Source organism: Capra hircus, chromosome 11 (genome assembly GCF_001704415.2).
Source record: "Capra hircus breed San Clemente chromosome 11, ASM170441v1, whole genome shotgun sequence".
Classification (NCBI taxonomy): domain Eukaryota; kingdom Metazoa; phylum Chordata; class Mammalia; order Artiodactyla; family Bovidae; genus Capra; species Capra hircus.
In genome coordinates this window covers 12,769,237-13,023,090 of record NC_030818.1, presented here as the reverse complement: position 1 = coordinate 13,023,090, position 253,854 = coordinate 12,769,237, and the positions used below count along the sequence as shown (strand labels likewise).

Below are 253,854 nucleotides of genomic sequence, written 5' to 3'. Positions count from 1 at the left end.
GGAAGAGAAATTGATAGATAAACATAGTGATGGAGTCAAGAGAAGGAAGGAGGATGGCCTTCCTTGCATAGGGATGGAGTATTTTGTTTACTTGCAAAAGCATTAGTGAATAAGGTGGAAAATCTTGGTAGCTCACTGGTAGGAGTGGTCTCTGGTAGGGTAGGGTATTTTATCACTAATATTGTATAGAGTTGCCTGCGGTAAATGATGATAAAAAGCAGTCATACTCAGGTTTTATTATTTTTAAGTATTTTGCAGACTGCCCCTTTCCCAACTGGGCCCTTATGGAATAGACTGTGCCCATTGCTCTGCCTTTGTACACTCCTGCTAGTGGGCTGCATCCCCCTAGCAGGGGCGGCCCTGCTGCATCTAGGGGGACTCCTGCAGCCTGTAGAACAGCTGCAGCCTCTGAGCCTCTCCTCACTTGCCAGGAAAAGCTTCCTTTTGGGCAGGAGGGGCACCTGGAGTTTGTTGGTGACTTTTTGAAAAGATTAGCCAGAGGCTTGAGTGGAAGTGTAATTCCTGTACCACCTCTTCCTAGGCTTGGTTGCAGCAAGGACAACCTCTTGACTCCAGGTGTGCATAGGCCCCAGAGGTGGTGATAGTCATGATTTAAGGACCAGAGAAAAAATGCCTGGCTTGTAACAGACACTGCAGGGACTGACTGGGACCTGCACTCAAGTGTTACCTATCCTGTTATGGCCCTGTTGTCTGAAACTGTCTAATTTTCAGTCCTCTTGCTCCCAACAGCGGAGAAGGCAATGGCACCCCACTCCAGTACTCTTGCTTGGAAAATCCCATGGACAGAGGAGCCTGGTAGGCTGCAATCCATGGGGTCGCTAAGAGTCAGACATGACGGAGCGACTTCCCTTTCACTTTTCACTTTCATGCATTGGAGAAGGAAATGGCATCCCACTCCAGTGTTCTTGCCTGGAGAATCTCAGGGACGGGGGAGCCTGGTGGGCTGCCGTCTATGGGGTCACACAGAGTCGGACACGACTGAAGTGACTTAGCAGCAGCAACAGCAGCAACTCCCAACAGACCTGTTGCCACCACCTTCCCGCGGCAAACCCCTGTGGTCAGCTGTCACAGCAAGGGAAGGAGGGAGTCAAGACACCTCAGGGATGTTGCAAAGGTGAGGTTCAGACTTTTGCATTGAAATACAACTACTCTGCGGTTATAGAAGTGGCACCATACTTCACTGTGAGCTGCTGGGACTCTTGTTTAGTGTGACCAAACCAAGTTCGTCTAACTCAGAATATTTAAAGCTATATTATGTTAGAAAACTGAGGAACACTTAGACAAAAGGAAATGGAATTCAACATAACAATGTTGAATCTCTGTTCTTTTCTTTCTTTGAGCCCTTGATTAAGTAATTAGCTTGTACTTCAGGACTTTCTTACTTAAATACATTGTGTCATTAAACTTGGAATCATACCTGTGACCTACAGTTTGAAGGAAGGCAAAAATCATGCCGCCTTGTGTTCACTCAGGGCACCTTTCTCCTTGAGTAGAAGAGCTTGCTGCTACTGCTGCTAAGTCGCTTCAGTCATGTCCGACTCTGTGCGACCCCATAGATGGCAGCCCACCAGGCTCCCCGTCCCTGGGATTCTCCAGGCAAGAACACTGGAGTGGGTTGCCATTTCCTTCTCCAATGCATGAAAGTGAAAAGTGAAAGGGAAGTCGCTCCGTCATGTCTGACTCTTAGCGACCCCATGGACTGCAGCCTACCAGGTTCCTCCGCCCATGGGATTTTCCAGGCAAGAGTACTAGAGGGGTGCCATTGCCTTCTCCGGTAGAAGAGCTTAGTACCTAAGTATTTCAAACTTCCAATCTTATCTGTCCAGCATGTCAATTAAAGGAACATATACGGTAGCTCTAAGACCTGAGAGAGAAGGGTTGATGTGGTGGGGAGGTGAGGTTTAGAGGTGGGAATGAAAGGTACTTAGGAGGGCTTGTATGTATGTGATTACTGATGCTTCCTTGTGAAGCACTCATTTCTTCCCTTCTAGGTAGTCCTGCCACTGGGGACCAGTGTGGAAGCCACCCTACCTCTGGGTTTTCAGTTCTGAGAACTAACACATTTTCTTAGGTTTTGTCAGCGTTCTCTCAGACTCATAGCTTTAGATGTAAAGGTAAGGAATTTGAACGTCATCCCATCGTCAAGGGAAAATTTGCAGTTTTGAGAGGAAATTCCATATTTAGGAAAATTACATTTACACAGTGATTTTTACATGCTACCTGCTCTGACACTGATGTAAGGGAAAGGCTTTTTTTCCCCATGTTTTCTGTAATGTAATATTACTGCTTTCCTTGCTCATCTGTGGCTGATGTCCACTAGTCTCTTACTCTTTCATCTTCTGAGCCTTGCTTCAAGCATCCACACACACAGTAACTGTCATGTCCTGTGGATAACCCCAGTCCGCTTCCTCCGACTCCCGCCTGAGTCCTCATGCCAGTGGTTAGGACCTCCACACTGACTAGTTTCCATACTTTTCAGGCTGTTTGTTGTAGTTGTCTTGACAGTGGAATCTCAGTTCTGGGAGGGCTGTCATAGGTCACCAAGAGCAGTCCTCAGAAGCTTGAAATTCTCCATGGCATTTCTGCCAGAGTATCTGCCCATTGAAGGAGTATTTTCTAGGGCCTGGGTGCTCCCACTGTGGACAGTTACAGTTTTAGATATAGTTATTATAATCCTCTCTTTAGAATTCGAGTGTTATAAACCTTGACATAATCCAAGAGAGAAGTCCTTCAGGTTAGGAACTGTTAAGATATTTTTTTCGGCTTTCCAGGTCCACTCTACCCTTTCTCACCCTGCTGTCTGCCTAGGAGGCTAACCTATGTGAACTGCACCCCTTGCTTGTCCACTTCTTAGAGGCTTTGAATAACAAGGAGCCAGGGCAAGAGATTGAATAGAATGAGGAGTATTTCTTCTGGCTCCCTCCCTCCCTGCAGGATCACCTTAGACTGGCTTTGTACTTCAACCATAGATCAATATTTTTGTATCAAGGCTGTGTGTTCTTTATAGGAATCTCCATTTAGGTTCCAGTAGCTAGTAACTGCTGATACTCATCCTAAGGTGCTGAACTACCCATTGTTCCCCCAGAGCCTCCACACCTTTATTAAATCTTCCTCAAGTTATCCTAATATCAGTATGCTATTTCTTTTTTTCTTCTCAAACTTTAAACTTAGTTGTATTGGGGTATAGCCAATTTAACAACATGGTAGTTTCAAGTGAACAGCAAAGGGACTCAGCCATACATAGACATGTACCCATTCTCCCCCAACCCCCCCCCCCTACCATCCAGGCTGGCACATAATGTTGAGTAGACTTCCATGTGCTATACAGTAGGTCCTTGTTGGTTATTCATTTTGAATATAGCAGTGTGTACTTGAACTTCTCAAACTCTGTAACTATCCCTTCCCTACCAGCACCGTAATTTAATTTGCTAAATCTGGGAGTCTTTTTCTGTTTTGTTAGTGAGTTCATCTGTATCATTTGTTTTTAGACTCCACATATAAGGGATGTCATATATTTTTCCTTCTCTGCCTGACTTCACTCAGTTGACATCCATGTGTCAGTCCACGTGGCTGCAAATGGCATTATTCCATTCTTTTTAATGATTAATATTCCACGGTATATATGTACCACATCTTTATCCATTCCTCTGTTGATGTGCATTGAGGGTGTTTTCATGTCTTGTCTATTGTGAACAGTGCTGCAGTGAACATTGGGGTGCCTGTATCCTTTCATATCATTTTTTTTCCTCCAGTGCTATGCCCAGGAGTAGGATTGCAGGGTCGTATGGTATCTCTAATTTTAGTTTTTTAAGGAACCTCCATACTGTTCTCTATAGTGGCTATACCAATTTACATTCCGCCCAACAGTGTAGGAGGGTTCCATTCTCTCCACACCCTCTCCAACTTTTGTTGTTTGTGAAATTTTTGATGATAGCCATTCTGACCAGTGTGAGGTGATACCCCCTGGTAGTTTGATTTGCACTTCTCTAATTTGTGATATTGAATATCTTTTCATGGGCCTGTTGGCCATCTGTGTGTCCTCTTTGGCAAAATGAATGACCAGGTCTTCTGCCCATTTTTTAAGTGGACTGTTTGTTTGGATGCTGTAAAGTGTCATAAACTTTTTAAATTTTGGAGACTAATCCCTTACTAGTCATATCGTTTGCAAATATTTTTTCCCAATCAGTAGGCTGTCTTCATTTTGCTTATCGTTTCCTTTGCTGTGCAAAAGCTTTTGAGTTTAAGTAGGCCCCATTTGTTATTTTTGTTTTTATTTCCATTATTCAGTGTGCTGTTTCTTACTGAGACAGATTGAAATCAGTATTGCAAGTGGCTCTAGGAAACTATTCTTCAAAACTGGGCTACCAGTTCTTTTAAACTGGCTATATTAATATCAGATAACTACATTCTAAAGCAAAGTGTATTATTAGAGACAAAGAGAAACATTGCATGACAATAAAAAGATCAGCCCACCAAAAAGATGTGGCAATCTAAATGTTTAAAACCAAGCAAGAAAGCTTTAAAATACATGAAGCAGAAACTGATAGAGCTAAAAGGAGAAGTAGAAAAATCAATTATTCTTGGGAACTTCAATACCACACTCTCACTGATTGATAGGATTGCTAGAGAGAAAATCATCAAGGATATAGAAAAACTAATGAAAATCATATCAATAGGATCTAATTGGCAGTCATAGAACACCCAGCTATAGCAGAATACACATTCTTTTCAAGCACATATAAAATGTACCCCAACATAGACCATAATGTGGACCATCAAACAAGCCTTCACACATTTAAAACAATCAGAATAAGACAGAATAGGCTGCTTGACCATAATGGAATCCCACAGAAATCAACAACATAATGGCAATAAGAAAATCACGAACACTTGGAAATTAAACAGCACCCTTTAAAATAATCTATGGGTCAAAGAAGATTTTTGAAGGAAAAAAAGGAATGAAGATGAAAACATCAAAATCTGTTATTGTTCAGTCGCTAAGTCACATCCAACTCTTTGCAACCCCATGGACTACAGCACACCAGGCTCCCCTGTCCTCCACTATCTCCCAGTTTGCTCAGATTCATCTTCATTGAGTTGGTGATGCTATCTAACCATTCAATCTCTGCTGCCCCTTCTCCTTTTTTGCCTTCAACCTTACCCAGCATCGGGGTCTTTTCCAATGAGTTGGCTCTTCGCACAGCTTCAGGATTAGTCCTCCCAATGAATATTCAGGGTTGATTTCCTTTAGGATTGACTTGTTTGACCCCTGCAGTTCAAGAGACTCTCAGGAGTCTTCTCCAACACAATTCAAACGCATCAAAATTCTTTGGCACTCAGTCTTCTTTGTGATCCAACTCTCACATCCATACATGACTACTGGAAAATTCACAACTTTGGCTATACGAACCTTTGTTGGTAAAGTGATGTCTCTGCTTTTTAATATGCTGTCTAGGTTTGTCATAGCTTTCTTCCAAGGAGCAAGCATCTTTGAATATCATGGCTGCAGTCACTGTCTGCAGTGATATCGGAGCCCTAGAAAATAAAATCTGTTGCTATTTCTGCTTGTTCCCTATCTGTTTGCCATAAAGTGATGTAACCAATGCATGATCTTAGTTTTTTGAGTGTTGAGTTTCAAGCTGGTCTTTTCACTCTCTTCTTTCACTTTCATCAAGAGGTTCTTTAGTTCCTCTTCACTTTCTGCCATTAGAGTGGGGTACCATCTGCATATCTGAGTTTGTTGATATTTTTCCTGGCAATCTTGATTCCAGTTTGTGATTCATCCAGCCTGGCACTTTGCATGATATACTCTGCATACAAGTTACATAAGCAGGGTGACAGTATACAGCCTTATCATACTCCTTTCCCAATTTTGTACCAGTCCATTTTCCCATGTTTGGTTCTAGCTGTTGCTTCTTGACCCACATACAAGTTTTTCAGGAGGCAGGTAAGGTGGTCTGGTATTCCTGTCTCTTTAAAAATTTTCCACAGTTTGTTGTGATCAACACAAAGGCTTTAGCATAGTCAGTGAAGCAAAAGTAGATGTTTTTCTGGAATTTCCTTGTTTTTTCTGTGATCCAGTGAATGTTGACAATTTGATCTCTGGTTCCTCTGCCTTTTCTAAATCCAGTTTGTACATCTGGAAGTTCTTGGTTCATGTACTGCTGAAGCCTAGCTTGAAAGATTTTGAGCATAACCTTGCTAGCATGTAAAATGAGTGCAATTGTATGGTAGTTTGAATATTCTTTGGCATTGCCCTTTGGGATTGGAATGAAAACTGACCTTTTCCAATACTGTGACCACTGCTGAGTTTTCCAAATTTGCTGACATATTGAGTACAGCACTGTACTGAGGGAAATTTAAGTGCTTACTTTGTAAAAGAAATATCTCAAATCACTTAAGTTCATAGTTAAAGAAGCTAGAAAAAAAAAGAGCAAAAGAAACCCAAAAAAGGAAATTATAAAGAGCAGAAATCAATGAAATTGAAAAGAGGACTATGAGAGGGAAAAATTAATGAAACAAGCTACTCCTTTAAGAAATCCAGCAAAATTGGTGAACCTCAGCAAGATTCACAAAAAGAAGACTTCCCTCGTGGCTCAGATGGTAAAGAATCTGCCTGAAATATAGGAGACCCAGATTTGATCTGTGGGTTGGGAAGATTCCCTGGAGAAGAGAATGGCTACCCACTCCAGTATTCTTACTTGACAAATTCCATAGACAGAGGAGCCTGGTGGACTGTAGTCCATGGGGTCACAAGGAGTCGGACATGACTGAGTGACTAACAAAAAGAAGACACAAGCTACTAATATCAGGAATGAAAAAGGAAATGTCACAACAGATACTGTAGTTATTAAAAAGAATAATAAAGGAATACTATGCTCAAATTAAAAAACTCAAGAAATGGACAAGTTCCTCAAAAATCTAAAGCCACCAAATGAAGCCAAGATGAAGTAGAGAACCAGATAATGCTAAAACTGAATTTGTAATTAAAACACTCTCAAAAAAAAAAAAAAAAACTCCAGGACAAGATAGTTTCCCTGAAGAATTTTTTGAAACATTCAAAGAAGTGCTTTATACAATTTCTTTCAGAAAGTAGAAGGAATACTTACTGACACATTTTATGAGAGATTTATTCCAGATGCAAGGCTATAATCCAATATTATCAAGAGGCTAAAGCAGGAGAGAGCCATATCTTTTGATTCAGAAATGACATTTAACAAAATTCAGCACCGATTCATGGTTTAAAAGAAAATATTAAAAATAGATGGGAATTTAAAGTCCTTTGTAGAGAGTGAAAGTGAAGTTGCTCAGTAGTGTCCGACTCTTAGCAAACTCATGGACTGCAGCCTACCAGGCTCCTCTGTCCATGGGATTTTCCAGGCAAGAGTACTGGAGTGGGGTGCCATTGCCTTCTCCTTGGTGATGCAAGGCTATACAAAAAAAACTGTATAGCGCATATACACACAGTGCACGTATAACTGGTGAAACCGAAAAAGCTTCATGGGTTTTACTAGTACCACTTGGTGATTTTCATATAGGTCTATAGTTGCTTAAATGTTAACATTGGGTGGGGGGATTTGGTGGGAGGGTGCACAGAACTTCCCTATGCATTTCTTTGCAGTTTCCTGTGAATCCATAATTATTTCAAAGTGAAAATTTTTGAAAAGTGGATTCTTGTGTTGGTCATTTGTTTGAATATTATGTAACCTCTTTGCCAGGGATGAATAGGACATGGTCATCTGGTATGCAATGTCCTTACAATTATTCCAATTATCACCAGTGGTATCAAGGAATGATACCTTGTAACAATACCTTGTATAAAGGCTTTGGAAGACCAAGTATCTGTGGCACTTAGATCACTGTAACAACAATGGTGATTATAAAGATTTTAGAGTTACCTGGTTTCCCATGGCCCCAGTTAGCACATTTAGGGGAAAAGAGACAAGTTATTAGCCTACAATTAAAACAGGCATGGAGAACCAGAAGGCCTCCATAGCAAGTCTGAAGTAGTACCTCATCCGGTGTCACAGAACAGGTAAGAGTGAGGAGTGCCAGTATGACATTTCCCACAGATCCTCCCAGCCACTTGGTAGCCTGTTGATTATATTCGCCTGTCTCATCATTGAGGGTACAATGCTTTGTCCTCACCAGGGATACATACACATTTGGTGTATGGATTTGTCTTCCCTGAACTCAGGACTTCTGATCGTACCACCATTTTTGGACTTTTGGATGGACAACCATCACCATGGAATAACATTCAACATCACTTTGACAAGGAGATGCGTTACCAATGTGGGCCATGGCCTCATGCCCATAGACTTCACAAGTTTAACCATATGCTGTTTAACGCAGAAGTAGCTGGCTGATAGAATGAGCTGCTAAAGATTAGTTACAGCACAAATTGGAGACAACACTTGGAAAGTGTGGGTGTTGTCTTACAGATGCTTTATATACCTTAGACAGAGGCCAACAGGTACCATCTCCCCCAATGGCCAGAATGCATAGGTTTGAGAATTAAGGAGTAGTAACACAATTGAAGGGTTTTTATTTCCTATCTTTGTGACCTTGGCCTCAGTCTTTGGAAGTAGGTACCCAAAGGAAGGATGGGTCCACCAGGATGAATTGGAAGCTGAGACCACCCTGTCACCTTTTGGGGTTCCTCATGCCACTGGACCAACAGAATGGAAAAGAGATCATTGTACCTGATTGTTTTTGTTTACTGGGGAAAATGAGTTGCTGCTACACAGTAGGTCAAGAAGGGCTATGTTTGGAAGCCAGGAGATTCATGAGAGTATGCTTTTTAAGACTCACTTGCCCAATAGCCCTGGTCAATGGAAAACTGCAATAATCCAATAAAGACAGGACCAGCAAGGACTCAAATCTTCCCAGCATTCCTGTGGCAGAGCATAAGCAGAAGATGGAATGAGTAATGGGAAAATTAAACTGTGATTATCAATATAGGCCTTGTTACCAGATATGGAAGTGGAGACCGTAGCAATCATGTTATGTGATTCTTTTTAAAATCTCTTTTCCCTCCTATTATTTTATATGCTGGGTGTGACAAGCTAAGGATGCTCTGATGAGTACCCAATTCTAAAAGCAAGGGACTTGAATATTAGTAAAGATTGATCCCAGAGCCTAGGCTTGAAGAGGATCACTGTGGAGGAGAAAGTGTTCTCAAATGTTAGGATGCTTGTAGATCTGATCTCTGGATCAGACATCAGGCAATGATTGGGCAAGAAAGAGGAGTAACTGTGAAGTTCTGTGGCTGGGTAGGAAGTAAGAACCTCAGTATCTTCCTCAGCTGACTCTATAGAAAGAAAGCTCTTGGTAAGGGTGGGAATTTGCCAGGATCAAGGAGTTAAGTGGATTCCCTGGATTGGAGGGAGCCTAGTTGTGAAGAAAGTTGTGGAAAAACAGAGTCCTACTGAAATCACAGAGTTTGAGCCTTGAAAACCAGTCATCACCTTGGGTCACGTTCATCACAAAGCTGATTCTCCCCAGGCTTCCTTCTGTGCCTGCTTCTCCAACCAGTTCTTTCTTGTCGGCCAGGATGATGCTCCATATAGCAGGTCCGTTCTTTTTCAGTTCATCTTCTAAGTGATGGAATGGTCCCTGAGGTAAGTCGAGATATTACTAGTTGTGTACACCTGAGCTACTGTAAATGTCCAGAGAGTGGAAGTCTCTCCCCAGCACCGGGGCCAGCCCTGACCCTAGAATCATCATCTCCAGTCATCATTCTCTGCAGTTCCCCCTCTTCTGTATTCCTCACCTACAGCCCCTCCTGCCTGAATCTTGGTGAGGATGTCCGTGCAGGACTACCTCTTCTTCATCTGCAGGACTCTCTCCTGCCCTTTGGTAGTTACGCTACTTTGAACAAGGAGTATCTTCACCACTTTTATTGTTCAGTCGCTAAGTTTAATCTGGGCTTCCTGCGTGGCAGGTAAGAATTCTATACCTGAACCACCAATGTCATGGCTTCACCACTTTGGATTTCTGCAATACTTCTGTTAAAACCATAAATGCTTCTGCTATCGTCTGAATGTTTAAGGCCCCCCGAATTTACATGCTGAAATCCTAACCCCTAAAGGTGATGGTATTAGCAGGTAGGACATTTGGGAGGTGTTTACATAATGAGAGTAGAACCCTTATGAACGAGATTAGTGCTTTTTAAAGAGGCTCCAGAGATATTCCTAGTTTCCTTCTCATTGTGAGGACAGAATGAGAAGTCTGTGGCTGCTAGAAGAGACTTCATTCAACCACAGGGGCCCCTGCGGTGAGACTCCAACCTCAGAGTGAATCCAGGTAGTCTGACTCGAGAGTCATCCTTTCACACTGCTGCCATTGTCCTTTTCTGGTTCTGCTGGTTTTACTGTTTTTAGCCGAAAATTATCTTCCTTACCTTTTCTCCCTCCTCCAAATGCTCCCTTTCTTCACTTCAAGCCAATCTCCAGATAAACATCATCTTCTCGGTCCTTGTGAAATGTACACCCTCTGGATTCAAGAGTGCATTCACCTAGCGTTTAAGGTAATGATCCAAAGAGCCCAAAGCCTGTGCTTTGACACTACTTAGGTCAGTGTTTCCTGGTCTTTGGTCCAAATGAGAATAACTGGAGAGATTTAAAAGCCAGATTCCTGAGCCATTTGCAGACATTTGATTCAATAGTGATCGGGAGTACAGAGGAACCTAGATGTCTCCATTTTTTATAAGAGGAATTCAATGAGGAGACTTCTGGATCAAGCACACTTTAAGAAACACTGATGAGTCAAACGTTCACTTCTGTTGGTGTCCTTTCTCTTCCAAAGTCCCAGCCTTCAGGCAAGGAAGGCACACTGAAAATGTCAACAGTTTGTTGCCCTCTTAAGTCCTGGAAATATTCTTGAGGCCTTTTCTGGTGGTGTCTCCCCAGGTAGCAACAGGAGTCCTTTGGTGTGTAAGTTTCAGAAAGCTCTGTGGCTCAGCTCTGCCCAGAGATGCACAAGAGGCAGCCCTCACTGCTGCTGTTCCTCGTGGGCACCCACTCTGCCTAGACCTTCAGCTGTGCTTCAGCAGGGAGCCACCCATCACCAGGACCTGCCTCCTCCTCTCTTGTGGGGCCTGGAACTGCATCCTGGGATGTTGTTGACTCTTCCCGAAGATGAATAACCTCACTTTGGAAAAAGTTTATCTCTTGTTCTTGTCCATCATCACCTCGGTTTGCACCCTTGCCCTCTCTCCCTTCCTCCAGTGCCCCACCCCATGTACCTGTGGATGTGTGCTTTCCTCCATCCTCTCTAGAGACTCCCCATCTTTTGGAATTGATTTGAAAGGAGGATGGTGCATATAGATGGACCTGCTTCTGGTAGTCCCAGGACGGTTCTCCTTGCACTTCAGCCAACAAGCTGCTGGGGCTTTCAGGGGGAATTTCAGACCATGAGAACCCCAACCCTCCATTCTGAACACATACCTCTTCAGTATCCCAGCCATGCTGGAATGGATAAAAATAGTCTATTTACTGGGTATTTACTGTTTCAGTATTCGGTATTTACTTAGTGTTTCACTTCAGTATTCTTGCCTTGAGAACCCCATGAACAGTATGAAAAGGCAAAAAGATAGGACACTGAAAGATGAATTCCCCAGGTCAGTAGCCAGTATGTACCTCCACCTTCAGTGGAGAAATAACTCCAGAAAGAATGAAGAGATGGAGGAAAAGCAAAAAAAACACCCAGTTGTGGATGTAACTGGTGATGGAAGCAAGGTCCGATGCTGTAAAGAGCAGTATTGCATAGGAACCTGAAATGTTACGTCCATGAATCAAGGCAAATTGGAAGTGGTTGAACAGGAGATGGCAAGAGTAAATGTCGACATTTTAAGAATCAGTGAACTAAAATGGACTGGAATGGGTGAATTTAACTCAGATGACCATTGTGTCTACTGTTGTGGGCGTGAATCCATTAGAAGAAATGGAGTAGCCATCATAGTCAACGAAAGAGTCCGAAATGCAATACTTGGATGCAATCTCAAAAATGACAGAATGATCTCTTGTTTGTTTCCAAGGCAAACCTTCAATATAATGGTAATCCAAGTCTATTCCCTGACCAGTAATGCTGAAGAAGCTGAAGTTGAACGGTTCTATGAAGACCTTCTAGAACTAACACCCCGAAATGATGTCCTTTTCATTATAGGGAACTGGAGTGGAAAAGTAGGAAATCAAGAAACACCTGGAGTACCAGGCAAATTTGGATTTGGAGTACAGCATGAAGCAAGGCAAAGGCTAATAGAGTTTTGCCAAGAGAACGCACTGGTCATAGCAAAAACCACTTCCAACGACACAAGAGAAGACTCTACACATGGACATCGCCAGATGGTCAACACCGAAATCAGATTGATTATATTCTTTGCAGCCAAAATGGAGAAGCTCTATTAGTCAGCAAAAAGAAGACTGGGAGCTGACTATGGCTCAGATCATGAACTCCTTATTGCCAAATTCAGACTTAAATTGAAGAAAGTGAGAAAAACCACTAGACCATTCAGGTATGACCTAAATCAAATCCCTAACAATTATACAGTGGAAGTGAGAAATAGATTTAAGGGACTAGATCTGATAGATAGAGTGCCTGATGAACTATGGACTGAGGTTCGTGACATTGTGCAGAATCAAGACCATCTCCAAGAAAAAGAAATGCAAAAAAGCAAAATGGCTGTCTGAGGAGGCCTTACAAATAGCTGTGAAAAGAAGAGAAGCAAAAAGCAAAGGAGAAAAGAAAAGATATACCCATTTGAATGCAGTTACAAAGAATAGCAAGGAGAGATAAGAAAGCCTTCCTCAGTGTAAAGAAATGGAGGAAAACAAAAGAATGGGAAAGACTAGAGATCTCTTCAAGAAAATCAAAGATACCAAGGGAACATTTCATGCAAAGATGGGCTCAATAAAGGACAGAAATGGTATGGACCTAACAGAAGCAGAAGATATTAAGAAGAGGTGGCAAGAATACACAGAAAAACTATACAAAAAAGATACTTACAACCAGATAATCACAATGGTGTGATCACTCACCTAGAGCCAGACATCCTGGAATGTGAAGTCAAGTGGGCCTTAGGAAGCATCACTAGGAACAAAGCTAGTGAAGGTGATGGAATTCCAGTTGAGCTATTTAAAATCCTGAAAGATGATGCTGTGAAAGTGCTGCACTCAATATGCCAGCAACTTTGGAAAACTCAGCAGTGGCCATGGGATTGGAAAAGGTCAGTTTTCATTCCAATCCCAAAGAAAGGCAATGCCAAAGAATGCTCCAACTACCGCACAATTGCACTCATCTCACATGCTAGTAAAGTAATGCTCAAAATTCTGCAAGCCAGGCTTCAGCAATATGTGAACTGTGAACTTCCAGATGTTCAAGCTGGTTTTAGAAAAGGCAGAGGAACCAGAGATCAAATTGCCAACATCCACTGGATCATGGAAAAAGCAAGAGAGTTCCAGAAAAACATATATTTCTGCTTTATTGACTATGCCAAATCCTTTGACTATGTGGATCACAGTAAACTGTGGAAAATTCTGAAAGAGATGGGAATACCAGACCACTTAACCTGCCTCTTGAGAAATCTGTGTGCAGGCCAGGAAGCAACAGTTAGAACTGGACAGGGAACAACAGACTGGTTCCAAATAGGAAAAGGAGTACATCACGGCTGTATATTGTCACCCTGCTTATTTAACTTACATGCAGAGTACATCGTGAGAAACGCTGGGCTGGAGGAAACACAAGCTGGAATCAAGATTGCTGGGAGAAATATCAATAACCTCAGATATGCAGATGACACCACCCTTATGGCAGAAAGTGAAGAGGAACTAAAGAGCCTCTAGTGAAAGAGGAGAGTGAAAAATTTGGCTTAAAGCTCAACATTCAGAAAACTAAGATCATGGCATCTGGTCCCATCACTTCATGGCAAATAGATGAAAAAACAGTGGCAACAGTGTCAGACTTCATTTTGGGGGGCTCCAAAATCACTGCAGATGGTGACTGCAGGCATGAAATTAAAAGATGCTTACTCCTTGGAAGAAAAGTTATGACCGACCTAGACAGCACATTAAAAAGCAGAGACGTTACTTTGCCAACAAAGGTCCGTCTACTCAAGGCTGTGGTTTTTCCAGTAGTCATGTATGGATGTGAGAATTGGACTATAAAGAAAGCTGAGTGCCGAAGAATTGATGCTTTCAAACTGTGATGCTGGAGAAGACTCTTGAGAGTCCCTTGGGCTCCAGGGAGATCCAACCAGTCCATCCTAAAGGAGATCAGTCCTGAATATTCATTGGTAGGACTGATGCTGAAACTGAAGCTCCAATACTTTGACCACCTGATGTGAAGAGCTGACTCATTCGAAAAGACTGTGATGCTGGGAAAGATTGAGAGCAGGAGGAGAAGGGGACAACAGAGGATGAGAGTTGGATGGCATCACTGACTCAATGGACATGGGTTTGAGCAAACTCTGGGAGTTGGTGATGGACAGGGAGGCCTCGTGTGCTGCAGTCCATGGGGTCCCAGAGTCAGACACGACTGAGGGACTGAACTGAACTGAGCTGAACTACTAAATGTTTATTATGGTAGATCCTCTGGAAGGTCCCTTTCATGGCAAATTTAAAGCTTCTGACACTACCATGAGTTGTTCTCAGGGAAAGCAGATGAGATGGCCAAAGTGTGATCAGGGTCTGTGGTTCTTAGCCAGCTTGGCAGAGATGTGTGTGGCTGAGAACATCGAAGTCATGGAGTGTTTACAAACACTTCTTAGTTGGCAGATAGTTGGCAGGTACTGAGTGGGCATCTCTGTATTTGATAAGAAATAAAATATGAATAAAATATTTGGAGCAGCCTCTGTATCCTGAAATGTTGCAATTTTTTAACCTGCTGTGATTTAAAAAAAAACAAAACAAAACCTATCCAGGCCAGAAAAGCCTTAAAATAGTGTTTTACATGTATTTTATCCTCATTTTACCCTCACCACAAACTGTGATTGTATTTATCTTATAGATGAGGAAACTAAAGCTCGGCGATATGAAATCTGTCGATGGTCATACGATGACTGGGAGCTAACACTGATACCACCCCTACTTTCTGTCCCCAGTACACCTGACTCTCTGGATTCCAGCACAGAGCATGTGGTCTTAGAGGAACTGAGCTCATGGCAGCTAAAATAGATTGACCTTGAAGACTCAAATAGTTTTTCTTTAAATTGCCTAAGTTGGGAAAGGTTCTGCTTATTTACTTTCTTTCCCAGAGGAGAAACCAAACTGTAACACCAGAGAGAGTTTCAAGAATTGAAAAAACCTTACGGGTAACTATAGGTAAATCTAAGCAAATCTTGATAAATCTAGGTAAGTCATCTTGTAACCTTGGATGAAGCAGGGATTACTTATCAAGACAACAAAAATGGAAGCCATAAGGGAAAGGACTGATAAATTTAACTACATGAAGATGTATAACCTGTATGTCAGCCAGGCTGTCTACAGAGTAGAATTCACCTTTGAAGGCTTCCTGAGCTGCAGCTGACTAACTGCCTGTTTAGTACCTTTAGCTAGAGATCCTGACTTTGACACAGTTATGGTTTATGAACGTCAGCATGTATCATTAGTTCAGTGCACTACCTGTGCAGTCGTACCTGGCAGCCCCTGTTAGTTATTCTCTCATGATGCCCCAATTAAGGGATAGACACTAGTCCACTAACCTCTCCCCCCCAACAAACACACACACACACACCCCTAGGAATTTTTCTGAGTTACATCAAAGCTCTAAGTCCTCATGTTCTTCACTTCTTTATGTCTTTCCTGATCTGATCCCAGCTGTAGTTCCAAAGGAGAGAACATATAGAAATATAAGACTCTGGTGGTGCTTCATATACCTTGAAAGTCAGAGCCAAGATTTTTTTCAATAGCAGGGAACAGAGTTATGCTTCAAGCTGCCCTAAATAGGATATGGATGGATTCGCTCTAAAGACACTGGATACAGTTGGATTCTTGGCTGCTAGCAGTCTCAACCAAGCCTGGGCATCTGAGTCAGGAGAGTATTACAGGAGAGCTTTGGGGGCGCACAGAATGGAGAGAAGCCGGCAGTGCTGGCTTGGGAAACAGAACTCAGGGTTGCAGGAGTCACAACTGTGACCCTTCATCCTACAGGAGGAAGAGACGTCATTTGCTGTCACGGCAGCTGTCATGTCTGACTTCCTGCTTAAGCTCCTTAAGGACTCTGAAGTCCTGGGGGAGAGTGTCCAACTGGCTGAGCCTTGGCCACGCTGCACAGTGAGAGGAAGGGGGAGGCCCTGACTGAAGTTTCCAGAGAGGCGGGCACTTCTGCTCCGAGACCACTTACATAGAGTGGTGAGAGGTGTTTTAGGAAGGAGAGGTTGAAAGCTGGGAGCTAAAAATGATGAATATTCACCTCCAAGGCCATCTCAGAATTCATGGGCAGAAAGACTCATGAGGGATGGGATCCACAAATGCCTGAAAGTATGTCTTTCTGTCCTCTCCCCCAACCCCTGTGATCTTTTTTTCTCTGACTGCTGAACTTTCTCCATTTCTCCCTGCATGGGGTGCCTTCTGAGCCTCCATTTTATTCATCTGAGTTCCAGCCACGCACAGAAGCTAGCATCTCTGTCCCAATTTCAGATTCTTGGGAGAGATCATCAAATTGCTTTGACTTGAATCAAGTGTCTTTCTCTGTTACCCAGAGGGTGGTCTCAGAGAACGTGTTTCTTTTAAATAGAGAAGAAAACCCAAACATGCCCTGTGTTGAGCAGTAAAGTTGGGGGGCATTCCCACTAAGGGTTCGTATCTGTACAGATGAGGCTGTGCATAGCAAATCTGAAGAGAAGTTGTTGCATGAATAAACAGAATAGAGAAGTTGCAAGGGGAATGTTTAACCTATAAAGAAAGCTGGTTCTTTTAAATCACTTTAGTCACCATGTCTGCAAGCAGCTAAATGTTTCTTGGGTCCAATTTTAGCTCAGGCTTACAGCAGGTTCCTATTGCTTTATGCATCTGAATAGAGCCAAACTGTACTTCTTTAAATTATGGTCTTTAGCTAGAGATCCTGACTTTGACACAGTTATGGTTTATGAACGTCAGCATGTATCATTAGACCTTGAGCTCGGGCTTCTCATAATTTGGACTTTCCCTAGAGCAACAGGGCCTCTTGTCCTTCTTCCCATTGAGATTAAGTTTTACTCCCTACTTGGTACCCTTCTCTAAAACTGAACCCTGCACACTCCTGCCATATATGAGGCACCCTATACATATTGGTTAGGGTTTCCCCAGTGGCTCAGCAGTAAAACATTTGCCTGCCAATGCAGGAGATGCAGGTTCGATCTCTGGGTAGGGAAAATCCCCTGGCGAAGGAAACGGCAACCCACTGCAGTATTCTCTGCTGGGACATTCCATGGACGGAGGAGCCTGGTGTGCTGCAGTCCACTGGGTCACAAAGGAGTCGGACACGACTGAGCGACTGAAACAACAATACATGTTGGTAAATGAATGAATGCGTTAGCCAATTACTTCATCCATGCCAAATGTTTCTTCTCCAGTCACACATAAAGGCCAAGTTCAGCAGCAGGAAACTTGATCTGCTCCACCTGCTCACAGAATGACCCTCCTACTTCCTCCCAGCTTTAACTTCAGTTCCATCTCCTCTTTCACCCCTGTGGGGCCAAGTCACCACCACATCTCACTTTGACCCCCTGCTGTGGCTTCTAACTGCCTCCTTACCCCCACTCTGGCCTCTTGCACCCCATTCCCCCAAATGCAGCCAGACGGAGATGCTGAAAAGTAAACCAGGTCCTGCCATTCCTCTGGACTTGGGCCGCAGGCAGCTTCTCTCAGGCCCTGTGTGATTCTCCAACCTCACCTCCAATCCTTCCTCCTCCCAGTCTGCACTCCAGCCAGGATGTTCTCTCTTCCCTCCCTCTTCCCAGGACCTTGACTCAGAGCATTTCCTTCCTTCTCTTAAGAAACCTCTTGTCCTCTGCCCCAACCTCAGTCTTTACCATCTGAGCCACCGGGGAGGCCTCCAGTCTTGCCCAGTGAACTAATTGGCCTTCAGATCTCACCTCAAATACCTCTCGCTGTCCCAGGACTGGATAAGGGCTCCTTGCTATCTGCTGTCACGCACCACCATTTTCTCTACTTTATTGCATTTATTGGAATGGTGTGAGATTGCCTTGGTTGCTTGATAAGCACCAATTTCCTCTACTGAAACTCCTTGAGGTCTAGGTCTATATTAGTTTTCTCTGGCTGCCATAACAAAATACCACAAGCTGGGTGACTTAAAATGACAGAAGTTTGTCTTCTCATGATTCTGGAGGCCAGAAGCCTGAGCTCAATCTGTGGACGGGTCAGGAGGTCTGGCTTCTGCTGAGGTCTCTCCGGGGCTGGCAGATGCCCTCTCCTTGTAGTATCCTTGCGTGGTCTTTCCTCTGTGTGCATGCCTCCCTGGTATTAGTATCTCTTCATTTACCCAAATTTCCTCTTCGTATTAGAACCTGTTGGGTTGTATTAGATTAGATCCCACTCTAACAGCCTCATTTTGACTTAATCACCTTCTTAACTGAGGTCAATGCTTCAATAGCCAAATTTTGAGAGAACATGATTCAGCACATAACAGGGACAATGTCACTTATGTTTACCTGTGTGTCATCACCCAGGACAGAGCTTGGCATGCTCTAGGACTCCATACATATCTGTTAAATGAATGATTAAGCCCCCTCATTTTCCTTCCCCCCCTCCTCACCAATCACATATTGTGATAGAGGCAAAGAGGCACAGACTGTAGCAGGAGGACCAGACGCGATCACAAGAAATGTCTGCTATTCTGACCTAAAAATCACAGATCTTTGGGGAAGCATTACTACCTCCTGTTACCTTCATATGAGAAACAGCCAGTATATGATCCTTCCTGCCCTGGGAGGGTGTGCTACCCTAGTGGGCTCCCGGGGGAGGAGTTTTGCTGACAGCTGCGCACCCACACCCATCCAAATGGCCCACTTTAGAAGGTGAGTCACCCAACTGCTGGGAGCGGGTCCACACGGCTCCGGGAAAGCAGTTTAGCAACAGGTACTAGAACCTAAAAAAAGGCATGTCCTGTGCCCTTACAATTCCAAAGCTAGAAATCCCAACTGAGGAACAAGCAGAGAGGGGCTCAAGACAGGTGTATATCCCAGATTTATATAAAAAGCAATTTCTCACTACGATTTCTCACCACTGGAAAGAGCCTAAGTATGCAGCAATAGGAGAAAGACATGTGAATTTAATATAGTCACCTGACAGAAAATTAAGTAGCTATTGAAAAAACTTTATAAAGAATATTTACTGATGCAAGGAAATATTACTTGAAAAAGCAGGACACAGAACTGCACAGACACTGATCTCAGTCATACAATAAAGACCGTAACAACATGCGTGAAAGTGAAGGCGAAGGCCAAGTCGCTCAGTCGTGTCCGACTCTTTGTGACCCCGTGGACTGTAGCCCACCAGGCTCCTCCGTCCATGGGATTCTCCAGGCAAGAATACTGGAGTGGGTTGCCATTTCCTTCACCAGGGGATCTTCCCTACCCAGGGATGGAACCCGGGTCTCCCGCATTGCAGGCAGCTGCTTTAACCTCTGAGCTATGCAGGGAAGCCACCTGCATATATATGCATGCAATTCACAGGAAAAAGTCTGAGTTGGTAAATAACCAAATGTTAATATTGTATTTTTTTTCAGACTCAGCGATTTATTTCTTTTATGCTTTTTGTTTAAAGTAGTATGTGTTGTTTTTACAACCAGAGAAGAAGAGTACAAAAGTTTTCAAGGCAGCCAGCACTGCTGCTCAATGAAATTCCTCAACTCTGGTCTTCTAGTCTGGAAAGCGCCGGCCCTGCGCCTGCTCCCCAGAGCGTCCCCAGGGCGGTCTGGCTGGCTGCGAGGGAGAGTGCTGGAATCCCCGCGGTGGGAGGCCACCAGATTGGCGTCGCGCACTGCCCGAGGTGGAAGGTCAGGGGAGGGACCAAGTCTTTCTCCCGTCCTGGAGCGAGATCTGGACTGCGCTGGGCGCCCGCAACCCTGGTCCAGTCCTCAGCCATCGCGGCCGCCGCCCAGTCCGCTGTTCCACCGCCAGGTGCAAAATGCCATGTCATTGGGAGAGTCTGCGGCCGGAGCATTGAATTACAGCTTAGCCAAGCTCGCGCAGGGCGGCGCGGGTGGAAGATGAGCAGAAGCCCCTGTTCTCGGAGCTCCCGCTGACAAGCCGGCTAAGCGTAGCCCAGGGAGCGGACCGAGTGGAGGCCACTGGAGCAGCCCGGGACTGGCCTGTTTTTTCTCCTTCAAGAGCCGTTGCTTTGAGCTAGGAGTCAGTGATCCGAGCCAGCCTTCCTCCACCAGCCCTCTCCTGTGAGGGGACTCACGAGCTGCGCCTCGGCAATCCCCAACCTTCCCCAGCCCTCTCCGCGCCCTGGGTGCGCGGGATCCTGACTCCCATCAGTCATGCTGAGGGTCTTCATCCTCTACGCGGAGAACGTCCACACCCCTGACACCGATATCAGCGATGCCTACTGCTCCGCGGTGTTTGCAGGTAGGAGGGGCCCGTGATCTTTCCCGGGAAGAGGGGGTGGGAGTTGGAGAAGGGACACCTCGGCTCTCCACCTCGAAGAACATCGGAATGTGAGAGATATGACTCCTCGGCCAGACTGACTTTGAGTGTTCCAAAAACACACTCGGAGAGAGGCGACTCGGAGAAATGGAGGCAAGAGGGAGAGGTGGTCAGCGCCCGGAAGCTGAGCCCCGGCTGGGGCTAGGAGGAGGCTGGGGGGCAGGACCAGCATCTATCCTCGCACTCCCTGGATCTCTTAAAAGAGACCTTTTTGCATTGTGTGCTGCAAAGCGTTGTGTTGCAGGGCTCCCCGCCTCTCCCCGAAAGACTGGTCCCAGGGCTATTTATAATCCAGCTCTCTTGCCTTGGCCGGGCCCTGGCGGCTGCCCTCGCCCTTTACTCTCTATCACAGGCTGGGCCTGCCTGCAGGCATATACTGGGGACAGAGGCACCGCCCATCGGTCCAGGGGTCCTACTCTTGCTTTCTGGCACAGGATGCGGGAAATTCAGCATTTTGGGGGTGGCATCCCCGTCATCAGGTGGAGGAGCCTGCTCCCCCATCAGACTGAGACCATCCACAGGAAGGTCTTTCATGGTGATGAACAGACTTCTCTAGGAGGTGAGGGCTGGGCTCAGGCTGCTTCTCTGGGACTTCCTGTGGGCGGAGCCCGAGCTGGGGTCTATACACCGGGCCTGGGTGTTTGGAGCCTTACTGAAGGACAAGGACCAGAGGACTTGCGTGGGCCCGCTGCCCCACCCACCCGGTGGGTTTGCTCTCAGCCTCGATACCTATCACTCCCTTTCTCCTTCAGGATCTAGCTACATCCCAGGCCTCCAGAAATCCCTGGCCATCCAATGGACGTTTCCTTTTAGTGCCATGAGCTTTTGGTTCCCTGTTCCCAGACACCCCTGTGCCCAAGGCTCCCAGACACAGGCACACATGAAATGCGTGTGACGCTTGCAAGTTCCAAGGAGTAGAAACTCACAGAATGCAGGCATGTGTCCACAGCAGTGTGCACGTGTGCACACAAACACAAACACACTCCTGGGGGTGAGATTCAGCTTTCTCGAGGAGGAGCTGCTGAATGGGCCCTTGGCCTGGAAAGCAATGTGCTCCAGGGTGAGGGGTGGAGGGAGGTGACACTCTGGCTGTGCTCTTTTCCTGACACCTTGCTTTGAACTGTTCTGACCAGTTTCCTACAGTTGCCGTCAGAAATAAGCTTTATCAAGGTGTTTCCAGGGGGAGAATGAGGGCATGAATGGGGTGATGGGGCGGGGGCGGGGGGTGCCTCTACGCTTCTTCTACAACCTCAGGTCTGTGCAGGCCAGGACAGTGGTTCATCTGTAAGGCCCAGATGTGCAGCCGAGCTGAGGGCCCTGGGCTTGGAGCTGCAGACCTCCTGGGAGCCCCGTCCACTCTGTAAATAACCCCCTGGCTGAGGGGAAGGAGGATACGCTGCTGCCAGGGGGAAACAAGCACCCTGAGCTTTGAGCATCCGTCTCCCTCAGCTCACCCACCCCACTCAGCCCCTCATCCCTGTCCCAGGGCTGAGCCCGCCCTGTGCACGGCACCCTCCGGAGCTGTCCAGTACAAATGAAATGCAAGAAGGGCCACTTTGGCACTCCTGCCTCTGTTCTCAGGGACCTTGCCTCTGATGACCACTCAGCTTGAACCAGATTTTCATCCGCCTTCTCTGACCACACTCCCACTTCCCAACACCTCCCCACAATACACACACACACTTTACCCAGACTTCACAATGCCCCCACCCAGACCAAGCTCAGAACCCTAGTAAGAGAAAGGAAAGAATGAAGAATGGTTAATGAGTGGCGAAGCACTTTCTAACCCTGGAAGTGCTTTACCCACCGGAAGTCCCTCTGGCATGGTTCCTCTCCTGTCGTAATTTCCTACTACTGCCCCAGGGCTGTCTGTGGAGCAATCGCTCATCCTTTATCCTCCCCCTAAATGAGTCCAGCCCCCCATCTGTCTGCTGTCAGTCTGCAGTCCTCCCCTTTGTCTGCAGCCGGCTCCTCTGAGGGGGTCCCCCTTCCCTGGTGGTAAAGGAAGTATGTTGTCTGTGCTGACTAGGAGTGCCCCCAGCCTTCAGAGGGGGCTGTCTGGATGCCCCAACTCCCAGCCATCACAGTCACTGCCAGGCAGTCATGGGGAGCACAGGCCCTCCCTCCCCCAGCCTTGGCCACAATCCACCTCCTGTGTGTTGGCCAAGCTCTTAACTTATGTCCAAATTCGGCCTCCCCGCAGCATCAGGCCAGCTCCCCCTCCTCCTCCCAGCCAGGGACAGTTGCTAAATGATTACACAGAAGGCTCTGTTCTCAGGGACACACTACTCAGAGCAGAATGCCCTTCTGGGAAGCCTCCCCTCACCAACTGGCTGCGAACTGGCCTTCTCAGACCTGTTAGGTTTGGAAACCATGGACGCCCCTTCCTTTGGCTACCTGTTTGGAATATCCTGTTATTTAACAGGTGCCTCCATGCGTGCCTAAATTCACTTCCTGTTCACAGTAGCTTTGTGAGGCCATTGGGCAGGGATATTATCCCCTTTGACAGATGAGCAGAGCAGATAGGCCCAGAGAAGTGCAGGGGCCTGGCCAAGGTTACACAGCGGCCAAAGCACCCACCACACCACTCCTATCATCATGCCCTCTGTTGTTTTCAGCGTCTGTGCTCATGAATAAGAAAGTGCTTTGAAAAGCATACCATGCGCTGCCCACACACAAGGCACCCTGGACCTGAGCCAGAGCTAGGGAGGACTGTGCGTGGGGTACCCGGGCTGGGCTGAGTCAGAGTGGGGGGAGTGCCAGGCTGCAGGGAGTGCAGTGTATGACAAATGACCCAGAGATGGGGGATTCCGATTCTGAACCTATTATATTCATCACAGTGAGAGAGAATGGTCATTCATTAAGCACAATGTACTATTTTCAGACGCTGTCTCTTTAAATTCCACAACAATCCTATGAGATGTACTTAGCTGGTACTGTGCTTCCTAGGTGTAAGCTCTGTTCTAAACAGAGCTCACTTACTATGAGCTCTATCATGTTCAAGTTGTTCAGTTTGTACCAGGCCCTTATATGTAGATCCTTAATCCTTCTAGCAGCCATATATGGTAGTAACCATTATCACCCACACTCTACACCACACAGAAGTCATACACTAGTCATTAGTGGAGTCAGGACTCAGGCCCACATACTCTGGCTCTGGAACCCTGTTGTCTTTAACTGCCCTACCATTTCCCTCTGGCCTTAGCTCTGATTTACAAAAGACAAGCCGTGAAAGGTGGAGAGACAGGAATGAACCCGGCTCTGGCTCACACCCTGGAGCCCCGTCTCCGTCTGCACGTCCCCTCACACCTTGTCCCTGCTGCCACCGGCTCTCTTTCTCTCTCGGACTCTGACGTCCTCGATCTCATTCTCTGGTCTGAAGGATGCTTTCTTATCTCAGAGGGGTCTCTGCCCTTCTGCATCTCGCAGGACCAGTCACTGCTTGGTCCAGGGTGCTCCCTCTGGGCAGAACTCTTGTGCTAGGCCATTTCAAGCCTTCTGTTAGGCCTGTGGTGGCTCTTAAGGGTCTGGTAAGCTGAGGCTAGGGTCATGCGTCCTGTGGCACTGAGGTGGGCAGCCTGTAGTGGGGGTGGCAGGCTCTTGGGGGGCTCTGGAAAGGGAGCACTGTAAGCTTAGGCCCTAGCTTAGCCGATCCATTGTGGGGGGTGGCGCTCAGGAGTGAAGCCTCAGTCACATTCCAGTGGGCTAAGAGCACTGAACAAGAGTGAAAGAAGGATGGTAGCCAAGAGTATTGCCTGCAGACCCAGACTACCTGGGACCTTGGGTGTGGAATTCCAGCTCTGCCACTTTGCAGCGGCATGTGTGTCTTTGGGCAAGTTACTTAACCACTCTGTGCTCGGTTTCCCCACCTATGAAATGTTGATAATAATAGTACCTGTTTTGGAGGGATGATTCTGAAGAGTTTATGTGTTAATCCATATAAAACACTTTGAATAATGCCTGGCACATAAATACACATTAACTATTTCACTATTATAATATATGATTATATATATATTTAGCTCAGACAGTAAAGAATCTGCCTAAAATGCAGGAGACCCAGGTTCTATTCCTGGATCGGGAAGATCCCCTAGAGAAGGAAGTGGCAACCCACTCCAGTATTCTTGCCTGGGAAATCCCATGGACAGAGGAGCCTGGTGGGCTATAGTCCATGGGGTCACAAAGAGTTGGACACGACTGAGTGACTAACAACATTCTAATTATTATTATGGTTAACATGTATTGTACGTGTACCAAGAAATCATTGCACACATTTCACTATCTTTTTGGCCTGGTCAGTCCTATCACCAGCTCTTTTGGTTCATTTACTGTCCAATCCAACTGGGCACACTGTGCTGAGTGGTGAGTGGCCATCCCTTCAGCCCCAGGGGACTCTGGCCCTGTCTCCTCTGGGAGCCCTCCCCAGGGCAGTCCTTTCTGAGGCCAAGGCATTTGTCTGCTTGCCTAATGGCTGGCTCTGGCCATCAGGCTGGCTGGCCTTCCCCATCGGACTGGATCTTTCTTGGAACGAGCATCCCTCCTGTGACTCCCTGGGCCCACAAACCTTCTCAGTCTCCCTCTCCAGGCCCAAATCTCTCTCTTTCTTTTCTTCCTGCATACTGATCTCTCCCCAGATTGGTTCATTGGGCTGACATTATGCATCTCCTGTGAGCCAGGCAGGCTCTGGGCTGGAAGCCCTGGTGTTTGCTTTAATCATCCCAAGAGCTCTGTGAAGTAACATTCTCTTGATTTTACAGAAGTGGAAATAGACTCTGAAAGGTCAGACCTCATGCCTTGGGACACATGGCTAGAAAAGCGAGGGCTGCGATGGACGCCCAGGGCCGTCTAGTTGTTCCTGCAATGGGCTATTCTTCCCGGGCAGTCAGCCATGTGATCATGGCCATAACCAGAATCATTGCTGCCCGACACCCCTGGCAGACATGTGTGGGTGCCCCTCTAATCCCAGCTGGTTGTATCGGGATATCCACGGGACACAGTTTCTTCAATGAATGTGGAGGTGGGGCAGAAGGATGCATGAGACTGTTCGTATTCCTGTGAGTCTTTGGACTTGGACACATGTGCCCTGAGGAATCCTGGAAGCTCACATGCAGAGTGTTCACTTCAAGGCTGGTGTTATTGGAAGCAGAGGGCAAGGTTTATTTGCTTCCTGGATACCCTATGTGAGGCCTTGGGGAAACACAAGGCCCAGACATTAAGAGAACTGAGCTAGAGGAGACCAGTGGACCAAGAACAAGAAGGGGCTCTCCTTGAAGTAACTCCTCTTGACTGGCAGGTAGGAAGGACCCCAAATAGGGGACAGAAGAGGGTCATAAGCCCACATCCCCAGGGGAGCATGGCAGGTGGTATAACTAAGGCCAGAGGGAGGAGCATATGCTTATCTGGGTGAGTGGTGGTGTAGGGCGAGCTGAGATGCTCACTTCCAGCCAGAGGTGCCAGGTAATCAGCGTTAGGCAGAAAATTAGGGCTCGTGTGCCAGGTGTTCTGATTTTTCAAAGGATGCTATAAATCTAGATCTCATAATGTTTAAAGTACAATTTTGTCATAAAACGTTGTGTTGATCAAAGACAATAGGTCTCTGTGCTGGGTGTGTCCCAGGAGACACCAGTGGCAGCATCTGATGGTGCTATGTTTAATCCTGGAGACTTGGTCTGTGTCTCTTCAGGGAACAGGCAGCCAGCCTCCTCACTTGAGATGATCAGGCAGCACCTATCTGTGACTACACCATTGGGACTGCAGGGGTGAGCTTTAGTCCCCTCCCCTCTTACCTCTGTTAGCTCTGTGATTTACATGAAATATTAACTAAAAACTGGGCTTGCTATGCAAACTCAGCTTCAAAACCAGTCCCCTTCAGGCAGGAGATAGGCCCCAGGCTGAACAGCTAGATTTTGTCTGCTGTGGACAGATACCCCAAAACAGCAGGAGGGAGGAGAAGCAAAGCCTGACTAGATAAGAGATCAAAGACCACATATTCCTCATTCTTAAAATCAAGGACACCTTCCCAGTTACACATGTGCAGAAAAGCTCCTTGGAGGTCAAAAAGGGAGGGGCCTCCACCCCATAGTAAGTGATGTCAACCTACCCATAGGCCTCTTGGCTAGAACCCATCTTGGCTTAAGAGATGCACACACACGTGGGAGGACCCTGAGATAAACCAAGTACGGATCAGAACAAGGCAAAGCAAGATGACTGGCTACAGGAAACCCAGAAGAAATGCCCCATAAAAGCAATTTAAACTACCGTGAGGGTGCGGCTCTCTCAGCCTGCTTGTGTGTCTGTCCACATGTACTCTTTTCCCTCCTTGTAAACACTGTTTCCCTACTTTGTTTCTTTGTAGAAATTCATTTTCCACAAAGCCATATGGGCCAAGGTCGTTTCAGTGGCCAGTGGTCTAGCGGGCAGGACTCAGAGCTCTCATTAATTACTGTAGCCTGACTTCAGTCTCTGACTGAGAACCGAAACCCTGCTTCAAGCCACTGTAGGTCAAGAACACCTTTACCCACTTGCTCCCCAATGGGGACTCCTAAGCCGGCCCTGTCGCCTTTGCAGTGGGGCTGGAGTTGTCTAGGGTGCTGAGGAGCTGCTCTTACCTGGGCCCTTAGGTAGGATGCACATTTGGCCGTTGGTTAGCAAACCTTAACTGATGGGGGGGGGGGGGTGCGGGCATGCATGATGGTCACTCTCATAATGGTTGCTGCGTAGGCAGCCCTGACTGGTAACGTTCTGACCCACTGGGCTGCCAGGCCTCCGCATCCTTCTGTCCTGCTTCTCTGCTATACCTTGTGGTCACTTTGACAACATGGTTGGTGTGGTGGACATTGTGCTTGGCTCTCCAGTGTCCTTTCCATACCATGATGAGGCTAAACCAGTGGTTCTCAAAGAGGATAGTACTGCTCCCAGCGGGTATTTTGGATATGATGATTTGGGATATGTTTCCACTGCAGCCTGGGCAGGACAGCATTAGCCTTCCTGTTCACTGAGGCTTCCCTGGTGGCTCAGAGGGTAAAGAATCTGCCTGCAACGCAGGGTAAAGAATCTGCCTGTGCTTAAAGCTAAAGCCGGGATGTGAGTCAGTCATCTTCAGCTAGGCGAGTGCTGTGGTCTGAGCAGGGGCAGCAGGACAGTGGGAATAGACTGAGAAAAATGTGGACCACCGGAGTACTGCTCATTCCTCCCGCTCTGATGTGCTCTTGTACCACGGGTCTGATCAGGCCTATGTCTGCCTCCTTCCTGAGGAGGCCAAAGAGCCCATCTGAACAGCCTTCCTACAGCAGTGTCTCACTCCAGGTGGCTTGACAGAAATTCCAGACCAGTGTCGTCTCCTGGCACATTGACGCAGCGGCCAAGTGTGCTGGCACTGGGGCTGCCACAGTTGGTATGACTGGTCCAGGGGCCGGCATTGGAACAGTGTTTGGCAGCTTGATCCTTGGCTATGCAAGGAACCCACCTCTGAGGCCGCAGCTCTTCTCCAGCGCCACTCTGGGCTTTGTCCTGTCTGAGGCTATGGGGCTTTTCTGTTTGATGGTCACCCTCCTCATCCTCTTCACCGTGTGAGGCTCCATGGAGGTCACCTACCCGCCCCTGCTGCTTTGACTCCAGGCCATGCTCAGTGCTGCAGTGTGCTAACTTCTACCGTTAAACACAATGTTTCTCTTTAAAAAAAAAAAAAATCCACTTGCAATGCACAAGACTCAGTAAGATCCCTGGGTCAGGAAGATACATGGAGAAGGGAATAGCAACCCACTCCAGTATTCTTGCCTAGAGAATTGCATGGACAGAGGAATCTGGCAGGGTTTGCAAAGAGTAACCCAGTCCATGGCTTTGCAAAGAGTAACCCAGTCCATGGGCTTGCAAAGAGTGGAACACAACTGAGAGAATAACACTTTGCTATCGTGTAGGTCGTCACTTGGATTCCTGGCCACATCTAGCTATGAGGGAATTCTGGGAAATGTAGTCTATCTATGTAGGTGACCATGTGTCCAGGTTGGAGTCCTTGGAACATTTCTGTGGAAGGAGGGGAGAACGACTTTGAGGGGGACAAGTGGAGATCTCAGCACACTGTCCACAAGAGCTGCATTCCTGATGCAAGTCCCCTTGGGAGGAAGCCCCCTTGAGGTTTTGGCTCCAGGATGACGTCTCCAAGGGATCAGTCAACCATCCAATCAGGGAGAAGTGAAGTTGGAAGTTGGCATGGGAAAAGAAGCCTCAGGAAGTGTCCAGGGCCCATGCCACCAGCAGCTGTTTTTCTGGTGTACAGAGCAAGTGTGTGAAGACACTGTTCCTCGGACATAAGCCAAGTGTTTGTAAAAGTTCCACAGATTTCCTATGCTGCCTCTGACCCATTAGAGCAGGTCTGGGGGGCAGGGTGTAGTGTGCTGGGGAAAACAGCAAAGCCAGGAATCACTGTGATGGTAAAAAATATCCCTAGTCATCATATCCAAAATTCCCATAGAGGGCAGTAGTATCCTCTTTGAGACCTGCCTGCCTAACCATATCCTAGGGTGGAAGGGACACAGCCAAGTACAGTGTCCACCACACGAACCCCAGGCCGGCCCTTGCTTTCACTGGGAACATCTGGCTGCCTGAGACAAACTTGGTCTCTCCCCACAGCGACCGACTTCACCATCTAGCTAGACATCAAACCAGCAATTAAACAAATAGGTGTTACTTACAATTGGGATGAGAGCTAAGAAGGAAAAGTGCTGTTGTGCAGTGGTTTGCCAGAAGACCCAACCTAGATCAGGAGGTCAGAGGCTTCTCATGGAAGCAATGAGGCCTGAAGGATGAGTGGGGGTGGCCCTTTAAAAGAAGGGGGAAGGCAGGAGAGCTCTGAGTTTGGAGGGAGCTCAAAATATTCAAGAAACTGAGAAGTCACTGGAGCTCAGAGAGTGAGGGGCTGAGTGGTCTTACCTTGTATGCAGGGGAAAGGGAGTTGGGCTTTATTCCAAGAGCACGGGAGGTCTTGGAGGGATTTTACAAAGAGTGTGTGTGTGACTGATTATATTTAAGATCACCTGGCTCCTATGTGGAGGCACGTGGATGCTGTGGGCACATAGACAGTACCGAAGTCAGCAAGGACGATTTAGGCTGTAAGTGAAATCCTATCTCAAAATGACTTTAATAATAAACAGTCTTAAAGTGATCTTCATTCCCAATACAAGTCCTCTGGGGAGGAAGCCCCATTAGTATCAGGCCCCAGTATGATCCAGAGACCCAGTGGGCTCTGGGCACATACAGTGGACAGCTCCAGTCATCCTGGACACAGGCAGACTCCATTTTATTTTTCTCTGGTCTGCTGTCCTTGGTGTCTGCTACATCTTAGAGCTGGCTGACAACTGGATCTACATGCTTCCTTATTCTCACAAAGTGGGAGAGGGAGCTGGGCTTGTCCAGTCACGAAGAACAAATTATCCCTCCGGGAGAACAACTTGGGACATATATACCCATCACTGAACCAATAGCTATTGCCAGGTGATGGGCTTAGTTAGGTCAGGATCTGGAGCTAAGGCTGGAAGTAGTACCCAAATGGTTGGGTTCTGTTGAGAGAGAGGAACTTTGGATGTTGGAGAGGAAGTAAATGGCCATTGCCTTATGAGAGTGAGTGGGGTCATTCAGGGAGAGTGGAAGAATCAGGAGGAAGAAGGCAGAAGCCAACCTGAGGAGGCATGGCCTTTAAGACTGGGGAGAGGACAGCCTTAGACTTGTCATTGAGTGGGTGAGGAGAGTAGGATCTAGTGCCCAAGCTCCCAGCCGGGCTTTGGAGTACAAATGATTCATTTATTAACAGCAGGAGAGCAAAAGGTTTGGGCACAGAAGCTGGTGGGGTTTAGGAGACTGGGAGCCTGGGGACGTTCTCTCCTTTGCATACAGCAAGCACCCTGAGAGTGAGGGTGGTGATGGGGTGCTGTAAATTTGGGGAGCGAAAAGTATGAAATGGTTGTCTAGGAGAGAGTGTGATTGAAGAGACTGCAGCCATGTAGGGTCACTGCTTATTGGCAGTCAGGATCCCCCTGAGTCTGGGGAGAGACATAGCAGGTGAGGCTGGCAGGGTAGCTGTGTTATTCTCCAACACCAGTTAGCGCTTAAGGGACGGGGTGGAGGAGGTGAAGTTGGATTTTACCAGGTGGCAGTCACTTGAAAATGCTGGAGCCTCAAAACAAGCTAGTGGAGGTGATGGAATTCCAGTTGAGCCGTTTCAGATCCTGAAAGATGATGCTGTGAAAGTGCTGCACTCAATATGCCAGCAAGTTTGGAAAACTCAGCAGTGGCCACAGGACTGGAAAAGGTCAGTTTTCATTCCAATTCCAAAGAAAGGCAATGCAAAAGAATGCTCAAACTACCTCACAATTGCACTCATCTCACATGCTAGTAAAGTAATGCTCAAAATTCTCCAAGCCAGACTTCAGCAATACGTGAACCGTGAACTCCCTGATGTTCAAGCTGGTTTTAGAAAGGGCAGAGGAACCAGAGATCAAATTGCCAACATCCACTGGGTCATGGAAAAAGCAAGAGAGTTCCAGAAAAACATCTATTTCTGCTTTATTGACTATGCCAAAGTCTTTGACTGTGTGGATCACTATAAACTGTGGAAAATTCTGAAAGAGATGGGAATACCAGACCACCTGACCTGCCTCTTGAGAAATCTGTATGCAGGTCAGGAAGCAACAGTTAGAACTGGACATGGAACAACAGACTGGTTCCAAATAGGAAAAGGAGTACATCAAGGCTGTATATTGTCACCCTGCTTATTTAACTTATATTCAGAGTACATCATGAGAAACGCTGGACTGGAAGAAACACAAACTGGAATCAAGATTGCTGGGAGAAATATCAATAACCTCAGATATGCAAATGACACCACCCTTACGGAAGAAAGTGAAGAGGAACTAAAAAGCCTCTTGATGAAAGTGAAAGAGGAGAGTGAAAAATTTGGCTTAAAGCTCAACATTCAGAAAACGAAGATCATGGCATCTGATCCCATCACTTCATGGGAAATAGATGGGAAACAGTAGAAACAGTGTCAGACTTTATTGTTTTGGGCTCCAAAATCACTGCAGATGGTGACTGTAGCCATGAAATTAAAAGACGCTTACTCCTTGGAAGAAAAGTTATGACCAACCTAGATAGTATATTCAAAAGCAAAGACATTACTTTGCCGACTAAGGTCCGTCTAGTCAAGGCTATGGTTTTTCCTGTGGTCATGTATGGATGTGAGAGTTGGACTGTGAAGAAGGCTGAGTGCCAAATAATTGATGCATTTGAACTGTGGTGTTGGAGAAGACTCTTGAAGGTCCCTTGGACTGCAAGGAGATCCAATCAGTCCATTCTAAAGGAGATCAACCCTGGGATTTCTTTGGAAGGACTGATGCTGAAGCTGAAGCTCCAGTACTTTGGCCACCTCATGAGAAGAGTTGACTCATTGGGAAAGACTCTGATACTGGGAGAGATTGGGGGCAGGAGGAGAAGGGGACAACCGAGGATGAGATGGCTGGATGGCATCAGGGACTGGATGGACGTGAGTCTGAGTGAACTCCGGGAGATGGTGATGGACAGGGAGGCCTGGTGTGCTGCGATTCATGGGGTCACAAAGAGTCGGACACGACTGAGCGACTGAACTGAACTGAACTCAAAACAAGACAAGGGGAAGAGAGTTGGGGTCTTGTGCAGCAGAATGGTGATAACTGGTCACGGAACGGAGGCCGAGTGAGGAAGCTAGTGAGCACTTGGGAGGTGGGAGGAAGGGCAGGGCCTGTCGGGCGCTCGGTGCAGCTCTAGAGGTGGGAAGCCCGCCACCTGTGGTCGTCAGCTGGAAAGGAACCAGACTTAACAGGGGAACGCGTGCTAAAGGCTGTCACCGCTGGAGGCTCACACTAAAAGCAGTTCCCCCCGCGGCGAGGGCAGGGGACCTAGAGATTGCTGTCGGGATGTTGAAGAGCAGCTCCAAGTGAACAGGACACAGACCTCCGCCTCCGGAGATGAGTGACCCCAGATCACTGATCTGAGAAGGCTCAGAGGCCCCCTTCCCGAGAGTTCGAGCGTCGGAGTCTCTCGGGTCTCCGGGAGCACCGAGGGTGGGCCAAGGCGAGCGGCGCGGGGGCCAGAAGTCAGGCCCCCGGGCGTTCGGCCCTCTCCTCCGTTAGCGCTCCCAGCGCGTGCAGTTTTCCGCGGACACACTCTGGTCCCTGCAGCCGGCTTTCCCCCACCTCGCGCCTTCACACCCAGTTCCTTGGCGTGCCACCCCGCGCGCAGCGGCAGGAGAGCCGCGGACAAGAGGTCGGCCCTGGTGCGCTTGGGGCCCAGGCGCGCTGGCCGCGCCGGGAGCCGGGATGGTTCTGACTGTCGCCTCCCTGCTGCTCAGCCGAGCGGTGCGCCCGGCGTCAGCGGCGCTTCCATTCCTGGCGGGGGCGGGGACCGGCGGAGGGGACCAGCGCCCCCGCCAGCGCCCGTCTGAGCTCCGGCCGGTCCCGCCCCCCAGGGCGGCTCCACATCGGGGCCGGAGGGGAGGGTCCACCCAGCGGGTGTCCGGTGTCCTCTCCGCGGCCTCTCCCAGGCGTCGGGACTTGTCCGCGGAGGCGCAGCGGAGGCGACAGCTCGCTCCTCTTTGGCGCGGCTGCTGCGGAGCCGGGCGCTTGCTCGGCGGGGGCCGGCCGAACCATGCTGAGCTGCCAGCTGGTGAGGGCCAGCAACCTCCCCAGTCTGAAGAAGGACCGGCGCAGCGACCCGGTCGCCAGCCTGACTTTCCGAGGTGAGAGCCCCGTGGCCGCCGCGCCCGCTCGCCCGCGCCACCCGCCAGCGCGCGCACCGCTGGGTCGGCCACCCCAGCTACCGCACTAACCAGGCCAAGGTTTCCTCCCCTGTCAGCGAGGACAGAAATCTCAGGGGAATCTCGGTCCTGTCTTCTTCAGAGGGGGCGAGGAGGATGCAGTCGAGCAAGAAAAATGCCATGGTGCTCAGAAATTTTGGAAACTGAAAGCGCCGTGATATGTAGATAGTTGCACTTCTAAGACCGATACTCAGGGGTAATACCGTGCGAGCCCTTAGCAGGCAGTGATGAGGGTGGGTTGGGGGATGAATGCAGAGAGAGAGAATAGCACTGCTTAGAAACTGGGCGTGGAGACCGTGAGAGCTGTGTCTTGGTTTCATTCATTCATTCGTCCATCTTCAACACTGGCCGCCTTGAATTCGTCTCAGTTGGGAGGAAAGGGGATAGAATAGGGCGGATATGGCCTTGATACAAAGAATTTCTAGTGTTTTAGAAAGTCTTTTAAAATGCCAAGAGCCTAAATGTCTGTCTGTGGGTAGTCAAGAGAGCGTCTACGTTTGGGGAGAACACCCCAAAGGACTCATGCCCGCCCCCTTCTCACCAGACACCCTTAACCCTCACTTAAAGGCGGACATTCCCGTGGGAGGAGGTGTCTCGGGAGGGGAAAGGGAAGAGGAAGGACCTGTCAAAATTAAGAGAAGGAACAATGGCTGTGAGTCAGGACCCCAGTTCTGCAAAGAAAGATAATTAAGGAAAGGGGAGAGGGTTTTCCTCTTACCATATCCTGCGGCTTTGTGGAAGTGCAAATATCCTGTGGTTTTATGGAATTAAAAATTTGCGCTGCACAAAAGGTGGTCAAATGTAGAGGGATAAATGGTTGGTGTTTTCAGGAGGCTTGGAAAAGGTGGGGACACCATGGCGGCTCTTTAGTTCTGACCCACGATATCCATCTGCTCCCCCAGCACCCCCCAAAATATATTGATAACCATAGATGAAAGACACAGTTTGGCAAAATGAGAGCTGACTGTAGCTTTTATTCTTTGTTATGGGGCGGTTTACATTTTATCCCTTTTTTGAAAAGTGTGAGTTGAAACAGTTTAGAAAACCTTTTTACTTCCATTAATTGGTGGTATTCCTGAGTGCCTACTATGAAATGCAGTGTCAAGACGAGGTCCCTAGCTGTCCCTTAGGCTCAGATTCCGACTAAGCCATTCTTGTATGAAATTATAGGGCCAACTGGCTGGGAAAGACTTCCCAAGGACCCTGAGCCCAGGGGCCTTTATCAGCCTTGAGTCTCCTAGATGCTTTCGATCTCTTCTGCATCTTTTCGCCACTCTCTTTCCCTGGTTGTCCAAAAGTTGTGTGGTAGCTTCTAATCTCCCTGTTCTGCAGGCAAGGAAATGGAAACCTGGGGAAGTTAATTAAATGCTGTGTCCCAATCATGGCAGGGAGCACTTGAGTGGGCAGTGCCCTTGAGTCCAAATCTATTGAGGTCCCTCTTTGCAGTTGAACCTGCCCAACTGAGCACGTGCACCTGTTGTCCTCTCCCCAGCTCTGCGTTCCCCACCCTTTATAACGCCTTACTATTTATTCAGTAAAGAAAAATGGTAAAGAATCTGCCTGCGATGCAGGAGACCAGGGTTCCATCCCTGGGTTAGGAAGTTCCTCTGGAGGAGGGAATGGCAATCCACTCCAGTATTCTTGCCTGGAGAATTCCATGGACAGAGAAGCCTGCCAGGCTACAGTCCATGGGGTTGCAAGGAGTCGGACACGACTGAGCGACTAACACACACATTTATTCCCACTGATAAGCTCCTAGCAAAACTGAAATATAGTGGGATGTACCATCTCCAAGTGTTCAAAGTCTATTCACCTTTCAAAGCCCAGCTACAGTGCCGCCTTCTCCGGGAAGGCACCCAGGAGTCCCTTGACTGTCCTTAGCCTCTCCTCTCTGGATGCACAGCACCTTGTTGCCCTCTGTCTGCACACCTTGTGTGCACTCTGGTGCACACACCCCAGCTGACCGGTGCTCAGTACTTTGCTCCATAGTTAAGATCTCACGGCTCCTTGAGGGTAGCGACTTCACCAGGATTCCCAGTGCTGGCAAACAGGGTGTGTTCTCTAGTGTGTGCCCCTTCTGGCCCAGTCTCTCACCATCTTCCAGACGTGCCTGGGGGTCTCAACAGGGGGAGTGGTCCTTATGTTTTACTGTGCCTTAGAGTCTTCTGGAGAGTGTGCTTGACAGACAGATTCCTGGGTCTCCTCCGTAGCAGTTCTGATGCAGCAGATGGAAGTGACCTAAGAATTAGCACTTCCACACCTGAGGCAGGTAATTTTGGAACCACATCTCGAGAGAAATTGATGTGAGATGTGATGAAAGGTGAAATTAATGTGACTCCCCCCACCCTATCGGGATATTCATGCTGGAGTTTGGGGCTGAGCGGATACTTAGGGAAAGAGGCTGTTGAAATCAGACCCAGAATTTACAGATCCTCTAGCCTGGGGTACTTAGCCCTGGCTGCACATCAAAATTGCATGGAGGAGCTTTTTAAAAGACCACAGCCAGACTCCTTGTTCTTCCTGCCTTGAAGTTGAGTTTCTGGGAGGAGGGGCCCAGCTATAGGTACTTCTGAAAAATCTCCAAATGTTCAGGAAGCGTAATTGTGGGGTGAGAACCCTTGTTGGAGCCCGTCACAGCACAGAGGGGACTGGTCTGCTTGCAGAGAGGCCGCCACACCGTGTGCTGGGCTCCCATCCGGAGTCCGAGGTACAGGCGCCTGGTCAGGCCCACTTGTCTCACAGTTGTTCCTGGCATTTCAGGCTCGGATGTAATTTCAGGACCTGCTTCCCAAAATAGACTATGAGCTCTGGGAAGTTGGACTCTGAGGGTACTTTTTTGGGTTCCCTCTCTTGGGGCTTTAGGATAGAGGTTTTTAATGAGTGCTTACCATCCCTTTGTTCTTGTATTAATTAATTAGTTAGCATGACTAACTACTACGAGTCCCTGAGCTGTGGTAGAGATAGTTCACTGACCAGCTTTGAGAATGAACAGCTTCACTTCCTACAGCATTTAATGATCTGTATCTCTCTTCTGCCCTCTCTATTTTCCACCCTCTACAGTCATGATTTATATCCTTTCATTCACTCATTTTGTTACTGAACAAATACTTTATTGGGCATCTACTGCATGTTAGGTGATGCTTGGGGGTCTGGGGATACATCCAAGAACAAAACCAGATCCCTGTTCCCTTAGAGCTCAGACATCTTATTTCCTTGAGGGTCGGCTCTCCTGTGCCCCCACTTGGTAACTTTCTACCCTGCTTCCCCTAGGCTCCCCAACCAGAACCGTAATCATGTCTTCCCCTTCCTTCTGCCTCCTCCCATCAGGTCCTCTCTTCCTCCCTCTGTCTTACCAGTTACTCCCTCTCTCTTCTCCCTCCCCTCACTTCTATCTTCTGGGGAATCTTATAGAACCATCTGTAGGTGGACCCACATTACTTACCTGTATAGGGCCACTGGACCTCTCTGAATCTGGACTTTTGAATAATAAAACTAACTTTAAAGCATTGACAGTAGCTCATTTTCTTTAGATAAACTTAGTATCCACTCCAGTGTTCTTGCCTGGAGAATCCCAGGGACAGAGGAGCCTGGTGGGCGTCTGTCTATGGGGCACAGAGTCGGACACGACTGAAGCGACTTAGCAGCAGTAGCAGCAGTATGTAGTCAGTGTTTAAAAAAAAAAAAAGGATATATTACAGAAAGGAATGGGGCTTCCGTGGTTGCTCAGACAGTAAAGAATCTGCCTGGAATGCAGAAGACCCATGTTCAATCCCTGGGTCGGGAAGACCCCTTGGAGAAGGGAATGGCAACCCACTCCATTATTTTTACCTGGAGAATCCCATTGACAGAGGAGCCTATTGGGCTACAGTCCATGGGGTCACAAAGAGTCGGGCACGACTAAGTGACTAGCATTTTCACTTTCATGAGGTAACAATAAAAAGTAGCCCCCCCATTCTGATGCTTCAAACTAACTTGTTAACAATTTGACATATTTCCGCCAAGATTCTTTTTCCCCCTTCTTTAAAAAAGCAATGTTAGTGTGAAATTTAACACCTAAGAAAGTGCATAAAATACACATGTACACTTTGATGCAGTGGTTCTCAGCTGGGGGCGGTTTGTTCCTCAGGGGCATTTGGCAGTGTCTGCAGACATGTTGGGTTGTCACCACTGAGTGAGAGAGGAGGTGCAGTTGGGATCTACTATGAGGGGAGGCCAGGGATGCTGCTCAACATCCCAGAGTGCTCAAGCTGGCCCCACAGTACCCACAACAAGGAATTACCGAGGGTCAAGGTTGAGGGACCCCACTTTAATGGATAAATTATGAAGAGGATACTCATGTATATTGCCCAGGTCAAGGAATTGAACCTTGCTTGTCCCAACTGCCCACCAGAAGTCCCCAGACCCCTTGCCTTCCTCTCTAGAGGTAATCCTATCCAGATATCTTTTTCTTTCTTTTGTTTAAAATAATTTTATTCAGATATCTTTTTCAAATGTTTGCTTATTTACATTTTCACTCAGTAATAAGCCAGGCAGATTTTTGTATGTCAGTAAATATTCGACACACTTTTCATTTTTATTTTATTATATGGGTGCACCATAATTCAGTTAATCAACCCCCTATTGAGGAATGTTTAGGTTGTATCAATTTTTAATATTTATATCCAATGCTTAAGTTATAGTGTCTCTGCAAGAAGAATCCTGGCAGCTAAACCTTTGCCCAGATATTTAATAATTTCCTTTAGGTAAGTACTGGAAGTGGTGTTGCTGTGTCAGAGGTGATAGACATATTTAAGACTTTGCTGTGTTTCCCAGATTGCTCTCCTCATGATCTGTATCAGCTTTATCTTCCCATTAGCTGAGTTTAGGGGCTTATTTTCTTATAATTCTGCTAACACAAAGTGTAATCATGCAAATTTTTAACAGTTTCTTAGGTTCAAGTAGTATTTGTGATGTTTCAATATTATTGCATGTTTGTATTTATTTCTTAATGAATTTCTTTTTTAATTAAAAACATTTAATTACTTTATTTATGTTTGACCGTGCTGGGTCTTCTTGCTGTGCGTGGACTTCCTCTAGTTAAGGCGAGCAGGAGCTACTCTAGTTGCCATGCGTAGGCTTCTCCCTGCAGTGGCTTCTTTTATTGCAGGGGTATAGGCTCAGTGATGCACGGGCTTGGATAGTTGCGGCTCGTGGTCACTAGAGCTTGGCCTCAGTAGTTGTGGCATGCAGACTTAGTTACTCTGCAGCATGTAGGATTTTCCTGGACCAGGGATTAACTCCTTGTCCCCTGCATTGACAGGTGGATTACTAACCACTGGACTACTAGGGAAGTCCCCACTGCTTTTTAATTTGCCCAGTTTGGGAGGGAAAAGATGTTTGTCCTTTTCTTAATTAGTTGTGAGTATTCTTTACATATTAAGGACATTAAGATTTTTGTCATTGGTATTTCAAATATCTTCAAATATCTTTGATAGTTTCAAATAGAACGATCTTTCAAAGTTCTATTTGGCCTTTTGAGTTTAAAGACGTCTCTTCTCAGACAGCGTTCCATCATAGCCCATGTATCCACTTGCCACCACTCTTTCCTGGCTACTTGTTTTCTGGAAAGTATATTTTCAGTTAAGATTTAGAAAGGTGGAGATTGGGATGGGAGTTCTTGAGATGAGAAGAGTAGGGCTCTCGTAGGGAAGGCGGGGAGTGACTGCTGCCCAGTCTCAGGATTTGCAGGCTTGAGTTAGGGAACAGGTGGCGGGCCAGTATCAGAGTTATCTGAGTCTGCTGACCCTTTTTGTTCGGGGGTATCTGTGCTGAGAAGTAAAGCAGACCTTCTTTCAGCAGAAGCCAACACTACCCTTTCTCCATTCAATTTCCATCATGTTTTGATTTCTGCTGCTAACTTTGAATTCTTACCACTTTGCTTATCTAATGGGTATTCTAATGAGTTTGTCAAGAGAGTGCCCAGGACAGAGCAAGTCCTCAATAAATATTTGTGGACTGGATTTCCCTGGTGGTATAGTAGACAAGAATCTGCCTGTTAATAAAGGAGACAAGGGTTTGATCCCTGGTCCAGGAAGATCCCACATGCCACGGAGCAACCAAGCTTGTGCGCCACAGCTAGCGAGCCCGAGTGCCTAGAGCCTGTGCTCTCCAACAAGAGGAATGACTGCACTGACAAGCCCAGGCGCTGCAGCAAAGAGTAGCCCTGACTTGCTGCAACCAAAGAAGGTCTCCTAGCAGCAGTGCAACGCCCGGAGCAGGCCCTGCTTCCCCCCAGTATTTAAGAATATATTTGTGGAGTAAATGAGAGGCTGCATTGAGGCTGCCTGCAAGATCTAAAGGTGCCCTGCATCGCCGTAGTGGATCTGCTACCTGACTCGCGGGCAGAAACAGCCCGTCTCTCCCTCTCTGTGAGTCCCAGACACCCCATCTCCTCTTCCATCTGCTCCGTCTCTAGGTGAACGGCCCCTCCAGCCACCCTGAGTGCATCCATGTCAGAATCCGAGATGGGCTCTCCTCTTGCTCCAGCCCCCTTCCCCACCTAGTTGCTGGTCAGTAGACCCCAGGCCTGCTGCTGTGTCCTCACCATCTCCCACCTGGAGATGGTATTTCACTTAGCATGATGTCTCCAGGGTTCATCCATGTGGCAGCCTGTGTCAGAACTTCCTTCCTTTTTAAGGCTGAGCAATATTCCATTGTGTGTACAGCTCACATTCTATTTATCTGTTCATCTGTCAATGGACATCTGGGCCTTGGTGCCTTTGAAATGCTATGGGAAATGGACCAGTATTCCTCAGCCTTTGTGTAAGCCCTCTTTGGACAGATGTTAGAAACATGGGAGCAGGTTACAGACTGTGATGTGCACCCTCAGTGAAGACCCTTGCTTTGGCATTTATCTTCTCTGTGATCCCACCAGCTCTGAAGATTCCACTGAATGAGTTACAAATACGAGCATTTTGTCTGCTTCAGAAATGTACCTCAACCTCATCATTGTGTAGGGGGAGAGAGTCTGTCCCATCACTGCTACGGGGAGACTGCCCGCTTGTTCTGCCAGAGATTGGGGTGCTCCCTTCCACATAGTAACCCCCATCCTTGTGTGTCCAGGCCTTGGCAGTGGGGGCGGTTCACAAGTGTCCTAGACCATTGAAAGGGGCTTGTCCCCACAAGTGCTCTGTGTTCAGTAGCTTGAGCATGTCTGACTCTTTGTGGCCCTATGCACTATAGCCCACCAGGCTCCTCTATCCATGGGATTTCACAGGCAAGAATGCTGGAGTGGGTAGCCATTTCCTCCTTCAGGGGATCTTCCAGACCCAGAGATCAAACCCTCATCTTCTGCATTGCAGGCAAATTCTTTACCAACTGAGCCATCCAGGAAGCCCTGTTCCCACAAGATGGGCTTGAAAAGGTGAATGAGCTGTGAGGCCCAGACGGCAGCAGGGACAGCAAATGGCTGCTGACAGGTAGACCTCACCAGGTGGAATGTGGTTCCTCGTGAGAGGCCATGGCTGTGTCTGCTGCTCTGGTGTCAGATGTGTGAGGCTCCTCTCCCCTGTGGAGACTGCTCAGCCGGGTGGCCCCAGGCGCTGGCTGGGCAGGGTGGGCTGTCCTCTTACCTTCACTTTGCTCCGTGTCTCTAAGCCTCCTTCCCATATCCCCTCCCACAGCCCATGGTCTTAATCAGAATTGGCTCCAGTAGGGGGCTAGGACAATGTACAATTTCTTTTTCTGTTACATACCTTGCCTCTCAACATTCAAGGGCCAAGATTTCTTTGTCCTCCAGTTCTCCTCTGACAATCTTCCTCTAAGTGATCATTTTCAAACTTTGGGACTGTTATCTACAACAAGAAATGTATTTTACATCAAGATAGAGTACACACATAAGTACAGATGTGAAAATATAACCGAAAGTTTTGAGTAATAGCACTTTCACATGAAAGATGTGCTCTGACATTTTCTTCTCTAGTCTAGCCTGTCATTAAAAAGGCATATTGGTCAACTCACTCAGTTGATGTCATGGGCTGCTAATGGGTCCCAGTGAGCAGTTTGAAAAACATTACCCTACAGCCATGGGTGACTCTCGTAGGAAGGTAGGGTTGAGGTGGGGTGGGTAGGCAGGGGAAAACCAGTGAAGAATTTCCATGGGGCACAGAAGAGTCCTCCATGGCAGGCTCACTCCTCTTCGCTGAGTCATTCAGTCTGGAGGGACACCCCAGGGTTCCAGCATGATTCTCACAGATGCCCGCCTGGCCCCAATTCTGCAATCCCCTCTCCACACCCCTGGCAGGAGCTGTGAGCGCTCATCTATCTTTAACTATTGAGCCTGTTTATTTATACACATAAATCTCTCAAGGCCAAAACTGATGATCAAGGACAGGGAAGGTCTAAATCCATGATGAGGAAGAAACTATTTCCTAATTAGCAGCCTGCTTTCCTTTTCCTAGGTGACTGTAAGTCATGTGATCGTGCTGGGTTAAAGTTTCATTTCTTTCTCTCTCTTCTTTGGGGCTGTAGAGCCAGTCGGTGGCCCCTCCCTTCACATCATCCAGGCGGTCCCAGAGTCAGCCCTTCTCACTGGGACTTAGTATAATCATATGAGGGCCTTTGTTCTCATCTGCAGGGAAGGTAGAAAGTAGAAAATGTCTAAAAAACATTTTGCACAGGGCTTGGCACATGGACACTGCTTATTTGCTACTAGCCAGAAGCACCAGGTTATGTTTCCAAGCGGACAATTCAAGAGAGGCTGCAGATGGAATTTTCCATGTTACTCCTGTAGGCCATGGAAAGTTGATAAGGGAGGGGAAGTGAACACTTAGATAGCATCTCATATCCCCTCAAAACCAGTGAAGTAGAGATTCTTTTTTATTATAATTTTACTGCCAAGGAGCTAAGGCTTTGAGAGGTGACAAGTTTTACTTTAGGTCACTTAGTAGTGCCTGCTGTTTGAATGACTCCAAAGCCATGTGTTTAACCCCAGCTGGAGCCACACCAACATGGCCCACAAGGGGATTCAGAGCGATTCAGTCAGAGCGGGCCTGGGATACCTTTCATAAGATCACTGGGCCCCCTAAGGACATCTCCCCTCCATGTGCCTCCGTTCAGCCCCTCTGTCTGTTGACATACAGCCAGACTGTGAATGTAGTCTCTGACGTTCCCTGAGAAGCGTGGCTCTGCCCTCTAGTGAGGATGTGAACTTGCACCCAACTTGGGAAACAAAAGGACACATTCATTTCACACTCAATTACTGGGCACCTTGCTATAATAATCTGACTGCAGTGCGGGAGATCTGGGTTCGATTCCTGGGTTGTGAAGATCCCTGGAGAACGGAATGGCTACCCACTCCAGTATCCTGGCCTGGAGAATTCCACAGACTGTATAGTCCATGGGGTTGCAAAGAATCAGGCACAACCGAGCAATTCTCACTTGCTGTATTCTAGGGATCCTAGCATGAGGAAGGCACGGTGTCTGCCCTCTGAAGCTCGCACTCTAGTTGGGAGAGAGACACAGAAGTGCAGCATTGTCCTGCTGTTTGATATATGTTGTCACAGATTGCAACCATCTCTGTCTGGGGGAGCCCAGGGAGGCATATCGGAGCAGAAACAGCTGAGCTGGGCATTGAAGGATCAGTAGGCGTTCACTAGCTGCAGCAGACTGAGGCTCAGAGAGGAAGGGAGGGGGAGCGAACCCACACTTAATGAGCGTGCTGTGTGCCAGGCGCCTCACTCATCCTATCTTGTTTAATTTTCATGACAACCCTGTAAAGAGATATTATTATGACCTTGTGCTAAGTGGGTGGTGCTAGTGGCAAGGAACCTGCCTGCCAATGCAGGAGATGTAAGAGATGTGGATTCGATCCCTGGGTCAGGAAGATCCCCCTGGAGAAGGGCACGGCAACCTTACAGGTGAGGAAACAGATGTTCAGTGAATTTCCTGAGAGGTTCTTCAACTGTGGTACATGGACCCATGGGGGAATCCCCAGAACTTTGAGCAGGTCAGCAAGGTTAAACACATTTCCACAATAATACTAAGATGCTGTTTGCACTTTTCACTGTGTTGATAATTGTACCACTGGTGCAACAGCAATGGAAAATGAAACTGATGGTGCCTTAATACTAATAGGGCTTTGGCACAAAAGTTGTACTAGTTGTATTTTTCACCAAAGGTCCGTCTAGGCAAACCTATGGTTTTTCCAGTAATCATGTATGGATGTGAGAGTTGAACCGTAAAGAAGGCTGAACGTCGAAGAATTGATGCTTTTGAACTGTGGTGTTGGAGAAGACTCTTGAGAGTCTCTTGGACTGCAAGGAGATCAAACCAGTCAATCCTAAAGGAAATTGATCCTGAATATTTGTTGGAAGGACTGATGCTGAAGCTGAAACTCCAATACTTTGGCCATCAGATATAAAGAACTGACTCCTCTGGAAAGACCCTGATGCTGGGAAAGATTGAAGGCAGGAGGAGAAGGGGACGACAGAGGGTGAGATGGTTGGATGGCATCACTGACTCACATGGATTTGAGCAAGCTCCAGGAGTTGGTAACAGACAGGGAAGCCTGGTGTACTGCAGACCATGGGGTCTCAAAGTGTCGGACATGACTAAGTGACGGAACAACAACATGTAATTTGAAGGGGAAAAAAAAAGCCAGTCCTCACAGTTTGAAAAAGAAAAGCTATATTGAAAAATGTCCCTGATAAAGCTGTGCAATCATTGATTTTATTAATCTTGATCCTGGAGTACCTGTTTTTGTAATATTTTCTGTGTTGAGCTGGAAAGTATGCCTAGAGCACTTCTGCTGCACCTGGGGAAATGATTGCTGCAAGAAAAAGCACTTGTGTGACTGCTCAAGTGGCATGTTGAAGTCACCTTTTGTTTTAAAATTGAAAAAATGGAATATTGTTTTTACATGAAAGAAAGACTGACAAGCTATGATTATTCAGACTTGGGCATTTGATAGATATTTTCTTGAAAATGAGTGAGCGAGCCTGCTGCTTTAAACTGACATTTATCATTTGTTGCCCATCATAAAAGTTGAGCGTTCAAACAAAAATTGGAATTTTAGAACACTTCCGTCTTGCGTTTCCCAGTATTTACTGACTTTTCTGATGAGATTACTTCCCAAATGACCAATGCAAGATGTTACAGAGTCCTGCATGGGTAAAGGAGTTATTCAAAATGCAAGATAGGGCAATAGATTCTAATGTAACAGGACGAAATGTTTATCACTCTTCTTTCAAATTTCACTCTGCAGCTAACCTTTAAGTTTAAGAAATACTACTTGTCAAGTTTTGGTGTCGTAGGAGAGAAGAATATCCACAATTATCTGAAAACTTATTAAAATGCAACTCCTTTTCCATCTATATGTCCGGTTGGATTTTCTTCATAGATGTCAACTAAAACAAGACATCTCAATGGACTGAATGTAGACAAAGATATGGTAATCCAGCTAGGCATTAAAGAGTTTTGCAAAAAGTAAACAGTGTCACTTTCCTTTTTCCTTTGTTTTGGAAGTTACAGTTATTTTTCATAAAAATATTTCACTTATGTGAACATGTACTGCGGTTATTTTTGTTAATGTAAAATTAATTACCAAATAAATATTTTAAAGTGCCTCAGTTTTAACCTCAAATACAGTAAAAAGTCGATAGATACCTATCTAAGGTAACTTAACTAAGTTACCTTAGTTATACTTAAGCTCCTTGCTGCTGCTGCTGCTGCTGCTGCGACCCCATAGATGGCAGCCTACCAGGCTCTCCCATCCCTGGGATTCTCCAAGCAAGAACACTGGGGTGGGTTGCCATTTCCTTCTCCAATGCATGAAAGTGAAAAGTGAAAGTGAAGACGCTCAGTCATCAACCCCATGGACTGCAGCCCACCAGGATCCTCCATCCATGCGATTTTCCAGGCAAGAGTACTGGAGTGGGGTGCCATTGCCTTCTCCTTAGGGTCCTTAATTTTTAAGAGTGACATTGTGTGACCAAAAACTTAAGAACTGCTGCCCTGGGGTCTCTGAGAAAATCAGTGCTCTGTGGTGATCTCTGCCATCTCAAAGCCCGCGTGCTTTCCCCTCAGCAGTGACTTTCAGCAGGAGGTGGGGTGGGTGGGGCTCATCCTCTGCTGCTGGGGGAGATTTGGCAGGACTCTGAGGGGACTCGGGGGGCCTGAATCTTGGCCTTGGGGCTACCAGTCCTCCATTGGATGCTTCCTTCTCCTCTGTTTTCTTTGCTCCTTTCTCTGCTGTTGCACGCACGTGTGCTCAGGCAGTCGTGTCTGACTCTGTGACCCCATGGACTGTAGCCCGCCAGGCTCCTCTGTCCGCGGGATTTCTTAGGCAAGAATACTGGAGTGGATTGCCATTTCCTTCTCCAGGGCATCTTCCTGATCCAGGGATGGAACCCGAGTGTCCTGCATTGGCAGGCGGCTTCTTTACCACCGAGCCACCTGGGAAGCCATTGTTTCCTTCCTCCAAATCCGTCCCCAGACCTTGCTTGTGTGCATGACCCCCTCTGCTCCACTCTTCTCTTCCTGCTCTGAACTGGGCCCTGGGGGCTGGACCTGCAGAAAGGAAACAGACAGTGCTCAGCTTCAGAGGAGGACTCGGGGGTCCTGGGGGATGTTTCCAGAGGCTCAAAGGGTCAGTCCAGGTAGCACACTGTGAATGCTGAGCCCACAGGCTTCTCACTGAAGGGTCTTGCACGGTTGGGGTTGAATCAGTGATCTTTCACATCCAACCCAAGTATAAGTTCTGTGTCTGGCTGAACACTTTAAATCGTTTACTAAGTACAGAATCATTCCTGTCCTGATGCTTAATGGAAAAGCCAGACACGTTTGGCCCCTCCTGTTCCTCTCATCCACCCCTCAGGCCCAAACACCAAAGGAAAGGCTCAGCAGGCTCCTGCCTGTGACACTCAGCAGTGTGAGTTCTTGTCTCTTCCAAAGCCCTTTTGTGTCCCCTCAGCCCAGCCCTCACGAGCAGGTAGAACAGCCTATTTCAGATAGATGCCTTCAAGGTGAGAGAGAGAAGGATTTTTTTTTTTTTTTTCAGATTGAGGTAAAATTCACAAACCCTAAAAGTCAGCATTTTAATGATTTAAAAATGTACAGTGTAAGTGGTCTTTAGTACATTCACAATGTTGTACAATCGTCATTATCTAATTTCAGAACATTTCATCACCCTGAAAAGAAATCTCCACTAAGGATTCATTTGCCATTCCCATCTCCCCCTAGGCCCCTGGAACTACTAATCTATTTTCTGTCTCTCTGGATTTCCCTATTCTGAACATTTCACATAAATGGAATCATACATTATGTGGAGATAGATTTTTTAAAAAGAAAAATGGAATATTTTCTATGAAGATCATTCATTCTTAGAAACTTGACAATTTCAAAACTTTATTTAGAAAGTCTGGAGTAACAATAACAAACTCATTAAGAAGAGTCAGGCTGAGTTTGGGGGAGAATGTGGATGTATGACTGAGTCGTCCCTTTGCTGTTCACCTGAAACTATCACAGCATTGTTAATCAGCTATACTCAGATACAAGTAAAAATAAAAAAAGAAGAGTCAGGCTGGCACCTCCCTGGTGGTCCAGTGGCTGAGACTCTGAGCTCCCAGTGCAAGGGGCCTTGGGTCCCTGGTCAGGGAACTAGACCTCCCGTGCCGCAGCTAGGAGTGCCCAGCCACAGCTAAAGATCCCATGTGCTGCAGCTAAGACCCACAGCAGCAAAACAAATAAATAGAAATAAAATGTTGAGAAAAAGAAGAGTTAGGCTGGGTATTTTCCTTTAGACGATCCTTCAGATGGCGCTGCCGTTTCTCCATCCCAGGGCTGAGAGATGTGTGTGATTGGCATTGGGCTTTCACTGCAGACCAGGGGCATTCTCAGGGACCTGTGGGTTTTGTAAGGTTTCCTGGGGGCCGGCTGCAGTGCACATCTGGGAACTGGTCCTCACTTGGGGAAGGTGCAGAGTGGGGTGTGTCTCTCCACTCACCCTCTGTGTCTCTTGTAGGTGTGAAGAAGAGAACCAAAGTCATCAAGAACAATGTGAACCCTGTGTGGAATGAGGTATGTCCTCTGCGGGACGAGTCAGGGGGCTCGGTGGCTTTTCCAGTGGTGTTGTCATCCAGAGGAGGGGCTCTGGTCTGGCTCGCCAAGGAATCCTCTGGGCACCAGGAGCCTGGGAGGAGAGGCGGTGGCCTGGCTGGGGTCTGCCCTGTGCTGTGGCCGCAGTGTGGAGAGGAGTGAGGCGTGCGCTGTCTGCTCCTCTCTGGCCAGGCCAGCCGGGTGGAGGGTGTGTTCGGCTTGCCTGTCTCCCTTGCACAGGCTGATGTCTTTTCCCAGGGCCCTCCCTGGCTCCTCCTCTGCCTCCTGCTGGCCTCTGCCCCCCTCCTCAAACAGCTTGCTTTCTTTTCCATTTTCAGTTTGGGTTACATTGAATACATTGTTTTAGAACAACTGACAATGTTTCGGTAATTTAAACCACAGGAAGTAATTGCCTGTTTGCAGTAACTTATCTGTGCAAGTGATTTGCTTAAAGCATTTTGCAATAGGCTTTAACAATTTTAGTGACTAAATCTGTGTTGGGAGATGCTCATTTATTTGCTCGCTAATTCAGGTTCTTGTTGGTCAGTGTATTTTCTGCTCAGAAGTTCATCATTCTCTAATTGGCAAAAGAATTGGCTCCCATCGGCTGTATAACTTGCTCTTGTTTGAGACTTAGTCAGCAGCTTTCTTTATATGGCTCCCTGGTCATCTTTGGAAGCCCTGGCTGCCTTGTGTGGGTAGGGTCGAGGTGCATGGGGTGCCTTTGCTCTGAGAAGGATCCTGGGATTACCGGAGACCTATGTGGCATTAATGCATGCTGTCACCAGGGGCCTGACTGCTCCATGAGCACACTGATCTTGGTCCCTGAGGGCCCTGCAGAGCCTTTTCCCCAGCTGTGCTCCTGGTGACTGGTAGAACTGAGTTGGGAGGACGGGGTCACGGGGGTCTGGCCTCTTCTGCTGCCTTCAGCTCTCGCTGTCAACTTCTGAAGCTCTGGGACCCTGCCACTCATGTATTCATTCTTGGCTCATGCATCCCTCCCTTCCCCAGCAGTGGTCACAGATGCCCCCTCAGTGCCAAGGGGGAACCAGACACAGTCTCTTCTCTTCTAGGGGCCCACAGATTAAGACCTCTTTTCTCCTTTTCTTCCAGGGATTCGAGTGGGACCTCAAGGGTATCCCCCTGGACCAGGGCTCCGAGCTTCTTGTGGTGGTCAAAGATCATGAGACAATGGGGAGGAACAGGTGAGGCCATGGTGAGGGGGGCTCTGTGACCTGTGGGTTTGTGCGGGTAAGGTCGTGGCAGATGCCGATTCCGGAATCTGGACTCTGGAGAGCTGGAGTTTAGTGAAGACCAGCCACTCATGGGCCTGGCCCAGAGGAGGAGAGGGGAGGCTTGACTGCAGCATCAGAAACTCAGCTGGGGGTGAATTGGCAGGGAAGGAAGATGGGCTAGAGTCAGATGTGAGTGTGTTTCCCAGGACAGCCTGTGCCCCAGGGAGCAGGGAAGAGAAAGCTCTCTGGGTCCTGCTGCAGCCCCGAGGTGCCTGGCACGGCCCTCTCTCCCCACCCACTGCGGGAGACGGATGCACAAAGCAGCCACTGGCGGGAGGGCTCCAGGAGGGCTTCATGCAAGAGGTGGGACTCGAGGTGAGAGTTGTGGTTTAGAAGTCAGAGCAGTGATAACGGTCTGCACTGACTGCCTGCCGTCCTGTGGCAGTGTTTTCTGATGTCATTTCACGTGTCGGTTTGTAGTGGGGAGGGTTCCCAGGCAGGGCACACAGGAGGAGCAGAGTTCGAGGTTTTGTGTGGTAAAAGTAGGCTCTTTGGCAGATGGTGGGTCCTTCCTCTTGTACTGAGCTCCTGGCCTTTCGTGTGCTAGTGATCGGGGTGTGGGGAGTGGGCAGGGCCAGCCGAGCTTGCAGATTGATGGCCCTGTTGATTGTGGGGTGGGGTGGCCTGGGAGATATCAGGTGTGAGGGCACTCAGTACTGAGCCTTAAATATGATGGTGGGGGTTCAGCAGCCCCTGCTGGGTCTGACGGTGCCGGCAGGAGTGGGTTCCTGCTCTTGGTGCCATTTGCCGAGGTCCGGACCCAAGGATCAGACATGGGCTTGCTGTTTTGTGACCTGCTGACAGTGGAACTTTTGTTCGGGAACTGGGTGAGCTGGTGTCTGGGCCCGGCTGTCTTTCCCTGGGGTGGGAGAGGGGAGAAGGGTGGAGGGAATATTCTGATCTGGGGAAGGCCGACAAGGGTCTCAGGCTGCAAAATATCCGGGAAGTTTGAAATCTTAAAAAGGTTGGAAAAAACCCAACTGCCACACTCTGCGGATCTGCTGGCCGTGAGTGCAGAGCTTGGTACGTGTGGGGAGGACGGGGGTGCTTTCAATGCGCCCTCCCAAGGTAGGGCTGCAAGTGTGGGGTCCAGGGCGTCTTGGGTCCATATTGTCCAGTCTGGACGTCAGCAACCCCCACCTGCACAGGAGCAGGGTCTGGAATTAGTTCACACTAAACTACTCCAACACAGTCATTTTGTGGGAAAAAGGCAGCTTCTGACAAGTGTGGATGGTGGGCCTGCGGGTGAGGGAGGAGCAGCGCTGGACTCCAGGTCGTCCTGGAAGGCTTCTTGGAGAAGGGCCACACAGGCTGAGTCAGAGGCCAGGGTCGGCTTTAGAGAGGGGAGGAATGGAGGGCCTCCCGCTGTTCTGCCTCAGAGGGCCTTGGGATAAGGCCTTACCGGTGGGGCTGAGTCACACAACTTGTGCCGCTCAGTGAGAGGGGAGCAGGGGGCCCGACTGGGAAGGGGCCTCCAGCATCAGGCTGAGGATAATAATAGCAAATCCACAACAGCTGATGTTTACTGAGAGCTTAGCCAAGTGTCTGGTCCTATGCTGAGTCTTTACATAAAGGATCTTTTTTAATCGTTAGGGGTTGCTGTTATACTTGTCATTATTACAGTGGGAAATCGAGGCTCCAGGAGGCCGGGTGATTTCCCCGAAGGTTAGTGGCGGCAGAGCTGTGACTGAAGGGCAGTTCTTCAACATGGTCAGAATCACGGTGTCCCTGCAGAGTCTCCCGGAAGCCCCAGGCGGGTGCTAGGCCCTTCTGGAAGGAGCTTAGCAAGGCAAAGGCATGCAGAGGAAATGCAGGTTTCATTTTCATGATCATATTCAGCATTTTTCAGACCCCGTGGGGGAGATTTCTAAGACCAGGAAGGCAGCAGGGTTCGAGAACATATTTTTGATCAGTCCAAGAGCCAGGCTGGCCCTCAGGGTGATACCAAGCCAGTGTCACACACGGATCAGATCGGCCTGGCCCTGTGGGCTGGAGGTCACAGGAGGGACAGGTTGGGTCGTACCTTGGAACCCTTTTGGTGGCCCCTGTGGGTGTCCTTTAGCTCCCAGGGGGAAGTCAGCTCTCTGAAAAACAGTTTCCCCCATGACCAAGTCACTGTGAGGCCAGCGTGCTGGAAATCAGTTCCTCAAACATCTGTCTGCAGAAGACCTAATTGACAAAGCTTTCTAATTTAAACAGAAACTCCTTTCCCATAACTATTTTGATTGTTATTTTCTGAGTTTTACAAACATTTATCTTGATTTTGTATCTCTAGCAGTTAAAAATTATTAATGGGCTTCCCTGGTGGCTCAGCTGGTAAAGAGTCCGCCTGCAATGCGGGAGACCTGGGTTTGATCCCTGGGTTGGGAAAATCTCCTGGAGAAGGGAATGGCTCCCCACTCCAGTATTCTGGCCTGGAGAATTCCATGGGCTATAGAGTCCATGGGGTGGCAAAGAGCCGGACACGACTGAGTGACTTTCACTTCACTTCAAAAATTATTGAATTTTAATTCAGCTGAATTTAAAATTACATTCAGAGACACCTGAAGAATTTCAGGAATGATAGAGTTTTGGTTTCATTGTTGGAGCTGTTGCCAGAGTGGGGTATGCAGGCTGGAGAGCAGGTTGACTGGATGGAAGGGGCATGGGGTAAGCCCGGTGGAGTGGCCGAGGGGAGGCAGGCACACACAGGCACTTCTGTCAGGCCCCCGTGGTTGGACCACACAGCACATTCACTCTGCTCAGGAAATGTGAGAAAAGAATTCCAGATTAAAGTTATTAGCATTTCTAAGGCTGTGAAAGTGAGGAACCTTTCCAGGAAGCAACAAGAGCAGCCACGTGACATTTCACATTCTGAAAGATAAAAGGGGGAAAAAATTAGTGAATTCAATTTAATGAACATTTTCTGTGAAACACCTACTTTCTACCCTCAAGTTGTCAGTGTCTGGTCAGGAAGCAAATAGGGAAATAATGGGCATTTGGGTGACCGTTGCCATCAGACTGTCCTCGGTGTCAGTGAGGTCCACAGGGTTGTCACCCAGTGGTCCCTTCATCCCTGGCCGTCCCGGGTGCTCTCTGAGCCCCACCAGGGTCCTCCTGGGTCTTCTTCCAGCAAAGCTTCTGCCTCCTCCCTGCCTCCTCTGCAGAGGCTCCCTCCACCTCCTCTCCTTCTGCCAAACCTCCATCCTCTGCCTCCTGCTGTTCCTAGAGTCCCCTCAATGCCTCGCTCATTCTTTCCAGCCCCTCACTTGCACCTCTGTCTCCAAAGGTCTTTGGCTTTGCTCACTTTCCCTCCTGGCCCCTCTCCTTTTATCCTCTCTCTCCTATGACTCTTTCCCCACTTCCACTCTCCTTTCTTTCCGCGTGATTTCTGTGTTCCCCCTGTGGCTGTTGGCAGTTTTGAGTGACCTTGTTGTGCCAAACTGGTCTGCTGGCCTGGAGTGGGGTCTTAGAATCTCTCAGGAGGGGAACCTCTCAGGCCAGTTACTATCTCTGGGCCATTCTGCACCCCACCCCCCCTGAACCAACTGCAAGGGTGGATCAAAACTCTGTGTCCATAAAATCAGATTTCAAGTGCAAAAAGGAAGCGTCACTCCTCTGGATGGGAGATACTTGTGCAAACCCAGCTAGGGTGGGTCCTGGACTTGTGTCCCAGGCTGCATTCAACAACTTCCTGTTTATTCTGGGCTTCTCAGAAGGATGTTGGAAGGGAAGCTGACCTTGATCCCTGACCAACTGCTTGACCGCTGAAACACTGAGCCCAGAAGTTCCCAGTCCAGGCTATGAGACACAATAGCATCATTGGCAGTTTTGACACAACACACCAGTGCCTGGCCCCACCTGCAAGTTCTGACTTAATTGGGGCCAGGGCCTGTGCATCAATACGAACTTCCAGGTGTTAGGGAGTGAGAACCAGTCATCTCCACTCTAGACCAGGGCTGCTGGATAGCACTTACTGAGATGATGGAATCATTCTGTGTTGGCTAGTGTAACTGAGGAACTGAATCTTAAGTTTTACTTAATTTAAATTTGAATAGTTCATGTGTGTGTGTAGTGGCTGTTTGCTGTGTTGGACAGTGCAGCTCTAGATTTTTGGAACAGAGCTCCAGCCCTGTGTGCATCTTAGAATGACTTAGGAGCTTTACGATAGATCAGTGTCTGGGGTCTGCTGCAAACTGATTCAAGGAGAAGCTAGAGTCGAGTGCGGGCCTCGGCACTTCTTGAATCTGCACGGGGAGGCCAGTGTGCACCAGGGCTGAGCACCCACTGCATGAGCGCAGAGAATGGCTCTCAGTGTTTTTCATGGATAACTAAAAAGTAAATAAAATTGTTGCCATAGTTTATTGATGTAGTTATTGGTAGAAATGATTACCATACAATAATCATGGGCAAAATTGTTAAGGAAATGAAAAGACTGACTGAAGGAGTCTATTGGTAACTGTAAACATTGGCCTGAGAGAATTAGACTTAACAGAATTCCACAAAAGGAAACTCAAGAATGGGAGAGACCTATAGTTGATAAAGCTTGATAGGTACCAAAAAATGAAAAAAAAAAACAAAACTTTGCACCAAACCTGTATTGGGAAATGTAAATAGAAAATAATTGTTACCAATGACAATAATTTAGGTAAAACAAAAATGAAGATCAAAAAAAGGAAAGAGTTTAATTGTACTGTATAGAAAATACATCAACAAATTAAATGGGTTTAATTTATTCTGAAAAATGCCTTTCCAGTGGAAATTAATTAATGTAGGTGTATTTTTTTAAATTTAAATGTTTGATAAATATAAATCTGGAAGCAAAAGTCTCCATGGGGTCAAAGTATCCACTTGTCAAAACACCAGGGTTACAGAATTCCCTGGTGATCCAGGGGTTAGGATTCTATGTTTTCCTGTTTTCACTACTGAGGGTCCAGTTTGACCCCTGATCGCAGAACTAACATCCCACAAGATGAGCGGCACAGCAAAATGAAAAACAAGAAACGTAAAACATTTGTGTTAAAATGATGCTCATCTTGACTACGATAACTCACTGGCTCCAGGCCTAGCCAGGCCTGGGGTAGGGTGGCCAGATTCAACAGAGAAACATACAGGACAGACAGTTAAGTTTGAATGTCCCAAGTGCTGCATGAGACATACTTATATTAAGAAATTCCCCATTGTTTATCTGAAATGAAAACTTAACAGGCAGTAGTGCGCTTGATCTGGCAACTATACTCCAGGGGGCCTGTGCACCCAGGCCCTTCAATCAGACGGTAAAGAAGGAGACCCAGGTCGACACCAAGAATCAGCTAGAAGGCACATTACTGTTTTAAGGAAGCGTTCCTGTAGGCGCTCACTATAGCATTTTCTTTGGACAAGCGTGATCCACCCCAACCTTTCAGCAACCTGGTGACTCTATAAAGTGGGCCACTGAGGGCTCTCTCAGCCACTCGCGGAGCCTTGCCTGCCTTTGTCTGCCCTGAGACCTGGGTTGCCTGTGTGGAGTCTGCCACTGCGGGGGGCGCAGAAGGCAGCTCCCCACGCACAGTGCTCCCATCCTCCCTTCTCAGCCGCTCCTCCTCCCACCGCCTCGTTGGGCTCCATGAGCTGGTGGAAGGGAACCAGCGCAGACTTTGGGAAGACGTGAAGTCTAGTCACAGCAGCCCTGCTGCCTTGGGTGGGTCCTCACGTCAGGTCCCTGAGCCTCCGTCCCCTCCTCCTTACGAAGCGTTAACTCAAGTGCACAGGCCCATCAGAGGGCCCTGCGCAGAGGGCTGCTCCATGAACGGCAGTTGGCACTTACTCCAGGCACATTTACTTTTTGTCCCTCTTTGTGCTGCCTCTGGCTGTCCCGGTTGCTTTGAGTCCCACTGCCCCTGCCCTTTCCCATCAAAGGCTCCTCTTAGCTGTCGTTGAAAAAGATGCATTCATACTGAAGTGTTGGTGGCAGCCTGTAGCTTAACTTTTGCTTTTTCTTAGAAATGTTGGGGATGCTGCTTTATTCCCCAGACTCTGCTTAGACCAAAAAGAGGAATGATAATGGTGAGGGGTTAGGCACCACGATGGGCTGTGAGGAGACATTTTGGGAATGGTGGATCTTCCTGACATAGGTGACTGTCTCCTGTAGGGATGTCGCTGAGTAGGTCTTGGCTCCCGCCTGCCCTGGGTGGAGGTGGAAGGGGTGTCCTGGTGTCTCCTGGGACAATGGGCTTAATCTGTTGAGGGGCAAATGGGGCTTTCCAAGAAGCTGAACATGAGTCACTCGCGTGCAAGAATGTAAGGAAGGCTGCAGAGGAGCCTAAGGGAGCAGGTCTGGCCAGTGGGTGTCTGCCACTCACCCCTGGAGTGGGTTGGTGTGGCTGAGGGGTCCCATCCTGGCAGGAGCAGGTGGTCTTGGTCCCCTAGGTTCTGCATAGCTGAGCAGGGCAGCAGTGGTGGTTGGCACGAGTCAGGGTCGAAGCTTCTCTCAGGAACTCCACGGGCAGCAGTGAGTCTCATCCTGGCACTGCCTGTGACCTGGACCTCTCTGAACCTCTGCTTCCCCATCAGGACAGAGGCAATAGCAGTACCATAATGCAGAGTTGGTGTGGATGTTTTAACGCCTACCCCATGCTTGGCACATTGAAGGTGCCCAGTGTGTGGTAATAGCAGAATCCATATGGATGTACATAGGAAACCACACCGGCGTGTAAATATTGGAGCAAGCACATGCTGCATGTGGACACATGCTGTACCTCAGTTTGCACACATGCTTGTATTTATTTAGCTCTGCCAAGTCCTAGTTGTGGACGTTGGAGCTCCCTTGCAGCATGAGGGCTCAGTAGTTCCGCAGCATGTGGAGTATTAGCTTTACCATCGGGGATCAAACTTATGTCCCTGCATTGAAAGGTGGGTTCTTAACCATTGGACCACCCGGGGAAGTCCCTGCACATATTCTTCTGTTTAAAAAAAAATCTACAGAAACCTCACAAGAGTACAAAATTATTTTTAAAAACATAAGCGTAAGTAAGCTCCGTTCTTAAAAGTTTATAAAGGGAAAATGTCATGTTCTCCCATTCACTCCTTCCCTTCCCTACAGTGACCTCCACTGTTGATCATTTGGTGCGTGTCTTCTTCATCTGTGAGCATCTGTTTACATACAAGTATATACATTTACTTACGCAAAAATGAGTCACACCATGTAAAATGGTCCCCGTGGTGTTTTTCGTCATTTTATCGCGGACCCTTTTCCCAGGTCAGGGGGTACTTATCAACCCCATTTTCAGCAGTCGTGTTATGTTCCATGGCGTGAGTGTACCATAACTTATCCCATTGTGCCCTTATCCACTGGTTATTCTTTCCTGGTTTTTCGCTGAACATCTTTAACCAAATGTTGTTATGTTCTTACACTGTTTTTCCTTTAGGATAGGTCCTTAGAAATGACATAGCATTTTCATCAGTTCTGACAAATGACTTTTCAAAAAGATGTCCTGGTTTACATCTATCAACAATATAAAAAAAAAAATCAGAGTGGGGAAAAAAGGTATCTTATAATTTGGGTTTCCTTGATTGCTTGTAAAGTTGGGCATTTTTATTGCCCAGTCGTATTTCTTTGCCTGGCAGTTGCCTGTCCTGTCCTGAGGTGCTTGGTTTTTTCTTACTCATTCCTAGTAGTTTGTACACTTGGGATCTTGTCAGGAATATTGACCCCCAGTCTGTGTTAAGTGTGGAGGGTATTTTCTCTCTGTCTTTCTGTTGGTTGCTTTGTCCTGGTGTCTTTCTTACACGGGAATGGATGTTCACCCAAATGTGCCTGTGCGCATAGATGTTAAGAAAGGCAGAGAGGCAGTCTGTTTTTGCTAGAAGTTGGGGAAAGTAGGCCTATGTTCCACTTCCAGGTTTCAGCGGGCCAGTTGGCTGGCCTCCCGAATCCTTGGGAGGAAGTTGATTTATTTATTTATGACTGCTCCGGGTCTCTGTTGCTGCATGTGAGCTTTCTCTGGTTGCTGCGGGCTTCTCGTGGTGGGCTCTCTTGTTGCGGAGCAGGGACTCTAGGCGTGCAGGCTAGTTTCCGTGTGCAGGCTCAGTTGTTGTGACACACGGTCTCGGTTGCTCTGAGGCACGCGGGATCCTTCCGGACCAAGGACTGAACCTGTGTCCCCTGCGTCGGCAGGTGGATACGCAGCCACTGAGCCACCAGGGAAGCCTGGGGGGCAGACTCTTAACCACTGGACTACCAGGGAAGCCCAGGAGGCAGTTTTGAGGCAGGAATGTTTATAAGTCACCATCCTCTTGTTCTCAGCATCCTCGGAAGCATTGACCATATCCTTATTTTCCAAGGATTTTTATAACTATGCATGTTGTCCTGGATTCTATTCAGGATATCCCTGGGTTTCAGAATAGTTTTTCTTTTGTCTTTTTTTGGACTAAAGTGGACAACTATTTAGAGTTACCCTGGAGCACCTCTGGGAAATCAGATCCTGGCAGGAAGGCCACCAGAGGCCGGGCAGGCTGGGTGTGTGTGTGTGTGTAATATCCGGCTCTTCTCATTTCCTGCTCCTCATGGCGAGGTATGCGTGGCTGGAGGGACCACCACTCATGGTGTCTCCTCACCGGTGTCCTCAAACTTCCCCTGAGTCTGTGTGCCTGCGTGTGTGTGTGTGTGTGTGTGTATGTGTGTGTGTGTGTATGTGTGTGTCCTGCCAGGTCAGGGGCTATCTGACTTTCCTGTTGTGCTAACTCACTAAATCTAGTGAGGAAGGTGCAGCTGAGTCACTGATGAATGGGTTTGAATGGTAATACTTATATTTTTAGTTGACATGTCTTTTTGTTAGTTTAAAAGATAAAGAATGAGAAATTGACACATGGAGACCCTTCTCGAGTTTTTCTGGGGAAATAATTTCAAACCCAGAAACATTTCAAAAGTAGAGCAAAGAACATTCACACACTCTTTACTCAGATTCACTTATTGATAATGCTCTATTGATTTGCTTTATAATATTCTCTCTCTCACTATCTCCTCTCCCTCCTTCCTTTCCTTTTCTCTCTCTCCCACTTGAGGGTAAGTTTTACTCATCATGGCCCTTTATCTTTAAATACTTCCACGTAGAAAAATAAATAAATAAATACTTCCATGTATATTTCCTAAGAGAAGGGATTTTTTTTTTTTACATAAGTTCAGTAAGTTACCAATTTCAGTAAATTTAACACAGTTGCCTACTTTAATCTACTGTTTGTATTTTAATCCTATCAACTGGCCACATTATGTCTTTTATAGCACTTCCCCCCTTCTCTTTTCCTGTACAGGATCCCCAGTCTAGACTCTCACACTGAATCTCATCATCATATTTCCATAACCTCTTTTACTCTGGTTCATTTCCACAGTTGTGACAATTTATGTTTTTGAATAATGTGTGTGTATGTGTGCTTTGTTGCTCAGTCATGTCCGACTCTTTGCAACCACATGGACTGTAGCCCACGAGCTCCTCTGTCCATGGAATTCTGCAGGTACGAATACGGGAGTGGATGGCCGCTTCCTCCTCCAGGGCATCTTCCTGACCCAGGGACTGAACCCAGGTCTCCCGTGTTTCCTGCACTGCAGGTGGATTCTTTACCTCCTGAGCCGTCCAGGAAGTTTGAATAATATAATACCCTGATTAAAAAATCGAATATTCATCAAAAAAGAATATTCCTTATTTGGAGTTTGTCTGATGTTGTTCCCATAATTAGATTTATGACCAGATTGGGTTGTGACTCCTGACTGGAATCTGTCATAAGTTATCTCCTGGTTGTGTCATAGTTGTGTTTTGTCTCAGGATCTGGAGATACGTGGATATCTCTCTTTGGTACTCATTTCAATCACCTGTCAAGGTATTGTCTAATTTTTCCATTGTGTCTTTACTGCTATTTTTTCCTCCTTGAAGCATATTAAGAGACATTTTAATGCTTTGCAAATATCCTGCTCCTCATCAAAATATCCCTCTAGATTTAACATCCACAGGCGCCTGTTGACTGATTCAGTCTTTACCGGGAAGGTTGTGAACTGGTTCTCCATTGCCGGCACTCCCTTCATAATTTGCCAGTCTGGGCTGTGGAAGCCTTTCCCGTGAGAGGCTGTTGTTTTCCTTTGGACTGCTGCACCTGTTCATTCTTCAGCTCATGGCACCATGGCATAGGGGAGACCTGGAGTACTGCTGGGGGATCTGCACCTTTGCAGGTGTGGAGGCCACTTTCAGCGGAAGAGCCTCTCTCTTAGGGTCCCTCAGCCATGCCTGCCACAGGCCTGGCTGCCTCTCTCTGGCTGGCTGGTTTCTCCTGGGGTCTCAGCCAGACCTGTTCCCCACACAGGACCCTTCCCTTCCTGCCTCTCATCAGTTCCCTAGAGGAGGGGCAGGCACTGGGAAGCACCAGGGTCAGTCATGAGGCAGAGGGGGTGAGAGGAAAGCACGTACAGGAGCCTTTACTGTGGCTTCCTCAGAAAAGAAAGGGCTGGGCAGGGTAAGCAGAGAGTGAAGAGGAACTAAAGAGCCCCTTGATGACAGTGAAAGCGGAGAGTGGAAAAGCTGGTTTAAAACTCAGCATTCAGAAAACTAAGATCATGGCATCTGGTCCCATCACTTCATGGCAAATAGATGGGGAAACAGTGGAAACAGTGTCAGACTTTATTTTTCTGGGCTCCAAAATCACTGCAGATGGTGAAGGCAGCCATGAAATTAAAAGACGCTTACTCCTTGGAAGAAAAACCATGGCCAACCTAGGCATCCTATTAAAAAGCAGAGACATTACTTTGCTGACAAAAGTCTGTCTAGTCAAAGTTATGGTTTTCCCAGTGGTCATGTATGGATGTGAGAGTTGGGCCATAAAGAAAGCTGAGTGGCGAAGAATTGATGCTTTTGAACTGTGATGTTGGAGAAGACTCTTGAGAGTCCCATGGATAGCAAGGAGATCCAACCAGTCCATCCTAAAGGAAGTCTATCCTGAATATTTGTTGGAAGGACTGATGTTGAAGCTGAAGCTCCAATACTTTGGTCATCCGATGTGAAGAAATGACTCCTTAGAAAAGACCCTGATGCTGGGAAAGATTGAAGGCAGGAGGAGAAGGGGACGACAGAGGATGCGATGGTTGGATGGCATCACCAATTCGATGGACCTGGGTTTGAGCAAGCTCTGGAAGTTGGTGATGGACAGGGAAGCCTGGCATGCTGCAGTCCATGAGGTTGCAAAGAGCTGGACATGACTGAACGACTGAACTGAACTGAACTGAGGCAGGGTGAGTGGGTATAGGAATGGCTGTGGAAGTGAAAGTGTTAGTCGCTCAGTCATGTTTGACTCTTTGTAACCCCAAGGAACTGTAGCCCGCCAGGCTCCTCTGTCCATGGGATTCTCCAGGCAAGAATACTGATGTGGATCGAACATGGGTCTCCTGCATTGCAGGCAGATTTTTTAGCATCTGAGCCACCAGGGAAACCCTTAGGGATGGCGGGTCTGAATAATTCCAGTGGGCTGTGGGGTGCTGGGCTGCATGGAGTTTTGTGTGCCTGGTCCTGGGGTTTCAGGGCAGGGGAATGTTGGCTGAGTGGGAGCACTCTGTAGAGGAGTGGTGGGGGTGTGGGCTGTGGACTGGTTGGTTTGCATATGAAAGGTGCAGTTGCCAGTGAGTCTTTTACTGTCTCTAGGAATTGGCCAGCACTGGGAAGGGCAGCCTCTCCAAAGTGAGCAAAGCCTTAGATGTCAAAATATGTCATGAAAATATAGAAAATAAGAAGGCATGATTAATACATCTCGGAATTAGATTTTTTTGAAAAAGATTGAACCGTATCAAATTTATAGCCTGGGTTCCTGTTTCCATGGATGAGGCAAACCAAGGATTTTTTTGTGTCTTTCACTGTGTGCTCACAGGGCTCCAAGGTATGTCCGCTAGTCCATAATTGAGTCTACGGCCAGGCCTTTGGAGTCTGGCTCTGTCTGTTATTTATGTGAAATCAGAAAAGTTAAATGCCTTTCTGAGTCCCAGTTTCCTCATCTGTAAGATAAATTGAACTAACACCAGTGCACTACCCCACCGCTGTGACAGGTATACTTCTAGAGTGCTTGGCAACGTATCTAATATACACTCACTCAGGAGGCAGGCAGCTCTAAGTAGAATGTAAGTTCCATGAGGTCAGGCCCAGTATTTTGTCTGATGTGCGAAATAAGTATTTGTTGAATGAATAAATTATAAAATTTAAATAACATTTTTATGCTTCATTTTTAAATTTAATTTTTGAGTTTGTAAAAAAATTTAAGGAGCTATAAAACCAGAAATGATTTTAAAAAGTGCAGTGAACTTCTTCCCTTTGTTTCTCCATCTGCTTCTCATCTTTATCCCATGGTTATAACTTTTTTATTTCTTCTCTATCACTCATATTATTGCTTCAGTTCAGTTCAGTTGCTCAGTCCTGTCTGACTCTTTGCAACCCCATGAACCACAGCATGCCAGGCCTCCCTGTCCATCACCAACTCCTGGAGTTCACTCAGACTCACGTCCATCGAGTCCGTGATGCCATCCAGCCATCTCATCCTCTGTCGTCCCGTTCTCCTCCTGCCCGCAATCTCTCCCAGCATCAGAGTCTTTTCCAATGAGTCAACTCTTCGCATGAGTTGGCCAAAGTACTGGAGTTTCAGCTTTAGCATCAGTCCTTCCAAAGAAATCCCAGGGTTGATCTCCTTCAGAATGGACTGGTTGGATCTCCTTGCAGTCCAAGGGACTCTCAAGAGTCTTCTCCAACACCACAGTTCAAAAGCATCAATTGTTCGGCTCTCAGCCTTCTTCACAGTCCAACTCTCACATCCATACATGACCACTGGAAAAACCATAGCCTTGACTAGACGGACCTTAGTTGGCAAAGTAATGTCTCTGCTTTTGAATATGCTATCTAGGTTGGTCATAACTTTTCTTCCAAGGAGTAAGCGTCTTTTAATTTCATGGCTGCAGTCACCATCTGCAATGATTTTGGAGCCTAAAAAAATAAAGTCTGACTCTGTTTCCACTGTTTCCCCATCTATTTCCCATGAAGTGATGGGACCAGATGCCATGATCTTCGTTTTCTGAATGTTGAGCTTTAAGCCAACTTTTTCACTCTCCTCTTTCACTTTCATCAAGAGGCTTTTTAGTTCCTCTTCACTTTCTGCCATAAGGGTGGTGTCATCTGCATATTGCTTAATCACCAGTATAAATTCTGACTTTCCTATTTTTACACAATAGCTAGTATATTTATTTCTTAAAATAGACTTTTTTGTATTGTGGTAAAATATAACATGGACATGGAACAACAGAATGGTTCCAAATAGGAAAAGGAGTACATCGAGGCTGTATATTGTCACCCTGCTTATTTAACTTATATGCAGAGTACATCATGAGAAACGCTGGGCTGGAGGAAGCACAAGCTGGAATCAAGATTGCTGGGAGAAATATCAATAACCTCAGATATGCAGATGACACCACACTTATGGCAGAAAGTGAAGAAGAACTAAAGAGTTGACTTAAAGCTCAACATTCAGAAAACGAAGATCATGGCATCTGGTCCCATCACTCCATGGGAAATAGATGGGGAAACAGTGGAAACAGTGACTGACTATTTTTCTGGGCTCCAAAATCACTGCAGATGGTGACTGCAGCCATGAAATTAAAAGATGCTTCTTCTTTGGAAGGAAAGTTATGACCAACCTAGACAGCATATTAAAAAGCAGAGACATTACTTTGTCAACAAAGGTCCATCTAGTCAAGGTTATGGTTTTTCCAGTAGTCATGTAAGGATGTGAGAGTTGGACTATAAAGAAAGCTGAGCACCAAAGAATTGATGCCTTTGAACTGTGGTGTTGGAGAAGACTCTTGAGAGTCCCTTGGACTGCAAGGAGATCCAACCAGTCCATCCTAAAGGAGATCAGTCCTGGGTATTCACTGGAAGGACTGATGCTGAAGCTGAAACTCTAGTACTTTGGCCACCTGATGCGAAGAGCTGACTCATTGGAAAAGACCCTGATGCTGGAAAAGATTGAGGGCAGGAGGAGAAGGGGACGACAGAGGATGAGATGGTTGGATGGCATCACTGATTCAATGGACATGAATTTGGGTGGACTCCGGGAGTAGGTGATGGACAGGGAGGCCTGGCATGCTGTGGTTTATGGGGTCACAAAGAGTTGGACATGACTGAGCTACTGAACTGAAGATATAACAATTACCATCTTAACCATTTTAAAGTATATATATAGTTTAGTGATATTAAATACATTAGCATTGTTGTGTAACCATCATCCATCCTTGTAACTCTTTTCATCTGTAAAACTAAAGCTCTATACCCATTAAACAGTAACTTCCAATTGTCCCCTCCCTCCAGCATCTGGCAACCAGCATTACACTTTCTGACTACTCTAAGTAACAGGTAGCATATTATACACACTTTTTTGAACTTGGTTTTTCATTTAACAATGTATGTTTTAAAAAAATCAATATTTAAAAAAAATTGAAGTATAGGTGATTTACAATGTTGTGTTAATGTCTCCTGTGCAGCAAAGGGATGCTGTTTTACATGTATATATATTGTATATCTATATACACATACAGACACATATTCTGTCTTTCTAAAATATTCTTTTCCATTATGATTATCATAGGATATTGAATATAATTCTCTGTGCTATTTGGTAGGACCTTATTGTTTATCCATTCTATATATAAAAGCTTATATCTACTAACCGCAGCCTCCCATTCGACCTATCCCCAACCCTCTCCCCCTTGGCAACACCAACCTATTCTCTATGTCCATGATTCTATCTCATAGAGAGGTTCATTTGCATCGTAGTTTAGATTCCACATATAAGTGACATCACATGGTATAAATGACATCATTCTTTTTCCGACCTACTTCACTTAGCATGAAAGTCTCTAGCTGCGTCCGTGTCACTGTGAAATGGCTTTATTTCATTTGTATGGCTTGGTTCCATGGGTGTGCACACCACATCTTTACCCGTTCACCTGCTGATGGACATTCAGGGTGTCTTGGCTATTGTGAATACTGCTGCTGTGAACAAAAAGGTGCATGTATTTTTTTGAATCATTTTTTTGTCTGGACATATGTCCAGGAGTGGGCTGGCTAGATCATACAGTAATCTGTATTATCTGTACAATCACACAACGTAATTCTGTTTTCAGTTTTCTGAGGTACCTCCATACTGGTTTCCTCAGTGGCTGCACCAACTTACATTCCCACCAACAGTGTAGGAGATTTCTCTTTACTCCACACTCTTGCCATCAGTTATTTGTAGACTTTTTAATGATAGCTATTCTGACTGATGTGAGGTGGTACCTCATTGTAGTTTTGATTTGCATTTCTCTAATAATTAGCAATGCTGAACATCTTTTCATGTTTCATTTCAGTAGGCCATGTGCCTACTGGCCATCTGTATTTCTCTTTTTTGAGAAATGTCTGTTTAGGTCATCTGCCCTGGGTCATCAGTTGGGTTGTTTAGTCTTTTGTGGTTGAATTGTGTGAACTCTATGTGTATTTTGGAAATTAAGCGCTGTTGGTTGCACCGTTGGTAAATATTTTCCCCACTCTGCTGTTTGTCTTTTCGTTTATTGTTTCCCATAATGCGCAAAAGCTTGACTAGGTCCCACTTGTTTACTTTCGTTTTTATTTCTATTGCCTTGGGAGACTGACCTAAGAAAACACTGGCATGATTTATGTCAGAGAATGTTTTGCCTTTGATCTCGTCTAGGACGTGTATGGTGTCATGTCTTATGTCTTTAAGCCATTTTGAGTTTATTTTTGTGGTAAGAGAGTGTGTTCTAACTTCACTGATTTACCTGTGGCTGTTCAACTTTCCCAACACCACTTGCTGAAGAGACAGTCTTTTTTCCCATTGTTTATTCTTGCCTCGTTTGTCAAATATGAATTGGCCATAGGGGTGTGGGTTTATTTCTGGGCTGCCTATATTCTATTCCATTGATCCATATGCTTAACAATGTATCTTGAAGAATTTCCATATATTATAAATCTACAGTGTAATATTCCCATTATTTTTATAGGTGTGGATAGTGAAGGACAGGGAAGCCTGGCATGCTACGTCCGTGGGGTTGCAAAGAGTCGGACATGACTTAGACTGAACAACAACATCGTTTTCTGTTATGTGTCTCAATTTACTCATCTTTTGCGCTTGACATTTGGGTTGCCTCCTGTGTTTCGTTCTTATAAACAATGATGTAAAATGGCCCACTGTTTCATTTATTTACTTATTTATTTTAACTTTTATTGGAGTATAGTTGATTTACAGTGTTGTGCTAATTTCAAATGTACAGCATGGTGAGTCATCCACTACATTTATCTACTCTTTTAGATTCTTTTACCGTATGTGGCCAGATGTTTTAAAATAAAATTGTTTTGATTTCTTTGTGCTTTGATAAAATCAACTTACTTGGCCACCTTAATTCTTACCCTCCCACTTAAGGCTCAGACTTGGAGGTCACCGCCTCCCATTTCTGGCAGGACGGTAACCTGCCTGGGTGATGAGTTTGAATGAATTCTTCTTTCATGAGGAAAAGTGTGCCTGTCAACATGGAAGCTGCTTTGACCTTTCCCTCCCTCCTCCATGCTGATTCCTGACCTCACTTTCTGTGTTGGGATGGCAGCAGCTCCCCAAACTTGTGCCCTCACATTCCAGTAGCTTCAGAACACAGCACAGCCAAGAGGGGTCTGGAGAGGCTGGGCAGTGCATTTTTCTATCAGTAGGCTGTGCAGAGTGGGGGTGGGGGTGGGGCCAAGGCTCACAGGCCTTTATTCCAGCTTACTGGGCTCCATACACACTTAGAGCTGGCTCCCAGGCCCCCAGGCCCATCCTTGCCTCATTTGTACTGAATCCTGCCTGCCACTAAAGGTTGGTACCCACCAAGTGTGCAGCATCCCTCTTATGCAGAAGGCTGGGTGCCCTAAGTTCTGTGTCTTAGTATTGATCTCAGGATGGGTTGAGTCTCCTCAAGGGTCTGCATCCTCCCAGGTCTGATCCCCCTGAATAACACCATGTCTCCTCTGTCCTCCGTGAAATGAATGAACCAAGAGTGGCCCATCAGGGTTTTTCCATCTCCATCAGCCTCAGCCGGTCCCTCTTCCCGCCTCCCTCCACCCACTCAGAGGACGCTCTGCCTTTCTTGACCCCACATCCGGCTCCTTAGGCTTAGGGACGGGCATACTGCCTCCAGTCTTTCCTCCTGGAGGAATGGGGGCCTGTGAAGCCGCCCAGCCCCTCGGAAGGGCTGACCGCAGGGCCTATGCAGGGCTGGGAGGTGGGGGTATTTTATGACCCAGAAAAGACGTTAAAGGGAGGAAATAACAAGCAGTCCAAGGAGCAGGCCATGGAGGTGCCTGTTCCCCGGGCTGGCAGGGGTGGCGTCACCGCTTCCTCCTCCGTTTCCTCCCATTGTTCCCGCCCCGCTTCCGGGAATTCTCCCGGGCGGAGGGCTGCGCGGGCGGGCGGGAGGCAGGCAGAGGAGGCTGGGCTGCTCTGTGCTCAGGGAGCCGCTGCGCTCCGGCTGCAGCTCCCAGGTTGCACCGCCAGGCCTGCCATCCCTCCAATCCCTGAATGTGGGGACCAAATTTGTCAACCAGAAAATAGTGCACGAGGCTGCAGATAAGAAAATAGTTCATTTGGGATTTTAAGAATTGCATTTCAGGGGGCTTCCCTGGTGGCTCAGTGGTAAAGGATCTGCCTGCCAATGCAGGGACACAGGGTTGGATCCCTGATCTGGGAAGATCCCACATGCCTGTGGTCACAACTACTGAGCCTGTGCTTTAGAGCCTGGGAACCACAACTCCTGAAGCCCATGTCCTGCACCCTTGGGCCAGTGCCCCACACCCAGGGAGTAGCCCGGCTCAGGGCAACTAGAGAAAAGCTGAGCCGCAATGAAGACCCAGCATTGCCAAAAATAAACAAACATTAAAAGAATGTAATATGGGAGACACAAATTCAGGTACCTGTGAAAGTACTGGGAGAAAGAAGGGCTTATAAAGACAAAAAGCCTGGAGGTTGTTAAAAGTTGCCTAGAGAGAATTGTGATCGACTTTGACAATATCTGTGCTTTAAGTATTACAAGTTATTTCAGGGTAGGGGTCTGATAGATGGGGAGACTCTCACTGAGTTATTTTAGGGTAAAGGTCCCATAAATATCTTGGCTTCTGGCAGGTGTTCTGGATGACTTCATCAGGTCAAAAGGTCAGATTAAATCCAGGCCAAGCCATATATGAATCACACTTCATTAGTGACCTCCCAGCTCCACCTTATAGAGCTCTTAGCGGTACCGACTCTATTTCAAAGTTCTGGGGCAGGGTCCTCCATCTACCATCTGCCTGCTCAAGCAAGTTCCTCCTTTCTGCTGCCCTAGGTTTTCAGGGTCACATGTTACCCAGAAACTGGGTTCGCCTCTTAGTGGGTATCGAGCTGAAAGACACAACCGAGTCAAAGATAGGGAGAAGGAAGGATTTAGTTCTTGCAGCAAGTAAGGAGAACATAGCGAACGTTTCCCAAAGCAGTGTCTCCCCAAACAGCAGAATTGGGGAAGTTTTAAGCTAAGGGTATATGCATATTCATGAAAGGGTTTGGGCAGTAGACAGAGTCCAGGTTTTAGTTGATTGAAGGACTGAGGGTCAGAGAAGGTCAACATCATTATCCCTTATTTTCTAGCTGACCCAGTTGTTGCTGTTATTTAATCTCTATGTTGTGTCTGACTCTTTTGCAACCCCATGGACTGTAGCCCGCCAGGCTCCTCTGTCCACGAAATTTCTCAGGCAAGAATACTGGAGTGGATTGCCATTTCCTTCTCCAGGGGATCTGTCCGACGCAGAGATCGAACTTGTGTCTCCTGCTTGGCAGGTGAATTCTTTACCATGAGCGCCCAGGAGTGGCATTTAAACTCTACAGAACGGCTCGAGAATGTGCGTTAAGCTAGTCTTTACCATTGAAATAGAACTGGGAGTCTTTACAACTGATTTATTTTTGTTATTATTACTTTCACCTGGTAAGCTTGTCCTTGTGTTTTCTTAAGATCATTATTACTGAGACTTGTTCAAAGACAAGTTCTGTGGCCAGGCTTAGATCATCAAATGACTTAAGCCCCAAATGGCTTCTGTCGTGTCAAGAAAGCCAGTCCTCGTTCTCGTTCTCCCAGGGACCCTGTCTGCTTTCAGCGTGGATTCCTGGTTCCCTACACTTACTCTCTGGTGTTCTTGACATCGCTCTGGTTGTGAGAACACTTCAGTCAACACACCGGAGACAGGGGCCTTCCCCTTGCTGACTCTGGGGTGGTGACACTCCAGGAGGCCTGCCTTCGTGAGCGATGGCACAAGCCTTGCTCTGCTCTGCTCTGCAAAGGAGTATAACACAAACTGTTGCAGGAAGGAGGACCGCTTCCAGGGCCCAGTAGTGGGGTCTTGTCTAACACTTGGAAATGAACTGTCCCAGGAGACACGTGCTGATGAAGCCGGAGATTTTAGTGGGAAGGGCTCCCGGGTGGAGAGCAGCAGGGTGAGGGAGCCCAGGGGAACTGCTCTGCTACATGGCTCGCGCTCCCGGGCTTTCCCCGGTTGGCTCTGGCTGATCTGTCTGACTAGGGTCCTTCCTGATGGTGACGTTTGCATCATTCAGCCAAGGTGGAGTCCATGGGAAGGATTCTGGGAGGTTGAAAGGACATATGGACTGGCATCTCCCCTCCTTTGACTTTTCTCTAGTCTTCTGGTTGGTGGTGTTCCTTACCAGGACCTCCTGTTTTGTAAGCTAGCTCCTGCCAAGTGGTTACTGTCAGGCCTGGCCAGGGTAAGTCGGTTTCAGTCGGTGGTTACCCCAACAAAACCAGTCTGAATTCTAGAAAATGTGATTCCTAGCATCCTGAGAGGTTTTAGAACTCTGGAATGAGTATTGGCAAACACCTCTCCCTTCAGCTCTGTTGAAAGACACAGTTGAACCAAGTAAATCTGAAGATCTACTTGGTTCTATTCAATAACTCATGAATTGACTGGCCTGCCCTGGTGGCTCAGATGGTAAAGAGTCCGCCTGCAATGCAGGAGACCTGGCTTTCATCGCTGGGTTGGGAAGATCCCCTGGAGAAGGGAATGGCTACCCACTCCAGTATTCTTGTGTGGAGAATTCCATGGACAGAGGAGCCTGGGAGGTCATGGGGTCACAAAGAGCCGGACATGACTGAGTGTCCAATACTTTCACTTTCACGACTCATGAATTTAGAGCAAATAGAAAGGTGCTCCAAGGGGCTGTACAAAATGGAAAGTTTTATAGGCAGAAGGTGGGTGGGGCAAGAAGATATTAACAAAAGAAAATAAAGGGTTATTTTTAAGCCAGGACATCAACTTTTTGGAAGTTGAGAAGGGATTAGGCAAGGGTTTATCATGCTGATTACCTCATCTTCCACTGGCTGGGGTGGGGGTGGGGTGGAGAGGGCCCACTTGACAGAGGTCCACTTTGGTGCTTGACCAGAATATTCCAGACTGGCCTATTAAGGTTACGTTTCTGGGAAATGTTGAAACTGCAATTAGACCCATAATTAAATCTAGGTTTGGTACTATGGGCTTTAGCATGAGTGACACCATTTTGAGCTTGTGGTTTTCTTTTTTACAGCATCTTCTGTAAAGAAATGTTAGAAAAATTGGTCTTGGGTAAATATCAGGCTGGGCTTTCCTGGTGGCTCAGTGGTAAAGAATCCACCTGCAATGCAGGAGCCGCATGAGTTGTGGGTTTGATCCTTGAGTTGGGAGGATCCCCTGCGGGAGGGCATGGCAACCCACTCCAGTATTCTTGCCTGGAGAATCCCATGGACAGAGGAGACTGGCGGGCTACAGTCCATAGGTTCACAAAGGGTCAGACACAGCTGAAGCTGTTTAGCATGTACACACGCATGTATGTGCCAGGGTTATTGCCTTGCCAACAAAGAAACTTGCAAAGCAGCTAAGAGTCTGCTGGTTCCAAGAGGGATGGAGATAAAGGAATTTTATTGCCAAGAAACTTACAGAAACAGCTAGTTTTTAAGTTTATTTTTATCACGACAAAACATACATAACAAAACTTACCACTTAACCGCTTTGATGTCCAGTGGTGTTAAGCGCATTCACAATTTGTGCAGCCATCGCCGTTATCCATCTCCAGACCTTTTCATCTTCCTCAGACTGAAACTCTGTACCCCCTAAATAATGACTCCCTCTTCCCTCATCCCCCGCCCCACATAACAGCTAGTCTGCTTTCTGTCCCTATGAATGTAACCCCTCTAGGTCACCATACAATATTTGTCTTTTTGTGTCTGTTTTAGTTCACTTGGCACGCTATCTCCAAGGTTCATCCATGTTGTAGCAAGGGTCAGAATTTTCCTCCTCCTTAAGACTCAGTAATATTCCACTGTGTGGCTTTACCACATTTTTTTCATCTATGCATCTGTTGTTACGCACTTGGGTTGCTTCCACCTTTTGGCAATTGTGAATACCGCTGTTATGAACCTGGGTGTACAAGTATCTCTTTGAGTGCCTGATTTAAACTCTTTCGGGTATTTACTCAGGCGCGGAATTGCTACATCATATGGTAATTCTATGTTTAACTTTTTGAGGTGTTTTCCATGCTGTTTTCCATAGCGGCTGCATTGTTTTCGATTCCAACCAATGTTTCAATTTCTCACCACAAGGATTTCAGTTTCTCAACATCCTTGCCAACATTTGTTGTTTTCTATTTCTTTTTTTTTTTAACTCTTTATTTTATATTGAACTGCAGCCGATTAACAATGTTGTGGTGGTTTCAGGTGGACAGCAAAGGGACTCAGCCAAACAGGCACATGTCTCCCTTCTCTGTTTCTTGATAGAAGTGGTGAATGTGAAGTGCGGCGTCATGGTGAACAGCCAGTTTGAACAATTAGTTAATTAGGTCAAGATGGAAGTTTTATTTCATGAGTCATAAAAATTCCTCTTCAAATCAGTTGTTGTAGACACCAGAAAAATGGAGGTCCCAGATAACAGGTGTGCTACTTACCCATCAGGAAAAAAATTGTGAAGCAAATGATGAAAGTACATCTGTGACTGGCCGCTGACAGTAAGGTGCAGGAATCATGGCCAAGTTCGGTGCAGACACGGCCGCAGTTCTGACTGACAGAGGCCACTTGCTGCTCTGATTTCCTTACTGCTGCAGAACACCCTTTGCTCACTTTTTGGCTTAGAGACACAACCTTTTCCCTTGGCCCCCTTTGAAGGGTCCCTTCACTGGTCATCAAAGGACGACCTTCTCTTTCCTAAGAGACCCTCCATTTATGGGCCCTCTCCCCTTGGCCTCGCATGTGTGGGTGATAGTCCTGGGCCTCTTTGGGAGTGGGGCCGACTTCCCCGCTCCAACTGTCCTCTCTCCCTGTCCCTGGAGATAGGAGGGTCTGTGTGTTTGCCCTTCACCCTCCTTGCTGGCCCAGCTCAGGGCCAGGTCTGTGTAGTGGCAGGTCAGGAGAGCTGCGGAGGGAGGGGCTGCTCTGGTGGATTGTTTAGGTCTGGTGGGTAGGACAGCCCAGGCACGTGGCGTGGTGAGGTTGGGCCTCTAGGGAGGGGCAGAAGGGGTCAAAGTTGACCTTGGGGGAAAGGAAAGCATCTCTTATTCTTCTGGTGCCCAGAGAGGGGCCTGGCCTTCCAGGCCTGGTGATGGGGTAACCGTGGCAGACTGCCAGGGAAGTCCTGGGGGCTCCTAGGTGTTCTAGGCAGATCAGCCTGTCCATGGGTTGTCTGAGAGGTGGCAGTGGTGAAGGGTATTTGGGAGAAGAACTGGGGTGCATTTGGCTGCTTTTTGACTTTCTACTTTTCTCTCTTCTCAGGTTCCTGGGGGAAGCCAACATCCCCCTCCGGGAAGTCCTTGCCACCCCCAGCCTGTCTGCCAGCTTCAATGCCCCACTGCTGGACACCAAGAAGCAGCCCACAGGGGTAAGTGTCCACTGGCCTCTGTATTCAGCTGGTTTCTGTCAGAGGCCTTGCTCTCCGACCCCAGTCATGTGTCAAGGTCTAGCCCCCAGCACCCAGGCCTAGCCCACCCTGACTGAAGCTCTGGGTGCCCAGGAGGGGCCCAAGGGTGGCTAGGATGGGAGGGGCAGAAGAAGGAGCTGGGCCCCACCAGCAGGGCTCCAGCCAGCCTTGCCTCACACCAGTCTGCCCCGGGTCACCTCCTGGGATTGGTGTTTCACTGGAAACCTGGTGCCTTCCGAAGCTTCCTGGCGGCCTTGCTTACAGCGCCCCAATCTTCCTGGTAGTCCTTCCTTACCGTCCAGGCCCTTCTCCGGGTCTGGAATAGCTGAGTCATCTGGGTCACAGATCACAGCGGGAGGGAGGCAGACATCCCCCTCCCCTGCCCGCCGGGACCTGTCAGACCCCCTTCCCGTCCTCCATTGTTCTTCCTGTTCCTCCCCCAGCCTTTCAAGTGTTCTCCTAGCCCTCCCAGACAATTCCCAGCCCTCATCCCCAGCCTTCTGTTATTTTTAGTGAGCTAAATATACCCTGCAGGGTCCTTTCTTCGTGGTCAGTAGAATTCCTGACCTTTCCTCTGGGTCAGCCCCACCTCCCAGGATGCACTGGGGAGTCTATCGATTTGGAAATACTTCCTCTCGGTGGGGTCCTGGGGAGTCTCTCAGAGTGTGGCCACCTTGCCGGGTGGAGTGTGTGTGTGTGTGTGTGTGTGTGTGTGTGCGAGGCTGGGGGCTCTTGGCTGGCTTGGTGAGTCAGGAAGTGGCTGGTCTGGGCAGAGCTCTACAGAGTGGAAGCACTGCTTGGAACTGGGAGCTGGAGGAAGAGAGTGAGTGACTGAAGTCACGTGGTGAATCGGCGTCCAGATGGGGACATGAATCAGGGGGTGTGTCTCCCGACTCTCAGCGGTTGAAGGGACTTGAGTGGACTCTGGGGTCACTGCCCTTCTGATGCTGGAGTTTTCCCCAACCGTGTCTCAGGCTCCTCAAGGCTGGGATTCTTCTCTGATGGGGAAATGTCTCTTAGAGAATCCATCCCTTTCTCGACAGTGCTCACTGGTAGAACATTCTGGTCCGTGCAGGGTGTATCGCCTGCTGAATCCCTTTTGTCCTCCCTTAGAGCTCTTCAGGAAGAGCTCTAGGGCTTCTGAGACTTCTGAGCTGCCCCTTCCAGGGGTCCTGAAGATGGCCAGGGCAGGCTCCGGAGACGCAGAGCACTGATGGAGGAGTCAAGGAGGGCATCGAGGCAGCAGAGGACACAGGTGCTTGGAGTCAGGGGAGCTGCCTGGTGCTTTTCCCCTGCTCTCAGGGATGGGGGTTGCCCACTTTGCCATGTGTCAGGCCCCCAATGCCTCCAACCAGAGTCTTTCGCTTCCTGACTGAGCTGTTCAAACCTCTCTTCTCTCACACCCTCTATGCATCTGTGACATTGGTGTTTTCTGCCAGCCTGCCTGCCCCTGCTCCCCTCCAGGCTCAAAGGTCCCCCAGCCCCTGAGACACCGACCATGGGGCTGAGCCTGGCTGTGACTCCCCGGCTGCCTCACCTCTCCTCCTCTCGCTGTGGTCTGGCACTCTGTCTGCACTTCCTAAGCAGCAGCAAGGAGCTGACTGCCTTCTCTTCCCTAGGCTGGGACTCCTGGCTGTCTGTGGAGCTTGCCACTCCGTCCCAGACCATGTCTCCAAGAAGGGGTGTGAGAGCCAGAAGGTGACGGGTGGGAGTGGAACACAGGGTCCAGGAGGTGGGGTAAATTAGGTTCCTGGACCCACCTCCAATGTGTGGGTGTGTGGAGGCTTCTCCATGCTGATACAATGCCCGGGGACCAGCTGGGTAGCAATCAACTCAGTTCTGACGCCATCTACCTGGCTATAGCAGCAGACCCTGTGGGTTAAGGGCTCAGGCCTGCCCCCGCCCCCTTTCAGATGCTAGTGGCAAGCCCAGGCTGTTACCTGTGCCTCTCGCCAACTGGCTATAGATCAGAGGTTCCCAGGACCTCCTCCTCAGGTTCAGGGACTTTGCCAGAGCGGCTTACAGAACTCAGGGAAACATTTTACTTGCTAGATTATGGGTTTATTATAAAAGGATATATCTAAGGAATAGCCAGACAGAAGAGACACCCAGGGCAAGGTCTGGGGAAGAGCACAAAGCTTCATGCTCTCTCCAGTAGCACCATGCTCCCCAGTGTCCACCCAGAAGCTCCCTGATTCACATCCTTTCGGGGTTTCATCGCATAGGCATGATTGATTAAATCACTGGCCATCAGTGATTGATTCACCCTCCAGCCCCTCTCTCATCCCTGGAGGTTAGGGGCAGGACTGAAGTTACAACCCTCCAGTCACAGGTTTGGTCCTCCTGGCAATCAGCTCCATCCTCAGATGAGGTCCAGAAGTCACCGTATTAACATAACAAGAGATACTGTTGTTACTTTCAACACTTAGGAAATTCCAAGAGTTTGGGGAGCTGTAAGCCAGGCAATGTGGACAAAGACCAACTATATATGAAAAATATACTTTGGTCGTCTCAATGACCCAATATATGTCTTATAAATCACAGTATAGCCTGGGACCTCCTTCCCTTCAGCCCAGGAGGTGGCTCTGGCCTGTGGAGAGGGTCTGGGACCAACCTCTAGCCCCTGTGATAGAGCTGAGTTCCACAGCAGCCCCAGGCAGGTCCCGACACCCCCTGAACTGGGACTCCCCACCCTGGGCCACAGAGCAGGGAATGTGGTCAGAGGGACGGAGAGCCCCGTCAGCAGCTGTGGATTCTCACTGGTCATTTTCTGAGGTCGATTTCTGGGCTGAGTCTGGTGGGCAGAGCTTGCCAGGCATCCCCAGTTAGCTGTGGCTCAGATGATCTCAGAGGGCCAGAGGAAGCTGCTGATAGTGTGATGGGAGATTGTGATGCTGATTGTGGGATCCTTAGGAAACCAGCAGGACTGAGGAAGAGGAGGAGGGGCCTGCAGTGGGCTGGCCTGTGGGCTCCACCTGCCTGTCATTCTCACCCTAGTCCCTTCAGATGTGGCACACTGGGCTGCGTGCCATGAGAAGATGCCAACTTCATTCAGACGCCTCTAGCCTGAAGTGGAGAACACTGCCCTTATCTTGGGGGAGTCTCCAGGCCCACGAGGGCACTGGACACACATGAAGGAAAGCAACAAATGTGTTTCGAGAGCAGCGTACTGATGAGGGTGTGGATGGTACACCATGAAAACCATGTCAGTAGCTCCTCAACCTTACAAGCTAGAGTCTGATCAGAAAGGGAAACCCGCTGGGTGAGAAGAGCGTGTGAAACCCAGTGGCGGGGTGGGCCGGGGAGCCAGGTGGGCCCTCTGTGTTGCGGGCAGGCACTGAGGTGCTTTGGTGAATCCCTGAGTATCCTTCAAGTGACTGAAGATGCCGCCGGCCACCCCTGCCTCAGCTCAGGACCGCATCTTACCTTCCTGCCAGCTTCTGGGTGTTGTCTGAGGGAGAGGTGAGTGTGGTCCAGGCGTGTGAAGTGTGTTGGGAGCGGTGGGGGTGGGAGGGTCCAGGGTTGGTCTTCCTAAGCTCAGGGTTGGAGAGCTGTGGCCCAGGAAGCAGGTGGTGAGCAGTGGGGCTGAACATGGCAGGGTAGGCGAAGGGCCCGGGAGCTGGGGCCTGTAGGAGGATCTGATGGGGTTGTCTGTCTTTTTGCCTTTCCCGGTGTCCTGGTTTCCTGGACCCTCTTAGCCTGTGGGCCAGACAGGACCGTCCAGAATTCTGTGGCGGTGTTGACTGAGCCCCAGATGGCAGACGTGGGCAACTGAGGTCACCTGCTCCAGGGCAGCGTGCTCTGATGGACACGTGACTGAGTGATAATGGCCTTGGGACAGGATGCATGCGTGCTGGTGCTGGAGCTGAGGAGCTGAGGGGCAGGGCTGTCCCATGGAGTGCCTTGATATGGAGGGCCTTAAAGAGGGTCCTACTGGGGGCTGTGGGCCAGGGTCACTGTCTAGGAGAGCATGGGGCTCACATATATCCCACAGAAAGAGAATCTCAGCTCTGGTTATGTCTGGAGAAGGGGACAGGCAATGAGATATGATGTCCCAGTGAGGGTGGGAGGTTCTGACCCTGAGTGAGGCCCACAGACAGGCCCCATTTCCTTTAACTCTCAATAGAGCTAGAGAGCTCCAGAATTAACCAGCCCTGGGCGTGAAGCATTGGACCCTGAAGCTTGCCCCCTGCTGTGAGATCTATTCTAGATCCTGGGCTCTAGATCCTTGGAAGGTGCCAGGAGTGTTCCTGTTGCTCCTTGATGGGCATGTAAAAGATGGAACTGGCTTTGTGCCCGTGGTCTCTTCACATGCCTGGAGCCACTGGCATGTTGCTAAGTCTTCAGGAGGTTGGTGGGGGGCCCTCAGTGTGGAGATCTGATGCTCAGGAAACTCCAGGAGAGGAGGGGTTACTTGGATGGTCTTGGGATTCAGAGGCCACTGCGAATGGCACTCAGTCCACAGCATGGAGCAGTTGGAGCAGTTATACTCACACGGCTCCACTTTTGCACAGAGATGATGTACTGGAAGCCCCCAGGTGGTGAAGGGTGGTGGCTGGGCAAGGTGAGCTCTGAGGAATAGGAAGTGGTGTTCTTCAAAGGAATCTGGTCCTAGGGTCAGAAGCCCGCAGCCACCACATGTTAGGGGGGCTTCATTCATCTCTGCTAAATGAGATTCCTGTGTTTATAGCAGAAGCAAATTTCTCGGATTTTCAGAACCTTCTATTTTAAAATAATTTAAGATCCAGCAAAAAGCTGCAAGAGTGGTTGAAAGAATATTTTGTTCTAAGCCATTTGATTCCTTCTCCTGACTCCTCATCCTGAATTTAGTGTGTATTTTCTCTGATTAAGGACTTTCTCCTCCATAACCACAATGAAACCTTCAAAATGAGGAGATTAATGTTGATGTGACCCTACCACAGATTCTCATTCACGTTTTATCAGTTTTATCGACAGTGCCCTTTATAACAAAAGGATCCAATTAAGGATCATTTGTTGTGTTAGTCATTCCGTCTCTTTTAGTCTCTGTCCCCCTGGGAGAATTCCGCGTCTGACTTTTATAACCTTGTCACCTCGAGACTTTGGGGAATCCAGGCCAGTTGTCCTGTAGGATGTCCCCCTGTTCATATTTGCGTGCTGTTTTCTCGTGACTGGGCTTCCTTGATAGCTCAGTTCGTAAAGAATCCGCCTGCAATGCAGGATTCCCAGTTCGATTCCTGGGTCAGGAAGATCTGCTAGAGAAGGGATAGGCTACCCATTCCAGTATTCTTGGACTTGCCTTGTGGCTCAGCTGGTAAAGAATCTGCCTGCAATTAGATTTAGGGTGTTTATCTTTGGCAGGAATGGAACACTGCAATGCCGTGCTGACCCCATCATGTCCTGGAGTGGCAGGAGTTTTATTTGTTTCATTTCTGTGTGATTACCCTGGATCATTTGATCACCTGGCATTTGCTGGGTTTCTTCGCCAATCATGCATCCATTCTCCTTTCTAATAAGTAAGGATTTGGGGACGGGGGAAGGTGCTTTGTGACTCTAAATACTTTGTTCCGTATCTAATGTTTATCCAGCAGGTTTAACACTCACTGTTATTTCTTGGTTGGATTGTTGCTTCGATGCTTGCTAAATCTATTAATTTTTTTCTGCATTAATCATCTGGCATTCCACTATAAGGAAAAGTGTCCTCCTGTCGTATTTATTAATTTATTTCTATATGGATTCATATATTCCTGTTTTATTCAGTGGTTTAGTCTGTTACCATCATCATTTACTTTCATGTTTAAATTGTCCCAGATTTAACCTGTGGAAACCCTTAATAGCAAAACATGTCAAAAGGGTTTTGTGTCCTTTTGGCATGTTTCTATAGTTCTTTGAATATTTCCTTGTTTTCTGGCACAAAAAAGATGTTCCTGGGTCATCTACGTTCTCTGGCCTAACCCTGGAATTCGTTACTGCTCCGAAGAGCCCAAATTGCCTTTGGATGAAGTGAAGAAAAACACAGCTTCCCAGGCCCACCCCAGACCTGAACTGGAGTCTCAGGGAGATGGGCGTGGCTGTGGGCGGGTCTGGTTATCTGGGGCCGCCTGAGCGGCTGTTCTTTGTGTCGCTAGAGCTTGGGGTTGGGGGCGCGCTGGCAGCTCTAGTGGCGACACCTGGTGGTGATTCAGGAACCTGCACGGCCGTTAGGACAATGCCTTGGATCTGGGACTTAAGGGTCTTACTGCCTTGCTGGGCCTCCTACTAGGTCTCCTGGGATGGCGAACTGGGTCCAGCCTCCTTCCTCAGTGTTCTGAGCACCCTTCCTCACCCACCGCACACACCCCCGCCCTGCCCTCCCTTAGCCTGGCTGCCCAAGTCCAGGCCCTCGCCTGAATGGTTCAAGCTCCAGAGCTGGATACTCCCAGGACTGTGAGCTCCTTCCAGCTCAGGACCAAGATTTGCTCCAAGGGTTTCTGGACATCCCTAACATTACTCAGCAGAGATGGCTGTCTAGTGAATTACACTGAGTTGCTCAGAAGATATTATGTATCATTAACAGCTATGTTTATAAAGGGTTTATCAAAATTTGGGGAAATGCTTATTGTTTCATATGAAGTAAAAGAAAAATATTCGATGTACAGCAGAGCTGAACATTATTCATTAAAAAAGATTGGAGAGAATTATATCAAAATGTGAATAATGGTGGGATTATGCAATTTATTTTCTTTTACATTCTGAAACTTTCATGCTTTGGAGTTGTTCTTACTCTGATGGATTAAAAGGCTGCCCCAGGAGGCCTGCTGAACCAGGGAAGGCTTGGTCAGGCCTCCATTGGCCTGGGAGCAGCAAGGCTGGAGAACCTGGCGTGGCTGTACCTTTTATTCAGGCCCTTTGAAGGGTGTTGGTCTCCTGGTGGGCTTGGATGGGGTGGGGGCACAAGGCAGCCTCCCGTGTCCGTGTGAACGGCCTGATGGGTCACCCCCCCTCGCTGGTCAAAGCCAGAGAATCTGGGGGTTGCTTCTGGGAAGAAAGAAGGCCTCATCCTTTCAGTGCTATCTGGGGCCTAAGCAGAGAGAGGCTGAGCTGTCTGTGGAGAAACAGGGGAGGACCCTTGACTGAGCAGAGTGGCCAAGGGGGCATTTTTTTCTGAAGATGGGTGTAAGCTGAGAGTTGAAAAATCCTGCAGGTGAAGTTCAACCGCTGATTCATTTATAGAAGCTTGCTAGGCATTCAATTCACTTATTTAATCCTCATTTGACCCTATGCTGAAAGTGCTATTGCTGTCACTACCCCCATTTTACAGATGAGGAAACTGAGGCCCAGAGATATTTCAGATCTTGCCAAAGTCACCCAGCTTCTGAGTGGTGAGACTTGATTCCAGATTCAGTGCTCCTAACCACGTGACTATGTTGATGGGCTCCTGGGGATGGCTTTGCTGTGCCTCTTGCAAACCAGACTCCATTCCTGGTTTGGAGGAAAGGAACAGGGATAGAGGAACAGGAAGCGTGCTGGAGGGCGATGGTCGGAGGCCAACATTAACCCGCTGCCCTCTCACCCCTGTCTGTTCCAGGCCTCGCTGGTCCTGCAGGTGTCCTACACGCCGCTGCCTGGAGCCATGCCCACCTTCCCACCGTTAACACCTCTGGAACCCTCCCCGACTCTGCCTGACATGGATATGGTGGCTGGTGAGGAGCCCACCCTCACCCTGGCAGGGCTGGGGGAATAAGCCTAGTGGTGGCACCTGATCCTGGGAAGGGGGTGTCTTTCTAGATTGGGGGCTGCCCAGGCCTGGTGAAGAGAGGCCGTGGGTGGGTGGGGAGTCTGTAGAACTGACTTCCATTTTACAAAGTAAAGGAGCAGGAGGCATGCCCCCTAGGTGCCACTAGGGTTACTATGATGACGTCTTCCCAGTGCCAGCGGTTCAAGGAAGGTGTTGTGTGGGCACTGGGTACCCAGCCCCCTGCAGCTCCAGAGAGGTGGGACTTTTAGAGGGCCGGCCTGTGCTGGGGAGGAGGTCTATCCTAGGAGATGCCTGAGCCCCACCCACTGCCCAGCACTCTGCAGGTCTTTAGCAATGACATGTGACAAGAGTTGGACTCTCCCTGAGAACCCTGAGCTGAAGTCAGGGGATGAATTCCTGTCTTGCCTTGACACCAGTAGCTGTGTGGCTCCGGGCCAGTCACTCCCGCTCTGGGCCACAGTTTATTACTCATGGGAAGTGAGCAGACGGAACTGACCAGGCCTCACGGTTGCCCTTTCTTACCTCTCCCGGCCCTGTGACGTGAGGGCCAGCTAGGGTGGCTGGCTTGTCAGTGGTGGCTGGGGGGCGTGGCAGTTCAGCCTGCTGGAGTGAACAGAAAGCACACAGATGGGCCAGGTGGGGTCTCGCCCCTGGGAAAGATTCCAGCGTTTCTCCCTTGGTGAAGGGAGCCCATCCCAGGTGTGCCCTGAGCCCGTCCTGGGGGCCGTGTGGGGCTCCTGGTCGGGGAGGCAGAGCGGGGCCCCTCTTGTTGGCCTTGGCACTGTCTGAGCTCAGAGGTGGGCTGATCCCTCTGGACTGGGGTTGAGGGAAGAAGAAGGGGGTGCTCCTGGTGACCGAGAGTGGAGAGAGCGAGGGTCCCAAATGTTCTGGGACCACTTTGAGGTGGATCTGACAAAGTTAGGCTCTGGCCCGAAGGTGGCAACCAGCACCTGTTCGGAGCTTTGTGTCAGGTGGGGGCAGGCGGGGAGGGCAGGGCTGGTGGTGGTGGGGGCCCTGGGTTGGCTTCCCTCACCAGCTCCCTCCCCTCCTGGGGCTGTGCCCTGCCCATGTGCCAGGTGGGGGCCAGAGCCAGGCCGAGACCTGGTCCCTGCTCAGTGACAGCACCGTGGACACGAGACACTCTGGAAGGAAGTGGCTGGCCCCCACGGGTGAGACGCGGGCTGGGCTGAGCCGGCCCTCCCGCCCGTAACCAGCCCACTTGCTGCCGCCATCGGCTCCCCAGAGCGGGGCGAGGCAGCCAGGAGGGCTCCTCCTGCAGGTCCTGGCGGGGAGGGCTGGGGCCATTCTGTCTCCTCCTGCCTGCTAACAGACTGACCACCCTCAAGTTTCAGCTGTTAGAAGCTCTTCTTTCTTCTCCCTCATCCATCCTGGCTGACCGCTGGGGAAAGAGAAGGGCAGGGGAGGTGGGTGCTGGGCCTTCGGGTCTGCCGTCAGCTGGGACCCAGGGGCCAGAGGCACCCAGCCTCATTAGGACCCTCTCCTCCAGACACAGGAGGAGAGGAGGACACTGAGGACCAGGGGCTCACAGGAGACGAGGCCGAGCCATTCCTGGACCAGAGCGGGGCTCCGGGCCCGGGGGCCCCCAGCACCCCGAAGAAACCACCTTCACATCCTCCCCCCTACCACCCCGGGGGGAGAAGGAAGAGAAGCGCGCCTGCACCCAGAAAGCTGCTGTCGGACAAGCCGCAGGACTTCCAGGTGACCGCGGCCTCCTCCTTCAGCCAGAGGCGGCCTCTGCGGCCAGTGTAAGACCTGTCTGTGCGGGAGGTCTTAAGATGGGAGTCTGGTTCCCCTGGGTCCTGGGCAAACGCTCGATGGGGAGGCCATGTCTTGGGGTCTCTAGAAAAAAACCTCTCCCCAGCCCCTGGTTTTACTCTTAAAAAAAGTGGGGGGGGGGGGTCGGTCACTGCAGAGCGCCAACATCACCACAGCTGCTACCTGTTTTCCCAGCCAGACGGCCCCTAACGTGCTCTGGCTCCTCTGTCCATGGGATTTCCCAGGCAAGAATGCTGGCTGGGAATACTTGTTCAAAGTGACGGACAGCATGGTTGTCACCTGGGGCATGACAACATGACCCACTGACTCAATCTGCATTTGAACAAGGTCCCCAAATCTAAGAAGCTCTGCCTGTTTTTTTTTTCTCTATCCATTCCCCCTGTTAATCGTCATGATTTTTGTGAAGGTCATGTGCAGTTTGAATTTGTTCAAGCTTGTCACAGAATAAAACTATGAAAATTAACCCTTGACTTATTTTTATCCAAAAACTCTATCTCACTTAATTTGGGTCCTTGTTGGTTCTTTTTCTTTTCTACAGAATTTTCCATTTTGATGTAATTTGCATTTAGTGATATTTAACTTCAGAACTACTTTAAAAATTAAAAATAGGAAACTTCGATATTTATTTATTAAATGCAATGAATTATAAAAATATATTTCAATTCCAAATTGTGGTAATTTCAGAAAAGTTTTAGTTATAACCCACAATGTTTGCCTGCTTCCCTGATGACTCAGACAGTGAAGAATCTGCCTGCAATGCAGGAGACTCTGATTTGATCCCTGGGTCAGGAAGATACCTTGGAGAAGGAAATGGCAGCCCACTTCACTATTCTTGCCTGAAAAACCCCATGGACACAAGAGCCGGGTGGGCTATGGTCCATGGGGTCACAAAAGGTTGAACGCTACCGAGTGACTAACGTTTTCACTTTCGTGTTTGCCTGAGAGGCAGAATTCTAATTTATTATTATTTACAAGACATGTTATCGTTTCCTCCTTCAAACAAAAACTTTTGCGACTTCGCTGGTGGTCCAGTGCCTACGACTCCTAATGCAGAGGGCCCGGGTTCGATCCCTGGTCAGGGAACTAGATCCCACATGCCGTAATTAAGACCCAGTGAAGCCAAATAAGTAATAAATAAATGAAAAAAAAATGATTTTTTTGGTAGCAAATTTGGAAAATACAATGAAAAGAATAAAAATCACTCCCTCTCTCTTCCCATTGCCATTGATAATATATTCTATAGCAGCTTATTTTTAAAATAAATAATTGCTGGTTAGAAATTAGAACCAGTAAACACTGTATTTTTTTCATGAAAGCTTTAACACTTTAAAACCTAATATTCTTAAATCTTTTGCGTAACTTTGGGCACAGGTGTTCTTGAAACCGTCACTTATTGAAAGTTCAATGAAGAAAACTCACTTCTAAGAATGTCAGACATTCTGTGTTGCATCTTACGCTATGTAAGAATGAAGTGGGGTTGCATCACTCTGTAGCTCTGACCTCTGAGGGAATTGTCAGTGAGGAGTATTCAAGGCACCCAAAAGCCTCACCATTGAGGGCCCTGAGATGGGGCTTGTGCAGGAACTGAACAGGGACTGGATTCTCGGGCCAGCCCTGGAATTTCCTGCTGGCAGCTTGCTTGGGGCAGCCTGGCAGCTCTTACGTGGCACCATGGGGTGTTAGAGATGCCAAGGACCTTGATGGGAAAATACTGTTCTTACAATGTTCTTCCTAATTCCTTTTTAATACCCGTCCCAAGAGGCTGGCTGTGAGGGTGGTCCCTGAGATCTCTGACTCTCGCGTGGGGTGGGGGTGCGTGCCTGACTTCTTCCTCTCCTCCGGCTCACAGCCTGTCCTGGCTTTCAGATCAGGGTCCAGGTGATCGAGGGACGCCAGCTGCCAGGGGTGAACATCAAGCCTGTGGTCAAGGTCACCGCCGCTGGGCAGACCAAGCGGACACGGATCCACAAAGGAAACAGCCCCTTCTTCAATGAGGTGGGAGCCCCTGGGTTAGGGCCAGTGCCTTGGTGGGAGCGCGCAGCGGACGCCTGGCAGTTCACTCGGGTTTTGCAGATGGCAGTAGCATTGGGTGGAGGGCAGTGCCCGGTCCTGAGCAGGTTATCTGAGGAACTGGAGAGAGGGCTTCTGCTCTTACTCCTGCCTTGGGCTCCCCCTGGTCCACACCCCCACCATCCTTGGGGCCGGCCACCCTGTCCTTGAGATGACCACTTCTGTGAGGTTGAATCCCCAGAGCCTGGTGCTGGGCTGAGCCCACCGCACACTCACTGTGTGGACCAGCCCTGGAGGCTGGGCGGTGGCTGTCTCCTCCTGGCCCCAGGCTCAGCAGGCCTTCATCTGTCCCCCTCTCGCCCTGAACCAACAGACTCTCTTCTTCAATGTATTTGACTCTCCTGCGGAGCTGTTCAATGAGCCCATCTTCATCACGGTACGTGCCAGCCATCAGACGCTTTCTGTGGGCTCCATGTGTGTGTGTGCGTGTGTGAGAAGCTTAGAAGCCGAGCCCGGGTGACAGGGAGCAGCTCACACGCTCGCGCTCCCCCCTCCCATTCCGCTTGGCACAAAGGTGCCTTCGGGGCTTGGATGCAGGTGGCAGCGGAGTGGGGAGACCCTGACGCTGCCCAGCTTCCCCAGGTACCAGACTCATTCGCACTGTGGTCCTTTGATTTTCATCTTATTTTGTTTGTCTATATGTCTGCTTCTGGCCAAGATTTTGCTTCACTGGACCTTAGCTCTTTCCATCACCCCCGCTTCCTCTGAAAGGCAGTATAGTTGAGTGGCTAGAAGTGTGGGCTCTGGAGCCAAGCTATCTGGCTTCTAGTCCTGCCTATGCCGTGGAGAGGACGTGTGATTCTGTACAAGTGGCCTCTGTGCCTCTTTCTTCATCTGGAGAAAGGGAACAATAATAGTACCTACTTGTGGGGTTCTCATGAGGGTTAAGCATTGCTTGGAATAATCTCTGGGATAGAGCTGGTGCTGTCGAGAGTGTGGGCTGTTATTATTTGGGAAGGAGGAGCAGCTGGGCTGGGACCTGTCTGGGCCAACGTTTACTTGCAGGCCAGAATTTTAGTTTGTTTTTCCTTTCAGGTGGTGGACTCCCGTTCCCTCAGAACAGATGCTCTCATCGGGGAGTTCCGGGTAAATGGTTTATTCTCTTTGAAAGCAATCAGTTCTCGTTTATCCACATTAGTGGAAACTCTGTGGATGATGGGCAGGGTTGGTACTCAGAGACCTATTTGTCTTGGTCTGTGTTTGGAAAAATATGATGATAAAATCCAAACAAGATCTTCTCCTAACCCAGAAATTCTCTTCACAAAGGTAGTAGAGAAAGAGAGCACTTTTGTTATTGAATAAGCATTAAACCAATACGATGGTATTACGGGCCATCTGATAAGAGATTGTGAAGACAGAAAGAAATCTTGTGTAGAGCCAAGCAGACACAACCCATTCCATACCTATTCCTGAGATGAACAATAAACAACTACTAATGCCCAAGTTAGTGGCCAGGATAGCGCCTTCAGTATACATAGCTCATCCTAACTTTATCTGGTAATTGGGGTGACCGTCACAAGAAAAATCAGAAAACACACTTGCATTTTTATGATGGGAGGTAGTTTTACAATTTGGTTAAGGTAGGCCCTTCTCTTGCCAGAGATTGGAGAGCCTGGGGAAAGGCATTCCTGGGTCCTACAGCTGAGGAATGACTTATCTGGCTTCTAAAAAGATACATTTCAAAGAGTCAGGGAAAATACTTCTATTGGCAAGTTTTCCAAGGAAAACGTTCTGACAAAAAGAGAGGAGAGGGAAACCGCCCCCCTTCTCTCCAGCGGGGACAGTTCAGCTTCTTATTGTTAATCCACATTTGTCCTTGCATCCTGGGGAGGCAGTGTGGGCCTGCGTTTAGGCAGCCCTCCTCCTCAGTCTGGCCGTCTGGGGCCAGCGTGACACCAGTGCTCAGTACCCTGAGCTCACCGGGGCTGGGGAGTGGGTCCAGATTGGGAGTGGTCCGGGGGGCGGCGTGGGGTGACCCTGCCCCTTCATGTGTCCCAGACATGCAGAAATGAACCTGCAGAGGACCTTGAACTGATAGCATGGGATGTGTTTAACAGATTAGCGTCAAGGCAGCTGGTACTGGAGATCTTCACAAATGATGTTTTAATGTCATTCTTACTGATTTTCTCGGTTTTGAATCTTCAAGAATTTATCAAATGGAAAGAAAGGGCACAGGTTTATTTGACCCTCCTTCTGCTTTCCAAATAAAATATGGCCCCTTCTCTGAGAAGGGATAGAAAACGGAATCTGTTTTTCTGGAGAAGCAGTTTTTTTGTTTTTTAAGAATGGATTGAGCTTGAGTCATTCTATAATAAGTCTTATGTTTTGAGTCTCTAATCTTATTGTAAGAACCCAAGGGTGAGGTTAAAAAAGCATTTTTTTCCTAATTATAAATGTAATCTATGATTTTAAAAAACTTTGTAGTTTTTTAGAGCAATTTTAGGTTCATAGAAAAATTGAATGGAAAGTACAGAGTTCCTACATACCCCCACCCTGCACATGCATAACCTCTCCTACCATCACATCAAAATCTGTAAGGGTTTTTCTTTAATAGGAAATTATAAAATATAGGAAAAATAAAAATAAAATAAAAACCCCCCAAATCTGCCACCCAGAGGTAGTGCAGTTGCCATCCAGCATGTTTCCTTTGCTCTGCCTTTTCTATGCATAGATACACTTCACCAAACTTCAGTCAAAATATATTCCACTTTTTCCCCATGTAATAACAGGTGATCGACATTTTCTCATGTCTCCAGATGTTCTTGAAACCATGATTTCTAATGCATCAGCTTTTTAACTTTCCTGCATCATACTTCATTTAACACTCTGCTGGCAGGACTGTGACCTGTGCCTCTTCTGTTTGGTTTCAGCTGGACGTGGGCAGCATCTACCAAGAGCCCCGTGAGTTGCCCTGTCATCCTCTTGGGCAGGTCTTTGCATTTGGGTTCTGGCTGCATGGGGGCACCCACTTGGGACACTCATCTTTTCTAGACTTTAAAGGTGGAGTCTGATCTTGGAGGTGAGGCTGCAGGAGTAAAGAGAGGGCAGCTTTCATTTTCTGGGTAAAACAGGCCCCCAGGAATATCAAACCCTCACATGGGTCTCAGCTGGCCCAGTTGGGGTGCTAAACTGGAAGTCCTAAGCAAAGATTGCTGGAGGCTGGGGTCCCTCCAGATGGGTGGGTCATCTGGACGACAAGTCCAGGATTTCTCCACACCTTGCTCTCTGGTCTGGACTGGTTACTTCCTGAAGGGGAGGAAAATGTCCTGGGGTCTGGCTTTGGCAGCCTCTGATAGTGGTGTCTGTTGACATTTCTGATTTGGACTGGAATGAACACTCAAAATACCTTTTATTTTAGAGCTGGAGTCCTTCCCCATGTCTGGGTAGATGAGTTCTTCATCTCACCCAGTGGAGCCCACCCTGGGCTCTCCAGTGTGGTCGCAGACTTGGGTTCTTCCACTTTGGGGATCACCAAGGGTGTTGTTTCCTTAGGACATGCCTACCTCAGGAAGTGGCTGCTGCTCTCAGATCCTGACGATTTCTCTGCTGGGGCCAGAGGCTACCTGAAAGCGAGTCTCTGTGTGCTGGGGCCTGGAGACGAAGCCCCCGTGAGTACATTCCTCGTCCTCCTCATAAGCACCGCCACCGGGCCATGGGGGCACCAAATGAACAAACAAAAACCTTTAGCTTTTCGGATTTAAAAGAATACTTGGCAATTGCGAGAAGCGTAGAACATGTGGGAAAGCATAAATAAGAAATGGATCACTCATAATTCTGCCCATCAGAGCGAACCATCATTAATACTTTGGTGCATATTCTCCCATCTATATATAGTGTATATCTGTTCTTTTTCAGATTCTTTTCCCTTATAGATTATTATAAGTATTGAGTAGGATTCCCTGTGCTGTACAGTACATCGCTGTTGTTCATATATGCTGCTGCTGCTAAGTCGCTCAGTCGTGTCCGACTCTGCGCGACCCCAGAGACGGCAGCTCACCAGGCTCCCCTGTCCCTGGGATTCTCCAGGCAAGAGCACTGGAGTGGGTTGCCATTTCCTTCTCCAATGCATGAAAGTGAAAAGTGAAAGTGAAGTCGCTCAATCGTGTCCGACTCTTAGCGACCCCATGGACTGCAGCCTACCAGGCTCCTCTGTCCATGGGATTTTCCAGGCAAGAGTACTGGAGTGGGGTGCCATGGCCTTCTCCTGTGTATATATAGTAGTGTGTTAATCCCAAATTCCTAATTTATGCCCTGCCACCTTTTGGTAACCATAAATTTGTTTCCTAGGTTTGGAAGTCTATTTCTATTTTGTAAATAACTTCATTTGTATCATTTATTTGGATTCCACATATAAGCAATATATGACGTTTGTGTTTCTCTGACTCACTCCACTCAGTATGACAATCTCTGGGTCCGTCTTTGCTGCTGCAAATGACATTATTTCATTTTTTTTTAATGGATGAGTAATACTCCAGTGTATACACATATACTCACATATATACTCTCATGCACACATACACACACACACACACAGATAAGACTGAAGGATTTCAGAGCAGACACAGGAGCTGGAGGCTTTGTGGGAAAGCCTCCTAATACTCAGTGGCCGGGACCCAGAAGGTAGGTGGATGGAGGCACTGTTAGGCGTGGATGAGGCAGGCATTGTGGAGGCATGGGGCTGGGGAGCTGATGAGCCTGGCAGGGAGGGTGCGGGAGGACCAGGCTGATGAGGAGGACAAATAATAGGGAAGGGCTAGGGAACACACATATTTTAAACCTCTGCTGTGTGCCAAGCTCTATGTTGAGTGCCTCCCGTGGTATGAGGGGGATTGGAGAAGCTAGATAGTATGGAGGCTGTTTTTAGAGATGGGTCTCAAGGTCAAGGTTTTCCTGGAGCGTTGGTTCTGAGCGGCTGGAGATTTGAGATGTGGCCGTTCCTCTAGCAGCTGCAGGGGAGGGAAGATTAAGATGCTGTTGGTGGAAGACAGGACCTATGTTGGTGAGTGACTTGTCCTTGTGGATATTGACTATCTCGTGGGAAGATTGGAAATCAGATACACAAATGGTGAAGCAGATACTGAAATGATCAAGGCAGGGGGAGGCAGGAGTGGGGGAAAGCAGGTCTCCAGGGGAGGGTTGGGGAGGTGGAGACCCTGGGGAAAGCCGCATGTGATGGGGAGGTGGAGGGCAAGGTCCATGAGGAGGTTAAGGCTGAAGAGCTGGCTGATGATGCAGGCTCAGGCAGCTGCGGTGGGAGGGATTGGGGCAGCCCCGGGTGCTGTGCAGGGGCCGGCGAAGCTCAGGCGGCCCAGTCCCTCCCAAGGGCGCCTCCCTGCTCTCTCATTCCCTGTTCCTCTCATTCCCTGCTCATCTCTCCAGACGCTGTGCCTTCTTGCTCCTACAGGGCAAGAATCTATTCTGAATCTATTCTCCGTTCCTAAAACACTCCTTCCTCCGCTCCCCATTCATCCGACCCTGGTTTTTTCCAGATGAAACCACTTTTCTTGAGACCAGCGCAGAAGGAAGCCTGTGTTTTCTGCTCCAGCTTGCCATGGTCTTTGGAATGGAAGCGTGGCCATCTTTTGGTTTCCCATGGCAGTTTCCCAACTTCAGCACTGCCTTCTTCTCTGAAGCCTGCCTCTCTGGTTATTTCCCTCCTTCTGGTCTCCTGGGCTGTTACCTACACCTGGTGCAGGAGGGTCCTTGCTGGCACGTTTCCCTGTTTGCCTTTGTTCTGAAACCAGTGTGTCCTCCCTGATGAGCCATCAACGTCTGATCTTACCTTCTTTAAGCCCGTGAGCTCAGAAATCCCTCTCGCCAGGAGTTTCTTCTGCCTCCTTCCGTCCCTCACCCTCAGTGAATGGTTCTTCCTCGCTGAGGTTACAGCCCTGACCCCCGTCTGCTTCCCCGCCCACCAGCTGCCTCCTGCAGCCTGGTCCCCGGCTCCCATCCTCTCTCTCGCATGGTGCTCCCTAGCCCCTGGGGTTTGCTGCTGTATCTCCGCATCCCCCCCCTCCCCATGACATACTGTCCACACCACCTTTTGGTCAGCCTTGGTGGCAGAAGTCACCTGGAAGTGCTGCCAACTTCTTCTTTTACTTGGGTGATGTTTGCTTCTTATACCATTCTCCATGGTGGCTGTTTCCTAACTTTCTGGTCTTTCCTAAGCTCCAGCCTCCGCTCTCCTTAAAGAGGCAGAGTTGCACAGTGGTAGTGGCGCAGTGGTGAGAGGGCTGAAATCCCTCCCCCCTCCGTCTCCCTCGCCCCTCCGTCTCCCTCCGCCCCCTCCGTCTCCCTCCCCCGCCTCCGTCTCCCTCCCCCCCTCCCGTCTCCCTCCCCTCTCCGTCTCCCTCCCCCTCCGTCATCCCCTCCCCCCCTCCGTCTCCCTCCCCCTCCGTCTCCCTCCCCCTCCGTCTCCCTCCCCCTCCGTCTCCCCTCCCCCCCTCCGTCTCCCTCCCCCCTCCGTCTCCCTCCCCCCTCCGTCTCCCTCCCCCTCCGTCTCCCTCCCCCCTCCGTCTCCCTCCCCCCTCCGTCTCCCTCCCGCCTTCCGTCTCCCTCCCCCCTCCCCCCCTCCCCCCTCCGTCTCCCTCCCCCCTCCGTCTCCCTCCCCCCCCCCCCCCCCCCCCCCTCCGTCTCCCTCCGTCTCCCTCCCCCCTCCGTCTCCCTCCCGCCTCCTTCTCCCTCCCCCTCCTTCTCCCTCCTCCTCTCCGTCTCCCTCCCCCTCCTCCCTCCCCCTCCTCTCCCTCCCCTCCTCCCTCCCCCCTCCTTCTCCCTCCCCCCTCCTTCTCCCTCCCCCTCCTTCTCCCTCCCCCCTCCTCCCTCCCCCCCTCCCTCCCCCCCTCCTCCCTCCCCCCTCCATCTCCCTCCCGCCTCCTTCTCCCTCCCCCCCTCCTTCTCCCCTCCCCCCCTCCTTCTCCCTCCCCCCTCCTTCTCCCTCCCCTCTCCGTCTCCCTCCCCCTCCTCCCTCCCCCCTCCATCTCCCTCCCGCCTCCTTCCTCCCTCCCCCGCCTCCTTCTCCCTCCCCCCCTCCTTCTCCCTCCCCCCTCCTTCTCCCTCCCCTCTCCCTCCCCCCTCCTCCCTCCCCTCTCCGTCTCCCTCCCCCTCCTCCCTCCCCGCTCCGTCTCCCTCCCCCTCCTCCCTTGCCTGTGCCTCAGCCCTGCCTGCTTTCCTGTTCAGTCTGGTCTGCCTCTTCTCTGGCTCCTGTCCTCTGGTCTGTGCGAGGCTCCAGATTTGCTGATCTCAGAATACCCTTGCTTTCACCCCTCCTGTCCAAGCTGTTTTCCTCGTCCTTTCAGCCATCCTCAAGGTTACCTAACTCTTGAGAGGACCCCACGTCCCCTTTCTCCAGTCCTTCACCAGCTGCTCGCTCCTTCATTGCTTCAGCGTGCCGCCCATCACCTCCTTCCCTGAGCCACTTGCCTAAGCCTGACCCATTGCCAAGTCCCAGGAGCTCTTCTCTCATTAATCTGATCTGCTGCTCCACAGTGTTTGATTCCAGAGCCATAATCTTACCTGAAACTCTCTCCTCCTTCAGCATCTGTGACTCCCCTCATTCTTTTCCTTTTTAAAAAAAATGGATTCTTCAAATTCAGCAGCTCAATAGGATTTCACTGCCTGCCTCTCTGCTGTGCCTTTGACATGACCTTCAAGGCCCATGAATATCTGGCCTCAGTCAGATTTTGCAGCATATTTGTATATCTGTGGAGGAGCCTGTCTCTGTCCACCTGGGCTGCTAAATCGCTCATCTCCAGCCTGGATCCTCGCAGCTCCAGCTGCTCAGTCCCAGCTTCCTGAAACAAAGCACATGAACACGTCCCTTTGGCCCCTCTAACTTCACCTATGGGAACCCAGTATCATTTGGCGACCACTCCTCAAACCTGTTCCCCATCCTGTGTTAGGTGATATCTCGGGAAATGGCACTCATCCGCTTGGTCCCCCAGGTCAGAGGCCTGAACACCCTTCCTCATCCCTCAGTCCAAACCTGGACGTCAACATGCACACAGTTGGCCAGTCTTGGTGTGACGACCACAGTGCATGCTTCTCCTCTTTCCCATGCCAAGACCAGAGACCAAGGTCAGGCTCTCAGATATCTTACCTGGGCCTTCCTGTGAATGAAGATGGGGTTCGGCCACTGTGAAACTAGTTAGCCCCCATGTTACCACCAAAATCACCTTCTTTAAACCCAGGTACAATCACGTGCTTCCCAGGTGGCACGACTGGTAAAGAACCTACCTGCCAACGCAGGAGACATAGGTTGGGAAGATGCCCTGGAGGAGGGCATGGCAACCCACTCCAGTATTTTTGCCTGGAGAATCCCATGGACAGAGGAGCTTGGTGGGCTATGGTCCATGGAGTCGCAGAGTTGGATGCGACTAAAGAGACTTAGCATGCATGCATGCACAAATCGTGTGAGTCTCCTCCTAAACCTCTTCCAGTGACCCACCCTGCCTGCCAGTTACTTTCGGGATGAAGTCCAGAATCCTCAGCATCACATTCAAGGCCGTTAGCATTTGGCCTCAGGCTGGTTTCGCAGGGCCACTTGCTGGTGTGTCTGCATGGACTCCGTGCTGTGGCCACGCCAGTCAGTGTGACCCTTTCCAGAATGTACTTCCATCCTCGTCTTTCCACCTGTCGGAAGGCCTTCGCTGTCTCTGTTGACCAAAAGTCACTTTGTTCTTCAAGACCCGGTCCAGATGCTACTTCCTCCACGACGGCTGCCTTGTCCTCCAGGGAGATCGATGGATCTTTCCTTCCGGTCACCACCCCGTGTTTTGTTAGTTAGTTGTTGTGTCCATCTCTGTCACTGAGACTCAGTTTCTTGAGGTCAGGGGCAATATAGTAAACATGAACCCTTTTATCTCCCCTCTTGCCTAGTACAGGTCTTGTACACAACAGGGGCTCAGTCAGTGATTGTGGCCTATGGGAACGAACAGTGTTATGGATGACTGAAAGCAGAGAAGGGGGTCATTTTCTTCCAACGTGAGCTGAAGAAAGTCAGTGTAGAGCTATTAACAGCTTCTTCCCGGGCTCTTGTGTGACACGAGGCACTCTGGGATGGAGAATTCGGCTGCGGGGATTCTGAAGCGGGTTTCTATGTGCAGGCTGAGTGAGGATGGTCCAGGCAGCTTTGCAAGGAGTGGACTGCTGGGCATGGCCTTGTGCCACCTGTCCTCTATCCCTCTGCCCCTTACCTGCCCAAGTGCAGCAGGTGGATCTTTTGTTCCTCAAACTGCATGTCAGCCCTTGCTCTGCGTGAGTTGGTGCCTCTGCCTGGATCCATCATCCAGGTCTCAAAGCTGGGATACCACTGACACTGTTCACTCCCCCAGTTTCCATAGTTTCCAGCCCTCTTGCTCTGTTCTCCCTAAATCCCACCCACCCAGTTCTGCATCCAACCTCTGTGAACTCTCCAGCTTATCCAGCTTATCTATAAAGTGGGGTGTTCTAGGCCCTGGCCCCCTGCAGCATGGACATCACTTGGACACTTGTTGGAATGCAGAGGCTTGGGCTCCACCCCAGACCTGTCGAACCAGAACCCGTGTTTCATTTGGAATGTGCAGCAGTGGTCCAGAAGACACTGACTCTCCTGTTTCTAATGTACAGCCAAGTTTGAGACCCACTGCTCGTGGGCTTGCTGTCAGAATTAAATGAGAGCATGTATAAAATCAATATATATTATTTTTATTATCACTGTTCTAATCAAAACACTCAGCACATGCTCTTGCATTCATTTGCTTAAAGGTGCCTTTCACTGTGAAATGGTGAGTGCCATGCAGGCAGGACCTCTGTCACATCCCTTGCCGCTGGCATGAAGCTGACACTTCCTAGTTGCTCAGTAAATACTGGTCAGGTGAATGGGCAGATGTTACTGAAGACAGTGGCCGGCCTAGACCTCTGTCACTCCTGCGCTATTTGTTAATGGGCGGGTTGGGAAGGAGACGGTGGCTCTTGAGTGCCTGCTGGTGGCCTGTGCACTGACTCGTGATTGAAGTCGATCCCCCCAGAGCTTGGGAGGTCACTGTCATTGTCTCCACTGTCCAGATGAAGCAAGTCTCAGGCTAAGGAACTGCTGGAGATCACCGGCTACGAGTGGGCAGGATGAAATCTGCCTGTCTTCAAGATGCACTATTTAAGTGTGTTGGTTGAGCTCTCAGAAAAGGAAGGGAAAACGCTGTGCTTGGGGACTCATTAAGTAGTCAGCTTTGGTTGTATTGTAGCTGGAGAGAAAAGACCCTTCTGAGGACAAGGAGGACATCGAAAGCAACCTGCTTAGGCCGATCGGCGTGACCCTCCGCGGAGCGCACTTCTGTCTGAAGGTCTTCAGGGCCGAAGACTTGCCACAGAGTGAGTGTGGTGCCCTTGCTGGGTGACTGCGATGGGGGAACCCTGGGCTGGGCTGCCTCAGGTCCCTGCAGGAAGGAGAGGGAGGGGCTGGCCCCCGGCTCCCTCCCTGCCTCCTCCTGGCCTGGCTTCTGCACCCAAGGGTCTGCTAGATCTGTGCCAGCCCAGCTTCCCTTCTGCTCTGCTGTCTGCGGAAGCCTCACACCCTCTTTAGGTTTCCCAAGGGTTTTACGGCTGTTCTTAGGAGAGAAGCAGTCTCCTGCACCATTTCCTGATGCTGAAATGGCATCGGCACCATTTCAATTCTATTTCGTGCTTATGCCTGGCTCCCACCGATTCTCTCCCACCCCTAGGAAGCCCCTGGCTGAAGACTGGTAGCCCTTGGCTGCAGAAGCAGTTGCTGAAATGTTAGAAGGGCTCAGTGTCTCCACTCAGTGGAGACTCCTGGGTGTCCAGTTTGCCTGGGACTGTCCTGGTTTCAGCATTGGAAGTCCCACATCCCAGGAAACTCCTCCTTCCCTGATAAACTGGGACAGTGGGTCACCGTAGCTGTGGCCGAATCTTCATCACCCCAGGAAGGCTATGGTGGCCACTGCCTGGCTTCTCGCAGTGACTAACCTTGCACTAGCCCTCATCTGTGTGCTCAGTACCTGCTGGGGGAGTTATGCTCAATATTCTGGAGCCGTGGGTGTCAACCCAGACTGTACATTAAATCATCTCTGGAGCTTTAAGGAAGTGCAGATGCCTGGGCCCTGCCCCCAGTGTTTCAGATTGGCTAGGTTTGAGGTGGGGCTCACCCACTGGTAGTTTTAAAAGCCTCCTTGGTGGTTTTCTCACTGCAGGCTATGAGCCACCACTTTGGAGCATGCATTGGCAGAATTATACCAAGTGCTGTTGCTAGCTGAGTCCAAGAGAACAAGTAGTCAGGGACTCCTTGGGTCCCTGTTCACACGTTTTGCATGAAGCTAATTGTTTGAGGGTTTCTGCTTTGACTAATGACACCAATCAATGGGTTCCTTCTGTACATGTTTAATTGAACCAAAATTGTGGCGAAACCCTTTAAATAAGTAATGGGATTAAAATACGGGTTTAGAACATTCTGCACTTGTTGGTTGACACTATGCGGAAGTGAGGCTGGGGAGCTTCCAAAGGGGGCCGGGGAGACAGAGATGCCTGCTCTGCTCAAGGTGAAGGGGATGCTGCTGCCTAGTTGTCTGCAGTGTTGTTTGAATATAAATGAGAAAAGGATGCATGGGTCAATAGAACATAAACATTCGCTGAATGCTTGTTACCTGTTATTCATGTAGACAGACACTGGCTAGTATGCAATTGTTAAGCGCGCCCGTCTCTCATTTTCTCATTCATGTACACGAATTTGCTAGTCAGTCAGTTGTGTCTGACTCTTTGCAACCCCCTAGACTGTAGCCCGCCAGACTCCTCCGTCCATGGAATTTTCCAGGCAAGAATACTGGAGTGGGTTGCCATTTCCTTCTCCAGGGGATCTTCCCGACCCAGGGATTGAACCTGGGTCTGCCACATGGCAGACAGATTCTTTACCATCTGAAGCCACCCTTCATATACATACGTGCCATTATAGAGAACATATATATATATATACACACGCCTGCATATACACATCTATCATCTATATATATATAACATCTAGATATACACATACCTGCATATACACATCCGTCATCTATATATATATAACATATATATATACACATGCCTGCATATACACATCCATCATCTACATATATATAACATATAGATATATACATACACATACCTGCATATACACATCTATCATCTATCAATATATATATATAACATATATATATACACACATGCCTGCATATACACATCCATCATCTATATATATATAACATATATATACACATACCTGCATATACACATCCATCATCTATATATATATATAACATATATATGTACACATACCTGCATATACAATCTGTCATCTATATATATATATAACATATATATACACACACATGCCTGCATATACACATCCATCATCTATATATATATATAACATATATATATACACACACATACCTGCATATACACATCTATCATCTATCTATATATATATAACATATATATACACACACATGCCTGCATATACACATCCATCATCTACATATATATAGCATATAGATATATACACACACATACCTGCATATACACATCTGTCATCTATATATATATACACACATGCCTGCATATACACATCCATCATCTATATATATATAACACATATATATACACACACACATACCTGCATATACACATCTATCATCTATCAATATATATATATAACATATATATACACACACATGCCTGCATATACACATCCATCATCTATATATATATATATAAAACATATAGATACATACACACACATACCTGCATATACACATCTGTCATCTATATATATATAACATATATATATACACACACATACCTGCATATACACATCTATCATCTATCAATATATATATAACATATATATATACACACACATGCCTGCATATACACATCCATCATCTATGTATATATAACATATATATACACATACCTGCATATACGCATCTATCATCTATCTATATATATATAACACATATATATACACACATGCCTGCATATACACATCCATCATCTATGTATATATATAACATATGTATATATACACACATACCTGCATATACATATCCATCATCTATATATATATATAACATATATATATACACACACATACCTGTATATACACATCCATCATCTATAAATACATATGTAAAAATACGGCTAATTAGTAAAACATTGGTTTGAAGCAGCATGGATTAAATTAACAAAACAGAATTGACTTATCGGTCGCCCTCAGGAAAGTCACTGAGCTAGTGGATGTAAGGGAAAATGTCAGACAGGCACCAGTAATGGCATATTATTATGACAACGTCCAATCCTTCTCTGGAAGCTGGGCAAAGGAGCAGCACAGAGCCTTCAGGAGCTGCTGTTTGGAGATGGTCCTCCTTCCCCAGAACCCTGGGCTGAGGGGCCCGTGGCCTCTTGGGGAGTCCACAGACTGTTGGGAGACACAAGTGGGAAGTGGGGGTTTGAAGATGGAGAGCAGCAGGCAGTGAGCAGCATGTCTTTCTCCTCAGTGGACGATGCCGTGATGGACAACGTGAAGCAGATCTTTGGCTTTGACAGTAACAAGAAGAACTTGGTGGATCCCTTCGTGGAAGTCAACTTTGCAGGGAAAATGGTAAGAAGCAAGTAAACAAGAGGACTTGCGGGAGGGTGGCAGCTGGCGTCTCTGAATGGGCTCTGGGCACTGTCTTGCCGTGCAGCACAGATTTTGGGGTGCACAGGGCCCGCTATCGGAGGCTGTGTACCTGGGATGTGGGGGCACTGATCACAGGACACAGGGTGAGACACGCAGGCCTAGCTCTCTGGGGCTGCCACGCACACACACAGGTCTGCCCACGTGTGTGAGACAGACAGGTGTGGATGGACATGGAGGGGACATAGGGATGGTGGATAGAGACAGGAATATTTGGGGGAAATTAAGCAATAGTAAGTAAAGCAAACCAGATGTGAAGGCGCAATGATAGGGAAACAAACAAAAAATATGCAGTAAAACCATAATGATTATTTTTAGAAAGTTGTGCCAGGAGTTGAGTGGAGTCAGGCCACTCTGGTGCGGATCCTGGGGATCACATACCTCCCTTCCTTCCTGCCCAGAGCGGGGCTGTGGCTCCTGTCCCTCTTGACTTCTGCCTGGGACTCTTTCCTCCATCGCACTTCAGGGCCGGCTTTGCCCACCCTCCAGGCTCGCCCTGACAGCCTCGGCTGCTCCCTTCGCCTCTCACGGAGGAATCCACAGCTGTGTCCAACTCTGAGCCTTCCCTTCAGCCCCGGAACTCCCTGCGGCTTTGCACGCCTCTACGTGCTGCCTGCCCGCCTCCCGCTCGCGCTGTAAAGGGGCCGTTTTCTGCCTACACCGCCCCACTTCCAGAAACTACTCTTTACCAGGACCACCATCAAAGGCAGAAAATGCGGGCCTGCCTTGATTCTTCCCTCTTTTTTTGACCTCTCTACATCAAGATCCCATTGCTAGCTTTTGCCTTTAAAAATCCCGAGTTCTTTTCTTCTCTCCATGCCCCTAGCCACTGTCTTCTCTCCCCCAGGCCACACCACAGCCTTGCGTCCGTTCTCTCGTCCGGGTTCTCACCGTAGAAATCCACCAGCATATTTAGTGTAAAAGACAGCCCTGTCTGTAAAATGAAGTTCAAACCGCATAACCTGGTTGACCAGAGCTCACCCAGCCGAACTTTCTGGCCTCATCTCCATGGCCAATATTAGCTTGTACGAGGGCGGAGCATCGCGCCCCCTCCTGGGCGGACGCGGCCCTGCAGCCCGCTTGGAGGGCGGAGTTGAGCGGGTTTCAGCGCCACTGGCTCGCTCGCCGCGCTCAGCTTTGGGTACAAACCGCACAGGCCCGCACGTGCCCGCGTGTCTTCTCGTCTGCCCTGCGGTCACGCCTCTAGCCTTTCCCCGGGCCTGTGCACTCTTGGCTCCTTGGCCTTCCTCCCCACAAAATGTGCTGCGTCGTTCAAGATCCAGTTTCTGTCACCCGCACAGGCTTGCTGTGTTGATTCAGCCCTCCAGGCTCTACGCGGCCTTAGGCACTGCTCTCTTTAAGTCCGTTTTCCATTGCTTTAGGTTGTTCGTTAGCATCTGTTCCTCGGGAAACACCCGATCGCCTTACTCTGTAACCTCAGAGCAGAGACTGTGGTGGAAGGACTGGAAATGGGGGAGAATGACATATCCGGAGGGCTCGGCCTCCATCCAGGCTCCCGGAACCCCGCTCCGCTGGGCTCCCGGGTCCCACCATTGGAAACGGGCGGGCGGAGCCGAAGGGCTGAGAACCAAGCGCGCGGGCTCGCGCCTGCAGCCAGCTGCGCTTTGCTCGGGAGGCAGAGGCGGGGAGCGGGCAGACAGGCAGGCGTTGTAGGACAGTTAGGGGAGCCTTTACAAGCTTAACAACAAACGCTAAAAGCGAGGGTGGTGATGGAGGTGGTGTGCGCTCCCATTCAATACACAGCACTTTGCAGTCTTCCTTTTCAGTTAATCTATTCTTAGGTTCATTTTGGAAAGAAGGAGGGTCTGCCTGCCCATCCCACCAACAAAGGACCCTTGAGTCAGGGGACCAATAGCTGAGGTCCAGGTTGAGTTCAGGAAGGAGAAAGGCCTTGGATAAGCTTATTTCCTCTGCCTGCTACTGATACCGCCTCCACCCGCCTCCGCTATTTTGTTTTCTTTCTTTCTTCTTTTATTATTGATGCACATATTTATTAAGGAATTTTGAAAACTACAGAAAAAAAGTAAATAACATTACCCGTAAAGTATCATACAAAATTTATGTTTGGTGCTTGTCTGTCTAGCTTTTTATTTTATTTTACTATGTATCAATATTAGATGCTTTATTGAAGCATTAATTATTTGAAAACACAAAATTTGGGAGAACTGTATTCACCCACTAGGACGGCCTCTAATTAGATGAAACAGTTGTGACTGTTTCGCTGCACTTATTTTCTCTGTGTGTGTGTGGATAATCCCCCCACCCACCATCCCTGCCCCTGAACTGAATCATGTGAAGTGTAGTTATGCACTTGGCCTCTAAAGGCTTCAGCATGCATCTCCTGAGAAAAAGGAAACTTTTGGTAACCGCAACATTATCACACCTTGGAAATTAGCAGTTATTTTCTACTCTTCTCAGATATTGGCTCATATAAATATCTTTGATTATCCCCCAAAGGTCTTTCAGAGCTGGTTTAATTTTGTTCCAATCTAAGACCCAACTGGAATTTATGCTCTGCATTGGTGTCTTCTGTAACAACCTTACTCCCATCTCCCCTCCCATTTTTCTCAGCCCACGACATTGCATTTTTGAAGGGCACAAGCCATTTGTCCATGTCCTGGGTTTGTCCCACCATTTCCTTCTGGTGTTGTTTGACTTATTTTTCTGGCCCCTGTATTTCGAAGTTAGGTCTCAGACCAGGTTAAATTCAAATGAACTGTTTTGGCAGGAACACATCTTAGGTGGTGTTTTGTACGTTGTGTCTGCATCACAACAGGAAACAAAATGTCAGCATGTCCCATCACTGGTTACTCGGTTAAGATGGTGTCTCCAGGTCTCTCCCTTGTCAAAGCACACACACTGCTTTGTACTTTGCAGGCAATCTGTGGGCACAGTCTCAGTCTGCTGATATCCTGTTTCTCAATAACCTCTTACCTAATGGTCCACGTAGCCGCTGACCTCCTTGCCTTTTTATTTTGTAAAGAAGAGCTTCTCCCCCCTTCTTCCCCTTTGAGTGTTAACATGCTCCTTCATACTTACTAATTCAGTGTGTTAAAATTAGTCACTACGGTGCTGGATATGTGAACCCTCCTGCCTCTGAGCTGCTCCTCCAACCCAGGCTAATGCAGGGCTCATGGGAAATGTCTGTGGGAGAGGTAACACGGGTTGTAAACTCCTTCACACTGGGCTCTAAATGCTCACTGCGGGTCTTACACAAGTGCAGTTTTGGTTTGGGCTTTGGGCCAGAGTCTGATGCCCTGTACCTGGCCTTAGGAGGGACTGTGATGGGATGAATGAAGGCAGGAAGGAAGCAGGCAGTTTGGATGGACACTTACTCCAAGGACCAGAATTAGTTTTCCCAGCTTGAGAGATGGGAAAGTCATGTCTCAAGACATGTGTTTTTATTCCACATTCCCAACATAGTGGGGTGCTGTGATGATGGCTAGAACCGAGACTGGCCTGCCTTCAGTTCAGTGGCTCTCCCTGAAGCTGCATCTCAGCGCTCTGAGGCTCCCAGCTGCACCTGGTTCCTTGCAGCGCTGTCACCTCCCTAGGTCTTCTTCTGTTCTGAGATGCCCTTGGCTGTCCCTGGGGATTTTTCTAGGAAGGTACCGATGTCTGGGGTGGGGGAGGGTGGTGGTGATGGAGGTGGGGGTCCTGACCCGGGCAAGGGGATATGTAAAGCTGGTTGGTGTGGCCCCTGGGCCTCTGTGTCCCCCACTGTCTGCCCTAGCCACCTCTTCATGGTCTCCCCTACTCTCTCTGCTGCCCTCATCTCCTGCCTCATCCTACCTGTCCCTCTCTTCGGCCTGGTGTTTCACTTTTCCTCATTACATCCGATTCGGTTGTCCTGGGGATTTGTTCTCTGTGTCGCCCTAGCCTGGCCCTCTTTGCATTTCCTCTTATGGACACTTGGTGTCACTATTATCTAAGCCGCAAACCACCTGGTTTGGCCATGCTGCTAAGGGGCTAGAGGGTGTGTGTGTGGTGCATCCTCTCAAGCACATATCACACTTCTTCACGTATGGGGAAAAGACAGGGGAGGTACTTGAAAGGCAGAGTGGGAGGCTTTAAAGCAACTTTATTTTTTTCAAGAATAAAACTTATTGTAAAAAAAGATGAAAAAATCAGAGAAAAGGAAAATGATGCCTCATAGTTCTGTACTGTGCACCACCTTGGAGATAAGCACTATTCACGTTTGTTTATATTTCCTGCTGCTCGCTCCTTCCATCTGGCACACCAACCCCTCTCCCCCTCCATCCCCCTCACCACCCTGCCCCACTGGAAAAAAACTGGATTCACAATACAGCTGGATTCAGCACACAGTCTGTCTTCGTTATTCACAGAGTCTGTATTTGCAGATTTGCCTATTTGCTTAAACTTATCTGTAATCCCCAAGCCAGTCCTTCCAGTGCTTTGGTCATCATTTGCGAAACTCGGGACAGTTTGATTGAGCTGAGGTGCGTGCTGCCAGCTGAGCCGGGCGCTGCGCTCCTTGCTTGTTTCAGCCCTCGTCCTGTAATGTGTTTCTCCTGGTCTATTTGGTGTCATTCTTTGCTTTTGCATTTTGGGGTGGTTTTTTTTTTTTTTTTTTTTTTTTTTTTTTGCTGGTGATGTCAGTGTTTACAGCGGCTCCCAAGTGTAGTGCTGAAATGCTGCCTAGAGTTTCTCTGTGAGGAGCCTGTGAGGTGCCCTGTGGAGAAACCGCGTGTTTGGTCAGTTTTGTCCAGGCATGAGTTACAGTGCTGTTGGCTGTGAGTTCAGTGTTAATAAACCCACAGTATATTAATATAATGAGAAAGGTGTCTTGAAACAGAAACACACATAAAACAAAGTTACTGGTCAGTTGACCAAAAAAAGTTGTGACAGAGGCTTGCAGGCCCCTAACCCTGTGTTTCCCTTGGGAGCAATGCTTCAGTATTCACCAGCTGGTGTTCTTGGTCACTTACAGAATGTGTAACCACTGCCAGAATAAGCCAACTATGTCTACATGGTTTGGTAAGCTGCGATTGTTATCTAACATTTCCTTAGGTTATTAAATAGTCTTTGAAATACATTTTTGCTATCCGCTATAATATTTCATTAAACAAATATAACATGACATTTAAACTATTTTTGGATTTCTTTTTTTTGGGAATTTTCCTCTTTCATGAACAACTCTGTGAGGAACATCAGTGTATAGGAATCTTTGTCCACACTCTGCTTTTTCATAGGGAAGTTTCTAGAACCAGGTCAGAGGGCATGCTTATTTCTGAGTATTTGATACAGATGGCCAAATGGCCTTCTGTCATGAAGGGAAGGAGAATTTAAAAAAAAAAAAAAAGACACAGATAAGAGGAGGAGAAGGAGGAAGGGGAGGAGGGAGCTCGGTGTGGGGAGAAGAGTGGGGGGTGGAAGGCTCTGGGTGCTTCTAGGGACAGAGGTCGCGCTGGCCTGTGGTGTGGCGGGGGCTCTGCTGTTCAGGCTCCCACACACACATCTTGGCGGCTCTCTCAGAGGGAACCTCCAAGGGCAGACAGGTGGAAGTGCTTGCTGGGGAGAAGGCCTGTGGCTCCCCGGGCGCAGGGCTCGGGGAGGGAGGGTGGGGACCACCTGTGCCTCTCATCCAGGGAGCTGAGGAACGATGTTGGCAGGGCCTGTCTGCTGTGTCTGATGAAAAAGTCTTCCATTCCTTTCTTTTTCTCTTTTGTTATTTCAAACTTTTGTCCATCGAAGTTTTGAATTAGATAGTACATTTATTATGCACACCACATCCACTTACTTATCATCCATCATGAGAGCCCGGCCTCTCACCCTGCACCTGCCCAGCAGTCCTCTAGTCCTCTCCTCCCTTGCACGGGAAATCATTGTTGGTTTCTTTTGCACCATTCCGGCTTCATTACGTGCATGCCACGTCTGACCATAAATTCTTACCTTTGCGCCTTTAACGCACATGGTTGCACATGATACTTACTGCTTTGCACCTTGGTTTTTTTCACTTAATAATACACCTCAAAAGTTGTTTCATGCCATAGAGTGGTCCTCATTCTCTAGAGCAGCGTAGCGCCCCATTCTGTGGATGGGCCATTCTTTATCCAAGCTGTCCTCTGTTGGTGGCTATGCGGGTTGTTCCACGTCCTCCCTAACTGGAGTTATGCTGCAGAGAATAATCTCAGACGTATGTTATTCTGCACATGTGCAAGTATTTCTGTAGGATAATGTCTAGAGGCAGAACTGGTAGGTCAAAGGGCATCTGCATTTGTAATTTTGAAAGGTAGTGGCCAACTGCCCTTTGGAGAGGTTGAGTTGTTCTCTCCCCACCAACAAAATCTGAGCTAGCAGTTTCCCATTGCCTTGCCAAGCAGGGCTGACAGGCTTTCGAGATTTTTATGACTCTGATAGATGAGACGCGGTATTTCATTCATTTTGTTTGTGTTTCTTCAATTATGAGGGAGATGGCACCTCGTTCTGTGTGCTTTTACAGCCCTTGGTGTACCCACTCCTGAGGACTGTGAGTCCCACTCTGCCTTTTGTTCCATCTGATTGTTGGTTTCTCTTCTTTCCTTACTCCTTTCTTTGCTCACAGAAGGGCCAAATCCTGGCACCCATCCCTACCCCCAGGCTTTGCCTGGGCTCTTCTCACAGGGAGGGGGGGACGATGGGCACGGGGCCGATCCTGGGTGGACCAGGGATGAAGAAACAGTCCTGGCCCCCGGGGAAGCCACACTCTCATTTGAGGGAGAGTCTTGTCAGTTGCTCATTAGATGAGATAATTGTGTAAATGCCTCGCACAGTCAGGGCCCATAGTCAGTGCACTGAGGAAGGCTGCTCCTTATTTCCATGTGTAGGACACACAGCTTCCAGCATCTGAAGCAGAGCCTTCACCCACTGCCCTGCGTGGGTACAGGGTGCTCCAGGCGGCATCGTTGCCTCCCTGGGGACTCCCAGCACAGAGTAGAACACGTGAGCTGCTGGTTCTCGCCTCTGCTAGGTTTCTTGTTGTGGAAAGCCCAGTCTTTTGGGCAGGGCTGACTGGAGGCAAACTGTGGCTTATGAGGCTTGTATCTTAGCTGAATTTTCATCTTCCTCTCAGAGTACTGGTGTATAGCCCCCTGCCCAGCCCCTCAGCTCTCTTTTCCTCTCCCCCTCCCTGCGCTCACAGTCTTCCAAAGGGGCAGGTGATCTGCGCTGATGGGCAAAGGGAATTGCCTCAGATGCTAGGACTCCTGGGAAAGCTGGTCTGGACTCAGGGTCGTGGCCATAATGGGAGGGAAGGGAAGGGAACTTCCAGCCGGAGGTATGAGATAAGGGAGAGGGTTGTGACTTTCAAACAATCTGTCCCTCCCTCCATGTCCCAGTGGGGCTGACCTACCATTGAGCTTTGTCTCTGGAAAGATTCCTGGTGCTAAGCCCACTGCTTCAGGTTCCATAGCCCCCAGGGCCTTCTGCCCAGCCCGAAGGGTGGTCAACATGGCCGACAATGGCTGCCCGTTGGTATGGTGGTCGCCAGGGGTACCCAGAGTCCCCTCAAAGCTCCATTCACCTATCCTCTGTGTTTTCTAGCTCTGCAGCAAGATCCTGGAGAAGACGGCCAATCCTCAGTGGAACCAGAGCATCACACTGCCCGCCATGGTGAGCCTCACCTCCACGAGCCAGGGCTCCTAGCCTCCCGCTCCCAGGAGGCCTGGGCTCCCAGCCTTCCCAGCTCCCGCCTGCCTCCCAGACTTCCACTTCTTCAGAAGGCCTCCACCCCGACACATCTTGCTTCCCTCCTTAGTTTCCATCCATGTGTGAGAAAATGAGGATTCGTGTCGTAGACTGGTGAGTCCTGCGTCTGGGGGCCTTTAGAGGTGGCTGTTGTCGGGGTCACTGGGTCCTTGCTTTCAGTCCGCATGCAGCAGGGGAGTCTCTTTCAGGTGAGGTGGTGGCCTCACAGGGAGGTTGGAGAAGGAGAGGGCGTGGGCTGTTAGGAGGCTTACTCACAGTGGGCTGGGACGGCTCCAAGAACCAGAGATCCCTGGGGCCAGGAGGGCCCAGGGAGCCTTCCTGGGGAAGTGGGGCTTGGGGAAGTTCGAGATGAAGGCATCCTAATGAAGACAGGATCAGAAGCAGAGGCAAGGAGGCTGCAAAGAGCAGAGCTTCCAGGAGGGTGGACTGAGACTCCCCAAGGGCTGGTAGGATGGAACAGATCTCCAGGCTGGGGAAGGGGGCAGGGTTGCCCAAGCAGGGAATGGCAGTGCCGTTGGCAGCAGGGGAGTAGCCACAAGGCCATCCTGGAAAAATGGCATCCAACTCTTGTGAGTGTCTGTGTGCTCCAGACCCTCTGCCCAGCGTCTGTGTGCTCCAGACCCTCTGCCTGTCTCACGTGATGCTCAGCTTGACTTGGTACAGCCCGACCTTACAGACGAGGGAGCGTGTCTGGATAGACTGAGTGCCCTGTCTGGGGGGACAGCTGGAAGCTGCCGAGGCCAGGCTCGAACTCAAGCCTGTGCTTAACCTCTGGGCCGTGTGCGGAGGTGCCCTGTCTCACACCCGAGGGCTGCAGGGGCCCGCACGCGCCATTTCCAGCACTCTCCCTACACCAGGCTTCCCCCAAAGAGAGAGCTGTCCTTTCTCTGCCCCCAGAAAGTCTTGGCCGTGCGGTTCCCAGCGTGTTGTCCTTTGGTCTTCGGCCCATGTCACCCCCAGCCAGGAGGATAATGAGAGACTGGGGAAAACCCCCAGGCCACAGAGCCATTAAAGTGCGCGCCAGGTCCCCAGCCTGAGAGAGAACAGCTTGTGAGAATTAGAGAGGAAGGGAGTGTGAGGAGGGCCAGCAGGGAGAGGCCTCCGGGGCCCCGACCGCCGATCTGCTCTGTGGGAGGCGGTTTGGGGCGACGAGCTCTGCGTTCACAGAGCTGCCCCTTCACCTCTCTGTGTGTGCATGCACGAGTGTGCCCTGGGTGCAGGTCTGTGTGTGGCAGTGTGAGGGAATGCACGCGGGCGCCATGACCCCTGTGTTGTGCATGGGCCCCGCCCGAGTCTGTGTGAGCCGTGTGAGGCACCGACATACTGTACAATCCAAACACATTACGGAATCTGGTGGTTGCCTCTCTGGTTTAGGTTGAAGTGGCATTTTTATTGTGAGTCTATTTTCAGACTTGCTGTATTTTCCAAAAGCAACCCCAAGCCCCAAAACCCAACTCTTGGCCTGAAATCATTCCGCTGTTGCAAGTTCCTATCCAGAAAAAGGCTTTCTTCCCAGAAAACTCAGATAAATTTGTACTATTACCTGAATCCTGGAAATACTATATGGTCCATATGGTCTTTTCTCTGTAACTTAATCTTCCATTCAGTTCTTGAAGAATTCTTTTCATTAAAAAACAAACCCCCCCAAAACTACCCCCTCCTCCTCAAAAAAACCTGACTCAAAACCTCTCTCTTCCCGTTCTGTTTTCCCATCTTATCAGATTCAGGTGAGCCCAGAGGTCAGAAATCCTATTTTGCTCCAAGAGCTATTGGTCTTCTCTAGGGTTTGGTCGTGAAGGCAGTTTAGAAGTCAGCTGTCAATTATCTGGTGTTGATAATCTCACTGTAAAACGTTTAAGGGACTCTTTACTTCCCCGTTTCTATTAACGTCACTCACCAGGAATAGTGATACAGATCCGTGTTGACAATTCACTCTTCCTAACGTAGCCCCCGCCCTGATAGAAAGCTTTAAAGCTTAACCACCTCCCTGGGAAATACAGAGAGGAAGGAAGGGAGCAGCAAAGATCTGGTGTCTGAAGGCTGTAAAATTTAAAAGAAAAATGATATCACCATGCTCAGGTGGGTCCTTCACTGTGAAGCATGTGGATGTCATCTCCTGAAGCCACCTGTGGCCAAGGGATGCGCAGCAGGAAGAGAGGGCTGCTGGGTTCCAAGGAAGGGAAGATGCACATGGGGAACCTTCTGGAAGGAGATAGAGCCTGCCCCTCCAGTCTTGGCACTGTGATGTTTTTGGACTGGAAATGTCTTTGCAGTGAGAGACTGTCCTGTGCATTGTAGGGTGTTTGGCTACAGTCACGGCCTCTCGCTATGGCTCTCCTCTATACCAAAAATGTTTCCAGTGGCCAGATGTCCTGGGGTCAAAAGTCTCTGGATTGAGAACTCTCGGTCTAGCCTCACAGAGAAGCAGCAGGTTTCTGCAGGCACGGCTCTGGTTTCCCCATGAGGCGTATCTTGCTCAAGCCCCACCCTTGTCATCCTGCCTGCCTTAGCTTCTTCATCTAAACTGGGGCCAACTGCAGGACCTGCCTCAGAATCCTGCCTCAGGATTAAATGGGCCAAGTCCCGTGACAGTTTCAGCACAGTGCTTGGCTCTCAGGAGGTGCCCAGCAAAAGGTGGCTGTTACTGTATATGGTTGTCAAGGGGGCAGGTGTGGGGCAGAGGAAGGGTCTGCACAGAATGCTCAGTCCTGGAGCTTCCCCCATGGTCCCCTATGCTGGGTAGGAGGGGAGAGGCCTTCTTTGGGGAGGTAGGATGAGTCCCATTTTGGAGCCAGAAGCCGTGTGGACCTTGGTGAGAGCACTGGGCCGGGAGTCAGGATATGAGTTTCTGTCCTGGCTCCTCACCTCCCTCCCAGGCTGACCTTGGGCCCGGACTTTGCAGCTCTGAGCCTGTTTCCTTCCATCTGTGCAGTAGAGATTTAATAAAAATACCTCTTCCCCAAGGCCATTGTAAGGATCCTTGGCGATCAAGGAAGCTAAAAGTGCTTTGTCACATACAAAATCAGATACAAAAAAAGAGCTCTGTATTAGCTACCCTAAGCTAATTAAGACTGTGGGCTTCCTTGGAGAGAGAGTTTCTTTCTGGTTGCCTGATTTTTCTCCTTGGTCTGGTATGTCTTAGCTCTCCGAGCCTTGCTCTCCCTGGGCCTGGGGGTCTGGCTCCCTGGGCGGCCTCCTGCTCCCCTGCACTGCTTCTGCCTCAGGCCTCCTCCCTTTCAACCTGCAGCTGTGCCCACAGAACTCCAGCTTGGCTGCTGGGATGCTGATGGACTGGGTTCCCCCCAGAGGAGTCCTGAGTAACACTTTCTTTCCAGTCTCTTTTTGCCAAACATTACTAGGCCTCCATAACACCCCTAGTGTGAGGACTGGGACCCCGAACGATGCATAACTCCGGCCATTTCCTCCCTGGGTGGGTTGTGGCCTGTGAATCCCGCCCTTGATCAGGCCCTTTCTACCCCTTGCTCTAGGGACCGCCTCACTCACAACGATATTGTGGCCACCACCTACCTGAGTATGTCGAAGATCTCTGCCTCTGGAGGCGAGATAGAAGGTGAGTGCCCCCCTGTGCTGCCCTCTGGCCCCCGTGCTCTCCCCTGCCCCACCCCTACTGTCTTACAGCTCTAGCTTTGAGAGTTTGCAGAAAAGGGAGTCTGTAACGTCTTCGTTGCCCACTTCCCAGGAAGAAGGGCTTTGGCCGGTGAGAGAGATGGGCTTGTGTTTAGGACTGGCCTCACCGTGGAAGGTGGGTGCACCGTCAGATGGTCTAGAGAGATCCATTCCTGCAGGTGATCTTGGTGGCTGTGGCCACACCATCCACCGGGTTCTGTGTTGGCTGACTGTTTTCTAGCAGTTCCTATTCTGAAATGGCTTTCATTGGTCTGTTGGAAAGTAGTGTGTGATCATTTTGTACAATTTAAAAGAGATAATCTGAAAGAACAATATACAAATTCACTCACAGAATTATCCATCAGCCTCTCCTCCCAGAAAAGAGGTAAATATTAATATTCTGGGACCTGTTTGTGTGTATGTGTGTATATGATAAACAATGTTTTGAATAATTTTTAACTGTTTTGACAATTGGTTTTTGTCACTTGGCAATATAACATAGATGTTTATTCATGCTATTAAATATTATTCTACAATATGGTGAACGTGCCATAGACCACATTAACTAAAGGCTGAATATTTAGGTGCTTTCTAATTTTTCCATGTTATAAGGAGCTAACTTGATATTGAGTGTTTTTGTAGCTGAATCTTTATGTAATTCCTGATTTTTCTTTTGCATAAATGCCTTGAAGTGGAATTGCTGTGTCAAAAGATTTGAACATTTTAAAGCTTTTGGTGTATATAAAAATTGCCCTACTAAACGACTGGACTCATTTATACTCTAACCTCTCAAGCTTATTTTGCTACATCCTTATCAATACAAAGTAAGATAATAATGATATTTTCAAAGAACCTTGTCAATTTGTTGGGTGCATTTCATTGTTACCTTAATTTTATTTCACTGATATCTGGTAAAGTTGACCAATGTACATTTTAAAATATTTAATAATCATCTTACATTTACAAATTATATATTTTTTTACAAATTATATATATTTATATACTTTAAAATTTATTTGGGTGTAAATTGCCTATTCATGCTTTTGTCCATATTTTTGATGGTATGTTTGTCTTTTTCTCATTGTTTTTTCAGAGTTCTGTATGTATATGGAGGTTAACTTTCTCCTGTCATCTATGTTGTGAATAATTTTTGTCAATTTTATCATTTAATAGTTTTTAACTATTAAATTTAAAAGTTTTACGTAGCCAAATATATTAATCTTTTCCTTAGTGAATTAGGCAAGGGTTTAACATTACTTTTTAAAAAATTGTTCTTTGGTGATACCAACACTATATATTGAATAATCTTTTCCCTACATTTCGAAATGCCACTTTTATCCCCTACTAAATTCCTCAGTGTGTTCTTGGTCCTATTTCTTGATTTTCTATTATCTTTAATTGGTATGTCTGCTTATTATTTCTTAGGTTTTGGTATCTGGGCTGTGCTGGCTCTGTAAAATTAATTGGAAAGATTTAAAGTCTTTTCTAACATCTGGAACAGTTTATATAACATAAGAATATAGTCTTTTGAGGGTTTGAAAGAATTCACCCATAAAACCATGTGGGCTAGGTGCCCTTTCTGAGTGGGAGTCGCACTGGCTCTGAAACCTTTTCAGTTTTTCCTGTGCTCACTGGTATTTTTAGTTTGTTACTTTTACTACAATTGATTTTGATAATCTACATTTTCCTAGAAAAATATTTATTACATTGAGATCTTCTAATTTTTTTTATAGTATTGTGCAGAGCAACCTTTTTTGATTTAAACAATTCTCTCTACTTTCTTATTTCTCGTGATATGTGTTTGGATTTTCTTTTTTCTTGATTAGTCTTGTTAGACGTTTTTCTTTCTCCCTACTGTATTGAACTTTTCAAAGAAAAGTTTCTGGATTTCGATATGAGTTCTAACGGGCTTCCCAGCTGTGCAACAGTAAAGAATCCATCTGTCAATGCAGAAGACACAAGAGACTTGGGTTTGATGCCTGGGTCAGGAAGATCCTCTGCAGTGGGAAGTGTCAACCCACCCCAGTATTCTTGCTGGGAAAATTCCATGGACGGGGAGCCTGGCGGGCTATAGTTCATGGGGTCGCAAAGAGCTGGACATATCGGAATGAGTGTGCACTTTAGTTCTGATATTTTCTAACTTTTTATTCTCTCATCTTTTAAATCTTTTAACTCTCTTGAGACATATTTCACTGTTTCCTTTTTAACTTTCTAATTGTGTGCTGAGTTGCTCAGTCGTGTCTGACTCTTTGTGACCCCATGGACTATAGCCCACGAGGGTCCTCTGTCCATGAGGATTCTCCTGGCAAGAATACTGGAGTGGGTTGCCATGCCCTCCTCCAGGGGATCTTCCCAACCCAGGGATCGAACCCAGGTCTCCTGATTGTAGGTGGATTCTTTGCTGTCTGAGCCACCAGGGAAGCCCAACTTTCTAGTTAACTCGTGTTTATTTTCAGTATTTCTTATTTAAGTAATGGAAGTATGGTTTCTGCCACATATGTCGTGCTTTTGGCCTTCAGCAAATCCCAAGGTTGTACTTATCTCTATTTTTTACTTTTATTTTTTACATTTAGATATTTAATCTATTTTGAGCTTCTTTTGATGTGTTTTCTGAGAGCAGTTTGATTTGATTCCTTTATAGATAGTTTTTTTTTTTTTCTGGCTTGTAGGAATGTCTCTTTTTACTTGTAGTATAAAAAATTATTTTGATCTGTCTAGGAGCAGGACTCTTGAATTTTTTCTGAGACACAGTGAATTCTTAAATCTGAGTTGAGGAATGATTTCATCTACTCTAATATTGTTGTCTGAGCAGCTGAAGGCATGGTGTGGGGTGGGATAAGAGCTGTTCTGGAGCCAGGGAGCTCCAAGAGAGTTGTTCCAGTCTCCTCCCACCAGTCCCAACCTTGTAAGGTCCTTACAAAAATCCAGTGAGACTATAAATGTCACATTCTGGAACACCATAAACCCTAAAGCAATGTTGCTCTTTAGTATCATGATTATTGGCTTTCTGCATCCCTATTCTGACTTGTCCCCCCCATGCCAATTGTGCTTTTTACTGCTTCCCATGTGGTTTAAAATTGGCTATTGCATTTTTAGTTTCTTGTCATGCCTTCCTTTCCCTCCATCTTTCCTTATATATTTTCCTTTTCCTCTTTGTTCTCTCCCTCATTTTGTTTTGTTCCACAAAAGCTATGTCTTCCTGCACTCTACTGAGGATTCCAAATCATTTCTTGAGAGTTCAAGGCGAACCCCTCCTGAATTTTACAGATGTTGTTTCCTCCCTATTTCCCTATCCTGGTTGGCCCTCTATTTTTCCCCTCCCCTTTTATTCACTCTCACACACTCTCGCAAGATCTGGCCAGTGTTGGTGTCTTTCCACAGACAGGATGTGTGGGTCTCCATCCATCATCTTCTCAGATCTTTATCTGGAGGTCAGGTTAGCATGCCTAGTTTCTGGCAGATTCCACCTAACACTTTTGAAGTTGACCAGTCTCCTCTGGATTCTCTGAAACATTTAAAAATATATATATACAAGTAAAAAATTCTACAATGAACTTCCAGTTTCCCTCCCGATGCGTTAACCTCTAGCTGCCATGCTCATTTCATCACTGATACTTGTAATTGTTGGAATATACCAAGACTCCTTCCCAGAAGCCCCTGCTATAAGGGTTCCTCCTGCCCCAGCCCCTCCCTGTCCTGACTGTGGGAACTGCTGGTCCCAGGATGCGGCCCTCCTGTAACTGCTGTTCCGATAGTTGGATGCAGAGGGAGAAAGATGGGAAGTGAGGGCAGTGTGTCATGGAGGTGGGTGGGAGAGATGCTGTCCTAGGCTCCTCAGGGATCAGAGCTCCTGCATGGAAGGAATCTCTTTTCCAGTTTGCTGACTAGTGCTGTCCCTGCCTCTTGAGTCCAAGGGCAAATGTTGGTAGAGGCACAAAGCGCCTTTCTGACTGGTTTCCAGCAGCCACTGTTTCACGAGGCTACCGCTCTGCCTGCTGTCAGCCACCTGAGGGAGAGTTTAGATGCCTGTGTCCCCATCAGTCTTCATGTCTTGGTGGTGGTGTTGACCTTGCTCTTTTCCAGGGTCATCATGAGTATTTGAATGGGAACATGAGAAAGATATTTATTTGGTCACTAGATGGCGCTCAAGCCATGGGCAACTCATTGTGGTTCATGGACCACTGGCTCCCACAGTTTGTTTTGGACATAAATGAGAATCTTCTTGTCACCAGCTAACCAGTTTTAAATACAGTTGAATAGCTTGATCTCTGTAGCAATAAAACAGTTAGACTTATTGCTCAAACTGGAGCCGTTCTCAAGCTCTCTCTAGGCCTGGAAGGTTAGCCCTTGCCTGCCTCCCTGCCAAGCTTCTCCCACTTGTCCTGAGGCCACCTCTGAACGTCACTCCAACTTTGAGATCTTTTTGTTTTTCTCCACCCTAGGATGTTCCAGAATATCTGGGTGATGCGTGGCCCTTGCTTTTCCCACTACTCTCAAAGCTCAAACTAAACCAAACTATAAAAATGGATTCTTTCTCTATATTCTCCAGCCTCACGTTTCACCAGATTATTGAATCCAACCAGGAGTTTTTGTTTTTGTGTTTTTGTTGTTCTTTCCAGCTAGGCCAGGACCTAATGCTAGCCTCTTAAGCACTTTTGCCTGCAGGCTTACCTGGGCACACTGAAGTATTCCTTGGACCCTGTGCTCCAAAGCATTTAGTAAAAAATTTATTTATTTATTTATTTTTTAATGAGGAGTGCTTTCCTGAGAAGCCTCAGTCCTTTTGAAAGGTAGCAGGCACATGAGCCCCATGAAACCTACACAAATTCTTCTGTAACTTTGTACATATGAAAATCATGCTACATAAATAGCACTCAGGCAGTGTTTTCCACGGCTCCGAAATCCAAAGTTCGTTTCTTTTTGTCTTTGGAACATAGATGATGAGGATTTCCCAGCAGTTCTTGGTTTCTCCTCCTGCCTGGCGCTGGCTGGAGTCAGGCAGCCAAGCCGTGGGCGTGGGAGATGTGCTGAGAGGCAGAGGGAGCGGCTGGGCTGGCCGCAGGTAATGGCCTCAGATGCTCCAGGAGAAGGGGGTCCTGAGCTGGGAGGGCCTGCCCTGTACTTCCACAGGTGAGGGAGCTGGGCTGGGCTGCTCAGACCACAGGACTGGAAGCGTTCATCTGCGTTTTGTGGCCTCCCCAGCCTCTGTTCCTTGGGCTTAGGGAAAACACACCAGAACACTTGCGTTTTGGCAGAAGAGCGGTGAGGACTAAATAGAGGCTTTGTCTTGGGGGCCTTCACTGATGACTCTGCCCTTGACTTTATGAGCTGTCTGCAGACACAAGCATGATCCTCACACCTGGAGACCTGTGACCCTACCCCCGGATTAGGAGCCGTTGGCCTTAGTTGTCGGCAGGGCCCTGTCTTACTATGCCTCATTCTGTGCCTGTTAGGTTTGTGGAACAAACCAATGAATGAATGAATGAGGCAATTAGTGAAAAAGGTGTGGTTGGGAACCAGGCTGCTTGGCAGCCCCCTAGCTTGGTCCTCCCAGCCACCAGAGGCACGTGTTGTTCAGATGACCGGAGGGACTGGAGGCCAGCTGTCTCTGGGCTGGGCACTAGTTTGCAGCCAGAACGCAGAGTTGGTCTGTGGGTGGAAAGCTGTGTTTGCTTCTGTGAGGAGCACACAGGGGTCGGAACTATGACCTTGGCCTCATTAGCCCTAGATAACTGGCCAGGCCTGTTTGCAATCATTTGAAGGAGCTTAAAGTGGAATCTGTTTCCTTCCGGCGGGCCCTGGTTGTGCTCTCCTGGGGGTGCAGCTGTGCCCGGGTCGGTCCTCTGTGGTTACTGAAACTCTCCTATGACCAGAGGCCTCACTCCCCTCCTGATGAAAACCTATTCCTGTGGATATGAAAATGGCCATGAATTATGGTCTATGCCTTCTGACTCCTGCCAGCGGCATTCCTAGCTGAGGCCGGTTGTGGAGAGCTGAGGGGCTGGGTCCCAGGGCCTCGGGCGCCCATCCTCCAGGCCACCTCTGCTCACTTGGTCTGCTCTGTCCTTGTATCCACGTTCTCTCTTCTCCATGCCCTTTCTTCCTGTGTCTCCGCTCATTCTTCCTTCCTGCTGCAATGTTTTGCTCAGCTCTTGGCTCTTAATTCTGATCATGGAGCTATAGGAAAATAGCAATAGGTATTATTTCTTGAAGGAGACCAATAGGTAGAGGTGATTAGTGAATGAAAATAATTAGATATTTCACCAAACACAACCCCAGGTCAATCAGGACCCCAGACTGGGCCACACTTGGATGGTTGGAGGAGGGACGGTCAGAGTGTGGCAAGAGGCAGAACCAGAGAGGACAGTGGAAGGAGACGAGGACTGCATACTCCTTTGGGGGCGTCTTGTACTTGTCTTGAAGTTTAGTTGGAAGTCTACCAGAGCATCTCCTTCCTTGCTTCTCTTATTTCTAGACCCTCCTTACCCAGGTTTAGGGTACACCCAAGAGTAGAACTTTCAGCTAATGGACAGTGTCTGGCACTGTGCTTCATTCGAAACCGTAGGTGCCAAAAGCCTCCTGTTTCAGAACTGTGCCCAGTGCCTGCTGTTGTGAAAATGCAACATGGTGCCCTTAGTGGTAATTCTAGAAATGACCACTAGGTGGAGATCTTGCGCCTTGAAATGCCTCCACTCCATGCAGTCAACCTGCCTGTGGGGTGGAGAGCTGTGTGTGCCTAGCTCTGGCCCTTACACGTTTCCCTCATCCTTTCTTGGCATCTGTACTTTGTTTTCCCCTCTTACCTGGCTATAATATGGCAAAGCATATATATATATATATATGTATATATATATATTTTTTTTTTCCTGTGTTATTCCTTGAATGTATTGAGTCAAGTTTTCAATCGACAGACAGAACATACAGCCCTGCAGGCAGCCAGCGGCGCTCACGCTGGGGCACTGGGACTGTGTCTGGCTGAGGGGGGTGCACTGATGACTTAGTGGGTGATAAATCCACAGCTGGGCTGGCCTTGGGATCTCGGCCCACATCTGTTTCCCGTCCAGGAGCCATTCCCTTCTGTCTGTCTGCCAACTGTCCATCCACAGTGCCTCGTTCACCTAATCGGTCCTCCACCCAGCCATGCCCATCCTAACCCCTCTTCCATTTCTTTACGCTTCAGAGGAGCCTGCAGGTGTGGTCAAGCTTTCTCCAGCCACAGAACGTACGTGCTCTCACCTCTGGGATGACGAGGGAGTTGGGCCTCGAGGTTTTTACTGGAGGGGCAAGGGTGCTGGTGTGGGGAAGTGTTCCATTTGCCTGTGGTGGGCTGGAGATTCCCCACCACAATCCCCAAGCTTAACTTTGGCTGTTACCTCTCAACCACGGTGGAATATGTAAATTGCTGGGAACGCTTCAAAGGCAGTTCCCTCCCACTCTCTAACCCCCTTGCCGAATGTGCGCGGGGGCCCTGGAACTCAAATGAGTTCACTCTCTCTAGCAGGGTTGGGGGTGGAGCAGGCAGGGGGTCCATGATGAGGAAGGGGGAGTGTGAATCCTCCCAGGGACTGGGAGGAGGCCGGGGTGAGCTGAAAACTCTTGAAGTTGAAATGAGCAAGGTAAATTATAGTCAAGATGATTAGTATAAATAATTAATCATGCTCACAACAGCTCCATCAGGTCTTTCACCCTCGTCCCGAAAGCCAGAGTGTGTGCTGGGGACTGGAGGAGGAGTGATACGGGGTACAGGCTCTGGAACGGGCACGCTCCTGCCTCTAGCTGGGAATAGCTTACTGCTCAGGGATGGGCTCAAGCCCAGGGTCCCTGGAACCCACCCCCAGGGTCTGAGCACTCAGAGTCATCTCAGATAGTACCTGCTTCTGGGCCCACCTCCCACCTTTGCCATTCTGGAAACGGCCTCTTCCTCCTGGCTTTTCAGGATTCTCAGAGTTTGGCCATTGAAGGCCCGTCCTAGGAAACTTGGCTGTCAGCTGGAAAGTCATGACATTAACAAAAGAGGGCTGTCAAAAAAAAAGGATGGAAATGATGTGGAGGAAAGATTTTGTCTCATCATTAGTGTAATTCTCCAACTCTCCTCCAACTTGCTCCACTGAAAGATCCTTCTTTGCACAAAGTGGGGAAGAGGAGGAGATGCCAGGATGAGTCAAGGCTATTAAATGGTCTGTCTCAACTTCATAAGGATACAGGGGTGGAGGAGACATGTGCCCGGGGCTGCCCTGTGTGTGGGGTGACATCGAGTTGGGCCCCCTCCCTGGCGTCCAGGAGATGATGTCTCTGGTGACCAGGCTCTTGGGCCTTCTTTGTGCCTCCCCATAGGCTGGATGGCCTGAGACACAGATGGAAGGGCAGGGTGAGGAGGGGGTGAGCATGAGCTGGGAGGGCAGGGCAGTGAGCCCGAGCCCAGCTTTGCATGCCAGCTGAGTGCATGGGCTTGAAGGTGAGACCACTGGGGTCAGGCCTCTTTGCAGTCGTGTGTTCCTTTTCATCTCTCGGCCTCAGCTTCCTCATCTAGACAACGAGACTAATAAAAACAATACAAATCTCCGTGTCTTGACATGGTGAGGATTAAAGTCCCGCAGGAGAGACAGCGGTAGCTCTCATGGGGGTCACTGTCCTTTATACGTTTGTGGGGGCCGCATCCTGTGCACGTGCGAGGCGCTGAGACCGGGGATGGGCTTGGCCTGAAGGTAGCAGGGTTGAGCGCTAGACATCTCGGCTGGGCCGGCCCCTCTGATCTGCGCCTATGTCTGTGTCTCCCAGTGGACGACCATCTAGGCTTCCTCCCCACCTTCGGGCCCTGCTACATCAACCTCTATGGCAGCCCCAGGGAGTTCACTGGCTTCCCGGATCCCTATGCAGAGCTCAACACGGGCAAGGTGAGCCAGACGGGAGCCCAGATCCTGGGGCCTGCCTGGGCAGTATCTGAGGTCAGCCTGGACTCCAAGGGCCTGGCGGTGCTTGAGCAGGCCCAGGGCCAGGCAGCCACCTGCCCAGAGACCCCTTCTTCCTCCCAGACCTGTCCTGGCCCCTTCCTCCCTCCCACTCCCTTCTTTTTGCCTCTCCTTCAGGGCAAGCCTGACATCCCCTCCAACCCCCCTCCCCCAACCCTGCTAATTTTCCTGGCCCCCATGGGGCCCAGCTTCTGTCTCAGGTTTCATTCTCCCCTGGAGAGGTTGGACCTTGGTGCTGACCGTCAGGGTGGCATGGCCCGTGAACCCTCTGGACCACCGTTTCCTCATCCGCAGAGGGATGGGGTGTGGCTCAGGGCCCTGCTGGTTTCCTGGGAGATGGGTGACCTCTGGGCCAGATGAGGCTCCTTCCCTTCCCCTTCTCCCCTCCACTGCCCCTGCTCCTGGTGACCCTTCCTCCCCTCTCAGGGAGAAGGCGTGGCCTACCGAGGCCGGCTCCTGCTCTCCCTGGAGACCAAGCTGGTGGAGCGCAGTGAACAGAAAGTGGAGGCTCTCTCTGCCGATGACATCCTTCGGGTAGAGGTGAGGGGCGTGGCCCTGGGAGGGGCCAGGAGGGCAGTGGCCAAGTGGGGCTTGTGGAGGAGGGCTCAGCTCCACCCATACTCATATGCCTTCACACCTCTGGGCCTCAGAGTAACCCAGCACCTGGTCTGCCTTCCTAAGGAATGTTCAGAGGCTCAAAGAAGATAAAAAGTGAAAAGTGTTCCTGAAATGAAAGTGTTAGTTGCTCAGTCGTGTCCGACTCTTTTCAACCCTATGGACTGTAGCTTGCCAGGATCCTCTGTCTATGGGATTCTCCAGTCAAGAGTACTGGAGTGGGTAGCCATGCCCTCCTCCAGGGGATCTTCCCAACCCAGGGATCGAACCTGAGTCTCCTGCATTCCAGACAGATTCTTTATCGTCTGAGTCAAAAGAAGATAAATAGAAGTATTTTAAAGTCTAGAGCTTGATGCAAGATGAGAGGCTATTTTAAAATAGCTAACACTTATGAATCACTGTGTGTCAGACACTTTGCTGATGATGCTCCCAGCACTGAGTCCTCCCAGCACCCACCAGGTGGCTGCTCTGAGTATCCCCATTTTACAGATGACAACACTGAGGCTCAAATGTAGCAGAGCAGCAAGTGGTAGAACCAGGCCTTATTTCTAGGAGGCAGCTATATGGAGTCCTCATGAGGGTTTATACCTTCTCACCCTGTGGTCATGGTGCTGGTTTGACTTCTGGCTTGTCTACTTACCAGTTGTATCAGTTTTCCTATATGTAAAGTGGGAATAATAATTATTCTCACCTCAAAAGATTGTTGTGAGAATGAAGTTTATTCATACCAGTATGCAGTAGGTGCTCGATAAGTATTAGCTATTATCACTGTGTGCTTGACCTAATAAACCAGTCATGTAACCCCCTCTCCTCTCTGCCTTCCACAGAGAGGATCGTGAAGTCATCTTGGTTCAAGCCGGGATGTGTGGTTGGGTGCTGGCCATGCCCTCAGCCTGGTGCCTGATGCCCAGCGGGGACAATGGGGCTCACTCATCCTACGCGTTTGGCAGCCTGTGATGCTGCAGGGCTGGCCAGCGTGGTGGAGAGCCTGAGTGGTGTGGAGTGGGTGTTCTGGGTCGGGGGACATGGTGGATTACGGCCTTCAGCCCCTTCTGGAAAGGCAGAGGCAGGAGGCCAGGCTCCCCGGGGTTGTGGTGCCTCCGCTGCTGGTTTGGATTAAGGAGCTCCATGACCTTGGAGGCGCGGACCTTAGTAGAGGAACACGGCCAAACACACAGGCCTGGAATGAGTTTGCTCAGTTACTGACCAAATCTGGGCTCTGGTGCAGAGCCGGAGCACTCGCCACCCACCCGTCCAGCCAGGATTTATTGGGTGCCAGGCTCAGCCAGGGCCTCCCAGCCACATGACCCCTCCCTGCACTAATGTTCCTGTCCCTCCCCCTGGTGACCCCAAGGCTGCCCTCTCTGCCCCCAGAAGTACCTCCGGAGGCGCAAGTACTCGCTCTTTGCTGCCTTCTACTCGGCCACCATGCTGCAGGACGTCGATGACGCCGTCCAGTTCGAGGTCAGCATTGGGAACTATGGCAACAAGTTCGACACCACCTGCCTGCCGCTGGCCTCCACCACCCAGTACAGCCGGGCGGTCTTTGATGGTGAGGCTGGAGGCTACATGCATGGCAGGGGACCCAGACCTCAGAGTAGGGGGCGAGCCCTAAATCTCATCCCCTGCGGAAAGCTCCTAGAGGCCCGCCCCAAGGCACCCGTGTTCGGGGGACCCCCAGTCTGCTTCGCACTGTGCTGGCTCACTGTGCTCATCTCCAGGTGCATCCCTCCGGCTGGGATCCGTAGACTGGGCTCCTGGCACAAGCAGTGGTCAGCCTAGATCTTGGCCTTTGGCGACCACTCATTCCGTGGTGGGTGTGGGGCTTGGCGTGGAGACTTTGGAGAGTGTGGGATTCCCAGGGTCCTTCTGACAGCCCCTCAGCTTTGATGTGCTAAGGAGTCCTGATGAGAGCAGCAGCTGTCTGCTCAGTGTGTGAAGGGAACTCTTGGCACCACGTCCGGGCGCTGGGGAATACAGGTCGTGCCACAGGTGTCTTAGCGGGGGGGGCGGGTGTTTGTATTTGCCCCCACTTCGGTCCCCCCCCCCCCCCTGCTCCGGCTAAGTGCCAGGCCCTTGCGCTCTTCCAGGATGCCACTATTACTACTTACCCTGGGGCAATGTGAAGCCCGTGGTGGTGCTGTCATCTTACTGGGAGGACATCAGCCACAGAGTCGAGGCTCAGAACCAGCTTCTCAGAATTGCCGACCAGCTGGTGAGTGGAAGCTGGCACCACCCACAGCACCCCATGAATGCACCCCTCCCGCCCCGGGGGTGTCTTCAGTCCTGCCTCCACAGGGGCTAAGCCTGCAGACCTCACGATGCCTGTGGTTCCTGTGTCCTGACCAGAGCAGGCTTGCAATCCTGCCCTGCACACTGGGAAGAGAGGAGAGGGAGGGAGCCCAGCCCTGGAGGGATCATCCCTAGTCTGAGGTAGGAGATGGCACAGAGAAAGAGCTGAGAGAGCCCAAGCTGGGAGCAGAGGACAGAGCCTGCAGCCATCCATCCACCCATTCATTCATTCATCGAATGCCTTCGACTCTTAGCACAGCAAGGGTTGTGCTGGAAACATCTAGCTAGAGGGTGGACGTGAACAGGATGCTGCCCCTGTCTCCAGGGGTCAGCTTAGTAAAGGAGTAGGCAGGTTCATCCACCCCTCTCCTACAGAGGCTGGAATTTCAGTTCAGACGTTGCTCCAGGAGTCCCTAGGGCAGGGGGCTCAGAGGAGAGAGGAGGCCAGTTAGCATCAGGAAAGCAACTCAGGGTGGCGAGGGGCCGCATCCAGTGAGGGGAGTTGGGAGCTGGTTAGGATGCCCTTGCTGGGGTCCAGGGGAGTGGCTCTGGGAGGGAGCTAACCTCAGGGAGAAAATGGAAGTTGAGCTGCAAGGACTTGGTGGTCTGTTGGACTGGGGAGCAGGGGCTGTGAGGAGGGCCTCCAGTGGCTGGGAGCTGGGGAGAAGAGCAGGGCTGTGAGGTCAGGGGTGTGTCCTGTCCTGGATGTGGCTGGGGGTTACTGGTGGATGCTGGGATTTGCAGGCCTGGTGCTTGGCCAGAAAGCAGAGGAGAGTCAAAGTGGGCAGAGGGGAGAGGCCAAGGGCAGAAGGTTCTGGTGGTGGCCCCTGGCCATTTCTGTGTGCACATGGGGTGGAGGCTCACCCACGAGGTGTGTGGCCCATGAGAACGGGGGAGGCAGGTGTGCATGCTTGGGGGGCCCTCAAGGGCAGCAGGGTAGAGGGCAGGCGTTGAGAGGTTTGGACAGGTGGAGGAGGTGAGCATGGTGAGAAGGGGAGGTGGAAAGGGAAGGGGGAACAGGATTTTAGAATGTCTGGGAGTTGTCGGCCCCAGATGGGGACCACGATGACCCACACTTTCCCTGAGACCCGCAGTTCTCTGGGAGGGAGGGACCAGTCCACACCCAGGATTGGGAGAACTCAGAGTCAATTTTGTGCAAGTCCAGCACCTTCTTGGCCCTCTGTCTTCTCCCAGGCCATGCCTGGCAGAAAGGGGCTGGCTGTTCCTCCCAGGGCCTGTCTGTCTGCAGCGTGGTGGGCCCAGGGTGGAGCACAGGCTCGGGAATGCAGAAGAGGTGGGCAAGGGGGTGGGGATGGAGGGGCAAGTCCTTGGCCTGAGGCTGACCTGTCGGGCGATCTCTGTCTTCCAGTTCAGGCCTGAGGCCTGGGGCTGGAGCGCTCCCTGGAGGAGACCAGTTGCAATGGGGGCGCGAGTAGGAGTTTGGAGAGGGAAGGCCCGCTGGGCCAGGCTGTCTGAGCGCTCCCAAAGGAAGGAGAATGGGATCCAAGCCTGCTTGGGTGGTAAGGTTTGGAAAGGAGAGAGGGCGCCAGGTGGGAACTGGAGCTGCCTCCGAGGTCGCTTACCTGGGAGGCCTGGCTTGACAGGGCCGCGGAGAACCGGGAGCCCCCGGTCTGGGAATTTGGATGTTTGGTGCGGGGAACCCTGGAAAGTTCTCGAGCCATGACAGCCGCTGGCTTGTGGGGTCCGCCCTCTGCCTTCTTGGCTCTCACTGTTCTTTCCTCTTTGGTCCAGGGGCTGGGCTGTGGTGACAGGACCTGGGGATTGAGGGTCCGCCCCACGGAGACCTCCCTGACCCCTGCCTGCCCGTCCCACAGGAAGCTGGCCTGGAGCAAGTCCACTTGGCCCTGAAGGCCCAGTGCTCCGACGAGGACGTGGACTCCCTGGTGGCTCAGCTGATGGATGAGCTCATTGCAGGCTGCAGGTAGGGGGTGCCCGGCACCCACGGCGCCCTCCCCTCCTGGCTGGCCGGGCCCTTTCCCGGGAGTGTTCGTGTGTGGCGGTGAGCGATGGCACGTCTCTCCGGCCACGCTTGGCTAGCAGTCCAGCCCGTGCTGAGTCCAAAGGTGGTGGAGCCAGCGTGGGGAGTTGAAAAGGTGACATTTAGAGCAGGTCATAAATCTCCCTGCAGCAGCGGCAGCTGTGGGCCCAGGGCGGCCCGGCTCACCTGAATGGGGAGCGTTGTGTCTCTGATCCCCGACCTCTTATTTCCCTGATGGAATCTCCAGGAGGAGCTGGCTGGTGGGGGTGATGGCGCCCCTCCTCCCCCCAAGGCTGTGTTGGGGACCAGCGTTTCTGTTTAGCTTTCTATTGACACGGCTGATTGTCAGCTTCAGGAAAAGGGATCCCCAGGGGTGAAGGAGAATGGGGGTTCAGGGCCCTGGTAGAAGGAGAAGCATCTGAACCTCTCCTCCACAGCCGGGTGATTTAGGGCTCACCACCCACCTGCTCTGAACCTTGGTTTCCTCATTTCAGCCTGACATTAAGAATATTGTAACCGCTTTATAATGTCACACAAGCAAAATGCCTGGCCCTTAGGACATATTTAATAAATGATAGCTGTGATTATTATCAAGCAGAAGAAACATCGAGGAGACTTAGGTTCTCGTCCTCTTATCCACCTTTGTGGCGTTGGGCAACTTCACTTCTCTGGGCCTCAGTTTTCCCAGGTATTAAATGGACTTAATAATAGACAGCAGTCTATTTTCTTACCATGAGATTAGGTGTGAATGTATGGGAATATGTTCTACACCCTCCTCTAAACCGTCTCACCCCAGCCCCTGGCTGCCTGCTAGTGCCCCTTCTGGTCCTTTGTACCCCAGGTAGGAAGCTCACCTTTATCAGAAATGGCCCTGAGGCCTGCTGCCCAGGTGAGTCATTCACCCCTTCTCCAAACTTTCCTGAGACCTGGCAGGTTCCAAGCAAGGAACCTAAAGCATGTTACAAGGGGGCAGCTTCAGCCCTCTAGGGGGTGATGAGGCAGAAGTGAGCAAATGAAGGAAAGTGTTGGGGGCTTGAGACATGTGCCCTCGGAGCTCAGAGCAGGTGCATCTTATGAAAATCTACAGACGCTTCCTGGAGGCAGAGGTGCCCGAGGAGAACTCTGGAGGGGAGGAGTCAGCCCTTGGGGAAGGGACTTCTGGGCATGGGTGCAGGAGCCTGGGATACCTGCTGCCCCCTGGGGGTTGTGGGGGGAGCTGCAGTCCCGTTGGGACAGGCCTCAGGGGGTTGCTAAGGCAAGCCCAGAGCTGGGGGCAGCGGGGGCCCAGGGATTCCTGGGGTTCAGACACTCACTCTGGCTGCAGTGAGAGTGGTGGGCTGGGGATGGTGGTGAGGGGGGCCTGATGAGGGCATCACCCCAGGCAGGGGACTCGGGGACATGGGTGAGAGAGGGCAACGCGGACTGCAGGAGGCACTGTAGTGAGTAACAGCCTCATGGGGACCACTTTCTGTGCCAGGTGTGGTTCTGAGCATTTCACCTGCATTAACTGATCATAAGAATCTTATGAGGTGGGAAGTAGAGGGATCCACGTTTTACAGATGGGAAAACAGGCTCCGAGAGGTTAATCGCCCAGATTCACACCCTAGTAAGTGGCTGACCCCTTGCTGTGCTGCTCTGTCCTGGACAGGCTTTGATGGTGGATTGAGTGTGGGGGCCCAGGGAAGGTCCAGAATGGTCCCTTGGCTCTGGCCAGAGCAGGAGGGTGGAAAGCTGGGCCATTTCTGGAGGGGGACAGTGGGAGAAGAGCAGGTTTGGTAGAGGGGGAGGCGCTCAGGGCTGGCAGTGCTGAGCAGCGGTTGCCTGTGGGCGTCTGTGGTCTGGAGGTCGGAGGTCACTGTGAGGCTAGAGTGGGTGCCATCAGCAGGGGCAGCCGCAGAGTGCCTGGCTGTGCCCCACTGCCCGACCTGACGGCTCGGGTGTGGAGGGTGGGCCAGGGCTCTGGGTTCACCACGGTCTGCTCGTGACTCATGCGCGGTGTGGACCTTGGCAGGTCCGAGGGGCCTGACGCATCTGAGACTGGTGGGTCCCAGGCCCCTGGGCCTCTGCCCCGTTCTCCCAGTGCTCCGTTCTTGATGTACTTGGCTCAAAATGCCTCTGCCAAAGCCTGGTCCCCTTGAATCACTCTCCTGGGGATAGATGGTGGCCAGGGGCCTCGCGGAGAGCCCTGGTCTCCAGTCAGGGGCTTGTGAGGAGGGTCCCTCCCCCTCGGGAGGGCACGCATGCCTCTCTGTGGAAGGTCGGTTCCCTCAGCACCATCGGAGCCACCAGTAGCCCTGGGGCCGCAGCAAGAGAGCTCCCCTCCCCCACCCGGCTCTGTGTCGTGCATCATTGCAGCCAACAGCAGGGCACCTGGGCGCGGATTACAAGAGCCAGCTTGCCACAGATGACTGCCAGCTGCTCACCCACTGCTCCAGCCAGCCCCTGCCCACCGCTCCACCATCAAGTGCCCTTCGTTTGCGCAGATCCCTTCCTGCCGCATCTCCTGGGAGCCCCTCTCCCCGCTGTGCCAGTCCGGCCCACTCTGCTCCTTCGGCCCAGCCTTATGCTCTCATCTCCTGACCCACGGACCCATCTGCCAGCCACACCTGGGTGTCCACCAGCACATACTACTCATTTTCTGGGATCTTCCTAAGCCTGTGCCCTGCCACCTCCACTCCAGCCCTGTGGCGGCTCCCGCTGCCTTCAGGAAAAGCCAGCTCTTGTCTGACACGTGGACGTCTCTGTCTCCACTGTCTGCTCCTGGACCTCAGCAGTCTCAGCCTCCGGCCCCCGGGAGCCTCCGTGCTGGCTCACCCCCTTGCACGTGCTCCCCCTGCCTCTGAGCCTTGTCTTCCGCACAGTCTGCTTCTTCAGCCACAAGGCCCTTCCTGCTCTGCTCGGCCTGACCCGCTCCGTCGACCCTGCCAGTGCAGCTTGAGTCCTCTTCCTCCAGGAAGTACTCCAGACTTTGAGAAAGCTCAGGGGGCGGATCTAGCTTGTCTGTTCCAGGGCCTTCCTGAGGGCAGAGCTGGGCCTCATCCCTGGATCCAGCCTTTGGTCAGGACCAACAGAGCTGATCCTCCTGAGGCGTGAAATGAATGACCCAGCGCCCAGCGCATCTTTCAGGCTGGACACTCTCTCCTCCCAGGCAGCATCTCTATAAAGGCATCCACTCCATGTGGGGGCAGCCAGCCACCTCGTGGACAGCCCGGCTCTGCTCCTAGCCTGTGCTGGGCCCTGCCCTGGGCTGGCCTGTCGTTTCCAAGTCATCCAGGGTTGGTAGAGCGACTGCCCCTGCTTGGGGTTAGGGCCCTGTCATCGGCCTCCCCTTCCAGGTCTCCCTTTCTTCTGGGCCTGCCTTGGGCTTTACAGGGTGGGAAAGGGCCGAGGCACCTTGCTTGCAGCAGTTACGGGTCTCGACTGTTTCTTGGGGAGCCTGGGCTGGGCTGGTGGCCTCCATGAAAATATCCCTTTGGTGGTCTGCATGGCAGTCCCGCTCAGTTCCCGACCCAGGCTGGGAGCATAAATCACCCTGGTTGGCTCGCCTCTCCATCTCCCACTCCAGACCCGCCTGCCCCCGCCCTCAGGCCCACTCAGGCCTCCTTCCCAGCAGGCCCAGCCCAGGAGTCCGGCCCGGGCCCCCCTTCACCCTCCGAACATGCCCCTCCGCCATGCTCTGGCGAGCTGGGGATGAAGGCCGCCCCTCTCCTGGCCTGGGGCAGCCCCATCCGAGGCACCCTCGGGGCAGTAAATATTATATTACCACAGGGTGTGCAGTACGTGACCTGAGACAGGCCCCAGGGCTTAAGTTTCCTGAGATGGAGTTTGCGTACTGCTCCCCCCACCCTAAAAATTCAATTAAAAAAAATAACAGGAAAAATGTAGTGCGCCGAGGGCCTGCCAGAGTGGTGTATCTGGCGGCGGCGGTGCCGCTGCGCTCGGCGGTAATTGGTTCTGCATAGCTCGGGGAAATTGGCAGAAAAATAAATCAGCCGGGAGCCGGGAGTCGAGACACCGCGGGGAGGGAACGTGAGGTGGGGGGTGGCTGCGAGTGGTGGGAGCAGATCTGGTGAGCGAGCGGGCTTGACTGATGTCCTGTTTGCGAGTCAAGGGCTTGGCGGGGGTGGGGCGGCCCGTGCCCTGGAGCAGAAGTAATCCGGAGGAGTCCTGCCCAGTGAGAAGAGCACAGAGGCGGCCACGCCACTCTTCCGTCCTCTGTGACCCCTGTGTGCGTACTGACTGACCCTGGGCCTTGGTGTGGCCCGAAGGAGCATATAAAGGGGCGCCCAGGCGGGGAGCCCAGCCTTTGGATGGGGGTGGTCAGAGTTCTATGCCTCCAAATAGGGTTGAGTTTAAACCCAGCCCCCCTACTGGAGGCCTGGGGCCGTGTTTCTGGGACTGCATGTACCCCCACCTCCTCTCCAAAGGCTTCCCAAGGCAGAGGGTTCTGGGAGGGGTGCTGTGGGGCCGCCTTGGGTCGACCCATCTGTGCTGCTGGCTGCTGGCCTCCCCACAGCGTCTGCAGCGGCTTGTCAGGGGTCCATAAATTTCCTTCTTGAAGAAAGTGTGTGTACAACAGAATGGATTCGTTTCAGCCAAAGGCAACTTAGTGCTCAGGCCTCTGCTCTAGGAGGGTGCAGCGGGGGCAGGAGGGACTCACCGGGCCTCTGGGGGCTTGCAGTCAGTTGGGCAGAGGGGACGCACAGGCGAAAGAGGTCACAGAACTGGAGGCTGAGAGGGTAGGTTCCGGACAGGCAGCCTCAGAACAGAGAGGTACTTCAGAGCAGGAGGCACTCTGGCCAGTGTGGTTGGGGCAGGTTTCCTGGAGGAGGTAGCTGGAGGAGGCACCCAGGGCAAGTGGAGCAGCCAGCAGGAGGCTGAGGGTTTGAGGCCTGTTGTGAGTGCCTGTGCACACATGTGTACACGCGTGTGTGTGTGGCCGGGCCTGGGTGAGTGCTGGGCTCTGGCTCATCAGGCAAATCCCGTCTCTGTCTGTCATAGCCAACCCCTGGGTGATGTCCAGGAGATGCCCTCTGCCACCCACCTGGACCAGTACCTGTACCAGCTGCGTACCCGCCACCTGAGCCAGATCACCGAGGCGGCCCAGGCCCTGAAGCTCGGCCACAGTGAGCTCCCTGCCGCCCTGGAGCAGGCCGAGGACTGGCTCCTGCGGCTCCGTGCCCTGGCTGACGAGGTAGCTGCCCCTGCGATTGCCTTCCTTCCCGCCTGGGATGTCAGAGCTGGGAGGGGCAGGGGGGATGTCTGGTCCAAACTGGCTCTATTGCTGGGTAACCTTGGGCAGGTGACTTAATCTCTCTGGGCCTCCATGTCTGCCGTCATAGAAGGGATGCTGCGTGTGGTGGGGCCCAGCCCAGAATCCGGCACGTAGTAGGTGCTTGGTAAATGCCCCTGAAGAAAGAAAGTGAAGTTGCTCCGTCATGTCTGACTCTTTGCGACCCCATGGACTGTAGCCTACCATGCTCCTCCATCCATGGTATTTTCCAGGCAAGAGTATTGGAGTGGGTTGACATTTCCTTCTCCAGAGGATCTTCCCAACCCAGGGATCGAACCGGGGTCTCCCACGTTGTAGGCAGACGCTTTATCATCTGAGTCACCAGGGAAGTTCAAAATGCCCCCAAATATGCTCAATAAATGTGCTTAATAAACGCTGCCAAGGGCTTCCCAGGTGCCTCAGTGGTAAAGAGGCACTCCTGCACTGAGATGTGGGTTTGGTTTCTGGGTCAGGAAGATCCCCTGGAGGAGGGCGTGGCAACCCGCTCAAGTATTCTTGCCAGGAAAATCTCATGGACAGAGGAGCCTGGTGAGCTTCAGGCCATAGGGTCACAAAAAGTCAGACATGATTGAAGTGACTTAACACAAATGGTGCCAAAGAATGTCAGAGACAGAGCTGGGACCAGAATCTGGGGGGCCTGGCTCTAGGTCCAGTGCCAGGGCCCCCTTTCCCAGGGACCCAGCCCCATCTCCTCACCAACCTGTCTGCCTCGAGCCTGCCTCTCACAGGACCCTGTGTTTCCTGCCCGCCCGGGTGCTCTTGAGCCCCAGGCTTGAGGAGGCTGCACCTGCAGTAATGTTGTGTCTACACCTGACCCCTCTGCCCCCCGGGGTCACATGTCCCCGCCGGGTCTCCAGGGAAGCAGGCAGGCCAGAGATTTGTCTAGAATGAGGAGAAAGGCCTGCCTATATGTCATGGGTGGACACAGGTGCTGCCTGCCCTGGCCAGAGCCACGTGGGGCCCCCAGGGAGGGAGGTGGTGAGGCATGATCTCTGCAGAAGGGGTGTGCAGAGAAGGGCAGGGCTGAGTGGGGAGTCGAGGGCCCAGGAGGTAGAAGGGGTGCTCCGGAGGGGAAGCGGCCTGAAGGGTCAGTGTTGTCTCTTCCCCAAGTGGGGCCTCTAACATATGACTGGTTACCTGGGTGCCACTGTGCTGCTCAATCCCAGGATGACCCCTGGAAGTGGCTGTGGACCATCCCCTGGGGCGGGTCACAGACTGCCTTCCACGTCTTGGCCCAGACTCCGGGACCCTCAGTGCAGACTGTGCCACGGCTGGGAGTGGCTAAGGTGACCCGAGTGCTAAGGACTGTGGAGGGAATGGGAGGGAGCCGAGTGTGCTCCAGAACCCCCCAAGGGCTTGTCAGCACAGGGCCCAAGCCCCACTGATCTCTCATGTCTGGGGTGGGGCCTGAGCATCTGCATTTCCGGCAAGCTTCCCGGTGGCGCCGCAGGACCACACTTGGTGCTGTGGTTAAGGACATACGTTTAGAATCAAAAAAGCCTGGCTCCTCACCTCTTTGAGCCCGTTTCCTCGCCTGTGTTGCCTCCCGGCTGCAGGGGTAAAGTGACACGCAGGGAGACGCTAAGGGAGGGCGCCGGGCAGCAGCCCCTCCCACAAAGCACAGGCCTTGGGAGCAGACGGATTTAGCCAACTGACCACCTCTCCTGAGTGTGGCATCCGGGAGCAGTTCTCCCTAGAGGCGTGGAAGCGCTCCAGGGCCCTCCGTTTTCAGAGCCCTGTGTCAGAGGGCCCAGAAAAGGGCCAGACCCCCAAGCCCCTGCTGTTAGAGGGAGGAGGGCCCGGTGTCCTCTGGGAAGGGGCTCGCCTTCTGTGGATTCACCGCTGCTCTCAGGAGTGGGGAAGGGGGTGGCTCTTAGGTGTAATGTCGTCTCTAGGGTCAAATCAGCATTTCTCTACTCCCCAGTGGAGGGGTTTAAGAACCTGGGGCTCCAGGCAGGAGGGTCTCTTCCCAGAAAATGTGAATGCAGATCAGTGAATTCCTGGTGGGCTACTCCTGTGAGCTGGGGGCAGCCTGGCGTCCTCTCCTTGAGGGCTCATAGCTGCTGAAGATAGAGGTGCCCAGCCAGCCCTTGGGGGGTCAGGGGACACCCGAGGGCAGGGGCTTGGAGGAGAGGCCTGTGGAGGCTGGCTCACTCGTGGCGGGCAGAGGGCGCGGGCCGGGAGGCACCGTTGTCCCTACGCTGACCGCCACCCTCTCTCCAGCCCCAGAACAGCCTTCCTGACGTCGTCATCTGGATGCTGCAGGGGGACAAGCGGGTGGCCTACCAGCGGGTGCCTGCCCACGAGGTCCTCTTCTCCCGTCGCGGCTCCAGCTACTGTGGCAAGAACTGTGGAAAGCTGCAGACGATATTTCTGAAAGTGGGTTGTTTTCCCTCCAGTCGTGGTCATACTCTCTTACCCCTAGGGTGGTCCCCTTCCCTCCGGTTTCCTGTTTCCTGTCAGGCTCAGAATTTCGAGGCTCTGCTCTCTGAAGGGACCAAGGGCTTCCATAGAAAGACTTCCCTTCTCCCTTCCTCCCACAAAGTCCCTAGACCCCATGCACTTGGTCTGGAGAGCGAGTAGGTGAGAATCAGGGGGTGCTGGGAATGAATGAGGGGCTGAGCCCGGAGGCTGTGCCCCTCTCTAGCCAGCTCCCTGGTGGGGGCGGCCTCAGCCCGCAGCCCCCGTGGCCAGCCTTTAGGAGTCCTGGCACAGACCTGCCTCCACCCTCCCGAGGGTTTGGCTCCAGGTGGAGTCACACTCGGGTTGGGGTTCCTCCCTGTGTTAAGGCTGGTGTGTGGGCACTGGCTGTGCCCACGGCTCTGCTCATCGGAGGCCTGGGACCAGGTAACCCTGTCCCTTCCGTCCTTCGGTCCCCACCTCCCCTGCCCTTTCCCTTCCCACCCATCCTCGCTCCCCTACCGTCTTCTCTCAGCCTTGGGGATGGGTGACAGGGGAGTGAGCAGGTGCCTGAAGATGCCTGCTTTCTTCTCTGGGTTCATTTGGGGATACACGAACCTTGGTCAGGGTGCTATGGCTGGCTGGTCGGGACAGTTCAGGGACACCCCTCTCTGAGCTGTGGCTGCTGCGGCCCAGGTGAGGGTCTGCGTGTGGAGAGCCATCACAGGCTGCTCTGCTCGAGGAGGAGGCCTGGGGAGTAAGCCTGCCGCTCACTGCGTGGGGCTGACTCCAAATGGCTCTGCTGGCATCAGAAACTGCCTGGCCTTCAACCTTCCCTCCCCTGTCTCTTCCCATCCACACCAGAGCCTCCTTCCATCTCATCTCTTCCAGGAAGTCACTGTGCGCTAACCTTAGCCTCCAACCTCTGAGTGGCTATTGGCTGATCCATTCATGTACTGGCCAGTCATTCTCGCTGCTCTCTGAGGTGGGCAGAGGAGACAGCTTTCAAACGCATAGTGTGTGTGCACAGGTTGTAGGTTGGCTGAAATACTGTGTGGCCTTGGGCAGATTGCCCAATCTCTCTGAATGCTGTTTTGCTACCTATAGATAAAGATCAGATTGCCCTGATTACAGCATTGAGGATGGAATTAGGTAGCACAAGTCAAGGGTCTTATCGGAACTAGGTGATCAATGAATACAATTTTTTTTCTTCTCTTCTCCCCTTTTCCTTCTGGGGAGCTCTTTTCCCCCTGGGGAGAGGAGACTCCACCAGCAGCATGGCTGGAGGCCATCACAAAGCCAGGGATGATCAGAAGTCTACATGCGGGTCATTGGTGCTTCAGAGGAGAGCCGGCTTTGCCTAGAAAGAGGGCAGGGGTGTGAGGCAGTGGGCTGCCCCTCCCACCTGGGACATTTTCCTCGTGAGATCCTAACCTCCTAGCATCCTGCTTTCTTCCTCTCCCAAGCCAGCTCCTTGCCTGGTCGGGCAGATGGGAAAGGAAGTCCAGGGAGCGGCCACATCTGAACAGGATTAACCAGGGAGGGCTGTCAGGCTGCAGTGGAGGTGAGGCCGCAGGAGCGGGCCTGGTGGATGCCTGTGAACGGAATGAACATCAGGCTATGACCTCTTGGCCCTGCAGCCTCAGGGAAATGCAAACTGAAAAATTTTTCTGATCCCAAGCAAGCAAAAAAAAAAAAAAAAAAAAAAAAGATATAAGATTGTTTCTCGAAGTCTTCCCCACTGAGTTTATGAGCCCCGCCAGTAGCTCCTGAGCAAGCTCTACAAAAATGTTGGCAGCAAGCAGAGACCAAGAAAACATTGGTGTTTCTTAACTTAAACCAAAGTTGGAAAAAATGAGCACCAGCAGAGAGGGAGAGGAGCCCCAAACTAGACATTTCTTTATTTGCTGTTGCTATTTTGGGTCCAGCAGGCTGGCCCTGTCTGGGGGAGGGAAGGGGAGAGACTGGGGGCGGAAGGGGGAAGGGGGGGGTCAGGCATTCCTGCCATCTCCCTGGGGCTGGTGGTTTGGAGGGGAAAAGGCTACTAACCACCCCAGGGGAGAGGACACCGAAGCAAACAGTCATAGGGAGGTTTCCGAGGGGTGACACTTGGGGTCAGGGGCTCCTCCAGGCTTCACTGAGGATGAACCAAGACAGGGAGGCGGTGAAGGGTGAGATTGCTGATGCCCTGGCATGACCACCCCTTTCTGATCCTCTTACCTGGCCTGGGCTCCTGCTCTGGGGATCCAGGCCTCTTCTACTGGTTGGAGAGCCCTTAGCTCAGCCTCCCTTTCCTCCTCTAAACCCACCAAAGTGACTTTCTCATCTCATTCAGCTCCATGTCCCAGCGGAGACACTCTTCCAAGCTCAGGCCCATGAAGCCTGGATACTTAATGTGTTACTTCCTCTAAGGGACTGTGTGTTATTCTGAAAGTGAGGCACTTCTGTTCCTTAGGCCATATCTGACCCTTGATTTCAATCAAATGGTGAAGCAGTTGTGGAGAATAAATGTTTTATGTTGGGTTGTTGTGGTTATTCTGTTTTGGCAGAGCTTCTGAAAGTTTCAGGATAAAAAGCAGTTGAAGACCAGTGAATAGTGGTTAACATGCTGATAAGCACTTGAAAGGGTGGGGATATCAGATGATACACTAACATCCAGCCAAAAAACCCTGGAAAAAAAAAAAAAACCAAACTGAAACTGAATAGAGAGGCTTTAACCTCTCCCCTTTTCAGACCTTTTTCTCTCTTATAGAGACATGTTCTAGAACCATACTGTCCAATATGCTAGCCATATGTGGTTATTTAAATTTAAATGAAATAAAACTAAAAATTTAGTTTCTCAGTCATACCAGCTACATCTTAACTGCTCAGTTGCCACATGGAGCTGGTGCATTGAACTCTGCAAATGTAAAAAACCATTTCCACTGTAACAGAAAGTTCCACGGGACCATCCTATGCTAGGAGAGAGCAGAAGTGAGGATGTGGTGGGAGAGGGGAGAATGGGGCTCCTGGTCTCGACATGGCCTGTCTCTGCAGAGAGCACCTGGATGGGAAGAATGCAGTCTTCTCTTTTGATGGGAAGGAATCTTGGTGAGGTTTCTCAGTCATCCGTGAACTTCTGAGAAGTCTCCCAATAGGGCCCACCCTGATGGGGTGTCAGGCTGGTATGCCCAGGCCTGGAGGCCCTGCAATTTCAGACATCCTGACTCTGAAGGGGACTGTGGGTTTCTTTCCTTCTCTGGTACCCAGTATCCGATGGAAGGGGTGCCCGGAGCCCGGATGCCTGTGCAGATTCGGGTCAGGCTCTGGTTTGGACTCTCTGTGGATGAAAAGGAGTTCAACCAGTTTGCTGAGGGCAAGCTCTCCGTCTTCGCTGAAACCGTGAGTGCCTGACTGCCTGCCCATCCTGCCCCCAACCCCTGAGCTGCTGCAGGCCTGCTCACTACCCTGTTGCTCACTCTCCAGTATGAGAACCAGACCAAGCTGGCCCTGGTTGGGAACTGGGGCACAACTGGCCTCACCTACCCCAAGTTTTCTGACATCACGGGCAGGATCAAGCTACCCAAGGACAGCTTCCGCCCCTCAGCCGGCTGGGCCTGGGCTGGAGACTGGTTCGTGTGTCCAGAGAAGACGTGAGTCGTGGGCAGGGAGGGCTTGGAGACCCCGTCTGCCCCAGCCATTTCTCTGAAAGGGTCTCTGTCTACTTTGCCCCTGTGCTGGTCAGAGTGACTCCCTTGAACTCTCCTGGGCTCACGAGGCAGCATTCTCTGCTCAAAGGGCTCTAATTATCAGAAAGTCCTTTCTGATTAAACCTAAGCTGACATCCAGTAGACTTTGCATCCATTGGTTACAGCCCTTTTCTCCAAGATACCAGAGAAAGCCTGCTCTCTCCTCTGCATGTTAATCCCTCTCCCGTCTCGGTCCCTCTCCCATCTCAGGCCCCCTCTCCCGTCTCAGGCCCCCTCTCCCTTAGTGCCTCTCAGGACAGCCTTATCCTTCTCCAACTGCCTTGCCATCTCCATTTGTTCCTCCTCTCTCTTTTTCCATTTTGGTTGATATTCAACAAATTTTTTATTTTTTACTCTAAAAATTGAAGAGTAACGCCTATTGTAGTCACGTACTCAGATCTTAAGAATGTAGCTTGATAATCTTTTATATTTCTGCAACTATCTACTGAGCTTCAAATACCCACAGGGTTTTTGGAGTCTTCAGTTGGTTTCCCTGTTTCTTTCTTTATCTTGGTGGTGACGTTCTCTTCCGTCCCCTTGACTCGCTGCCCTTCCTGTCTCTTCCCCTCATCTCTCCTGTTGTTGGTTGGAAGTGAGGCTGACACAGAAAGGTTGGCCCAGGCCCTGGAGTGCTCTGCCGGAGGGTGTGGATGGGTGAGGTTGTTGGCAGAGACTCTGACTCACCCCTGTCCGCAGACTGCTTCACGACACTGACGCTGGCCACCTGAGCTTCGTGGAGGAGGTCTTTGAGAACCAGACCCGGCTCCCCGGAGGCCAGTGGATCTACATGAGTGACAACTACACGGACGTGGTAAGGGGGTGTTCTGGGGGCAGGTGGGCTCTGCTTTCCCAGAGTCCTGGACATTTAGGCCCAGGAAGGGCGTGTGACTGAGAGAACGTTCTCCCCTGCTCCCACACCCCCAGCACCCATGCTCGGGCTTTCACAGGGCCAGGGAGAGGTCTGGCAAGGGTAGGACGCGGACCCCAAGTCACACCTGGGGCTTTGAGAGTGTGCAGCGTCAGGTTGCATCTTCTCATCTCCTCATCCATCTCTTCTCACGCTTGCCTGACTTGTGTCACTCTAGAACGGGGAGAAGGTGCTCCCCAAGGATGACATCGAGTGCCCCCTGGGCTGGAAGTGGGAAGATGAAGAGTGGTCCACGGACCTGAATCGGGCCGTTGATGAGCAAGGTGGGCGGCATGTGGAGCCCCGTGAGCACCCAGCAGTCTTGTGAGGCATGTCGGTGGGGACAACTAAAGGCAGAGCCCTTGGACTTGGGGTACTGGCCTTCACTGGGCTACTTCATCTGGGGGAGCTCCTGGGGAGTCCTTACTTCAAACTACAAATCGGGAATCGGTGGCCACTTGAAAGTCTGTGAACGTCCTCTGAGCGCTGAGTGGGAGATGGCCAGGCGATGAGTGATGGGCGCCCCTCCCCCAGGCTGGGAGTACAGCATCACCATCCCGCCGGACCGGAAGCCGAGGCACTGGGTCCCTGCCGAGAAGATGTACTACACACACCGGCGGCGGCGCTGGGTCCGTCTGCGCAGGAGGGACCTCAGCCAGATGGAGGCCTTGAAGCGGGTGAGCCCGGGGGTGGAGGTGGGCAGAGCTGAGGCCCTGGGGAGGGGAGGCCAGCTGGGCACAGCGCGCACCTCTGTGCACACACGCATGCAGGGGGCGTGTGCAAGACAAGCACTTGGAATGCTCGAAGATCGCGTGTCGCCCACACAGGTGCTCATGGACAGAGAGTACCCAAGTGCCCACGACTATGCAAGGGCACGTGCTCAGCATCCCCTGGAAGGTGCGAGGTGTGCGTCGAGTGTGTGTGTCCTTGGGGCAGAGTCTGAAATAGGAGCTTGGCTGCCTGCAGTTTGTTGAGGCAGTGCTCTCAGGGGTGCCAAGAGCAAGACTGTAGTCCCAGGCAGAGACGGTTTTGACTTGAACTGTGGCTCGGAAAGGGGCTCAACGTGGAGCACCACAGAGCTTTCCTCGCCTGGAGGCAAGGGGGCTGGGGTTTGTACCACCTTAGCCATCAGTCATTGGCTGGGGTTGCTGGGGTGGGCTGGCTGCATACCCTCCCCAGGAAGCCTGTTCCCTCCAGCACGGCCAATTCTGTGAAGGGGCCTGCTGGGGATGAAGGTGCTGCTAGGCAAAGAGGCTGGGTGGGCTCAGTCAGCACTTACTAGGGGGCATATTCACAGTGTGAGCACCCCGCCCACAGCCATGCCTGGACACCCCTGGGATGCAGACAGCTGCAGAGTGAGCTTGTATGAGCACACACCTGCCTGCACCTGCTCCCGGGGTCACCTAGATGCTCGCGTTCTGCGTGCCTGCCTCCCCGGAACCCTCTTGGCCTGCGTCCTTCCTTTCCAGGCACATGTTGGAATTTTGGCTCGAGAACCAGGCCTCCCCTCCAGTCCAGGAATAGCGTTTGGCATGACCCAAGTCCTTTCTCTCTCTCTTTGGTCACAGAGAATCTAGAGCGGAAGGTCACTGGGTCCCAGGAGAGGCCAGGCTTTTGGGCAGCTGGCTGTTCCTGGTGTCATGAACCAGACAGACTCCTCTGTGCCCATGAGGGCACCTGGGGGACAGAGGCGAAGTCTTGCCAGGTGCTGTGCCCCGCTTGCCCCTTCACCACTGGCATCGCCCCAGAGAGGGACACAGCCAGCCTTGGGACTGGTGCTGAGCTCGTGGCCCTGAGGATCACCTCAGGTCACGAGATGGCGGGAAGGGGCTTCTGGGACTCCCTCCAACATAGGAAAGGGCACCCTTGGAGGAGGTCTGGGGGGGGGTCTCTCCACACTGTTGTAGGTCTTGCCTAGTGGAGAAACAACCTGTAGCTGGGAAATGAGCTATTCATTTTGCCTCCCAATTGCAGACCCATTTCCATGTTTATAAGTTGGGATATGAAGAAGAAAAAGGAAATTACAAGGAAACCTTGGATTCATGAAATCCACCTAGAATCCAAATAAACAAACAAACCAAAAGCCCAGTGATTTCATCACTGCTCAGTCTCCCTTCCTTTCTTGGCTCCTTGGATCTCCCCACAGCCCAGGGAGCCTCTGATTTCCTGACATGGGACTCTTGTCACTGCAGAAACCGCTCAGAACCCCCTCCTCCAGGGGGCCCTCCCAGGTTTTCCTACCTGCAGGGTGATGATGCAAGGTGTGCGTGTGGGGAGTCTTGGAGGGCAAGGAGGACACAGCTGGAGTCCAATCCAGGACTCCCTGCCAACCTGCCAAGCGGCCCCTGAGTCTGCCCTATTCTCCCATGCAGCACAGGCAGGCGGAGGCGGAGGGCGAGGGCTGGGAGTATGCCTCGCTCTTTGGCTGGAAGTTCCATCTGGAGTACCGCAAGACGGATGCCTTTCGCCGCCGCCGCTGGCGCCGCCGCATGGAGCCCCTGGAGAAGACGGGGCCTGCGGCTGTGTTTGCCCTTGAGGGGGCTCTGGTATGTGGCCATGCCTTTCTGGGGCTGATGGGGTGCAGCATGTTTTCCCAGGGCTGTTTAGGGCTGATGCAGGGGAGGTGCAGGGGGCCCCGGAATGGGACTGTGAATTCAGTTCTCTGGGGTTGCATGTGGGGACGTGGACACCTCTCTAGGTAGTCTCCTGAAAATGAACAGCTCGTTTCTTGGCACCAGAAGACCTGCTACTACTTTGGCAATTGAGAAGGGAACAGCGAGAGGGCCTAGACTTCTGGTGCTCCGACCTGTAACTGAGGCCAAGGGACCTGGCTCCTCTGAAGAAGCTGGCTGGCCTGGAGATGGGCCTGGGAGGCTTTGGCCTGGCCCAGGGGAGTAGCCAGAGGGGTTCAGAGACCCTGAATGTCCTCGGGTGGACTTGGATCCTCCTGAGGCAGAGGCTATCTTGTGGGCGTCCCGAGAATCTGGGGAGAGGGGTGCCTTAGAGACCACTTCCCAGAGCTAGTGGAGTGAGGGTCAGAGCAAAGTTATCCAGGGTCTGGATGATGTGTTCCACGAAAAAGATGTGCTCACACTTCCTGGATGGACCAAATGGGGACGTTTGGGACCAGGGGATAGCCTGTCCCCTGCTCTGTTGGTTTGGGGATTTCCAGAGCTGGGGGTGAGATGCCCAGGAGGAGATGTCACCTCGGAAATCTGGGAAGGACAGCCTGCCCCCTGGATGGGGGAGAGGGCTTTGCGCTGTGACCTACGGGAGTAGGTCTCACCAGCTTTACTGGCTAATAGAATCTGAGTGTGTCTTCATGAGCCCGCTGTGTGTGTGTATGTGAGTACATGTAAGTGTTTGGTCTGGGTGAGGAGCAGTGGGTCTTAGCCCTCAGCCAGGGAGTACAGTGGGGAGAGCCCCCCCAGCCCTGAAGGGATGGCTACAGAAAAAGGAATTGAAGCTGGCAGTGGCCCTGAGGGGGCCTGGGCAGGGCCTGGAAGCTCCATCACTCCCAGGACCTAATGGGGGGGCCAGGTCCAGGGGTGACACCTGGGAGATGGAACCCTCTTGGGGCCAGGTGATGTCAGAGGCTCTGGAGGGAGCCCCTCCCGGGTCTGGGGGCCAAGTGGTAGGGAGGCTGAAGGAGAGGGCGAAGCCCTGGGCTCTCTGGGCCCCTGAGCTGGTGTTCAGGCTGGCACGGTGCCGGGGGGCGGGGGGTTGGAACTGCCACCCAGGCTGGAGCAGCTGCGGCTGGGGATCTCTTTGTCCTATTGGAAGGGGCCTGGCTCGGGCACAGGGCAGTGCAGTGGTGGGGAGCTTGTGTGGCTCCCAGTGAGGGGCGGGGAATAAAGACCTTGGCAGACCTCAGAGGCAGGGCCAGGTCTGAGGGTGCTGCCCACTAAGGGGCCAGGGCTTGTTTTCATCAGATAGAAATGCAACCCAAGTGGGCTGAAGAGAGGAAAAGAGCTTAAGGCTCAGATGGCGGGGAATCTGATTCATCACGGGGTGAATCAGGCATCAGGCCTGGCAGAAGCCAGGGGCTCACACAGTGTCCTTGGGGCTCTGTGTTTCTGACTTGCCCCACGGCCTTGGCCCCATTCTCACACTGGCTCATTCCATGTGGTGGCAAAGATGGTGCCCGTGACGGAGGCTGCCACCATCTTTACAGCCCGCAGAGCCCAGCTGGCCTCCTCTTTCCTCGCAGCTGGAGACCCCAAGGGAAGAGTGCACTCTCTCGGGAGGCCAGGGCCGTCTCGTGTGCGACTGACCAGCTCTCCTGGGCCCTGTGCCCACGCCAGTGCCTGAGCCCGAAGGCGAGGAACGGAATGTTCTGATTGACTGTCTTGGGCCACGCCCCCCTTTTCTTTGCGGCCGACAGCCCCACCAGGTTGGGGAGAAGAGCATCTGGGAAGGAAACAAGCCTGAACGGTGCCAGGCACAGGGCGCAGATGACCGCGCGCTCTTGAATGAGCAGTAGGGAGCGAGTGGACTGCCGAGGGGAGGAGGAGCGCGCTGGCAGAGCTGGGTTTTAGGGCCCTCATCGGGTAACCGTGGAGGACGGCTGGGGAGGGAGAGCCTTCCATCGCGAGACCCCCAGCAGGCTTGGTTAGAGATCTGGGAGGGGGTGACCATCTGGGGTGGGGGCCAAGAGGGTGGAATGGACGGAGGTGGAGTGGCAAGGCTTGGGGAGGGAAGGGTCAGGTGGGTGTCAGAGGCTCCGCCGGATGGACAGTAGGGCCACCCCCTCGCCAGGCAGTGGGGTGGGTGGGCCTGGGGCTGCGATGAGTTCCTGGTTGGCCCTGGCGAGCGTGACACAGACGTGAAGTGCTGTGTGGGGAAGATGGATCTGGCGGCTGCCTGCCAGGCGGCCCCAGGGCAGGGAGACCGGGGGTATGGGGGCTGAGCCTCAGCTGCGAGGGGAGGGAGGGGCTGGGTGGAGAGAGGGCGCCTGGCCAGAGGTGGCCCCGAGACACATGGAGGGAAGCGTGGACGGCTCTGGGGCTGGCGGCGATCGAGGGGAAGAAGGCGAGCGAGGCTGGGGGACCCACTGCCAAGCTTTCATGGCTCGGTGACTGGGAGAGCGAAGGCGGGCATTTCCCAGAACTGAGAAACCAATCCGTTTACTCTTTACGTGGGAGAAAATGTTGTGAGGGAGCCCTGAAATCAAATGTCAAGTCAAGTGGGAAGGTGACTGGGGATGATGCAGACGTGAGCCGCCTGTGATCTGTGGAAGAGATCAGGGCAGTGAAGCCTGGAGTCGTGGGGGAGCTTTGCTGATATAGGGAGCCAGAGGCGGACAGTGGTCAGAGTGGCTGGGTCTGTGAAGACTAGGGGACACAGTCTTTAGGTGTGACCAGCATTTGGACAGGGCCACAGGCCCATTGGGTAGGAACTGACTAGATCACCCTAGTTGAGCCAAAGACCACCCCTCATCAGCATGAGAGCACACACACACACACAGATGTGCGCATACACACACACAGATGCACGTGCACGCACACACACACACACACACACACACACTGTCCTTCCACGGTCATGTTTACCTGCCTCCTGCCAGGACCAGGGACAGCCCAGGTTCCCACTCCCGAGTCTGCTGGCCTTCATCTCGGGGAGAACTGATGCTCTAGCATCAGGGCAGACGGTTGGGTGGTTGGGTTTTCCGGACGTCAGGACCAGTCTAATTGTTCCAGGTACTGGCCTTTGCCCACTGGTCACTGATGCCTGCTGCTTCCCTTGGCAGGAGTGTGGAAGTGGGTGGGTGAGGCTTCCAAATGGCACTGGTTTGGTTTGAATGCTGCTTCCTCTGCTTCCACTATGGATAGGTTACTTGATCTTTAGTGGCTCTGTTACCTTACTTACGAAAATCACTACATCCATGGGTTCTTGTAAGGAACGAAGTCATAACCCATGTAAAGAAGTGTTTCTCAGTTTTAATGAACTTAGGACCCATCTAGGGATCTTGTTAAAATGCACACTTTTGATCTGCTGTCTGAGTGGGGCTCGAGAGTCTTCATTTCTAATGGGCCTCCAGGGATGCTGATCTCAGGACTGTCTTTGAGTAGCCGGGATGTCAGCTGCATAGAACAGCCTGAAGATGAGGGGCGCAGTCACATCGGCCCCCTACTTGACTGAATGCCCCTCTGGGGGAGGGGAGCTGTCTCTTCCGGGCTGAAGGTGTGTGGCCAGGGTCCTAGAGAGGGAGGCAGGGAAAGGTGACATGTCCTCCCTGTTTCTTCGTGGGAGAAGGTGATCTTTTCTTCTAGTGATCCACCTGATGGACCGGGCTCATAGGAAACCCCTGTCTGATTAGGAAGAGGGATATTCACATCTGCATGCAAATAAGCCCAACAGAATCTGCATCTTTGAAGTACAGACTGAGAGTCATTCCAGAGTGACAGCGTCTAATGAGCTGAGCTTCTTAGAGGAGGCCCTGGGGAGGCAGAGCTTGGAGGAATCTAGGACTGTGGGTGGTGGCCAGGTGGCCTTGCTGGTAATCTGACATTTCTGGATGTCTGGGCCCAAGGGCCAGGCCTATGGCGCCCCCTTGCCTCCTACCGCCTGTCCCCTGGCCCATGAGTCCACCAGCAGGCCGGGCCTCACTTGCCAGCTCCGCTCCTGAAGACGTCTCGCTGGAAGGCAGGCCCTGTCTGCTCATTAGCACGGGCAGCCTTTCCCTGAAGCCTTCTGCTGGGGCCAAGCCTGGCTCCCTCTGCGGAGCGGGAGGCCCTGCCTCTGTCTGCTAATCGTCTGCTGTCTCCATCGCGAGCATTATTTTATTTTCGTATTATTCTTTTTCCAGCTAATATCCTGGCATTCCCAAAGACACCGGGTTTCATAATCTTCCTGGCGTTCCCAGGGAGCTGGGAAGCAGAGTACAAAGCTGCTATTATAGCGTGTTCCATCCAGCCTCCCTCTCCTCGCCCCACACCCCTCGCTGCCGCCGCCACCGCCACCGCCGGCTCCGACCCAGTCACCCCCTCCCGACGCCACCGGCTTCTCTGAGAACCCTGGTGACGGCTGCTGGGGATGAGCTCACAGAATCCGTCCTGTGGCCCTTGCCCTGGGCCTGCCCTCCTTGCGCGAGGATTTTTCCAGAGCCCTGTCTCTGCGCTCCGCCTGCAGAGTTTAGAAGGGTTTTCTGAGATGCCTGAGCCTGGGCAGGGAGGAGGAGATGCAGGTTCGGCTAGTGCGCTCCTCAGCCCGGGAGAGTTTTAGAGCTGGAAGGAACTTACGTGTTCGGAAGCACTCTCCACCTGGGTGCTTGACATTGGGTGCAGAGCTGTGAGTGTGCACGTGTGATCTGTGTGCACGTGTGTCCGAAGTGTAAGCCCGTGTGTGGTGTGTATGGATGTATATGGCGTGTGCAGTGTGTATGTCTGTGTTGGGTAAGGGTGAGGCCTATGGTTTTCTCCAGTTCTCAAGAAAAGCTAGGATCTCAAAGAGAGTAAAAATTACTAAAATCTATTTTGCCTTGTGCCAAAGACCAGGTTGAGAGCTATATGTTCATTGTCTCATTTCATCCTCACAGTGACCCCAGAAGGCTGGATTTTATGATTATACCCATTTTATGGTTGGGAAGATGGAGGTTCTGGAACTACGCTAATAGCCAGGTGTGGCTCTTTAAATTTACATTTAAAGTGATTAAAATAAGAAAATTCAGCTTGCCAGTCACTCTGGCCACATTTCAACAACTCAACTGCCATGCCTGGCTAGTGGCTACCACTAGACAGTATAGAACAGTTCCGTCTTTATAGAAAGTTCTGTTGGATAGCGCAGCTCTAGAACTCTGAGCCCTAATGTGATCCCAGAAGAAACTGGGGCCTGAGGTGTTTGCCCTGCAGCACAGCGTGGGTCAGTTCTAGAACCAAGGCCAGAACAGCAGGCTTCCCAGGTTCATCTCCCCACTGCTGTTAAGGCACGAAGTCCTCCCCTATAGAGGACCCTTGAGTGGGGTCCCAGGGAACTTCCTGGGCAGGGTGCAGCCCCCTCCTCATCTTGTAGCCAGGCAGCGTGCCCTCCCTGGGCAGTTGGCACCACTGACTCCAGCCATGAAGCCTCCAATTGGTTGGCAGGGCCCTGTCTCTATGGGTCCTGACCTGAAGTGCAGAGGACCCATAGAGACAGGAATCCCCAGCCCTAGTCAGGGGCAGAGAAGGGCAGCTGGGGAGTTGGAAATGCTAGGAAGAGGGTCAGGGAGAGGTTGGTGCCAGAGAGGAGTAATTTGGGGTTTGAACTGGCTGAAAAGGAGGTCAGATGTGGGTGGGGAGGGCAAGGCCCATCTCTGGACCTGGATGAAATCTGGCGTTATGTGCAGGGCACCTAGGCATGCTTCCTAGAGTGGGTACTTTGAGCAAGGGCAGTTCCAGGGAGGTGAGAGGCCTTGGCCTTACTAAGTGGCCAAGGCCCCTGGCTGGGTGTGTGGGCCATTGGAAGGTGTCTCTGTGTCTCTTGAATGTCCTCGTGGAGCACTTGTCACACCTGGTATTGTGCTGTGGGGCGATTTGAGGGCTGCTGGCTCCCTGCATAGAAGGACCACTTGAGTGAATCCTCTAAATACACGGACTTCGGGTCTACCTTGCTCAAGAGCTAGATGCTGAAGCCTGAGTGTGTCTGCTGAAACGTGTGTGTCCATGGACCTGAGACAGAACGTCAGCACAGAGGCGAGCCTGGACTGGGTGTTACAGTGGGGTGAATGTGACAGGTGTCCCCCATGTGTGCCATTATGCATGCATGAGGGTCTGCGTCCGCAGTTGCTAGGGTGACCTTATAATTTAAGATCTGGTCTGCATGCATGCTAAGTTGCTGCAATTGTATCCGACTCTTTGCGACCTTGTGGATTGTAGCCTGCCAGGCTCCTCTGTCCATGGGGATTCTCCAGGCAAGAACACTGGAGTGGGTTGCCATGCCCTCCTCCAAGGGATCTTCCCGACCCAGGGATAGAACCTGTATCTCTTATATCTCCTGTTTTGGCAGGAGGGTTCTTTACCACTAGTGTGACCTGGGAAGCCCATTGTCTGATCTAGAGATTTAAAATTCATGCTGGAAAACAGGCTAAGCTCAGACCATTCCAGGCCAACCAGGATGTACAGTTGTCCTGACTACGGAGGCACTCTGGCATGGCCTAATACCCATTTGAGTGTGCTCTGCAGACTTCAGAGACCTGGAAAGCCTGGAGGGACACACACGTACACACAGACACAGACACTCGCGCCAGCCCACACGTGGCATTGTGGATTCTCCAGGTTTCCTAATTCCACTCTCAAGTTCCCGGGGGGCCAGCCAGTAGCTTTGTAAGGAGTTTCACAGCTGCTTTCAAGCCCTGGCTCCAGCTGTAAATTAAATGGGGTTGCACACTCGCCTGCTATTCCACTTAAGGTTGCAATCAACCCTGATTGGGAAGGGAGGGCTGTGTGTTCCAGAGCTTCCTCTTTTACAGGGTTCTCCTCCTCTGGCCTGGACTGTGGGCCTGTGTGGGGTTTCCCTGGAAGCTGGGGCCAGGCAGCCTGGGCAGGGACACGGGTGTGGACTCCCCAGGGCCTGACTTGGCACTTAGTCCCATCCTACCCAGATCCCTGCTCAGGTGCTGAGTTCTGATAGGAAAGCAGGAGCTGGGAGGAGCCCTGAGGGGGTCCCGGGAGATCCTGGGCTCTGCCAGCGAATTTCCCAGGCGACCCGGAGGAACACGTGAATCTCCAGGCCTCAGTTTTCTCACTTAACTTATGGAGGTGGTAACAGCACAGAAAATAACCACCTCCCCTACAGAGCAGGTGCAGGCAAACGGCGGCCCGCTGGCCCAGTCCGGCTCTCTGCCTGTTGGCGTAGACAAGGCTGTGTTAGCACAGCCACGCTCGTCCTTGTGCGCGTGGTCTGTGGCTGTCGTCCTGCCGCCACAGCCACTGAGGGGCTGCAGCAGAGCCTTCGGGCCCTATATGGACAAAGCTGAACAACTGTTCAGGCAGTGCCCTCTGCCCTGTTCATGTGCTATCTCATTTAGGCCTCCTGACAATCCTAAGAGGTAGGTATTTATCGGCGCTCCCATTTTACAGAGCAGCAAGCTGAGGCACAGAGGAAACAAGCAATGATTCTTTGGGTGGTATTTCCTCAAGTAGTAATTCTTCTTCACTGAATCTTATGGAGAGTCTTGTGGATAATGGTGGGGTTGTACAGGGCTTAGCGCACTCTTCTCTGTATCGCCATTTGCTGTTTGCCTGTCCCAGCAGAGCCCAGGGTGAAGAAGAGATCCTGGCGGGTCACCTGAGGCCTGTCTGTTTTACAACTGACTCTCTGGAAAAACATTCAGAGAACAAATCCAGCTCTGTCTGTAGCATTTGCCGATATGGTGTAACTCTCCGTGCCAAGGCCAGTTTCAAGGTATCAATGTGAAGGCACAGAACGTGGGTATGGGAGGAGACGGGCACAGCTCACCGTCACACAGCGCTCATCCAGAGTTTCCACCTCACAGACGCGCGAGATGGAAAGCACGTCAGGAGCAGGTTCACAAAGGTCGTGGGGTAATTTGGAAGTGATGAGTTTGAGGATTTATTACCTTTCTTTTAAAAAAATTTCTGAAGTTACACGTTCCTATGATTTAATTTTTACAAATGGCTGTGTTTAACAAATGGCTTGCGGATGGCCGGAGATTTAATGATCTCTCCTGAGTCATGCCAGCCGGCTCCAGCGCCTGCTCCTCTCGAGGGTTCCCTGATCCTGTCTACTTAAAGCGAAGGATGGGGGCTCCCCATCGCAGCACCCTTCCCGTCTCTTTGGCCATCCTACAGAGGAACTGAGTCCTTCACATAAGGCGGGGGTGGTGTGCGGCTGCCCCTGAAGCGCACATGCTTGACTCTGCTGGAGCAGGGTCTCCCTGGGGGCCCTGGAGCCACCTGGGGGGTTCCGCCGTTTCCTGACCACGTGAGCGAGGCTTCTGTGCTTCTGTCCCCCACTCACTGAGCCCTGCGGCTCAGCTTATGTCTTTCTGCGGCATCCACCTTGACTCTGGCCCCTTCTGCTCCTCCCTGCCTCCACTTTACGGATCCTGAACCAGACCTCTGGGCCCTGTGTGGGGTGTGAGTGCTGTCAGAGGAAGGAGGCATGTGTGTGATAGCCCACGTGCAGAAAGACTTTCAGAAACACCAGCGGTCTGGCGCTTGGTCTTGGATCCCCTTTAGGTGGGTCAAGGAGGCCCTTTCCTAGGCTGCTTGTTTCCGGAGAACCTCCCCACCTCTTCCCGGCGTGGTGGCTGGGGTCCCGGGACGTCCGCCTACAGCAGAGGAGGTGGGCTTGGCCCCTGGCTCGGGGGGTGGCCTGAAGGAGCCGGGTACACCTGGGAAGGAGAGTTCCTCACCCTCCTGAGCTCAGGCACCTCCAGGGACCCGTGGCCGCCAGCGGGGCAGCCGCGGGCTGGAGGCCGCCCAGTCCCTGGGTGAGCAGCAGGCTCCCTCCCACAGCTAGCCCCAAGACCGAGTGCGTGGCCACAGACCGCGTGGCTGCCAGCGCCAGCCCGGGAGTCACATCGGCATGAGCTATGGAGGCAGGAATGTGACTGTGGGAAACCCAATGCCCCGGGCCTGGCCTGGGGAAGAGTGTCAGTGTGGAGTGGGGGTGAAGGTGGGCGGGTGGAAACCAGACCGTCAGCCGCCCCTGCAGCCTGGCTCTGCTCAGGCTTCCGTCCTAGTGAGAGCACAAGGAAGCCAGCCCTACTTCTCCCAACGTTGCCCTGCCCTGGCCTCACTCCTGTAGCCAAGTCTTCCCTGATCTTGGGGGCGGGGGGTCAGGCCTTCAGCGTGCTGCTGTTCCCCCTGTTCAGCACCCTTCTTTTTTCTCCTCCTCCTGGAAGCCTTCCTGAACAGGGGGCCCACTCTGTTCCATTCCGTCCTACAAATGGCCCCTTCTGGGGGGTAAGTGAGCCTACATCCTGCTCTTCCTCGGGTGACATCTGACTCTGAGCGCCAGGAGAGTGTGAGGTGCTGTCGGATGCAGTTTCTTTCCCTTTGCCCGGGACCGTAGACCTGAGCGCTGTGCACATACCTTAGGGTGGGGATGCTGGTGACTTGTGATGTCTTCACTGGATGCTACTAAGTGCCAGACGCTGGGCTGGGTGCCGGGGGATGAAGAAATGTGCGTGCCTCACACACATGGACGGATGCATGCAGCAGAGATGTCTGGAGAATCTGGGTAGGGGCTGCTGACGAAGGCAGGGCAGTAGTCTAGGAAGTGTCCAGGCCTCTGAAGACTGAGTTGAGGAAAGAACTCAAGTTAGCTTGTCTGGAGGGCATTCCAGGTGGTGAGCACAACCAGTGCCAAGGCCCTGTGGCAGGGGGATGGTGGTGGATTCCAGAGTTAAAGGGTTCAGAGGACCGGGATTAAGACGGGGGAGGTATTGCTTAGCATGAGACTGGTGAGATGAAAGAGTTAAACTGGCACCGCTGAATCTGATTATGTGCCAGGTACCTGTCCAGGCTGCGGGTACATTTCATTTAATTTCCACCAGTGGCTCTCAGCTGAGGACAATTTATATCCCACACCTACCCCCAGGGGATATTTGACAGTGTCTGGAGATATTTTTGGTGATTACAGCAGAGAGCTGGGGGCAGCTATGGGCATCTAATATGTAGCTTCCAGGGATGCTGCTAAACATCCAATGCACAGGACGGCCCCCATAACAAAGAGTTATGCAGCCCCAAATGTCAGCAGTGCCAAGACTGGAAACCCCTGCATTTGCCTCAGTAGCCCATCGAGGTGAGTGTTACCATGATGGTCACTTCACGGTGAGGAATCAGTTTCAGGAACTGGACTTTCTGGTGGCATCCCCAGCTGCCTCCTCTGACCCACGTGGTGAGCTCCAGGCACCTTCCCCCCACCTTCCCAGTGTGTGACGTGCAGCTCGATGCCCAGGGGCTGACAGCCTGATGTTCTTGATGTCGAGCTTCAGGGTCTGTAAAGTGAGTGAGTTGCCCTGATGGTCTGCTCTGCGCACGGGCACTGTAGTGTCAGGGAGCTGCAGGGCGCTCTTCTGCCGCACGGTGGTTGCTTGTGCGTGCCGTAGTTTGCCTGCGTTGAGGACAGAACAGTGACAGTCCCTGTTGTGAGGTGGTAAGGTGTTGGCAGGATTCCGAGGTGAGGATGGATGCCAAGGGTGGCAGCTTGGGTCATCCCTGCTGAACCTCCACTGGTCTTCGCTTCTCCTCTCTGCCGACACCATTGCTATCTCAGGGTATCCATCCCTCAAATCAGTCTCCACCCAGAAATTTTCTTTAGCCCCAAATAATTCTCTCCAGAAAACGGGTGGTTATGAGATAGGAGATGGGGGCTCAAGCCTGGATTTTATTCCTTGATCAGTAAATGTTTGCTGAGGGCTTCTCCATGCTGGGTGTTGTAGCAGGCTCTGGGGACACAGCAGTGCCCTTGTGAAGCCTGGATTCTACAGCCTGGAGAGACAAGAAACAAAAATGTTCATATAGCAGACATGCAGGGTGGTGAGTGCTGTGAGGAAAAGGAGAGCTGAAGAAGAGAGTGGAGGGCTGCTTTGTGGGGTTGGGGTGTGTGGGCTGGGTGTGTGATGGTGTGGCTGTGAGCGTGGCTTTTGACATTTGGACGGGGGTGGCCTCTCTGGGGAGCTGACATTTGATGTCTCCACAAGCAGCAGTACCTCTTTTTCAGCTGGAATGTGGGAAAGACCTGGCACAAAGCACGTGTTTAATGAACACAAGCAGAATGTCAGAGGGGAGGGCAGGCGGGCGGGAGATGCTTCCCAGAAGTTCCCAAACCAGCTTTTCATGAGGCTGCATGGTTTGCTTTGAGAGAAATTCCCTGAACGTGAGCTGTGCACGTCCACAGCCGAAAGTACTCTTCCAAGTGGAAAAAGCGTGACGTTGGATTACCTGTGTTAGTGCGCAGGTTGATCCCCTGACCTGGGCGATGGGCTGGCCTTCATCGTCAGCTCTCCCCAGAAAGGTGTGTGCCCATGCCTTCATCCCTTCACCTTTCCTCCAGTTACCCCTGAGCACCACTGTGGGTGAGAGTCCCGCTGGGTACACGGTGGGAACTGCCCAGAGCTCTCTGTGAGAGGGGCAGAGAAGGAAAATAGAGCTTTACAAGGGAAGGCGGTATATGTAGTAAGGGTTCTGTGGGAGCACCTGGGAGCACCTGGGAGGCGCCCAACTCCCAGCAAGGTGACCTTGGAGGTGAGACTGGACATCTGAGGAGACAGGCAGAGAAAGAGTAGAGCGGAGGAATCGCTGTGCAAGAGGCCTGGGGTGGGAAGGGGGCCCTGGGGGTGGTTTGCACGTGGAGGCAGCAGGGCTCTGGGCCTTTGGGAGTGAGTGTCCTGACCGTGGCAGACTCAATGCAGAGGCTGCAGCCAGACTGGGAGGAGGGCTGGCCCCTACTCTGCTCCCAGGGTCTGAAGGGGACGCGTGAAGAGCCCAGGTGCCCCGGGAGGGTCATGGGGCCGGAGGATGTAAAGACACTGGCTGCTGTGTGGGTAGAATTGTGCCCAGTGTGAAAATCAGGCTGACTTCAGGACTGGAGCTCCTCGGGGGCCACTGAGCTTAGTGGGGGCCCCTCAGCCTGGCTCAAGGTGTGTCTGTCGCCCTGGTTGTCCCAGCTTCTTCCCGCCCTTGGCAGCAGGTGGGGGTGGACAGAGGCCCTGTGGACCGGGGTGGACAGCTGCGGGCCCCTTCTGGAGGCTGGGCAGGTGGCAGCGCCTCGGCAGCGAGAGGGCCGTATCTGAAGAAGTGCGGTTCTGCCTCTGAAGGGTGTCACCGTTGGTGCCAGGGCTGCCGTGGGCCAGGACTGAGTTGCTTCTGAGGCACCAGGCCTGGCCTTCGTGGAAACCCCAGGGAGGAGGATGCTTTCTTTCATCACAGGCAGGCAGCCGTGCCTTTGGACGGAGACCCAGAAAGTGCTGCCAAAGCCCTAGGCACAGGCCATTCAGTGGGGGCATGGATGGCCCTTGCAGGCCCCCGGGGGGAGAGGACTCATGGGGCCTGTGGCCGCCAGAGGTGGCTTCCCTCCTGACACTCCCCTCAGCGCCCTACTTGCGAGTGGAGTGCGTATGTGTGTGTGGCTGGCTGAGATGAGGGGCTACAGAATCCCTCCAGACTTCCCCCGCCACCACCCCAAAGTGTATGAGCTGCTGGAGGCGCTGAGCCCTGTGGCACCTGGGGGCTGGTCACACCCTGTTCCTAGCTTCCTGGCCTGCTTTCCTGGGTGTCCCTGCACCTGATGGGCCCCGAGTCGGGTCCCACCTGTGGCCTTTTAGACCCTGTTACCAGACCCATTAGCTGTTGGACTTGGCAAGGGTGGCGGGGCCGGGCTCACACCTGCCGAGACCGAGGACTGTAAATGTGGTGGCTTTGGGGTTTTCACCTGTATGCTGTGTGACACCCCTCCCTGCCCTCCTGTGTGTGCGCATGTGTGTGTGTGCGCATGTGTGTGTGTGCGCATGTGTGTGTGTGTGTCTGTGTGTATAGAGAGAGACTGCTTGACTCACTGATTTTGATTTCTGCCCAGGACGGTGGCTTTGTGCTGAAATGTCCACTTTTCCCACTCCTGGAATAATTTTGACCAAATACAGGATATATGAATACCACCCCTGAGCACAATTACTGACTTCATAGTTTATGACCTCTCCCCTCACCCCACCCCACGCTTCATTTCTCTCATAAGATCATTAATAGCAAATATTTATTGATTTATTACGTGCCAAGTTGTGTGCCAACACAGCATATAATTCATCTTCTTAACAATCAGGCAGCCCCATGAGACAGACATTGCAGAACTCTCCCACGCTTACAGATACCTGGGGCTTCCCTGGTGGCTTAGATGGTAAAGAATCTGGCTGCAGTGTAGGAGACCCAGGTTTGATCCCTGGGTCGAGTCAGGAAGATCCCCTGGAGAAGGAAATGGCAACCCACTCCAGTATTCTTGCTTGGAGAATTCCATGGACAGAGGACCCGGGTGGGCTACAGTCCATGGGGTCACAAAGGGTAGGACATGATTGAAGGGGACAGGTATCCAGGGAGGCTTCTTGGACCAGGGGCCTGAAGCTAGGCCCTGAGGGTGGGCATGGTTTGGAGTGGCCGCGCCTCTTGTATTTGGAGGTGCGGGTGGGGGTGGGGGTGTAGCTGCAGGGCCTGGGGGGAGGTCGAGACTCCTGGGAGCTGGCTGCTGCTAGGTAGAGGGCAGTGTGGCCCAGCAGAAAGGCCTTGGGGAGTGGCTATTCTGGGTGGGCCTGGGTGGGTTGAAAAGGCCATGGGAAGGGAGGCTGGGTTTTCTTTCAAGGGTGGGCGTGCTTGGGTGTTGGGAAGAGGAACTGGGGCGGATGACAGTGTGGGGAGAGGGGAAGGGCCAGCAGAGGGAGCGGGTGGCAGAGGAAGGCTGTGCAGCTCTCCCTGGCCCTTCTGCTGGGCTCCTGCCACGAGAGGCTGGTGGAACTGGTGTCCTAGAAGGCCAGGTCTGGAAGGGCGGGCTGCCGTGTGACGGGCACGTTTCCTGTTTTTTTCCGGGGGCCTTGACTCCTGCTGGGGCTCATCCTCGAGGAGGGGCTGCCATGTGGCAGAGGCGGTGGTGGAGGGATGCAGGGCACCGGGCCGTGTGGTCCAGGGAAGGCGATTTATGGCCCCGTGGTCAGCGAGGACAGGGGCGGGGACTGGGCATCTAGCTTGATGCAGAGCTTCTGAGCCTGAGTGTAGATGCCCCCACCCCCCACCATGCCCTTGTCCCCAGGCTCGGCTCCTCTGACCCTTAGCACAGTGGGAGCTGGTAAGAGATGAAAAGACACAGCACAGCTTCTCTGCAGAGCTGGGGACCCAGCTGTGTGCCCGTGTGTCCCCACACCAGCCCTGTGTCCAGGCAGGGGAGGACAGAGATGCTGTTCGAGGCCCTCCAGACTTGGGCTCCCCATAACCCCTCACCCTGGGCAGACCCCGATGGATTCCTCCCCACTCCCACCCCCACCCCGGAGAGCCCCTGAGTCCTTCCTCCTATCAAACTCTAACCTCTTGGGCTGGAACAACTCAAAACCCCCTTCTGGCTTGTCTAGTCTCCACTAGAAAGGGAGAGACTTTTCCCTGTGGACTCGACAGTGGGATCTGGAGTGAAATTAGCGCTTTAGAGCCTTGTCTAAAGGACCCTGGAGACCTGACTATCTGAGCCGGTCTCCCCACCACCCCCAGCCTCTGGGGTCAGAATCTGCTGTGACCAGCTCTGTGTCCCCAGGGTGGCGTGGTGGATGACAGGAGTGAAGATTCCGTGTCCGTCTCCACCTTGAGTTTTGGTGTGAACAGACCCACGATTTCCTGCATCTTTGACTGTAAGTGATGCTTGGAGGCATCTGTGGGGGTGGCACGGATGGGTCCCTCTCACGCCTCTGGTTGTGTGGGTTACGTGGTCAGGTGTATGTGCAGGGGCTGTGGAGAGCTGCGTCTGTGTTGCTGGGTCAGTGTCGTGTGTGTGTCCGTGTGTGGTGTCCGTGTCGACGCTGAGCCTGAAGTCCAGCGTTCAAGGCGCGGTGCATTCTGGCTGTCCCTGTGGTTCATTTGACCCCTTCCCCCTTCCCTGCCCCTCCCCAGTGCTCACCAGGGCCCAGGACGCATTGTTCTGTGGCTCCGCCTTTGGGCTGTGGTCTGCTCTCCTGATCCTGAGAGCCTAGCACGTGTAGTCTATCGTCCAGCCCCTCTGTCCACTGCTTTCCTAGAGACACGTTCCATCCTCCAGCCCCAGATCCTGTCACCCGCAGCCCCTCACTCGGCATCTGTTTCTTCTCTGGTGCAGATGGGAACCGCTACCATCTACGCTGCTACATGTACCAGGCCCGGGATCTGCCTGCAATGGACAAGGACTCTTTTTCCGGTAGGTGGGGGGAGTGGGGAGAGCCAGGGGCCAGGAACTGAGAGCTGGGAACAGAGTCGTAGGGCCTTCGGCCCACAGGGAACGTGGCCTGGGCTTCCCCTGATCGAGGGTGGGCGCTGTGTCTGTTCGGTTTGTGGAGTTAGGGGCTGCTGTAAGCCCACTGTGTCTCTGGGTTGCAGGGGCCTCCTTGACCCCTCTGTCGGGTTTGGCTGTACTGACTGTCGCCCCCTGAGAGCCCCTCTGGCCTTGGCCCTGGGACACCCCTCTTTCCTGGTCTCCTGCAGCTTTCTGCTCCATCTGTTCCTGCTAACCACTTCACTGCCCCCTGAGCCTGATGCCCCCGAGAAGTTCCGTGTGTTCTCTTCTTTGGACACTAGGGTCCCCCTACCAACCCAGGAACTGCTCATGTCAGGGAAACTTCCAGGTTTTTAGTTTCTAGAAGCCCCTTATACGCAGCTGTGTTTTCAGTGTCTCCTCTGGAAGACTCAGTCACCGCAGTTCATCTTGTTCCAAACGAACTCCTTGGGCCCCCTTCCCCCAGATCCAGGCCCCCCTTCACTTCCTCCCTCGGTCCTGGCATCGCTTCGATGTGCCTGTACTGCCCATCAGGCTGGAAACAAGCAGGTGCCCAGCTCTGTTGATTCTGGCTCCCGAGTCTCGGAGACTGTTCCCTCCTGTTCAGCATTGTGGCTGCTGTCTCGCACTGGCCATGCCCTTTTATCTGAGCACGCTGGTCATTTCCTGGCCTCCCTGTGACCTTCCACACCACCCCAGACAGATCTGGTCCTGTCACTCTCCTGATTTCAAACAGATCCTAACACACAAATGGACTTCTTCCCTGGTGGCTCAGATGGTAAAGAATCTGCCTGCAATGTGGGAGACCTGGGTGCGATCCCCAAGTCAGAAAGATCCCCCGAAGGAGGGCATGGCAACCCACTCCAGGCAAGAATTTGCCTGGAGAATTCCATGGACAGAGGAGCCTGGTAGGCTACAGTCCATGGGGTCACAAAGAGTCAGACACAACTTAGTGACTAACATTTTCACTTTCACAACACATAAATCCAGAACTCTTTAGCCTAGTGGACAACTCCTTTGTGATCTGACCCTGTGGACCTCGCCAGTTTCATCTTTTCCTAGGTCTCTCTCCCCTAGGCTCTGGCTGTGCCGACTCTTGTCAAAGCTGTCTAGCTCTTCCACGTTCCTGGCCATTGTGTCAGTGCCTGGAACACAGTCCCTCCCTATTCTTGGTCCAGTGAACTCCCACTCATCTTTCAAGACCCAGCCCACATGCCCTCTGACCCTTCTCCAAGCCGAGCTGGTTGTTCCCCCGTCAGTACTTGGTTAGGACCTTGCCAGCGCCTCTCCCAGAGCCCTTGCCCCCTGCACAGGTCAGTTGCCATGTATCTCTGCCACATTCTTCCCTCCATGACCCTGAGCTCCTCAAGGAAGAGACCTTGACTTACCTTGAACCTGTAGCGCTAAAGAACTAACACTGACTGCTTACTCTGAACCCAGGCACTTTACTGGTGTTATTTCATATAACCCTTACAACTCTTCTATGAAGTAGGCATTTAACATCCCCATTTTACCAACCAGGAACCTGAGACTCAGGTAGGTTAACCAAATTGCTTGAGCTGAAATAGCTGACAAGTGATGTGCTCTGCTTCCAAACGCTTGGTGCTTAGTTGGGTGAACTGAGCTCCTCTGGGAGAGTGGCCTTCTGTTCATAGACTGGCACTCAGCTCACAGCCACCCATCCATGCCCCTTTCCAGGTCTTGCTCCTCCCCAGCCTGGGGAGCGACCCTGGTTCTTCCCCGGCAGCGGTACCTCCTCACCTTCCTCTCCTCTCAGTGGCCTTTTCTCTAGCTCTGTGCAGCTGGACGTGGGGTGGATGGAGCAATTTCTCTTCTGTGCTTTGGGTTCGGGGTGCTAAGAGAGTGTGCAAGTGCAGTGCAGGGGCGTTGGCAGGTGGGAGGCCGATCTCTGCCACTGCAATTTCCTGGGAACCACGGCCAGGATGCTTTCTGACACTCAGCACCTACCCTGAGGAAAAGAGAAGTGGCCTAATTCCCAGTCTTGCTTCCTCTTCCTTCAGGGGAGAGTGTGGGAGGTGGGGGTGCAGGTGTGGGAGGAGTGAAGTGGGGTGCAGGTGGAGGACCCCTTCTCCGTGGGCCATACTGTGGCAGACATGTAGGAGGGGAGCTCCTCTGGGGGACCTGCACCTCTGGGGACGGCAGGCAGGGTCAGCCTGGTACCGCCCGCAGGAGACGTCACACTTTCCATCCTAGCTCCACCCCCGCCCCCAAATAAACATCCCTTGAGCTTTGAGGGCACTGCCCAGGGCTTCCTCGGAGGCCACTGCTTCTGAATGAAAGGCCTGATTGAGCAGCTGCTGGAAAGGAAAACAGCAGCCAACACGGGTGAACCTATAAAACCCAGAGTGTTTATTTTCACTCCCAAACCCTAAACCAAAGCAATTTCTCCCCTGGAACTGACCCTGGGGTGGCTGGCGGCTGGAGGCTGTGCACGGCCACCGGCTGGCATTTCTCAGAGGAAACTCCTGTGTGGATCAGGCATGTCTGGGGCCGGGGGAGGGTCCAGTGCGGCAGAGTGTGTCACTGGTCCCACCTTCCAGCCGGTCTGCTGGTGTCTGAGGCTGTGAGGGCCCTCCTTGGGAAGCCCTCCGGCTTTTCTCCTGGTGCGGGCTCCCGTGGCTCTGGGCTGTGACCTCTGCTTGTCCCTTGTGGTGTGGCCTTGGGACTGCCCCAAGGTTGGTGCTGTGTTTGTTTCCTTCTCCTTGGCCGAAGGTGTGGGGACATACAGGAATTGCCCAGGAAACACTTGTTGAGTGACACTGAACTCAGGTGGGGAGGGAGCTTGTGGCGATATTGCCGTGCAGGGAGGCTGAGGATTTTGCCTCAGTGGGGTTTGCCTGGAGGGCCGGCACATATCCTCTGGACCCCTGGAAGGGTGTGTGTGGCCTGTGTTTGTGTGGTTATGAGTGTGTGTGGCCAAGGTAGGGATTAGGTATAAAAAATGTGAACTGATGCTTACTTCAAATGGCTTACATTGGGATAGGGTTGCCACTGCTGGGTGAGCATCTGGACTATGAACTGGATCTATTTAGAATGGAGAAGATAGGACTCCAGACCTAGAAACCACATGTCCTTAATGCCATGCGTCATGGGCAGCAGTGTGGCTCTAACCAGTGCTCAGAGCTGAGTTGCTCATCACTGTGGACGGATATTTCTCAAAGAGGCTTGGGGAGGACACCGTTTCCTTTGCCCAGTTATACTCCAGGGAGTTCTTCTCTGCTTTCTCCCCAAGCCTGGAACCACCCGTGTGGTTTGAGGGAGCCACAAGCTCTGCTTCCAGAGCTGCCACCACGATGGAGGACCCCTGGGCAGCTCATAGTCCAGGGCACCGCCCTTGGATTCAGGCCCCAGAAATTCCTCCTTGCAAGTGTCGTGGGTCAGTGGGCTCAGGGGCCGGGCTTGGTTAATGAAGAAAATGAGAGGCTTGTGGATCAAATGCCAAGTTATTAATTTATGGGGGTGGGGTGTCTGCCAACAAAGTAGAGAGTCCAGTGCTCTCTTTGCTGGCCTCATGGTTCCTGGGAGGTCACATGCTAGTTGGGTGGTCCTGAGGGGTGTTGATGCCAGGCCAGGCCACAGTGAGGTCTGCTGAACGACAGCTGCCCCCTGGCTCAGGTCACCTCTGTGGGCCCCCCAGGCCCAGACTCTGTCCTGAGTGGGGCTGAGGAGTCCTTGCTTGTGGGCTTCCTCTGTCTGGACTCCAGTCACAGCCCACCCCCCTCTTCTGAAGCACAGCTTTCTGTTAAGTTTGGCTCTGGCTGGGGGAATTCTCCCGATGAGCTTAAGAAGCTGTTTTCCAAGGTGCACTGGAGGCTTGTGAAACGCTCCACTTAAAAAGGGTTCCTGAGTGAGAGAGGCTGGGAAACACTGCACGCTTAGCCATTTACCGTGCACAGTGGCACCGAAGGCTCTGGGGTGGCTGCAGGAAAGGAGCCCGTGCAACTTGTTCAAGCTTCCTTCGTTCCCCCGAGAACTCGCCTTGCTTAGAGCATATTTTGGGAAACAGTGATCGACAGGATTCAATCCAGCTAGCTCAGTGTGAATCTGGCACCGTTTGTGGTCTGCCCACCTGCCTTCTCCTTCGTCCTCTATTCCTGCAGCCCAGGGAGCTCCCTTCCTTGCTGCAGACAGGCTTGCCCATGCTGTCCTGGGTGCCTGGATGCCCCCTTCTCCTTGGTCTGTCTTCGTTACCTCCTTATTCTTGACACTTGGGAAGGCCTCCTTTGGAAGTATTGACTTGAGGCCACCGGGCTCCACAGCCTACTGCAACCCCTAGTGCCTTGAACACTTTGCTAGGAAGCTGCACATCACTTGGGTTATAATTGATGTTTAGTTACCATTTCTAAGCAGCAGTCATGATCTTAAGAGTCTGGAGCATGTCTCATGCGCCTTCATATTCAAAGCACTGTGCTTATCTACCACGTGCTGGTCAGTCAATAACTGTACATTGAACGAGTGATGGATTGCAAATAATGCTGGAGTGAACATCTTGGTTCATATATTAGCTTTTTGGTTAATTTGGATGATTCCCAGGAATATGGGAAACGGGGTGTAAACAGTTTTATGTTGTTCAGGGCATACGGCCCAATTGCTTTCCTAAAGGGTTGTTGAATTGCTTCCAGCAATAAAGGAGAATACCTATTTCATCAGCTATTCGCCAACACTGGGTTTTATAAATCTAAACAAATTTTTCTTAATTTTATACGAAAAAATACTGCTGTATTGTAGTTTTTCTTTGCATTGCCTTGCTTACTAGCAATCTACTCCACCCTGTCTTAAGGGGCCTTTTACCCTGATCATGACAGGAAGAAGGAGCACTGACTTGGAGTCAGGGAGTCTGGTCCCAGGCATGTGTGAGCAGGCACTGGAGACTTAGTCTTTCTGAGGCAAAGTCCCTTTTTCTGACAAGGGGTACAACGCCTCCTGTCCTGTCCCTCACCCTGGTGGTCTGAGCTGTTGGAGGGAGTGTATTGTGACTGGAGAAGGGTCCTCCTCGGAGCTCCAGGAATGTCGCAGAGATTGGGGCACAGGGCTGCAGGTCCAGCAGTCAGCTGTCTGGGGCCTCCCACGGTGTTGAATTCCTGTAGAACCCTTGTGTGTTCTTGGCTGGAGCTCCCTGGACAGCCTGTGGTCCTCCAGAGCTCCAATCCAGCTTCCGCCTCAGGGGGATCTCCATGCGGCTTGGCAGGTGAGGCTGGAGGTTGATGCTAGCCCTTACCTACCAGCGTGGCCCTGGGAAGAGCCGGCCTCTCCCCTGCCCTCCCCCTCTTCTTGAGACCTGCCTCTCCCTCCTCCTGGCTTTCCTGGAAGAGGCTTGTGTCTGTGCGTCTGTCTGGCTTCCCTTCATCTGACCACCTTGCTTCAGCAACACCCCAGCCCCCCTTGTTTCTCTTTTGTCGAGGGGCTGGGCCCTGTGTGGGGAGAGGCCAGGGCCCGGCACACAGTAGCCCAGTGTCTGAGGCCCCAGGCCTCCAGGCCCGCTCCTTACAATGCCTTTGTTGTGTGTTTTTTCCTCCCCTGGGCGGGCGGGGCGCGCGTGTGGGTCTGGGTGATTTTTGTTTGAAAGCCGCCCCCTCCCTTCCCCCGTGCTGAGCTCATTGCCTGCGCTGATGGGGCTGCTGGAAGGAGTCGCCTGCTCGGGGGCCAGCGTGGGGGGTGCTGCCAACACCAATAGAGCGTGCCGGCCGCCACAATGTGCAATTGTGATCTCTGTGTAAACGCGGCCGGTCTGGGGCCCCGTGCTTATAAAAATAAAGCGTTGGGAAGCACAGGGGGTGGGAACAAAAGGGGCTTTTTCGCTGGCTCTCTAATATGGTTTTATTTATCGGAACGCGCCCTCTTTCCTTTACTGGAACCGGGGAGAGGTTCTCTGCCGAGCTTGGAGCTGATGGTATCACAGCCAGACGGTTTCATTAAACGCACAGACGCCGCTGGGCCCTGCCAGGGGCAGGAAGGGAATAGCTCGGGCAGCCCTGCCAGGCTGGTGCATGGGAAGGGAGCCCCGTGCCAGGGAGGCCTCCACCAGGTGGAGGTGGTGAGAGGTGGACACGTCTCTCCTGCCCCTTCTTCTGCCAGCGTCCTCCCAATGCCCTCTTCTACTGCCAGAGTCAGGTTCAAAGCTGATTTCCTACAGGAAGCCCTCCAGGATTCCTGTAGGAATTCCTCCACCCCACTGTGCTTTTGTGCCTGAAGGTTGCAAACTGGTCTTAGCCTGGTAGCTGCCTCCCATTAACCAAACCCAGTGTTGTTTGGCCAGTGAGTGCCCATAGCCTCCGCCTCCTAACTCAGATCCCCCTGTCACCCTTAAAACTAGCCCCTTAGGCAATAGCCACAATCCTGTACCCTGTCCCTTGATGGGAGTCCTCCCATGCTCACGCCAACTTTTCCACCTCCTCGATGGTCACTGTCTGCCGCCTCCTGTGCTGTGGCTGTGGACTGCCACCTGGTCTCTTTATAGACAGGGATCCTGGCTTGCCCGTCCCCATCTCAGCCCCAGAACCAGCTGGACATCCGGGCACTAGATGTCTGGTGTTGAGGCCATCTGAGGTCACACTGGGGCCGTCCTGTGGGGTGCAAGGTGCTGCGGGGTGGAGAAGGTGCCAAGTGTAGAGGATATGTGGCAGGGCATTTGGGTTCTGCCCTGCCAGGCATGGAGCATCCATCCTCCTGCACCCTCAGACTTCTCTGTCCACGTGGCCTCAGCATCTGGCGCTTTGAGTCTTACAGAATGGCAGCACACTGGACCTTGGCCCCTGATGAGAGAAGCTGGGAGAGCCCCTCCTCCCAGCCTTTCGCTCCTGTCCCAGGTTGTATGCACTCAGTCCCATGGCCCTTTGCTGCCTTGGTTCCCACGTGTAGCCCTGAAAGGCAGCATCAGCACCACCTGGGAACTTGTTAGGAATGTCAGTTCTCAGGCCCCACCCCAGACCTGATGAAGGAGTCTCTGAGGGTGGGGCTGGCCTTCCAGGTGATATCTCTGCATCCTCACGTTGGAGAACCACTGCCCTAGAAATTTCTCTAGTGACACCTTGGGACCCGGCAGAGGGATGACTCCTGGTGGGTCCCAGGCCAGCATGACTGGAGCTGGCAGGTTAGAAAGGAGTTTGGAGGTGGCAGGGAGCTGCTGGGATCTTGAGGTTCTCCTCATTGCCCCCCAGCTCTCAACAGCCCTCGAATCCCTTTGTTTCTCTTTAACTCCCCCACCCGTCTATGCTGCCACCCCCTCTGCCTGAACCCTGGCAGCAGGGTCATAACTGGTCTCCCTGCACCCACTTGTGCCCCTTCCAGCCTGTTCTCCCGTGACAGCCAGCAGAAGCTTGCGGAAATGCAGACCTAGGCATGCCAGTCTACCTACCGGCACCTCCCTCTGCGCTCTACTCTGCCTCTATTGATAAGGCTAGATTCCTCTCTTACACACGACTGTACCTCATTGCTATTCTTCAAAGCATGATCAAAATGGCAATTTTATGGGTTTTTTTTTTTTTTTTGCATAGATTTTTGTATTGCCCCAGATGTATTATCAGTCTTTATCACCTAGCCCCGAGCTTGGCCTGCAGAAGGCACTCAGTAAAAGCTTGCAGGATGAGTGTCGATGATTCCAAACCATCTTGAAGATATGTGTGTGTGCATGCTAAGTTGCTTCAGTCGTGGCCCACTCTTTGTGACTCTATGAACTGTAGCCTGCCGGGCTCCTCTGTTCATGGGATTCTCCAGGCAGGAATACTGAAGTGGGTTGCCATGCCCTCCTCCAGGGGATCTTCCTCACCCAGGGATTGACTGCATCTTGTATGTCTCCTGCATTTAGCAGACGATTCTTTACCACCAGCGCCACCTGGGAAACCCTGGATGGATGAATGAATGAGTAAATGAATGCACCGTCCAGGCTCTCACCTCCTCCAGCTAGACTTTTGCCCCCAGCAACCGGTCCAGAAAGGAGCCCAGAGGGGGAGCTCTCTAGATCTCTGGGCCTGCTCTCCTGGACCTTGGCCCCATCTCCCTGCGGTTGTCACCAGCTTGGCTCACAGAAGCCGGGGGTGGGGGGAGAGCCCCCCTGGGACATGTCTCCAGCCTGGACATTGCTGCTGCAGGGCGGCAGCCACAGCCCTGCTTCAGCTTTGTGGCCACATGACTCCTGAGCGGGCGACTCTCACGGTCTCTGCTGTGTCCTGTCTCCCTTCCCTGTGCCCGGCCCACACAGATCCCTATGCAGTCGTCTCCTTCCTGCACCAGAGCCAGAAGACGGTGGTGGCTAAGAACACCCTGAACCCCACCTGGGACCAGACGCTCATCTTCTACGAGATCGAGATCTTCGGCGAGCCGAGCAGCATTGCCGAGCAGCCGCCCAGCATTGTGGTGGAGTTGTATGACCACGACACCTATGTGAGTCTGCCCGCCTCCCTCGCCCAGCCCTCACTGGCCACCCTCTCCAGGGCCCAGCACCCAGGGGGAGATGCTGCTGTGAGGGATGGGTGCCCCGCCAGATGGGCGCTTCCCAAGGCTGGGGCTGGTGGCTTCTCCCCGACCCCACAGGCTGCAGAGTGGTGAAAATTTCAGAGTAATTACACATGAATTGCTGGCAAGTGTGCTGGGCCCATGAGAGAGAAAAGGGACAGATCTGGCCAGAGTGCTTTGCTGTGGGTTGGGAGCCTGGGTTTTCTCTGTTTTTAGCTTGCTTATAAGATCCCAGTTGGGTTCCCCCTCCTCATTGGAGAGCTGCATTGACTCCACACATTGTACTGGGCTGAGTGGCCCCTCATGTGGGGTTCCCAGTCCAGATGAGAGCCGGGGCTCAGGGGCCGCAGGGCAGGGGCTTCTCCTGAGAGCCGGGGCTCAGGGACCACAGGTGGGGGCTCCTCCTGAGAGCCGGGGCTCAGAGGCTGCAGGCAGGGGCTCCTCCTGAGAGCCGGGGCTCAGGGGCCACAGGCGGGGGCTCCTCCTGAGAGCCGGGGCTCAGGGGCCACAGGCGGGGGCTCCTCCTGAGAGCCAGGGCTCAGGGACCACAGGCAGGGGCTCCTTCTGAGAGCAGGGGCTCAGGGACTGCAGGCAGGGGCTCCTCCAGGGAGCCGGGGCTCAGGGGCCCCCAGGGAAGGGGCTCCTTCTGAGAGCAGGGGCTCAGGGACTGCAGGCAGGGGCTCCTCCAGGGAGCCGGGGCTCAGGGGCCACAGGGCAGGGACTCCTCCTGAGAGCAGGGGCTCAGGGACTGCAGACAGGGCCTCCTTCTGAGAGCCGGGGCTCAGGGGCTACAGGCGGGGGCTCCTCCAGGGAGCCGGGGCTCAGAGGACACAGGGCAGGGGCTCCTCCTGAGAGCCGGGGCTCAGGGGCGGCAGGCAGGGGCTCCTCCAGGGAGCCGGGGCTCAGGGGCCACAGGGAAGGGGCTACTCCTAAGAGCCGGGGCCCAGGGATTGCAGGCAGGGGCTCCTCCAGGGAGCCGGGGCTCGGGGGCCGCAGGCGGGGGCTCCTCCTCACAGCAAGGGCTCAGAGGCCACAGGGCAGGGGCTCCTCCTGAGAGCCAGCTTGTGACACAAGCTGGGTCCTTTCTGGGCATGGAGCAGGGGGTGGTGCTCTCCTACAGAACCTGCTGCGCTGCTGGGAAGGCTCTGTAGGCGTGCTTCCCAAATGAGGGCCACTTGCAGCGTGTGCTGCTGAGCAGTTGAAATGTGCCTAGTCCAACTGAGAAGACGTATTTTCTTTGTTTTTCAGTTTAATCCACTAAACGTAAATTTAACTGCTGGATGCTGGTGGCCCCTGTATAGGACAGGAAAAGTTCAGGAGGGAGAGAGTGGTGGGCTGGAATGTGACAGGCTCTGGGGAATGTGAGATTGAGGTGTTGGGATGAGGCAGGGGGTATTAGCACAGTACGAGGGAGGGCCAGGGTGGGGAGGGAAGAGCAAGGAGTAGAGGTCAGGGGATTGGAGGTGTAGTGGAGTCAGGGAAACATTTTATAAAGGAGGGGTGGGATGCTACTGGGAGAGAGAGACACGAGGTTGGCCAAGCGGCCCTGCCCGGGTTGTGGGTAGCAGTGGAAGAAAGGGAAGGGGGCCGAGTTTCAAAGATTTTTCCAGAAAGAGTTACCATGACTGGGTAGGATGGTGTGATGACTGGAGGGTGGCTGAAGGGGATGCCAGTGAGGGCACCCCCACCAGGTGACAGCGGGCAGCGCGGGCCTGGACTGGGGAGGCCGGCCTGCTGGCTCTGCCCTTGGAAGAAAAAGCTGGCTCCATGGGGGCTGAGCCGCTGGAGGAAGGGTCTTTTGGGGAAGAGCTCAGGGCCTGGAACCTTGGGGGCAGGAATGAGTGGGAGGCGGCAGGACTGCAGGGTTCTGGGCCAGGGGACGTCACAGAAGTAGGTGCAAGTGCTGGCATGGGGCGGGCGGGAGGCCGCCGGACTTGTCTCGCTCTTCCCATAGCACCTCACCTCCACTTCCACCAATGTCACGCAAATGTCACTCTCTCCCCTTCAGGCCAGTGCCTGCGAGGGACCCCAGTGGTAGAGCACCATGGCCTCTCCTGGGTGGGTGGGCCCCGGGGTCCTGCTTATTGATAACATAGTCAGATGAAGCTGTACCTGTTGGCAAATATCTGTTGCCCTGAGCTCCTGCAGTCCTGGCTGCCCAGGCTCTGCAAGGATGCCCCTCCTCCAGCCTCTCCATGACCCAGTGACTAAAGGGCAACACTGAGCCCAGGGGAGCCTCCGGGACCCTCCCCACCGCTGTGGCTGGTGCCCACTCTGAGGGTCTGTTCTGGATTCTCCCTCACTGAGGGGGCCATCTAGCTGGTGACCACTCCAGATGGCTCTGGACAATGTCCCCAGCAGTGAGGTGACCACAGGTAGGGATGCCTCCCAGGCCTGGCCGGGGTTTTTCTGGATGAGTGCCCTTGGGCAAGCCTCCAGGGCTTGTGACGGCTGCAGCACCATCTGGCTGAGACCCAGGTGCTGTCTGTGGCCCCTGTCCTGGGGAAGCTAACCGTAAGGCTGGAGTTCACAGGTCAGCAAGGTCCCAGGGGTCCACATCAAAGGGCTGAACTTGGGCAGGGCTGTGGGTGATGGCTGAGAAGAGCAGAGTGCAGCAGGGTAGGGGAATGGCCAGCGTAAAGGCTGGGGTGAGGCCAGCTGAGGGCAACAGCTAGGGTGGAAGACGTGTGGGAAGGGATGAGACAGGGGCGCGAGTGGGCTCCAGCGAGCGGCCCTTCCACGCCAGGAGGGCTTCACACCTCAGCCTCTAGGCACTGTGGGTCATGGAAGGCACAGAGCAAAGGAATGAAAAGATGCAAACTTCATTTTAACAAGATGCATTTAATTTGATGAGTATGATCACAGTCTCCTCATGTGGAAACTGGAGGAGAGGGGGTCTGAAGGTGAAATGAATAGGAGAGACAAAAGTCCTGGGAAATGTCAAGCACTTGTATTGCTGAGGACATTCAGGAAATGCTAGGTGGCTATCACTTTTGACTCTAATGGGCTTAGAGCTTGGTTAAATTGAAGCAAGGTGAATGCTAGCTGGACAAACAGAGGGCCTCTGTGATGGGAGTCAGCTCTAGCAGCAGTGGCTTGGGGCCACGCTCATGTTTTCCTCACATCCTTCTAAGGGAGGCAGAACTTACCATTTTGCACCAGGGGCTGCCCTGACTTCTGAGGCCCTTTCCAGTTCAGGTGGCCAGGTGTAGGTCTGGTGACAACTCTGAGGCCCCCAGACCTGGGGCTGGGGGACGCTGACTCTCCTTTCTCCACGCTTGGTCTAGGGTGTAGATGAGTTCATGGGACGCTGCATCTGCCAGCCGAGCCTGGAACGGATGCCCCGGCTGGCCTGGTTCCCACTGACGAGGGGCAGCCAGCCCGCCGGTGAGCTGCTGGCCTCTTTTGAGCTCATCCAGAGAGAGAAGGTGAGGCTGGTCCACGTCTGGATGCAGGAGGCCCGGGTCAGGAGCGCCTGGCCGGGGAGGGTGGGAGGCCCAGTGAAGGGATGGTCTGATGGAGGGGAGGGGCCTCGGATACATTCTTCTTCCCTCACCAAGGGCCTGCGTTTCGCCTAGAGCGCTGAAGGGCCACCTCTGGATCTTAGGCCTCCTGCCGGAACCAGTTTTGTCCATCTTTTCTGAACCCAAATCAAGACGTGATCTACACTGGGGCAGAAAGTTGAAATCTGAACTGTGTTCAAATGTCTGAGTCCTCTGGTCATTGCATGCGTTTTTCCTGACACAGTTTCTGGGAGAAAGACCTCTGTCCTCTGCTTAGGGGGCCTAACTGTCCTGGGGAAGGGGACTTCAGGGACAGGGCAGGACAGGCCGTCTGTTCTAGTGCTGGCTCACCACGGCCTAGCCGTGTGACCCTGGCCAGCCACTTCCCTGCTATAAAATAGGGGGTTTGGGTTAGAGCCGTGTCTTCAAATTTGCTCTTGGTGTGATGTGAACCTCTAAAGTGTAAGTTGGCCAGAAGTGAGGCTGCTGTGGTGGAAGTGTCTGGAGGGGACATGGCATACTGCTAACCTGGCTTCCCCTGCACCTGCCTACCAGGCGCTTCCCAGGAATCCCGAGGCTTTCCAGGAATAGTCTGCAGATCCTGGGACTGTCCAATCACAGACATATTCCATGAGTGTCAACTTGTGGTTGGGAATGTGTTTGCTTGGCTAGGGCAGAAAGGATGCTGGTGGGGCCTTGGGTGACAGGCGCCTAACCAGAGGTCTTTTTTTCACCCTAGCCGGCCATCCACCATATTCCTGGTTTTGAGGTAAGGCTCACTCTTAACTTTGCTTCTTCAAGCTCGCCCCCTCCCCGTGTTTGCAGCCCCCTCCCAGGCTAGGAAGGGCAGTAGGCACATGTCACCACCATCCTGCCTTCAAGCCGAGGAAGGTGTGGGTGAGGTCTTAGGGGCAGGGTGGGTGGGGGCTGGGGTCCCTGCCTAGCTCAGGCTTCCCTGCCTTTTTTCCCTGAGAAGTCCAAGGATCACAGAAGACTCAGATGGAAGGGACCACATCGGTCATCCAGCCCAGTGGCTGTCCGCTGGGCTGCGTGTTGGAATCCCTTGGATAGATTTAATACTCACCAGTGCTCAGTGCCAGCACAGACCAAACGCAGTACAATCTTTTGGGGCTGTGGCTCAGGCACTGGTATCATTCAAAGCTGCCCTGGAGATGGAACTGTGCAGCCAGAGCTGAGAACTGTTGACTCAGGCCAGTAGTTCTTAGCATAGCATCACCAAGGTAGGTATTGTTAGAAATGCCAAACTGGGGTCCCACTTTGGACCTACTGAAGCCAACTCTGAGAGGCAGCGCAGCACCTTGGGTATTTTCGAGCCCTCCAGGGGCTTCCCTTTCAGAATCACTCACCTGTCAGAAAGTCTGATCAACTGACTATAGTTCCCAGCTCAGTGTTCCCACTGAGATCCAGTTTTCTTTCCTCTGCTAGTGATGGGGACTTGGTTCCCATCACCCTCCTCCCTTTCCTTTTCCTGAGGGTCATGAAAAATGTACACCTTTTTCTGGTACCCGGGCTGACTTGATTTGGGAATCGTATACTTGGCCGAGGGTTGCCCAGCGGCAGCTTTGAGAGCCTAGGCAGTTGGGCTCTGTCCAGATGCCTCCCTGCTTATGAGGCAGGGAAGTGAAAACGTTTAGTCGCTCAGTCGTGTCCGACTCTTTGCGAGTCCGTGGACTCCTGCCAGGCTCCTCTGTCCATGGGATTCTCCAGCCAAGAATACTGGAGTGTGGGTAGCCATTCCCTTTCCCAGGGCATCTTCTCGACCCAGGGATCGAAGCTGGGTCTCCTGCATTCCACGCAGATTCTTTACTGTCTGAGCCACCAGGGAGGCCCAGAGCGGCAGGGAGCCCAGACACATTTGCAGGTAGTTCTGTATAAGACCTCCTCCCATCCCTTTCATCTCACTCCCTCTCCCGCTCCCTGTCCAGTCCAAGCGCCAGCTCTCAGGTCCACCAGCCCTGCGCATCAAGCTGCTCCTCGGTTCTCCAAGTCCATGGCTCCAGCAGCAGCTCCAGGGATCAGCCCTGACTGCAGCCTAGGACTGACGCACAGGGCCTGGGACCCCCCACCACCTGTCAGTCAGTCAGTCTCCTTTCTTCTGTCACTTTTAGAGATGCCTGGGCTCTAGGGTCACGTTTGGCCTCTCCTAGCAGTTTCTCTGCATCAGCGTCTGCTGTACCTTCTTTCTTCATTGCAGGGACCAGACAGAGAGTGTGTCTGGGCAGCACACCCCCCTCACCCTAGATGGGAAGCGTTTTCTGTTGGCTCCTTTAGGGGCATATCTGGCATGCTGGGCTCTGCCCCAGCCTAGTGCTCCTTGTCACTAATGGTGAACTTCTTTCCTCTGGCTCTCCTCCCTCCACCGTCTCCTGGATGTGGACTGCCCCATGGTGGGGTCCAGGTACAGGACACAACAGGGATCCTGGAAGAGGTGAGCTGGACCCTCATAGCTGGGGCCTGTGGCTGGGTGGGCGGGCAGAGACAGAGGGAAGAGGAAGGCCATGCCCGGGAGCCTTCCTGGTTCCTGGCGCTCCAGTGTGTGGCTGTCACATGGTCCCCTGTGTGGATTTCATTTCCCGCTCTTTGCATGGATCCAAGGTTGCCTGGGCTATGTCCTGATGTGATTCTGGCCTTAAGTGGATTGCTGCTATGTTGGAAGTCACATTTACCCAGACCCCAGGGACAGCAGTACGGAGCCTCATCTGGCTGAGTACCAGGTGGAGTGTTTTCAAGAATGAACATGTTCATAAGGGGACAGAATAGTCAAAGAAGCCTTGCTGGCGGAGGTGGCATTATGCATTAGATATTGTTGCAGTGCTTAGGAAAAAGGTGGGGAACATGCCTTTGACCCAACAGAGCAAGTGCCAGCTTGGGGACTGGCCGGTTTAGGGTATAGCATGGGTTGGGGATTCCTAGGTTCTGGGAGAAGCCTGGAGTTTGCATCCAAAAGAAGCAAGGCTGTATCCTTTGCTATGGCGGATGAGGAGCAGCTTTCTTCATGGCCTCCCTTGAGCGTGTGAGTGGGTGCTCCTGACTGAGCTGGGGCAGAGGCCTGGGCAGAGAGACAGGAAGGAGAGCCCTGGTCAGATGGGGGCTGGGAAAAGGGCAGCCACTTCCTGCCAACAGGGAATCCCCAGGCTGGGAGCGGACACCATTTGACATTTTCAGTGCAATTTGGACTTGAAGCGCAGGGTCAGGATGTGGGATTCGCAGGCCTGGCGCCCCTTACCTCACTTCCTTCAGCTCCCAGACCGAGGTGGGGTCCGCCAAGTGAGCTGGCTGTAATTGCGCCTGACAGGCAGCCTCCTACTTCTGGCTGGAGTTGCGAAAGACTGCCGATTTGGAAAGGGGACCGGAGTCCTGTCCGGGGAAGCAGCACGGAGCCCTCTCTCTTGATTGAGAGCGTTCTGTGGCCAAAACCCACAGCCTGCTCTGAAGAAGACCCAGCCCAGGGATGAGTTATTAAAAAAAGTTAAAATCCTTAATAACTGGATTTGTAATATATAACAGTGGAGGCTCAGATTCCGAGAGCAGGATCTGGCTGTGGTCTTGTCAGGAAGCAAATCAAAATCTGCAGCTTTGGGGCCAGAGCCCGACAAGGGCCAAGTGTCTTACTGCAGGGCCGGCCGGCCACAGGCCGAGGCGGGTATGGGTTAGCAGCACCAGAGGAGAGCAAGTCCTGAGGGTTTGCTGGGCACAGTGCTGGGCTAGCACCTCCCAAGGGTCCTAGGCCCAGGAGGGTGGATGGTGTATTAGCTGGTCTAGGGAACCATCCCAGAAGGTGATCCATGACCCCTTCATCCCCAGAGGTGGCCCGCAGATCACCCTGTCCCTCTGCATTTGAAGGCTAAGGTTCAGGCCGAGGTCCTGAGTCCTTTCTGGTTTTAAGAATCCCTGGGGACCGGGTGGAGGCAGGTTAGTCTTCCTGCTGCCTCTGGTCCTGCAGGAAGCCTGACGCCTTAGCAAGATTTTTCTGTCTTCCTTGCTGCAGCCAGGCTCCTGCTTGGTATCCCTCATTCAGCCCCCTCCAGGCTCCCAGCTTGATCCCTGTGAAGAGTGCTCCAGCCGTGACCTGCGAAAGCCCTGCCGGGAGCTTAGATTCTAGGCCACTGGCCATGGGGGCCCTCGAAAATCTGGGAGCAGAGATGGGTGTTAGGAAGCTGTCTGGCCTCAGAGAGGTGTGGGTTGGGGAGCGAGGGGTTAGGAGAGACCAGCTAGGAGGCTTTTGAGACTGATGTGAGGGGGGCCTAGGCCAGAGAGGGAAATGGAGAGAAACAGTGACTCTGGAGGGTGGTTTAAGGACAGCCGCTCCAGTGGGGATGGCCTTTGGGACAGCAGGCGTGGGTGGGAGGCGGGAATGAGGTGAGAGGCCACTCCCCGGGCTGAGGACTCCTACAGCTGGAGGCCAGTGGGGATGGCTTCCTGGAAGAGATGACTCTGTGCTCCCTTTGGGGGTCCAGTGCCTTGGGCTAGGGGCATGGGTGGTGGGCAACGAGATTTCCCCTATGCCAGGCATTTTGCCCACCTGGAGGGCCCCTCTCTGAGTGCTCTTGGTGGGGAAAGGAGACTGTTGCATTGCATCCTTGAGGTTTTGCTGTGGGGGAGACCCAGGTTCTCGGGGAGGGGGGGACAGCTGCTCCCCGTGCAGCCCCCAGCCTTCCTGTCTGTCCCTTGCTGTTGGCTCCTCTTCTGAATCCTCGCTCTTCCCCTTGCCCAGCTCTGCTTCTGCGTTTCCCTCTTTCTCTGTTTGCTCATTGGCCCGGACCTGCTCTCTCCCTCCTTCTCCCGCCTCTTCTGAGCCCTCTGTCTCGTTTCTTTTCCTTTTTGTCTGGAGAACAAAGGCAGTCTGCGCTGCCAAGGGGAATGAGTTCAAAGAAACTGCAATTTTAGATTTCCTGAAAACTGGAGAGCACACAGGCGCGTGTAAGTGTGTGCAAATGTATACGCTCAGGAGAGCATGTGTACGTGCATGCACGCGTGCGCACACACACACACACTGCAGAAGAGGTGATGGCAGATTCCTTAATAACTGAGGGCCCCGAGCCAGTGCAGAGGAAGGCCCTTTCTGGGGACCCTTGAGGTGGGATCGGGGCTTGTGGTCCTGAGTACCTCAGGGGGCGTGGTTCGGAATACTGCCCTTGGTTCTGCTACTCCTGTCTTGCCCCGTGGATGGATGTCCTGGAAGAAGGCAGAGCAGACTCATGGATTTTTTGCTGTGATTTGGGGGCCAACCAGATGTCACTCCATCCCCCTCCTAATCCAGGCAACAGGCTATGGCTTTTAGTCTGAGATATCCAGGAGATGTACCCTCCTGCACCCCCAAATCCTCCAGAAGGAAAAATTTGGTGTTTTGCAATCAGGAAAATAAGCCCAGTGGTTCCCCCCGCCCCCCCCCCCCCCCCCGCCCCAGCCCCCTATCCCTCCCCCAAGGCTTTAATTTAAAACACTGTTTTTCCTGGGAAGTGTAATTAGAGCAGCATGTTGTTCCTAACGAGCTGGGTGGGGCAGGCAGACAGTGGAGCCCTCCCAGCCCGCCTGGCTGGAGCTCCCCAAGGAGCCAGGGTCTGAGCGTTCAGAGGGTCCCCTGACTGTGCCCCGCAGGGTGGAGTGGGTATCTATGGGCTACTGGTCGCGGCACTGCCCTTGGTGGCTGGAGGGGCTGCCTGCACTTGCCCCTCCACTGGGGATGAACACAAGGCTGTCTAGTATGGTGGCCTCTAGGACTGGGAGACGAAGCAACCCTCATGGCCCATGGCCTTGATTCCCTGCACTGAACTGGCCAATAGGGTGGATAGATGAAAGTGGGTAGAGGGTGGATTCTGCTCAAGTGGGAGACAGAGCCTCATCTGTCCTTGAGACCTTGTCCTCTTGGCCTGCACTATCTCGGTGAGCACTCTGCTCACCTGTAGAGCCCCATCCGTGCAGCAGCCCTGGGTCTGCTCTCCATTCAGGCAGGGTGGGGAGCCTCCTGTTGTGTGGCTGCCCCTGAGGTCTGTGGTCCTCAAAGTCCCCGGTCACCCTTAGGACAGTGAATCAGGACACCCCTGTGGCGCTCTCAGCCTGCATCCACCCCCTCCCTGGCTGGCTCTGCTGACAGGGGTTGCAGCAGCCCATCCCACTGAGAATCGCTGCCCAGGAAGGAGGTGTTGTGCCTCTCAGATGGGCTCGACTGGATGGAGAAACTTGGGCACAGGAGTGGCCGTTTGGCTGGTACTATAGGACTCTCAAGTGTGAGATGTTGGAGACCAGTCAGAACCTTGGGAAACTGGAGCCCAGGGTCGTTTAGAGGGAAAAGAAGTCAGAGAGAGGGTAGTAAGGAGTTTCTGGAGTGGTTGGGGAGATTTTCTGGAGGATGTAGACTTTGAACTAGGCCCTAAAAGATGTGGTTGATTCTGGAAGATGGCAAAAGAAGCCCATGCAAACAGAGAGAGCCCTGAGCCCGCCCAGGGGAAGGAGGCTGGTGAGGATGCAAGGCTGTTGCAGACAAGAGTGTTGGGAAGGATGGAGAGTGTATTGGAGTAAGTTCTTTCTCCTCCCAGCCCCCCACCATTCACCCTCTGCCATCCCTCTCTCCCTTCAATCATCTGATCCTAAGCCTCTGTTTATTGGACAAGGGATTCAGCTGTGGTCCCTGCGTGCAGAATTGCTAGTTTAGCAAGTCAGTTGGGGTAGTTTAGTCATTAAGTCGTGTCCGACTCTTGCTACCCCATGGATTGTAGCCCGTCAGGCTCCTCTGTCCATGGGATTTCCCAGGAAAGAATACTGGAGTGGGTTGCCATTTCCTTCTCCAGGGGGTCTTCCCGACCCAGGGATCAAACCCACGTCTCCTGCATCTCCTGCGCTGCAGACAGACTCTTAACCACGGAGCCACCTGGGAAGCCCATTGGTTTAACATGGGACACAGACAAATGAACACATAGAAATGACAAGGGTGATGTGTCTTTCAATGGGACAAGTTGCTCTGGAAACTGTGGGGTGCTTAACTTAAACTTGGGGCTCCAGGGAAGACTTAAATGGACCCAGAGTCTGGATCGGAGGTAGCCAGATGAAGTGGGTAAAGAGTCCTTTGAATAGGAGGACCAGTGAGCTCCAACCTCACAGAGAATCTGGTGCCTCCTGCAGCCTGCTGGCATTCAGAGGGATGGGTGTTGAGTGTTTCTGGGGAGGTGGCTGGTCACTGCTTGGGGTCCTGCAGTGGAAAGTTAGTGGTGAGGCGTGAGACCAGAGAGGTCAGCAGAACTAGAAGATGAGGGGTCTTGGAGGCCGCGTCAAGGAGTTTGGGCTTCATCCTGAGTGGGTGGGGAAACTTTGAAGGGTTTTAAACAGAGTGACATTCTTAGAAATTGCCTCCTGGCTGCAGAGTACAGTTCTCACTCATTGTTGGAAGGAGATGCCAGATGCCAGATGCCAGAAGATGCCAGACGCCAGATATCACTTGTTGTGTTGTTGTTGTTTAGTTGCTGAGTTGGTCTGACTCATTTGCGACCCCATGGACTATAGCCTGCCCAGCCCCTCTGTCCGTGGGATCTCCCAGGCAAGAGTCCTGGAGTGGCTTGCCACTTGCATCTCCAGAGGATCTTCCCAACCCAGGGATTGAACCTGTGTCTCCTGCATTGCAGGGGGATTCTGTACTGCTGAGCCATCAGGGAAGCCCCAGATGTCACTTAGGAGGAGGCAAAAGAGGGTGGTGAGCCAAACCCAGGAAAGAAGACGGGTGCGTGGGCATGGGAGAGCTGTAGGAGACAGGTGTCTGAGGCTTGGGGACCAACAGAGGGGAAGGAGAGTCACGGGTGGCACGGGGCTTCACGGCTTGGCTGTCCAGGTGGATGGTGGGGCTGGTTTCTGAGATGACATTTGAAGAGAGTAGGTTTGAGGGGGAACTTAGAGAATCCAGTTTGGGACAAGTTCAGTGTGAGAAGCTGGAAGGACACATGGATGAAATAGCAGTAAGGTTGGATATGTGAGTCTGGGGCTTAGGAGAGACGTGTGGGAGAAGAAAGCCTAGGAGAGGGCTGGGCCGAGGAGCAGGAGGAGGCTGCCTGGAGACACAGCCCACAGCGGGGAGAGAGGGCAGAGAGGCCAGCGGTGAGGAACCAAAGGGACCGTGTTAGGAAGGAGGCTGAGGTCACCTGGCCAGACGCTGCCGAGGGAGGGAGAGAGCTAGGAGCCTGTGAGCTGCGCTTGCGCTACCGGCAAGTTGTTGTTAATTTTGGAGAGAGATTTCCAGGGAGGGGTGCAGAGGGCAGAGCGAGTGTATGGGGCCAAGGGTGGCCTGGAGGTGAGGCAGGGGTGGGGGATGGATGCAGCCCTTTTCGGGAAGCGAGGGAAGAGTAGCCACAGAGAGAAGGCGTGGACCGACCTGAGAGGCCATCTCGAGACCATCTGTAAACGAGGAAGGGAAACAGGCAGCGGATAGCGTGGAGAGCTGGGGAGGGCTGGATGGGACCGGCTTGGGGAGCAGAGTGTGGGGAGGCACAGATGCACCGTGACAATAAGTGTGCTTAGCGGGGAGGGGCAGAGGGCCACCTGACACCTGGCAGGAGGAGGGAGCCCCACAGAGGCGGGGATTCTGGGGAGTGGCAGCAAAGGGCAGGACCGAGGATGTCCCGGGGCTCCTGAGGGTGGCATGGCAGATGGAGGTGGCCTTGGGATGAGAATGGGGCGCCTGTGCCTGGTAAGCTGCCCCGCGGACACACCCCTAACCGCTGTTTCTGCTTGTCTCTCCTCCCGCCGGCCGGGCCTGGCCTCTGCAGCTGTGTGCACCTGCCTTCTTCCTCCAGGGCCTCCTGCCAACGGTACTGGAGCCCAGTCTTCTCCAGGTTCTTGTTCCCTGTCCTCCTCTGCGACCAGGTTCCTGCAGTGGGGAGCCTGGGGCACTGCACGGAGACACAAGTGTCCTCACGGGGAGCTCGGGGGAGCCCAGCGGGACGGTGGGGCATGGAAGTGAGGGACAAGCAACCAAAGGGACGCTGCCCAGAGTTTGGGGGCCTGGAGAGAAGTGTTCTGGGGGGAAATGTATTCCTGAGTTTTCCCGGTGATTTCAGGAGAACATTGCAACCGTGTGAGGAAGGTTTGGTCTTTCTGCCTCCCCACCCAGGAGCCTGGGGCTGCTCCCTTCCTGACCTCTTCTACTTGTCCATTTTATCATGGTCTTTTGGCCTTGGGCCCACGGTTGGCTGGGCATCAGCCTCGAGCAGGCCACGAGCAGGCTTCCAGGCATAACCTTTTTGAAAGTGAGGTGACCCCTGCTACGCAGTTGTCACAGCAGGTGGCCTTGCAGTGTCAAGGGTGGACACCAAGCCAGGCATGTCCATAGTGGCCAGGCCACTGCGGGCTCTGCCCCCAGCCTCCGGGGCACAGTCATGTGGACTGTGGCGTGCACAGCAGCCCTGGGTGTGCCCAGGGCCGCCCTGTTCATCACTCTTCCTCATGATGGCATCTGTTTCAGTCTGAGAAGGCGGGTGCGTCCTGCATCTTGTCACCTGCCTTGTGGGTCTGGAGGAAAATGATGAATTTCTTCATGTTGTGCTTTGGTGACACTGTGATAGCCATGAAGCTGGTGCTGATCTGAGAGGTGCCTCTGATGGCTCAGCTCTGCTCAGTCAGTGGGGTTGATCAACAGCAACTCTAGTGATGAAAACAGCGGCACTACCAACAGCACACTGGTCGCTACAGTCCCTGCTCTTTATTAAGCATCTCCCATGTGCCAGAAACACTTCACATTTGTTCTCTTGTTAAATTCTCAGAGCAATTTTGTAAGGGTGTCATCCTGGATCTTCACATGAGCGTACTGGACCGCAGAGTTTGAATAATTTGCCCAAGGTCAGACAGCTCAGAAGCTGTAAGGTTAGGACTAGGACCAAGGTCTGGTTTGATTTTCGAAATCAGCACCACTGCAGGTCAGTGTGCCGTGGGCAGGAGTGACAGCTGGGGTTGGCTGTGAAGGGACGAGGTGGGAGGAAGCGGGTGTGTTTCAGCACTCCAGCTGTCCCACTGTCGACGTCAGGGCATCTGCAGATGGATGCACGTCCTTTGAGAAGGAGCCCAGAGCGAGTCAGCTTGGAGAACGAACCCAGTGACTCCATTGCTTCTTACTGCAGTTATGTGAGGCAAGCTCTGTAGAGCCCACAGCACAGCCCTTGGATTCATAGCTGATGTCTCCTGGGTGTCAGGGCCTTCGTAGACGGGTGGTCAGGTTGTGCACTGCGTGAGCACACTGGGTCGACGGGAGTGCGATTTCCAGGGCAGGCATCGGACATCGGTATTTATTATAGTAGCTTCCAGCAGGTGGCAGTAAAGTGTCTTGTTCCAATAAAGTAGTAAACTAGGATGATTTTCTGACATGGAAGTAAAGAGCTTTAAGAAAGGGACATCTTTTTCTAATTGTCACAAAGTTGCCTTGTGGACTCCTATTGAGAGTTTACATGAACCAGGAACTCTTTTAAATGTTATCAACTTCTTCAAGCCTCACATTAAGCTTTAGAGGTTGATAATTTTTAATAACCATTTTGTAGATGAAAACCCTTGAGCCATAGAGGAGTGAAATAACTTATTTAACTCAGTAAGTGGTGGAGTTGAGATTCGTTCACACCCAGAGCCCGTGTTCATAACCACTGCTAGACGTGGTAGTTGTCTAACCCACAGGGATACCTGCTTCTGGTGCTTCAGCTGCTTCCCTATGTATTAATAGCTCTTCAGGATTCTCGCCCAAGTCTTTTTTGGCAGACCCATGGCAAGCAGAATTGCCCCCCTGGCCTCTTGCCACGGTGTGGAGGTGCCTCCCCAGCAGGCCGGTTGGTGCCTGGGGTGGCAGGCTTTTCCAGCCCTGCCTCCTGTTTGTAAGTGCCTCTTTTGGCTCACAGTGCACGCATTCTGTTCAGGTGTGCCACACCTCAGGACAGGTGCGAGAGGCGGGATTTGGGGGCTGGCCAGTGTCTCTGGATCTGTGGGGGCTGGAGATGGAACACAGGGCGGGTGATCAGTTGGGAGGGTCTGAGCTGGACGCGGGAGCGGCTAGCAGGTGGGCATGTGGTCCTCTCAGGACTGAGATGGGCTGAAGTGGATGTGTCAGGGTGGGCTGGACAGTGCATGTGTGTGCACGTGCGTGGGACAGGGACTGGGACCCCCGGGCGGCTCATTGTTGGGAGGAGTCGTGGCCCGGGGCTTGTCTGCAGCAGACTCACCTGACCCCTGGGCCGAGGTGCTGGCGCTGTGGCCCTGGAGAAGAGGGTGCCTGGGAAACTGACTGAGCTCTTGTTCCTGTCTGCCCGCTTGCCCCCTTGTGTCCTCGCCGCTCTATTTCTGTGTCTCTCCACACACGCTCTTTCTTTCCATCTCATCTGTCCTCCTTTCTTGTCTTTCTGCCTTGGGCTTCCTCCTGCCTTTGTCTCCCTTCTACCTCTTGCCCTGCAGTCAGAGGACACGGACCTGCCCTACCCGCCACCCCAGAGGGAGGCCAACATCTACATGGTCCCCCAGAACATCAAGCCGGTTCTCCAGCGCACCGCCATCGAGGTGAGCCTGCCCCCACCACGGGGGTGGGGGTTGGGGGCCTCCCTTTTTCTGGCCCAGCCTTGCCTGGGCCTGGGGCCTTTCCAGCTGCTCTCCTCACTCCACACCCCCAGGTCCTGGCGTGGGGTCTTCGGAACATGAAGAGCTACCAGCTGGCCAGCGTGTCCTCCCCGAGCCTGGTGGTGGAGTGCGGGGGCCAGTCTGTGCAATCCTGTGTCATAAAAAACCTCCGGAAGAACCCCAACTTCGACATCTGCACCCTCTTCATGGAAGTGGTGAGCCTGACCTCCCTGCGGTTTGCTGCCTACCGGAGTCCTGGTGCTTAGAATTTCCTCGCAGCCCCAGGCAGCCTGGGGTCCAGCTCCCTGCAGGATTCTGCCTGGCTCATGGTCTCGCTCCCACCTCCTTTGAGAACAGGAGGAAATGCTCACTGTCTCCTTCCTGGAGGATCCGCAGCCTGCGCACAGCACAGAGGGCGCCAGCTTGGTTCCGCCTCCCCAGATCCTGAGTCCACGGGAGTCCCAAGGACCCACCCGTGGCTGTTTCCTCTCTCAGGGCAGGCCTCAGTCCCCCAATACCGTCTGCCAGGGCTTTGACCTTCGGGGATTCCTCCAAATCTTCCTGGACCTAGTCCTCCCCCACCCTGGGCCTTTGCAGAGGGGCTCACCCCTGTGGCCTTTGGCCCCAGGCCCCTCCAGCAACCTGGTTTGCCTGGGCTTAGTAACCAGAGTAAGGCAAATCTGAGGGAAGGAAAATGGTTTGCAAGATGAAAGTGCTGTAGAAATTCCAGGCCCAATGGCTGTCAACAGAAGCCTCCTCTTGGCTGAACCAAAGCCACCACCGAAGGAGAGAATATAAATTATTTCAAGTTGTGTTCAAAGTGCTTTTAGGGTTGGGGGAGAAGAATCTGGGTCTGGAAGCCAACTCTTGAGTATCCACTTGGAGGGGGGGCTGTCTGCGAGAACTGCTGAGTCCCGGGCCAGCTTCTCGCTTTTCCCCTTCCCCAGCCAGTGAGGGTTCAGGGAGAGGAGACTTGTTTTAACTTTGGGCTGAGCTGGGTGTGTGTGGGGGTTAAAGCTTGAGGGGAAAGTCAGCCTCTGCATGCAGCACTCAAGAGGCAGACAGAGAGGTGGGCGGCTTCTGCCCCACTGGCCCGCTCCTGGGCTGAGCTGACCACCGCTTTGGATTGACAGCCCTTGGGGGTTAGGTGTAGGTTGAGAGTCATTTTCTGCTCCTTGGACTTGTCCTGGGAAGCAGGGCTCTCCTCCCTCTGAGACCTCCCGGAGATGAGGTCAGGCTATTGTCCAGAGCTTCCCTCTTCCTCCACCCAGATGCTGCCCAGGGAGGAGCTGTACTGTCCCCCCATCGTGGTCAAGGTCATTGATAACCGGCAGTTTGGCCGCCGGCCCGTGGTGGGCCAGTGTACCATCCGCTGCCTGGAGAGCTTCCTGTGTGATCCTTACTCAGAGGAGAGTCCGTCCCCACAGGGCGGCCCAGGTAGGGGAGGGGCTCTTGATTGGTGGAGTGGGGGGCAGGGGGGCTGGGGCAGGTGGGCTCCCCAGCTGAGACATGTCCTGAAGCCCTCCTCTTACCTGAATGAGAAGTGAATTTTGCCCAGCTGATGGGAGGGAAGGGCGGGAATCTTGTCTTCCTCAGGGCATCGTCTGGCCCCAGGCTGGGTCCTCCAGGGAGTGGGGGTTGATGCTGTGGTGAGAGGCTGCAGGAGAGGGAGACGCAGGGATCAAAGGGATGAGGAGAGAGGGAACTGGGGAGACGGGAGTGCGAAGGATGATGCTGCGAGAGGGAAGGACTCGGGGGTGGGAGAGGAATACACGAGTGAGAAGTGTGGCGAGACCCAAGGCCGAGTCTCATGGCTCGGGAGGGGTGAGTCCCCAGGGGAGCCCCTCTCAGGCCTGGACACTGCTGTCCCTCCAGATGACGTGAGCTTACTCAGTCCTGGGGAAGATGTGCTGATCGACATTGATGACAAGGAGCCCCTCATCCCCACCCAGGTAGGAAGGGTCCCTGGGCACAGACACTGGTTTACCCTCTCCCCCCGCCTTGCTCCCCTTCCTCATCACGCAGTCTCCATAAGACACTCCCCCATAGCCTGGTGGCTGACACCTGACAGGTGGAGGGACCCAGTTAGGAGCTTTCAGCCTGGAGGGAGCGGGGCGGGGGCTTGCGGGAAACCATGTGGGTCTCCTGGGCAAGACCCAAAGCATCTGAGAAAAACAGCCCTGCACCTTGGAGGCCACGTGGAGGGCTTGCCCCTGGCGATCAGCAGGAAATCAGAGTGGGGGGGCAAGAAAGAGGGAAGCAGGACAGGGTGAGGAGTGACTGGCAGTCTCCGGGGTGCCCAGCCCCGTTGCTAGGACCTTCCTTGGGGGGAGATTCACCTTTGGGCTTGTGCTTGGTGGCACCCTGGAGGCAGCTTGAAGGAGGGGTCTGTGTTCAAGCCAGTAGTCCCTCGTGCCCCATCCCCTCCACCTGCGGGAGGGAGTAGGGGCAGGAGGAGGGCCTTGCTGCCAGAGTGTCCAAGAGGCAGCCCTTTGCTCTCTGCTCCACCTGGTGAAGTGAAACTCGCTCTTTGCGACTCTTTCCGACTCTTTGTGACCCCATGGACTATACAGTCCATGGAATTCTCCAGGCCAGAATACTGGGGTGGGTAGCCTTTGCCTTCTCCAGGGGATCTTCCCAACCCAGGGATCGAACCCAGGTCTGCCACATTGTAGGCAGATTCTTTACCAGCTGAGCCACAAGGGAAGCCCCTTCTACCTGCTGACCCAGGCACCAATGCCAAACAGCATGGCAGGCGGCCTGTGGCATCTCTTACTAAGGGGGGATCACTCTTCCCACCTTGGACTCTGGGGGGCTGTGGGTCCTGTACGGCTGGGACCACCCAGCCTTATCACAGTGGAGATGGACACAGACCTCACTGTGAGCACCAGCCTTGAACAGTTCTGTTCCATCTGCTCCAGGTTGTTACCCTCTTGGCTTTGCTTGACCCTGGCTGCCCCATGGCACCTAGGGCTCCCAGAGCTTCTGGGCTGCCCAGAGCAGAGCCTTCCAGCCTACGGAGACAGCGCATGTGTCCTCAGGCCCACAGCCTATTTATTCAGGGGTGGCATTTTGGAAGGGTTCAAATTTTTTAAACAATCAGTCAAATATTAGCCTTGAGGACAAGAAGACAACCTTGGGTGCTGGGTCAGTCTTGGGGTCCTGAAAGCTGTCCCTGAGATGTGCTTCCAGGGGCTTCTGTCTGACATTTAGGGTGAATTTCTGCTTCTTTCCATGCACTCATCTCTTTCATCGTTTTGCTACTTCCAAGGGGACATTGCTGGTGTTCCGTCCTGGGCCACACTGCTGCTGACACAAGAACTTTATAGTTGCTCTCAAGTGTCACTTGGGAGACCCGGGTTCGATCCCTGGGTCAGGAAGTCCCCCTGGAGAAGGAAATGGCAATCCACTCCAGTACTATTGCCTGGAAAATCCCATGGACAGAGGAGCTTGGTGGGCTGCAGTCCATGGGGTTGCAAAGAGTCGGATAGGACTGAGCGACTTCACTTTCACTTTCAAGTGTCACTGGAGCTAAGCATCCTCACAAGGTCCCAGCTGCCCACTTTCTCCCACCTCTCTGGCTCTCCAGGGCCCCACCCCACCACCCTTTCTGCTGGGGACACCTCTGGCCAGCACCGGTCACTCAAGACTCAGCCTAGGTGAGGTCAGCTCCTTCTAGGATTCTTCCCTGGCCCCTCCACTTCTGCAAGTCCTGTCTCTTATCTGGGTCACTGCACTTGCTTAAGTCATGCTGCCGCTGTAAACGTTAGCTTGTTTCCTAGACTAGGCTCAGGGCAGTGAGTGGGGCCCATTCCTTTCTGTGTCCTCAATGCCAGCACAGGGCCTGGCTTAGAGGACGCATTCGAAGAAAGTCTGCCTGCCCAGATGGACAGATGGATGAGTGGATGGATGCCTGAGTAGATGGGTGGGTGGGTGGATAAATGGGTGGGTGGATCCTGCCTACTGTCCGTAGGAGCTTAGGAGGAGCTTCTCTTGCCTGAGGACACCAAATGGAAATTGCAAATACACAGAATTCGGCTGCTGTCAAGGCTTGGGTGGGTATTTGTAGCTGAATGAGGCAGATAATTAGCCCCAAGCTTGGTGCCCAGCGCCGGCTCCCACCCTTCAGCGGGCCGTCTGGGTCTGTGTGGGGTAGCACAGGGCTGGCCCAGTAGGATTTCCGTTCTGTGCGTGCCGCCCTCAGAATGTCCGCAGACTCAGATGGGGAGGCGCTGTGTCAGGGCCTGCTGGCTACAAGCACAGCCAGAGGCAGACAGTGAGTAGGCCCAGGCTGGACGTCCTCCCGGCGTTGACATGAGTGAACTGGGGCCGGGGTAGGAGCCAGAGCAGGGTCGGCAGTCTTTGTGGGAGGACATGGCTCTTGTTGCTGGCCAGGCAGAGGGTGGGGCTGGCTCACAGGGCCCCAGGGGTCCACAGGGAGAGGCGGCAGTGAGCTCCGCCTCCGCTGGTGGAGGAGGTTTGGATCCTGCCCTCATCCAGCTCTCTGTCCGATGGCGGAGGAGACACAACCTTATTGTCACGGAGCCCCAGACCGGCAGGGAGACCCGTCCCAGTCTCTAGGGAGCCGTGTCTTGATGGGGTCTGATGGCGGCTTCAGGAAAAAGCAATTCTGTGTTGTGCTTTTCTCTGAGATCACTGTTCTGATTCGGCTGGTCCAGGAAATCTTTCACTGACTCTGTCTTGCAAATCCCCGGTGTAGGACTTGGGAGGACCGGGGCTGACTCAGGAGACTGTGGGTTCCAGACCCAGTGGTTCACCAGCTAGTTCTGGCTGGGCTCTTGTCCCCTGTCCCCTTCCCGAGTGCAGGTAGGATGGAGGGCCCTGGTCTCTGGGGACTGGAGGAACTAGAAGTCTAGCAGAATTTGGGACTTTTCTGGCTCCTGTTTGTCTAACCTGTGTCTCCAGGCCACCTTACCATTCCCATTGTGACGCCGCCTCTCCGCTGTGCTCACCAGCTGGGGCAGTGAATCCAGCAGAAGGCTCCTCCCCAGCTCCAAATGCTCTCTTCCCACATCTGGCTTCTGTCCTGGTCCCTCCTGTCTCCTCTCTCTGTCACCCCTTCTTGGCCAAAAACCTTCTCCCTATCATCGCCCAGTTCCTGGGATGAGCTGCACATGCTGGAAAAAGTCACCAATGGCCTGATGCTCAGGTCACTGGGTTGACCACCACGGCTGAGCATTTCTCACATTTCTAGAAATCTTTTGGTCCATCAAGAGTGGCCAGTTCTAGAGATGATCTGAAATGGATGTATGAGACAGAACTGTCCGCTTGGCCTTCCAGGGTTTGAAAGTGGGCACCCATCTCTGGGGGTGAGGAGGGTCGTGGCCTCCTGGACTCTTCTCTGTAGGGGACTGGGATAAGATAAACTCTCACATAGCAACCCCACAGTGTATTCTTGGTCTGTGCGGCTGTCCTTTGTGTAGATTTCAGAACCATAGCCTGGGGATAGGGGTGGTATGAGTGTGTGTGCGTGGGTAAGTGTGCATGAGGGGTGGGGGGCTGGGAGCAGATGTGTGTGCAAGCTCAGTGCTGCTGCTGTAAGCATCGTGGCCTTGATGCCTAACTTTCTGAGGGCAGGCCAGTGGTGTCCTCAGAGAGGGGCTCAGGGGTGTTTCAATCTGTCTAGTGCTCTCCTTGAAATGAAGGCTATATTCATTTTTTTCTGATTATAAATATATGTCTATTATCTACAGTTGGGAAAATGTAGAAAAATAATGGACAGACAATGGCTCCAACCAGGAAGACAATGTGAATGAGCTGCTCCCAGCATTTCCTCTGTCCTGTCCTCCCCCTGCCGCCTCCCCGACTCCAGGCTGCTCTCCCTGTCCCATTCTGCCTCTGAGTCTGAATCAGGCTCTACTTTTACTTCCAAACAAACCTGGGGTCCTCGCCTCCTCGTCTGCGGGTTCTTGTGTTCTGATGAGGACGGGGGGAGAGTGGCGGTGCGGGAAGACACCTGGAGCTGGCTCCCCGCCATTCCCTAGAGGGTCTTGAGGCCACGTGTGGGTGACACCGCTTGCCTATCCCACACATCACCCACCTCCAGGCATGAAGGTGACCCTTTCCTGTTGCTCTGAGAGACCACCATGGGTAGGAGTATCCTCTTGAAGTCTCCAGGGACTGGAGTGGGGGGATGTGTGTGGGCTGAGGAGGGCTAAAGAGGAAGAGAGAGCTCTTGGGAAGTCTCCCCTCCAGTGGGCAGAGACAGGAGGTCTGTGTGGTGGATCCGTATGAGATGGTGAGAGTGATGGCAAAGCCATGAATGCTTGCTTAGTAGGGACACCAAGATCTGGGACTCTGAGCCTGCAGGGTCAGCATGGACAAAGTCATCAGGGAGCTTCTCTGAGGGGGCTGGTGAGAGGGGTTAGAACAGCAGTGGGGAGAGGAGGCCTTTCCTGGTGGCCAGAAGAGTAGGGCAAAGGCGTGGTGGTGGGCGGTGTGTGTGTGTGTGGATTGCGTGTGTGTGATGGTGTACTGAGTGTGTGTGTGTGTGTGTATGCACACACGTGTGTGGTGGGCCTGGGAGGCTCTGGGGGAAATGCAGGCTAGTGTGCAGGAGGAGTCAGGAGGCTTGCTCTCCACGGGCATGGGGTGGGGTGCTGGGGCTGGCTGCTCCCTGGCTCCCGGCTCGGGCTAATTTTGAGCCGCCTGCTCCGGTTTTAGTCTCTGGGACGCCGTGAAGGTGGGAACGTGCTCCCAGAACCGGAGCAGCAAATTATGCCCGGATCCCAAAGGGGAACGTGTAATTTCGGAAGCTGGCCCAGACCTTTGGAGCACTATGTTTAGCTTTATTTTTTCTCCCTCTCGCACTGGTGAACTGCCGGTTTCCCTCTCACCTTTCCAAAAACGATCTGTATTAAAAATAACAATAAGGCTTCTGTGAGGTTCAGGATGAGAACCAGAGGGGCAGAGCTGCTGCCTGGCTGGGCCGGTCTCTGGGCCGCTGAGGGTTTTACGTGGAGTTCATCTGGTCGATTCAAGGGTCACGCCACCCGCCCCCCCCCCCCCCCCGCCCCCACGACATGTAGCCAGCCCCCTGGAATCCTCCAGCGGCGTGGCTGCGTGCCCGGCCGTTCTGCCCTCCTGCCTGTGCTGCTGGGCCTGAACAGCCGAGGGCTGGTTTAGGGGAGGCCAGGGTCCCCCTCAGTGAGGCTCCCTTCCCAGATCAGGGAGGGGACTGTGAGTTCCCAGACTACCTCTTCTGCGTTTCCCTGACCCCAGGCGAATGGGTCTCCCTGCACCTTCCTGCTAAGGAAGGAAGGACACTGGGGCTTGGCCTCTTGTGGAGACCCCAAGAGCCCCCTGACCCAGGCTGGAAGGACAGAGGGTCTCCCTCCTGGCAGCGCTGGGTCCCCGCTCCGGTCACACCCCTTCCCCTGCCTCCCTGGACTGCTTGCCCTGGCAGCGCTGCTTCATTCGCACCTCTGCCCTTCACAACTCCTGTCTCCTCTGCCCACAAGGCATCTCCTGGCCACCTCCACCTAGACTGGAATGTGTCCCCCAGGACCCCATCACCTCCTCCAGGACTGTTTTAGTGGTGCCCCAAAATGTCACCCTGCCTGTAGCCCTGACCCCCACCAAGGCTCTCCTGGACCCTGCAGCCCAAGGATTCATCCTATAAAGTATGGATTCACCATACCGCGAGATTGCAGGCAAGGATCTGATGCCAAAGGAGAAGGCAGCAGGTTTTCTGTATTAAGAGGTGGCGTACCTATGAGACTGGTTTGGGGCAAAGTCGTATGATGCCCTGATGTCTGTCCTTGAGAATAGAAGACTCAGAAACGTGCACTGGCTTAGGAATGGTGCCCAAGCAGGGGTTGGTATGGCTCAGCTGTTAGGAGAAACCACCAGCAGTGATGCAGAGCTTGGTGGATGTCTGAGGTCAGGATGATTGAAAGGCTGGGAGGGCAAGTGAGAGTGGAGTCAGCGGTGCCCAGGGCTCTAAGAAAGCAGGCAGGAGACAGGCATGGGCTGAGCCCTCGCACGTGCCTCACCTTGTCCTTGGCATGCACAGCCTTCATCTCATCCACACTCGCTGCTGCTCTGACAGTTCAAGGCTTGTGCCCGTTCTCCAGATGGGGATGCTGACTCAGAGGTCAGGGTCACATGGAGCACCGGGGCCAGGATTTGGAGCCACACTTGTCCAACTGCAAAGCACACGTTCCTCCCACAGCTTTTGTAGCCTCCCTGGAGAGAGAGCAGAGGGTGCCCACTTGGAGAGTTCTGCTCCCTTGGGACTGTCCAGTCTTCCCCGACGTGGCTTTTCGAATCCTGTTGCTAACCAGCGTGTTTAATTTGTAGTTTGCAGATGGTCTGTCGGGCTTGGCCCCCACTAACATGGCATCTTCTCCATCCAGTCTTCATGTATGTATCGTTTTCCTATTTGGGGGCACCCTGATTTCCCCGGGGGGACTGGGTGGGGTTAGGGAGTTAGGAAGGGAGCAGAGGAGGTGCGGGTGGGAGGGGAAGAGAGGAGTTTTCTGAGCCCTGGCAGAAAACAGTTAACCTGCCCTGTGTGGTAATGGAGGGGTGGGGAGAAAGCTAAGCAAAGATTCTCAGAAACAGATGAGTCTTGGTGCATCCTGGGATTTACCTTAATCCTGCTTCCCTGCGTGAGGGCTGAGGTCTTGGTTGGGATTGCATGGGCCAGGGAAAATGGGGAAGTCTCTGGACCCTGACTGCTGGGAGGCGGGACATGAGAGGCCTCTGTGGGCAAGAGGCCTATGGTACTGCAGAGCCCTGGCTGTCCCCAGCAGGTGCTGAGTGCTCTGCTGGAGCCCGCAGTTCACACCTGCAGTTCCTGGAAGTGCTGCGTCTGTCCTCCTGGGCTGATTTCCTAGGTGTTGTCTTCAAGGATCATGGGTCCTTCCAGGAAGATGGCTGTTGTGTCTAGCTTTCAATACACTCCCAAGGTCTCATGCTGAGGGCCAAGGGGAGCCCCAGGCCTGCAGGGGGAGCCTAAGATATAGGAGCTCCTGGAAGTAAAATTTCATTCATGGTGTCAAGAGGAGGCATTGCTGTATTGGGTGCTTTATGGCTTCTAGGAGGAGACAATCTATATTTTAAGTGTTTTCTGATTTATCTGTTGTAGAAAATGTAGAAAACACAATAAAGTATAAGGCAGGAAAGTTAAGACCACCTGTATTCCTACCAGTTGGAGAGGAACACTTAAGATTTTGATGTGCCTATATTTATAGATATCTCTTCTGCACATTAATACTTAAAAAATAAAATCTGAATCTTATCATGCTTTAAAAACCTGAATTTTCTTTTACTTAAGAGTATATTGTAGATGTTTTTCCATATCTTTATATTCTTTACAAAATGCTTGCATGTCATTCCATTGTATGGATTTCCATAAAGTTTTAATTCTTCTCCCATCACTGGACATTGAATTTCTTTTTTTAAAAAAAGACTAAAAAAGTATATATCTATTTTTGACTGCATTTGGGTCTTTGTTGCTGTGTGTGGGTTTTCTCTAGCTGCAGTGAGTGGGGGCTACTTTTTGTCGCGGTGCCTGGGCTTCTCACTGCAGTGGCCACAGGCTGCAGAGGGTGTGGGTTTCAGTGGTGGTACCTGGGCTTAGTTGCTTCGCAGCATGTGGGATCTTCCTGGACCAGGATTGAGCCCATGTCCCCTGCATTGGCTGGAGAAGGCGATGGCACCCCACTCCAGTACTCTTGCCTGGCAAATCCCATGGACGGAGGAGCCTGGTGGGCTGCAGTCCATGGGGTCGCTAAGAGTTGGACACGACTGGGCGACTTCCTTTGACTTTTCACTTTCATGCATTGGAGAAGGAAATGGCAACCCACTCCAGTATTCTTGCCTAGAGAATCCCAGGGATGGGGGAGCCTGGTGGGCTGCCGTCTATGGGGTCGCACAGAGGCGGACACGACTGAAGTGACTCAGCAGCAGCAGCAGCCTCTGCATTGGCAGGAGGGTTCTTAACCACTGGACCACCAGGAAAGTCCCAATTTCTTAATTTTTATAATTGTCATATTTTATGTTCCTCAGAAGAGTTATTTTTAGTTTACTTTAAATAGATCTAGTGCATTTCTTGTTAAGTTTATTCCTAGGCATTTTATAGCCTATTTTGCTACCCAAATGGAATATCTTTTTTTCTTAATATTTTTTCTAGCTGGTTATTGCTAGAATATGGAAAACAACATTTTTTTGTGTGTATTTACTTTGAAACAGACTCTTTATTAAGTGCCTTTGTTACTTCTGACAGTGGTTAATTGATTCAGTTGAATTCTTCAAGCAGCTAAGATTGTTTTCTTCAAACAATAATAAATATGTCATTTTCTTTGTAATAGTTTTACCTTATTTCTTTTTTCAGGATAACATTTGGTAATTGAGATGCTAGTCAGCAAACTTATTTAGTTACTGATTCTAATGAGAAATTCTCTGTCATTTTTCCATTAATTAATTTTGATAATGATTGGTAGTTTCAGGTAGATATTTTTGATTTTGTAAAGTGAAAGTTGCTTAGTTGTGTCTGACTCTTTGCGACCCCATGGGCTATACAGTCCATGGAATTCTCCAGGCCAGAATACTGGAGTGAGTAGCCTTTCCCTTCTCCAGGGGATCTTCCCAACCCAGGGATTGAACCCAGGTCTTCCACATTGCAGGTGGATTCTTTACCAGCTGAGCCACAAAATTAATACCTTAAAAATTGGATGTGGGTGTTTAATATTATCCAGTGCCATTTATCAAGATGATCATTTTGTTTTCCATTGTTCTGTTCATACATATATATATTGATACATATAATTGTCCTGCATTCCTGAGGTAAACCCAAATCAGGCAAATGGTCATGGTATTATAGCTGACTACAGATGAAGTCTTCTTATGCAGTCAATCAGGATAGGTAGTTGGTTGGCTAACTGAAAAAGTCAGTTTAATAGGAACTCATTAAAAGTCAAATATAAGTACCATAAACACTTTCTTTTTAATCATATCCATTATCTTCATTTGGCAATCATTTGATATATGCCAAGGCCTCTTTAAATTTGAATCTGCTATTTGAGTGTTATGTTGTTCTTCTGGTATAAAACACATCTAAAAGGCATTACTTATTATTTTTCCTTTAGGTTTATTAAAGTTTTTGAGATCTTAATGGTAGGTGCAAAAGAACCTGAATGTGGAGTTCTTTTAATGTTTAAGATCCTCTCACACCTTTTTTTTTGGTCTCTTCACTCATACTTAATTTTCACCATTAAAAAACATCAGTAGCACTAAATTAATTTTCATAGATAAAATGCCCTTTTCTTTGAAAATTCAAATTATATGTATTTATAATGCTTACTGACCCAATTATGACATTACTACAACTGGCATAAGCATATTTGGGAACAAACAATTTTTGGTGAACATTCGGCTCATCTCTGGGAGCTGCAGTGGATAAATGAGATTAGCTGCAGGCTTTCATCTGCTCTGGACCTTCACTTGTTAGCAGAGAGAATGGTTAGTTTTTGTTGATCCTGGTTAAGGGGAAGTCTGTAAGGAGAAGTTTTGGTGTGTGTTAGTTATTGAGTTAGATTTGTTATTATTTATGTAGGATTTTTGCATATTTGTTCATATGTATTACTTCTAGGTTGTCTTTGTTAGGTTTTGGTATCAGGGTTTTAAATGAGTTTCATGAAATACTTTCTGAGGTGTACTCTCAATCTTGTGTGCTCTTGAACAGTCTCTGAGAGATGAGAATGATTGTTTAAAGGTTTGAAAATACACGGGAGCGATTCTTTATGAATCTGAATCATGCAAGTTGGAAATTACATGGTCTTTTAATAGCCTTGTTTTGTGTATAAAACGTGTAATAATGTGAATCAATCTAAATTTAAAAAATGATTAACAGTCATGTAATTTAAAAGGTGGTGGCCAAATGAATTGTGTTTATGGTTTAGCTGGTAAACAGGATACCTATCATCTTTCCTTGAAAATGGTGGTTATATGATGTGAGTTTTGAATTATAGAAGATCTTCAGGAATACTTGTTTTATACAGTTGGATAAGATGTGTCTGCTCTGTACGCATTTTATAAGACTGGGCCCAGCATCTATTTTGGGGAGGAGATTCTTTGATCACTTTCTACGTCTTCAGTCAATTTGGTACCTTAGATGTCATCAGATATTGTTTATTACATTGGTATGGATTTACACATATTACTATAATAAAAGAAAATGCTTCTGTATCTGTTCCATGTTTTTATCTGTTCATTCCTGAGTTTTTAAATTTATGCCATTTTATTTTATTTTTTGCTTCATTAGGCTTAATAGCATTTCCTCTATTTTATGGTTATTTTTCATCCAAAGAACTGGCTCTTTAAAATTTTTGATTCTTCTGTGTACTTTTAATTTCTTTTTCTTTTTAACTATTTGCTTTTCTTATCTGACTGTACTGACTAGGACCATAAGTCTAATACTTTGTATAACTGATAATAGAGAGTATTCTTATCTGATCTAATTTAAAATGGAATATTTATGTTTCACCACTGACTATGAAATTTATAAGCTGAGTGATTATTAGCAAGCTAGGAGTTTTTATCATGAATGATGTTACATTTTATTGGATGTTCCTTATGGATCTGTTGAAGTGATCATATGTTTTTTCTCTTTTAATCTATTAATGTGGTGAATTACATTAATAGTTTTTTTTTTTTTAATGCTAAAACAACTTTGCAGTTCTGAAACTATCTATCCTGGTCATGTTACATTATCTTTTTTCTGCATTGCGGTGTTCAGTTTGCAAATATTTAGCTTAGGAATTTTTTTGCATCAATTTTTAATGAATGATAATGGCTTGGGACTTTTTTTTCTGATACTGTTTTTTTTCAGGTTTTGGTGTCTAGATAATTCTAATCTTATAAAATGACTTGAGGCATATTTGTTCTTTTTCTAGTCTCTGAATAAATGACAAAAGCCTGACATTATCTGTTGTGTGAAGGTTTTGGTAGATTCATTTGTAAAACTGTCTAGACTTAGTGTTCTTCTTGGGGATATTTTAAACTGCTGATACAATTTTTTAAAATGTTTATAGGACCTTTGAGATTTTCTGTTTCTGTGTGAGTCACTTTCGGTGATTTATATTTTATAGGAATTTATCCGTTTCTTCCTAAAATTATTGACATAGGATTTTTCATAACAACCTCTTACTTTAAAAAAATTTTCTTCACCTTCTATTTATGTTCCTTTTCATTCCTAAGGTTATATTTTATTATTCTTGCCAGAATTTGTCAGATTTTTAAAAATCTTTTCGAAGAACCAGTTTTTAGCTTGCTAAGTTAGCTCTATGGTTTCCTAGTTTTCCAGCTTCTAGTTGTGTCCTTTATTATTTTCTTTGCTTCCGTAGTGGCTCAGATGGTAAAGAATATGCCTGCAATGCAGGAGACCTGAGTTTGATCCCTGGGTTGGGAAGATCCCCTGGAGAAAGGGAGGGCAACCCACTCCAGTTTTCTTGCCTGGAGAATTCCATGGACAGAGGAGCCTCGTGGGCTACAGTCCACGGGGTCGCAAGAGATGGATACGACTGAGTGACTAACACTTTCCTTTGATTTTTAGAGGTCTTGTTATATTTTTAACCTCTGAAGTGTGATGTCTAGTTCATCAGTTTTCAAACTTTCCTCTTTTCTAATGTAAGCATTTAAGGCTATAAAGTTTCCTCTAAGTACTGCTTTATGCATCCCACAAGTTTTGATATGTGATATTTTTGTTGTTTTCTAGTTTTGAGTACTTTCTTATTACTGTCATATTTCTTTTTGACACTTGAATTGTTTAAAAGTGTGTTTTAGAAATTCCTAACTTATGTTTGTTCTTCTTTGTGATCTCTGTCTACTTTTTCTTTATATATTTGATGCTGTGTTATTCTTTATATATTTGATGCTACAAACAATTGTAGCATTTTATATCTTTCTAGAGAATTCAATCTTTTAATAATACGTAGCAAACCACCACTCCTTGCTTTTTAAAATCTCAACTAATGAGTTTTGCCTTAAACGCTGCTTTGTCTCATGTTAATACAACTAAACCATGTTCTCTTGGTTAGTATTTCCCTAATATATCTTTTCTGTCTTTTTACTTTCAATTTTTCTGTGACTTTATGTTTAGGTATCTCTCTGATGAACAGCAAATAGATGGATTCTGTTTTTATACCTCCTGACATAAACTCTTAGAGAGTTAGACAGTCTAATATATTGTGTTTTACTGACATATTTGGATTTATTTCTGCCATCTTGTTCTGTGTCTCTATTAGTCCTACTCTTTTCTTTTTTTCTCATTTTTCTATTGAAAAATCCCCCCATCTTTTCATTCCTTCTTCCCTTTTCAGTTTCAAAGCTATACATTGTTTTTATTCCTTTAGTGATTAGTATAGAAACTTTAACATGTATCATCAACTTAGCAAAATCTAAATTTAACTGGTATTTATAGCTACTTCCAAAATATTACAAGGAACTTAGGATGAGTTAATTCTAGTCAGTTACCAATCATGAACTTTTGTTCAATATTTTAGTTCTACTGCAATAAATGACATTTTTAAAAGCAGTGTTTTTTTTAAGTAATCTTTTTTTTTTCTTTTAGCTAGACCCACATTGACTGTTTTGTTTGGTAGACCAGTCTTCCTCATCCTGGGATCGTCTTTCTTCCTGAAGAAGAGCCTACAGAAATTCCTATAATTAGGATCAATTCATTATAAACATTCTCACTTCTAAATTATTTCTTGGAAGTATTTTTGTTTCACTGTTATTTTGGAACTACTAGTCTCACTGACACTTACATCCTGTCATCACTTTGAAGATCCTGCCTCACTGTCTTCTGGCTTCCTTCGCTGTTGTTGTCTTCCTAAATCTGAGGACTGTCGTTTTGCTTTTAATTAGTTCTGGATAGTTATCTCTTCAAATACTGTGTGTTTGTCATTCTCTCATTTCCTTCCGGAACTGATTAGATCTATGATGGACCTGCTCTATTCTCCATGGCAGTTCAGCTTTATTTCATATTTCTTTGTGTTGCACTCTGAAGATTTCTGAAGATAGGTCTTCTAGTTCACTAACTGTTAAAAAACTTAATCAGAATATAGCTGATTAACAATGCTGTGATAGTTTCAGGTGAATAGTGAAGGCACTCAGCCGCGCATGTGTCCACTCTCCCCCACACTCCCCTCCCATCCAGGTTGCCACATAGCATTGAGCAAAGTTCCACGTGTTATACAGTAGGTCCTTGTTCACCAAGTCTTAAGTTGCTTCTAAAGGCTAACCCCATCTATTGAGTTTCTAGTCCCACTATTAATATTTTTATTCTAAAAGTTCTATTTTTTGCTCCAAATCTGCTTGTTGATTTTTGAAAGTCTCTTATTCCCTTGCCATATTTTTAATGCCTTTTAGTTTTTAAACAGTTTTTTTTTCTTAAAATTCTATTTCTGATAATTCTGCTTTCTATTGTCACAACAGGTCTGTCTGCAGTTGTTTCTAACTGACTTTCACTCATGGTGCCTTGTTCATTGTGCGTTTCACTATTTCTGATTGTGAACTCACGTTCCTTGGAACTTTATCTGAGAGTTCTTTGAGGCCTGGATGAAAGTCACATGCTTGCAGACAGGACATGTGTTACTTTTACCAAATGCCTGGAAATACTACAAATCCAGATTCACTGAAAACTAAATGTTTGGCTTGGGCTTTTTGGACCCCACCGTCAATTTGCATTTTGGCTCCTTATTTCTTTGGCTTTTTGCTTTTTCATTTGCACCCAAGTATCTTCTTTATATTCCCATTAGCTCAGCCATTTAAAAAGGATTTTAAACATATATCATTGGTTAATTTAGGTGTTCCCACTTGGAGAGTTTCTCTGGTCCTCCAGCTTGCCATTTTGCTAGGTCTCTGTTAGAGTTTTCCGTTGGGCAGTCGTGATGTCTTCATGCGCATTCTCTTTCCTTCAGGACCAGTACTCTAACTTCCTGTTTGCGAGACCCTCTGGAGACTTCCTGAGACCATAAATTGATCATTTGTTTTCTTCCATTTTTACTCAGCTCTTTAACACTTGCCTTTGTCCTCATATTATCCCCCTTATTTTGAACCTTCATCTTTTCTTCCTATGGTTACACAGGCAAGTCCTTGCTTGTCAAATACCAGGAGCTCAGATGGCACTTCCATTACTGCAGAGCCCTTTTCTAATCTCAAACTCAGACGAAAGGAAGAGAGAAACAGTCTAAAGTTGCTGTAATTTTACTTTGTCAGCTAGGAATCCAGCAAGGTGGGAGAAGTAAGAGGGAGAATGGGATCAGAGGCTTTTCTCCTGGGCTGAAGAGTTTGCCTTCTGGGGTGGTTGTGGCAGTCAGATGCTGGCTGGCTAGGTCAGAGCCACAGTTCTTGTGCATGGACTCCGATAATAAGAGTTTATTAAATAAAGGAGAGCTGATTCTTTCCCAGAAGGGAAAGACCAGGCAGGTGTGTTGCTTTAGGGATGTTTCTATAGTCTTGGCTGTGTGGACCCTTGACGCTGCGAGTTTAGACACTTGATGGGTTAATTTTCTTGGTGCTAGATGCATATTACTCAAGTTTCTAAACCAAGGTTGCCAGTTTATGATTTGACAGTGAAAAATACTTCTGTTTGGAGGATGTGACCTTGGGATCTGGCCTGTGGTCTCTCTAAAGGCTCAGCAACTGGGAAGTCAAATTGTGAATGGAGATGAGTAAAGAATCAGAATGAGGAGAGAGAATTCTGGGATCTGAAGTTGAGTGGGCAGCAGTCCAAAATGGATTGACACGTCCATCTCCAGTGGTAGGGACAGCTTTCGTCCCTAAGCTGGGGACCATCCCCCTGGTGATGCGGTGTAAACAGCTAGGAACAGTCAACTCTTACTCCTCTTCTCTTCCATTTCCAGGACTGATCAGTTTGTTTTTTCCCTGACATAGTCCTTCCCTAGATGTATTAGTACAGTCTACCCACTATGGTTCAGGCTCAGTGTAGAAGCCTCTCCTTGCTCTGAACCACCTCCCCCCTACCCCCCCCACATTGATTTCATGGTCTGATTCTCTGAGGGCAGCCCTATTTCCCTTAATTCCAAGGTTTGGGGGAATGCTTCATTGCAGCTCATGGATACTGACAAGAATTTATCCAAAGACTTTGAAGCAAAGGTTTTCTGAGCAAAGGAATCAATTACAGGGTGTGGCTCCCAAGTGAGGAAGCATTTCCAGAAGGCAGCCAAGACAGTTTGTCTCAGTGCAATGTGCTTGCATCTCTGACCTTGAGAGTTTCAGGGGGAGTACTTTAACTTTAATAACATGAAGTCTTTTTACCTGTCCTTTTGTATATATCAGATGTGCTAATTAGGAAAGTACTTATCTTCTCCTTAAAGGAGGTTTCTTAAGGACATGTATTTGGCACTACTGGTTCAGCAAGGGTTATTGTATGTACTTGAAAGTAACACAACTGTACTTCTTTAAAAATATTTCTGGTTTAGATGTGTTGCCAGTGCAGCCCGGCCTCCCCCCACTCCCATTAGTTCTGATTAGGGAGGTTTGATGCCTGTCACTGTGTGTAATCTGGACCTTCCTTTGTGAGTCATTCCTTCTCTCATTTTCTCAGAGCAAATACAAATCGCCCATCAAATGACAAGTGAAGGCACAGGGGAGGCAAGGGGAGGGAAATCAGAGCCGAAATCTGTTAGCTATTTGGAGTAATTGGTTATTTGCTGTGTTTGCTGGTTGGGAAGCAGAGCACATACTTTACGGTCTCTCCTGTTACGGGGGCTGGAGTCACCCGCCGATATTGGATCCTCGTTGCCGGAGCCCTTGGCTCCGGGCGCCTTTCCCCTGCTTGGCATTCCTGTGGTCTCCTCGGGGGTGCACCCCTCCTCCCTCGATGCGCACTGCAGGGGGGACAGCCCAGGGTGAGACTTGTCTGGCGATCTCCAGGGCCTCATCAGGGAGGAAGAGACCCTAGCCCCCTCCCAGAAGCCTTCCCTGCCTCCTCCCCCTACTTCCTTCTTCCCAAGAGGTCTTTTTCCTGGTCCACAAGGGACCTGTTTTCCTTTCCAAAGGAAAAAAGATTCATCTCTTCCCAGAGGGAAATTCTTGGCTTTCCTTGAAATCTACAGGACAGGAAGTTCTCTCTGAGGTCTAATTTAATACCTTCCTACCCCTGATGGTCCTGTCATCATCCCTGCCCCCTCCTACTCCCCAGCCTGAGTCCAAACAGTGCTTAGAAGTTGGTTCAGTGCTCACTGCTGAGTACAAGTGCCCCAAAGGAGCTTATCAACCTGCCCAGTGACGTGAGCACCTCTCTTACATTCACTGAGGCATGAGAAACCAGCTTGAATTAGCAGCAAGTTCAAAATATAGAATATTTGGAAAGTAATATGACTTTGTGTATGAAAACTCACACAGTAACTAGAAAGCAGGTTGACTTTGGCACATAGTAGGCTCCCCCAAAATACTTTTAAAATTGAATTTAAGATAGCTAAGATTAGTGTCTGTAGTTTGATGAATGCTTCTGCAGCCCTGGGAAGGCCTTCAAAAATAGTTTTTCTCTTAAGTAGATGGTTGGAACTTTTGTTAAGCAAAACTGTCTACATAGGCAGAATGAAGGTAAGGCAAGCTTTTGCCCAGGCCTCGTTGGAATCATCACAGAGTCTGAGTTAGCCATGTCTCATTGTTTTCTTCACAGGTTTGAAGACTCTGATTGTCTTTCATTCACCCTACTGTATAGATTCCATTTGTTTGGGCTTTCTACATGGGTTATGGGGTGATACTGTCCTTGGAGGACTAAGTCATGGGCCCACATACAAACCTTAGGCTTCTGAATTTGGAAAGACATTTCCCACAAGTCTCCCACCTCACTTGGGCCCTCCATCTGGAACAGGCCAATAGTCAAACTGTCAGGTCCTGACCCTTCTCTGTTCACCATCTGCTTGACTGCCAGATTGCAGGCACGCTTATTCACTGGGCCTTTTGGAAGCAATTCAGCGTTTTGGTTAAAGGTCTTCCTTTCCCTCCTGCTTCTGCTGGTCCAGCTTGAAGTCAGGGTAAGCAGAGTACTGATCCCTCGACAGACATGGAGGCAGAGCTACAGGGAGTGTCAACAAGAGGCTGAAGGCCCAGTGCTCCACTTGTGGAAATAATTAAGGGATTCCTTTTGTCATGAGAGTGTAGAGTTCGGCGGAATCAACATGGTGGTTGGCTGTGGGTGTATGTCTATGTGGTTTTGAGGGGCATGAAAAGCTTAGTGTGCATGGGCTAGGGTAGGTTCTGAGTTGGGTGTTGCACGTCTAGGGGTTTGTCTGGTTTACGTGTAGGTGTGAGCACTTGTCTGTTACATCTGTGTTTAGTTTTTAAATCTTAGGACATTAATTAAAGAGCTAGACAGTCATCATATCATCATTCCAGTTCTGCAGATGTTGAGCAATGGGGAAGCAGCACTGGGGGTCAAACTGGTGATGTTGACAATATCAACAAGAGCATTTATCATGGTCAACTTTATAGGTCACAAAATATCTTCGCAGACATCATCTCGAAGCCTACACTAATCCCAGTGTTGGGTTCTTACATTACGATCTTGATGATAATGATTTGTGCTAATGCAGAAATTTTTTTCAGCACCATCTAGGGTGGCTACCTTCTGGTTGACATAGGCAATGAAGGCCTGTTTTCAAAAATGGACCTCTTTTTTAGAGGTGGGTGTATAGTTCCCTATAGTGACCCCAAGGTTTGACATTGCAACTTGGGTGATAAAGGAATTTGACCACAGGCTCTTGTATTTGATTTAACTGGTCATCCTGGGGAGAGAACACAAGTGATATCCTTTTTCCTCCCCAACTCTCCTAACATCATAGGGAGTCAGGCTTAGAATGATTGTTGTCAACTTTGCCATCCACATTCATGAAATGCATTAGGCTTATTGAATGAAAATGGGAGATTAAATGTTCTGACTGTGCTGTGCTGATTTGGGTCTTCAGAGGGATTAGGGTGCCCATTAGACTGATCAAGCTTGGAGAAGCAAGCCTTTGTTACATGGCTCTGGTTGCTCAGGAACTGAATGTTGGCTATTAGCTGAAATTGGAGAGGCAGCCAGTCTGTGCCTTGATCAGACTTACTTGTTCAGCTGGCTGAAGGGTGAAGGACTCTGAACCTTGGGCACAGGGAAATAGAGCTCTGATGGCCAGACTTCTTGATGAATCCTGAGGTGACACTTTAACAATCAAGCCTTTTGCATTTGTTTCTCCTCCTTTCCATGTTCCAAGACTAGATGCTTAGCTCTTACAAAATGAGGTCAAGAGCACACTTGGAACTAGAAAACGTGTGACCATTTTCCATTTGGAGCTTTGAATTATGGAGCTTTCCACAGAGGGTTGCTTGGCTTTGGTGCATCTGGGATAATAAGACATGGGAGGACTCTCCTGTTTCTGTGGGGCTCATTCTTATGCGGGGGCTAACTTCTTCTTGGGCTTCTTGAGAAAGGGAAAGAAGACATGGTCATGAAGTAACTCCATCAGAAGCCAGGTTAGTGAAATAGCAGGGATGATATTTTCAAGTCACATCTGTGAGAGTGTTGAAAATATGACTATTTTTCTGCAATTCAACTTAATCTGTCTTTTGAGCTCACATTTTTTCCTGGCAGAAAAGTCATAGTAGTTCTTCAACCATTTAGGTTTAAGCTTTAGTTAGTTTTGGATTTTTCTCCCTTGTCCTTACCCCTGGGAGACAGCTAAATTCTGGGTTGGGCTTCCATAATGTCATGACCTCCACACGAAGGGGCCCCTGGTCACTAGTGTGTGTGCCCCCTGGATCTATTGGGCACACAGACCATATAGACACTGTCTCATTATCTCGACCAGAAGACCCTTTCAGGTATCCTGGCTTCCTCTCTTCGCTGCCTTTCAAGCCTTTCTGGGGAGCATGGTGTCATGTGACAGCTTCTTTGTGACTCTGGGGTCTGCAGGATGTGATGAGGACTCCTGCAGGCTCTGTCTCCCATGACACCAATGCAGCCATCTGTCCAATGCCACAAGCCCCAGTTTCTCTGGCAGTTTGTGAATGGTTGCTACTTATCAGATCCCCAGAGTTTAGGAGAGGTCTCTCCCATGTATACTTGGAGCTAACCTATGTGGGAAGGTGTGGGTATGCCTTATCAGAAGATACTACAAATCTGAAAGAAAATGTGGTACACATATACCATGGAACATTATTCAGCCACTAAAAAGAATGAAATAATACCATTTGTAGCAAGTTGGGTGGGCCTAGAGAGTGTCATACTGAGTGAAATAAGCCAGACAGAGAAGGAGAAATATCATATGACATCCCTTACATATGGAATCTAAAGCTGCCAGAACTTACACAGGACTGGGAAACAGACTTGGAGGACACAGACAGAAACTTGTGCACCAGGACCCAGGAGAAAGGAGCAGTGACCCCACAGGAGACTGACCCAGACCTGCCTGTGAGTGTCCAGGAGTCTCCGGCAGAGGTGTGGGTCAGTGGAGGCCTGCTGCAGGGTTGGGGGCACTGAGTATAGCAGTACATGCATGGGATCTTTTGAAGGAGGTCGCCATTATCTTCATTACCTCCACCATAGTTTGGCCCCAGCTAAATAGCAGGGAGGAAACACAGATCCACCCATCAACAGAAAATTGGATTAAAGATTTAGTGAGCATGGCCCTGCCCTTCAGAACAAGACCCAGTTTCCCCCTCAGTCAGTCTCTCCCATCAGAAAGCTTCCATAACCCTTTTATCTTTCTCCATCAGAGGTCAGACAGGCTGAAAACCACAATCACAGAAAACCAACCAACAGAAAACCAACCAATCTAATCACATGGACCACAGCCTTGTCTAACTCAATGAAACTATGAGCCACGCCATGTAAGGCCACCCAAAATGGATGGGTCATAGTGGAGAGTTCTGACAAAATGTGGTCCAGTAGAGGAGGGAATGTAAAATCACTTCGGTATTCGTGCCTTGAGAACCCCATGAATAGTATGAAAAGGCAAAAAGACAGGACACTGAAAGATGAACTCCCCAGGTCGGTAGGTGCCCAATATGATACTGGAGATCAGTGGAGAAATAACTCCAGAAAGAATGAAGAGACGAAGCCAAAGCAAAAACAACACCTAGTTGTGGATGAGACTGATGATGGAAGCAAGGTCTGATGCTGTATAGAGCAATATTGCATAGGAGCCTGGAATGTTAGGTCCATGAATCAAGGTAAATTGGAAGTGGTCAAACAGGAGATGGCAAGAGTGAATGTCAACATTTTAGGAATCAGTGAACTAAAATGGACTGGAATGGGTGAATTTAACTCAGATGGCCATTGTATTTACCTCTGTGCAAGAATCCCTTAGAAGAAATGGAGTAGCCATCACGGTCAACAAGAGACCGAAATGCAGTACTTGGATGCAATCTCAAAAACAACAGAATGATCTCTGTTTCCAAGGCAAACCATTCAACATAATGGTAATCCAAGTCTATGCCCTGACCAGTAATGCTGAAGAAGCTGAAGTTGAATGGTTCTGTGAAGACCTACAAGGCCTTCTAAATATCCAAAAAAGATGTCCTTCTCATTATAGGGGATTGGAATGCAAAAGTAGGAATGTACTTGGAGTAACAGGCATATTTGGCCTTGGAGTACAGAATGAAGCAGGGCAAAAGCTAATAGAGTTTTGCCAAGAGAACGCACTGGTAATAGCAGATACCCTCTTCCAACAACACAGGAGAAGACTCTACACATGGACATCACCAGATGGTCAACACCAAAATCAGATTGATTATATCCTTTGCAGCCAAAGATGGAGAAGCTCTATACAGTCAGCAAAAACAAGACCAGGAGCTGACTGTGGCTTAGATCATGAACTCCTTATTGCCAAATTCAGACTTAAATTGAAGAAAGTAGGGAAAACCACTAGACCATTCAGGTATGACCTAAATCAAATCCCTTATGATTATACAGTGGAAGTGAGAAATAGATTTAAGGAACTAGATGTGATAGAGTGCCTGATGAACTATGGACTGAGGTTCGTGACATTGTACAGGAGACAGGGATCAATACCATCCCCAAGAAAAAGAAATGCAAAAAGGCAAAATGGCTGCCTGAGGAGGCCTTTACAAATAGCTGTGAAAAGAAGAGAAGCAAAAAACAAAGGAGAAAAAGAAAGATATACCCATTTGAATGCAGAATTCCAAAGAATAGCAAGAAGAGATAAGAAAGCCAGCCTTAGTGATCAGTGCAAAGAAATAGAGGAAAAGAACAGAATGGGAAAGACTAGAGACCTCTTCAAGAAAATTAGAGATACCAAGGGAACATTTCATGCAAAGATGGGCTCGATAAAGGACAGAAATGGTATGGACCTAACAGAAGCAGAAGATATTAAGAAGAGGTGGCAAGAATACACAGAAGAACTGTACAAAAGAGATCTCCACAACCCAGATAATCACGATGGTGTGATCACTCACCTAGAGCCAGACATCCTGGAATGTGAAGTCAAGTGGGCCTTAGGAAGCATCACTAGAAACAAAGCTAGTGGAGGTGATGGAATTCCAGTTGAGCTATTTCAAATCCTAAAAGATGATGCTTTGAAAGTGCTGCACTCAATATACCAGGGAATTCCAGTTGAGCTATTTCAAATCCTAAAAGATGATGCTGTGAAAGTGCTGCACTCAATATACCAGCAAATTTGGAAAACTCAGCAGTGGCCACAGGACTGGAAAAGGTCAGTTTTCATTCCAATCCCAAAGAAAGGCAATGCCAAAGAATGCTCAAACTACCACACAATTGCACTCATCTCATAAGCTAGCAAAGTAATGCTTAAAATTATCCAAGCCAGGCTTCAACAATACGTGAATAATGAATTTGCAGATGTTCAAGCTGGTTTTAGAAAAGGCAGAGGAACCAGAGATCAAATTGCCAACATCCGCTGGATCATCAAAAAAGCATGAGAATTCCAGAAAAACATCTATTTCTGCTTTATTGACTATGCCAAAGCTTTGACTGTGTGGATCACAATAAACTATATAAAATTCTGAAAGAGATGGGAATATCAGACCACCTGACCTGCCTCTTGAGAAGTCTGTATGCAGGTCAAAAGCAACAGTTAGAACTGGATATGGAACAACAGACTGGTTCCAAATAGGAAAAGGAGTATGTCAAGGCTGTATATTGTCACCCTGCTTATTTACCTTATATGCAGAGTACATCATGAGAAATGCTGGGCTAGATGAAGCAAAGCTGGAATCAAGATTGCTGGGAGAAATATCAATAACTTCAGATATGCAGATGACACCACCCTTATGGCAGAAAGCCAAGAAGAACTAAAGAGCTTCTTGATGAAAGTGAAAGAGGAGAGTGGAAAAGTTGGCTTAAAGCTCAACATTCAGAAAACTAAGATCATGGCATCTTGTCCCATTACTTCATGGCAAATAGATGGGGAAACAATGACAGACTTTATTTTTTTAGGCTTTAAAATCACTGCAGATGGTGACTGCAGCCATGAAATTAAAAGATGCTTACTCCTTGGAAGGAAAGTTATGACCAACCTAGACAGCATATTAAAAAGCAGAGACATTACTTTGTCCACAAAGGTCCGTCTAGTCAAGGCTATGGTTTTTCCAGTAGTCATGTATGGATGTGAGAGTTGGACTATAAAAAAAGGTGAGCACCAAAAAATTTATGCTTTTGAACTGTGATGTTGGAGAAGACTCTTGAGAGTCCCTTGGCCTTCAAGGAAATCCAACCTGTCCATCCTAAAGGAAATCAGTCCTGAATATTCATTGGAAGGACTGATGTTGAAGCTGAAACTCCAATACTTTGGCCACCTGATGCAAAGAGCTGACTCGTGAAAAGACCCTGATGCTGGGAGAGATTGAGGGCAAGAGGAGAAGGGGACAGGGGATGAGATGATTGGATGGCATCATGAGGACATGAGTTTGAGTAAACTCTGGGAGTTGGTAATGGATAGAGAGGCCTGGCATGCTGCAGTCCATGGGGTTGCAGAGTCGGACACAACTGAGCCACTGAACTGAACTGAGAAAAAAAAAGACAAATGAACTTACTTACAAACAGAGACTCACAGACTTAGTAAACAAACCTATGTTTCCTGGGGGAAAGTGATAGTTAGGGAGTTTGGGATAGTCGTGTACTTACTGCTATATTTCAAATAGATAACCAGCAAGGACCTATTTATAGCACATGGAACTCTGCTCAATGTCATGTGGCATTCTGGATGGGAGGGAAGTTTGGGGGAGAACGGATACATGTATATGGCTGAGTCCCTTCACTATTCACCTGAAAACTATCACATTGTTGTTAATTGGTTATACCCTAATACAAAATAAAAAATTAAAAAAACAAAAAACTGTGAACTCTAGATATTTAAGAGATCTAATCTTAATTTTGAGCAGCTCATTCATTTAAAAAGAGGAAAGATTGAAATATACATTAATAACAAAGCAAAAATATGAAAAAAAGTCATCACAAATCTCTGGTTCTTGCTTTCTCTCCCTCTCTATATGTTCATCTCTTCTATATATAGTATGAGAAGGCTGAAAAGGACATCCTTTTAAACCTATTTTTTTAATGGCACATTATCTGCTTTAGGAAATTTAAAAGCCAAGGGTCCAGCTTTCCCACCCCTGGCTGTTTAGGCATTCGTATATCCATCAAATATTTACTGGCCTCCAGATACATGCCAGGTAATGTTCTGAGGGTTGAGGACATAGTGTTAAAAAAGATAAAGATCTCTGCCATTATGGGACATAATAAACAAGAACCTAAATAAAATATATGGAGCTAGTGTCTGATGATAATTACTAGGGAGAAAAAGTTAGGAAGGGAGAATGAGAATCGCTGGGAGGGCGATCATGATTTAAAATAAGGTGTGTAAGGAGGGTAAACATCATATTTAGTCAAGACTTGAAGGAAGTGATACAGTGACCCATAGCTCGATCTGTGGGAGGAATAGAGCTCCTCTTGGGAGGAGCCCGAGAGTGCTGGCAAGGTTCATGGACTGGGTGGGCCACTGGGGTGGGAACAGCATGAGTGAGGCAGAAGCGGGAGGACATGAGACGCGGGAGGACATGAGACGCGGGAGGTGTGAGGGGTTGATATAGCTTGTTGTTTTCAAGGGCTTTGGCCTTATTCTGAGTGAGCTGGCAAATCATTGGAGGGATTTGCTCAGAGAGGCGACATGTTCCGATGTGCGTGGCTATTGTGTTGAGAATAGATTTGGGGGCAAGAGAGAAAGCAGAGAGGCCAGTTAGAAGACTTGCGATAGTTCAGGTGATGGGGACTGAGGCCATAGTGATAAGGGAGAAGCAGTCTGATTCCAAATGTGTCCTCTAGGGGGCGCCAATAGGATTCTCTGATGGATGGAATGTGGGGCATGAGGAAGAGGCTGAAGTGACTGCGCGGGTTTTGGTTCAAGCATCTGGAAGGAAGGAGGTGTACTTGCTTCTGTGAGGAAGACTGTGGAAGGAGCAGGTGGCTGGGGGTGATTAGGAATTGGATTCTGGAGACGGCACATTCAAGAAGCTTATTAGATGTCCAGTTGGAGATGTTAAATAGGCAGCTGGAGTTCAGAGGAGTCAAGCGGGTTGGAGAGAGTCATGTTGGGTTCCTCAGTGTGTATGTTACTAAAGATGCCAGACTCCAGGAAAATCTCGGGCGTTGAGAGTGGATGGGGAAGAGAAGAGGTCTGAGCATGGAGCCCTGGGCCACTCAAGTGATCAGAGCTCAGGTAACAAGGAGGAATCAGCAGAAATTGAGACGGTATGGCCAGTAGGGTGGGAGGACCACGGCTATAATGCTCTGTAAGGCAAAGGGGATATTTCGCAGACAGAGGAGTGACTGCCTACATCAGATACTACTACTGGTTGACTAATGAGGCCTGAGTCCTCGGTGACCTTGACAGTCATGTTTTGGTGGCGCAGAGAATGGAAAAACAAGAATTAGAGACATGTGTAGACAACTCTAGATGTTTTTCTGTGAAAGGGGAAAGAAGATGAGAACCAAAAGTGGGATTGGAGAGTTTTCTTTTTGGAGAAGGCAATGGCACCCCACTCCAGTACTCTTGCCTGGAAAATCCCATGGACAGAGGAGCCTGGTAGGCTGCAGTCCATGGGGTCGCTAAGAGTCGGACACGACTGAGCGACTTCACTTTCACTTTTCACTTTCATGCATTGGAGAAGGAAATGGCAACCCACTCCAGTGTTCTTGCCTGGAGAATCCCAGGGACGGGGGAGCCTGGTGGGCTGCCGTCTCTGGGGTCGCAGAGTCGGACACGACTGAAGCGACTTAGCAGCAGCAGCAGCAGCAGTGTTCCATATGACACCGATGGGAATGATCCAGGAGAAAGGGAAGTGTGATGACAAGGAGAGGATGAAGAAGATCACGTCCTTGAGGGGTCAGAAAGCATGAGTGCAGGGGTAGCCTTGGGTCAGGGTGCACGTGGAGTCACTTCATAAGCAGGAGGGAAGACAGGTGCGATGCCAGTATTGGTGTGCTTGTGGAGGGGTGGGGTGGTCTCTTCTGATGCTTCTGTTTTAAAAGAAAGAGGAAGCAGGGTCACTGGTGCAGAGTGATGACAAGGAGGAGGTGTAAGAGGGCTGGGCAGAAAGGAGAAGATATGGAGAGCTGGTGTGTTCAGAGGAAGGAGAGCGAAGACCCAGGGAGCTGAGATGGAGTGGATGACAGCACTGGACCCCTTTGAGGCTGTGACATGAGCTTGGCGTGAGACCAGCCTCTGGTTTGCTCTTTTTAAGCTGCATTGGATGTGATGGGACAGAGCTGGGTTTAAACCTAGGTTGGGTTGGCCAGAAATACAGTGCAGCAAGAGAGGGCCCAGGGAACTTACAAGTGGGGGAGGGCAAAGGGGCGAAATATAAACTAGCTAGGATGTAAATTATGATTATGCAACGCGTATGATTTCTGTCAAGAATGAGGGCAATTGGAAGAGGATTTCCCTGTGGGATGTGGGATAAAAAGGGGACAAAAGTCACTGAGCAGCCAGTCAGCTGGGTTTACCAGGGGTTAGGAAGGTCACTGGCTCTGCTTCTCACCAGTGTGCTTAAGGAGAACCAGCCATAGAAATCACCTGGAACTTGGAGGGAGGAAGAAATTACAGCTGAGAGTTCTTAGGGAAAGTTGAGTGTGGTAAGACTTAGGTCCTGTTTGGTGGTCAGTTGCTAGTTCTTCAAAAATTTTTTAAACTCTGATTTCTGCTTTTGTTGTTTTAGAGGTTATCTGCTTGTGTTTTATCATCTGTTCTTTTTTATTTTAACAGCTTTTTTTTTTTGAGATAATCCACATATGTACAAGCCCCTATTTAAAGTGTGCAATTTAGTGGTTGTTAGTTTATTAACAGAGTTGTGTACTCATCACTCATCGTCAGTTTCAGAATGTTTTCATTATTCCAAAAAGAAATAATATACTCCAAGAGCAATTGTCTCCCATTTTCTCTCAACCATTAGTCCTACTCTTTGTCTCCATGGGTTTGCTTATTCTGGACATTTCATGTAAATGAAATCATGAAATATGTGGTCTTCTGTGATTAACTTCTTTCATTTAGCATAACATTTTCAAGGTTTATCCATGTGGTTGCCTCTGTCAGTTCTTCACTGCTTTTTATTATCAAATAATGTGCCACTGTTTGCGTGTATCACATTTTCTTTATTCATTGATAGACATTTGGATGGTTTCTACTTTGGGGCTTTTATGAATAATGCTGCTATGAACATTCATGTATGAGTTTTTGTGTGGACATAAGTTTTCATTTTTCTTGGAGGAGAATTCCTGGGTCGTATGGTAACTCTCTGTTTAATCTTTTGAGGAGCTGCCACCCTGGTTTTTGAAGTGACTGCAATACTTTACATTTCTACCAGAAGTGAACGAGGGTTCTGGTTTCTCTGCATCTTCATGAACACTTTTTATTATCTGACTTTTTGGTTATGGGCATCCTAGTGGTGTGAAATGTTCTTTCATTGTGGTTTCTATTTGCATTTCCTTGATGGCTAATGATGTTGAGCATCTCTTTATGTGCTTATTAGCCATTTGTATAACTTCTCTTGAGGAAGGTCTATTTTAATCCATGGTTCATTTTTATTGAGTTGTCTTCTGATTTTTGGACTGTATGAGTTTTCTATATATTCTGTTTACAAATCCTTTACCAGATACACACAGGCATATATTTTCTCCTGTTCTGTGAATTATCATTTTCTTGGTGGTGTGTTTTGAAGTATCCTGTTGTTCTTTGTTTTCAAAAGGTTTCAGCTTTAAAATTATGTAAGGAATACATGTACACAATGAAAAATTATAAAACTTTAAGTGATACACAAAATAAAAGAAGTAAAACATTTGTAATTTTATCATTCACAGATAACTGCTGTGAACATTTGGGGTTTGATCTTTTAACTAAAAAGAATTCTCATTATTCAGTTTTTAACCTTTTGTAAAACTCATCATCAGTTGTGAATAACTTTTCATGTCAGTGAACATTTTTACAACATCATTTTTTGTTGTTGTACAACATTTAATCACATGGATGTACAACTTAACCCCAAAATCTCCTTATTGTCAGATGCTTAAATTGCTTTTCCCTGTTATCAGTGTAGTAAGTCTTTATACTTTATCTCCCTTCTTTGGATAGATTTCTAGAATTGGAGTGAGGGATCACAGTGTATGCACATTTTTAGGGCTATAGAAGCATGCAGCCCGGTTGCCTTCTAGGGAGATTGTGGCCAGCTATGCTCCTGCAGGCAGGGAGAGAGCCAGTCCTCGGCCAGAAGCTAACCTGCTCCACATAAAACAAGCAATACTGTTGTTGGTAACACTATGTGCTAGGCACTGTCTAAGCACTTTATGCATATGACTCATTATTCCTCACAATAACTCTATCAGATTTGTACTAGTATTTTTCCATTTTACAGATGAGACCTTTGAGGCACCAAGAAGTTTTGTCCAAGGTCGCACAATTAGGGGTGACAGGATTTGAACACTGTGAGAGCCAGACTCCTTTCTGGAAGAAAGCCTGGTACTGTTAAGTACAATGCTGGCTGTTGCTTGAAGATAGTCTTTGTAATGCAAAGAAAGTTCCCTTTTATTCTTAAATCATGAGAGTTTCATTTAGAAATAACTGAAGAATTTAACAACGTCTCACATCCCCTTCTTTTTTGCCTATTGTAGATCAGAGATTGGCAAAGTTTGTCTTAAATGGCCAGATAGTAAATATTTTAGGTTTGGGGTCATAGGGTCTCCATTACAGCTACTCAGCTCTGCTGTTGTAGTTCAGAGGCAGCTACAGGCAATGTGTAAATGACAAAGCCAGGTGGCTGGCTGCTGGGCCATAGTTTGCAAATTTCTGTTATAGATGATCATTAGGGTTTTCTCTCTTTGCTTATTCATACTGAGTCACTCCTGCCTTCTGGAATTATCCAGCCTGACCAAGCCAGATATACTGCTACAATCTACTCATTAGTATTTTTATCTAGGATACTTACCTCGTGATTCAGGAATAGGACTGATGTGTGGGTGTGTGTGTCCTGGTCAGCCTTCACAAAATGAATGGGGGAAACTCATCTTTTTTCTGTGCTGTGCAGTGATCATTTTTTCTTTGAAAGACTGATAGAAACTGCCTGCAAAGAAACCGCCTTGGTCTGAAGTCTTGGAGGTAGTTCTCTGAGATCTCTTCCACTTTCAGAAAGTTATCGCTTCATATTTCCTATTACATTTGAATCAATTTTGGCGCTTTGTATATTTTTTAGAAAGTTACCTACTTCATCTAGATTTTCCAAGGTTTTTCCACTGATTTGAGTGTAGCAAATCTCTTAATATTTTTATTCTCTCCATAATATCTTATTTGATCTTATTCCTAATGGTGTACCTACTTTTTAACATTAGATTTAATAAATAATCTAATGTTTATTTTATTGGTCTTTTTGAAAGTTTGCTTTGGGATTTGATTATCAGTTACAATATTCTCCATCATTCTACTCACCATTTTCAAATTTTAATCTTCCTTTGATTTTCCTTTTTCTAACTTTTAAAATTATCAGATTATTTATTTTCATTCTTTTTGTATACGAGCAAGAATATTTAAGACTGAATTTTCCTTTGAGTACAGACTTAGCTACTAAATTTTAAGGCATAGCCCTCTTACTCTTGGTATTTTCTAAGGACCTGTGATTTTAGTTTTGTTTTTTTGTTTGACTCAGAAAAGTTTTAAGAATACATTTTTAAATTTCTAAAAGGTTGGGATTTTTGAGTTTCTCATTCATTTCTAGTTTTATTATTACATTGAGATCAGAGAGTGTGACTGATAATGGATTTATTCCTTGGACTTTATTGACATTTGCTTTGTGGCTTTTAATTTTTTTGAAGTGCTCCAATGGTACTGGACAAGAAGGTATAAGTTCCGTTTTTAGAATACGTGGTGTTTGTCTATTTAAATGACACTGTTAATCATATTACTCAGATTCTCTGTTTCCATATTCTTCTTTTAAAAAATTTACTTGGTTTTTCGAGACTGAGGGAAATGTAATAACTTTCCCACAACTATTGTGTTGCTGTCATTTCTTCGTACAAAACACACTGGTTGTTGTCTGTTTATGCCTGACTCTGAGCCTGAGTCATAAAGGCAAATTTTGAAGTATCTGATCTTGGGAAGGAAGGATAGACTTAGGAGGAAGCAAACAGCTCACGTGAATTCCATTCTAATCATTCCTACCTCTGTGTACATGTTTGCCGTGTGTTAGCGTGTGTACTTTGTGGTGTGGGGGGTATATGTGCATTTCAGCATATATATGTCTCTTGGGCATGAGTGTGTAAATATGTTCTTTCCTGTGTCAGTGATTGTATGAGTTTGATATGTGTGTCTGTTTGTGTTTATTCATCCCTCACATCTTTTATTCAAATTGGACTTAAAACATCAGGACTGGTGTCTGTCTTGCTGGCTTTTTTGAGAGTGGTTAAAACCCTGAAAGCTCTGCTACTCTGTATCTTAACTCATCTGAACCTCTTTTCCCCTCTCTGGCTGCAGAAGATCCTTCTGGTAAGTTGGTCAGACAGAGACTCAGTAGACTCAGCGTCGCTCTGGCGTCCACTAGTGTTTTGTGTCTGGGTACCACATTCTGGCCACACAGACGATGTTAGGGCCATATTTCCAGAATGCGTCGAAACTCTGAGAACCTCACTTCACCCTCTCCCCACTGTACCTGTTCAGGTTCCATTGGCCTGCCTCCAGCTTGAGTCACCCTTAATAACCTAGAGCTGGATGGGCTAGGCATTGGTTTAAAGGGAGCACCAGCATCCCCAGAAACTCATGATGGAATTCAGTTCATTTTGTAGAATCAGAGCAGGCTCCTGGGAGATCCCTTAGTTGACCGCCTCATACAGGGGAGAAAAGCAGGCCCCAGCATGGGCTTTCCTGACACCTTGTCCAGTGCCCTTCCCGTGGTACTGGGTGAGCTTTACTGGTACCAACAGCACAGACCCAGGGCCTGGCCTGGGTGGGATTTTGGTGGCGGTCCAGGGAGAGTGACGATCCCACCTTCAGGGAACTTGCTGACTCCCTGTGCAACGGGACACCTGGACAGGACACAGCTGGAGCATTCTAGACACAAGAGCCAAGAGGGCCTGCAGACATGCCACGTGCAGGAGGAGTTAAAAATGGGGTGGCGCCAGTGTGTGCCCCAACATACCCGCCCACCTCTCCCCACAAATACAGACATGTGAAGGGGCAGAGAATGTGTTGTCCCAACTTCCTTTCTTCTCACCTCGTTTCCCCCATCTACCACTGTGTATCTTTTTAATAGTGGGCACGTAGCATTTATTGAATTTCAGGGGCTCTGCCCTGATTTGACCTTAGGGGAGGCTAAGTTCTGATTTTGGAAGCTTTTATTTTTTGCTGGAGTCTGGAGGTTGGGGATCAGAATAGTTCTTTGGTGTCTTAAGTTTTCCTGGGTCTACTGTAATTTTTTAATAAATAATATTTTACTGACATTTCCTCCCAAGGAGTTATCCAACATATGGTCTGAGTTTAGCCTCAGTATACTCCTGGAATGCAGGGGGGACTGTGATGAAGAGCCCACTTCACAGAAAGGAAAAGGAAGGCCCCAGGAGCTTAACAGAAGCACATAGTAAAGGTGGGGCAGAGCCAGGGCGAGAGCCTCTGCGTCTCAACACCAAGCAGGTGTGAAGACCTTTTTCCTGACTGTGCAGTCGGCCCCTAAAGAGGCAGGGAATTCCAGTTCTTTGCTCTTCTGAACTCACCCAGCAGGAGAGATTTGTGGTCCAGGCCAGCCCATCAGCCTTGCTTGGTGTTCATCCAGAAGAACCTTGCTTGGCAAGTTCTGTTTCTGAAACTGTTTCTTGTTTTCTACCCACTCAGGAGGAGGAGTTCATTGATTGGTGGAGCAAATTCTTTGCTTCCATTGGGGAGAGCGAAAAGTGTGGGTCCTACCTAGAGAAGGACTTTGACACTCTAAAGGTAAGCCCTCTCCTCAATGTCCTCTTCAGTCCAGTGGTCCCTGGGCACCAGGAGTTGCAACCAAAAGATAATATACATCTATACATATATGTTTATGGGTGACAAGATGCCTGGGATCTGCTTAACTTTCTTAAATGCTTAAGAAAAGTAAGGATGAGTTATTTAGATGATGTGGGTTGCCCTCTGATAGATTTTAAAAATATTAAAAATGATCAAAATTGCAAAATATTGAATTATTAAAGCTTGAAGATGAGTACTCAGGGGTTTGTTATACCCCTGGGGTTTGTTATTCCATCTCTTTTAAAGTTATTTGAACATTTTTTATTATAAAAATTTTCCATGAAAATGAAAAGGAAAGTCAATGTGAGAATGTGAGACTATACCTCTGACTCCCCCACCTCTGCAATTGGGATAGAAATTACCCAGCACATATAAAAATATGGTAAACTCTGTTTCTGTGGAAAAAAAAAACCCCAGAGCCTCAAGAACAACACAAAACCAGGAGTGAGTCAGCCAAATTCTGGTATTTTGAGGAAATTCCACAAATATGGTTATACTTTTTAAAAGCAGACTCCTATTAAAAAAGATAACCAGAGGTGACTCAAAACTGCTCCTTGAAGAAAGTTATACAGTGTCCTGGAAGAGGTTTCCAGGTAAAATTCAGGATGCTCAGTTACACTGAATTTCAGAGAGATAATGAATAATAGTTTATTCGAATCTGAAAAAAAATATTGAATTCAAAATTCAAATTTAACTGAGTGTCCTGTATTTTCACTTGCTAAGCCTGGCAGCCTTTCCTAGAGAACAAGAGGGGCAAAGGTTGTCAGACACGCGAGAAAACCCCAAGGAGCTCCCTAAAGGGGACTGGATGAAGGGAGCTTGAGGGTCATTGAAGTGGTGGGTGGTCACTCTGGAAGGCCATCTCACAGGGTGGCAAGGGCTGTCTCTGGCACACTGGAGGCCCCTGTGTGATTGTACCTGGAGACCTGGAGGGGCAGAGATGAGCCTCAGGGCACCAGCGGTCAGAAGGCTCAGGCCTTCCCAGGCCGCAAGTCCTTTGTTGACTTGGTAGGTAGGTGTATGAGGCTGGGCAAAGAGACAGAACTATTTATGTACCAGGAAGAAGGCCCGACACATTAAGTCTGGCATGTGGTCCTGTGGCCTTGCCAAAAGAATGAGAAAAGCCATGTAAGAATGAGGACTCCTGCCAGGGTGGCCCATGGCCCAGGCACCCTCACGGGTTCCTTAGACGCCGGATGCTGAACTGGCACCCAGCCCACCTCTCTGAGGAGAGAGATCTCTGGCAGTTTCCAAGTGAAAATGGGTTCTTTAAAAACAAAATGCGTTCAACCTGTTTCTGGGGAGGAAGCAGACCTGGAAGAGACACTGATCCTTTAGGGATTGTTAACCACCACCACCAACATGGGTCTTTGAAAAATAGCGTTGTAGCATTATGGAGAGAATGGAGTACACAATGGGTAAGGGAAACAAATCATATCTTGGAAATCACTTATCATAGAGGGGAAAAGACAACTATGGTCTCGATAGGGAAAGATAGAAAACGAAAGATACAGCAAGAAGGCATAGAAGAAACTAAATCATATAAAAACACAACAGACAAAGAATAAATGCTAGTTTTCCTATAAATAAAAATGGGCCACACTCTTTTACTAAGTGATTAGGACTCTTAGACTACAGCGAAAGTAAAATTTCCTTATGCTACCTTTCAAAGACACTTCTAAGGCAATACAATTTAGAATGGCTAAAAAAGCAAATGTTTCGGCAAACAAAATAAGTGCAAAGAAAGGGGAAACAAATTGAAACTAAAGTCAAAAGCAAAGGAAGCAAAATGGAGTGTTTTGTATAAATAAAAGATGTACATCTTAGTGCAAAAATTCCAAACGTTAATGTATGGAACAGTAAAGCTTAGAAATCCTTAAAGCAAAAGTGGATAGGAATATATAAATTAATAAATGTGAAAGTATGAAATTGCAGAAATTAAAGTTGCAGTGGGATTTTAATGTACCTTTTTCTTAGATGAAATAGGCAATCAATAAATAAGGAAATGAAAGATATGAATAACAAGGCAAACACTTTCTAAGCTACATCGAGTAGCTTTAAAATAGAGAATAAAAATAATTAAAAATTAGAAAATACATTTTTCCTAATGCTCAGAGAACACTTACAAAACTTGATCACATATTAGTTTAGTAATAAGTTACCCCAAACAGAAATCATACAAGGCAGATTTAAATGCACTAAAATGAGAAATTAATAACAAAAGTTTAAACAAAAAGACCAACCACTTGGAAATTTAAAAAATATTTTATTGGGACTTCCAGTATGAACATGCCTGCATAAGTCAGCGTTTTTCCCTTTTTCTCTTGGAAATCATTCAAACCCACAAACTTCATTTTCAGTAAAAGTTGGAAACAAATAAAACCCGCAGACTCCAAAATACATGTAAGAGCTGTCCAAAGGCAACTGAGATTGGGTAAAAGCCACTCGGCTGTAAATGAAGAGAAGATGCACGAAAATGATGAAAGGTCACGGTGGTAGCAGACTTCAGAAACCCTCATGCTTCCTAATGAAAGAATGCTGATAATTACTTAAGACAGACTTTGTGGACTCATGGGGACTTATTATCTGTTCTCTTTACTTTTGTGTGTGCTTGAAACTTTTCATGACAGTTAAAAATATAAAACATAAAAATTATATTCTTTGTTCACAATAATGGACATGGGAAATTTGGAGACAGGTTCAGGCTGGTGGCAAAAGCCTCTTAGATCTGGTTTGGTTCAGAGAAATAAAGAAGGTGGAGTTACACAAGAATCACATGGATGAGCCATATTTATAGGGAGCAGCCTGCCTCTGTTGTGGGAACTAAGGAAATAACTGGTCAAGAAAATTCAACCCATTTAGTGACAAGTAATAAGAAAAGAAATAGTACAGAATTATTTTAAAAATCTAAGGAAAAAAGGAAAGAAACTGTAAAACAAAACTTAAGCAAAAGAAGAGGATATATACCCACCAGAAAAGGTTCTCCAAGGAGCCGATGAGATGAAAGACTTCGCTGTGAACTTTTTAGAAACAGGGCAGTGTGAATGCAAACAGAAATGAAAGAACTCAAGGGATGAGGAGATGAGAAGAGGTGAAACGTGAGCAAGTAGGATCCAGGAAAGAAGAAGAAAACTTGAAATTGGAAGGAGCATGGGGCAGAATGGCCATGTTGGAAAACACAGGAAGGGACGCAGGGGACAGAATGAAACGGAAGTAAGTAATTATAAAAGGATGCCGAGAAAGTGACAGATATTAGTAGTCAGGGAAAGGATATCCAACATTTGCATAATTGGAGTCTCTGAGGAGGACAGCCAAAACAATGAAATTAAGCAAACAGTTAATAGTTTAATAAAACTTCACCAGAACTGAAAGAATACTTGAATCTGCACATTAGAAGTTCTGCTATGTCAGAACGTCAGAAAAGATTGACCCAGATTGGTCAACTCTGGGACATATTTCCAGTGTAGTTACTGAACTTTAGAGATAAAGAAAAAAAATCCTTTGAATAGCCATATCTTCTCCCTCCATAAAAATTTAAATACTTAAGAAAAGGAAATAAATCAAAGTGGCTTCACTTTCTCTATGGCATTTAATTCTCAAAGACGTCAAAGCACCATGTGTAAGATCATCAGGAAAATAAAAGGTGACCCAGAGGTTTGACATTCAGGCAAGCTGCCCTTCATGCATAATGGCTAGACACACAGGTATACACACTGAGGAGCCAGGTAGCATGGCTCCCAGGAGCCTGTTTCGAGGGGCTCCTAGGGGATGAATTGGAATAAAGGATGAAAGAGGATGGGACAGAGAGTCAGGACACTGATAGTCGTATTATAGACATAAGGAGAATTGACAGATATTATTTAAAACTACACGAAATGTGGAAATAACCGAAATGTCCATTGACTGATGAATGGATAAACGAAATATGATATATACATACAATGGAATATTATTCAGCCTTAAAAAGGAAGGAAATTCTGACACGTGCTACAACATGGGTGAGTCTCTAAGGCATTGGTTAAGTGAAATGAGCTAGTTGCAAAAGGACAAGCATTGTATAATCCCACTCTAGAATACCAGAGTAATTATTAGTAAAAGAATTATTAGCCTGATTGAACCTGGTGGCTTGAAAATAGAGACACCCCTATGGCACATTTACACAACTGGCATATATACACTACTGCGTATAAAATAGATGACTAATGAGAACCTACTGTCTAGCATAGGGAACTCCACTCATTATTCTGTGGTGACCTAAACGGGAGGGAAATCTAAAAACGAGGGGATATTTGTATAACTGATTCACTTTGCTGCACAGCAGAAACTAACACAATGTTGTAAAGCAATTATACTCCATAAAATGAATAAAAGCAATAAAAACTGACCATGTAATAAGCCATAAGGAAAATCGTAACAAAGTTAAAATATGGAAGTACCACTGACAATGTTTTCTGATTATAAGGCCCTAAAATTAGAAATTAATAACAAGCTCAAAAGTAAAAAAAAAAACTTCTATCTGAAAAATTAAAAAGAAAGCAACTCTCTCCTAACAATTCTTGGTGAAAGAGAATATATTGAAAAAAACTGTGGAATATTTGGGAAGCAATGATAAAATACTGTATGTTAGACCTTAGTGGTTACAGTTAAAGATGTATTCAGAGGAAGCTTATAGCCTTGAAAACTTATGTTAATTAAAACAAAAGGCTGAAAACTAACTATACATTTAACTCTTAGATTAAAAAAGTAAAAATGAGACTATTATTATGGAATGCCAAGAAAAGGAAAATGAAAACATTATATATCAAAATAAACGGGGCAATGCTAAGGCAGTAGCAATTTTAAGTGTTTTCCTTATCGGAAAAGAGGAATTAAAATTTCAACTGAAGAAATTAGAAGGAAAAAAATGCTTAAAATAATATGAAGAAGAAGATAATAAAACTAGAAGCAGAAATAAGCAACTGAGTGTGGAATCTGCAGATCTGGAGGGCCGACTGTCCTGCTGGTCAGTTTCAGATACACCAATTAAGCACGCATGTTAAGTGGGTTAATCTCACTATTAGTTATGTACATTTTATCATGTATATTAGAAAACCACTGCTTCATTTAAATCTAAGCACTACTCTAACAAGTAAAAATCATTGGCTGTTGAGAGGAGAGAAATTTGATTCACTGCCATTTGGACATCCTGGGCAGTCAGCATTTTGCTGACTTGTGAATTTTCTAGAGTTCTGTCTTTGATGTTCCAATAAAAAGTTAGTTAACTTTTCATTTATGTGTTTAACTGTGATCTTATTCTCAAGAAATGCACCACTCATGTAGATGATGACTCTTGGGTATTCAGAATATTGGATTAATCAGAAAACCCTGTTTTTCAATGGCGCTGAACAAATGTCTTCCTTCTGTTTTCCCCCCTCTCTCTTGCTCGTCTCATCTCCATGACTTGCATCCTTTTCCTCTCCTTCTCTGCCTCTCTTCCTGGTCCCCCCTCTTCCCTCCACCCACCCCCACCAACCTGCCCTCCTCTTGGCTTTTTTTCTCGAAACTGCTTCTGGTCCCCCCGCCGTTTTTCTTTCTGTCCCTTCTGTTATTCGAACTCTGTCATGCTTCCTTTTTCCCTGCTGTCCCTCTTCTCTCTTTGCCTTGTCCCCCTCTCTCATCCCCACACGTGGCAGGTCTATGACACACCCCTGGAGAACGTGAAGGCCTTTGAGGGCCTGTCTGACTTTTGTAATACCTTCAAGCTCTACCGGGGCAAGACTCAGGAGGAGACTGAAGACCCATCAGTCATTGGGGAGTTTAAGGTAAGTCCTTGAGGACATGTCTCTAGCCCAGGGGTCCCAGCTATGGAGTAGCAGCAATGAGTGAAGGAGGGGCAGAAGTACTGTAGTAATATCAGTAATGACCCCAGTGCTGAGATGTGGCTATGTGGGTGATGGAGGTGGTGGTGGTGGCGTTGATGCTGTTGATGCAGAATCTGATGGGGGTGATGGGATTGCACTGGGCTTCATAATCACAGTGGTGATGACTCTGACAGACTTGGGAGTGATGGACGTAGTGCTGAGTGTCTTGGTGACAATGATGATGGAAGTGAAAGCTGACCCCTCCTTCTTTTCAGGGACTCTTCAAAATTTATCCTCTCCCAGAAGACCCAGCCATCCCCTTGCCCCCGAGGCAGTTCCACCAGCTGGCTTCCCAGGGGCCCCAGGAATGCCTGGTCCGTGTCTACATTATCCGAGCATTTGGCCTGCAGCCCAAGGATCCCAATGGGAAGGTAACATCCCCGGAGCTCTCACCTCCCCTAGAGTAAATGGCAGGCCAGGGAATCCAGAGGCTGCAGAATTTGGATATAATCTTTGCCCCAGGGAGTTCACAGTAAGTGGGAAAACAAACATATACAAAATTGAGATGTTACGGTGTTGGAGTTCTATCAAGGCCAAGTGCTCCAGGAGGTCAGAAAAGCCCAAAGGCAGCACACAACTTTGGGATAATACGGAAGACTTCCTAGAAGGAATAGAATTCTTAAGGGTTGATGAAGTTTTAATAGGTGGGGAGGGAGAAGAAAACCATATTTTAGGAGTTAAAAACATTGGGAAAAGTTTGGGAGCAAACTGCTTAGCATAGGTTTAGCACAAGGATAAGGCATAAGGACAAGGGACATTAATGGTGTTGGTGGGACTTTCAAGGGTGGGGTGGGAAGGCAAGAAGGAGGGACGGAGCGTGATGGGCAGCTGTGCTGGCCTGGCCATGGTGGAGGCTGGAGTAGAAGGAAAAATAAATAATCTTGGTCCTGTCTTTATCCAAAATTTTGATGTTTTGTTCATCATGGACTGTTGGTATTGATTTTATTTATTTTTTGTTTCAAAAAATTTAAAAAAAATTTTTATTTTTACTTTATTTTGCTTTACAGTGCTGTATTTGTTTTCCCATACCAATCAGCCACGGGTGTACATGAGTTCCCAATCCTGAACCCCCCTCCCACCTCCTACCCCATATCATCTCTCTGGATCATCCCCGTGCACAAACCCCAAGCATCCTGTATCCTGTATTGAATATAGACTGGCGATTCGTTTCTTACATGATAGTATACATGTTTCAATGCCATTCTCCCAAATCATCCCACCCTCTCCCTCTCCCTCAGAGTCCAAAAGTCCGTTCTAAACATCTGTGTCTCTTTTGCTGTCTTGCATACAGGGTTATCATTACCATCTTTCTAAATTCCATATATATGTGTTAGTATACTGTATTGGTGTTTTTCTTTCTGGTCTACTTCACTCTGTATAATAGGCTCCAGTTTCATCCACCTCATTAGAACTGATTCAAATGTATTCTTTTTAATGGCTGAGTAATACTCCATTGTGTATATGTACCACAGCTTTCTTATCCATTCGTCTGCTGATGGACATCTAGGTTGTTTCCATGTCCTGGCTATTATAAACAGTGCTGCAATGAACATTGGGGTACACGTGTCTCTTTCAATTCTGGTTTCCTCTGTGTGTATGCCCAGCAGTGGGATTGCTGGGTCATAAGGCAGTTCTATTTGCAATTTTTTAAGGAATCTCCACACTTTTCTCCATAGTGGCTGTACTAGTTTGCATTCCCATGTTGGTATTGATTTTAATTTTTAAACTATCACATTAAAATATTTATCTTGATTACTAAAGTTTTTTGCCCTTCCCTTAAATTTTATGCCTGAGTTGGGCACTGCCCTGACTTACTCTAATCCTGACTGTTGCGTGAAGGAGTGGGACTAAGGGAGAGCCTGAGTCTGGAGCTGCAGGGAAACGGGGGCAGGGGCAGAGTGTTGTTGGGAAGAGAGAGAAAGAGGAAGAGGTGGGGCAGAGTGAGGGTCGGTGGGGTTCAGACGTGCGAGCTAGGGTCTTCGAGTGTCCCTTTAAACAGGTGCAGGCCTAGCCTGTGTCCTAGGTTGTGGGAGGGCCCTGGTGTCCCATCCCTGCGGCCCTGCTCTTCAAGGCGAGAAAAGCTCCATTGCCCTGCTGGGAGATCACAGAGTCGGATGGAGCAGTCCCAGCCCAGGCACCATCCACGGCCTCCAAGATGTGGTTGTGGTCAAGTTCTTACACCTCAGGCCTTCCTGGTGCCGAGACTGACCCAAGCGCTCTGGCCCTGGCTGCTTCTGAGGCTAGTTGAGGGAATGCCGCTGCTCGTAGGAGGCTGGGTTGGGCTGAAAACATCTGGCCATTTCTCTCCCCTTCTATCGGCTGAGGCAGAGGTCACAGACAGGACCCCAGCCTGGCCCCATCACATATGTCACTCAAACTGGTGTGTTTCTGGGGGTATGAGCCTGGCCCCCACTCATCCTGTCCTAAGGGGGGAGTGGACTGGGAGTGTGGAGGACGTGGGCACCCCATTTCCACTGCTGGAGCAGAGGCTCGAAGCGCGTGTTGGGGTGGTGTGCACGATGGGGCTGCTGGCCTGGCAAGTGGCAGCTGCTTCTTGTTTTTATTATTTTATTGTATATTCTTTTATTTATGTGATGTTAATGAACCTTTAGTCTATAGTAATAGAAATTAGTTATAAACTGGAATCAAGATAGATGGGAGAAACATTAACAGCCTCAGATATCCAGATGACACCACTCTAATCACAGAAAATGAAGAGGAATTAAAGAACCTCTTGATGAGGGTGAAAGAGGAGATTGAAAGACCTGGCTTAAGACAATGTTAAAAAAACTAAGACCATGGCATCTGGCCCCAATACTGCAGAAAAGGTGGAAGTAATGACAGATTCCCTTTTCTTGGGCTCCAAAATCACTGTGGACAGTGACTGCAGCCGTGAAATCAGAAGGCAATTGCTTCTTGGCAGGAAAGCAACGACAAACCCAGACAGCGTGTTGAAAAACAGACATTACTCTGCTGACAGTGGTCTTTATAGTCAAGGCTATGGTTTTCTCAGTGGTCACGTATGGATTGTGAGAGCTGGACAGTAAAGAAGGCAGAATGCCAAAGAACTGATGCCTTTGAACTGTGTGGTGCTGGAGAAGACTCTTGAGAGTCCCTTGGACAGCAAGGAGGTCCAACCAGTCAATCTTAAGGGAGATAAACCCTGAATATTCAATGGAAGGACTGATGCTGAAGCTTCAGCTTCAGTATTTTGGTCATCTGATGCAAACAGACGACTCATTGGAAAAGTCCCTGATGCTGGGAAAGATTGAGGGCAGAAGCAGAAGAGGGCATCAGAGAATGAGATGGCTGGATGGCATCTCTGATGCAATGAACATGAACTTGGGCAAACTCTGGGAGACAGGGAGGGACAGGGAGGCCTGGCGTGCTGCAGTCTGTGGGGCCACAGGAGTTGGAAACGACTAGTAGAAACAACAATAGAAACTAGAATGGTGGTTGCTCATGGGGTAAAGAGTGATTGGGTGGAGGAATGAGGAAGCTTTCTGGGGTGACTGAAATGTTCTGTATTTTGAGTCATGTATTGGTTTGTTGGTTACACAGATACACACACACACACACATATATATGCTCTGAATATACTATATATATATATCAACTATGAAATATTTCACTAATGCATATGTATATATACTATGCATATACATGATATATATGTATATGTTACAATGTATATGTATATATTCTATGTGTATATAATATGAATTTATATACTACATATGGGCTTCCCTGGTGGCTCAGATGGTAAAGAGTACTGCTACATATACATTCGTCAAAACTCATCTAACTATATGTTAAGATTGACGTATATTATTGATATAACTTTTACTGTAATTTAAAAAATGAGGGGAAAATACTTAGGCTAAGGGCATGGTTTTAGAAAAGGTAGAGGAACCAGAGATCAAATTGCCAACATCTAGATCATTGAAAAAGCAAGAGAGCTCCAGAGAAACATCTATTTCTGCTTTATTGGCCATGCCAAAGCCTTTGACTGTATGGATCACAATAAACTGTGGAAAATTCTTCAAGAGATAGAAATACCAGACCACCTGACCTGCCTCTTGAGAAACCTATATGCAGGTCAGGAAGCAACAGTTAGAACTGGACATGGAACAACAGACTGGTTCCAAATAGGAAAAGGAGTGCGTCAAGGCTGTATATTGTCATCCTGCTTATTTAACTTACACGCAGAGTACATCATGAGAAACACTGGGCTGGAAGAAGCAGAAGCTGGAATCAAGATTGCCAGGAGAAATATCAATAACCTCAGATATGCAGATGACACCACCCTTATGGCAGAAAGTGAAGAGGAACTAAAAAGCCTTTTGATGAAAGTGAAAGAGGAGAGTGAAAAAGTTGGCTTAAAGCTCAACGTTCAGAAAACGAAGATCATGGCATCTGGTCCCATCACTTCATGGAAAATAGATGGGGAAACAGTGGAAACAGTGTCAGACTTTATTTTTGGGGGCTCCAAAATCATTGCAGATGGTGATTGCAGCTATGAAATTAAAAGATGCTTACTCCTTGGAAGGAAAGTTATGACCAACCTAGACAGCATATTTAAAAGCAGAGACATTACTTTGCCAAAAAGGTCCATCTAGTCAAGGCTATAGTTTTTCCAGTGGTCACGTATGGATGTGAGAGTTGGACTGTGAAGAAAGCTGATTGCCGAAGAATTGACGCTTTTGAACTGTGGTGCTGGAGAAGACTCTTGAGAGTCCCTTGGACTGCAAGGAGATCCAACCAGTCCATTCTGAAGGAGATCAGCCCTGGGATTTCTTTGGAAGGAATGATGCTAAAGCTGAAACTCCAGTACTTTGGCCACCTCATGTGAAGAGTTGACTCACTGGAAAAGACTCTGATGCTGGGAGGGATTGGGGGCAGGAGGAAAAGGGGACGACAGAGGATGAGATGGCTGGATGGCATCACTGACTCGACGGATGTGAGCTGGAGTGAACAACAGGAGTTGGTGGTGGATTGGGAGGCCTGGCGTGCTGTGATTCATGGGGTCGCAAAGAGTCAGACACGACTGAGCGACTGAACTGAACTGAAGGGCCTGGACTTCATTTCACTTTCTGGGGCTGAATGTGGTTGGCAGCTCACTGGTTGGGGGCATGGAGGCCGGGCAGAGAATGAAAAGGTGAACGAGAGCACAACAGAGCTGGGAGTGAGGGAGGGATTTCATAGCTATCCCGAGTATGAAACTTGAGGGACAGGCAAAGCTGTCCGGGAAGGCTGTTTAGGAATTCTATCTGTTGGAAGTCGTGAGAAGACTCTGGTCATCCCCTTCAAGAAAACCTAAAGAGCTCTGTTATTCTTCTTGGCTTTCAGCATAGAGTGGTGTTCTTTTGAAAGTGTCACCATAGTAAGGCTAGTCATCAGAGGACTCAGATTCCTAAGGGTTTCAGGAGGTATACCCAGGGGATTCCAACTCTCTTGGGCCCCCGACCCTTTTGGGAGCAAAGCAGTGAAGGAGTCTCAGAGACGTGTTGGGGAGGTGACTTCACCGAAGTGTTTCCTTCTCTTCCTGCAGTGTGATCCTTACATCAAGATCTCCATAGGGAAGAAATCGGTGAGTGACCAGGACAACTATATCCCTTGTACTCTGGAGCCTGTATTTGGAAAGTAAGTTGGAGTGGCTTGGGGCTTGGGGTGGAGGTGCCAGTCTGGAATAACCCACAGCCCAGTGGGAGAGATGTGGCTGCTGCTGGGAAGTCCCTGTCTCCTGGAGCAAAGCTTTGTTCCCTAAATCTTGCATGTCTGTGGGGGTGTAACCTCAGCTACCTCTTCCTTAAGTCCTTGCAGAAGCTCCTAGTTAAACAGTTACCTCGAAGATCAGAAATTTAAATGGAAAGCCAGAGCATACATTTGCTCCTTATTCTCTTTTTTTTTTATTTTTTTCAGATCAACTTTTACTTTGGAATAATTTTAGATTTACAGGAAAATCGCAAAGACAGTAAAGTTTTCGTATACCCATCACTCAATTTCCCTCACCATTAACATCTTACCTAACATGTATCAAAATTAAGAAATTGATATTATTGCATTACTATTAACTAAACTCTAGCCTTTCTTAGGATTTTGCCAATTTCCCCATGAATGTCCTGTTACTGTTTTAGGATCTAGATCAGGATTCCTGTTACATCTAGTAATTATTTTCTTTTATTATTCCTAGTTCGTTTGTGGCAGATAGTAAAAGGACGTGGACTTAAGGGAGTGAAATACTTCCTGAAGTCTAAGAATGAGGAAGGAAGAAGCAGTGCTGGTTGCAGGGACTAGCTCCCAGGCATTCTGACCTGCTTGCTATTTGGATGCGAGCTTATTTTAGTCAAGGGGCGTCCCTGGTGGCTCAGCAGTAAAGAACCCACCTGCCAGTGCAGGAGATGGGTTTCATCCCTGGGTTGGGAAGATCCCCTGGAGAAGGAAATGGCAACCTACTCCAGTATTCTTGCCTGGGAAGTCCCATGTATAGAAAAGAGAATCTTGAGAGAGGTTGGTGGCTATTTCTCTAGCGCCTGTTGGAGAAGGCATGTACTGATATTGTCAAGCAGCACACTGGATTCATGAACCAGTGTCATGCCTTTTTTGGAGGGGAAACGGCCCTGGCCAGTGATGAGTCACTGCCTAGCTGGAACTGGAGGGCAGGGCTGCGGGGAGGATGGCAGGTGTGAGAGAGGAACCCTGTTTGGTGCGCGTGGCTGGCATGGGGCCCCAGGCTGAGGGGACCACACAGGGCCCAGGGCAAGGTTGGAGCGTGAGTGTAGAACACGCCTCTTCCTCGCTGTTTGCCATCTGCCCCCAGATCATGATCACCTGCCCTGTGGTCCAAGCCTCCCAAGTCCACAGCAGAAGCTCTTTGTTTCTATCACCCACGTGTTGACCAGCCCTAGGCATGGGACATAATCAAAGACAACTCTGATTTTGTCTACCAGTTTCCTATAAACATCTGTTCTATGAGGTGATCTTCCTCACTCCCTGAGTGGAAACCACGGTAGGCAGGCCACTTCCCCGCTTGGGTTCAGACAGTCCACTTTGCTAGAAACCCACTGTCTCAAGTTGGTAACCAGAACGCGCATTCATGAGTTGTCAAGAGCACGTGAGACGGCCGGAGGGTCCACCTTGGGCACAGCATGTACACCTTGGGCAGGGGTAGGCAGAGGGGAGGAGGGGCTTTGCCCAGTTGCCTCCCCCTCTAGCTGCCTTGCCATTCTTGCAGGGCCAGGACCAGGGAGCATGTGGGAGAGGAGGGGCCCATCTCAAGTGCAAACTTTGCTCATCTGACACCCTTTAGGTGGCGGGTGTTTGCTTTCCTGTGGGTGCTTTCCAGAGCCCTCCTACCCCCACCAAGCCCTCCCAACATAGCTCCTGAGATGTGGCAGGTGCTGTGTCCCTTTAGCTGGCATCTCCCTCTCATCCACCCACCCATTCTCAGATGCATCTCCCCACAGCTTCTCGCTGTCAGAGCCCCACATCCGATGGGGTGGGCTTCAGGCAGCCCCCTACACTGCAGCTCTGTGCCCAGCCAGGACAGGCGCACAGCTCCTCCCAAACACACTGCACCTCCTCTCTTCCACTAGCTGCCTGCACTTCATCAAGCACAACTCAGGTGCCAGGCTGTGTCTCCCTCCTGAAGGGAACTCATTTCAGAGAAGGGACAGCACTTCCACACTTGACCTCCGTGGGAGGTGCGGCTCTCAGAGCACAGCAGCGCTCTCTCCAAAGAAATCTCTCACAGGTCCTGTTTCCATCCCACTCCAGAAGCAGTAGAGAATCCCCAAGAGTCCTGAAAGTGGACCCCGGGCCACGCCCTTGGTAAATTCCAGAGCTCTGGCACCTCGCTCTGGAGTTTCACATCTTATCTCTAGGTGTCCTGGTGGAAACTTCATTAAAATTTTATTTATTTATGTGGGTGCATCATAATCTTCCTTGCATCATGCAGGATCTTTCCTTGAGGCATGCATACTCTCTAGTTATGGTGTGTGGGCTTTAGGAGTTGCAGTGCACGAGCTTAGTTGCTCTACCGCATGTGGGATCTTAGTTCCCTAACCAGGGATGGAAGTCGAGTCCTTTGCATTGCAAGGCGGATTTTTTAACCACTGAACCACCAGGAAAGTCCCCGGAAACTTCATTTTTAACCGTGTGAATGAACCCAGTTCATTCGTCCATTCTGTGATCCATCTGGCAGGCATCTGCTGATTATTTGGGAAAACCACACACACACACACACACGCGCGCACACACACACACACACACACACACACGAGACAAGCCCCACATCAGGAGTGCATACGTGATGTGCTGCAAGAGCGGTGGAAGGTCTGAGGAGGGTGGACTGCAGGCCAGTCCTGCAAGAGGACGAGGCCAGGGGTGGCTTTCCAGCCTGTGCGCCAGCCTGGCCACCCCCTCGAGGTCCTGCTGTGTCCAGTGACCTCTGAGAGCTAGTGTTGTCGGGATGACCCCCTCCTTCCTCGCAGGATGTTCGAGCTGACCTGCACTCTGCCTCTGGAGAAGGACCTGAAGGTCACCCTCTATGACTATGACCTCCTCTCCAAGGATGAAAAGATTGGGGAGACGGTCATTGACCTGGAGAACAGGTTGCTGTCCAAGTTCGGGGCCCGCTGTGGACTCCCCCAGACCTACTGTGTGTAAGTGCACGGTGCTGGCTGCTTCTCTGACTGTGGGCTGAGCACTGACTGTGTACCGGCCTGATCCTAGCCCGGCACAGACGCTTCCTCATCTCAGCCCAGGTCTCATCCCCACTCCGCAGATATGGACACTGAGTGTAAGTGGTGGGGTTAGGATTTGAAGCTGCTTATCTGACTCTAAGAACCCAACTCTTCATCATGTCGTTACAGTTCTCCTGAAGGCACCATCGAGGTGCCTGGAGAAGGGACGGAGAAGGGAGGCAAATGGTGGGATGGGTCACAGAGCCTGGCTGGCCCCTACAGTCCTCACTCACTTCCAGCCAACTTGGGTCTTGTGTGGGTCTGATTCTCTAAATCTGAAAATTGGAAACCTTTCAGTTCCAATCCCATGCATGTATAAAGGAGTCCTTTTGTCTCTGGGCCTCAGTCTTTCTGTGTGTGAAATGGGCTCCCCAGTCATGATGAACAATCATATAGGGTGCTCTTGGTCAAAGAGAAGGGGGGCTGATGCCATGTTTGTGGGCACATGGGCCATTGCGTGCCCCTCCGCCCCGTCAGCGTCCTGGAGCGTCTCATCTCTGTGTTTTGCTCGGGCCTCAGCTCTGGACCCAACCAGTGGAGGGACCAGCTCCGGCCCTCCCAGCTCCTCCACCTGTTCTGCCAGCAGCACCGAGTCAAGGCCCCCGTGTACCGGACAGACCGCGTGGTGTTTCAGGATAAAGAATACACCATTGAAGAAATAGGTGAGGTCGCCCTCCAATGCCCTCTCTCTTATGGGTCCCCTCCTGTCGTAAAGGGGTTTGGACATACCCACTGGACAAGACCTGCACCCACACGGTGTGGTCTGGAGTCTCTCCAGGGAAGCACAGATGGACTCAACTTGCCCTTGGTATTCTTCCTGGAACACCACTGTGAAGATTAGAGGGCAAAGTTGGGGCCAGGTTGGGGGTTGGGGGGTTCATCAGAGTTCAGCCTACGGCCAGGTTGGGGCCTGTCTGAGGGGAAGATGAGAGGGGAGCCTGAAGCCAGGGTCAGGTCATGGTTGGGATTGGGCTGCTTCTGGCTTTGGGTGGTCAGACTGGTCAGAGATTGGGTACGGCCCACCACTGAGAAGGTTTTCTACTTGGATCACACTAGCATGCCAATTTGACCTTGACGGTACCTTCTGAGCCCCTGGCCACAGCTCCTGCACCTGATGCATCCAAAGGGTGGCAGGAAGCCCTGTAGCCCTCGTCTTGCCCGATGCTCTGGGTCTGTCTAATGCTCACCCCTAGGGTGCCGCTGCGTGTTCCCTGCATGTCTGAGATGCTCACAGCCTGCACGGCCCACCCGGAGCAGCTCAGACTCCCCAGAGGTGTTTACAGGCCCAGCTGGCCCCTCGCCTCCTGCTGGTTTCGGCGATGTTTGATGTCAGAGCTGGTGCTGCGGTTGGAAAAGGGGAAGGAGGCTTTGGCTCCCCCATCTCCAGCGCGCCCCTTCTGTTTCTCTGGTTCTCCGAGGTCGTGGCTGAGTCAGGCTCCTCTCCATCAGGCCCTGACCCCACCCGCGTTCTCTTTCCCTGTGGAACTCGCATCTGTTCCACAGGGGTGGGCTCATTTCCTTCTGCTAGTCCGTGAGCAGCTTAAGCACAGGGACCAGGGCTCGTGGTCATAAATTCATAGGAAGAGAAACCCAGAAAGCCAGAATTCTGCCTGTTTTTGCAGATGAGGCCGTTCAGACCAAGAGTGGTTAACAACCTGCCCAAAGTCACCTAGCCCTTGAGAGGCAGAACCAGGTTCCTGGCCCAGTGGTCCTCCCGCATGCTATGCTGCTTCCTTAGTGGCACCTATTAAAGTGCGTAAGGCAGGTGTGATGGGTGAACGTGTGTGTGTGTGTACGCGGTGTTAGAATCTGTGCTGGTGAACATGAGCACACCTGAGTGCACATACCTGTGTATAGACACATGTAGACCCTCCTACTCCCAGTCAGGTCTCTGTCATGGGAGCTCCAAGTTCATGTTGCTGGCTGATCAGCCAGCCTTCTCGGGGTTGGAAACACCCCATCCACAGTACCAGTTCGTGACCCACTCCTTGACAGGTAGAGCTACACCTGGAAGCATGCAGGGGAGGGGGGTATTCACGCCCAGTTACACACCTTTCCTAATGAGGGTGTGATCTCAGCCACCCCCTGGGCAGGTGTGTGACTGCCTGCTGCTTCTGTCACCTGTGAAATGGGGCTAATAATAGTACTTAGCTGTTAGGGTTACTTTGAGGATCAAACCTTTAATATCTATGAACAGTGCCTGGCTCTTGATTTAAATGTGTTCTCTGTTATTGCTAATATTTTAGCTACTGCTACTAATCAGAGATTGCATGAACCAGAGAATAGTACTGAGAGCACTTAGTTGCTTTGTCTGGCAGAAGAGCTTGTAGAGCCTCAGAGCTGAGAGCAGTCTGGAAGGGCTTCCTGGAAGTGGTGGGCTTTGGAGGGTGGAGAGAATTTATAAGAGCTTACAGAAGATGCTTGGAAGAGGTGATGGCAATGGGGACTCTGGATTTTAAGCCCGGAGCCTGTGGACAGTGAGATTCCCGCTACAGAGTGAGATGTGAGGGCCAAAAGTGTGTGTCTGGGTTTAGGGTTAGGCTGTGGGGTTAGTGGCTTCCCAAGGCCCCCAGGCACCCCTACCATCTCCTGCTCACTCAGTCCTGGCAATGTTTTTCATCTTCTTCCTGGGGTTAGAGGCTGGCAGGGTCCCAAACCCACACCTGGGCCCGGTGGAGGAGCGTCTGGCTTTGCATGTCCTCCAGCAGCAGGGCCTGATCCCTGAGCACGTGGAGTCCCGGCCTCTCTACAGCCCCCTGCAGCCAGACATCGAGCAGGTAGGACCTCCACCCACACCCCCAGAGCCCCTGACCCTCAGCTGCCCTGCCCCAAGGATAGCGTGGATACCCCAGAAGCACCAGTGGAGACCTTGGGATTTGGCTAACCCCTCCTTGCCATGTTTTGCTGATCTGAGTGGTTACCACTGACCACTGTTGGCTTATGAGAAAGCCCCCTTGAGCCTGGCCTTCCTGGGCTACCTGTGGACCTTGGGCCTGGGGAATGAGCTGCCTCCTCCACCCCCATGTAGGCTGAACCTCTGACTGCCCATGAGTCATTCTGAAGCCTCAGTGTTTTAGCCTGGCCTCAGGGTGTCCTCCCTTACCATCAGTCAGTGACAGCCCAGAAGGCTGGCCCTGTGCTGGGCTTGTAGGGAGTTCAGACAGGTCGACCCTACGACAGAGAGGCAGAGCAGCCACTAGGAAGGTCAGGGGTGTCCTCCCAGGCAGAGGGAGAGGGAGCAGAGGGACAGCAGACCTGGGCTGACACAGGAAGGCTTCCTGGAGGGAGTGAGCTCAGGGCTGGGACTTGGAGGAAGACGAGGAGGGAAGGGCTCACCAGCAGAGATGGGGCGATGCAGCCACGCACGTGCCTTTGTGCACAGCCGAGAACATCCTCTCTGCTCTTTGGAGCTGAGTCCTCCTTCCCTTGGTGGCATGGCTACCAGCTCCCCAGAGTGGCACTGCAGGTGTTGAAATGTCAGCTCTTTCATGCTCACGTGAACAGATGTTAGGTCAGTCCTTTCTCCTCCTCCTGTAAGATGGGGCCAGAGGTAACAGCTGCTTGCAAAGAGGGCATGAGCTGAAGGGTGGCAGGTAGAATGGCTTCTTGTCTGGAAACCCTCTGAGCCCCTATGACCAAACCACACTCTCTGACCCTCTACAACCACATCCACCACCCCAAGGTTGGAGTGCCCCCTACTCCTTCCCACCTGGCAAGGTGAGACCCAGCAAACATCACCATCCCCAGGGAGCTGCCCTGACCCTGACCCCTGACCCCCAGGCACTCCCCAGGTCCCTGGCCACTGGGGCAGTGGGCTCAACGCTATAGTCCCACTGAAGGCACCTCCCCTGCTGGATGCTGAGCCTCGCCATGCAGGCCTGAGGCTCCTCTGTCCTGTGCTCCAAGTATCCAGCGCAGAGCAGGCTGTTGGGAGATGTTGGTTGAGTGAAAAGGGTGGTGAGAGAGCAGGGTCGTGTCTCCCTCCCCAGGGGAAGCTGCAGATGTGGGTCGACCTGTTTCCAAAGGCCCTGGGCCGGCCGGGACCTCCCTTCAACATCACCCCACGGAGAGCCAGAAGGTGACTGACGCGGCCGGAGCTCAGGGCTGAGCAGGGTGAGGGGTGGTTGCTGTGGGTGGGACCAGGAGGTGGTTCTTGGGCCGGGCTTTTTGCCACTCAGGCACCACTCCTGTGTGAATTTGACCAAGTGTCCAGTTTTTGGCTTTTTGGCCAAGGACCGCCCACCCTTGGTGGGAATCCATGTGGATTTGAGTCGTTTTCTCTGCAGGTTTTTCCTGCGTTGTATTATCTGGAACACCAAGGATGTGATCCTGGATGATCTCAGCATCACCGGGGAGAAGATGAGCGACATTTATGTGAAAGGGTAGGAGGTCACCCTTCTTTCTACCCGTCCCAGCTCCAGGGTGTCGCCTCTGCCCTCATGAGGATGGTGATCAGTCAGGAAAGGGGGTGCTCTGGTGTGGGAAAAGAATGAGAAAGCAAGAACGGTCTTATGGGAGTGTCTCTGCCTATGGGGAGTTGACTCCCACAGATGTCTTCTTCCATGCTAATGTTTGGGATGAACTTACAAGGTTTGAGGATGCCGCTCAAGAGAGAAATTAGAATATTGTGAAATTTATGGTACATTTGGTATACTGTGGAAATTTCTTGGGGTTTATTTTTCCTCTATCATTTACCAAGTTCAGTGACCTTCTTGATTCCTTAAGTTGAGGATGCATATTGTGGTGGAAACCTCAATTAGCTACGTTCTCTCAAATGTGATATTTCTAGTTGGATGGTTGGCTTTGAAGAACACAAGCAAAAGACAGATGTACATTATCGGTCCCTGGGAGGTGAAGGCAACTTTAACTGGAGGTTCGTTTTCCCTTTCGACTACCTGCCAGCTGAGCAAGTCTGCACCGTTTCCAAGAAGGTGAGTGTCCTTCCTGTCCCCAGGGGTGCTGGTCCCAGGGCTGAGGCTGCCAGCCTGCTCACCCCGCCTGCTGCAGCTGCGTCACTGCTGTATTCTCAGCCCGTCCCACCGCTGCTGGAATCCCATCTGCCACCACGGCGAGCGGCCACAACTGTCCCATTACCGCCACCGTCTCCACCACCGCCGTGTCCTCCATGCCCGCTCCTCCTTCCTCTTCTGCTGCCTTTGCCGTCATCAGCATTGCTGCCACCCCAGCCCGCAAGGCCCCCACTGTTATATGTAACTAAGTCCAAATCCTAACAATTCAGCTAGCAGGGAGGCCCTTGGTGTCAGAGTGGAGAGGACACTGTAGGGAGACTCAGCAAGGTCATCGGAGGGCGGGGGGGGGGGGTACCCCCTAGGCAGGGTGGCCCCAGAGGGCTGGGCTGGCCTGAGGTCAGCTTGTCGATGGGGTCAGATGCTGCTTAGCAAAGTTTCCGCTGCTCCCTCCTTTCTCCCATTTCTGTGCCTGGGGCCTGCGCCGCCATCCAGGCTGGTCTCTCTCAGGCCTGGGGAGGTCCTCCCGGTGCATCAGCTAGGGTCAAGGGGCTGCTCCAGAGCTCTCAGCTCTTTGTAGGTCCGCATGTCTTGGTTTAGGCCTCATCTGGGCCATAAACTCTTTCTTCCTGAAACGGGTGGGTCTTGAGGCAGGTGGTGGCCCTGAGCCAGCTCTGATGGAACAGCCCCCAGAGCATGGTGAGGAGGATGCCACGGGCAGTGGCTGGCCGGAGGCGGCAGGCCCCTCTGCTGGAGCCTCTAACCATGCCTCCCTCCTAAATCCGTTTTGCCTGGAGGTGCTCTCCTGCTTGATTGACTGGGTGAATGCCCATCTGGACCTGAGATTCTGAGGGTCCCACTTCCTTCCAGAGGTGGTGCCCGGCTTCTTCTTGTCACAGAGGCAAACTTGTGTGACTCCTCTTTCTGTCCTGAGTGGCTGTGAGGCTTCAGGAAGGGAGATATGTAGCGTACCTCAGCTGCCATGACCCCTTCCCAACCCAACACACAGCACTGCACTTCAGAGAAACTGGAATGTTCCGGTGAACATTCTGAAACCATCAAGCAAAAGAAGTAAGGGCTAAATAAGGCTAAATGAATTCTTTCCCCCGGGGGTTGCTGCCTAGTGCCTACTAGAAAGCAGAGAGTGGTAAGCCCCGGGTGCTGCACGGGCAAGGCAAGCCTAGCCTGTTTGTAGGTTTCATCTTGTCTGCCTTTGCCCAGTGTGTTTGTCTATCGAAAGATGTTTCCCTGACACCGCAAATGCTGCGTCTGCTGGGGGCGAACTCCAGGTCAAACAAACAGCGCCTGTCCTTGCTGTGGACAGAGAGGATGGGGAATGGGGGCCTCCGGCAGGCCGCTGCCCATGCTCACCAAGCCCTGCACGGGGCGAGCTGTGGCTGGGGAACCGAGGCTGCGAGATGCCGATCGGCCTGCTCACAGGGGAGGCCAGGCCACCTCACTGTTGTGACAGGTGGAGATGGGGGCAAAGAGTTGCAGGAAGCAGAGGCTTCTGCTTTTTCTGCAAAGTAGGAAAGAGAGAATCTCCTGGTGTTGTGGCAGGTGACTGAGACAAATGAAAAAGCCTGGAAGCGGCTATTACACTGAGCAAGGGAGAGAAAGGGAAGAGAGAGACCTACTAGATGGTACCCGGCAGTTCTGAGAGCCCAGTGGGGGCTGCCGATAGAGTGTGAGGTGGCTCCATTCTGGCAACAATGGGCTTTCATTTCTGCCCTTTAGTCACCAGCAGGGAAGGAGGGAGTCTGAGTCACGGTGGAGCTCAAGGGGAAGAGAGGGGCTGAGGGAAGGGACCGGTTGGCCTGATGCCCTGCAGGCCGGGTTGGTCTTGGGAGAATGAGGAGGCCAGGAGGGCTGCTAAGTGGGGAGGAGGAAGAGAGGTCTGGGGAGGCCCACGGTGGGTGGGGTCCCACCTGTGTGGTGCCAGGCTCTGGAGAGGGCAGCTGGAGTGAGGGGTGGCAGAGGTCAGAGGAGGAGATTGGAAACAGCAAGGGGTTCTGCAGTCAACCAGGAAAGGGAGGGAGGAGCTGGCTTGACCCGAGAGGGCCAGCGGGTCCCTCTGGGAGAAAAGACCCTGGGAGGCAGGGGAGATGTGCCCGTAGTAGGGCCCCAATTAGCCGGTCTGGGCTAGGGGACTGAGTCTGCTGGGGGGTTACTGCAGGGGCACTGCACAGCCTCTGGGTGTCCTGGTCCTGCTGCAGAGCCCCTCTGCTGAGGGGTTCAGGGCCTCTGGCAGGCAGGCCCTCCAGGGACCCCATTAACCAGACGAGACTGTCATAAAGTACAAGGTCTCCTTTCATCCGGCAGCTTTGAACCACCGCTGGTTGCCCCGGCTGGCTCCCCACCTGGAGCCCAGCACATCCACCGGGGCCTGCTTGCGCGTCAGGCACCCACCCTGCAAATAAACAGCTAGTAAAAGGGCCCAGACTGGGAGCATAATGAGTGCCTGGGACCTGGGGGGGCCATTCCCCAGGCTGGAGCCCCAGCCCAGCTGCTCCCACCAGGGGCCGTTTGAACCTCTGGCTCATTACTGAGCCCATAAACCGGGCCGGCCAGAGGCATGGGGGAGGCTGGCGGCCTGTGCAGGCGGGCCTGTGGAGCTGGCCGTAAAAGCCCCGCCAGAGGAGGGAGGCACCTGCAGGAGGGCTGGGGCCCGGAGCGGGGGAGGCGCCAGATGGGGGCCGGGGGCGAGGGGCCAGGTGGGGACCTGAGCCCCTTCCCCAGCCCGCCAGCAGTCCGGGCTGCACCCGGCTGCTTCGCGAGGTGATGGCTCCTCAGGGGGCGCTGGTGCAGGAGCTCTGAGGGGTCCGTGTGATGCGGAGTGGCCACCAAGGATGTATGTATAGGGCACCCGGGCCCAGACAAACCCTGGGTGGTCAGCAGTGCTCCCCGACTCCTGTGGAGTCTGTGCCCTTGAGACTGGGTCCCAAGCCTGCCATGACCTGGCACCAACCATCAGCGGGCTGTGGTCAGATTGTTTCCTCTCCTTGCTGCCCACTCGGGTGAAGCAGCAGAGGACAGAGAGCAGGTGTGAGCTGGAAGGTCCCAGGGGCAGTTCTTTGGGTTGAGTGTGACTGGGCCAGAGATGGATCCAGGCCTCAGGGAGCCCAGGGCCCATACTCAGCTGCTCCCCGAGGTCTCCATGGAGAGAAGGCCCAGGCGATGCTAGTCCAGGCTGATTGGCCTGAGGAGGGGGAGGTGGGGGAGCAATGGGCTGGTGACCTTCCTAGCACTGGGGGCTTTTGATCTGCCCTAGGGTAAGATCTTGGAGATGAAGGTGGGCTCCTCAGTGCCAGTTCCTTGCAACAGTGTGTTGGGGGGAGCCCTCCAGATTCCCAGCCAGCCCATCCTGTTCCCAAGATCACCCTGGTAGAACACGATTAAGAGGTGAGAGTGGAACCCCAGAACCTGACTGCCTGGTCCAGTCTACCATTCCCTAACTGGGTGACTTGGATAAATTACTTGCTGTGATTTCCTCAGCTGTAGGGATAGTATCTCTCTTATAGGTCATTGCAAGGATAAATGATTTTATAATGGAAAGGGGCTGATGTATAAGAAATGCAATATTAATGTTTTTATTAGCTGTCAGAGCCTAGGCAAATTATTTACTTCTCCAGGCCTTTGTTTCATCATCTGTAAGACAGGAATGAAAACCTTGACTCATGGAATTGTGAGCATTAAAGGAACTACCTTATATCAAATGAACACTGCCCTCTGGGGTCTCAGCAGTCTTCTTGCCAAGACCTGGCTCTGGCAAGTCCCTCAGGGATGTGCCCCTACACTGCCTCCTCCAGGCAGTCCTCCAGGCAGGAAGGGACCTCTGCCCTTCTCTAATCCTGTTCCCCTGCTTCTTTCTCTGCTTCTCCTCTGGGCCAGGATGCTTTCTGGAGGCTGGACAAGACAGAGAGCAAGATCCCCGCACGAGTGATATTCCAGATCTGGGACAACGACAAGTTCTCCTTCGATGACTTTCTGGGTGAGCACCATTTCCGGTCTACCATTCTGCCTATCAGTGTGTCCCAGAGTCCCTGCTGTGCACGTGTGTGTCTCTCCCTTTCGGCAGGGCTGGCTGGAGGATCAGGGAGCTCACAGTCGCTGGTCCCTGGTGCTGAGTGAGGCTGGTGACACACTCTGCCACGGGGATCAGAGCGGCCAGCAGGGCGGCATGGAATGGTGGGCCGTGGTGGGTGGTGGGACCCGAGGAAGGAAGAGAGGGGAGCCCCGGTGAAGATGTGTGGGCAGGGGCTGGCTGTCACTAGCTGTCTGGCCTCTGGAAAGTTGTGGTGCATCCATACAATGGGGTGTTATTCAGCCACGAGAGAAGTGAAATCCTGACTCATGGTACACCATGAGTGAACCTTGAAAACATACCAAGTAAAAGAAGTCAGACATAAAAGGACAAATACTGTATGACTCCTTCATAGGAAATGTCCACAATACGTAATCCAGATACAGAAAGTGGTCACCGGGGACTGGGAAGAGAGGTGGGTACGATGTGTCTTTTAGGGATGATGAAAGTATTCTGAAATTAGATAGTGGTCGCACAACTCTGGGAATATACTAGAAGCCACTGAGTTGTACGCTTTAAAATGCTTACAACGGTGCATTTTATTTTGTGAATTTCACCTCAGTAAAATAGTGAGGCTGTGAAAAAGGCCTTCCAGGAGGTAAGGAGCCCTGGGTTCCAGTTCCGCTTTGCCAGCTAGGAGCAGGGCAGGCTTGGATGAATCACTGGAGCCCTCCTTGGGTGGGTCTTGATTGCAGAATTAGCCGAGCTCTTGGCCCTGCCCGCCCCACCCACCCGCACCACAAAGGAAGGACATTTTGAGGAGCAGCCCCAGCAGGAATGGGGAAGAGGGCTTCCAGCCCATCAGGCTGCTCTTTACCCCGTGTCCCCCCACACCCAGCCTGGTCCCCTGCACTTGGAGGACTGAGGACTGCTCCATGACATCACTGTAAAAGATTCAGAGTGTTAGCATCACAGCACCAAGTTGGACTTTTGTTCTTTTACTTATTACGTAATTCCTGTAGCCACATTAGAAACTGGAGATAAGCAATGCCTCCCTTTCCTATTTTATTATAATCTCACTGCTGGTGCTGCTAAGTTGCTTCAGTCGTGTCCGACTCTGTGCGACCCCGTAGACAGCAGCCCTCCAGGCTCCGCTGTCCCTGGGATTTTCCAGGCAAGAACACTGGGGTGGGTTGCCATTTCCTTCTCCAATGCATGAAAGTGAAAAGTAATAATCTCACTACCCAGAGATAACCTCCACTAATGCTTTGGGGTATATTATTTCTTATATAAGCAAATACATGTTATGTGCATATTTTTCCAAAATATTTTTTTAAATTATTAATTATTTTATTCTTTGGCTGCACTGGGTCTCTGTTGCTGTGCATGGGCTTCCTCTAGTTGCGGGGAGTAGGGGCTACTCTTTGTTAAAATCATTTATTATTTATTTTATTTTCTGGCTGCCCTGGGTCTCTGCTGCTGGGTGTGGGCTGCCTCTAGTTGCGGGGAGTGGGGGCTACTCTTTTTAAAAATCATTTATTATTTATTTTATTTTCTGGCTGCCCTGGGTCTCTGCTGCTGGGCGTGGGCTGCCTCTAGTTGCGGGGAGTGGGGGCTACTCTTTTTTAAAATCATTTATTATTTATTTTATTTTCTGGCTGCCCTGGGTTCCTGTTGCTGGGCGTGGGCTGCCTCTAGTTGGGGGAAGTGGGGGCTACTCTCTGGTGCGGCGCATGGACTTCTCTTTGCAATGGCTTCTCTTTTTGTGGAGCTCTGGCTGTAGGACGCATGGGCTTCAGTGGGTGTGACCCACGCAGCTTACTTAGTTGCTCTGCTGCAAGTGGGGTCTCCGTGGACCAGGGATCAAACCTGTGTCCTCTGCATTGGCAGGCGGCTTCTTAATCACTGGACCCCCGGGGAAGCCCTGTATGTGTAGTTTATACATAGATATACGCATGTATGTATGGCATAGAGAAAGCAAAATGAGTGTATGTTACACATACTGTTTTAGATCTTTTTGTGGGAAACAAGACATTAAGAACGTTCCTACCGTCAGGAGTTACCCGTCTCCATTTGCACCTACATCATGGCACTTAACGTCCACCCGATGGCCTGTTGCACAGGTGGACCCTCTCCTGTCTCACTGATCCCGCCTTGGTGCACTCTCAGCTCATTTCCAGGCTTTCCTGTGTGAGTGGCAGTCTAGGCTCACATCTTCGGACCATTTGTGCACATCTTCCCTAAATTTTAAGAAGCAGATTTTTAGTCTTAGAGTGGTTTTTGAAACGTTTTGTTCAATTGCCCTCTAGATAGATTTTACATTTTTATATTATCATCTGTTCTCTATTTGCCCAAGAGCACTATTTTCCTTAAACTTTTGCTAAAAGTGTTATCTTTCTTAAAAAAAAGAAAAACCTGCCAATATGACACCTCATTTTTATCTTTCTTTGCATTTCTTCTTTACTTGTAAGGTAGAACTTTAAAAACAGGTTTATTATCTATATTTTTTTGTTATTTTCTTTTTCACGGTTTTGGGATGTTCCTCTTTTATTATTGATTTTCAGAGCTTTTTATATAGTAAGGACACATTACAAATAATTTCACCATTTTCAATTGCTTTTTAGTTTTTTACAGAACCTCTTTTGCTTGTAGACTAAAAATTTTTTTTAGTATCCTGCTATCATTCTAAAAACCATTTTTTTCTCATTTTATTTTTTAATTAATTAATTTATTTTAATTGGAGGCTAATTAGTTTACAATACTGTGATGGTTTTTGCCATACATCGACATGAATCAGCCACAGATGTACAGAGAAAACCAATTTTAATAAGACAAACAAAAACCGCATTCTATTGAATGAAAAAATGGTGTTCAATATAAAATTAAATAGGATCATTTTGTGTTTTTAAAAATAAAGCCACTAAAACTGCTACTTTTAAACTCCACAGATTTCTTTTAATTTGATGTTTGTATCTATTGTGAAAGGATCAGCACAGTAAGATGCATAGTTAATTTTTTTTCTTGTGAAGAGAAATTTTAAGATCTACTCTTATAGAAGCTTACAGCATTATTAAGACATTTCCTTTTCCCTCTTCATAATGTATTTTCTAGTTACATATTTTACTTCTTTTGAATATTTATTGCCTTTATTTTAAAAGTCATAGTTAAGATCTAGAAATTCTGCGATCAAGAAATTATCCTGTGTTCCCTTATAGTCTTTATGATATACTATCTATGTGTGTATATATAGCTTACTTTATGTAGATATACTGTATATACACTATACTATATATATGTTATATATATATATATATATATATGTATCAGAGAAGCCATTGGCACCCCACTCCAGTCCTCTCGCCTGGGAAATCCCATGGACAGAGGAGCCTGGCAGGCTGCAGTCCAGGGGGTCTCGAAGAGTCAGACACGACTGAACGACTTTACTTTCACTTTTCACTTTCACACATTGGAGAAGGAAAGGGCAATCCACTCCAGTGTTCTTGCCTGGAGAATCCCAGGGACAGGGGAGCCTCGTGGGCTGCCATCTATGGGGTCACACAGAGTCGGACATGACTGAAGTGACTCAGCAGCAGCAGATATATTATATATGTGTATATATAGTGTATAGTATATATGGGCTTTCTTGGTGGCTCAGATGGTAAAGAATCTGCCTGCAATGCAGGAGACCTGAATTTGATACCTGAATCGGGAAGATCCCCTGGAGAAGGGAATGGCAACCCATTCCAGTATTCTTGCCTGGAGAATTCTGTGGACAGAGCAGCCTGGTGGATACAGTCCATGGGGTCGCAAAGAGTCAGACACAACTGAACAGCTAACACACACATATATGTAGACATATGTATAGAGTATACATACTATACATAGTATATATGGTTTATGTTGCTACATGGTTTATGTAGATATCCTATATATCATTTATATAATATATTAATATAATTTATATATGGATTTAATGTAATATTTAATATATTATACTATATATATGATTTAATGCCCTGGTTTTTACTTAATATTGTATTGAGATCATATTTAAAATGAGAAATAAACATTCATCTGTAGTTGAGGGATGGAGAGATGTTTAGATGGGTACATAGATTAGTGCTGATATAGAGTTGAACAACTGTTGGATGAAATAATAACCTGATTAATGGAGATATAGTGCTCAGCAAATGTTACTATTGAGGGGTATAGATAGTTAAAGCAGATAGCTGCATGGAAGGATAAATGGAGGAAGGGAATGAAAAACTACAAAAACAGATGCAGTCACTGAATACTTGCAGTAACTGAGCATTCCACACTGAAAAATAGTCTAATCTCCTTTGTGTGGTATTCAAAAATTTCTTTAATTTGGCCTCAGAAAATGGTTTTTAGATTTATCTCTCTCACTTTATCCCTTCAGTAACCTGTGCTCCAGTCCCACTGATTTCATCATGTTGTTGGAATTGGATTAGGTGAAACCACATGAAATTACTGTTTTTATACATCAAAGATAATTGAATATCAAAATTTTCATGTGGCTTCACCCAAAAGATGGATCTATTCTGGGAGAAGAGGGATAAAATAGAAGAGCAGATGAAGCAGTATGGAAAGATAGCTGTGTGGATAACTAGGTGGGCAGATGAATGAACTACCATGAGATGACACTTGTACCTATAGAAAAGCAAGAACAAAAACAAAAAATGGGAAATAACAAATGTTGGAGAGGATGTGGAGAAATTGGAACACTCGTATACTAAGTAAGTATAGTAAGATGGATAATTGAGCAGTTGGGAAGCTCTGTTAAGGGCGAATCAGTAAGGGCAGATTATTGGGCATATGGATGCGTGAACAGATGGATGGGAAGCTGAACAGATGGGATGAGAGGTGACGGATGGAGAGTAGAGTTTGAGCCACAGGGTGGTCCTAGGCTGGCAGTGACTGAGAAAGCCTGGCTAAAGCAACTTCTTTGCCACAGGCTCTCTGCAGCTGGACCTTAACCACATGCCCAAGCCCGCCAAGACAGCCGAGAAGTGCTCCGTGGACCAGCTGGAAGCCACCTTCCACCCAGAGCGGTTCGTGTCTCTTTTTGAACAGAAAACAGTGAAGGGCTGGTGGCCCTGTGTGGCGGATGAGGGCGAGAAAAAGATGCTGGCGGTAAGTCGGCTCCATCTGGCCGGTGGAGACGTGGGAGCGGCTCCTCCATAGCGATCACAGGCGCAGGCGTGCTCCTCTCCCTGTCTCCTGCCCTCCCTGTCTGTTTCCCAAGACCTGTCCCTCTCCCTTGCCACTTTCCAGCCTTCCTCTTCTTGAGGGTTGTATCCCAGCGAAGCCTATTTAAATCAAAGGTGCCTTAATCTCTGTGGATCCTGTTTAGTTTATTCTCTGCTCTCTGGCCTTCACAGTGATCTGTGTCCTGAGTTCCCCTTTGGCTAGACTTCTGGAAGAGGACAGGCATCATGCTGCTCCCATTTAAGCAGAACCCTACAAGGGACCATCCTTGAGGGACTATTCCCTCTGCCCAGAGGTCTGTCCAGGGGCGTGACTGGGGACCATGAGGAATTGTCCTGCCTCTGCAGGGGAAGTAAATGACAGTTTATTATTGTCCTTCAATATCTACGGGGGGTGGATTCCAAGAGCCCTGTGGACATCAAAATCCACGGATGCTCAAGTCTCATAGTTGGCCCTCCACGGTTGGTGGAATCTGTGGATTGAAACCTGCAAATGAGGGCCGACTGTATATTTACTGAAATAATATGTGTATAGGTGGATCTGCATGGTTAAAACCTATGTTGTTCAAGGGTCAGTTGTACCTGGAAACAGCAAGCAGCCAGCCAACCCCTCAAGTGGCCCCTGAAATAAAATATCCATGTTGTGTAACAAATTATAACAATTAATAAGAAATACTAATGTCTCAAAAGAAAAATGAGTGCAGTGCTTGCATAGATAATACGCAAACAAGTAGAGCGGCCGTTAAAATTTAAGAAAGTCCATTTCCCCTGGTAATTACATAAAGGAGTATTTTAAAATGTGAAAACATCTTTAATGTATTATAGTAGAGTGTTTTAAAACAGAAATGCTCATTGCTAGCGAGGATGCAGAGAGACTCCCCCCTCATTTACTTTTGCCCTCCAGGCTAATGATTTTACATTTGGGGAAACAATTTAGTAATATATAGCCTGAAAGTTAGCAATATTTATTCCCTTTGAAATTTTTTATCCCACTTCTAAAATCTTTCCTAAAGAAATAACCTCATTAAATTAAAGCTTTACGGTTCTAGGGTGTTGGTTGCAGCATTTTTTTTTTTATAACAACGAAGAGTTGGAAACAACTTAAATGAACCAAAATAACTAGTTTACTAAATAAATTATGGTCAGCCATTGCATAGAATGTTTTATAGCATTAAAAGCAAACTTTAAAAGAATATATAATTATATAATAATAAAATATATTATTTTAAGTGAAAGAAGCAAGCTATAGAACTAAATATACACAGTATGGTATTTCATATACTTGCAGAGAAAAATAAGTCTGATGAATAAAATATTAGGAGTGCTTATCGTTACATAGGAAAAGTATGAGTGACGGTATCCTTTCTTTATATGTGTCTGTAAAGTAAAGTAAAATCGCTCAGTTGTGTCCGACTCTTAGCAACCCCATGGACTGTAGCCTACCAGGCTCCTCCCTCCATGGGATTCTCCAGGCAAGAGTACTGGAGTGGGTTGCCATTTCCTTCTCCAGGGGATTCTCCCAACCCAGGGATCGAACCCGGGTCTCCTGCATTCCAGGCAGACGCTTTAAGCTCTGAGCCACCAGGGAAGCCCATACGTGCAGACACTTGTCTGTAGTTACTACATATCCTGCTAGGAACGAGTACTTTTATGATCAGATCATCCTGTTATCACTTTTCAAAAAAAAAAATCATAAAGTGACCTTGACATCTGTCCTGGCCTGGCTCCTCTCCAAGCCACGGTGCTGAGCCTTTGTGTCCCTGACCAGGTCCCCCTTTCCCCACAGGGCAAGCTGGAGATGACCTTGGAGATTGTAACAGAGAGTGAGCATGAGGAGCGGCCAGCCGGCCACGGCCGGGATGAACCTAACATGAATCCCAAGCTCGAGGACCCAAGGTTGGTGCAGCCCCTGCCCGCTGATGGCCAAGGGGACTGGGAGGCGTAGCCACAGTGGAGGAGGCACCCACTGCAGAGCCACACAGAGGTCCCGAGGCCCAGAGGAGGGTGTGACTCACCCCAGGGTCCTCGTTAGGGAGCAGGTGACCGACACCCTTCCAGAACAGGCTGGGCTCATCAGTTCATTCCAGGCGCAAGCACTGTTGAGCAACTGGTGGTTGTAGGCCAAGCGTGCTGCCATACGGCTTGTGTATGGTGTGTCATGGAACCTTCCCTGCTGGGTCATTTTGGCGTCCTCACTTTACAAATGAGAAAACAATCACAGCAAAATTAAATAAGGTCGTTCTAGGGAAAGTGGTGAAGCTGAAATTCTCACACCTGGTCTGATTGGCTCTGGAGCCTGACTCAAGGTCTTTCCCCTGAACAAGCTGCTTCTGTGGCTCTCTTGTGGTGTCAACGTGGCTTTCAAAAGGTCTTTCCGTTTTCCCACCTGTGGAATGGGGGCCTAGCCTCTGCCTCCCCTACCTCCCAGATAAGGGATATAAGCCAATCCAGTGGATGGAGATGGCTTGAAGACAGTTATTGGAGCCTGAAAGACGGCTGTTGGCGGCAGGGGTGTGTGTGAGTGATCAGGCTGCATTTGCTGGGTCCTTTCCCACAGCCTGCTGAGCTCAAGTCACACTTAGCACAGACAGCCCATTTTGTCACAGAGCTGTCCTGACCGCCACAGGCTGGCGGAGCAGCAGGAGGCCCCCTACCCAAGGGTGCTGGGATCTGGGTGGAAAGATGAGGGAGACCCAGGAGAGCCAGCGGCATGCAAGCGAATGTCAGAATGGCCGTTACTGAGACACAAAACCTGCTTGCTCTTTGAACTGCGAGGCTGATCTCGGGGAAGGATCTGCAGTTCCTGGTTGTGGGAGAGAGAGTCACCTTTCTGGGTTCAGCTCCTGCCATCCTTCCCTGACCGTGCACCAGCCATGTGCATCTAGGCCTGTGGCAGAGCTTATCTGGAGCTCATGGGCCATAGCTCAGCGAAAGTGGAGCCCCTCGAAGCTCTGTCCAGTCCCCAGGTCTCTAGTCTGTGACAAGTCCTGGGTCAGGAAGGGGAGAGAGACAGGGAAGGTGACCTGGACAGGGTGGCTAATAACTGGGTCCCTGGGGGTGTGCAGGGCTTGATGGTGTCAGGAAGAGAAGAGGGGTGTGGGCAAGGCTCATGATGTAGCAAAGGCTGGGAGGAGAAGGGGATGCAGATGCAAAGGGACAGGGGCCGGGGGCTGGAGGCTGGGGGGGTCTGGGGGCCTGGCTGGGGAGGGCCAGGGTGATTTGGGAGCAGGGCTCACAGGGAGCAGCACTGGTGGGGTGCCCTGCTGAACTCTGGGATCTCCCTTGCAGGCGGCCTGACACCTCCTTCCTCTGGTTCACCTCCCCGTACAAGACTATGAAGTTCATCCTGTGGCGGCGGTTCCGGTGTGCCATCATCCTCTTCCTCATTCTCTTCATCTTCCTGCTCTTCTTGGGCATCTTTGTCTACTCCTTCCCGGTAAGCTGGCCCGAGGAGGGAGGCACAGACCCTTTCTCGGGGGAGCTCCTGGTCTGATGTGGGAGGTACCGTTCTTGAGCTCCAGCAGCCCCTGGTCTCGGAGGAGCCTGTCATTGACCTCCAGTGCACTGGCTGTCTGATGGAGAGGCAGCCTCTGTCCTTGGGGAGTCTGTGGCCTGAGGAAGGAGACACAGGCTCTGTCTTGGGGGCCCCCAGTCTGGTAGGAGACCCTTGGGGAGTTCTGAGTTCTTGCCTTTAATGGGGAGACACAGTGTGCTCAGCAAGCCCCTGATGGGCTGTGTAATCAAGATGAGGCCCTTGGGCAGGCGTGGGCAGGAGAACCTGCTTGAAGGAGGGCCTGGAGCTTGGTCAGGAAGGGAAGGGAAGGTGTGGATGGCAGAGAACAGGGGGAGGCCCTGTGTCTGTGAGGATGGCGCCTGCTGAGGGCCTGGAGAGGGGCTTGGGGTCCACCTGGGGACCTGAATGTGCGCCTGTTTTCTGCAGTGGGGTGGCCTGGGGTGGGGTGTGAGTGAGGAGGGGGTGTGCCAGGAGCCTCTCCCCGACGCAGTGGACACGGGGCCCCTTTCCCTGCTGAGTGCCTGAGAGGCCAGCTGGTGCCTGACAGAGAGCGACCAGGCCCGCTCTGCGGGCCGCTCCCAAAGGAGGAGAATCTGGAGCTGTCTCCCCTGCCCAGGCTCCCTGGGTCCTCACGGCAGCACCTGAGCGTCTCTAGAACCTCAGACCTTGAAGGGATCACAGGTTCCCAGGCTGATACCTGAGTTTCAATCTCTTCTAAATTTTTAAAACTTTTTAACATGAAAATTTAAAATCCACGTACAAGTAGAGGAACGGTGTGATCAATTCCACGTCACCCTGACTTGAATGGAAAGAAACAGACACCCAGAGAGGGGAGGGGCCAGCTCAGGGCTGCAGGGCAGTCTGTGTACAGCTCCCAGGCTGGGGTTCCAGCCACAGCCCTGGTCAGCACCAGGCCGCTGGCCACGCACACGGTCCCCACACTGGGCGGTGGAATTACACACCTGTGAGCTCTTTGCTCTGTGAGTCCTCCAGGAGAAGGAGGGGTTCCAAGCGCCTCTCCCAGCGTAGCTGGCGAGGCCTGGTACCAGCAGAGAGCATCCTGAGGAAGACAGTAAAAATGGCAGAGCTTCCCCTTCAGGCCCTGATACCGTGAACTGTGGGAGCAGTGGAGGGGAGCTCTGGTTCAGACATCCAGGCCCTGGTACCCTCTGGGCCCTGAGTCACAAAGGAGGGTCTAGAGCCGGGGTGGCCACGGGTTGGGCTGAGGGCCAGGCCCTTTGAGCAGGCTGAGACTGTTCTGAGTCTTAGCAAGAAGACTTACATTGACCAGATAGGCCTGAGGCTCAGGGGTGGGTGAGGTTATGGGGGTCAGGCTTGTTTGGTTTGGGTGCCCTCTTAGTGAAAGAAGACAAATTACAACTGCTAATACGGGGTTAGCTACTGGGCCCTGGAAGAGAGCTTAGATGCCCTGGCAGTGACCTGGGCTCAGGGCTCAGGCCCAGGACTCCACCTCCGTGTCTCTTCCCCTGGGGCAGGCCCAGGTGGTCAGGTTGGGGAGGCGCAGTGCCGCTCGCCTGGCCTCTCCTCAGGCTCACCTCCTCTCATGTCGTTTATGCCCAGCCACCATTGGGTTCAGGCAAAGACTTTGTGTCCGGGAGCCAAGGGTGAGTTCTGTGGGTGATGGAGCGGGTGGTGAGGCTGGTGGTCTGATAAGCTGGCAGTCCACGAGGAGACACAGTGATGCCAGGACCACGGGGAGAACAGGATACAGCCTAGCGCTCCACGGTGAGGCTGGGCCAGGGAGTGCGGGCAAGGCGAGCTGGCGCACCCCCACGCTCCCTAGCAGGTGGTCTGAGAAGCAAGCTGCAGCGGCACCAGGGAGGATTGCAGAGCCCCGGCCCGCTCCAGGTCTGCTGGGGAGAATCTGCCTCAAACGTTCTGGTTTGAGCATCACTGTTGTGTGAGATGGAGCTCCATGTGGAGTCATGAGCTGGTAGCTGCTTTTGGCTCTGCCAGGCACTCCCCAAGTGGCCTCGGCTGGGACCCCCATCGGCATGAGGCAGGGCTGGGCTGGGTCAGCACTGACCTGCTGTGACCAGCACTGTGCAGAGGGGAGTGGTGTGCGGAGGGGGCTGCATGTCAAGCCAGCCTTCTGCTGAAGAGCCAAGGGGAGGGCAGGGCCTGGCCCCAAGTAAAATTCCTATCTCCTGGCTATGCCTGGGCCTGCCCCTGGCCAGCCGGGCCCCACCCTGGAAGGCGCTTGGGCAGCATACTGGCCTCAGGTACCTGGGGAAGGGGGAAGGAGGTCCCAGCTACCTGGCTGGGAGACAGAGGGAAGATTTCCAGTTACTTTCAGCCTGCCACCCTTTCTAATCTCAGGGGCAGCCATAGCCCCAGACCCCGTGGGCAGACCTGGGCAGAGCCTCTTCCCTGTCTCCTGGATCCCCAGCCAGCAGCATCCGAATCTTTTGAGATCTTCTGGGAATTGTCCTCTTCAAATACCAGCCCTGCCTTCTCTCCCAGGGCTGGTGTGCGGGCTCGGCTCCCAGGTGAAGGCTTTGGGGCCAAAGGAGCAGCCTAGACCTGAGGCTGCTGATGCTCTCACCTGAAGTTCTTTGCCACAAGCTGGGCATGTCCAAGTGGCTTGGTCACCTGGTGGGTGCCAGACCCATGCCCCTCGCCTGGCTTGCAGGTTTTGGGGGCAGAGGCCTTGGTGGAGAGGGGCCTGGGGCCAGGGCTGCCACCTCCTCCCCCGCATAGACCTAATCTCCCACCCCCTCGGAAATTCCCCTGGGAGGGGTACAGGAGGGCAGCCTGTCTGTTTTCCCCCAGCTCTCCCCCAGAGGCCGCAGGGAGCAGGGCCAGCGTGGGGAGGCAGGAGGCGAGCTGGCGGGGAAGGAGCGGCGGCTTTGTTTCCAGAGTTGGCCTTCCCGGGCGGCGCTGGGGAACATACTGTCCCAATTAGGAGCCCTGTGTTGTGTTGTATGTGTTTTCATGGTTTTGGGGGGGAGGAGTGGGGAGGGGAGATTCCTGTCAGTCCCGCAGCAGCCAGGGCTTAATCAGGGGTGACCCGTCTCCAGGGCTGGCCTCTGTTGTGGGTCATCCTTGTACACTACCCCTGCCCTCACCTCTCTCTTTGCTTCTGGGGCAGAAGCATGGTGGCCAATGAGCCCGGGATTCCTGTGTGTGGGGAGCTGGGAGAGGGGTGGGGAGAATCCCCGCCTCGCCTTCGGGTCTGATTGAAGGTGCTGGGCCTGGCCTGGCTGGGGCAGAGTCCTCTGGGCAGAGCGGACGCTGGGAATGGGCCCTGGTTGATGGGGGAAAAGACTGAGTGCCATGGCCCAGGGCGGACGCTGGGAATGGGCCCTGGTTGATGGGGGAGAAGACTGAGTGCCGTGGCCCCCAGGAGAGTGTGGGCTGGCGTGGCAGCGAGGCTGGGGGCTGCAGTGTTGAGTGTGGAGTGTGGCGGGGGTGGTGAGTGCGAGGCGCAGGCAGGTGGCTGAGCCCTTTCCCAGCTCCTTTCCCCCGCAGCTGTCACCACCTGTCCCTGCCTCCTCCCTCCCTCTCTCCAGAACTATGCTGCCATGAAGCTGGTGAAGCCCTTCAGCTGAGGACTCCTGGGCCCAGGACTGGCTTCTTCCGCTGCCCCGCTCGGTAGAGCTCCTCCAGATGTTCAAGCCTGACCGTCCTGCTAGGGTGGGCAGATGGACTGGCACACGCACCAAGTGTTGGCGACGTCGAGCCCTGGGATCACCCGCTGTTATCATTTCTTTCTCCCCTGAACCGAACCATTTGGGATCAGCCCATGTGTATTTCAGTATAAAACAGTTGGAACCACAAAGCTTTGGTGTGTGTCTCTGTGGCACCTGAGTGGGGTGACCAAGCAGGGGATGGGTCTGGGTGGGCGGGGGTGTGGGGTGTGCCATCTCTGCTCAGTGGGCCCGCTGGAGCTGTGATCTTTTGATAAGAAAGGTGGGGGTGGCCTGGGCTTTGAGGCTTAGTGTCGGCCTGCCCGGAGACCCAGCATGTTCTGCTCCCGGACTCTGTCCCCTGTCCTGCGCCCTCCTCCCTCTGGCATCTCCTCTTTCGCGCCCACACTTCTCTCTGCTTGGGTGGGCAGTTACCTGCACCATGCCTGGAAGAGGTTTCACCTAGGCACATGGAGCCCCAGAAACTCTCCAGGCAGGGGTAGCTGCTGGATTCCTGGCTGTGACCTTGTCTCCTGTACTCTTGGGATGTCTTGGAGTTCTCTCCCTATTTCCTTGCCCTGCTCTGGGCTGGACAAACGCACCCTTTCCTTGTGATTCGAGCATCGCATTAGCCGTTGGTCTGACATCTCTTGCAGGGATCAGGCTTCATCTACAGGAGCAGCAAGAGCACGCTTAGAGAAAAACCAGAGTATGAAAGCATTGTTTCCAAAATAGAGGCCTCTGCCTCTGTCGTCGGAGGGGCTGGAGCTCAGCCTGGCGGCCTCCTCGCCTGTTACCCAGGAGGGCTTCTCTTATTTCCTGCTGTGAGCTGTTCCCATGGCCCAGGATCCAAAGCCCCAGAGTGAGCCTTCCAGCCCCTCTGGCTCTTCCCTGCCTGCTGGGACCCAGACAGGCCCTGCCTCATCCCACCTGGTTGGCGGGACTAGGGGTTACTGGGATGGGGCTGATGGCCTGAACCCTCCTGGATGCGGGAGCCACATCTTGAACACAGAGTGGTTCTCTCTTCAGGAGAGGGTCTGATGGACGATGCCCTCAGTGTCCAGCTCCCTGTGGGCCCTGAGAACCTGGGTGGCCAGCCCTGAACCCTGGAGCCATGTGGCCATACCTTGCACAGCACAGGCAGCAGGGACCAGAGTCACCCATCTCTTCTGGGTCATGAGCCTTCTGTGAATATCCACCATGGAGGTGGTGGATCAGTGATTCCATGGGAGAGGACTGGAGGTAAAAGGAAGAGGTGAGCCTGCAGCTTCAAGAGGTGCTGAGAACGCTTTGGGGTCTGGGGAGACCTGAGAATGTTTGAAGGTAGGGAGGAGGAATCCACTAGGGAGGGAAAGATCAAACATACAAGAGAGAAAATGGGATAATTAATGGAACCAGCTTCTGGAGAAGGAGGGGAGGGTGTTATCTTGGATAGAAAGTTCTCTTTTTCTTACAGGTACAAGAAGGCTGGAGGAAATGTATGCACACATGGAACTGTCACCTGGGTTAAATGAATTTGCGGGAACATTGTGCCCACTCATTAATTTTTTCCTTTATTCATTTGCTTTTTCTTGCTGCTTTGAGTTGCAGATAATAGAAACCATTACTTAAACTAGTAAAAGGACTATAATGGCCTTATAGAAATGAAACTTTCAGAAGGATGGGCTTCAGGCAAGGGCTGACCCAGCTCCTCAGTTAGGCCACCAAGACTTAGCATTCTGTCTCTGCTCTGCCCTTGTCAGAGTTGGCTTCTGTCTAAAGGTGACTCTATTCCTTTGGAGTCTGGGGTTAAAGCTGCTCCCTGGAACCTTATAGGCCACCAAGCAAAATTCAGGGGGAATGAGGAACAGATAGATGGTGAGGGGACATCGTGTCCAGCACTGTTTATTGAGAGAGTCTACACAGCAGCCCTAGAGCATGTTCTGACGATATAGCAGTGAGTTAATTATGACTCCTGACCTCCCATAGTTCCCAGTGTTGGGGAAAAAGTGGATCAGGAAACCACAGTTATTTTTACTCTTAGGAGCATATCAGAGATGGGACACCCCAGGGCAGGGAAAGGATGTTATCTGAGTAGAGCATTGAACTGTCCCTGGTGGCTAAGACTGGAAAGCTGTGCTGAGCAGTGGAGATGGAGACCAAGACTCTGGCTGTCCAGGAGCCCAGATCCTTTAGGGTAAGGCTGAGTGTTGAAGGGCCTGTGTCTGCAGCTGAGGAGTTAAAGCTTCGTTCTGGAGGTGAGGAAGAGGCACAGAAAGAATTCAAGCTGGCCTGGCCTTGCTCAGACTCGTGGCTTCTCAGTGCTTGTCTTGGGAGGCAGGAGTCTTCTGGGAGCACGTGATGTTGCTTCAAGTTGTGTAAGCCTATGGCCTTTGACAGGGTGAGGGTCCAGTGGCCTCACTCAGTTCTCAACAAGGGCTATGATCACAAGTGGTGGAGAGCAAATGCTCAGGGTGCTGTGTGGCCAACTGCAGAGGCGGGTCCATTAGCCCAGGAGCCAATTGGGGAAGGTCTGAAAGGCAGGGCAGGAGTCATTCATTCATTCACTCACTCATTCAAGAGGTGCATACATACACGCACGCACACACACACACACAGACACACACACAGACACACACACACACGCACACACAGACACACACACAGACACACACACAGACACACACAGACACACACACACGTACACACACAGACACACACAGACACACACAGACACACACACACAGACACACACACAGACACACACACAGACACACACACACAGACACACACACACACGCACGCACACACACACACACACACACATAGACACACACAGCCGTCTGTGTACCAGTCAAAGTGCTAGGCTTTAGAGATATAATACTGAGCAGGATAAACATGGTTCCAGAGCTGACAATTGAGTGAAGGGTGGGGGAAAGCACACAGATAGGTAAAGGGTGACAAGGTCAAGGGCTGGGTGTGGAAAAGATGGTAGAGAGAGCAAAGGCTAACCATGACCAGAAATGGTTTAAAGATCTCTAAGAGTCTCCATAGGGCCCAGAGCTGTTGTCCTCAGCCAGGGCTGATTTTTGCCCCCTTGGACACATTTGACAGTATCTAGAGACAATTTAAAAAAATCTTTTTTTAATTAATTTTTGGCTGCACTGGGTCTTTGTTGCTACAGATGAGCTCTCTCTAGTTGAGGCAAGTGGGAGCTACTTTCTAGTTGCCATGTGTTGGCTTCTCATTGAGGTTTGCAGGGTTTGGGCTCCAAGGCACGCAGGCTTCAGTAATTGCAGTGCACAGGCTTAGTTGCCCCATGACATGTGGGATCTTAGTTCCTGGACCAGGGATTGAACCCACGTCCCCTGCGCAGGCAGGCGGATTCTTAACTGCCGGACTAGCAGGGAAACCCCTGGAAGATGGTTTTGATTGTCATGACTGCACATAAATAGGTAAGCATGCTACTGGCATCCAGGAGCTACTAAACATCGCTCAGATCACAGGACACACCCTCTTGTCCCAAATTATCCAGTCCAGGGTGCTGATGGCACTGCTGTTGGAACTCTGGCATAAAGATTGTGGACTGCAGAGACCCTGAGCAGTGAGAACAAATGGGCCTGGGGAATTGACTGATTAGGGCTGGGTTGGCAGACGGGGGACAGTGGGGCAATCCCACTTGCTTGGTTTCCTGAGTGGTGGGACCATTCATGAAGTCCATTTTGGACAAGAAATCTCAGACATCTTTGGGGTGCCATCAAAATACTCTTCCTGCCCTCCACGTCTCCCTGCTGGTCAGTCTCTTCTCCCTTCACAAAGTTCTAGAAAGCATCATCTACACTCGCAGTCTCCATGTCCCTACCTCGCATTCACTCCACCCACTGTTATCTGACTTCATTCCTGTGGCGGAGTCAGTGGGTCCCCTTCTCCAACAGTCATTCTCTGTCTTTGCCCCTGTGTCTTGTGCTGAGAAAGGAGCCTGGCCTGAGTCCTCAGGGAAGGAGTCGTGTTCAATCAAGTCAATCATAGTTATTATCCTTGTTGATGATTGGTTTGGGAAGAGGTTTGTGACTCATATATGGCCAATGAGGTGAGAGGAAGGTGTGGTGATGACTAATGGAAAGGTGCTGGAAAAGTTTCTTAAAAAGTTTTATCCTAAATAAGAAAGAACAGATCCCAGAGGATCTTCCCGACCCAGGGATCGAACCCGGGTCTCCTGCATTATAGGCAGACGCTTTACTGTCTGAACCACCAGGGATATCTAAGAAAGAACACACAAGGAGGCAAACCTTCATCTTTTGTCTTTTAATCTTGTTATGGAGAAAAGGTGATGCCTGGAGCCATGGCTGCCATCTTGTGATAATGAGGGGACAAGCCCGAGAAAGAAGGTTGACATACAGGATGGCAAGAACCCGATGCTCCAGGAGGCTGTCAAGAAAGAACCAGCTCTGGAACTTCCCTACTTCCAGAGGTCTTGTTAGATGGGATCATAAATTCCTCACTGTTAAAGCTGTCTTTGGTTGGGTAGTGTGCTCCCCACAGCTCAAATCATCATTGTTGATAGATTTCATTCTGCCCCCCTGAAGACTGTTTTTACTGCAGTTGCCAATAACCAGGGCGGCCGTGTACAGGCACCACATCTAAGACATTATGAGTTTATTATTTATTATAACAATTTTCCCACAGATGGCAGTAAAGTGTTTTGTTCTAATAAAATCAGTGTGTTACGGTTTTCTGATAGAAGTAAACTACCTTGAGGAAAGGGCACCTTTTTCTAATTCACACCAGGGCCCTGTCTACCCGGGTTGTTAAGTCTGTGGCCGCTTATCCTCCCGACTCTCTGCAGCGGCTGGAAGCACTGCGTGCACTCTGCTTCTTGATACATTGTGGTGTTTGGCTGGCATGGTGCCACAGTTGCCCAGGATTCCTCTTTCCTCTCCGGCCTTGCCTTCTCCATTGGTCTCTGGCGTTCCCCAGCTCTTACCTGGGCCCTCATTCTTACTCTGCACACCGCCTCGGCCGCCTCACTCACTCCTGCGGCTCTGATTGCTCTCTACAGACTACCAACCCTGGAACCCCTACCTTGAGCCCCATTTTTGCCCTGCGCTGCAGCCATGTCATCCAACTGCTTACCCAGTGGGCAGCTCCCGCAAAGTGACTTAACAAGCACCGCAAACTCAGCCCCCGCCCACCACCCCCGCTTGACATCTCTGTCCTCCACTCCATGAGAACAGGCTCTGCCCTGCTGTTCCCTCCACTGTCCCCGTTACTGGAGCTCAGTGTGTGGGAGGCATGCCTGAGTCCTACCTCCTCCTAAGCCTATATCCCAAACATCAGCATTTCCCACCAATTTCCCGGCTCTTCAATCTCTCTGGATCAAGCTACTGTTCTTCCCAATACTGCCGCCCCCATTGACTATCAGGCCCCAGCAGGCTGGTCATTGGAACCTAGGTGCCGCCCCATCAGCCTTCCCCTTCGCCATGCCCCAGTTCACTGTCCACGGGTGGCCAACCCTGGACCCAGCTGTGGCCCCTCCTCCCAGCCCCCATCCTCACAAGGGAGGCCAACCACACTGGCCCAGGCTTCTCAGGGGACGATCCTTCTGTCTGTCCTGCCTCATCTGTTGCTTTTCCCTGTGCTCTCCCAGATGCAGTCCTGAACAAGCCTGGCTTTGGCTGGTGGCTTAGGCTTCAGCATGGCGCCTTCCTCTAGGGGGTCTCCGGTGACCTGTCCTGGTGCCCATCTACCACTGAAACCCCGGCGTACTTGACTGTCCCCGCCCCCTTCTCCCTCCCCCAACCCCCGTGCCTCCAGGGCTGAAATCACATCCTGGTCCTTAATGAGATGTCTGCTTCCTTCACTAAAGGGACTTTACTGAGTGTTTCATTGCATGTTCTCTGTAAATAGGCAGGCCCTCGGAGCCATGGCAAATTGGATTTTTATGTTCTGAAATTTGGTTAGTTTTCAGCGTTTGAGACCTATTCTTTTGCAAGGTGGAGAATCACTCTCATCTGTTAAAAAAAAGGTTCGGTAAAACTTCATATGCCTTTTAAATGCAGAATACTCAGCTCCCTGCCTTTATTTTCTCCGCTGGTGTTTTGAAAGAGAGATATTCTGCTCACATGTGTGGACACACACGTGCACACACATGTACACACATAAATACATGCACACACGCACCATTTTCTGTTCCTTTTCCAGGGCTCTGTGGACAGTCCAGGCTGGGGTGACAGGGAGCTTGGACAGACAGGAAGAGCTAACTGTAACACAGCCCTGGCCTGCAGCCCCCTCCCCACTGCCCCTGCCCCCAGGGAATCAAATTTGTCTCAATCCTCTCTCCACGTGTTTCATAAATGCAGGATTAGGGGATTTCCAGGGAACCAGGTGGGCATCCCCTGCCTGAGACGTGGGGGCAGCCCAGGAAACATTTTTTTTTTTTGCTCTTGGATGAGAACAGGGTAAGGGCCAGGGTCTGCTGCCAGGCGGGCCCTTAAATGTGGCTGAAACTCCCGCATGAAGAGTGGGAGCCTCCCTCTCCCTCCTTGCACGCTTGCTGCTGTTCCATCCTGTCCTCTGGGGACGTCTCGCTGCAGTTTCAGCACCCTGCGGCTTGGCCCAGTGTGGGCTTCATGCTGTTTCTCTGCCTTTGTTTTGGTCTTGGTGTTTCATGGTGTACATATGTGTCTGTGTGTGTGTGCATGCACGTGCGTGTGTGAAAGCTAGACAACAGTTGAGTCAGATGTAGAGAGACAGATTCATGATGAGGGACAGAGACAGACACACAGAAAGTGCAGTGGGGACAAGAAAGAGACCAGAGCCTTTCTCGCGCATGCTGGATGGAGCATGGCCTCAGCTGCCCTCATTCCTCCAGAGCCGGCTCTTTTCCGTCCTCCGCACTGGCTCCCAAGCTTATTTGGTTAGACGCAGAATATAGGAGGAAGAGAGGGGCAACCTCCCTGGTCTGGCCACCCCACATCTGGCCAGGGAAGCCTCACATCACTTTTCCCTGGAAACCCAGTAATTCCTCATAGGCTCCATCAGTTACCTCGAGCTCCGAGCCCCTTCACTCTGCTGGGCTGGCCAGGGTGTGTTTAGGGTGGGATGGAGCAGGGCGCCGAGGTTGGTTCAGCTCCCAGGCAGAGCAGCTGAGTGCCACTCCTAGCCTGGCTGGTTCTCCATGTTTCCATCCAGAGTCTGGGGCTGGAGCCTGGTCACCCCTTCCCAGTGCAGAGTCAGGAGACCGCCGGGGCCTCTGGGGCCTCTCCTGAGGTGACACACAGTGCCTGACTCATTGTGAGTGCTCCATTTCCTTTGAAAAGGAGCTCTGAGCTCCCTGGGGTGTTGGGATGAGGGAGAGGGCTGAAGAAGGCAGGGCAGGTGGGGGACTCCCCTTTCTGGGGGCTCCTCCGCTGTGAGGGTGACAGGGGCCCCATTTCTTTGCGTGGCAAGGACAGGGCTTGTTGCTCTCTGGATGTAGGAAAATGCAGCTGTCCTGCCAGCCGGGCAGTACCCACCACACGGGCTGTCTCGGCTACCATGTCTCGGCTTTCCTTTCCTGGAGAGCAGCGTGACCTCAGCCATTCTGCCTGCCACCTTGAGAGGGGCTGGGTGATACAGTCCCCCACCAGTGACCAGAATGGGGATCCCTATAGTAGTGCACACTAGAGAGACCCCTTAGAGACCCCTAAGAGACCCCACCCCATAGAGACCCCTTCAGCAGATGGTCACGGCCAGTCACACGTGGACCCACCCAGGAAGCCCTGTGCTCCCCGGGACATGGTCGTACAAGCAGTCGTAGTCACAGGCTAATGCCTGTGCACTCAGGACACATGTGCTTCTCCGTGTGTGTGTGTGTGTGCATGTGTGTTTCACATTTTTGGCCAGAATACACTCTGGAAACCTAAGCAGAAAAGAGCGTGTGAATGTGGCCATCATCAGGGATAAATTAATCCCAGACATGTAAAGGGTTTTCTTTTTTCATTCTCAGCCTGACTGCAAATTCAATTATAACTCTCTGCCAGCTACTGAAATGAGGGGACCAGTACGGACGCGGCTGAGCCTGGAAAGTGGGGCAGGCCAGCGGACGCTCTCGCCCCCCTCCTGCACCCCAC

General features: G+C 50.3%; 1 protein-coding gene and 1 pseudogene across 23 annotated transcripts; both read left to right on the top strand.

Moving 5' to 3' along the window:
* On the top strand, positions 19,985-245,916 carry DYSF (dysferlin). 23 transcript variants are annotated; one of them, XM_018055052.1, is made up of 59 exons: positions 19,985-20,593; positions 47,512-47,567; positions 48,699-48,790; positions 71,709-71,814; positions 79,400-79,514; positions 80,647-80,739; positions 81,078-81,289; positions 83,234-83,362; positions 83,751-83,813; positions 84,473-84,523; positions 86,308-86,338; positions 86,930-87,045; positions 93,655-93,781; positions 96,964-97,067; positions 104,709-104,777; positions 104,923-104,966; positions 108,362-108,444; positions 108,853-108,885; positions 115,681-115,722; positions 117,279-117,394; positions 117,896-118,009; positions 119,459-119,636; positions 120,175-120,299; positions 122,212-122,318; positions 127,377-127,569; positions 129,892-130,047; positions 133,318-133,449; positions 133,534-133,700; positions 134,493-134,607; positions 134,882-134,987; positions 135,238-135,380; positions 137,076-137,249; positions 151,933-152,026; positions 152,488-152,565; positions 160,859-161,040; positions 164,400-164,540; positions 165,355-165,384; positions 167,035-167,064; positions 173,387-173,428; positions 176,046-176,147; positions 176,258-176,419; positions 177,476-177,641; positions 178,080-178,156; positions 184,527-184,589; positions 209,579-209,677; positions 215,410-215,538; positions 215,853-216,008; positions 221,189-221,280; positions 224,130-224,300; positions 224,901-225,043; positions 227,019-227,158; positions 228,371-228,459; positions 228,668-228,763; positions 229,171-229,312; positions 233,240-233,339; positions 238,348-238,526; positions 240,387-240,496; positions 241,889-242,036; positions 245,648-245,916. In XM_018055052.1, the coding sequence occupies exons 1-59, from the start codon at positions 20,506-20,508 to the stop codon at positions 245,684-245,686; spliced, it is 6,480 nt and encodes a 2,159-aa protein (XP_017910541.1). In that variant the 5' UTR covers positions 19,985-20,505; the 3' UTR covers positions 245,687-245,916. The 23 variants fall into 23 exon arrangements, with proteins under 23 accessions (XP_017910541.1, XP_017910551.1, XP_017910555.1 ...); XM_018055051.1 differs by lacking the exon at positions 19,985-20,593 and adding an exon at positions 33,196-33,434; XM_018055057.1 differs by lacking the exons at positions 19,985-20,593; positions 80,647-80,739 and adding an exon at positions 33,196-33,434.
* On the top strand, positions 27,833-28,243 carry LOC102168912 (annotated as a pseudogene).

Bases quoted from the DNA above. Each gene is read 5' to 3' on its own strand.
- DYSF (XM_018055051.1), top strand. From the start codon at position 33,344: ATGCTGAGCTGCCAGCTGGTGAGGGCCAGCAACCTCCCCAGTCTGAAG. The intron at 119,637-120,174 runs GTGAGGCTGGAG...GCGCTCTTCCAG, and splicing joins CAGCCGGGCGGTCTTTGATG to GATGCCACTATTACTACTTA. The intron at 134,608-134,881 runs GTAAGGGGGTGT...GTGTCACTCTAG, and splicing joins GTGACAACTACACGGACGTG to AACGGGGAGAAGGTGCTCCC.